The 243,793-nt window shown below is 41.1% G+C and overlaps 1 protein-coding gene across 1 annotated transcript; it reads left to right on the top strand.

Moving 5' to 3' along the window:
• Nucleotides 1-3,086: 3,086 nt before the first annotated feature.
• si:dkey-219c10.4 (high affinity cGMP-specific 3',5'-cyclic phosphodiesterase 9A) lies at nt 3,087-132,352 on the top strand. Its single transcript, XM_059970312.1, has 15 exons — nt 3,087-3,258; nt 39,874-40,035; nt 45,524-45,575; nt 49,672-49,774; nt 50,648-50,790; nt 55,432-55,491; nt 76,817-76,994; nt 78,940-79,062; nt 93,597-93,689; nt 96,108-96,175; nt 101,758-101,860; nt 115,241-115,345; nt 126,294-126,440; nt 128,045-128,285; nt 129,603-132,352. Exons 1-15 carry the CDS (start codon nt 3,168-3,170, stop codon nt 129,965-129,967), a joined length of 2,034 nt encoding a protein of 677 aa, XP_059826295.1. The 5' UTR covers nt 3,087-3,167; the 3' UTR covers nt 129,968-132,352.
• The last annotated feature ends 111,441 nt before the right edge of the window (nt 132,353-243,793 follow it).

Genomic DNA, 243,793 nt, shown 5'->3' with positions numbered 1-243,793 from the left:
AGGATTCTCTAAAGGTTAACTGCTGATTGAGTTGGTGGTAAGGAAGGTAAATGCAATATTAGCATTCAATTCCAGAGGACTAGAATATAAAAGCAAGGATACAACGCTGAGGCTTTATAAGGCATTGGTCAGACTGCACTTTGGGTTTCTTATCTATGAAAGGATAAGAGCCCAGAGGAAGTTCACAAGAACAATCCCAGAAATGGAAGGGTTATCAAATGAGTGTTTGATGGCTCTGGGCCTGTACTTGCTGGAGTATAGAAGAATAAGGGGGGAGGGATCTCACTGAAATCAATAGAATATTGAAATACTTAGATAGAGTGAATATGGGGAGGATGTTTCCTACAGTTGGTGAGTCTATGACCAGAGAGCACAGCCTCAGAACAGAGGGTCATCTATTTAGTACAGAGATGAGTAAAATTTTCTTCAACCAGAGGGTGGTGAATCTGTGGAATTCATTGCCACAGATGGCTGCACAGACCATGTCTCTGAGTATATAGAAGGTGGAGGTTGATAGGGTCTTAATTAGTCAGGGCATCAAAGGTTACGGGGAGAAGGCAGGAAAATGGGGTTGAGAGAGATAATAAATCAGCCATGATTTATTGGTAATGGCCGAGAAGACTTGATGAGCCAAATGGCCTAATTATGCTTCAATGTTTTTTGGTTTTAGTAATCCAGTGAGCTTTGTAACTAAGGACTTGGGGAGGATGTTGAACTAAACCGTGTAGGAAATAGACTTAAGTTGTGAACTATTAAATGTAGGACTAATGTTATAAACACGACCTTTGACCCACCATGTCCATTCCAACTATACTCACCTATATTAATCCCATTTACCAGCACAGGGACTGTACTCTTCACGGCTTTGGTGATTCAAGTTCTTGTCTGGATGCTTCTTCAATGAGAGTGAACTTTCTGCTTCCATCCATTGTGGACTAACTGCAACTTAAAACCGCTTGTACAAAGAGCTGGTATGAATACAGTGCATAGTAAAAGTGGGAATCTTTGCACTGACCTTCATCCCAAGTTTCATTCTAGTGGTTAGGGACATGAGGAATTCCTTGGTAAAGCTAATACTGAGGAAAAGTTCAGTAGTTATTGAAAGTGGACAGGGAGAATTCGTATCCAGATCTGAATCAGGAAAGTGGGAGATGTTTAGTTTTAGAAAGAGAGAAGGTATACAAAATTGTGAGGGCATTGCTTTTGAGGCTTGCAATGAGGTTGAGTATGACTAGAACTGGAAGTCATAGGCTAAAAATGAAAGGTGAAATATTTAAGAGAACTGGAGTGAACTTCTTCACTCAGAGGGTGCTGAGAGTGTGGAACAAGCTCCCAGTGGAAGTGGTGGATGCAATTTCAACTTAAACGCTTTAGAGAAGTTTGGGTAGGTATATGGATGGGAGAGGTATGGAGGGCTATGGTCCAGGTGCAGGTTGATGGGACTAGGCAGAATGATATTTTGCCACAGACTATAGCACTGTGCAAAAGTCTTAGGCACATATATATAGCTGGGGTGCTTAAAACTTTTTCACAGTACCCTAGTAATTTTGAGTATTGCATTGTACTGCTGCTGCGACCTTGAAAGGATAGATTGATATTTTATTGATCCCAAAGGAAGTTAGTGTTACAGTAGCATTACAACTGCACAGATACACAAATATTGGAAGAGAAGTAAGAAAGAATAAAAATAAGTTACATTAAAAATAAGTTGTACAGGATTACAAGTCAAGGATTACAAGATCACTTCCCTGGCTATAGGTTGACTCATTATAGAGACTGATGGCCCAGGGTAAGAATGTCCTCATGTAGCGCTCTTTGGAGCAGCACAGTTGTCTTAGCACATTTCATAACATGTGTCAGTGATGATAAACCTGATCCTGATATGGGTCTCTGTTGTGGATTGCGAGTGGGAAGCGGGCAGGGAGAGGGGAATCATGGTTGGGAAATTTCTTCACTCAGAGGGTTAGGGGTGTGTGGAATGAAATTCCAGCACAGTGGTGCATGCAAGCTCGATTTCAACCTTTAAGAAGTTTGGATAGGTGCATGGATAGTAGAGGGATGGAGGGCTATGGCCCCAATGCAAGTTGATGGGAGTAGGCAATCTAAATGGTTTCGGCATGGATCAAATTTGCCGAAGGGTCTGTTTATGTGCTGTACTTCTCTATGACTTTAAAAGGGGAAGGGAGGGGAGGGAGTGGGAAGCACCAAAGAGACAGCCTGTAAAGATCAGTAAACCAATAGTTTGGAATCAAATAACCTTTCCGGGTGTCTGAGGGCTGGGCGTGTCTGCACCCCTCCACACAAACCTTGGCATTCCTTCTCTGCCACCTGTCCCACACCCCTCCCGCGGCGCTCCACCTTCGCCATTCCCAACATCCTTTACAGTACTCCCACCAGATTTACAAACTTGCTCTCCGTTGCACGTTGACAAACACAGTAGTGTGCAAAAGTCTTAGGCACCCCAGCTATATGTACTGTAGATGGGCTGAAGGACCTGTTTCTGTGCTTTAGTGCTCTATGACTACATGACTTTGAATAAATAAAAACAGCTTAAAACACACCTGGCTTTTATATTTTTTGAATGAGCTAATATGTTGCTACTTAGAGGGGAAAATGGACAGAAATTCCACAAACGCGACAGGTTCTGTGTTATATTACCTTTCTCCCTCTTCATTTATTTGATATAATTTCACACAGATCAACAGTAATAGGAAAAGTGTTTGGTCCGTTAAATCAACATTATTCCCGATAACAAGTCTATTTAGTGGGATAGCTTCCGTTCCTGCCCATTGCTCTCCGCGTCTCCTTTTCACAAAAGAAATTTTAAAAGTGCTGTAGCTGTAGATAAAAAAGAACCCAACACAGGTATTATGTTACCTAATCTGCTGAGTCTTTCCGGCTTTGTTATAGATTTCTATCATTATGCAGATTTGTTTCCCAGAACAGGCTGTGCGCACATCCCAATTACAATGGGCACAACCCACAACCTGTCCTTTATCGTTGGAATGTTTCGTTAACAACCCCATACTCAGCCCACTCTGAGTGCCGAGGGTTAGGATTGCCATTCACTTCCCGCTTTTACAGACTAGCTGACGTTTGTGCCCAGTAGCGAGCTCTCTGCTGCATTGTACCGCATCGTGAGCGACTTTCCCCGTCTCACGCTGACAATGACCACAATCAAAACCATTTACTTCGTTGTTGATGGCAGACCCGAGCAAGCGGAATTTCCCAGCGACTGCCCGGCCCAGGATGTGAAAGGTAGGAGAGGTTTGGCTTGGATACAACTTGATGAATTTGGTTCTTGGGTGATGTGGGACTGAAATCTCCGTTCGCTAAAGCCCGGGAGGAATTAGCCGATAAAATAGAGCTTATTAAACTGTGGAAAAGTTAAGACGCCAAGACGAGAAACAGTGCACGAGGAATAATTCAGTGAACATCAAATTGTTCCCGGCAACATTATTTTAAAGACATTTTAAACACTTTCGATGTTTATAAAAAAAAGTAAGATTATTAATTCTCTTGGCATAAGAAAGCTGTCGAAAATCCAGGTTAGGAGAAGCAACACGAACCATATACAATTCGGTGAAGTTCACTTTAGGTCCCGGGAGCAGACCGTTCGCTTTTCTTGGGGAAAAGAGTTTTACATTTTGTTGACATGGTGCACACACTATCATGCTTTATACGCACAGTTTCGGGACAACGGAGGCACCAACAATATCCGGCACGTAACGATATTGTGAACCCTCCAGATTGTTTGTTGAAGAAAGACATAACCGATAGACTAGACAGAAACTGCAAAACGCAATGAAAGAGTGAAATCATCTCATTGACCTACTATCTCGGTAGTTGGTCACTACAATGATAAATAAACAGGCTGTTGATGAACAATAAACACAAGAGATTCTGTAGGTGCTGGAAATCTAAAGCAACACACACAAAATGCTGGAGGAACTTGGCAGGTCAGGCAGTATCTATGGAAATGAATAAACAGTCACCTGTTGTCTTCCAGCTTGTCTTCATGCCTTCACCCCCCCCCACCTTATTCTGGTGTCTTCCCCTTGCCTTTCTTGGCCAGAAATGTCAACAGTTTATTCATTTCTGTAGATGCTGCCTGACCTGCTGAGTTCCTCCAGCATTTTGTGAATGATGCTGTTGGTCAACAATGATTAATTTCTAACCAAGGAAAATGTTAAATTATTGAGTGAAGGGGGAACCAGGGTTCAGAAATGATCATTTTCTTCTTGCATTCCAAACTTAACTACATACAAATTAATTCCTTAGTACTCTCCCTTAGTTCACTCTTTCCAGCCCTCGCTCCCTCCGAGCCACCTCTCTTGTTACCTAAGCTCATCACACTTCCCCACTTAGTTTCATTTGCCTATCACACATGCTTAACTGCCTGCATTTCTCTACCTTGGCTCACTTGTCTTGACCACTCAATCACCTCGTTCCATCAGCCTATCATCTGATTCCCCCTGTCCTCTGCCAGCCTAACATTCCTTCTCTCTTACATTCCACCTGGCCTCATCTGCCTATTTTTTTCTTATGTTTTCACCAATAAAATTTCTTTCGTTTATCTTAGTGCTCTTCCCTCTCCTTCCCTTCCCTTGGTGTCCCTAAAGGAGGAGCATGTAGTATTCTCAGGTACAAAGAGGATTTCTGGGAACGGTGGGCCTCTCAAGGGCCCACCGTTGTAAGATGGTAATAATGGTATTTTAATTTGAAACCATAAATGATATGTTTTATGTAGTCTTGAGTGTTGTGTATAGGTTTTTGTTGTGATATTGTAGTTATTGAATAAATTTTGTTTATATAAAATAAAAGTTTGAAGAGCTGGAGTTGTTTCTGAATCTGGTGGTTTGGGATTTCAGGCTTTTGTACATCTGGTTTGATGTTGGCAGTGAAAAGAAACTGCGACCTGGATGGTGGGAATCTTTGATGATAGATGTTGCCTTCTCGAGGTAGATAGTTCCTTCTCTCGATGGTGGGGACAGATGTGCTCATGATGCATTGGGCAAAGTTCACCATTCTCTGCAGCTTCTTGTGATCCCGTGCATCAAAATTGCTTTATCAAACCACGATGCAACCAGTCAGGATACTTTCAACAGTACGTCTGCAGAAATTTGTGAAGAGTGTTCAGTGATGAGCCGAATACCCTTACTCTCCTAAGGAAGTAAAAGTGGTGACGCTCTTTCCTTGTGATTGCATCCATGTGCTTGGCACAGGACAGCTCATGCAATATGTCAGTGCTCAGGAATTTAAAGCTGCTGAGTCTCTCCACCACCCCTTGCCCAATGTAAGCTGGTGCATGTTTTCACTTCTTCCCCTTCCCAAAGTCAACAATCAACTATTTAGTTTTGCTGATGTTGAGTGAGATGTTGTTGTTGAACTTTGAATTTGAAAAAAAAATAGGATTGGTTAATTGGATAGTTACATTTAGCAGTTCAACTCAAGCATTACTTTCTGTGCATTCCTTAGCTAATAGGAAGTTGTAATTTTATGATGAATCACATCAGGACATTGGAATACGAGCATGCTATTTAGCCTGTTTTGCCTTTCAATGAGATCCGTTCTCAGCAACAGAATCTTGCTTTTTTCTTTGTTCTTTCATGGTTTGTCTTTCAAAAGAGGCAACACAGTTGTGTAGTGGTTCGCACAAAGCATTACAGTACAGGCGACTTGGGTTCAACTCCCGCCACCGCCCGCAAGGAGTTTGTTCGTTCTCCCCATGACTGTGTGGGTTTCCTCTGGGTGCTCTGGCTTCCTCCCACAGTCCAAAGATGTACTAGTTGGTAGGCTAATTAGTCATTGTAAATTGTCCCGTGATTAGGCTAGGATTAAATCAGTGGCTTGCTGGGCAGCATGGCTCAAATGGTGGAAAGGGCTTATTCCGTGCTGTATCTCAATAAATAAACACATAAATATCATCCTCAGTTATAAAATTAGTGACTTATCTTATATCAGTTGTCATTTTCATGAGAGTTGAGAATCCATACAATTGTGTATGGAGAGAACTTTTCTCCAGGTTCATTCCAATCCTTTGTGTGCATTTATAGTATTTCAGGTGTGGTCAGACTAGGACTTTTCATACCTATTGTAAAACTACACCCATGTATTCCAAGCCTTTAAAAATAAAACAGCTTTCAATCATTTTTATTACATTCTTTTTCAGTCCATGACACTTCAATTATTCTTGCATATGACCTCCTAGAATCTATAGACCTTCACTATTGAGGAGATTTGATATGTCACCAAAGACTCTCACAAATTTTTATGGATGTGCCATGGTGAGCATTCTAACTGGTTGCATCACCGTCTGGTATGGGGAGGCACTGCAAAGGGTTGGACTAAGCTGCAGAAATTTGTGAGCTCAGTCAGCTCCATCATGGGCACTAACCTCCCCAGCATCCAGGACATCTTCAAGGAACGAAGCCTATCATTAAGGACCTCCATCACTCAGGGCATACCCTCTTCTCATTGCTACCATCAGGGAGGAGGTACGGGAGCCTGAATTTGCACACTCAACGATTCAGTAATAGATTCTTCCCCTCTGCCATCAAATTTCTGAATGGACATTGAATCCACAAACACTTCCTCACTACTTTTTTATTTATGTTTTTGCACTACTTTAATTTAACTTTTAAAATATATATTATCTTCTCACTGCAACAGTTTTTCTTATTATGCATTGCAATTTACTGTGCTACAAAACAGAAAATTTCATGATGCGTCAATGATATTAAACCAGATTCAGAATCAGAATCAGATTCCTTATTACTTCCATATGTCATGAAATTGTTGTTTTATGACAGGGATACAGTGTAACACGTAAAAATATTGCTGCAACTTACAACAAAAATAAAATAATAAAAATTATACAAAAGAGCTCTTCATTATTTAGAAAATACTGTTTTTAGGTCTGAAGTGGATTACTTTATTCTTGCCTCTATTGAAATCCATTTGACACAGTTTTACCCATTTGCTCAATTGTTGGCCCAATGTTTCACTTCATAATAGTGATTAGATGCAACCCCTGCACAGGTCCATAATAGACACCTATATTGCCTATTTATGTGTCCAACCAATATTTAGTGCTGCTCAGTCAGTTTCATGAAGTGAAAGCTCTTGCACTATATTCTAACATTATTCTCCAGGTCTGAGGAAGAGTTGCAACCCATTTTGATGACTGGTGTTTCTCCAAGTGAAGATGCTGCTTGTCTGGCTGAGTTCTTCCAGCATTTTAGTTTTTGTTTCAAATCCCACTATCTTCACTTGTTTTGCATCTTATTTCTGATTTGTAGTGATTTATAAAATTCCTATCCCTACTTCAATTTTGGCATGCAAGTCCATGGCCTCCTCTTTTGCCACAATAGGCCACTCTCAGGGTGGAGGAGCAACATCTGTATTCCATCTCGGAAGCATCCAACCTGATGGCATGACCATTGATTTCTCCAACCTCTGTTCGGGCAGCAGTTAGGGCAGTTGAGTGCTCCATTTTGCAGTATGTGGGAAGTCAGGGCGAGCACAATTGTCCTTGATGACAACACCTGCAAAAGGTGCATCCAGCTGCAGCTCCTGACAAACCGTGTTAGGGAACTGGAGCTGGAGCTGGATGAACTTCAGATCATTCGGGAGATAGAGGCAGAAATAAACAGGAGTTACAGGGAAATAGTTACCCCTAAGAGTCAGGAGACAGGTAGCTGTGTGACTGCCAGGAGAGGGAAGGGGAATGGACAGAATGAGCAGAGCATCCCTGTGGCCATTCCCATCAACAATAAGTATACCGTTTTGGATACTGTTGGTGGGGATGACCTACCAGGGACAAGTTGCAGTGGTTGCATTTCTGGCACTGAGACTGGACCCTCGGCTCAGAAGGGAAGAAGGGAAAATATTACAGCGGTGCTCTGGCAGGATAGATTAGAGGGCTCTTCTAGGGAGACTATTTGGGTGGAATTGAGGAATGGGGAAGGTGTAGTAACAATTATAGGGGTGTATTATAGACCACCTAATGGGGAGTGAGAATTGGAGGAGCAAATTTGCAAGGAGATAGCAGATATTTGTAGTAAGCACAGGGTTGTGATTGTGGGAGATTTTAATTTTCCACACATAGACTGGGAAGCTCATTCTGTAAAAGGGCTGGATGGTTTGGAGTTTGTAAAATGTGTGCAGGATAGTTTTTTTGCAGCAATACATAGAGGTACCAACTAGAGAAGGGGCTGTGTTGGATCTTCTGTTAGGGAATGAAATAGGTCTGGTGATAGAGGTATGTGTTGGGGAGCACTTCGGGTCGAGTGATCACAATGCCATTAGTTTCAATATAATTATGGAGAAGGATAGGACTGGACCCAGGGTTGAGATTTTTGATTGGAGAAAGACTAATGTTGAGGAGATGCGAAAGGATTTAGAAGGAGTGGATTGGGACAATTTGTTTTATGGGAAGGATGTAATAGAGAAATGGAAATGAAGGTGAAATTTTGAGGGTACAGAATCTTTATGTTCCTGTTAGGTTGAAAGGAAAGGTTAAAAGTTTGAAAGGCCATGGTTTTCAAAGGATATTGGAAACTTGGTTCGGTAAAAGAGGCATATCTGCAATAAATATAGGCAGCATGGAGTAAATGAGGTGCTCGAAGAATATAAAGAATGTAAAAAGAATCTTAAGAAAGAAATTAGAAAAGCTAAAAGAAGATATGAGGTTGCATTGGCAAGTAAGGTGAAAATAAATCCAAAGGGTTTCTACAGTTATATTAATAACAAAAGGATAGTGAGGGATAAAATTGGTCCCTTAGTGAATCAGAGTAGACAGCTATGTGTGGAGCCAAGAGAGATGGGGGAGATTTTGAACAATTTCTTTTCTTCGGTATTCACTAAGAAGAAGGATATTGAATTGCGTAAGGTAAGGGAAACAAGTAGGGAAGTTATGGAAACTATGACAATTAAAGAGGAGGAAGTACTGGTGCTTTTAAGGAATGTAAAACTGGATAAATCTCCGGGTCCTGACAGGATATTCCCTAGGACCTTGAGGGAAGTTAGTGTAGAAATAGCAGGGGCTCTGACAGAAATATTTCAAATGTCATTAGAAACGGGGATGGTGCTGGAGGATTGGCATACTGCTTATGTGGTTCCATTGTTTAAAAAGGGTTCTAAGAGTAAACATAGCAATTACAGGCCTGTCAGTTTGACATCAGTGGTGGGTAAATTAATGGAAAGTATTCTTAGAGATGGTATACATAATTATCTGGATAGACAGGGTCTGATAAGGAACAGTCAACATGGATTTGTGTGTGGAAGGTCATGTTTGACAAATCTTATTGAATTTTTTGAAGAGGTTACTAGGAAAGCTGATGAGGGTAAAGCAGTGGATGTTGTGTATATAGACTTCAGTAAGGCCTTTGTCAAGGTTCTGCAAGGAAGGTTAGTTAGGAAGGTTCAATCGTTAGGTATTAATATTGAAGTCGGAAAATAGATTCAACAGTGGCTGGATGGGAGATGCCAGAGAGCAGTGGTGGATAACTGTTTGTCCGGTTGGAGGCCGGTGACTAGTGGTGTGCCTCAGGGATCTGTACGGGGTCCAATGTTGTTTGTCATATACATTAATGATCTGGATGATGGGGTGGTAAATTGGATTAGTAAGTATGCAGATAATATGAAGATAGGTGGTGTTGTGGATAATTAAGTAGGTTTTCAAAGCTTGCAGAGAGATTTAGGCCAGTTAGAAGAGTGGGCTGAATGATGGCAGATGGAGTTTAATGCTGATAAGTGTGAGATGCTACATTTTGGTAGGAATAATCCAAATAGGACATGCATGGTAAATGGTAGGGCATTGAAGAATGCAGTAGAACAGAGTGATCTAGGAATAATGGTGCATAGTTTCCTGAAGGTGGAATCTCATGTGGATAGGGTGATGAAGAAAGCTTTTGGTATGTTGGTTTTTATAAATCAGAGCATTGAGTATAGGAGTTGGGATGTAATGTTAAAATTGTACAAGGCATTGGTAAGGCCGAATTTGGAGTATTGTGTATATTTCTGGTCACTGAATGAGAGGAAAGATGTCAACAAAATAGAGAGAGTACAGAGAAGATTTACTCGAATGTTACCTGGGTTTCAGCACCTAAGTTAAAGAGAAAGGTTGAGCAAGTTAGGTCTTTATTCTTTGGAGTGTAGAAGGTTGAGGGGGGGGGGGTCTTGATAGAGGTATTTAAAATTATGAGGGGGATAGATAGAGTTGACGTGGATAGACTTTTTCCATTGAGAGTAGGCTAGATTCAAACAAGAAGACATGAGTTGAGAGTTAAGGGGCAAAAGTTTAGGGGTAACACGAGTGGGAATTTCTTTACTCAGAGAGTGGTAGCTGTGTGGAATGAGCTTCCAGTAGAAGTGGTAGAGGCAGGTTCGATATTGTCATTTAAAGTAAAATTGGATAGGTATATGGACAGGAAAGGAATGGAGGGTTATGGGCTGAGTGCAGGTCAGTGGGACTAGGTGAGAGTAAGCGTTCAGCACGGACTAGAAGGGCTGAGATGGCCTGTTTCTGTGCTGTAATTGTTATACGGTTATCTTGTAATTTTCTTTTTTTCCTCCTCCCTCTTCCCTCTTCTATTCTCCACTTTGTCCTGTTAACTCTTCTTCTCACCTGCCTAACACCCACCAGCCACTGCCCCTCATGTGCCCCTCCTTCTTACTTTTCTCCCATGGTCCTCTCCTCTCCTACAAATTTCCTTCTTCTCCAGCCCTTTAACTTTCTCACACACCTGGCTTTATCTATCACCTATTAGCTATCCTCCCTCCCCACCCCCACATTTTTATTCTGTCTTCTTTCCTCTTCCTTTTCAGTCCTGAAGAAGGGCCTTAGCCTGAAACATGGACTGTTTATTCATTTCCATAAATGCTGCCTGACTTTGCTGGGTTCTTCCAGCATTTTGCGTGTGATGCTTTGGATTTCCAGCATCTGCAGAATCTCTTGTGTTTATGGGTAGAAATATTTCTGGCAATCTTATGAAGTGTGAACAATTAAATTACCAGTTAAGGGAACAACAGGACAAGTTTTCCAAGAATAAGGATATAGAAACACGGAATGAACAAAAATCAGCTGAAGGGCCAAAGGTAAGCACGATCACTAAGCAGTGTGATGCAGGAAGTATTCTGCAAAGATTGGCCAAAATTAGATTATCTTGATAAGCCATGGACAAAAATTTGATCATGATCACATGGGTCAGACTTGGTGAAGTCTCAATCTCGGGAACATGAGGGTCCATGAGGAATTCCAATCGGATGAGGTTTAGTTTAAAAAAAACAAAGGAACTGATAGCAAGATTCAGTAAAATTTTAAAAAAACTGATAACATGCAAAAAAAAAGTGACAGGACTAGTGTTTGAAGTAGATGGGGAAGAAGGTAAAGTGCCCATAAAGTTTTACAATATTATGAATAATTGTGGAGTTATACAAATCAGAATCATCCCAGATTTGAATCCTGAACCATGATGAATTAACTGACCGAGTTCAGGATGGCATCAAGGGCACTGATTTACCACAGATCACTGTCACTGGCCACAGAAGAAGTGAATTAATTACTGTTTCATCTCCTGATTATCATTCAGAAGATGCTAATGCTTGAGGATTGAACACTTTGTAATTTTCTGCTCACCAGATTGACTTAAACTCCTACACTTTCCTTCATGTATATTGTTTTGTGGATCTGTACTTCAGTATTCAGGAGAAATAATGAAGCAACTCAATTGTAGAGACATGTAACATATTAAAAAAAATCAGTGACAGAACACTATGGTCCTTTGTCATTCTTAATGACCTGGTAATTATTTTGTCAGTTTGAAAGGCAGACATTGTGCAACATCTTGTCAGCAAAAGATTTAAGTCATGGTTTAGAAAAATCATAAGAATTACCTGTCTAATTCTAATGTGAAAAGAATGAATATGTTCTGGATTTTAAAAATAAATCAGTCAATCTCTTGTGACACTGAACATAAGGTGGAGAATGTGGTCACACATTTGTCTAATTTTACTGACATGGTTAATTCTCTCTAGCTTGACTTTTACTGATTCCCCTTCTCTGTTGCTTCTCTATCCTTTTTTCCTTTATGCTTCGCACTTTGTCTTTTTGGAGGGAGAGGAGCTTTGAGTAGTTAGTTTCAGGAGTAGAGATTGTGATGCTCAATGCTTCAGGAACAGGTTCTTCACCTCTGCCATCAGATTTCTGAATGGACGATGAGCCCATGAACATTACTTCAGCATTTTCCCTCATTTTCTGCATTTCTTATTTAATTTAATTATAATATAGAGTGGTGGGAAGGAGATGTGTCTCTACCAAATGAGGCGTGAGACACTCCTCCCCTCTGCTAGCCTGTAAGTCACACTTGGGCAAGGTGTAGCATCTGCTTAACCCCTGATCAGGGTCACATGAAATCACAGGAGCAGGAGTTGGATGGTCGTATGAGCAGCTGGTGCATATCACAAGTCCTAGTTATATGACTTCTGCCAGGCAGACAATCTCTGAAGAATATTGTTAATGGTTGGGGTCACCTGTCTCGCAAAGACTCTGCCCAGAAGGAGGCAATGGCAAACCACTTCTGTAGAAGTTTGCCAAGAACAATTATGGTTATTGAAATACCATGATTACCCACATCATATGACATGACACATAATGAATGAATAATATATACTTTTATACATTTTATCATAATGTATTTTGGAATACTCCCATTCATTGTAACTTTAATGAGGAGAATTCCATTGTGAACTAGTTCCATAAAATCATATGCAGTTACATTTATGTACTTTGATAATAAATTTGCTTTGAACTTTGAAAAACAAACAAGTTACCAACACAGAGGAATACTTGCTCTGTAATTTTTTAAGTGGAGGATATTGTGTAAGAGTTCAGCTTTTCCAAATCTATTCAGAAGAATTTGTAAGGGGAAAAACTTCAAAAAAAAATTCATTGGCAATTGGAATGGTATTGGTTTATTATTGTCATATGTACTGAGATACAGTGTAAAGCTTGTCTTGTGTACTGTTCATACAGATCAAATCATTACACAATGCATTGAAATAGAACAAGGCAAGATGATAAAAGAATGCAAACTAAAGTGGAACAGCTGCAGAGAAGGTGCAGGTAAAATAAGGGGCAAGATCATGATTTTAAGATTAAAAGTCAATTTTATCATACCAGGGAAACATATGGTAATCTCATATGAGTGGGGTAGAACCTGTTCTTAAGTCTGGTGCTACATGCTTTCAGGCTTTTGTATCTTCTTCCCAATGGGAGAGGGGAGAAGAGAGAATGTCTAGGGTGGACGGGGTCTTTGATTAAGCTGGCTGCTTTACTGAGGCAGCGAGAAGTATAGACAGAGTCCATCGAGGCTGGTTTATATGACATGCTGAACTTTAACCACAACTCTGCATTTTCTTGTGGTCATGTGCAGAGCAGTTGCCATGTCAAACTTTTATGCATATAGATGCTTTCTATGGTGCATTGTAAAACATTGGTTAGGATTGACAGGGACATTCCAAATTTCTTTACCCTCCTTTGGTAGTGACCATACAGTAGGAGTAGAATTAGACCATTTGGCCCATCAAGTCTGCTCCGCCATTCCATCATGGCTGATTTATTATCCTACTCAACCCATTCTCCTGCCTTCTACCCATAGCCTTTGACACCCTAACTAATCAAAAACCTCTCGAACTCCACTTTAAATATACCCACTAACTTGACCTCCACATCTGTGGCAATGAATTCCACAGATTCAAAACTCTCTGGCTAAAGTAATTCCTCTTCATCTCTATTCTAAATAGATGTCCCTCTATTCTGAGGGCCTCTGGTCCTAGACTCCCCTACTATAGGAAACATCCTCTCTACATCAATTCTATCCAGGATGTAGTGGTGGAGTTGCTGAACTTTCGTAGCTGTGGTTGGGCTGGGACACACTATTGGTGATGTGCCTCTCCCTCTGTAGTTATTAACAAGAATTATATTATCCTGTTGAATAAATCCAGTTGACAAATCCAGAATTAAATCAGAAATTCCAACACTTCGGCCATCATCTGCACAGGCAGACTTGTTCTCTTTCTTAGAATGCACTAAGATGGTGCCCAGGACATTTCCTATTTTGTTGAAGTGGAAAGCCAGGTGACCCAGATTGCAAATTACCTGTATTCCACAGATTAGTGAATTCGATATCATTGGAGTATTGATGACTGCCTTACAATTATAGTGTTGGCGGTTGGCTTAGTGGATAAGGCATCGACCTAGTGATCTTCTTCATTTTTTTAAAATTAGTTTTTCAAAACATTTTACAAATTAAAAACCCCAAATCCCAATGAGGAACATTAAAACAGTGCAAAATTAAGCATACAATAACAATATACTACAAATGAAGAGAATTTAGCAAAAAAAAAGCACCTGAATTAAAGACAAGTAAGCTTAGTGTCCTCCCCAAGCCCCACAACACAAGAAAAAACAACAGCAACTCCAGACCAACCACAACACAATATAGAGAATATAAGTCAGGACAGCCAAACTCCCAGACTGTGAATACACTCAGCAACAGAGGATAATAATGCCTTCTACCAGGAAAAAAAAGGAGCTGAAAGCAAGGGACCGTAAAGAAAAAAAAAACCCTAGTCAAGAGGAAGGTTATGAAAGTACTCGATAAAAGGTCCCCAGACCTTATGGAACTTTAGATCCGAATTGAGAACTGAATAATGAATTTTGACCTAGTGATCTGAAGGTCACTGGTTCGAGCCTCAGCTGAGGTAGCACGTTGTGTTCTTGAGCAAGGCACTTAACAACACATTGCTCTGTGCCAACACCGGTGCCAAGCTGTTTGGGTCCTAGCATTATTAAGGTCATAGTTATGTTCTTCCACAAAGCTGTTTCTGCTTTTACTATTATTTGTTGTTATTATCAGTTTTCAATTTCAAAAACTCAATTATAAACGTATTTTCAATAGACGAACATCACAATTTTATGATGAATAATGCTCATCAGTGAGGAAAGGTCATTCTAATTTGGATTATATTGTGCAGTATAATGAGTTTATGATAAACTGGAGGTGTATAGCATTTGTTTAATATATTACAGAATCTTCACAGTAATTACTATGTATACGAATGTTGGGGAAAATGTAATATGTTTTTGTAAATAGAGACAGGATCGAGACTTGTACTGGAAAGTTCAAAGGTAGTGCTAATCTATCAATAAAGGAATGAATTGGTCAGTCCTGATAGGTTTTGATTGGTATTTGTATAAGTACCGATATGCTGAACAAAACAGTTGTCATAATGGGGGAATTATTTACCACTGTGCTAACATTTATGTTGTGCCAACCACTATGCTCCTTGTGCGGCATGGTAGTGTAGTAGTTAGCACAATGCTTTACAGTTCTAGTGACTCGGGTTCAATTCCCACCGCTGCCTGTAAGGAGCCTATACATTCTCCCATTAGAGAGTGAATTTGCTCCAGGTGCTCCGGTTTCATCCCACAGTCCAAAGATGTACCAGTTGGTAGATTAATTGGTCATTGTAATTAATTGGGGTTGTTGTGGGCCAGAAGGGCTTATTCTACATTGCATCTCAATAAATAAATGAACAAACTCTGGACTCCAGAGGAAACAAACGGCAGTTCAGAATTACACTCTTGGAATTTCTAAATAAAATCTAAACTTTCAATGAAAGTAATTCTATTTGGATGGCTGCTAATCAGAATAAGATTTTATGTTCAATGTTCTATAGATTCAGGAACAGTTCCTGCTGATTGGAGGGTGGCTAATGTTGTCCCACTTTTCAAGAAAGGAGGGAGAGAGAAAACAGGGAATTATAGACCAGTTAGCCTGACGTCAGTGGTGGGAAAGATGCTAGAGTCAATTATAAAAGAGGAAATTACAACACATTTGGATAGCAGTAGAAGGATCAGTCCGAGTCAGCATGGATCTACGAAGAGAAAATCATGCTTGACTGATCTTCTGGAGTTTTTTTGAGGATGTAACTATGAAAATGGACAAGTGGATGTTGTGTACCTGGACTTCCAGAAAGCTTTTGATAAAGTTCCACATAGGAGATTACTGGGCAAAATAAGGGCACATGGTATTGGGGGCAGAGTACTGACATGGATTGAAAATTGGCTGGCTGACAGGAAACAAAGAGTAGTGATTAATGGATCCCTTCCAGAATGGCAGGCTGTGACCAGTGGGGTACTGCAAGGTTCTGTGATGGGACCGCAGCTGTTTACAATATACATTAATGATTTAGATGAAGGGATTAAAAGTAACATTAGCAAATTTGCTGATGACACAAAGCTAGGTGGCAGTGTGAAATGTCAGGAGGATGTTATGAGAATGCAGGGTCACTTGGACAGGTTGGGTGAGTGGGCAAATGTATGGCAGATGCAGTTTAACGTGGATAAATGTGAGGTTATCCACTTTGGTGGCAAGAACAGGAAGGCAGATTACTATCTAAATGGAGTCAAGTTAGGAAAAGGGGAAGTACAACGAGATCTAGGTGTTCTTGTACATCAGTAAATGAAAGCAAGCATGCAGGTACAGCAGGCAGTGAAGAAAGCTAATGGCATGCTGGCTTTTATAACAAGAGGAATTGAGTATAGGAGTAAAGAGGTCCTTCTGCAGCTGTATAGGGCCCTGGTGAGACCCCACCTGGAGTATTGTGTGCGGTTTTAATCTCCAAATTTGAGGAAGGACATTCTTGCTATTGAGGGAGTGCAGCGTAGGTTCACAAGGTTCATTCCCGGAATGGTGGGACTGTCATATTTTGAAAGATTCGAGTGACTGGGCTTGTATACACTGGAATTTAGAAGGATGGTAGGGGATCTGATTGAAACATATAAGATTATTAAGGGATTGGACACACTGGAGGCAGGAAGCATGTTCCCGCTGATGGGTGAGTCCAGAACTAGAGGCCACAGTTTAAGAATAAGGGGTAGGCCATTTAGAACTGAGATGCGGAAAAACTTTTTCACCCAGAGAGTGGTGGATATGTGGAATGCTCTGCCCCAGAAGGCAGTGGAGGCCAAGTCTTTGGATGCATTAAAGAGAGAGTTAGATAGAGCTCTTATAGATAGCGGGGTCAAGGAATATGGGGAGAGGGCAGGAACGGGGTACTGATTGTGTATGATCAGCCATGATCACAGTGAATGGCGGTGCTGGCTAGAAGGGCCGAATGGCCTACTCCTGCACCTACTGTCTATTGTCTATTATAATGTGATGCTGATAATGAGCAATTAAAATAAATTACTGTTAATTCAGCAATTTTTGCTCATTTTGTGTCAACATGTGAGTCACCAAGAGCAAGCGATTGTTTTCATATGTCTTTTACCTCGTGGTTGTCTGTCATGTCCGATGATATGAAAAAGTGAAAAAAACTGTTACACTGGGGCAGATCCCAGAAACCAGCCCCAGTGGTACGATCAAGTGTCACAAACTGGGGTCTTCCTTGGCTGCAGTGGATGACCTGTGCCCTGTCCTTCCCTTCGCTCTCTGCTAACAGTTGCCGTACCATCTTCCCGGCCGCTGGATCTCATCGTAGATCTCAGCTGCCCACTCCGCCAGAGCTGACTTCACATACTAGAACAGGCATGACCCTCTCTCACTGGGATATGAGGCCTGTTGGCTACCCTCACCTACTTTAGCTCACCTGTTGAAGCAGTGCAGTGGGATGTGGCCGCTGTAGCATACTAACAGCTACTTGAAGCCACAGGTGAAAACTGAGTGTCCAGCAGGGACCAAAGATCAGTCAACTGCCCCAGAATGGACAGGACAAGCCCTTTCACCAGAGGTGCTACCCCTCTCTGGACATACTACACACCTCAAGTTTTACTTAATTATATATGATATGAAATAGTTACAAAAGAACCCTTATCCTGCAGTGTTTTATTTCAGAAGAAAATGTAATGCTGCCTAATTTACTGGTAAATTCTGTAATCAAAATCCGTTTCAGGAGTCATGTGCCATTGTCCATGTGCTGAAAGGTTTCCCAAGCCACAATTTTTTGAGGTTTTAGCATACCTAAATTCAGCCTTGACCCTCGGTTTCCAGTTGTCTGTTGCTTTAACAATCCATCCATCTCCAATGTCATTTTGTTCAGTTGTGGATGCCTCATTATAGGGAGGATGTGGAAGCTTTACAGAGTGTGCAGAGGAGACCTGCCAGGATATTCCCCGGATTAGAGATCAGATCTTATGAGGAAAGGTAGAGCGAGCTAGGTCTGTTCTCTTTAGAGAAAGGGTTCCCAACCTGGGGTCCATGGACCCCTTTCTGATTTCTATTAGTCCATGGCATCAAAAAGTTTGGGAATCCCTGGTTTACAGAGAAGGAGGATGAGAGATGACTTGATCGAGGTGTATAGGATGAGATAAGAGGCCGATCAAGTGGATAGCAAGAGACTTTTTCCCAGGGCAGAAATGACTGATATGAGGAGGCACAACTTTAATGAGAGCATGGTGTGGGAGTTGGGAGGTGGATGTCAGAGGTAGGTGCTTTACACAGAAAGCACTGGGTGTGTGAAATGTGCTGCCAGGGCTGGTGGTGGACAGATACTTCAGGGTCTTTGATAGGCACCTGGATGAAAGAAAAATTAAGGGCTATGTGGGAGGGAAGGAGTAGATCAAATGGTCAGCACAACATTGTGGGCTGAAGGGCCTGTACTGTGTTCTACTGTTTAATGTTTACACATCCTGTGCTAATGTATAAACCATTTTATAACTAAGAATTTAATCTTGAGAGTAGTCCCTTTTAAATCTTTCATAGTTTAGCATTTGTGAACCAGACTTTTTTTCTGCAACCAAATACAGTCCCAACTGTTCAGGTCTATCATCTATATATATATATCTTACCATCCTGCTTAATGGTAACTACAGAAGGAGCCATTTATCCAGCCACTTTGTTACAGATTATAGTGGAATTCATTTATATGGCTTCCTAATGCCCATGTTTCCTTAGAGATGCACCACCCACGAAATGCTGGAGGAACTCTGCAAACCATGCAGCATAAGTGGAAATGAATAAACAGTCAACATTTCAAGCTGAGGCACTTCTTCAGGACTGGAAAGGAAGGGCGAAGAAGCCAGAATTAAAAGGTGGGGGGGAGGGGAAGGGAATAGTTAGAAGGTGATAGGTGAAGCCAGGTGAGCTGGACAGGTAAAGGGTTGGAGAGGAAGGAATCTGATAGGAGAGGGGAGTGGCCATCAGAGAAAGGACAAGGGAAGGGACCTATGGGGAGGTGGTAGGTAGGTGAGAAAATGAAAGAGGCCAGAGATGAGAATAGAAGGAGGGAATTTTTTTTAACCCTGGAGGAGAATTTGATATTCATGCCATCAGGTTGGAGGCTGCACAGATGGATTATGAAGTGTTGCTCCTTCACCTTGAGGCTGGCCTCATCATGGCACAAGAGGCCATGGGCCAGCATGTCCAGACGGGAATGGGGATAGGAATTGAAATGTTTGGCCACCAGGACATACCACTATTGGCAGATGGCGCGCAGGTGCTTGACAAAGCGGTCCCCCAATTTATGACATGTCTCACCAGAGTGGATGAGTCTGCATCGGGCACAGGACACAGTCAACGACCCCAGCAGATTCATTGGTGAAGTGTTGCCTCACCTGGAAGGAATGTTTGGGACCCTGAATGGAGGTGAGGGAGGAGGTGAGTGGCCAGGTGCAGCACTTCAGCTTACCGATGCTTGGTTTTGTGTGGATTGATGTGTTCTAAATGTACACATCTATGCTTCGGTCTAGTTATAGAGTTGTAATATAGGCTTTGATTTTTTTTTAGGCTTTCAAGCACGCTTGTGATCCCCCAGCAGTGGAATATTCACTTAGTGCTTGTGCTGCATGGCAACCATGTTAACAACATGTGCCCTTTATTTCATCTCCTCTCTTGAAAGAAAGTAAAGGCCTTGAAGTGCTGACTCTCAAATCTCACTCAGGGATGGTCCAATTTGAAAAATAAAGGGTGCTTTGTATCAGCATCAAAAACAGATGTAATATGATGCAAACAGCAGGCTCTAGACCCTCATTAGAAAGAGATGTGTCCAAATTGCTTCCAGTTTTATTAAAAGCTTGATGATAGAAATTGGAGCTTTTTTGCAAAACCCATCTGGAGTTTGATTTAACTGCTGCAAAATTCAGGATTACTGTTGGAGAAACTATGTTTTAAAAAAAGATAAAACCACACATTGTTTTGTAAAATCTAAGGAGGGAGAGCATGCATTGAGAGAGTAAGGATAAAACCTACTTATAGGTCAAGTACATGAAAACGACAAACACACTGCCTAGAATATCTTAATTGAATCCTATGGGTTTCAGGGGGAATATCCCTGGTTTTTGTATTGGTTCAAAGTACATTTATTATCAAAATATGTTTACTATAGGGTGGAGTTACGTCCCTTCCAAAGGAGGTGTAATGTGCTTCTTTCCCTCTGCTAGTCAGGAGGTCACCCTTGGGTGAGGAGTAGCACCTACTCAGCCCCCTCCTTCTCCACCCTGATCAGGGTCACGTGAAGCCATGGAAGCAGGTGGTAGATGAGCAGCCGGCGCACATCACACGTCCTGGTTATGTGACCACTGACACCAGGCAGACAATCTCTGAAGTGTTTTGATAATGGCTGGGGTCACCCGTCTTATAAAGACACTGTCCGGAAGAAGACAATGGCAGACCACTTCTGTAGAAAATCTTGCCAAGAACAATCACGGTCATGACCAATGGAAGACCATGATCTTACGACATGGCACATAATGATGATGATGCCATGTACAACCTTGGGATTCGTCTTCTTGCAGGCAGCCACTAAACAAAGACACACAACAGAAGCCACTTAAAAAAAAACACAGCAAACGTAGAGATCTACAGTAAATTTCAGGCCTTTCGGCCCACAATGTTGTGCCGACCGTGTGACTCACTCTAGAAACTGCCTAGAATTTCCCTACTGGATTTCCCAAATAGCCCTCTATTTCTCTTTTTTGTAATTTATTTTTTATTGAAGTTCATCATCAAACAAACATTTCCATAAGATGTATTTCAGACATTGTACCTATATATCATATAATCATATATATCACAAATCTCCACAAAGTATTTATCTGAGGTATACACTTATAGAAAAGAGCAGAAAGAAAAAAACAAGCAAAAAGAAAAAACTATGTACAAGTAGGGAGTGATTTTTTTTTTACAACATATTCATTGATTTGTGAGAATAAAATCAGGCCTATGAGGCATTATGTAGTTAAACCATTTTTCCCGGTATGAATTAAATTGTTCCAGCTTGTGATTAACATGACTGTCAAACACACAATGTGCAAAAAAAGAACAATTAAACAAAAACAAATAACACACAGAACATGAACTGCAGAGTCCTTGAAAGTGAGTTCACAGTCACAGAGACTATTCATTGCTGCAACTGGTCCAGGAGTCTGATGGCTGCAGGCTACAGCCACAGAGCTAGCTGTACACTGAGGCAAGTAAAGCCTCTGCAAGTAGTGAGCTGAACACCAGTTCATCCTTTGTCCTTGGCCTTGACACCTTGATCTTTTTAATCTGGCTAGATGCTTAAATCAGCTGTATGTTGGTTCATTTTCCACGTTTGGTCCAGGCCCTGCCACTTCAATCCAACCCCAAGTCCACTCCAGCAATGGCTGCCACAGCCATACCTGCATTCTTTTGAATCCTTCAGGGTACTACAAAAATAAAAAAGCAAAATTGTTATCAGTTGTTAAATAGTCAGTCTGGTCTCTGGCATTTATGAACATTCCATTCAGAAAGTCCTGAGGCAAAGGATGTTGGGAAACTTGGCTGCATGGATTCAGAATAGGCTTGCCCACAGAAGGCAGAGAGTGGTTGTAGATGGACCATATTCTGCCTGGAGGTTGTTGACCTGTGGTGTTCCACAGGGTTCTGTTCTGGGACCCCAGCTCTTTGCAATTTTTACAAACGACTTGGATGAGGAAGTGGAAGAGTGGGTTAGTAAGTTTGCAGATGGCACAAAGGTTGGTGGCGTCATGGATAGTGGAGAAGTCTATGGTAGGTTACTACTGGGCATTGATAGGATGCAGAGCTGGGCTGAGAAATGGCCAATGAAGTTCAATCCAGAAAAGTGTGAAGTGATCCACTTTTGAAGGTCTAACTTGAAGGGTGAGTACAAGGTTATTTGCAGAAATCTTAGCAGCATCCAGGAACAGATAGATCTTGGGGTCCACGTTCATAGATCACTCAAAGTTGCCACACATGTTTCTTTCTTTCTTTCTAAATCTTTTTATTATTATTAATAACATGGACAGAATACAAATGATATATTAATAAAGAAATTACAAACATACAAATTCCATTACAGATGAAAAAAGACATAAACAATAGTTACAGTATAAATGAGTTTACCAAGACATAAACCATACAGTATACGTATGAACATGGTAAGTCTAAATATTTCATAATATATGATATAAAAAAAACAGAAAAAAGAAAGAAAAAAATATAATGCAAAATTAGCTAATCTAATCTAATAACTAATAAATAATAAAGAAGAAAAAAGAAGCAAAAAAAAGAAAAAAAAAAGAAAAAAGGAAACATTGGAAAAAGAAAGAAAAAAAAGGGGCTGTTTATAATATTTCACAAGAATAAATATTCATGAATGCCATCACTTCCTGTCCTCTCAGCATACATAAGCTAAAAGCTGGGAAATCAAATGAACTTGGAACAGGGTCATATTACATCATATGAAAATGTTGAATAAATGGTCTCCATAACTTTTCAAATTTAATAGAAGTATCAAAAACACCACTTCTAATTTTTTCTAAATTTAAACATAACATAGTTTGAGAGAACCAACTAAATACAGTGGGAGGGTTAATTTCCTTCCAATTCAACAATATAGATCTTCTAGCCATCAGAGTTAGAAATGCAATCATTCAACGGGCAGAAGAAGATAAATGCAGTGAGTCTAACATTGGCAAACCAAAAATTGTGGTAATAGGATGAGGTTGTAAATCAATATTCAAAACCGCAGAAATAATATCAAAAATATCTTTCCAATATTTTTTCAAAAAAGAACAAGACCAAAACATATGAGTTAAAGACGCAATTTCAGATTGACATCTATCACAGATAGGATTAATATAAGAGTAAAAATGAGCTAATTTATCCTTGGACATATGGGCCCTATGTACGACCTTAAATTGTATTAATGAATGTTTGGCACATATCCATGATGTATTAACTAATTGAAGAATTCTATCCCAATTCTCACTAGAAATAATAAAGTTAAGCTCTCTTTCCCAATCCTTTTTGGTCTTATAAAGGGGCTCTGAACGTATCTTCATAATTGTATTATAAAGTTTTGAAATAAGCCCTTTTTGAAAAAGGTCTAATTCAAACAAACTCTCCAAAATATCTGAAGGCACAAAATTTGGAAATGTAGGGAGTACAGAACTTAAAAAATGTCTAATCTGTAAATATCTAAAAAAATGAAATCTAGGCAAGTTATATTTGGTGGATAATTGCTCAAAAGACATAAAACAATTGTCCAAAAATAAATCAGAAAATCTTAGTAATCCCTTAGTTTTCCAAGCCGAATAAGCTTGATCTATAATGGAAGGGTGGAAAAAACAATTAGATACATTAGGACTATTTAAAACGAATTGAGTCAACCCGAAAAATTTCCAAAATTGAAACCATATACGTAAAGTATGTTTAACTATTGGGTTGTCAATTCGTTTCGGCAATTTAGAAAGAGCAAAAGGGAGAGAAGTCCCTGAAATAGAACCCAGAGCATAAGCTGATACAGATTTAATTTCTAAACTCACTCAATGAGGGCCGAAAGATCCACCCCAATCTTTCAACCAACATAACAAGTATCTAATATTAACTGCCCAATAATAAAATCTGAAATTAGATAATGCTAACCCGCCTTCCTTCTTTGTCTTCTGTAAATATATTTTACCTAACCTGGGATTTTTATTCTGCCATATATATGAGGAAATTTTTGAATCAACATTAGTAAAACAAGATTTCGGAATAAAAATTGGTATCGCTTGAAAAATATATAAAAACTTAGGTAAAATAACCATCTTAATAGCATTAATCCTACCTATTAGAGATAAAGATAATGGTGACCACTTAGTAAACAAACCTTTAATCCGATCAATTAAGGGTAAAAGAATTAAATCTAAATAAATCTTTATGGTTCTTTGTGATTTTGATCCCTAAATAAATAAAAGAATCATTAACTAATTTAAAAGGTAAATTTCCATAATTTGGGACCTGCCTATTCAAAGGAAACAATTCACTTTTATTAAGATTTAACTTATACCCAGAAAACTCACTAAATTGGGCCAATAATGATAAAACTGCTGGGATAGATTTCTCAGGGTTAGAAATGAATAGTAATAAATCATCTGCATACAAAGATAACTTATGAATGTCTGTCCCACGATTAATACCCAAAATATCCTGTGATTGTCTGATGGCAATTGCCAAAGGTTCTAAGGCAATGTTAAATAGTAATGGACTAAGAGGACATCCTTGTCTAGTGTCCCGAAATAGGCGAAAAAAGGGAGATCTTTGATTATTGGTCAACACTGAGGCTACTGGAGTGTGATAAATCAATTTAATCTGCGATATGAATATTGGACTAAAATTAAACTTCTCCAACACATTAAATAAGTAAGGCCATTCAACTCTATCAAATGCTTTCTCCGCATCTAATGAAATCACGCATTCTGAAATGTCATGTGAGGGAGTATAAACAGTATTCAATAATCTCCTAATGTTGAAAAAAGAATAGTGATTTTTAATAAAACCGGTTTGATCTTCTGAAATAATTTTGGGTAATACCTTCTCCAATCTGGATGCCAGTAACTTGGAAAAAATCTTGGAGTCTACATTCAATAAAGATATTGGTCTATAGGATGCACAGTTAGTAGGGTCTTTATCTTTCTTCAATATTAGAGAAATGGAAGCTCTGTAAAAAGATTGTGGCAAATTCCCCAATCTAATTGCTTCCTCAAAAACCTTACATAACCAAGGGGAAAGAGTAGCGGAAAAATTTTTTAAAAATTCAACTGTATAACCATCTGGATCCGGTGCTTTCCCAGAATTCATTGAGGAAATAGCCCCTTTAATTTCTACATCCGTAATAGGAGTATCCAATATTGAAAGATCATCAGATGATAATCTTGGAAAATTTAATTTCCCAAGAAAATCACACATGGTATTACGATCCTGAGGAAATTCAGATTGATACAGGGAGGTATAGAAGTCTTGAAATGCCTTATTTATCTCATCATGATTAACTGTCAAATTCCCATTCTGCTGACAAATCTTAGTGATTTGACGTTTAACCAAAGCATTCTTCAATTGACTAGCTAACAATTTACCAGATTTATCACTATGTATATAAAAATCAGATCTGGTTTTCATTAATTGATTTTCAATCGAGGATGTAAGTCATAAACTGTGTTCCATTTGAAGTTCAACCCTTTGTTTGTAAAGCTCCTTACTAGGAGTGATCGAATATTTCTTATCAATCTCTTTAATTTTATCGACCAATAAAAGAGTTTCTGTCTTAGTACGTTTTCTCAAACCGACAGAGTAAGAGATAATCTGTCCATGTATATACGCTTTAAAAGTGTCCCAAAGTGTTCCGCAGGAGATACCATCTGTGGAATTAGTTGAAAAGAAGAAGTCGATCTGCTCCTTCATAAATTTTATAAAGTCCGATTCTTGCAATAAGGTAGAGTCAAATCGCCATTGTCTGGCATTAGAAGCCATATCCATAAATTTCATAGAAAGTAACAATGGAGCATGGTCAGAGATAGCTATAATATCACAGTTACAACTGATTACCAATAGAATACAGCAAGAGTCTACAAAAAAATAATCAATTCTCGAAAAAGAGTGATAAACATGTGAGAAAAAAGAAAACTCTTTGTCGTTAGGATGCCGAAATCTCCAAACATCAAAAACTCCATTGTCAGTCAAAAAAGAGTTAATACAAGTGGCCGACTTATTAGGTAAAGTCTGAATAAAGATTTATCCATCAAAGGATTTAAACAACAATTAAAGTCACCACCCATTATTAACTTATATTCATTTAGATTGGGTAAAGAAGTAAATAAGGACTTAAAAAAGTCAGGACAATCCACATTTGGAGCATAAACATTAACCAAAGCAACCTTTTTATTACAAAGTAAACCCATAATTAACAAAAATCTACCATTCGGATCCGAAAAAATATCCTGTTGAACAAATGGAATAGAGGAGTCAATAAAAGTTGAAACTCCTTTTACTTTAGCGTTTGAATTTGCCAAAATCTAAAAAAACGAAATTTGTCCTCCTTCCTCACGTGAGTTTCTTGTACAAAAATGATATGAGCATTAAGTCTTTGGAATACTTTGAAAATCTTCTTTTGTTTAATTGGATGATTTAAACCATTAGTATTCCAAGACACAAAATTAATGGTCTGAGCCATAATTCTAAAATCAACCCTTTGGTATAGAAAGGGTTAACCAACTTGTAAACTCATGCACCCGGAAGAGGAACAAAAGTAAAGAGAGGACCCGGAAGTGACTACAACTCAGACATATTTGAAGTTCAAAAACAGTCCAAATGAAAAAACTAACATAAACTGATGCAAAAAAAAAAAAGAATTAGGAAACAGACCATCCCCCCACCCCCCAAGAAAAAGAGAAAAAGCCAAAATATGACTTAAAAAAGGAAAGAATGAGACTAATTCTACCCCTAAGTCAGCGGAAGAACACTCCGTATATAAAGGATATATTAAAAAAATCACCCCAACTTTAAAAATTAAAATCACTATAATATAAACCATATTGTATAAGTGTATAAGACAAAGCAATTGATATGACGAAAACACACTTTAACTTAAGTATAAAGTATAAGATAAACCTACACCAATAACCAGAGATTAATTCTGGTTTAAGAAATCGAGAACCATCTTACATGATCAGAATCATTCATTTATTAGAGAGTGGTGTCTATAGCAGTAGGAAGTTCTTCTCCAGATAATTTCTCGCTTCTGAAGTTGAAAGGAAAACCTGGCGTGGAGCATTCAACGGAGAAGTTCGAAGCTTCGCAGGGTATAGGAGCGCAGGTTTCAGATTTTTCTCATAACATTCAGCCATCAACGGTTTAAAAAGAAGCCTTTTTTTTAAAAAGATCAGGACTAAAGTCTTCAACCAGACGGAAGCAGTATTCTTGAAATTTAACCACTCCTGCCCGACGAGCTGCACGTATAAGTTGTTCTTTGTCGTGTACATAATGGAACCGGACAATTACAACCGAAGGTTTGTCTGAAGCACTCGGTGATCGACGCCGAATTCTATGTGCCCAATCCAATAAAGGAGGGTTATTCGGGAAAATCGTTGGAAACGCTTCTTTTAATAGTTGAGCAAAATATTTCGAAGGGTCATCTTTTTCTATGCCGTCTGGAAGACCAAGTATACGTAGGTTCTGTCTTCTGGACCGATTCTCAAAATCGTCACTCTTGGCTTTAAGGGCTTCCATCAGCTTAATGGTTGAAATTAAATCCTGTTGCAGTTTTTCAATAGTCAAATCTCGCTTCCGAGCATCTTCTTGCAGAGATGCGATAAGAGCTTGTTGCTGGTTAATTACTGAATCCGTCTTAACCATGTAATCTTGAAAAGCCTTTATATCTTTTTTTAAAAAAAATTGTTGTAGTTCATCAAATTTTTTGTCCAAAACCTCCATAAACAATTCATAAGTTAATTGAGTTTGTTGTGGCGGAGCCTGCTTCTTTCCGTTACCGTTTGGATTGCGTCCGGGTTCTCGTCCCTTAGACCTGAGAGACATTTCTGTTTGCATATCTTCAAAAGTTCACGACAAACTCTTATCAGTAAGTTCAAAAAAAAAATTAACAAAGAAACTTTCGGTATAGGTAAAAATAAGCTGAATAAGGGTGATCAAAGGTTAAAAAAAAGTAAAGGTTGTGGAGCGAATCCAAAACAGTACTCACTCCATGAGTGTCTCCCGCTGACTACTGCCACACATGTTGATATGGTGGTCAAGAATGTGTTGGCTTTCATTTGTTGGGGATTGAGTTCAAGAGCTGCAAGGTAAAATTGTAGCTCTATAATGCTCTGGTTAGGCCACCCTTGGAATACTGCGTTCAATTCTGGTCACCTCACTATAGGAAGGATCTAGAAGCTTGAGAGAGGGTACAGAGGAGATTTACCAGGATGCTGTCTGGATTAAAGAGCATGTCTAGTGAGAAAAGTTTGATCAGAATATACATTGGATGATGCGAGGTGACTTGGTAGATGTGTATAAGATGATAAGAGGCATAGAGAAAGTGAACAGTCAGCATCTTCTTCCCAGAGTGGCAATGACTAAAATAAGAGGGCATAATTTCAACATGATTGGAGGAAAGTACAGGGATGTCAGAAGTGAGTTTATTACACAGAGAGTGAATGGAATGCTCTGCAAGGTAGTGGGTGAAGCAGATGCATTAGATATTTAAGAGACTCTTCAACAGGCACATGAAAGAAAATTGGAAGGCTCTGTGGTAGGAAAGGGCTAGGTTGAAAGTTTAAAAAGCCAACCCAACATTGTGGTTTCAAGTGTCTGCTCTGGGTACTGGCTGCATGTCAATTTCAAAAGAATAAAACAAAACTGAGCAAATATCAGGATAGATTACCAAAGGCCAGGTTACAGAGATGATCCTAAGTACAAACTAAGGAGATGAAAAAGAGAGATAGAGGAGTTGTTTGAGAGAATTCTGGTGTCTTAAGAAGGTCACCAATGTTAGAGTAATTAAATCATGGTATGACCTGGAATTGAGAGTGGAATCAGGATGCAGCACTATTAATGCAACATAATGACCTGGTGTGTTTGGTGAAATAAGGTTGAGAGAATAGAAGAAAGGATTTCTGAACAAGAATGGTTCATAAAAACTGAGACAGGTGATGCAAGAGAAACTAGACTGGAACAGGAACTGAGGCCAGGGGATATCAGAAGTTCAGCCTGGTGGACTAAAGAAAGAAACTGATATTGTAGACAGAGTTTCAATTCCAGTTTGAAAGAAGTCCTTGAAGTGAACCTTGTTTGAACTGAGAAAATAACTTACAACAGAACAGGCAAACTGGAAGAATCTAGGCCTGGAACAGTGTTGGTGGATTTCCATTGTTATAAATGTACCACAGCTCTGAGGGGCCGAAGGGGCGGGAGCAGCCCCCTCCTTCCGGAGAACCGCAAGATCGCTATTAATTCGGGGCTCGGACCCAGGAAGTGAGAGACAATGCAACGGTTTTGGCCATTGTTCTTAGAGGCACCTGTGTGAATTGCATGTCCCTGCTACGTGACAGCTACCATGGATATGGACACCCTCGGGCAATGTGGGGGTGGGGATTACATCACCCTACTTTGATGGACATCTACAACTCTGCAAGTCAAGATAAAGGGGACTGCAGGAGCCAGTACCCCAGCGATGCACCAGAAGGACACCCTCACTCAGTGCTCCCGTAATAGCTGGAAGCCACTCAATGCCACGTGTGCTCCTAACTCCTTTGCCTGGGGAGCGGGTGGCTGATAATACCGAGAAGGACTTCGAACTAACTACGGGGAAACAACGTTCCCCTGATTTTACGGAGTGGCTTCATAAAGACCCGGGCAAGTTTGTTCCGTTTTTCACCGATCCCTCTAAAACACGTGAAACCCAACGATTCCCCGAAAGGCAAAAGTCTGCAGACTTCTGAGTGACTTTTATATTTCCATCGGACAATCTATTAACCCCTAGACAACAGTAGAGCTCACTTCTTAATGATGATTATTACTATACCTGTGCTTTAGATTGAGTATTGACGACGTATATTATCTGAATGTTTGTATTAACCTTACTTTTGTGCCCCTTTATAAATAAAAACGTTCGAAAATAGTGACATCAGACTTCAACGGACCTCTCTATCTTTGCTGGTAAGTTATCCAGTTACGGGATACGTAACACCATGTTTTCCAAAAATAGTGACAATGCTTCCAAATGAATTTGCTTTGAAAAGCAATAGGTGCTAGTCAGTCTTATTTTCTTTAGTTTAACAAAGTAGAGGTTCAGTAATAACCAAAACACCCACTGGGTTAATTAAAACAAATCTATAAATCTGAAAAAGAATTGTTGAAGTGGATGCTGATAATTGGCCTCTTTTCCAACTGTTATTTTCTCGTACTATCAGGCTCCAGTACAAAGACATTGCTTGTCTTATCTTTGAAAACAAGAGGATGAATTTCCTCCAAACTCCTTGTTTACAGCTGCCGTAACATGAATGGATGTTTGATAGAAATGCTGCTCACATCTTGAAACAAACGGACCCCTGTAGTTACAGTCTCTGTGGAGATGTTTCCCTCTTTATGCCAAGGTCAGAATGCATTATTCTGTGTTTGTACTTCCACTGTAAAAACTACCATTCTTAAGTTCCTTTGAAGGGAAATATCATCTGCCCAAACCTCAGACAGTTTCACAAAAGCATCTGCTGCTGGCAATTAGAACTGAAATTGCTGGTTTTAACAATTGTGCAAATAAATCTCTTTTCCCACTAAGCACGAAAATCACAGCACACTTCTGTTCAGCTCTCAGAATTGGTGACAGCATTTTTCGTTCTTTAGTAGTATAAAATTGAGTGGGTTGGGATCACTTATAGAAGTTTTTTTTGAGAAGCTTTCATTTATATTTGGAAAGGGATTGTAAATGTGTTTTTTAATTACGCACTGCTTTTGTTCAAACCAGGATGCTTTCCATTGTGAGATCTTTAGATAAAATAAATTTTGGGCTGAATTTCAATTTCATGAAATAGTTAATATTTCATCAAATTCACACTAGCTTTGCTGAAGTATTACAGATGGGGATTTGACATGAACAGATTGACTAGCATATTAGAAATAATGCACAGGATTCTGGTTCCCTGTGTTTTTCACAGCTACATAAATATCTCTTCTTTCAAATATCCCTTTATCCAAACCTTTCCACTGCTCTATACCAAATTGCAAAACTGACATTGAATGGCATTTTTAATTCTCAAGATTCTGCTACATTGGGAAGACAGGCAGCACAGTACCATAGCGGCTAGTGAAACACTACTACAGTGTCACACCACCTGGGTACAATTCCCGACACTGCCTGTCAGGAGTCCATATGTTCTCCTCGTGACTCTGTGGGTTTCCTTTCAGTGCTCTGTGTCCCTCTCACATTCAAAAGACATATGGTTTAGGAGGTTAATTGGTCACATGGGTGTAATTGGGAGAGTGGGGAGTGGGTGCGGACTCACTGGGCTAGGAGAGCCAGATACTGTGTTGCATCTCCAAATATAAAATACTTTTGACTAGGTCCCACATGATTGACTAGACGGAAAACTTAGATCACAAAGGAACCAGCTAACTGGTTCTTAATTGTCTTGATGGTAGGATGCAAAAGGTGAAGGTTGTTTTTGACTGGAAGCCTATGTCTAGAGGTGTATTATAGGGATCTTTGTTGTTCATTATTTATGGAAATGATTTGGATGATAATGTACAAGGCATTGTTAGTAAGTTTGCAGATGATACTAAAATAGGTGGCATTGTAGACCAGATCAAAATTAGGTTTATCATCACTGTCTTATATAATGTGAAATTTATTGCCAGCGGTACAGAGCAAAGACAACATTTCTATAAATTACAAAATAACTAAGACGTGGCTGTAGGCAAAACGGAGTGGGCTCAGATCCTTGCTCAGGCAGGATTTAAATCCAGCCCTGACCAAACTCTCAAAGCTTGTCATTGAGGTGATGCGGGCAACAGCAGGACCTCACTCCCAGATGAGCTCAATGCTCGCTTTGATTGTCAAGACATGGAGGAACCTTCACGAACTCCCACAGACCCTGATGATTTCAGTTTCTGAAGCTGACATGAAAGCATCCTTCCGGAGGGCAAAACCATGGAAAGCATACAGCTCAGATGGGGTACTTTATTTATTTAGCTAGAGACACAGCATGGAATAGGCCCTTCGGGCTCTTTGAAATGAGCTACCCAGCAACCCCCGACAACCCCGACTTAACCCTAACCCAATCACGGGACTATTTACAATGAACAATTAACCTGCCTGATACATCTTTGGACTGTGGGAGGAAACCGGTGGACCCAGAGAAAACCCACGCATTCCATGGTGAGGACGTACAGAGGCTCCTTACAGAGTATCCCAAGATTGAACTACAACTCCCCGAGCTGTAATAGTGTTGCATTAACCACTACACTACTGCGCCACCCTGGCTGAATACTAAAAGCCTGTGCCGATCAACTGGCTGGAGTGTTCACTGATATCTTTAAACTCTTGCTTCGGCAGTCTGAGGTACCCAACTGCTTCAAGCAGGCTTCAATTATACTGGTGTCTCAATGACCATCATCTGGTAGCACACACATTCACTCTGATCATGTGCTTTGAGAGGTTGGTGATGAAATGGCTAAGAAGTGAATTGGATCTGCTCCAATTTGCCTACTGTCACAACAAGTCCACAGCTGATGCCCATGTCATTGGCTCTTTACTCAGCCTGGAGCATCTGAAGAGCAAAGATGCATATATCAGGATGCTCTTTATTGACCTCAGCTTGGCTTTAAAAAAACTATCATCCCCCTCAATACTAATTAATAAGCTTCAAATACCTGGTTTCAATACCACCTTGTGCAATTGGACCCTGGATTTCCTCACTTGCAAACCACAGTCAATTCGGATTAGCAACAACATCTTCTCCATAATCTCCAGCACAGGTGCACCGCAAAGCTTTGTGCTTAGACCCCTGCTTTACTCACTTTATACTCACGACTGCAGGAAAGTCCATTTCAAAATAAGAGGGTCACAAAATACTTAGTGCACTGGTTTCATCCTAATAATTGTGTTCCACAGTAGCACTTTACCTCTCAATATATTCTCCTCTCCATTAAGTTTCATCAGACAAACTCCACCACTACTTTAGATTGACAGAGCTCTCAAAGAAACTCCCCTCTTACCCATTCTCACTTCATGAGGTCATGAGTAAGAAATGGAGAATGTAGCAAATATGGAATTATCTGGAAGCACTGCACTGTCTTTACAAGAGGCAGGAAAGTTGCCCGAGCTGAACGACTCTCCCAGCCCACTCTATCATTCAATATAAACATCTAATATGACTGTATTCAAACTTGTAATCCTACCTACTAAATGTAAGAATTCATCCTAGTATCAAGTACCTATCTACATGTCTTAGAAATACTCCGCAACTCTAAGGGAATTGCTCATTTTGAGAACTAATTTCCATTTGCTCCAAACAAAACTAGGCAGGGAGGAAAGTGGAGAGTAATAAGTGGTGCATGTTCGAATAAGAATGTACTCATTATAACAAATCTCATTATAACTCCTTGAATAGAAAGCTTCTCATTATCATCGCTGGCAATAAACTTTATCAATTGCATTTTTTTCACTGTATATTCAACAGCAACACCTTCACCATAAATGTACTGTACATAGGGTCTTGGCCCAATCAAATAAATATGGTCAGTTTTCTGTGGAAGGTAACTCACCTCAAGACTCCTCAGAATGGTTCTACCACCTCTTCTCTTCAACATTTATGCCTCGGACTTCAACTACAACACAGAGTCTTGCCATCTTCAGAAGTTTTCTGATGACTCTGCCATAGTTGGATGCATCAGCAAGGGAGATGAGGCGGAGTACAGGGCTATGGTGGGAAACTTTGTCACATGGTGCGAGCAGAATCATCTGCAGCTTAATGTGAAAAAGACTAAGGAGCTGGTGGTGGACCTGAGGAGGGCTAAGGCACCGGTGACCCCTGTTTCCATCCAAGGGGTCAGTGAGGACATTGTGGAGGATTACAAATACCTGGGGATACGAATGGACAATAAACTGGACTGCTCAAAGAACACTGAGGCTGTCTACAAGAAAGGTCAGAGCCGTCTTTATTTCCTGAGGAGACTGAGGTCCTTTAACATCTGCCAGATGATGCTGAGGATGTTCTACAAGGCTGTGGTGGCCAGTGCTATCATGTTTGCTGTTGTGTGCTGGGGCAGTAGGCTGAGGGTAGCAGACACCAACAGAATCAACAAACTCATTCGTAAGGCCAGTGATGTTGTGGGGTGGAACTGGACTCTCTGACGGTGGTGTCTGAAAAGAGGATGTTGTCCAAGTTGCATGCCATCTTGGACAATGACTCCCATCCACTCCATAATGTACTGGTTAGGCACAGGAGTACATTCAGCCAGAGACTCATTCCACCGAGATGTAACACTGAGCGTCATAGGAAGTCATTCCTCCCTGTGGCCATCAAACTTTACAACTCCTCCCTCAGAGTGTCAGACACCCTGAGCCAGTAGGCTAGTCCTGGACTTAATTTCCAGTTGGCATGATTAACTTATTATTATTTAATTATTTATGGTTTTATATTGCTATATTTCTGCACTATTCTTGGTTGGTGCGGCAGTAACGAAACCCAATTTCCCTTGGGATCAATAAAATATGTCTGTCTGTCTGTCCAAGCCATAAATTAAGAATATGGTGGAACAGTCTATAATTATGTTTCTGCTGCAATAACACTTAAGTAAGCCACTTCAAAGTTCAAAGTAAATTTATTATCAATGTATATATCTGCCAGCATATGCAACCCTGAGATTCATTTTCTTGTGGGCATACTCAATAAATCTATAAAATAATATCTATAACAGAATCAATGAAGGACCACCTAGGGTGTTCAATGAGGGTAAGAAGACACAAGCTGTGCAAATACAAAAAGAAAGAAATAATAACAATAAATAAAAAAGCAATATATTTCAAGACCATAAGGTGAAGAGTCCTTGAAAGTGAGTCCATTGGTTATGGGAACATCTCAATGATGGGGCAAGTGAAGTTGTGTGAAATTATTCCCTTTGGTTTAAGAGCCTGAATCTGGTGGTGTGAGTTCTGAAGCTCCTGTACTTTTCTAATGGCAGCAGGGAGAAGAGAGCACGTCCTGGGTGGTGGGGTCACTGATGATGGATGCTGATTTCCTGCAACAGTGTTTCAGATAGATGTGCCCAGTGGCTGGGAGGGCTTTACCTGTGGTGGTAAAACCATATCTACGATGTTTTGTAGGATTTTCTGTTAAAGAGCAGTGGTGTTTCTGCACCAGGCTGTGATGCAGCCAAAGCGCATACTCAAAACTCTGGAGGAACTCGGCAGGCAGAATGCCTCCAGCATTTTGTATGTGTTGCTTTGGATTTCCAGCATCTGCAGACCTGTTTGTGTCTGCGATGCAGCCAGTCAATATACTCTCCACTGCACATCTGTAGAAGTTTGCAAAAGTATTAGATGTCATGCCGAATCTTCACAAGGTCCTAACGAAGTGGAGGCACTGCCGTGCTTTCTTCGTAATTACACTTTCCTGCTGGGCCCTGGACAGGTCCTCCAAAATAACACTGAGCAATTTAAAGTTGCTAAGCCTCTCTATTTCTGATCCTCCAATGAGAGCTGACCCACGGACCTTTGATTTTATTCTCCTGAAGTCAATAATCAGCTCCTTGTTCTTGCTTGGCTTGTCATTCATTCACTTTACTACTGATACATTGTGGCTGCAGCTTCTAAACCCACAACAGGCATCACTTTGAAAGACAAAGGTCAGATGCTGGGTGGGAACACCATCAACTGGACATTCTTTCCCAGCTGCACACCATTTTGTTTTGGACATGTCCCTGATTCTTCATTATCACTGGAAAAGTTCACAGAATTCCCTATCTAAGTGCAGCAATCCCTTCACTGTAATAGCGGCCATGATTCAAAATGGCAGCTCAGCACCCCATGTCAATGGGAAATCAGAACTGGACCTTACCGTCAATGCTTACATCCTATGAATAAATTGTAAAATCCACAGTAGACTGGATGTGTTGGCCATTGGAAGAATTTAGTTATATACCATGCAACATTCATTACTCATTTGGTGTCTCTTTAATCTCATGTAATCTTAAAATGAGCTGGAAATGTAGTTTGTCTGTTAGTTTTGGCCAAGGAACAATGGTATAACTAGTCTTTTTTGTATATTGTTTTCCTTTGTTAGTGACTGTTATTTGGGAAACAGAGAACATTTGATTTGAGCAGTAATTTATTCATCTACAGGACAGTGTGGGGAGCAGGTAGATTCAAAACAAACACTTCCTGGTCATTACGGGGAGCAATAGTTATTGTGGAAGGAGTTGGAACGAAAGTCAAGGTCGTGTTTATTTACATACAGGTGTACACAGGTCCAATGAAAATCTTCATCACAGCAGCATCATGTAATTGTAACAGAAGTATAATTACAATAAACCAAATATAAATGAAATAGTCTTTCAAAGTCAGTACTAAACATAAATATGAAAATAGAGTGCTGATTTTTTGAGGTCTGTACACAATTTTCATTGAATTGAAAGTGGAGAGTAGTATATAGCTGGTAGGCAACACATATGTAGGGGTTTAATACTGGTCATCAATTTCTTTTCCAAAATCCTTTAATACATGTGTCTGAACTGAATATGCCTGGGCTCTTTCAATGTCTTTGTGATTTGGTGTTTTGAATTCTGTATTTTTTGCTTGTTTTTTTTTCCATTTGTATGAATTGTTCTTTTTTTGCACGTTGAGGGTTTGACAGTTTTCTTTAAACGAGTTCCATGGTGCTTCTTTGTTCTGTGACTGTCTGTGGGAAGACAAATCTCAGGGTTGTATACTGCAAACATACTTTGATAATAAGTGTACTTTGAATCTTTGATTACCTTAAACATACAGTACTGTGCAGAAGTCTTTTGCAGATATTTATAGCAAGGGTGCCTAAGACTTTTACGCAGTACTGCAGTAATTTCACTGTACTGCTGCCTCAGGACTGTACGTGTCTGTCTCTGTGCCACCCCACACTCCTGGCACTCATCCTCTGCCACCTGTCTCACACCCCTCCCACAGCGCTACACCCTCACCATTGCCAATATCCTTTCCTCTCATGAGATTTACAAACTCGCTCTCCACTCCACATTAACAAATACAGTACTGTGCAAAAGTGTTGGGCACCCTAAACTTTTGCACAGAACTGCAAGTGGATAGTTTATTTCAATTCTGCTTATTATCTGCTGCTCATGTATATTCAGCCATCAGAAAAAAATGTCTTTGTGTTGGAGGCACTGACCTGTATAATTAGCCCCACTGAGATGATCATTTTGCTTGGTTTCTTTAGTAGGTCAGCAGTCACTAATTAAAATATTCACATTAGCAGTGAGATTCGCATGTCAGGATTCAGAGTACAGTTAATGACAAGGCACGAATCAGATCCAATAGCAGAAGTGGATATCTTTTGCATCAGAGTTTCTGATTGACACATAAATTGCCATGAATGAAACCTTGCTGAACCATCTGGAAGGGGCTATTATGAGTTCCAAAATAAGTAGCCACTTATTGCTTATTAAAGCAAAGCAGATGAACCTGACTTGTTCCTGATTCCTGACACATGGAATATATAGTTACACTGAATGATAATGAGGAAAATGTTCTAATAGCACCATTCCTGCTTGAGGTCAGGGGAATTTAACTGTGAATATTATATTAACTCTTTAGTGAATACAGTACATTGAATAATAAGATCCTTCTGTAAGATGTCTGTGACAATAGTGATAGAAATTTGATGTCTGCTTTTTTTAAGTTGAATGTTCTGTGAGTAAGGGCAGTATCATTCCTGGTTTTCTGATGGAAGGAAGATTATTGACAAATCAGTGCAAAATGTTTGGGCCAAGAATCAAGTCAAAGTCAAAATAAACTTATTATCAAAGTACGTAAACCATGCGTCACCATGAACTTCCTTGAGATTCATTTTCTTGCAGGCATTTATAGGAAGCTAAATACAAGTGTTATTAAAAAAAACTATGCATAAGACTGACAAACAACCAATGTGCAAAAGAAGCCAAATTGTGCAAACAAAACAGCGAGAGCATGAGTTGAGAGTTCTTCTTCTGGAAGTTAGAGAAGGTGATGTTCATGCCATCAGATTTGTGGCGACCCAAATGGAATTGCTGCTCATTCCCAAATGAAATGACGTGTTGCTGCTCCAATCTGAGAGTGGCCTCACCATGGTAGTAGAGGGGGCCATGGACCAACATGCTGGAATGGGAAGTGGAATTAAAATGGCCACTGGGAAATTCCACCTTTTGGAGCAACTAAGGATAGAGTTTTAGCATGTGAGAATTCTTTCATTCGATTAATGGAGGGAAGAATAATCGCAGAAACACCATTTATCTTTCTTGTACTTTGGTACAGGATCTTTTACTTCTCCTGAACAGCCAGATCTGACTTTGGCTTGATAATTCAATTAAAGGGCCCCTGATTTATAGCCTTCACATTGTTAGCGTTTTGAAACATAGACTAACAAAACATGCTATATGACCAGAAGACATTGGAGCAGAATCAGACCACTCGGTCCATCAAGTCTGGTCTGCCTTTCAGTCATGGCTGATCCATTATCTCCGTCAAAACTATTTTCTTGCCTTCTCCCAGTAGCCTTTGATTTCCTGATTAATCAAGAAACCATCAATATCTGATTTAAATATACCCAATCACTTGGCCTCTACAGCTGATTGTGGATATGAATTCACCACCCTCTGGCTAAAGAGATTCCTCCTTATCTCTGTTCTAAAGAATTGTCCTTCTATTTTGAGGCTGTGCCCTCTGGCCCAAAATGTCTCTCAATACTCCAAGTGCAGTCTGAGCAATGCCTTATAAAGCCTCAGGATTACAGCCTTGCTTCTCTAAGCTGCCAAGATTTGTAAACTCAGTCAGTTCCATCATGGGCAGTAGCCTCCCCAGTGTCAAGGAGCAATGCCTTAAAAAGGTAGCATCCATTATTAAGGACCCCCATCACCAGAACATGCTCTCTTCTCATTGCTACCATCAAGGAGGAGATACAGAAGCCTGAAGGCACATACTCAGCGATTCAGGGACAGATTCTTCTCCTCTACCATCAGATTTTTGAATGGATATTGAATCCATGAACACTACATCACTACTATTTTCTCCTCTTTTTGCACTACTTTTTTAATTTTTGAAATATACATATATACTTACTGTAATTAACAGTTTTTATTATTATATATTGCAGAGTACTGCTGCTGCATAACAACACATCTCATGACATATGCTGGTGATATCGAATCTGATTCTGAAATTCTAACCCCTCGAATATACACACACTGTAGGTGATGTAGCCGCCTCACAGTTTCAGCAACCCCCATTTGATCCTGACCTCTGACATCTGTCTACGTGGAGTATGCATATTTTTTCCCTGTAACAGCGTGGCTTTCCTCTCACATCCCAAATACAGTGGTGGTAGTTTGTAACTAATTTTCCACTATTAATTATTCCTAATGTAGGTGCGTGGTAGCGGGATGAGAACAAAGACCCAGAAATAGATCAGATGTGTTCAAGGGCTTTGTTCATTATAGTAGGGAGGAGGCCAATATTTGTTTTTCAAAGTATATTCATTATTATGTATACTTTATAGAACTTTGGGACTCATCTCCTTACATTCAGCCACAAAATAAAACCCATTAAAACAAAATAAGACCGTTGATCATCTGATGTGCAGAGAAAGAAAAACAAACCATGCAATAATAAAAGTAAGCAAATAGCAGTCAGAACTGAGGTTCACAAAAATAAGTTCACAGAAGCCCATTAGTTGCAGACCACAGCCTGCACTGGAAAGATTAGCTCCGATCTCAACCCACTGAATCAGCCTGACCTGGAGAATATTTACATTTTCTATTTTTATTTTAGAATTATGGCATCTGCAGTATTCTGGAATTTACATTAACACATCTTGTGTTTCATTTATTTCAGATATATTCCGAGCTGCTGCCGAGGCTGGTCCCCATGATATCCTGAAATTGTACAACGTAAAAGGCAGCATTATAAACATTTCACCAAAGCTAGAATCCAATACTCGGCAAACCCAATACAAACTGGAAGTTGTTGCTGCTGACTGTAAGACTGATTCCTTGGGTAAGAATCATTACACTTAATACTGCATTACATGACAGTCTAGCATATGCAGAGCAGGACAGTATGGTACTGTATGGGACATTCAGTAAGTCATTTCAGAACAACCTGGAGAGTACAGCACTATTCAGTATGATACGATAGAGCAGTTCATGGTAGTTATTCATCATATTATTGGCAATTGAGAACAATTCAAAGTTCAAAAGTAAATTTATTGTGAAAGTACAAATACATCACCTTATACAATACTAAGATTCATTTCTCTGTGGTCATTCACAGTAAATACAGGAAATGCAATAGAAATATGTGGCTGCCTGTAAGCAGATAAATTTCAAGGTGTATAATTCATACATTCTTTGACAATAAATGTGCTTTGAAACTTTTAATTTTTGAATCATTGAAAGGCTGCTCCCAACAGGACAGACAAGCAACCAGTGTGCAAAAGACAACAAACCGTGCAAATACAAAAAGAGAAGCAATAATAATAATAACCTGTTATTACAGATAGGACAATCTGTAACATCCTTCTGGATATAATATTACAGGGCAAAAAAGCAAGAACAGCTGACTTAATAAATATATCCATTCCAAACACACTGAACATACAGAAATCAGTAAGTGAAAGACACCAGAAATATGCTGAATTAAACGAGGAAACTGAAAGACAATGGAATATGAACAGGGTACACTTTTTTTTAAATGAATTTTCAAATGGTTACAGAAGGAAAAAAAAACTATCAACCCTTCCCCCCTCCCCCCTTACATATCCCTGTAGAAAGAGAAAGAAAAAGAAAAAGAAAAAGAAAGAAAGAAAGGAAGAGTGCCTGGTTGTTGGAAGATCCCCACATGCTCCATGGAGTTCATAATAACTTTAGTATATATATTTATTTCTTTCCCCAAATAACCAATAATTTTATCTTTGGAGCATCTATATATTTAATCCTATCTTTTGTAAATAAGGACGCCAAATTTTCAGAAATATTTCATATTTATCTCTTAAATAATAAGTAATTTTTTCAAGTGGAATGCAGCTAAAAGCTATATCTATTTTCATTTTCTTAATGTATGTTAAAATTCTTTTTCACCGGTCCATTAAGCCCATTAACATTAAAACTTAAAAAATTCAGTAAATTAGTTATTATTTTTAACAGGGTTACTCCAGTCTATAGTAATACCTAACTTTTCAACTTTCATAGTACCTTGGGGAATCTTTTTAAAATTCTCCATGTTGCTATGTGTTTCCCCCCCCCCCCGATTGTGCAGGCAAAGAAAGAAAGATTAAAGAAAAATAGATTATAAAGGAAAAAATAACAAAATACCCCCCTACTAATGTTGTGAATAAAAAAATACACAACATTACCCCCCTCCGTTGTACGGGTCATGGCAATCGCCATGATTACACACGTGAATCCCGTAGCAATCGATCCGGTTCCCCCAGCTCCCCGATAACTTACAAAAAGTATACATAAGAGAAGAAAAAATAATATCACTACTCTCGATTTAATATTTCTCAAATTTTTACCTTTCTCCCCTGTATCATATAATTAAGAATATGTTTAAATATTCTTCTGTCCTTAAACATCCATCAACTCCATTCACTGTCCCTGTCTTCATCTTTAATCCGTTTCACTTTTAAATCTGTGGCTGTGGTTAGCGAATATTTGGGAGTTCTTGTGCAAATTCTTCCGCATCCCCATAATCAGTAAAAGATCTTCTTTTCCGTCATACAAAAAAATTATCAGGGTTGCTGGATGGTGCAATATAACTTTATAACCCTTTTCCCATAAAACATTTTTTGCTGGGTTAAATTCCTTTCTCTTCAAAAGGTCATAACTTATATCAGGATAGAAAAGAACTGTTTTCCCTTCTATCATCAATGGCCCATTTCTCTTTCTGGCACGTTGGGCAGCTGCCTTCAGGATCTTTTCTTTATCTTGATACCTTAAGCATTTTATCAAGATTGATCGTGGGTTTTGATCAACTTGAGGTCTTAGTCTTAAGGCTCTGTGAGCCCTTTCAATTTCAATTAACTGGGTTCCTTCTTTCATTTCCAAAATTTCCGGAATCCATTTTTGAAAAAAAATTATTGGATCCTCTCCCTCTATACCTTCTTTAAGTCCAACAATCTTAATATTATTTCGTCTGCTAAAATTTTCAAGTACATCCACTTTTTCCAACAACTGTTTACTTTCTGATGTCCAGGCAGAAATATTATCTTCCATTTTATTTACTCTATCAATGGTGTCTCAAGTTGTTTCTTCTAAGTTTTAATTTTCTTGTCCATTTTGTCTTGTCTTTTCATAATTTTATCAAACATAATCTTCATATTTTTAATATCTTTTTTAAATTACTTTTAATGCTTTTGATTCATGCATTATTTGCACTAAAGATTTTTTTATGTCTCCAATATCACCTCCAACCTCTTCCTGTTGCTCTTATTTGTTTGTCTCTTCATCTTTGTCTGATTTATCCAGAGAATCTGATTCTACCTCATATTCACTTCCACTTTCAGTTCCGATCATAGCTGGGATTTGTAATTTGGGTTGCTCGTGTTTGCGCATGCCCCTTCCTTCACGCATGCGCAATTCCTGTTGCTCTTTTTTTTTTGGAAACGGTTGATGTTGCCGCAGTTTCCTGTTCTGTATCACGGGAGGTAAAATACACTTGAGCCCGAGGCTCCTTCATGGCAGCCGGCCTTGATTCTTTTCCAACTTGTGTTGTCTTCAAAGTAGTAGTTTTCTTTTGCTTCTGTTTAGGAGACCTATCTTAAGACAATCCTGAGTAGTTTATAAGTAATTTTTAAAAAGTATTTACTAACTTTTCTTCACTTAAACATTATTTTACTGGTTTTTCACAGGAGAGCTGGATTTCCACGTCTCGATCCTACGTCATCACGTGATGTCCCCCCCACCCGGTACATGTTGTATCAATAGTAACATCTACAACTGGTACATTCCAAAGTCACCACACAGTAGCATTAAACAATTAGGCCTACACAGCATTATATACTTAATGTAAATCTTCAGATAGCCATAATACTGAACGCCACTAGAATAGTCAGGAAGTTCCTAGCAATTGAGAAATGAGCATGTTTGACTATCCCTGTACCTCAGGTTTTACCAGCTTGAGCTGAGAAAAAATAAAAATAATAATAAATAAATAATAAATTGAGAACATGAGATGAAGTATTTTGTAAGTGAGTCCATGGGCTGTGGAAATATTTCAATGATGGGTGTCAAACTGAGAGAATTTATCTCCTCCTGATTCAAGAGTCTGATGGTTGAGAGGTAGTAACTGTTCTGGAACCTGGTGATGTGAGTCCTGATGTTCCCATACCTTCTTCCTGATGGCAGCAGTGAGAAGAGAGCATGTCCTGGGTGGTGGTCGTCCTTGATAATGGATGCTGCTTTCCTGTGATAGCATTCCATGTAGAAGTGCTCAGTGGTGGGGAGGGCTTTACCCATAATGGACTGGGCCATATCCATTACTTTTTGTAGTATTTTCCATACAGGGGCATTCATGTTTCCATACCAGGCCATGTTGAGACTAGCATAATTCAGCACAATATACAGTGTACACTGTGGAATAGTTACAGTATATTATCCTCTCCTGCACTTGTCCTTCCCACACCCCTTACAGCCTGTCAACCCCTCCGATATCCCCTCCTGCTCCTCATCCCTCTCCTGCATAACCTGCCCCCATGTCCTACCCCTGTCCCTCTCCCACACTTCCTATCTCTGTACTCCCCCCGGTCAGTCCCAGTTGGTTGCAGTGTACAGGGACTCAATGCTGGACAAGAACACTGTCAATGGGGAAGAAAAGTGAAACATTTGGTTTAATCCAGGGTAAACCTTCAGGACAACTCTAAGTTTAACTGGACACCATGATATAAGAATTAATCCATTGAGAGTATGTTGTATCACTCTCGAGTATATGGAAACATTGCGGCTGCACACCAGGGCGACAAAGGTTCGATTAGATTTATTACTTGTATGTACACTAAAACATTGAAACATACAGTGAAATGCATAGTTTGTGTCAATGACCAACACAGTCTGAATATGTGCTGGGTGCAGCCCACGAAGTGTTGCCATGCCATAGTTGTATGCCCATAATTTACTAGCTCTAATCCTAGTAAAGAATGTGAAATGAAATCAGAGCACCCCGTGAGTCCCATGTGACTATGACGAGAATGTACAAACTCCTCAGAGTGACAGGAATTGTTGGCACTGTAAAGTGTTATGCTACCATGTCACCACTTGAACCACACAGCACATGGACATCCCGATCTACTGATCCCAGCATGGTCCTAGCAATACCCTTTATATGGTACCAATGCCATGAGAATCACAGCTTCATTGACCAAGTGTTTATGCAGAGAGAAACAGGACTAATATTCCATATTCCAGACCCTTTGCTTGAATTCCCAGTAAAGAGTTTAGAGGGAAACTTTTCATCATTTTCTGCTTTTATTTCAGATTTCCAGCAGCTGTGGATAAAAAAAAAATGTTAACATGCTGTTTTTCTACCAAAGTAGTTGATCTCAACTTTTCTACATTGTACTCCCTCTATCATGTCCCTGCCCATTCACTTAACCTATCCATACAGTACTGTGCAAAAGTCTTTGGTACATAAATCTACCTTTGTAGCTAGGCAGCCTAATAGTTCAGTAATGTACAGTGGTAATTGTATGTATTGCTCTGTACTGCTGTTGCAAAAAACAAATTTCATGACATATGTGAGTGATGATAAACCTGATTCTGATATGGGTCTCTGTTGTGGACTGAGAGTGGGAAGGGGGCAGGGAGAGGGGAATCATGGTTGGGAAAAGAGGAAGGGAGAGGGGAGAGAGTGGGAAGCACCAGAGAGACATTCTGTAATGAACAATAAACCGATTGTTTGGGATCAAATGACCTTGCCTGGTGTCTCAGGGCTGGGTGTGTCTGTACCCATGCCACCTCTGCCCCTGGCACTCCTTTTCTGCCACCTGTCTCACACCCCTCCCACGTCACTTCATACTTGCTATTCCCAACATCCTTTGCTCCTGCCAGGTTTACAAACTCTCTCTGCTAACAAATACAGTACTGTGAAAAAGTCTCAGGAACCCTAACTGTACATAGAGTATGTGTCCAAGACTTCTGCACAGTACTGTATGTTCTTCAGATCTTTCTGCATTCTTCTCACTACTCACATTGGCACCCAAGTTTGTATCACAGCTTTATCCTAAACATTGATATAGGTAATACATCCAACTTGGAATAATACAAATATGTATGATTTTCTTGTCCTTTTTGTAGACATTTTTGCAAAAATGCCTAATAGAAGACATAAAATAGATTTTCATGTTGTTTCTCTAGATATTCTGCTAATCCTATGCAGGAGTAGGGTGAAAAGATTGGAAGATCCTGCCCTGCCGCTGTGGAGATTCTGATGCTAGTATACTTGGAGTATTGGAAACAGGCCCATAATGAATCTTACCTTCTGCTTACAGGTTCTGAATTGGCATCCGCATTGGGATTCAATCTCTCTGCCATGGAGAAAAGGTCTGTAGATCAAACTTCTCTTTCAAATCACAGTTGTTTCTTTTATTGTGCTCCATACATTACTTAACTTTAATTAAGGTGTCACAGGTTTTTGCTGAGATATGTAGAGTCATGCAAGCACCTGGATGGAAACAAGCTGCTGAAGAGAAATGACTCTAGAGACCAGACTTCAAGTGGTGATACCTTTATTCAGCAGGAAATCATGGAGAGCTTGCAGAAATCTGCAAGGCTCTGAGTTACAGTCCAATTTTTTCCATTATTATTTCCAAGATGGCAGCACGACGCAGCTTGCAGAGGCCACTCCAGAGCTGATCATCTGTTATTTGTGAAGTGGGATGCCATGCGCAATCATAATCGATTGAAAATGGACGTGGGAGTGCGGAGGAACATCGGGAAATCTCCAGGAAGACCTTCTTCGTTACTGCTGCTGCTGTGAGGTCCGGGACTCTGCTGGGAAGAACAGGCCCCCAGTCCTCGGGGTCGCGTTGCGGAAGGCCGTTGGCGGGGCCGTCTTAATATGCTCAGCAGAGGATGGTGCTTGGAGAAGCTGTGCCAGAGGCTCGGAGGTTCGACGGACTCGGAGTCTGCTGCGGTCAGATCGCTTTTAGTGTGTGCTGCGTCTGCGAGGCTGGGTTTGACAGAGCTTTCATTGTGTGCTGCGTCTGCGAGGCTGAGTCGGGCAGCGCCATGGAAGTCCATAGCGGGGGTATTCCCTTCTGCCACCGGCGTGGGATGGCAAGTCTGTCGGGACCCTGGGGACTTGTGGTAACTGTGTGGTGATTTCTTTTGAACTTATAGTCCTTTAACATCTTTGGACTACTTTACTGTGCCCATGGTCTGTTTTTTTTAAATCAATTATGCTATTGTTTGCACTGTTGTAAGTACAAACCCCATTTCCAGAAAAGTTGGGATATCTTCCAAAATGCAATAAAAACAAAAATCTGTGATATGTTAATTCACGTGAACCTTTATTTAACTGACAAAAGTACAAAGGAAAGATTTTCAATAATATTACTGACCAACTTGATTGTATTTTGTAAATGTACACAAATTTAGAATTTGATGGCTGTAACACATTCAACAAAAGTTGGGACAGATTTAAAATAAGATCGAAAAGTGCACAGAATATTCAAGTAACACCGGTTTGGAAGACTCCACATTAAGCAGGCTAATTGGTAGCAGGTGAGGTATCATGACTGGGTATAAAAGTAGCGTCCATCAAAGGCTCAGTCTTTGCAAGCAAGGATGGGTCGTGGCTCACCCCTTTGTCCCAAAATTCATGAGAGAATTGTTAGTCAGTTCAAAAGGTACATTTCCTAATGCAAGATTGCAGAGAATTTAGGTCTTTCAACATCTACAGTACATAATATTGTGTAAAGATTCAGAGAATTCAGAGTGCATAAAGGGCAAGGTCGGAAACCACTGTTGAATATGCGTGATCTTTGAGCCCTCAGGCGGCACTGCCTAAGAAACCGTCATGCTACAATTATAGCCACCTGGGCTCGGGAGTACTTTGGAAAACCATTGTCACTTAACACAGTTTGTCGCTGCATCCAGAAATGCAACTTGAAACTGTATTATGCAAGGAGGAAGCCATACATCAACTCTATGCAGAAACACCGGCGAGTTCTCTGGGTCTGAGCTCATCTCAGATGGACCGAAAGACTGTGGAACCATGTGCTGTGGTCAGATGAGTCCACATTTCAGTTAGTTTTCGGAAAAAACGGGCGTCGAGTTCTCCGTGCCAAAGATGAAAGCGACTATCCTGATTGTTATCAGCGAAAGGTGCAAAAGCCAGCATCTGTGATGGTATGGGGGTGCATCAGTGCCCACGGCATGGGTGAGTTGCATGTATGTGAAGGTACCATTGACTCTGAGGCGTATATTAGGATTTTAGAGAGACATATGTTGCCATCAAGGCAACGTCTCTTCCTGGGACGTCCATGCTTATTTCAACAGGACAATGCCAGACCACATTCTGTACGGGCTACAACAGTGTGGCTTTGTAGACACAGAATGCATGTGCTTGACTGGCCTGCTGCCAGTCCAGATCTATCTTCTATTGAAAATGTATGGTGCATCATGAAGAGGAGAATCAGACAACAGAGACCACGGACTGTTGAGCAGTTGAAGTCTTATATCAAGCAAGAATGGACAAAATTTCCAATTGCAAATCTGCTACAATTAGTATCCTCAGTTCCAAAATGGTTAAAAAGTATTATTAAAAAGAAAGGTGATGTAACACAATGGTAAACATTCCTCTGTCCCAACTTTTGTTGAGTGTGTTTCAGCCATCAAATTCAAAATTTGTGTATATTTACAAAATACAATTAAGTTGGTCAGTAAAACTATTGAAAATCTTTTCTTTGTACTTTTGTCAGTTAGATAAAGGTTCACATGAATTAACATATCACGGATTTTTGTTTTTATTGCATTTTGGAAAATATCCCAACTTTTCTGGAAATGGGATTTAACTATGTGGTTTTATGCAGGTCTTATAGCTTTAGTTTTTTGTCTTGTTTTGTCTGGTGGATTTGGAGCTCCTTTCCGGGGAATGCGCTAAGACGGTAGTGCAATAATAATACGCAGCAGCCTCACCGGACTCTGGATTGGGGATTGCCAAATATTATGTGGATTTTCTGGTGTAGTCTGTTTTGTCATATGCTTTTGTGATATCATTCTGGAGGAATGTTGTCTCAGTTCTTAACTGCATTGCATTTGTGGTTTCTAAATGACAAACTGATTCTGAATCTGAATTTTGACATATGTTTATACTGATGAACAGGCAAATACCGGAATGCTAGTGAATCTGTTACACAAGCAGATACATACATAACATCTATCCATACATACATCCATAGCATGAGATAAGTGACTAAATCATATGAGTGCATGTTCCTCTTTTTGGCCATTTGCACTCAGTGCTGCATCCTGATTATGAAAGACTGTCTGCAAGTCTAAGCTTAGAACACTGGGTTACCAAATTCTATTGGGATACAAGGTTCAAAAAGAAAAATGCAAGTTAGCTACTTAGTTCACTAACCCTTTTGCAGACTCTTCTTCCAAACAAGCCCTTAGTTCAACTGAGACTGTGTCTAATTCCTACGTTAACCCTAATTGTTCTTCTCCCCAAGTGTCATTAACTTCACCAGATTCTACAGGTATCGGTCAGTTAAACAGCTCAGCCCCACAAAGTGGGAGGAAATCAAAGCACCCGAAGACATGGGGAGAATGTACAAACTCCACACAGAGAGAACCCGAGGCCAGGATTAAATGCAGATCTCTGGCCCTGTGAGGCAGCAATACCTCCAGCTGTACCACTGTGCTGCCCGTGAAAATGGAAACAAAATTTCTACAGTGAAAAATTGACTTGTTAGCCTTCATCACAATGAAAACAAAACTTACAAAATAAAATAGGTGTGATGCAAACCTGGGTGGCAATTTGAGTTGTGAGAAGGATACAGAAAAATTCAAAGAACATATGGATAGGTCAAGTGAATGGGGAGGAACATGGTAAAAGGAGTACAAAGTAGAAAATTTGAGATCAGCTATTTTGGTAGAAGAACAGTCTATTGAAAAAAAGTTACCTCTTCTCATCTGCCTAACAGCTCCCCTGGTGCCTCTTCCTCTTCCTGGTTCACTCTTCTCTCCTATCCGTTCCTCCTTCTCGAGCCCTTTACCTTTCCCACCCACATGGCTTCACCTATCACATTCTAGCTTGTCCTCCTTCCCCTTCCCTCACACCCGTCATTTTATTCAGGTGTCTTCCCTCTTCATTTCCAGCCCTGATAAAAGGTTTTAGCCTAAAATATTGACCGCTTATTCCTCTCCATAGATGCTGTCTGACTTGCTGAGTTCCTCCAGCACACTATGTGTGTTTCCCATTGCAAAAGGAAGCCTACATCTTGCATTTACTGTATCTCTGTAGCTCTTATGATTATCTTACCGAAAGAGATCTGCCTGAAAAACTGTGTGCCTTCTTTCATTTGCCTAGTCAGTGATCAAATTTCATTCGCCTGATAGTTGATCGGAGTGAAATGACACGAAAATAATCCATGCAACACATTATAAAACCAGACAAAACCTTTGCCCTCAGACTACAGGAGCTGGAGAAGAAGCTTCGAATTGAATCAGGTCCAATGCCGTCCATTGTTTATGAGATGAGAAGTCGTGTGGAGTCCTTTCGGGAGAAACTTGAAGTAAGACATTTCAGTTTTATTTCTTAAGTCCTATTGTTGTGTATTTACTATTTCAATAATATTTCAGTAATCTTGTATATACATTGGTTGATTAAGCATTCTTGTTCATTTAAATAATTCATTTCAGGTTGTATAAATCTGTGAATTGCATACTTCATCACGATATCACATGAAACGTGCACCTGACTTAAAGTAAACACAAAGTTAGACTTACTTTTTGAACTCCCATGTCTTCCTTTGAATTAGTTTAATATTTTCAAGTAATATTACACTTATCACTTTCTCTCTTTTTCACTTTCTAAACATGATATTGTAATATAGATTTAGATTTATTTATTAATCACATGTACATCAAAATATACACTGAAAGGCATAATTTGCATTAATATTTATTTTAGAGATACAGTGTGGAGTAGGCCAATTTGGCTCTTTAATCTGCACTGCCCCAACAACCTCTGACAACCTGATTACCTCTAACCTCTGGAATTGTATTGCCCAAGCACGCACACTGACAGGCCTTCAGCTTCCAGACAGGCTGCCTCTGGGATTACCCACATTCACAGACAGGCCTCCAACCTCAGTACAGGCTGTCTTTGGGATTGTGTTGCTTTTTCTGTTTAAAACCTATTTTTTGTCAAAATCTACACAATTCCTCAATCTGGTTTGGATGATGTGATGTGTAGCCCCTTGTTCCATTCCATACATGACAAATTTCTTGAGAAGATGCTTGATTCACAATCACTACAAGCACTAATGCAAAACCCAATGAAAGGTTTGAAAAATGTAAGAGAAATCAATAGCAGGCATGTTTATTACTGTCCTGAAAATCTAGGGCATTGTTTCATCCTTGCTAAAACTGTTTAATATCCACAGAGTGTGGAACATCTCAGCTGGCTTGGACTCTTTAAAGACCTGACAGAATGGACAAACAAACCTTCACCTTTTTATCACAAACGTTCACTAAGGAAGAACAAAGAAGAATGCCAGCAAGTCATGGAAAAATACTTACAGATGAGGTATTGTGTGTTTCTGCTAAAATTTTTGTGATGCAAGTTTTGTCTAGCTTAGACACAAGACATTTTGCAGATGCTGGAGATTAGAAGCAACACACACAAAATGCTGAAGGAACTCAGCAGGTCAGGCAGCATCTATGGAGAGGAATAAAGAATTGATGATATAGGCTGAGACCTTTCATCAGGTCTGTAATGTCGACTGTTTATTCTTCTCTATAGGTGCTGTCTGACCTGCTGAGTTCCTCTAGCATTTTGTGTGTGTTGGCTGATTTTGCTTTCTTCATATAATTTTATTTTGCTGTTCTGGAATGATGAGTTTGACAAGTGAAGTAGAAATAGTAGTGAAGAAATTGTTAGCTATTAAATGTAATTAACAGTTGATAAGGTAAAAGGCACCATTGACATGTGAATTTACATGTAATGTCTAGTTGATTCTCGAAAGTCTTTGCAAGCAATGAATTAGTTTAATTGTTAGTCCAGCAAACAACTGTAGCTGATGCTTGTGCATTGCCAAGGCCTGTTGAAGTTGTGGTAAGGGAAGGATTAAAGACAACATCAAGGTGAGGATGACTTTGTAGATAAATGTAGAGCTTTGAAGTGAAACTGCCAGAGCTAACCTGCCCACTCCAGACAGATAGGTGAGAATGACAGTAGCAGTGTGTGAGCGAGGCCTTTGCCAGAGAGGTTGACTATGGATGTTGCGTCCTGGCTTTCTAGATATGCAAGCCTGGGAAGTATGATATGGAGAGAAAGCTCAAGCAAAAGAAAATTTGCAGATGCTGGAAATCCAAACAACACACACAAAGTGCTGGAGGAACTCAGCAGGCCAGGCAGCATCTATGGAAAAGAGTAAACAGTCAATATTTCGAGTTAACACCTTTCAGTAGGAGAGCTGTTGTAGGCTCTCCCCTTCCATGCATCTTATGAATCCATAGGAATGACAGAGGCCAATACAGTTTGGTACCAGCAGTGTTGTAGGAGTAGTCATTCAGTGTTGAACTCAACATAGGACTGCCTTTGGGACAGCAGCTCTGGATTTTTCCCTTGAGATTCACTCCCAAAAGCCATCCCCACGCATGGATGCAGCTGCAAGGCTGTGGAAGTTTGAGATCAGAGTTTTCCTTCTCCTAGATGAGCTGTTAACTATGGCTGACGAGCCCCATCTGCCTCGAGTGGCTGGTTTTAAGACGTCAATAATCTGCTTTTGCTCCTTCTCCTGTCAGTAGAGATGGTTCCACCAGGCTTAGTAGCAAAGCCACATGTGAAGGCCAGGAGCTAGACTTGTTTGTCGGAGGATATTTGAGGTGTATACCATTGGAAGAATTTAATAGGTAGTGGGAGCTTGTCCCCATTACCACCCTGGCTATAATAACCTGAAGTGGCAGTGTGTAATTTATCTAGAAGGATATTCAGTACTGCACAAAAGTCGTAGGCACATGTATACAGCTAGGGTACCTAAGATCTTTGCACAGTACTGTATTTATCAACGTGGAGTGGAGAGCGAGTTTGTAAATCTGGTGGGAGCAAGGGATGTTGGGAATGGCGAGGGTGGAATGTTGCAGAATAGGTATGGGGCAGGTGGCAGTGAGGGAGGTGCAAACACACCCAGCTCTGAGACACTAGTTAAGGTCATTTGATTCCAAACAACTGGCTTATTGATCATTACAGAATATCCCTCTGGTACTTTCCACTCCCTCTCCTCTCCCTTCCCCTTTTCCCAACCATGATTCCCCTCTCATTGTCTCCTTCCCACTCTCAGTCCACAATACAGACCTGTATCAGAATCAGGTTTATCATCACCTTACACATGTCATGAAATTTGTTCTTTTGCCGCAGCAATGCAATGCAATACATAGAGTTATTGCAGTACTATGCAAATATCTTAGGCACCCTAGCTATATATATATATTTGCTAAGACTTTTGCACAGTACTGTAGCTTCCATTTATAGTATAGGGGATGCCGAGACAGACAAGATAGGAATAACAGAAGGACATGAAACACCCATCAACTACGGGACAATTGTTTTGCTAACTTCAAAATATTATTAGTCGTCAGGTTGAAGTTTCGGTTGACTTTCAACACCCCTACTGCGAATGGCGATTGATCTTGCAAGTAAGGAATTGAAACATGAACAATTTACCAAGTGGTCAATATCTGTAACTGATAGGGCGATTCTATATAACAATAACAATTTTCTGTCCTGGCATCAGAACAATGTGGGTGACTGGGGCCATGCTGTTGTCCTTGTGCACAAGTCAAATACAGTGTGGTTGAGTAGTAAGAGTGCGTGGGTTCTGGGCCCAGTTATTTTAGTTGTTTTATTTTATCAGGTTTGGACTGCTGCTTTTTACGATAAATGTCAATGATTTGGACTACGGTATTAATAGATTTGTGGCTAAATTTGCCCATGATACAAAGATAGGTGGAAGGAGCAGGTTGTGTTGAGGAAACAGAAAGCTTTCAGAGAGATAGTTTGGGGGAATGGGCAAAGAAGTGGCAAATGAAGTACAATGTTGGAAAGTGTATGGTCTGCACTTTGGTGGAAGAAATAAACAGGCAGACTATTATTTAGATGGGGAGAGAATTCAAAATACAGAGATGCAAAGGGACTTGGGAGTCCTTGTGCAAGATACCCTAAAGGTTAACCTCCAGGTTGAGTGGGTTGTGAAGTAGACAAATGCAATGTTGGCATTCATTTCTAGAGGTATAGAACCTAAGAGCAGGGATGTGATGTTGAGGCTCTGTAAAGCACTCATGAGACCACACTTGGAGTATTGTGTGCAGTTTTGGGCTCCTTATATTAGAAAGGATATACCAACATTGGAGGGGGTTCAGAGAAGATTCACGAGAATGGTTCCAAGAATGAAAGGATTACCGTATGAGGAACGTCTTGTGCTGTATTCCCTGGAGTTCAGGAGAATGGGGGGAGATCTTATGGAAACATTTCAAATGTTAAAAGGCCTGAACAGATTAGATATGGCAAAGTTATTTCCCATGGTAGGGGATTCTAGTACAAGAGGGTACGACTTAAGGATTGAAGGATGTCTATTTAGAACAGAGATGCGGAGAAAATACTTCAGTCAGAGGGTGGTAAATCTGTGGAATTTGTTGCCACGAGTGGCTGTGGAGGCCAAGTCATTGGGTTTATTTAAGGCTGAGATAGATAGGTCCTTGATTAGCCAGGGCATCAAAGAGTATGGTGTGAAGGCAGGGGAGTGGGGATGACTGGAAGAATTGGATCAGCCCATGATTGAATGGCGGAGCAGATTCAATGGGCCGAATGGCCTACTTCTGCTTCCATATCTTATGATCTTATTGTTGGCAATGACAGATCCTTGAAAACCAAATGATCTGGATATAAATGAAGGAAACCATAAGGTGACCAGGTGACATATATGTGTATAGAAGCCTGAGTTAATCTTTAAGATTGGTTACCCGTCAGTGATGAATTGGATACACCTTGTTGAGGGCATTGTCCAGAAAATCTGCAGATGCTGGAAATCCATGCAACACACAGAAAATGCTGGCGCAACTCAGCAGGCCAGGATGCCTCAATGGAAAAGAGTACAGTCGAAACCCTTCGGCAGGGGCTTCTGAGTATGTTGACAATTCTAGTCCACAAAACACCATCTCCAACATGTAGATTCTTTTTGGGTGCAGCACCAAAGTGTAGTCTGATAACAGCTGGTTGAAGAAGTAAATTATTTCCATTTCTTTTAGTATCAATAAGAAAGAAAATGGATATTGACAGGTTTTGAATGATATATGCAATTTTTGCATTGTAGGTTACAGGAAATGTTTTTGCATTGTTAATGTGTTGACTGCTGTCTGGATCAAGATACTTTCACTCATTTGGGGATTCCTCAGAAGAATCATGCTGTTAGCTAAACCTCTAAACTTGAAACATAGCAAATGTTCTTATTGTAAGAATATTTGCTTGTCTTATCTCCTATGAGAGGAACAAAGCCAGATTCAGATCCATTTATATATCACATGTACATCAAAATGTACAGTGAAATTTGTTGTTCGTGTTAACAACCAACATAACCTAAGGATGTGCTGGGGGCACCCCGCAAAAGTTGTTACACATTCCGGCGCCAACATAGCATGCCCATAGTGTTCAGCAGAGTAACACAGGCAAGAACACAACAATAGTAAGAAGACACCAACAGCAAAACAAGTCTCTTTTCTCCTTGACCAATACACACAGACTAGTAGTGGAGTGGCAAAGAGGAGACACACTATTTGTGCATGCTGTTACACACTATTTGTACACATGATGGGCTTGTAGGGAAGCGTTTGGATGGTAAAGAGCAAGCAGTTTGATACTCCTAATTTTAATGCAAACATCCTTCTTCTCTGAACATCAAAATCTGCATACACTAGAGGTCTGAAATAGAATGTGACATACAGACACCTGGATGATAGAGAAATGGAAGGCTGTGAGAGGGAGAAGAGTTTAGATTGATTTCAAAGTAGATAGAACTTTAAAGAGGATAGAGGCCTTGAATAGAAATCAGGTTCAATATAAATGGAAGAATGAGCTTAAAACTGCTCTGCTATAAAAGCTTAAAACAAAGTTAATATTTAACCACAACAAGATTAAGCTGTTTTCAAAATATTGTCTTCTTTTTCAATGCAGTAATTTGGAAGTCACAGAGGAAGTTAGGCAGTACCTGAAGACACCGACCTTTGATAACTGGTATGCAAGCTCTCCTTTGATTATTTTGGTCAGCATCAATTACTTTCTTCTCAACTGTTTAAAATGAAAAAAATTGTTTATCATATTGGAAGCCTATTAATGATTCTAAATCAATATGCAGGTTTTGGTCAGTGTTACTACTCACTGAAGTTACCTGGATAGTCTGCAGATTTTGCACTTACTCCAAATATTGGCAAACTCAATATGATAAAATGTACCATTGACTGTGGGCAGTTAGTTGATGAATCAGCAGAGATCAATCTAAAATGCCACATAATTGAATCCAAGCTCACCATTTCCCTGATAAAACAGAAAATGCTAGGAATATTTAGGTGGTCAGCCAGCATCCATGAAGCCTGAATTGAAATTAGTGTTTTGGGTCCGTGACTTATTTATTTATTGATATACAGCGTGGAACAGGCTCTCCCAGCCCTTTGAATTGTGCCGCCAAGCAATCCCCCAATTTAATCTGAGCCTAATCACGGAACAATTTACAATGACTAATTAACCTACCAATCTAATATTGTGGGAGGAAACTGGGGCACCCAGAGGAAACACAGGTGGTCATGGGGAAGATGTACAAACTCGTTACAGGCAGGAGTTGAACCTGGGTGGCTGGTCCTGTAAAGCATTGTGCTAACCGTGACGCTACTATGCCACTCCAAACTGGGACAAGTTAAATGATGAAAACTCAGAGGGGAGGGAAGAAAATAGTAGAAAGTGCAATTTCTTATCTTTTTTAAAAAGACACATATAGTAAAACTACTCATCCAGTTTGCAAGAAATGTGGTAGTGCTGGACTGGTATCTTTTTCAAACAGCTGGATATTAATAAAACTCATACTCCAAAACGCTTATAAATTTAAAGTAATTTTTTTAATCCGAGTACATATGTGGCACCATATACAACCCTAGGATTTGATTTATTAAGCATTCACAGTAAATACAAGAAACACAATCAAATCAGGGAAGGATTGCATCCAACAAAACGGATAATCAGAGACAAGACAAAAAACTGTGCAAATACAAAATGAAAGAAAACAACCCAAAATAATAAAAATAATAATAATAATAAATAAATAAGCAATAAGTATTGAGCTGTAGAGACCTTGAAAGTGAGTCCAAAAGTTTGAACAGTCCAGAGATGGATCAAGAGAGAGGTGAGTGAAATAGATAGATAGATAGATACTTTATTCATCCCCAAGGGGAAATTCAACATTTTTCCAGTGTCCCATACACTTATTGTAGCAAAACTAATTACATACAGTATTTAACTCAGTATAAATATGATATGCCTCTAAAAATCACCCTCCCAAAAAGCATTAATAAATAGCTTTTAAAAAGTTCTTAAATAGTTTACTAAAGTGCATTGAGTGGTAACTTAAGCTCAGTCCTAAACCCGGCACTTTAACATGTCTTGCCCCTGGTGGTTGAATTGTAGAGCCGAATGGCGTCGGGGAGTAATGATCTCTTCATCCTGTCTGAGGAGCATTGCATTGACAGCAACCTGCCGCTGAAGCTGCTTCTCTGTCTCTGGATGTTCAGGGTTTTCCATGATTGACCGTAGCCTACTCAGCGCCCTCCGCTCTGCCACCGATGCTCAATGATCCCTCTGGTTCAATAGTCTAATAGTTGAGGGGTAATAACTGTTCCTAGCCAGCAGCAAGAAGAGAGCATGGCCTGGATGGTGTGGGTCCTTGATGGAGGATGCTGCTTTCCTGGAACAATGCTTCGTGTAGGTGTGCTCAGGCATGGGAGGGTATGATGTACTGGGCCATATACACTACTTTTTTATAGGAATTTCTATTCGAGGGCATTGGTGTTTCCATACCAGCCTATGATGCAAACAGTCTATATACACTTTTAATTTTCCTCTTTAAAGTGCAAAACAATAGTATAATAAAATTTCCATTGAACCTGCAAAAATTAAGAGAGCATGGGAACTGATGTCCTGGGGTGCTAAAGGAACATAGATTTCTGTTGTGTTAAATGGAGAGTAAGAGCTGCTGATGCAGTGTATTAAAGGGAGTTCAGGAACCATAACCCTGAGGTGTTCAATGGAGTGCAGAAATCAGACCCTTTGGCCAGATGCTAAACCATCAAGCCTGCCAAGTAATCAGATGGTGGATTGTTTGATTGTTCCTGTATCTTGGAACATTTAATTCCCAGATCTGGTCTCTTTGCAACCACATTTCTCTATTGCTGATTAGATCATACCCAATAATTTCCACCTGTGCCACTTAATTCATTTGTCTTTTTATGAATGCTGCATACATTAGGATAACAGGGTCTTCAATTATATCTTTTTCTAGCATTTTCCCTATTATGGCTGCAGTTACACATACAATGCAGCCTCATCTACATTGCTGAGATCCATTGTAAATTGGGGGACCACTTTGGATTGGTGACTTCCCTGATCATCACCACTACTCATCTCCCACCAAAAGATTACAAACCCAACTACTGTCCATCAGAAATCTCTCTCAGCCGGGGGATGTCACGTGATGACGTAGGGATTCCAGCTCCCTCGCAAAAAGTAATGAAATAAGGTTTAAATGAAGAAGAGTTAACAAATATCTATTAGAAACTACTTATAAGCAACTCAGGATTATCTTTTGATATGGTTCCTAAACTGAACCAGAAGAAAGCTACTACTTATAAGACTGCACAAATCGGCGGGGAAAAAGGCCGAGCTGTCTTGGCGAAGCCTTGGACTCAAGTTGGATCTCCTCCCGACGAAGTGCAAGGCACTTCTGATGTTGCGGGAAAAGAAGTTGCCCCAACGTCGACGGTCTCTAAGAAGAAACGGCAAGAACAACACATGCGCGAAAGTATGCATGAACAGATGTTAACAAAAATACAAGCTTTAACTATGGTTGGAAGTGAAATTGAAAGTGAGTCGGAAGTTGAAACAGACTCTTTGGGAAATCCAGAAGAAAAAGAAGAAAAGAAGGAAGAGATTGAAGGAGACATAAAAGATATCCTGATATTTATAATCAATGAATTAAAAGTGATAAGAACAGATATGGCGAATGAATTTAAAGCTATAAGAACAGATATAAGAAGGATGCAGAATACACTTGACAATGTGGTGGAAGAACAAAAGAAGATGGATAATAAAGTTAAAGAGATGGAAGTAAAAATAGAAGAAAACACAGAAAGAATAGAAAAGATAGAATACGATAAGCTTGCCTGGACAGCAGAAAGAAAACGGATGATGGAAAAAATGGATGCGCTTGAGAACTCTAGTAGACAAGATAATATTAAAATTGTTGGTCTTATGGAAGGTACAGAGGGAGAAACTCCAATAAAATTCTTTCAAAAATGGATTCCAGAAATTTTGGAAATGAAAGAAGGAAGTCAAGTAATTGAAATTGAAGGAGCACATAGAGCTTTAAGACCACGACCTCAACAAGATCAAAATCCGAGATCAATTTTGATAAAATGTTTAAGGTATCAAGATAAAGAAATGATCTTGAAGGCAGCTACTCAAGGTGCTAAAAAGAGAAATGGGCCATTGATAGTAGAAGGGAAAAGAGTTTTTTTTTTATCCAGACATAAGCTACGATTTGTTGAAGAGACGGAAGGAATTTAATCCAGTGAAAAAATCTTTATGGGAAAAGGGCTATAAATTTTTATTGAGCTATCCAGCAAAATTGATAATTTTCCTGGATAATGGAGAAAGAAGATTCTTCGTTGACTACCGGAAAGCAGAGGAATTTGTACAAGAATTACCTGATGCCCATGAAGAGGACTAAAGAATTATAGAAATGAAATGGACTAATGATGAAGACTGAAACAAGGTTGGACCTGATGGACATTTATAAGAAAAAAAATGGTCGAGGAGTATTAATTGAGAGTAGAGACATTAATTATTATTTTTTTTTTCTTTATTGATATATTTTTCTTTTTTTGCGGGGGGAGCTGGGGGAGCTCCTGATTGATAGCTGCGAGTTTCAAGTGTACAATCATGGCGATTGCCATGACCCATAAAATGGGTGGGGGGGTAATGTTGTGTTCTTTTTATTCGCAACATTAGTGGGGGGGGTATTTTGTTTTTTTTTTCTTATATATTAGTTATCTTTTTTCTATTTTTCTTCTTCTTTGCCTGGATGATTGGGGAGAGACTCATAGCAACATGGGAAATTTTAAAGAATTCCCAAGGTACTATGAATGATTAATTTACTTAACTTTTTAAGTTTTAATGTTAATGGAATTAATGGACCTGTGAAAAGAAAAAGAGTTTTAACATATATTAAGAAAATGAAAGGAGATATAGTTTTTTTTTACAAGAAACACATTTAACAGAAACAGAACATAAGAAATTAAAGAGAGATTGGGTTACAAAAGATAGGATTAAATACATAGGTCCTTTGAAGATAAAATTATAGTAATTGGGGAAAGTAAAAAAATAAATATCAAAATTATTTTGAACTCCATGGAGCATGCAGGGACCCTCCGTTATCCAGACAATCTTTCTCTTCTTTCTTTTTCCTTTCTTTAGATAAGGGTTAAAGGGGGGAGGGTTAAGGGGAGGGGGAGGGTAAATATTATCTTTCTTACTATTTTACTATTACATTTATTCTTTGTAATTTCTAAAATTTAATAAATAAATATTAAAAAAAAGAAGAAATCTCTCTCAGCCCAGCTCTCTCTTCAACTTTCTCTCCAACCCACTATCCTAACTGGCTGAAACAACATTCCCAAGTTGGACAATGTGGCTCCTACCTTTAGCTGAAACCAAAACACTCTCACTAGCAGGCCACACTGCTTTAACAGGAAGCTGTTAAAATGAAGTACCTCACAGCATAGCAGTAGAAATCTTAACCAGTGTATTACAGATTCAATTCCTTGATTTTATTTACCCAGTGCAATTTGCATCTGCATTAGATAGTAATCCAGAGATTATTATCTTTGCAATTATACTTTTTAACTTGGACCCAACTGCTTAAATTCCTCTTAAGTTCAAAGTTTAAAGTAAATGTATTATCAAAGTACAAGGGGTGACTGATAAGTTTGTGACCTAAGATAGAAGGAGTCAATTTTAGAAAACCTAGCGTTTATTTTTCAACATAGTCCTCTCGTACATTTACACACTTAGTCCAGCGGTCGTGGAGCATATGGATCTTGGACCTCCAGAAAGTGTCCACAGCAGGGGTAATTGATAAGTTTGTGGCCTAAGGTAGAAGGAGATGAGTTATACAGCTCTCGTTACTTGCATATGCTGGTCAACTCTGGGATATTATGCAGAAAGTTTGAAGTTAATAACTTGTCTGCCTCCTTCTACCTTAGGCCACAAACTTATCAATCACCCCTGATACATACGTGTCACCATATACAACTCTGAGATTCATTTTCTTGTGGGCATACTCAATTACAGATCAGTTGGTGTGAAAGACCACACCAACTAGGGTATTCATCCAGCATGCAAAAGACAGCAAACTGTGCAAATACAAAAAGAAAGAAATAATAATAGTAAATAAATAAACAATAAATATCAAGAACATGAAATGAAGATTCCTTGAAAGTGAGTCCATAGGTAGTGGGAACATTTCAATGATGGGTCAAGTGAGGTTGAATGTAGTTATCACCTTTGGTTCAAGAGCCTGATGGGGTACTAACTGTTCTTGAACCTGGTGATATAGGCCCTGAGGCTCCTGTACTTTCTTCCTGAAGGTAACAGTGAGAAGAGAGCATATCCCGGGTAGTGGGGGTCCCTGATGTTGGATGCCAATTTCCTGCAACAGTGTTTTGCTTTACCCATGATGGACTGGGTCAGCAGCTCATCCTTCGTCTTATACTTTTCCTTGGTTCCACATGGATCACTCCTGAGGAGAAGTCCTTAACTCTGGATTTTGAACCACTTAACAATGGACACAAGTACTTTCTACTGTAAACTGTATAGTAAAATTTAAGTTACATCCTTGGAACCTAGATATCCAAAGGTTATTAAAGAGATACTGCCTTTATGAAAATATTTGAAAGATTTTCCCTTTATAAATGTAAAGTTATGCCATAAAATTAGATTTAAATAAAGAATTCATCATACGCAGCTTGTTAACTACTCCAAGTGGATTATCCTTCTAGTGCCCAAACTGCAGTGACTTTTAACTATGTTTTCCCTAACTGTCCATATAATTTAAAATCGAAAGACCTGGAATTTGTCTAAACCTCTTCCATGCATAGTACATTTCTTGACTTTTGATGCTGAACCACAGTTTTCCAGATGGTAACTACCCGAGATGCTGGAAAAATGAAACTTCAGTACTTGTTGAATTCCCTTTCAATAAAGTTTGACATTACACTTGTGATTAATTTTAGTATGTATGCACCAGATTTTCATTATTTATGCACACAGGCTCCTGAACTCCTCTGCTCTTTCACAACTCATTTTCTCTGCAAGAAGGAAGGAATTTTACATATTTTTCTGAGATCTAGGATAAATTCACACTTCCTCAGCTTGAACTCTAACTACATTTTGCCCATTCACTTTGTCTCTCTATGTCCCATTCTGATTTTATTCCCTCTCATTCAAGCATTGCTCTTTAAATTCTGCAAACTTTCATCCAAATAATGGTAATATTTCAGTTTAGATCTTTGGGAAATACCACTTCCTGCTGATCAAAGAATTTTCCTTTATCCCAGTCAATTACCATCTCCCAGAACTAACTTGCATGCAGTTCCATATATTGCCATATTTCTAATAATCCCTGGCTTGGAAACTTCATTAAACCATGTGAAATTAAATCATTTTCTTTGGATTGGTGAGGAGTGAGGACTGTTCTTGAACCTGGTGATATAGGCCCTGAGGCTCCTGTACCTTCTTCCTGAAGGTAACAGTGAGAAGAGAGCATATCCCGGGTGGTGGGGGTCCCTGATGTTGGATGCCAATTGGGTGTCAACATCTCTGAGGATCTGTTCTGGGCCCAACATATTGATGCAGTTACAAAGAAGGCACGACGGTGGCTTTATTTCATAAGGAGTATGGGGAGAATTGGTAAGTCACCAAAGACACTTGTAAATTCTAGCTGGCTGTATCACTGCCTAGTATGGAGGGGTCACTACACAGGATAGAAAAAAGTTGCAGGAAGTTGTAAACTTGGTCAGCTCCAGCATGGGCACTAGCCTCCCCAATATCAAAGATATCTTCAAAAGTCGATGCCTCAAAAAAGCGACATCTATTATTAAGCACTTCCATCACTTAGGGCATATGCTGTTCTCCTTGTTACTGCCGAGGATGTGGTACAGGAGCCTGCATTGCAAAGTACTGCTGCCGCAAAACAGCAAATTTCATGGCATATGCCAGTGATATTAAACCTGATTCAGATTCTGTTAACAAAATACAAACAATGTTACTTTCCAAGGTTACTCAGTGTTGTGAACTGGCTTTAGTTAGCAGCTGATCCGATAAAGAGGAAATTCATTAAGTGCACTTTGAGCATAAGAAGACAAGAACACTTCCCCTTTGTTCCAATGTGCTCCAATTTGCATTTACAACACCAAATCAAACAATGTTTGCACCAGCTGCATTCATATTGAAAATTACGTCAACCAATAGAAACGCTGGAGATGGGTGAAGTGCACATTGTGCATGCCTGTCTTTTATTTTTAAGTGAAATCTGCTATTAATGTGGAAATACTGCACGCTTTATTGTTAGTTGAAAGGGAATACTTCAAAGTTCCACAAGTGAATACAATCCCATTAATGTGACAGAGCAGAGCACTAATACTCCAAACAGGCCACAGCATTGGGCGGCGTAAGGCATCACTTCAGGGACCTAGGTTCAATGTTGACCTCAAGTGTTTGTGGAAAAATTCCTGAGGAAGGGTCTCAGCCCAAAACTTCAACTGTTTATTCATTTCCATAGAGGCTGCCAGACATGCAGAGTTCCACCAGCATTTTGTGTGCATTGCTTGTGTAGTTTTTCCACAGACTACACTCTACAAAGGCAAACACATGGGTTTCACCTTTCTGCACCCATTTCTGCTCCCATGTCCAAAGATAGAAAGGTGAATAATTTAATTAGCCCCTGTAGATGTCCCTAGTTTGTAGATGAGTGGCAGAATCTGTGGGAGGGGATGTGAGGAGAATAAAGAATGAATTCTTTTACAATTGATATACAGAGCATAAGATGACAATGCGTCTCACTTCTGCTATTCCCACTGAGACCTTAGCATCTGTTGAAATCCTGTTAGCTTGATAGCTAATTGGGGTCTGAAAATTCTTTTATTGGCTGACCCACGCTACATGTGATTTTCATGTCTTACTGGGTGCATAATAGATAAACTGAAATTACTGACAACTTTTTGCGTTAGTACATGCAAAATACATACAAGACCATAAGATATAGGAGCAGAATTAAGCCATTTGGCCCATTGACCCTACTCTGCCATTTCATCATGGCTGATCTATTTTCCCTCTTAGCCCTAGTCTTCTTCCTTCTCCCATATCACTACATAGAACACAGCAAATCTACAGCACATTATAGGCCTTTCGGCCCATAATGTTGTACCTATCATGTAACCTATTATAGAAACTATAGATGCTTTTTCTACAGCACAGCCCTCTATTTTCCTAAGCTCCATGTACCTATCTAAGAGTCTCTTAAAAGACCCTATCATATCTGCCACTAACACCTTTGCTGGCAGTGCATTCCACGCACCCACCACTCTCTATGTGAAAAACTTACTTCTGACTTCCCCCTTGTACCTACTTCCAAGCAGCTTAAAACTATGCCCCCTGGTGTTACCCATTTCAGCCCTGGGTAAAAGCCTCTGGCTATCCACAGATCAATGCCTCTCATCATCTTATACATCTCTATCATCACCTCTTATCTTCCAGCACTCCAAGGAGAAAAGGCCAAGTTTACTTAACCTATTCTCATGAGGCATGCTGTCCAATCCAGGAAACATCCTTGCAAATCTCCTCTGCATTTTCTCTACAGTATCCATATCCTGATCACAGTACTCCAAGTGGGGTCTGACCAAGTTCTTATATAGCTGTAACATTACCTCACAGCTCTTGAACTCAGTCCCACAGTTGATGAAGGCCGACACACCATACACCTTCCTAACAACACTGTCAAACTGCTCAGCAGCTTTGAGAGTCCTGTGGACATGGATCCCAAGATCTCGCTGATCCAACACATACCTTGACTAATCAAGGATCTACCAACTTCTGCCTTAAATATTCCTAATGACTTGGCCTCCACGAATTCCACAGAATTACCACTCTTTGGCTAAAGAAATTCCTTCTCATCTCCATTGTAAAAGGACGTTTCTCTATTCTGAGGCTGTGTCCTCTTGTCTTAGAGTCACCCACTAGAGGAAACATCTTCTCCACATCCATTCTATCGAGGCCTTTCACCATTGAGTAGGTTCAGTGAGGATCCCCCCCTAATTCTTCTGGATTCTAGTGAATACAAGCCCAGAGCCATCAAATGCCTCTCACACAATAAGCCTTTCAATCCCGGAATCATTTACATCAACCTTCTTTGAACCCTCTCCAATGTCAGTGCATCCTTCTTAGATAAAGGGCCCAATTTGGTCACAATACTCCAAGTGAGGCCTCACCAGTGCCTTATAAAGCCTCAACATTACATCCTTGCTTTTATGCACAATAATCTGTTTCTCAGTTGTTTAACTCTCTGCCTTTAATGATATAGTTTGTAAAACAGGCTGAAAGCGTATTTTATAATTGGGTCTGGAAAATACCATGGGGTACATAATTAATCTCGAGTGAGAATGAAACTATGGAAATCAGATGGCATAATTGTTTATTGCCTTGATCCTGTTTACCGATTACATTCAGAAGAATAATTATCCATGCCCTTTATGGACCTTTTCACTTTTAAATATGTACTCCTAATCAACAAGTTGCACAAAAATAGTTATGTTCTTTTAATAATTCATACTAACACTCACAAGTGACTGACACAAGGAAAATATACTTTTATTCAAAGTAACAAATGAAGTCTACATAGCACTGGCTTTTAGGTATTGATGTACTGCAGTTGCAAAGTGATCAAAGACATGTAGGAGATCCTTTCTCTTTATATTTATGAGGACTGCAACTTTAGGAGGGAGGGCCCTTATCCAGACAAACTCTCTTTGAACAGCATGATAACAAAGCTTAAGGTATCAGCAAGGACACACAATGCTAATAGTTTCTAATAAATTATTAAACTGAAGACGAATGTAAAGAGGATCTGAACACTTGCATAAAATATCCCCATTTTAGCTCTAAATAGATGAATCAATGTAACCTTTGCACCACAAGTTTGGAAACAGTAAGTTTGAGGTACCATAGTAGAGTAGCCACAGTAACTCCTATTGCAGTCAGGGTATCAGAGTTTAGAATTAATTTCCAGTGTAATGAGCTAATACATCTGTCCTGTGAAGGCATGGGCTTCCTCCAGGTGCTCCGATTTCTTCCCATATTCCAGTTAGTAGGTTAATTGGTCATAGTAAATTGCCCTGTGGCTAGGCTGGTGTTAAATCTGGTGCTGTGCTGCGTGACTCATTGGGCTGGAAGGGCCTGATCCTGATTTTAACTTTCCGCATTTTGTCTGGGACTCCCATAGTTTAAAAGGGCTGTATGGGAAAGTGCTTCCTCGATCAGTTCATAGAAGTCCCAGCCAGAGAGTATGCGATACTATAATCTCCTGTTAGGGAATGAGACAGGGAAGGTGACAGAAGTTCCTGTAGGGGGCAACACTAGTGATCATTATCACTAGCCCAGGAAATTATAGACCAGTGAGTGTCTTACTTCAGTGGTTGGTAAGTTGATGGAGAAGATCCTGAGAGGCAGGATTTATGAACATTTGCAGAGGCATAATATGATTAGGAATAGTCAGCATGGCTTTGTCAAAGGCAGGTTGTGCCTTACGAGCCTGATTGAACTTTTGAGGATGTGACTAAACACATTGATGAAGGAAGAGCAGTAGATGTAGTGTATATGGATTTCAGCAAGGCATTTGATAAAGTACCCCATGCAAGGCTTATTGAGAAAGTAAGGAGTCATGGGATCCAAGGGGACATTACTTTGTGGATCCAGAACTGGCTTGCCCATAGAAGACAAAGAGTGGTTGTAAATGGGTCATAATCTGCATGGAGGTTGGTGACCAATGGTGTGCCTCAGGAATCTGTTCTGGGACCCCTTCTTTTTGTGATTTTTATAAATGATCTGGATGAAGAAGTGGAGGGATGGGTTAGTAAATTTGCTGATGACACAAAGGTTGGGGGTATTGTGGATCATGCGCAGGGCTGTCAGAGGTTACAGCGGGACATTGATAGGATGCAAAACTGGGCTGAGAAGTGGCAGATGGAGTTCAACCCAGATAAGTGTGAAGTAGTTCATTTTGGTAGGTCAAATATGATGGCAGAATATAGTATTAATGATAAGACTAATGGCAGTGTGGAGGATCAGAGGGATGGGTTCGAGTCCATAGGACACTCAAAGTTGCTCTGTAGGTTGACTCTATGGTTAAGAAGGCATATGGAGAATTGGCCTTTATATGTTATGGAACCGTGATTTTTGAGGGATATTGAGAGCCAGGTTAAGAAAAAGAAGGAGGTGCATAACAGGTACAGGCAGGCAGGAACAAATGATGTACTTGAATATAAGAAATGCAAGAGAACAATTAAGAAGAAAATCAGGAAGCTAAAAGAGGACATGAGGTTGCTCCAGCACCCAAGGTGAAGGAGAATCCTAAGCACTTTGACAGATATATTAAGAGCAAAAGGATAGCAGGGGACAAAACTTGTTCTCTGGAAGGTCAGAATTGTAACCCATGTGTGCAGTTGAAAGAGATGGGAGAGATATTAAGTGGATTTTTGGCATCTGTATTTGCATGGGAGTCGGACAGTATCTTTAGTACTGTAGCAATGTAGTATCTAGGTCATGGACCCTACACAGGTTACAGAGGATGAGGGGTTTGCTGTTTAGGGGCAAATTAGGGTGGATAAATTTCCAGAGCCTGACAAGGTGTTCCCTCGGACCCTGAGGGAGTCCAGTGCAGAAAATGAAGGGATATTCCAAACATCCTTGGGCGTGGGTGAGGTGGCAGAGGATTGGAGAATAGCTGGTGTTTTTTCCATTGGTTAGGAAAGGCTCAAAGAATAAGCAAGGAAATTATAGGCCGGTGAGCCTGATATCAGTAGAAGTTATTGGAAGGTATTCTCAGGGACCAGATTTTTAAGTATTTGGATAGACAGGGACTTATTAGGGATAGTCGGCTTAGCTTTGTGTGTAGTAGATTTTGTCTAACCAAACCTATAGTGTTTTTGCAGGAAGTTTCCAGGGAAGTCGATGAAGGCAAGGCAATGGATATTGTCTACAGGGACTTTAGCAACAACTTTGCAAGGCAAGGCCAGTGAAGTTAAGAATATGATCATTTAGCAGGTGAATGCGTGTCTGAGGAACTGGCGCAGGGGCAGGTGTTCAGATTTATGGATCATTGGGATCTCTTCTGGGAAAGGTACACCATGCACACAAGGGATGGGTTGCACCCAAATCTGAGGTGGTCCAGTATCCTTTCAGGCAGGTTGGAAAGATTTAAACTGATTTAGCAGGGAGGTGGGAACCAGAGTGATAGTGCTGAGGATGAGGTAGTTGGTTTACAAACAGAGGCAGTGTGTAGTGAGACTTCTAACAAGGAGAAGCCAGGGTGAAATTGTAATCAACAGGATGAGTTGCAATGTGGACAAAATTGAAAAGGGTGAATACAGGACTAAAAGTGTTATATTTGAATGTACACAGTACACAGAACAATGTCAATAAACATGCGGCAGTTACAGATTGGCATATATGATGATATGGGCATCACTGAATCATGGCTGATAGAAGATTATAGCAGGGAGCTTAATGTTCAAAGATACACAATATATTAAAAGGACAGGCAGGTAGGAAGAGGGGTGGTGTGGCTCTGTTGGTAGAAATGAAATGAAATGAAATCAATAGAAAAAGGTGACATAGGGTCAGAAGGTTTTGAATTATTGTGAGTAGAGCTAAGGAACTGCAAGGGTAAAATGACCCTGACAGGAGTTAAGTACAGACCTCCAAACAATAGTAATGTGGCGACCCACTTCCCAGCGCACTCGAACCGGCTCACAAAGCGGCGCGCGCTGGCATTGAGGCTAGACCCAAAAAAGGGCCCCAGGCCTTTTTCACCAGCAAGGGGAAAAGCCCGCGCACGGGACGGGACTGTGAATACGCGCCCCGTACAGCATTCCCGCCTGGGGAGGGTGGGAACAGGAAGGCTTTAATGCGAGGCCGTGAAGTTTGAATAAATCTCTTTTGCAACTGCAACTCGCCGACTGCGTGTCGTTATTTCAGCACTGTGCGTAGCACGCCGCTACAATTGGTGACCCCAACGGCCCAAGTGATATTTGGACCGGAGATGAACGACGCCGCATCTGTTCATGCAGTTTCGTTAAAACTGCCAAGCTTCTGGACGCTGCGACCTCACCTATGGTTCCAGCAAGCAGAAGCTCAATTCCACATTCGGCAGATAACCTCGGATGCCACACGTTACTACTACGTGGTGAGCTCCCTCGACCAGGAGACAGCCACCCAGGTTGGGGAGTTCAGACAGTCGCCCCCAGCGGACGGCAAATACACGGAATTCAAAGCCTTGCTCATAAGGACTTTTGGACTCTCACAGCGTGAGTGAGCTGCCCGCTTACTGCATCTGGATGGTCTGGGAGACAGGCTGCTGTCAGCTTTGATGAACGAGATGCTGTCCCTGGCCGGAGGACACAAGCCCTGCCTCATGTTTGAGCAGGCGTTCCTAGATCAGCTGCCCGAGGACATACGCCTGCTGCTATCCGACGCCAATTTCAGTGACCCCGGAAGGTGGCGGCCCGGGCAGACGTGCTGTGGAAAGCCAAGAAGGAGAGTGGGGCATCTGTCGCACAGATCATCAGGCCACACTCCCAGCAGCAGACCAGACCAGGCCCAGCTGCAGAGCCCACTAACCCCAGAGGCAGGGGTGAGGAGACCAATGAACAATGGTGCTTCTACCACCAGAGGTGGGGCGCAGAAGCCCGCCACTGTAGCCCGCCCTGCAAGTTCCCGGGAAACGCCAGGGCCAGCCGCCACTGATGGCTAAGGCAGCTGGCCATCGGGATAGCCTCCTGTATGTCTGGGAGAAGCAGTTGGGACGCCATTTTTTGGTCGACACCGGAGCCGAGATCAGCGTCTTACATCCGATGAGTTACGACACCCGCAACAGAGTACCGGGTCCCACCCTGAGGGCCGCGAACAGCAGCACAGTAAGGACCTATGGCACCTGTACAGTACGGCTTCAGTTCGGCTCCAGCCAGTTCACGTGGGACTTCACACTGGCCACCGTAGCCCAACCACTCCTGGGAGTGGATGTTTTGCGAGCTCACAGCCTACTGGTCAACCTGCAAGGGAAGAGACTGGTCCACGCTGAGACCTCTCAAACGTTCTCCCTGGGTGAAGCCCAGTTACCGGCCCCACACCTAGACTCCATCATGCTGTCCAACAACGACTTCACCAGAATCCTGGCAGATTTCCCATTGGTTCTGGCACTGCAGTTCATGGCAGCCATGCCCAGATACGGAGTACAGCACCACATCCCGACCCAGGGACCACCCCTCCACGCCCGTACTCGAAGGCTTCCCCTGGACAAGCTCCGACTGGCGAAGGAGGAGATCAAGAGGATGGAGGAATTGGGGATCATACGGCAGTCTGACAGCCCATGGGCCTCCCCCTGCACATAGTGCCCAAAGCAACAGGGGGTTGGAGACCATGCGGTGACTACGGCAGGCTGAGCGAGGCTACAACACCGGACTGCTACCCTGTGCTGCACATTCAGGACTTTGCAGCAAACCTGCACGGCGCACGGATCTTCCCCAAGGTAGACCTCATCCGGGGATACCATCAAATCCCGATGCATCCGGACGACGTCCCCAAAACGGCACCCATCACCCCGTTCGGCCTTTTCGAGTTCCTCCGCATACCGTTTGGTCTGAAGAATGCTGCACAGATGTTCCAGCGGTTAATGGACGCGGTGGGATGCGACCTGGACTTCGCTTTCATCTACTTGGACGACATCCTCATAGCCAGCAGTAGTTGTCAGGAACATCTGTCCCACCTCCATCAACTCTGTGCCCGACTGAGTGACTATGGTCTAACCATCAACCTGGCCAAATGCCAGTTCAGGCTCGACACCATCGACTTCCTGGGCCACAGGATTACTAAAGACGGGGCAACCCCTCTACCCGCCAAGGTAGACGCAGTCTGCCACTTCCCCCGACCCAACACAATCAAAGGCCTGCAGGAATTCGTGGTTATGGTGAATTTCTCCCCTCAGCAGCCCGAATCCTGCGCCCCCTGTTCGCCCTGATGTCGGGTAAGACCATTATCTGGGACGAGGAGTCCGCCGCCGCTTTCGTTAAAACCAAAGAAGCCTTGGCAAACGCCGCAATGCTAGTGCACCCCAGAACGGACGTCCCTACCGCCCTCACAGGACGCATCCAACACGGCAGTTGGTGGAGTGCTGGAACAGCTCATCGAGGGTCGCTGGCAACCCCTGGCATTTTTCAGCAAACACCTACGAACACCCAAGCTCAAGTACAGTGCTTTCGACTGGGAACTGTTGGCGCTATACCTGGCAATCTGGCGTTTCAGGTACTTCTTAGAAGGTAGGCCCTTCACCGCGTTCACGGACCACAAACTGCTAACCTTTGCATTCACGAAAGCGTCCGACCCCTGGTTGTCCCGCCAGCAGCGACGTCTGTCCTACATCTCCGAGTACATGACGGATGTCCGGCATGTCTCAGGAAAGGACAATGTCGTGGCGGAGCTCTCTCCAGACCTAATATCCAAGCCCTGTCCCAGGGGGTAGACTATGAGGCGCTGTTGGAGGCGCAGCAGGCAGACGAGGAGATTCCGAGTTACAGAACTGCAGTCTCTGGTTTGCAGCTCCAGGACCTCCCTGTAGGCCCAGGTGAGAGGACCCTACTCTGTGACGTAACAACCGGCCAACCCTGCCCCATCATCCCAGCAGCCTGGCGGCGGCGCATTTTCAACTCCATTCACAACTTAGCGCACCCCTCCATCAGGTCAACTGTCCGGATGGTAGCCAACAGGTTCATTTGGCACGGACTCCACAAGCAGGTCAGTGAATGGCCCAGAACGTGCATGCACTGCCAAACAGCCAAGTTGCAGCGGCACACCAAAGCCCTGCCGCAGCAGTTCCACCCCACCTGCCGGCATTTCGACCACATTCATGTGGATATCTGGGCCCCCTGCCAGTGTCGCGAGGAGCGCGGCACCTCCTGACTATCGTGGACCAGTTCACAAGATGGCCAGAGGAAGTCCCGCCCACCGACACCACCTCCGAATCCTGCGCTGAAGGACTGATTGCAACCTGGGTATCTTGCTTTGGTGAACTGGCCCACATTACCTCCGACAGAGGCGCCGAGTTCACCAAAAGGGCAATGTTACAAGAGGAGGAATTTCTAGAGTGCTTCTTAGAGCAGCTTGTAGATGAGCCCACTGGGGATCAGCTATTCTAGATTGGGTGTTGAGCAATGAACCAGAATTGATTAGAAAACTTCCCCTTAGGGGAAAATGATCATAATATGATCAAAATCACCCAGAAATTTGAGGAGAAGCTACAGTAAAGTCAGATGAATTAATATTACAGTGGATTAAAGGGAATAACAAAGGCTTGAGAGGGGAGTTGGCCAAAACTGATTAGGAAAGAACACTGGCAGGGATGATGGCAGAGCAGCAATGACTGGAATTTCTGGAAGCAATTTGGAAGGCACAGGATAAATACATCCCAAAAACAAAGAAGTATTCTAAAGCTAAGATGACACAATCGTGGTCAACAAGAGAAGTCAAAGCCAGCATAAAAGCCAAAGAGAGGGCATATAATAGAACAAAAATTAGCAGTAATTTAGAAGATTAGGAAGCTTTTAAAAACCAGCAAAAGGCAACTAAAAAGTCATTAAGAAGGGAAGGATAGAATACAAAAGTATGCTACCCATAAAGTGTAAAAGAGAGGTGAGAGTGGATGTCAGACCACTGGAAAATGATGCTTGAGAGGTAGAAATGAAGGTCAAGGGATTGGCATACAAACTGAATAAGTATTTTGCACCAGTCTTCACTGTGGAAGACATGGTGGAAGTTCCAGAGTGCCAGGTGTCAGAAGGTTCTTGGGAAACTGAAAGGTTTAAAGGTAGATAAGCCTCCTGGGCCAGATAGTGTATATCCCAGGGTTCAGAAAGAGGTGGCTGAAGAGATTATGGAGGCATTAGTAATGCTCTTTCAGAAATCACTAGATTTCAGAATGGTTCTGGAAGACTGGAAAATTGCAAATGTCACTCTACTCTTCAGGAAGTGAGACAGGCAGAAGGAAGGGAAGACATTGGAGTTGATTATTAAGAATGTGGCTTTGGGATATGGAGGCAGAGAATAAAATAGAATGTAGTCAGCATGGTTTCCTCAAGGGAAAATCTTGCCTGACAAATCTGTTGGAATTCTTTGAAGAAATAACAAGCAGTATAGACAAAGAGAATCAGTTGATATGTACTTGGATTTTCAGAAGGCCTTTGACAAGGTGCCACACATGAGGCTGCTTAACAAGTTAAGAGACCATGGTATTACGGGAAAGATATTAGCATGGATAAAGCAGTGGCTGATTGACAAAGAGGCAAAGAGTGGGAATAAAGGGAGCCTTTTCTGTTTGGCAGCTGGTGACTAGTGGTATTTCACAGGGGTCTGTGTTGGGACCACTTCTTTTTACATGATATTTCAATGACTTGGGTGATGGAATTAATGGCTTTGGTGCAAAGTTTGTGGATAATATGAAGATAGGTCCATGGCAGGCAGTTTTGAGGAAATAGAGAGTCTTCAGAAGGACTTAGCTGGATTAGGAGAGTGGGCAAAGAAATGGCAGATGGAATGCACTGTTGGGAAGTGTATGGTTACGCACTTTGGTAGAAGAAATAAAAAGGTAGAATATTTTCTAAATGGCAAAACATTTAAAAATCTGAGGTAGAAAGGGACTTGGGTCTCCTTGTGCAGAATTCCCCAAAGTTTGAGTCTCTGGTGAAGGAGGCAAATGTGATGTTAGCATTAAGTTCAAGAGGATTACAGTATAAAAGGAAAGATGTAATGTTGAGACTTTATAAAGCACTGCTGAGGCCTCACTTGGGGTATTGCGAGCAGTTTTAGGCCCCTTACAGTGCCTATAAAAATATTTCCCCCGCCCCCTCCAGAAGTTTTCATGTTTTATTGTTTTACAACATTGAGTTACAGTGGATTGACTTTGGCTTTTTTGATGCTGATTAACAGAAATAGACTCTTCCATGTCAAAGTGAACATAGATCTCTACAAAGTCATCTAAATTAATTACAAATATAAAACACAAAATAATTGATTGCTTAAGTATTCACCCCCTTTCATATGACACATCAAGTCATCATTGGCACAGCCAATTGGCTTTAGAACTCACATAATTAGTTAAATGGAGACCATCATGTGTAGTCAAGGTGTTTCAGTTGATTGTAGTGAAAATACACCTGTATCTGGAGCTTCAAACTGCTGGTGAGTCAGTATCTTGGCAAAAACTACACCAGGAAGATAAAATAATGCTTCAAGCAACTCCACAAAAAAAGTTATTGAAAAACACAAGTCAGGAGATGGATGTAAGAAAATTTCCAAGTCACTGAATATCCCTTGAAGTACAGTTAAGTCAATCATCAAGAAATGGAAAGAATATGGCACAGCTATAAATCTGCCTAGAGCAGGCCGTCCTCAAAAACTGAGTGACCGTGCAGGAAGGAGATTAAGGAGGGAGGCCACCCAGAGACCTATGACAACTTTGGAGGAGTTGCAAGCTTCGGTGGTTGAGATGGGAGAGACTGCCCATACAACAACTATTGCTTCACTAGCTGCAATTTTATGTGACAGTGGCAAAGAGAAAACCTCTGTTAAAAAACATTCACATGAAATTTTCCCTGGAGTTTGTCAGAAGGCACGTGGGAAACTCTGAAGTCAGCTGTAAGAAGGTTCTATGAACTGATGAGACCAAAACTGAGCTTTTTGGCCATCAGACTAAACGCTATGTTTGGAGTCAGCCAAACACTGCATCATCAAAAACACACCATCCCTATTGTGAAGCATGGTGGCGGCTGCATCATGCTGTGGGGTTGTTTCACTGCAACAGGCTTTGAAAGGCTTGTGAAGGTAGAGAGTAAAATGAATGTAGCAAAATACAGCAAAATCCTGGAGGAAAACCTGATGCAGTCTGCAAGAGAACTGTGACTTGGGAGAAGTTTTGTTCTCCAGCAAGACAATAACCCCAACATAAAGCCAAAACTGCACAGGAATGGTTTAAAAACAACAAAGTTAATGTCCTGGAGTGGTCAAGTCGGAGTCCAAACCTCAATCCAATTGAGAATTTATGACTGGATTTGAAAAGGGCTGTTCAATCACAATCCCCATGCAACCTGACAGAGCGAGCAGTTTTGTAAGAAGAATGGGGAAAAACTGCAGTGTCCGGATGTGCAAAGCTGATAGAGACCTATCCACACAGATGCAAGGCTGTAATTGCTGCCAAGGGCACATCTACTAAATGCTGACTTCAAGGGGACGAGCACTTATGCAATCAACTAGTTTGTGTCTTTTATTTCTAATTCATTTAGATCTTTTTGTAGAGATCTGTTTTCACTTTGACACGAAAGAGTCTTTTTCTGTTGATCAGTGTCAAAAAAGCCAAATTAAATCCACTGTGATTCAATGTTGTAAAACAATAAAACAAAAACTTTCAAGGGGTTGAACACTTTTTATAGACACTGTATCTTAGAAAGAATGTGCTGACACTAGAGAGATTTCAAAAGAGGTTTATAGAAATGATTCCAGGATTGAATGTTTTGTCATGTGAAGAGTGTTAGATGGCTTTGGCCTCACCAGAATTCAGAATAATGAGGGGGTGACCTCATTGAAACCTATCAAATGGTGAAAGTCCTTGATAGAGTGGTTGTAGAGGGGATGTTTCCTATGGCGGGAGAGTCTAGGACCAGAGGACACCGCCTTAGAATAGAGGGATGGCACTTTAGAGCAGAAATGAGAAAGAATTTCTTTAGCTAGAGAGTAGTGAATCTGTGGAATTCTTTGTCACAGGCAGCTGTGGAAGCCAAGTCTTTTATGTATATTTAAAGTCATAGTTGATAGTTTCTTGCTTGGTCAGAGCATGAAGGGATAAGGAGAAAAGGCAGGAAATTGGGGCTGAGAGGAGAAAATTAATCAGTCATGATAAAGTGATGGATCAAATGGCCTAATTTTACTCCTATGTCTTATGGTCTTTGATAAGAACCTGCATGGGAGGTTGGTGAGAAAGTTTCAGTCACTTGGCATTCAAGATGGGGCAGTAAATTAGATTAGATGTTGGCTTTGTGGGAGAAGCTAGAGAGTGGTAGTAGATGTTTGCCTCTCTGACTGGAGGCCTGCGACTAGTGTTGTGCCGCAGGTATCAATGATGGGCCCTTTGTTGTTTGTAATCTACATCAATTATCTGGATGATAATGTGGTAAACTGGATCAGCAAATTTGTGACTGACACCAAAATTGGTTGGTTCATGAATCAATGTATTGAATACAGGAGTTGGGGTGTTATGTTGAAATTGTATATGACATTGTTGAGGCCTAACTTGGAGTATTGTGTGCAGCTTCAGTCACCTACCTGCAGAAAAGATGTAAATGAGACTGAAAGAGTCCAGAGAAACTTTACAAGGATGTTGCCAGGACTTCACCTGAGTTATAGAGAAAGGTTGAATAGGTTAAGATTTTATTCCCTAGAAATTAGAAGACTGAGGGGGGATTTGGTGGATGTATACTAAATTATGATTTTTTTTTCTACTGAGTCTAGGTGAGACTACGGCTAGAGGTCATGGGTTAAGGGTGAAATGTTTAAGGGCAATATGAGGGGGAACTTCTCCACTCGAAGGGTGGTGAGAGTGTGGAATGAGCTGCCAGTGGAATTGGTGGATGCGGGATCAATTTGAAAATTTAAGAGAAATTTGGATAGGTGCATAGATGGGAAGGGTTTGAGGTGCTAAGGTCCAGGTGCAGGTTGATGGGACTAGGCAAATTAGTGGTTCGGCACAGATCAGATGGGCCAAAGTGCCTGTTTCTGTGCTTTAGTGTTCTATGACTCTATCGCTATTTAAGTTTGTTTGAACCTAGTTAGAATCTTCACTTGAACATCAAGTCTTGGATTGATGGCTAGCTGCACATCTTGAGAAATGCAGTACTTTTTGATATGTGTTTTTTACCTTGCACATCAGGCAATGGGAGGACGCAGAAATAATGGTTCTACTTCAACTGATGTTCGTTGACCTGGGTTTCGTGAATAAATTCCACATTGAAATGGAGGTCCTTCAACAATTCCTCTTTGAAGTGTACCGCCATTATAACAACATTCCATTCCACAACTTTCAGCATTGTTTTTGTGTCACTCAGATGGTAAGTCGATTATAAGCAGCAAGCTCTGAGAATTGAAACATAAGGTACTTGTCTTTTCCCTAAGTTCATCTATGCTGAAATGAAGTCCGCATATGTGTGTCATTAGCTGCATGCAAGTTCCTTCTTCTTTTTCTTGAGGGGGAAATGGCTGTTAAATTTAACTCCAGCTGGACCATCTGCTTCAGCACACATTTAATTGTCTTCTCCCTCTTGTGTTTCATGCTCTCTTCTATAAAAAGTGGCTGTGATTGTGGTTAATTTCCTTGATGGATAAGTCCATAAGACATAGGAGCAGAATTAGGCCATTCAGTCCATGAAGTCTGCACCGCCACTCCATCATAGCTGATTTATTATTCCTCTCAACCCCATTCCCCTGCCTTCTCTCTGTAACCTTAGTTGCCCTGACTAACCAAGAAACTATAATCTCTGCTTTAAATATATCCAATGACTTGGCCTCCACAGCCATCTGGCATAAGAAATACTTCCTTATGTCAGTTCTAAAGGGGCATCCTCCTATTCTGAGGCTGTTACTATGCATTTTGTTAATAATGATTATGAGACATACACCTCATGTTTAATAAGGATTGGGATTTTTTGCTGTGGTGGATGATAACTAGAGAGATGATCAAATGACTGACCTGCTGAGTCCCTCCAGTATTTTGTGTGAGTTGATTTGGATTTCCAGCATCTGCAGATTGTCTCGTGTTTATAATTTGCTGCTCCACTTGTGTGTTTTCCTGCTCAGCATACACCCAGCATTAATTCCTCTGTTGCGCCATCACCCAGTCGCAACACTGCTTTTCTTTACTTGTAATTGAAACTGAGCTAAGATTCTGTTTTGTGGAATGCTATCACGCCTACTATGTAGACGGGAAACATGACACCGAGAAACTAAACTTTTGCTTGTTCATGGTAAGGCAGGAAAAATGTTAACAGACAGTCTTCAAACACAAGTATTACTTGGAAGCTCTGATGCTCATCTATCCCTGTGTTTACCCTTAAATTCAGCCTTCAATGCCTCTCTGAAATGTGGGTTCAGTGCTTGGTGGCTTTTCTGCCATTTTACCTTAATATACTGGTCGTCAGACAGAGACACAAGAAGACATGTTATCGGGCTAATAACACCATAGGATTGCAATTTCCACATGATCATGGGGTACTCAGTTACGTCTGAAATGTGTGGACACATAGTATTAAACTTCCACTCATTGTTCCATTCATAACTGATCTTTCTTTTTCCTCCCTTTATTTCAGGATAGGTAGAAAAGTGGCACATCTAATAGAGCTGCTGCATTACACCTCCAGTCTGTGTGGAGGCTGCACATTCGTCCTGCAGCCCTGTATGTAGCCTGTGGTCTTGTAACTGTGTGAGGTTCCTCTGGGTCAGGGTTCCCGACCTGGGGTCCACTGACCCTTCGGTTAATGGTAAGGCTCTGTGGCATAAAAAAGGTTGGGAACCCCTGTGTGCTCCAGTTTCCTCCTACATCCCAAAGATGAGTTTGTTAACTAATTGATCAAAGGTCGATTAATTAATAGGTAGGGGAAGTTAAGAAGAATGGTGGGAACACAGATCAGTGAGTTAACATGGACTTGACGGGCTGACAAACATCTCTTCTATGTTATTAGAAAATATGGAATGTAGGATTCCATAAAGGATTAGTATTGTAATGATTACCAAGTCTTTATCACATTTGGACAAGCTAGACTTGTAGAAATTGAATGTACTCTAAGAAAGAAACTCTATTGCTGGAGGATTTGTTAAGATGGTACTTGCCATAAACCCAATTATTTACTATGAAGCCGGTTACTTACCATAAACCCAATCCACAACATATCCCAGCTGCTTTCAAGGCTCCATCTGTAGCTATGTTTCAGACATGGACATTTCTTGGACGGAGAGTTAAGAACAGAAAATTTCTAGTGTTTCCTTCTTTATATGTTACAGATGTATGGGTTGATCTGGTTAACAGACCTTCAAAGTCGTATGGATGACATTGATATCCTGACCATGCTCACGTCTGCAATATGCCATGACCTGGATCATCCAGGATATAACAATGCATACCAGGTAACGACATCTGTTTGGTGTTAGGTAGTGCTGGTTTGTATTCAGCATTTTGTGGTGATGCTCTACACATCAAGTGGGGCTTAGCTATATTAATTACAACATCAGGAGGCAGCTGAAGTTGCTATTGGTTGACTTTTGCACCATTATTGATCATCTTTATATTTTCAAACATCTACAGGACTGTGCAGAAGTCTCAGGTGCATATGTATAGCTAGCACCTAAGACTTTTGCACAGCACTGTATTTGTCAATGTGGAGCAGGACCATAGCCCTCCATACCCCTCCCATCCACCTACCCATCCAATTTTCTCTTAAATGTTGAAATCAACCCCATATCCACCATTTGCACTGGAAGCTCGTCCTACACTCTTATCACCCTCTGAGTGAAGAAGTCCCTCCCCATGTTCCCCTTAAACATTTTACCTTTCACCCTTATAAGACCTAGTGCTGCCTGAGCAGTGCATCACTCAGCATGTGCTCCAGTACCTTGGAATATGCCATTTGGCAGTATTCTCTTGTGGAGATCTTGCACTGGAAGACTATTTTTTAATTTCAAATATATATTTTATTCACAGTATATACAATAAATACCATCAATGCACATTTCCTCCATCTTCATTGTATCAATTCAATATCTGCCTTTACATACCTTTATTCTGACTTATACACAAGTTCCATAGAGGAAGATTGGCTCTTCAGAAATACACAGGAACGGCTCCCAACCTCCTTGATGTTACCTGGCCTGGCAGACATCTGACTGTCCTCTAACCAAAGACAGCTAAAGTTTGCATTTTAAAGGATTGAGGGACTTTCTAACAGAAGAAAGCGGCTGCCAAGCCTAGAGTTTAGTTTTTCCTTTTCCATTGCTGCCTCATGCGAATAATCTCTTAGAAATGAGGGTTGTGGATTGGGTAAATGCAAGCATGCTTTTTTGACTGAGGCTTTGGTGAGGCTATAGTTAGAGGTCATGGGCTAAGGGTGAAAGGTGAAATATTTAAAGGGAACATGAGGCGGGAACTTCTTGATTCAGAGAGCGGTGAGATTGTGGAATGAGCTGCCAGCGCGAGTGATTGATGCAGGGTCACTTCCAACATTTAAGAGAAATTTGGATAGGTACATGGATGTGGAAGGCTATGGTCCAGGTGCAGGTCAATGGAACTAGGCAGATTAATGGTTCAGCATAGACTAGATGGGCTGAAAAGCCTGTTTCTGTGCCACAGTGTTCCATGACCCCATGTTTTATGAATGAAAATAAGAGGAATTGTCCTAGATTGGCACATTCACAACAAGAAAAGTCATCATATGTGAGATTTTTGACTGTATATTTAATCTAATATATATTTAATTTAATCTAATTAATTTAATTTAATTTAATTTAATCTCATAACTATAAGTATCAAATTTACTTGTGATCTTAAAGACAATAAACTTGAATGTCATTTAAGTAATGCTTCTGATCTATTTTACAGCTTCAGATATCTCAGTGAGTCTGTCTCCCCTGTTCAGAAGTGGATACACCAGTTGTACAATTATGGTGTGAATGTGCTTGTGTTGTAATGGAGGTATACACACAATGTGCTGGAGGATCTCAGTAGGTCAGGCAACATCAATGGCTGGGAATTAACAGGATGAAGCATTGACTGTTTATTCCCATCCAGAGATGCTGCCTGATCTGCTGAGCTCCTCCAACACATTGTGTGTATTGTTCCAGGTTTCTAGCATCTGCAGTACCTCCTGTGTTTATAATGGAGGTAGTTCTCTTCATTTGTTTCTTCAAGGTATTAAAACAGGATGAATAATATTTTGTAGTAACCTCTAACCTCCAAATTATAAATCAAAATGCTCATCATAATAGTGAACAAGTTATGTATAGCAGAAAACTTTAAAGCAGGTTAATATTGGGCTAGATCAGGCTGTAATGTAGGTGATGATTCTGCAGGGAGCCACTATCATTCTGCACTCTGAAGGTCAGTGTGTCTCCAACCTGCACAGATGTGTAATGCATTGCAGAATCGCAGATGAACACAGGCTGGTGAACAGTTACAAGAGCAGATAATCTTCCGTTCTGTTGCTGCTTTCACCACGGACTCCAGTGACATTTCCGTGTTGTACTGGGCTAATAATGAGATATACTTCTGCCTCAGGACCTTTACTGTTACACCAAATAAAGTTTTTTGATAAACAGTCACCTAGTTCTTTAACCTTTATCAAAAAGGGGCATCAGTCTTCACTAGGAAAATAACTTTTCATGTTAAGAACAGAAGATTATGTGCTCCAGTACTGAGGTTCCCAGCCTCGGGTCCACGGATCCCTTGGCATAAAAAACTTTGGGAACCCTGCACTAATAGGTGGTTGTAATGGACAACAAAGAAGTTTATTGAAAATAAAAGGAGGGTCTTGATTGGCTGGCTAAGTGGTCTTAATTTGGGTAAGTGCAAGGCGTTGTATTTTGGAAAGAAAGTTGCAGGCAGGACTTTCACAGTGAACAGCAGAGTTGTGGGGAATGTTGTGGAACAGAGGGATCTTCAGATTCAGAATCAGGTTTAATATCATTGCCATATCTTGTGAAATTTGTTGTTTTGCAGTGGCAGTACTGTGCAATACACATTAACAAAAATCTATAAATTATAATAAATATGTATGAAAATTAAATTAAGGAGTGCAAAAGGAGAGTGAAAAAAGATATAAAAAACATAGTGAGGTAGTGAAAATGGGTTCATCGTTCAATTTGAAATCTGATGGCAGAGGGGAAGAAGATGTTCCTGAAACATTGAGTGTGTGTCTTCAGGCTCCTGTATCATCTCCTTGATGGGAGCAATGGGAAGAGGGCATGTCCTGGGTGATAGGGGCCCTTAATGATGGATGGTATCTCTTTGAGGCATTACCGTTTGAAACTGTCCTGGATGCCAGGGAGGCTGTTGCTGATGATGGAGCCGCCTGAGTTTACAACTTTATTCAGCTTTTGCCAATCCTGTGCCGTGGCTTCTCAATACCAGACAGTGATGCAGCCAGTTAGAATGCTCTCCACAGTACATCTGTAGAAATGAAATGTAGCTGCTGTTGTGCTTTCCTTGTAATCGCAATAATATGTTGGGCCCAGGATTGATCTTCAGAGATGGTGACGCTCTTTCCACTGTCGATCCCTCGATGAGGACTGGTGTGTGTTCCCTCGACTTCCCCTTCCTGAAGTTCACAATCAATCCCGTGATCTTGTGTTGAGTGGACGGTTGTTGTTGTGACACTGCTTTCAGACATCTGACCTATTTTGCTTCTTCCCACCTCCTCGTCACCACCTGAAATTCTGCCAACCATAGATCTGTCAGCAGCAAGTTAATTGATGGTGTTTGAGCTGTGCTTAGTCACACAGTCATGTGTAGAGAGAGTAGAGCAGTGGGCTAAGCACACATCCTTGAGGTGCATGAATGTTGATTGTCAGCGAAGAGGAGATGTTATTTCCGGTCCGTACTGTGATCTCCCGGTGAGGGAAGTCAAGGATTCAGTTACAGAGGCCCAGGATTTGGAGCTTGTTGACTGGAACTGAGGTTGTGATTGTGTTAATGCTAAGCTGTAGTCAATAAACAGCTGCCTGATGTTGGTATTGTCCAGGTGATCCAAGGCTGAGCGGAGAACCAGTGAGATTCCATCTGCTGTCAACCTATTGTGGCAATAGGCAAATTGCAGCAGGTCCAGGTCCTTGCTTAGGCAGGAGTTCATTCTAGTCATGAACTACCTCCCAAAGCAATTCATCACAGTAGGTGTCAGTGCCACTGGCCAATATTCATTGACACAGCTCTCTCTGCTGTTCTTGGGCACTGGCATATTTGTTGTCCTTTTGAAGCAGGTGGAAAGCAGTAAGAGATTGAAAATGTCCTTGAACACTCCCGCCAATTGGTCAGCACAGGTTTCCAGTGCCTGCCAAGTACACAATCTCTGCCTGACACCTTGCAAAGGTTCACCCTCTTGAAAGCTGTTCTGACATCTGTCTCCGAGACAGAGATCACAGGGTCACCAGATCCACACAGGTGTAATTTTATTCTCCCTTTCAAAGCGTGCATTAAAAGCATTGATCTCATCTGGGAGTGAAGCATTACAGCTATTCACCCTCCCTTTCCCACTTTCAAATCTCTTACTATCTTTTCTTTCAGTTAGTCCTGATGAAGGGTCTCAGCCTGAAACATCGACTGTATTTCTTGCTATAGATGCTGCCTGACCTGCTGCGTTCCACCAGCATTTTGTGTGTGTTGCAGCTATTCATTTTCAACCTTTTTTTTATTAATTTCCATCAGAGGAAAAATTTACAAATCAGAAGTTTTGGCAAACACATAATACAAAAGACATTGAAATAACAAAAATATATACTATCAAGGTCAATTAGATATAAGGTTAAGCTGTTGTATATAGTATATAAACAAGAGACCACAACTCCTCTTGACAAGTCATTAAAAAAAGACTGGAAATTTTATTAATATAAGAAGAAAAAAAATTCCACTAAACTAACCTAAAACAAAAAAAGAAGAAAGATTGGGCAGTCCATTTGTGGACAATATTAGAAAAAAAGTAGAAAAAAAGCATCCTTCCAGTCATCTCCGAAACTTCACGGATAAGGAAAATGTTTCCTTAAAAAAATAAAAAAGAATAAGAAAAATTAAATCATATGAAAATATTGAATAAAGGGTCATCAGACTTGCTCAAAGTTAAAAGATGTGTCAAATGTTTCGCTTCTAATTTCCTCCAAACTTAAACAGGACAGAATAGAGGAGAGCAAGTTAAAAACAGTAGGTGGATTAGAATCTTTCCAGTATAATAAGATAGCTCTCCTGGCCAGTAAAGTTGAAAAGGCTATCACATGTTGAGTGGAAGCAGGAACTCATCTGTTTCCTCTGGAATAATCCCAAAGAGTGCCGTAAGCGAATTGGGTTGTAAATCCACACCTATAACTTTTGATAATATTCTAAACACATCCCTCCAAAAATTATTTAATTTTACACAAGGCTAAAACATATGAGTTAGAGTAGCCACCTCAGGGTTGCATCTGTCACAGGTGGGGCTTATATTAGAAAAAATATGCACTAATTTATCTTTTGACACATGTGTACTATCTTAAACTGAATTAGGGAGTGACATGCACAGACAGAGGAATTATTAACTAAATAATAAATTTTACTCATCTGAAAGTGAATGTTGAAGTTCTATTTCTCAAGTATGTTTAACCTTATCATTAGGCATCATATGTGCATTTATTAACTGTTTATAAATGACAGCTATTAATCTTTTTTGAAATGGTTTAAGCTGAAAAATAGGATAAATCAAATTTGATGAACAAGCCAAAGAATAGTTCGGTAAAAAAATCACGTTAAAAATTCCTAACTTGTAAATATCTAAAAAGAAATGTGTACCAGCTATATCATATTTATCCATTAATTACGAAAAAGATATTACACAATCCTCTGAAAACAAATCTAAAAAAGTTTTTATTCCCTTAGTTTTCCATATTAAAAAAACCATATTCAGAGTTGATGGTTTAAAGAAAAAGGTAGAATAAATATTACTAGAGAGTACAAAGTTATTTAAATCAAAATATCTACAAAACTGGAACCAAATTTTTAAAGTATGTTTAACAATAGGACTAAAACTTTGTCTACCTATTTGTCAACTGGAGAGCCAGTGGATGTGGTATATTTAGATTTTCAAAAGGCTTTTGACAAGATCCCTCACAGGAAATTAGTGTGCAAACTTAAAGCACACGGTATTGGGGGTGTGGTATTGATGTTGATAGAGAATTGGTTGGCAGACAGGAAGCAAAGAGTGTGAGTAAACGGGACCTTTTCAGAATGGCAGGCAGTGACTAGTGGGGTACGGCTAGGCTCAGTGCTGGGACCCCAGTTGTTTACAATTTATATTAATGATTTAGACGAGGGAATTAAATGCAGCATCTCCAAGTTTGTGGATGACACAAAGCTGGGCGGCGGTGTTAGCTGTGAGGAGGATGCTAAGAGGATTCAGGGTGACTTGGATAGGTTAGGTGAGTGGGCAAATTCATGGCAGATGCAATTTAATGTGGATAAATGTGAGGTTATCCACTTTGGTTGCAAGGACAGGAAAACAAATTATTATTTGAACGTTAGCCGATTAGGAAAAGGGGAGGTGCAATGAGACCTGGGTGTCATTGTACACCAGTCATTGAAGGTGGGCATGCAGGTACAGCAGGCGGTGACAAAGGCAAATGGTATGTTGGCATTCATTGCAAAAGGATTTGAGTACAGGAGCAGGGAGGTTCTACTGCAGTTGTACAAGACCTTGGTGAGACCGCACCTAGAATATTGTGTGCAGTTTTGGCCCCCTAATCTGAGGAAAGACGTTCTTGCCACAGAGTGAGTACAGAGAAGGTTCAACAGATTGATTCCTGGGATGGCAGGACTTTCATATGAAGAAAGACTGGATCGACTAGGCTTATACTCACTGGAATTTAGAAGATTGAGGGGGGATCTTATTGAAACGTATAAAATTCTAAAGGGATTGGACAGGCTAGATGCAGGAAGATTGTTTCCGATGTTGGGGAAGTCCAGAACGAGGGGTCACAGCTTAAGGATAAAGGGGAAGCCTTTTAGGACTGAGATGAGGAAAAACTTCTTCACACAGAGAGTGGTGAATCTGTGGAATTCTCTGCCACAGGAAACAGTTGAGGCCAGTTCATTGGCTATATTTAAGAGGAAGTTAGATATGGCTCTTGTGGCTAAAGGGATCAGGGGATATGGAGAGAAAGCAAGTACAGGGTTCTGAGTTGGATGATCAGCCATGATCATACTGAATGGTGGTGTAGGCTTGAAGGGCTGAATGGCCTAGTCCTGCACCTATTTTCTATGTTTCTATGTTTCTATCCTGGAGAACGAAAAAGGAAGGGGAGTTCCTAGTAAAGAAGCTAAATAAAACCCCCTTACCGAATTCTCCTCCAAATGTAACCATGAAGGGCAGTCCTGGTTCTCCATACTGTGAATCCAGAAGGTGATATAATGAATATTAATTGCCTAATAATAAAATCTAAAGTTTGGTAGCACCAGTTCTCCATCTTTTTTTGCAATAAAAGTTTATTCACTCTGGAGCTTTTATTACTCCAAATGTAAGACAAGATCATAGAATCTATTTTATCAAAAAATATTTTCGAAACAAAAGATGGAACTGCTTAAAATGTACAAAGGTATAAAAATTTTTGGTAAAATAACCATTTTATAGCATTTATTCGACCAATTAATGACATTGACATAGGTGACCATTTAGAAAGCGCTTGTTGTGTATATTCAATTTGAGGGGAAAAATTATACTTACATAGGTCTTTAAAATTTTTAGTAATTTTAATACCAAGGTAAGTGAAATAGTTCTTAGCAATATTAAAAGGTATATGATCATAATAATCAGAATAATTATTAATAGGAAATAGATCACTTTTATGTAAGTTGAGTTTATATCCAGAGAAAATACTAAAGTCTGTAAATATAGATAACATAAAAGGAGTAGATTTCCTAGGGTCTGAAATGTAAACTAATAATTCATCTGCATATAACAAAACCTTATGTAATTTATCCTCTCTCTTAATACCCTGCACAGAATTAGAATCCCTAAGAGCGATAGCAAGTGGTTCTAAAACCAAATTAAATAATAAAGGACTAAGAGGACAGCCCTGATGAGTTCCTCTCTATAATCTAAAATAAAGAGACTTTTGATTATTAGTTATAATCGCAGCCACCGGGGCTTGATAAATCTGTTTAATCCAGGAAATAAATCCCGGACTGAAATTAAACCTCTTCAAAACCTGAAACAGATAAGGCCAATCCACCCTATCAAAAGCTTTCTCTGCATCCAGAGACACAATACATTCAGATTCTTTAACTGAGGGGGAATAAATGATATTTAACAGTCTTCGAATATTAAAATTTGAGTACCTGTTTTTAATAAATTCAGTTTGATCATTTGAGATAACAGTAGGCCAAGTATTCTCAAGTCTATTGGCTAAAATCTTAGAGAGAATTTTAAAATCTACAGTCAGTAAACAGATAGGTCTATAGGATGCACATTTGAATAAATCTTTTCCTTTTTTAGGAATTAATGAAATTAATGCCACATAAAAAGTTTTTGGAATATTCCCAGAGGGTATAGAATCAGTAAAAGTTTGATAAAGATGTGGTATAAGGATTTCATGGAAAGTCTTGTAAAATTCCTCTGTATAACCATCTGGTCCCAGAGCTTTCCCTGATTGCATTGAGAATATAGCTTTAGCTATCTCCTCTTGTTTAATTAGGTGTATCTAATATATCAACATCTTGAGTTGAAATTTTGGGTATATTTAATTTTTGCAAAAATCTATTCATAATCGTAGTATTGTCAGAGAATTCAGATTTATAAAGATTAGAGTAGAAATCCATAAATATCTTACTAATTTCATAAGGATCTAAGGTTTCAGTTCTATCTGGTCTACGAATTTTTAAAATCTGTCTTCTAACCATACCAGCCTTTAACTGACTAGCCAAAAGTTTACCTGACTAATCTCCATGTATATAGAATAGACTTTTAGATTTAAGAATTTGCTGTTCGATGGGAAAGGTCAGAAGCAAATCATATTGTGATTGAAGTTCGACCCTTTCTTTATATAGGTCTTCAGTAGGTTTAACTGAATACACTTTAGCTATCTCTCTAATTTTATTAGTGAGCACTGACAGTTCTGCTTTAGTTTTCTTTCTTAATGCTGCTGAGTATGAAATTATCTGTCCCCTAAGAAAAGATTGCATCTTATCCCATATAACCAGGTTTGACATTCCTTCAGTTGTATTAAATTCAAAAAATATAGAAATTTGCTCCTTAATAAAACTAACAAAGGCTGGATCCTGTAACAATACGGGGTTCAATCTCCATTGTGACATTTTCAAAAAGCTACCGAAAACTTCAGGGTTAACTTCAAAGGCGCGTGATCCGACAACGCAATGATGTCATACACAAATTCAACAATGGAGTGTGACAAACGTGTGTCTAGAAAACAGTAATCAATTCTGGAGTATTTATGATGAACGTGTGAAAAAAAGAAAAATGTTTGTCGTTAGGGTGTTTAAATCTCCAGATACTGACCAGGCCATATTCTAGTAAAAAAATAATTAATACACGCCGCCGCTTTGTTGGGAAGCGACGAATTGGTTGATGACCTGTCAATCACCGGGTTCAGACCACAATTAAAATCACCGCCCATGATCACCTTCTATTCATTCAAATTCGGTAGCTCAGAAAAAAGCTTCTGAAAAAATTCAGAACAATCTACATTAGGTGCGTATACACACACCAGAGCTACCTTTTGATTGCATAATAAACCAGTAACAACTAAATACCTTCTAATCGAATCAGTAATAGTATTAAAATGTACAAAAGGGATTTTGGAGTTAACAAAAATAGATATGCCTCTAACTTTATTAGTTGATAAAGAACGAAATAAAGGTTCTTTCCAAAATTTGAAAAATCGGTCCTCATCCTGTCTCTGTATATGATTTTCTTGTGCAAAAATAATATCTGTGTTGTGTTTTTAATTTCTTAAAAATCTTTTTACGCTTAATAGGATGATTCACACTGTTGAGTTTCCAAGAGGTTATATTACTTTTATTAACATCCATGTTTAGAATTTAATTTAATATTTTATAAAGAAAATTATTGCACAAGCACAGATTAATTCAAAAGGTACAGATATGACTAGAAGGAATGACATATTTGTGAAAAAATGTCCATCAAAAGAACTGTCCAATTGAGAAAGAAAACCTATTCAATTAGCTCCCCCCCAACAACGCCAGAAAAAAAGCAACCAATAGGCTGGTCGCATGCTAACCTAATAACCCTAGACCCTATCCTCCATTTTGCAGCTACGTATATTAAAATTGAAGTATTAATCCCATCCAATATAGCCATAATAAAAGGATAAAACAAATTTCAAATACTGCAATGTTATGTCTAACAGTAATAAAAACATAACTGACGATGGCCATCTTAAATTCATCTAAAGTATATTAATCACATATTCAAAGAAAAGTAAATCCAAGCAAATAATATTACAAATGAAGTTCTTTTTCTCAAAAATAAAAAAATAAATGAATATATATGTACAACAAGCCTAAAACTATATTAATGTTGAAACAAACAAAAAAAATAAAACGAGTAGTACATGGCAGGCCCTGTATGGACCTCTATAGTATAATACTGTAAGAGTTCCCTACAAAACTATACTAATTATTAATGAGTAAAAAATAATTAATCTGCCACATCCCATACCAGAAACTCAAAAAGCATAGAATAAACTTAACTCAGGGCATCTATAAACATCTCATACATCAGAATTACCTATTCAGCAATTGGCTTAACTTTAAGATTTTTAATGTACTCCCATCCCTCCTGGGGGGAGTAGATTCTCAGTGTCTGAGACCCTTCAGGAAAGATTATCAGCCATGCTGGGTGCCGAAGAGAGGGATGTAAAATTTGCTTATACATTTCACTCATGACTTCTTGTTGTTTCTTTCTTTCGGAAAAATCTCAGGAGGAAAATCTTCGACTATACAAATCTCTGTTGATTTGAAGATTATCTTTTGTTTTCTTCTGGCCTCTCGAAGTACAGCTTCTTTGGTTGTAAAATAATGCAAACAAAGTACAATTGGTCGAGGATGTAATTCAGATGATTGCCAAAAAAATGGTATGGACTCTGTCGATTAAAGGGCTAGCTTCCAGGGTCTCATTAAAAAGTGAGTACAGCATGTCTGAGAAAAACTTTAACAGATCACCAGCTTCAGTATTTTCAGGCAATCGTAGTATGTGCAAATTCCTCCAACGTGCTCTAATATCTAACTCAACCATTTTTTCTTTGTTTTAGATAGCTCCAAGGTAATTTCATTAATTTTCTTTTCCATCGAAGACATCTTCACTCCTTGTTCTTTAATAGTTTGCTTGAATTGATCATGTTCGCTCTCAATTCAATCTGTAGTCTGCTTAAGTGTCTGAAATTGAAAGTCCAAATTCTTCAGAGATTCTTGAACACTAGAGATAGATTTTTCAAGCTTCCCATTGGTATCCGTCAGCTTATCAATCTTGGTATTGAGCGATCCAAATTCAAACTTCATATCTTGTATTGAAGAAAATAATCCTGCTAAAGTAACAAGTTCCTCCGCTTTCTTTATTTGTTCAGTTTGCTCCATTTCAGGAAAAGTCTTGCCGCTTCTCAGTTCACTACCAGATCGACTTCTGGACATCGTAATTAAATCGTAAATCCTTCAGTAGAAGTAATAAATCTTCAAACTTAAAAGGAATCTGTCAGTGGGATGTAAAGTATAAAGAAAAGTGGAGCCGCTGTGAAATGCGACTTAATCCATGCGCTGCAAAATGGCGGATCCCTGTTGCAGCTATTCATGATGTTAGGTTTCGCCTTGAAGGAGGTAATGGTTTGCAAACCCTGCCAGAGATGATGTGCATCCAATTCCATCTCCAACTTCAATCAAAATTGGTTTTTTAGCTCTTAAAGTAGCCTTCTGTAGTTTGTTACTGGATTTCTTTGTACAGTTCTAGTTTACCAGTTTTGAATGTCACAGATCTAGCCCTCAGCAGATTATGAATCTCCTGGTTCATACATGGCTTTTGCTTTGGGTATGTCTGTTATAAGGCACACACTCATCCACATATGTCTTGATAAAGTCAGTGACAACTGTGGCATTTTCATTCAGATTCGAAGATGAATATTGTCCAATCCACTGACTTAAAGCTGTCCTGTAAGCACTCCTCCACTTCCCTTGACCATACCTTCTTGGTCCTCATCATTGGTGTTGCGATCTTTAGTTTCTCCTTGCATGCTGGGAGTAGAAGTACAGCCAGGTGATCAGACTTTCCAAAGTGTGGGCGTGAGCTGGTACGGGAAGCGTTCTTGATGGTAGTGTAATAGTGGTCAAATGTGTTGGCTCATCTGGCTCCACAGGCAATATGTTCATGGTAGTCGTTCAGAGACTTCTTCAAGCTGGCCTGGTCAAGATCCTCTGCACTGATGGGGAAGGTATCTAGGTGCTGTGTTTAGTGCCTGCTGATTATAGTGCTCAGCTCCTCCAGTGCCAGTACATGGTACCTGGAGTATAAACGCACACAGTAGTTCACACAGTGTCGAGTCACAGATCAGTAGGGTGGTGAAGAAGGTTCTTGATATGGGTATGCTGGATTTAAATAAAATAGGGCACCTGATATAAATTTGGGAGTCACTGGTGCCATTGGACAGATCATCGGTGAGGCTGGATCTGGAATATTGCATTCAAGTTTGGTTGCTCTGCTACAGAAAAGATGTTAAACTGGAAATGACAGAAAAGGTTTACAAGGATGTTGCCGGGACCTGAGGGACTGAATTAAAGGAAGAGGTTGAACTGTTAGGATATTCCTTAGAGCATTGGAGACTGAGGGGTGATCTTAGAGAGGTGTATAAAATCTTCAGGAACACTGATTGGACGAATGCACTTAACTTTTTCTCAGAGTTGGAGAATCAAGAACTGGAAGACATAGGTTTAAGGTGAAAGGGGAAAGATTTAATAAAAGCTTGAAGTGCAGGTGTTTTACACTAAAGGTAGTATAGTATATCTGTGGAATAAGCTGCCAGAGGAAGTGGTTGATGCAGGTATAATAATTTCTAAAAGACAGTGCAATTTGTACATGGATTGGGAAGGTTTAGAAGGACAGGATTCAAACACTGGCAAATGGGATTAGCTTGGATTGAATACCTTGTTCAGCATGGACAGTTGACCAGTGATACTGTTTTCATGTTGTAGAACTCTATGGGTTTCTACTAAGTTTTCTCTTGATTATTTTTATTAATTTCACATTATAAAGCACAGAAGCAGAAACAGGCTCTTGGGCCCATTTAGTTCATGCCAAACCATTTAAGCTGCTTATACCTATTGACTTCCACCAGGACAATAGCCATCCACATGCCTACCATCCATGTACCTTTCCAAACTTCTCTTAAACATGGAAATCAAGCTTGCATGCACCACTTGTGCTGGCAGCTCATTCCACTGTCATGACCCCCTGAGTGAATAAGTTTCCCTTTTCTTCCCCTTGAGCTTTTAACCTTTCACCCTTAACCAATGACCTCTGGTTGTAGTTCCACTGGAGCACAATGGAAAAAGCCTGCTTGCATCTATCCTATCTGTAACCCTCTAAATTTTGTATACCTCTATAACATCTTCCCTTAATCTTCTACATTCTTTGGAATAAAGTCCTGACCAATTCAATCTTTCCTTATAACTCAGGTCCTCCAGACCTAGCAACGTCCTTGTAAATTTTCTCTATACTCTTTTAATGATATTTACATCTTTCCTGGAAATAGGTGACTAAAACTGCACACAATACTCCAAATTAGGCCTCATCAACATCTTATACAAATACAACATAATATCCCATCTCCTGTAGTCAATACTTTGATTTATGAAGACCAATGTGCCAAAGCTTTCTTTATGACCCTATCTACATGTGACACTACTTTCAACAAATCATGTACCTGTATTCCCAGAGCCCCTTGTTCTACTGTACTATACATTTGCCTTTAAGCAAGTTAAGAGTGTTTTTATCCAAATTTATTATTTATTTTAATAGTCTAGAAAAAAACCTCAAGTTTGGTTAACTAACCATTTCTAAATATCAGAAATATTTAACAAGAGCGGTGAGTTGTTGAGCTTTGAGTTCCTGGGGTCTGCTAATTGTCACAGACAATTTGAGTAAAATTTCAGGTAGCTGAGCAGTTGCCAATGGTTTTGTCACTGTATAAAGGCAGGGAAACTGGTTGCTATGGGTCAAAATTTGCTTGAATTTAATCCATTAATAATAATCTTTTTAGAGTAACCTAATTATTATGTCAAGACTTCAAAATGCTTTGCTTTTTTAATTTGTCAAGCAGCCAGTCTAAAATACTAAAGCCATATGATTCAGAAAATGTTGCAACTGAGTTATTATATCTCTAAAAAGCTTCAAAATGACTCAGACTTAGGGCAAAATGAAGTTACTGGTATATATCGTTAACTCGAGAAAGTCTTCAGATGCTGAAAATCCAAAGCAACACACACAAAATGCTGGAGGAACTCAGCAGATCAATCAGCATCTATGGAAATGAATAAACAGCCGCCATTTCAGGCCAAGTTCTGAAAAAGGGTCAGGGCCCAAAATGTCAACTGTATACTTTTTTTCGTAGATGCTGTCTGACCTGCTGAGTTCTTCTGGTGTTCTGTGTGCGTTACTCTTAAAAATCATTGCAGTTTTGAATTTTTCAGCTGAAAATCTGACTGTGAAGTTGAAAATTTAAGTAATACCATCTACTGAACAGCTTTCTCGCCATATTGTATTTCTCTGGCTTGTGTATCATTTAGACAATTGGACACTCAACCAACAGAGGGGCTTCAGTATCTACTGATAATAAAATCTCCTCTTTCTTTGAATGGATATTAATACAAAAGGATTTATGCAGCATTAAATATCTACTTGCTTGTTCTCATTTAGATCAATGCTCGTACAGAACTGGCATTGAGATACAATGACATCTCTCCATTGGAGAACCACCACTGCTCTGTGGCCTTTAAGATCTTGGAAAAGGTAACTTCAGTGATAAACACAGAGAAGGACATTGGTTAAAATTGAAATGTGCACATTAAGCTAACCTCAGTGTTCGCTTTAGAACACCTTTCAGCTTGGAGATCTGTTTCCCCTCAGTTTAATGTGGTTGTAGATTTATTCTGGTGACCTTCAGTGAAGGGAAAGATCTGCAGCTGCCCAGTGTCTTTGGATAGGTGTTCAAATGCCTCAGCATTTGGTTAATGTCAAGATGGCAGATGCAGATAATGTAGTCTCCCTGACTTTGATATTGCACAGTTGGTTTCACTTGGTTCCACTTTGGATATCAAATCCTATGCCTCCAGTGAAATGGTGTGCATTCAAGCCTGTGCCTCCAGCTTCTAATCATTGAGGAGGCCTTGCAGCTTGCACTCATGTAGTTTACTGCTCACAAGCTCCTGAGACACTTACTGTTTTGATTTATTCCATTTTTTATTTATTTTATTTGGAAATACAGCAAAAAATCAGCCCTTCTGGCCCTTCAATACCCAGCAACCCCTGATTTAACCCTAATCTAATCATGGGATAATTTGCAATGATCAATTAACCTATTACCCGGTATGTCTTTGGACTGTGGGAGGAAATCCATGGACTCCACGAGGAGGACGTACAGACTGAACTCCGATGTCTCAAGCTATAATAGCATCACACCAATCACTATGATATGTGGTGCTCAGATAACAAACTCCTCAGATCAAAAACAAATGTCATTTAGAAATAGAAATAAAATAGAATAAAAGTGCAATCAAGGGTTGGAACATTGCCCTGTAACTTTTGAGATTCTTAAGCAGATTAGGTAAATAGAAATATCTAGTGATATGGAGTTCAGGGTGTAAAGGATATTGATCCATAGACATTCTATTATCTAATTGAATGACCCACACTTCGGTTTAACACGTTTGTTTTTTTACTATTCATCATCATCATCATGTGCCCTGTCATCTGACATGGGTGATCATGGTCTTTCTATGACCATTGTTGTTCTAGGCAAAATTTTGTACAGAAGGAGTTTGCCATTGCCTTCTTCTGAGCCGTGTCTTTACAAGATGGGTGACCCCAGCTATTATGAATACTCTTAAGAGATTGTCTGTCTGGCGTCAGTTGTTGTATAACCAGGACTTGTGATATGCACCAGCTCCATGTATGACCATCCACCACCTGCTCCCACTTGACCCTGATCCAGTGGATGGGGGATGGGTTAAGCAGATGCTACACCTTGCCCAAGGGTGACCTGCAGGCAAGTGGAGGAGAGGAGCACCTTGTACCCCCTTTGGTAGAGGCGTCTCTCCATCCTGCCACCCATTTTTTTATTATTTTACTATGGGAACATTAAAAAAAAAGGAGCCAGAGCAGGTGACTCAGCCCCCCCAGGCTTGCTGTTCAATATGATTCTAGTTTTCTTGCCCCATGTCTTATGTTCTCCTCTGTGCAAGTTCCCTAGGAGTCTCCGTTCTGTGATCTTCTTAAAAAATATCTATCTACTTCCTCTTTAATTATCACCAATGTAGAAAATTCCAGGGATTCATCATCCTCTGCAAGAAGAGTCTGTTTAGTGTCAACATCTACTTCCTGAGGACAATATTTAACACTTTTTTAGGATTCTGAGAAACACATATTTGATTGGGTGATGGCTGATTTCATAAAAATAATGAATTCTTTTGAATAGTAAACACAATAACAACATGGAGCTGTAAACTCGTCTGTTTTCCTTCATCTTGTACAGATCATTGCTTGTAGCTAATTAAGTAATGATCTGATGGTGTCAGTTATAATGTCTTTTTCTCGTGTGAAATCATGACCTAGATTGTACATCGAAGAACAGAAATTCATAGAGGGTAGAATCGTGACAGTGCATGATCCAGGTCAACTTAGCCAACTTTTAGATTGATTGACAGTGGCAACATTTATTTCAGAGTTTTCCTCCTGTTCACGTTGAGCTAAAATTGAATTTAATTTTAAAGACTGAGATTTCAAGATTTTCACCTTCACTTTGAGAATTGTTTTCTTCAATTATATTAATTCTGATGGCCATATTTTATAATTTCACTTACTTTTACCAAACCCTTTGGATAATAATCTGTTAAAATTGTTTGAAAAAAGATTTTGTGGATCTTAGTTCTCCATTCATATCTATTAGCATTTTGGAGTTCCTGTGCTGTGATTCGCTCTACTTTTTAATGAAACCTACAAATCATGCACTTTGTCAGTAATCGTTTAGAGCAGGGGTTCCCAACCTTTTTTATGCCATGGACCAATACCATTAAGCAAGGGGTCTGTGGCGCCCAGGTTGGGGACCCCTGTGTTAGTGAATTCAGTCATGATTGATAATCAGGAAACACAGGAGACATCCAAATGCTGTTTCTGTTTTTATTTTCTTTTCACTTTTCCTGACACCCTCAGCCAGAAAACAACATATTCCGAAACCTAACAACTGAACAGTACAAGCGAATTCGGGAAGGAATGATAAAGTGAGTATTCCAAATTTCCTATTGAGATTCCTTTCTAATTCTTCATCTGACTTATTTATAATGGGAAAAGCTGGAAAATGTTCAAAATGCATTTATTATCAAAGAGTGTATAAATTATACAACCTTGATATTTGACTGCTTACAGGCAGCCACAAAACAAGGAACCCGAAAGAACCCAGTTAAAAAAAGACCAACACCCACTGTGCAGAAAGAAAAAACCTAAATTATGCAAACAGTAAAAACAAGTAAAAGCATTCAGAAAAAAGTCTGGACCTGAAGTCCGGAGCAGGCCCATTGCCTCAGCCTGAGTTCATCACAAAGTAGAGCAGATTGTCACTGAGCTCATAGCCCAGAGCCTTAAGTTTCTGTGGTTATCAAGGATTAGCAATGAGCACAATAACATGGAGACAGTATGCAACTGCCTCACAGGGCCAAGCACCAGGGTTCAATTCTAGCCTCGGGTGGCATCTGCTTTGAGTTTGCACATTCTCCCTGTGCGGGTTTCCTCAGGTGCTCTAGCTTCCTCCAACAACCCAACGGTATGTGAGTTGTCAGGTTAACTGGCCCCTGTAAATGTCCTTTCATGAATACTAGAACCTGAAGGGAGCTGATCAGAACGTAGGTAGAACAAATGTATATTTGTTTATTTCATTGAGACACAGCGTGGAATAGGACCTTCTGACCCTTCGAGCTGCACTGCCCAATTACCCCCAATTTAACCCTAACCTAATCATAGGACAATTAACCTACTATCCGGTACACCTTTCGACTGTGGGAGGAAACCAGAGCAGCTGGAGGAAATCCACACATTCCCTGGGAACAGGTGTTCCCAACTTGGGGTCTACGGACTCCTTGATTAATGATAGGGGTCCATGGCATTTAAAAAAAGTTGGGAACCCCTGCATGGGGAGGATGTACAGACTCCTTACAGAGGACGTTGGAATTGCACTCCAAACACTGATCGGTAGCAGTGTCACGCTAACCATTACGCTATCGTGTGTTGATCAGAGTGTAGGGAGAATAAAGCCAGCTTTAATGTAAATGTGAGGTTGATGGTCAGCATGTACTTGATGCAGCAGACGGCCTGTTTCCACACTCCTTCTCTCAGTAACTAACAGTATTTTGTAGTCTGGGAAGAAGCAGCTTGATAATCACTGGGTGCAAATATAATCTTCACAAATCTGATCCTGTGCACTGCACAAGATGTGGCATTCTGCCATTTCAGCAATTATTTTCTGTTCAAATTCAATAAAGCAAAACAGAGTTGCACAGTTCCAGTAAAAGCTGCATCAGTGGATATAAAATACTGTCTGGTGTGATTTGACAGTACCTGCTTAAATTTACAAATTTCAGAGGCATTTATTTTCTTCATATTTGACAGAGAACAATAAAGGATCCATAAGCTGGAGGAACTGCAATCTGTATGTGCATTTTTTTTTGTAATTTATTTTGTTTTTATTGAAGTTCATCAAACAAACATTTCCATAAGATGTATTTCAGACATTGTACATACATATCATATAATCATATATATCACAAAAACTCCACAAAGTATTTATCTGGGGTATACACTTATAGAAAAGAGTGGAAAGAAAAAACAAGCAAAAGGAAAGAACTATGTACAAGTAGGGAGTGATCTTTTTTTTACAACAGATTCATTGATTTGTGAGAATAAAATCAGGCCTATGAGGCATTATGTAGTTAAACCATTTTCCCAGTATGAATCAAATTGTTCCAGCTTATGATTGACAGATGCTGTTATCTTCCCCATTTTGTAAATATCCATTGTAATTTCCATCCATGCATTAAGTTGTTTAGTTGCATTCAGAATCAGAATCAAATCAGGTTTAATATCACTGGCAAGTGTCGTGGAATCTGTTGTTACACGGCAGCAGTACATCACAATACACAATAATAAAGTGTGAATTACAGTAAGAAGTATATAATAAAAAAAGTTAAATAGTGCAAAAAAGTAGTGAGGTAGTGTTCATGGATTCAGTGTCTATTTAGAAGTCTGATAGCAGAGGGGAAGAAGCTGTTCCTGAAACATTGAGTGTGTGTCTTCAGTCCCCTCTACCTCCTCCCTGATGGTAACAGAATTCAGTTGATTGGTAACCAATTGTGCTGAATCATGACTTACTTTGTTTGTGCACCAGGTACAGTATTTCTAATGCAAAGTCCATATCTGTCTCTCAAGCTTTGTGTTTGTTTTTAAATTTATGGAATGTGGATGTTGCTGCTAATTTATTACCCATGTCTAATTGTGCCTGAACTGAGGCAGCTAAGGGCTAACTGCATTGGTGCAACTGAATTCTCATGTAGGCTAGATGAAACGAGATTGCAGATTTCCTTCTCTAAAGAAAATTAAATAGCAACCTCTCGTGAGGAATTTCTCTGAATAATAATCCAGAGGTTTTGTTGTATAACTCAGATGAAAAGGTGCACAGAAACAACTAAAACGCTTCACTTCACAGAAAAAATGTGCCTACTCCCAGGCATGGAAACTTATCATACGCCAACACTGCTTTAATGAAATAAATGGCTAGTAAACTCCCTCCAGAATCTATTGAAGATGCAAAGGAAGTTCAAATTAGAGTGGGAATGGACATTATTGTTTTCAGTACTGGGAGAGACTAGGACCAGAAGGCACAGCCTAAGAATACAAGAATGTCCCTTTAGAACAGAGATGAGGAAGAATTCTTTAACTAGAGGCTCATGAATCTTTAGATGTGGAGACTAAGTTATTGGGTATATTTAAAGCAGAGATTAATGGGTTTTTGGTTAGTCAAGGTGTGAAATATTATCAGAAGAAGGTAGGAGAATGGTGTTGAGAGGAATAATAAGTTAGTCATGATGAAATGGCGAATTGGAGATGAGGGTGAGTGACCTAGATCTGTTTCATGGTCTTATAGCCATCTTGAGAGTGACCATTTTGCAGTTGGTTGAGAGGAGGAAGTGTTGTTGTTGAGTTTAAATAGTGGGGAAATAATCACTCGCTGCTCAGAAATCAGATAGCTGAGGGAAAGAAGCTGTTTTCAAAATGTTGAGTGCTAGTCTTCGGGTTCCTGTACCACCTACCTTATGGCAGTAAAGAGAAGAGGTAATGTGCTGGCTGGTGATGGTCTTCAGTAATGGACGGAAGAGGATGAACAGCCAGCAGCTGTGTATGTTTGACACCAAAGACAAGTGATTCTGCCAGCAAGAATTTTGGGAGTTAGGTAGCTGTTTAAAGAACAGGACATCAAAGACTGCCATCTCTGAATTACTTCTGGTCCGACAATACAATGAGTATGAGAACAGAAAGATAAGTCAGATGAGTCTATGACTGAAAGGATAGTGCATGGCAGTGATGAGCTTTAGGATTGTGAATCATTGGGACCATGTCTGGGGAAGGTGGGACCTGAACAAGAGAGACAGTTACCCTTAAGTTGTAACAGGACCAACATTTTAGATAGGGATATTTGTCAATGTTGCTGGGGAAGGATTAAATTGAGCTGATTGGGGAAATGGGCTGAGAAGAGATGTGAAGATGGGAAGTATGGTTACCTATGGAAGGTAAAGTTATTAAGTCCACTTGGCAGAGCAAGTGGGTAAATGCAAATGAAAAGAATACAAGCCTAATTGTATCTATTTTAAGGCAAGAAGTAAGATAGATGAGCTGGAAACTTCAATTAACACATGGGATTAACAGCCACTTACTGCCAACACTGTGATGTGGGTGGATTATAGACAGGATTGCGAACTCAGTTCCCGATATCTGGAATTTTCCGGTGAGATAGTGGGAGATGTGAAAGAGGTGGTGATATTACACTGTTAGTTCAGGAATATGTTACTGCAATATTGAGGGAAGACAACCTAGAAAGTTCTACAAATTAGGTCAAATAGGTAGAGATTGGAAACAAAAAGATAGGCATCACTTTGGTTGTGGTTTATTATAGACCAGTGAACAGTCAGCAGTCTTATGCATACATATATAACTAGGGAGCATAAGACTTTTGCACAATACTTTATTAATTGTGTGTTTTGCACTGTACTGCTGCTGCTGCAAAAAAAGTCATGACGTGAGTGATGGTAAAGCTGATTCTGATATGGATCTCTATTGTGGACTGAGAGTGGAAAGGGGGCAGGGAGAGGGGAATCATGGTTGGGAAGAGAGGAAGGGAGAGGGGAGAGAGTGGGAAGCACTGGAGAGACATTCTTAATGATCAATAAACCAATTGTTTGGAATCAAGTGACCTTGCCCGGTGTCTCAGGACTGGGTGCATCTGCACCTGCGTTATCCCTGCCTGTGGCACTCCTTTGGTGCCAACTGTCCAACACCCCCCCCCCCCCCCCCACAGCTCTCCACCCTCACCATTCCCAACATCGTTTGCTCCTGCCAGATTTACAACCTTGCACTTTGATTAATGTTGACAAATACATTTCTGTGCAAAAGTCTTAGGCCCATATATCAAGCCAGGTTGCTTAATATTTTTGCGCAGTACTGTAAATAGGCAAGCAAGCAAGAGAATGTTGAAAAGAGTTTATTGGTGCTATTAACTGAGATTGTCTTGGCGTAAAAAGCCTCAGACTGGGAGGAATCTTTGATATGTGTCCAAGAGGTTTTTATGACACAGTACGTAGCTAGGTCCACAGGAGAAGAAACACAGTTCAGGTTGATAGGGTAGTGTGCAGGAAACCTTTCCCCATATCAGAGGTGAATGAAACATGATGACATAGGTTTAGGAAAAGTGGTAAGAGATTGGGGGGATCTGAGGGAGACCGTTTTCATCCAGAGTGGTGAGAGCATGTAATGTACTGCTGCAAGATCAGTGAACACAGAGTTGCTGACAGCAATTGAGATCTATCCAGATAAGCACTCGAATAAACAAGGCATAGAAGGCAGTGGGCCAGGTATTGGAAAACGGGTTTAATATAAGTAGGTGCCCACTGGTCATCATGGACATGGTGGGTGAACGGCCTATTTCCATGCTGCATGGCTGTATAACTCTGTGACTCTAAATGTTTGAGAGACTACCTTTTACTACACTGTATACATCAGCATTGGCAATGATCAACATGTCTGTCCCCAAGGCAAATTGGTAGGTGTCACACCTTTTGCTTGAGGTCACCAAGATTTGTTACTGTATTTAGGTAATTGTTCCTGACATACAGAAGGGAGGTTATCTCTGGTGTTACCCTCCAACCTGATGGCATGAATATCTATTTCTCCTTCTGGTAAACAAATTTCCACCCCCCCCTTCTCTATTCCCCACTCTGACCTTTTACTTCTTCCCCCGAGTCCCCCCTCCTTCCCTTTCTCTTATGGTTCATTCTCCTCTCCTATCAGATTCTTCCTCTTCACCCTTTTATCTTTCCCACCCAACGGGCTTCACCTATCACCTTCCAGCTAGCCACCTTCCCCTTCCCCTAACTTCTTATTCTAATGTCTTCCCTCTTCCTTCTCAGTCCTAAGAAGGGTCTCGGCCTGAAGTGTTAACTATTTATTAATTTCCATAGATGTTGCCTGACCTGCTGAGTTCCTCCAGTAGTTTGTGTGTGTTGCTTAGGTTCGTGAGTTGTCAACATTGCTTTTTTTTTAGGTGCGTTCTGGCCACGGATATGGCTCGCCACAATGAGATTCTGAATCAGTTCCGATCCATTTTGCCGGTGTTTGATTTTAACAACAAAGATCATAAGGATATTGTGAGTACCACAGTCTTTAACCTTACTCTCAGAGTTGCTATGTACAAGTGTTAAATGAGTAACCTCAGTTGAAAATACTTGAGGGCTGATAACTTAATGATACTTTCTTAGTCCTTAGAATTGATTCCTAAACCAAGAGTCCAAGTCCTTGTTCAGCCCCATACTAAGTTTTCAAGTTTGATGCAATGTTTAAAATGAGCAGCTGTAATACAGATGTTAATACTTTACACTTAATTTGAGTGTCTCTCCAAACCACTTGTAGTGGTCCGCCACCCCCACGACCATAAAACACAAAATTCATCATCATCATTATGTGTCGTTTTGTATGATGTGGGTGATCATGGTCTCGTGACCATGAGTGTTCTTGGTAAACTTTTCTACAGGAATGGTCTGTCATTGCCTTCTTCTGGGCAGTGTCTTTACAAGATGGGTGACTCCAACCATTATCAATATTCTTCAGAGATTATCTGCCCGGCATCAGTGGTCGCATAACCAGGACTTGTGATATGCACCAGCTGCTCATACAACCATCCATCACCTGTTCCCATGGCTTCATGTGACTCTGATCTGGTGGTGGGGGGGGGGGGAGTGTTACACCTTGCCCAAAGGTGATCTGTAGACTAACAGTGGGAAGGAGCTCCTCACGCTTCCTTTGATAGAGACATATCTCCATCCTGTCACCCAAAATCATGATATTGGCTGAGAGAATGATGCTATATTTGTTGACATAAATGACATCTTCACCTTATTCTATGATGTTATGGACTAATCAACCTGGTACTAAGGTATTCATCACAGGTCAGTGTAAGTAGAGATGCCACAATATATATATATAGCCACATTGCCTCCAATGTCTCCCCCCTGGACTGCTGCAACAAGCAACACCGAGGCATGAGGCCGAGTCCTCGCTACAACCGAAGCCATGCATCTTCCCCGCCTTCGGTCTCACTGTTAGTTTGAGTTTTCTCTGTGTTTCTTTTCGACTTCCCAAAGTTATGCAGACTGATTGGTTAACTGGCCCCTTTTGATTGCTTCTAACATGTGGATGAGCAGTAGAATCTAGGGGTTAGTTGATGGGAGTGTGGTCAGAATAAAATGGTATTAGTGTAAATGGGTTCTGATAGCTAGCATGGACTCATGGACTCAATGGCCTCTCTCTGTATATCTCTGTATGACTTTATACAATTGTGTGTACTGTACGGCAACATCAGCTCTCAGTACTCCTCTGAAATTCCAGTGGAATAAGTTCTCAGAGGCAGAGTATGATGCATGTTTTCTGTTATTTATTTCTGACAGACCTTTTTGATGAATTTAAGCTGCTCATTGGGAACTGATTTTCCACAATATTTTTTTTTTATCCTGATTTAAGAGTGAAAGGCATTAAAACATTTAAATGAAGTGGCTAATCCATAGTACAGCTGAAGTATACTCAGTGGCCACTTTAGTAAAAACCTGTTGTAAATGAATGTATGTGTGTGGCCTTCTGCTGCTGCAGCCCATCCACTTCAAGGTTTGATGTGTCGTGCATTCAGTGTGCAGCTGTGGTTATTTCAGTTACTGTTGTTTTCCTGTCAGTTTGAACTAATGGGAAGATAAAGGACTGGGAGGCTTTTAAAAACCAACAGAAGGCAACTAAAAAGAGACAAAAGATTAATTGTAAAGGTAAGCTAGCCAATAATATTGAAGGGGATACAAAAAGTTGTTTTCAGTTATATAAAGAGTAACAGAGGTGAGTATGGATATTAGACCGTTGGAAAATAATGCTGGAGAGTTAGTAATGGAGGATAAAGAAATGGCAGATGAAATTAATTAGTATTTTCCCTCAATCATCAATTTGGAACACATTAGCAGAAAGCCAAAAATTTGAGAGTGTGAGGGGGCAGAAGTGAGATTGGTTGCTACTACTACTACCAAGGAGAAGGTGCTTAGGAAACTGAAAGGTTTGAAGGTGGATAAGGTGAAGCTGGACCAGGTAGACTACATCCCATTGTCCTCCCCTATAGGAAATATTCCTCTCCCCATCCACTCTATATCTAGGTCTACTTGCCAGCCCATTGTTTTCCCTATCTCCCAGAGCTGGGGCACAGAACCCCATAGCAACTACAGAACTTGCCATTACTGGGATAGGAAGTGGTCCTTTGCACCTCAGAATCATAATCAGGTCTATTATCACTGACATATGTTGTGAACTTTTGTGGCAACAGTGCAGTGCAGTACATAAAAAATTACCATAGGTTTTTAATAAGAAATATATACTAAATAATTCATGTGAAAATGAAGCAAAATAGTGAGGTAGTGTTCATGGGTTTGTAGACCGTTCAGAAATCTGATGATGGAGGAGAATGCTCTGTTCCTAAAACTTTGAGTGTGCTTCTTCAGGCTCCTGTACCTCCTCCCTGGTGGTAGTAATGCAAATAAGACCATAAGATATTGGAGTGGAATCTGGCCACTCAGCCCATTGAGTCTGCTCTGTCGTTTCACCATGGCTAATTTATAATCTCTCTCTTCTGCCTTCTCTCCAAAACCTTTGATGCCATGGGGAGGGGTCAAAAGGGTGTGACTACACCTGTGAATCCTCCCCTCCACTCACCCTGGTACACCTTCTCTGCCCCCTGTCCTTCACCCCTCCTGTTGTGTTTCATCTTCATCATTCCCAACATCCTTTGCTCCTATCAGATCTACAAACTCGCTCTCCACTCCACGTTGACAAATACAGTAGTGTGCAAAAGTCTTAGCCACTTTGGCTACATGTATGTGCCTAAGACTTTTGTACAGTATTATATTTGATTTTTAATAATATTAAAGGGGGTTATTCATGTATTGGAGAGCCATGATATTTATTTATGTATTTTTTTTATTTAGAGAGGCAACACGGAACAGGCCCTCCCCACCTTGCGAGACACATCACCCAGTAACGCATCTATTTAACCTTAGCCTAATCACAAGACAATTTACAATGACCAATTAACTTACTAACTGGTATGACTGTAGATTGTGGGAGGACACCAGAGCACTAGAGAGGAAACCCATGCCGTCACGGCAAACTTCTTACATACGGTGCCTGATTGAACTCTGAATCACCCTGAGCTGTAATAGCACCATGCTAACCGCTAAGCTACTGTAGTGCCCCAAATAGCTTCAAGCAACAATAGACATGAAGTATATTATCCATGGATGACTTGTTTTAGAAAAAAGTGCATCTGATTCAATATCTGTTTTAGTGGGATCGTTTCAAAACAAAATATTTCAGTATATTTAGTTATAGGTGGCGGGGTGGAGATGCGTCTCTACCAAAGGAGGTGTAAGGTGCTCTTTCCCTCTGCTAGCCTGCAGGTCACCCTTGCGCAAGGTGTAACTTAGCCTTCCCCGTGATCAGATTCAGGTGAAGCCATGTGAGCAGGTGGATGGTTGTATGAGCAGTAGGTGCATATTGCAAGTCCTGGTTATGTGACCACTGCTGCCAGGCCGACAGTCTCTAAAAAGCAACACACACAAAATGCTCTGTACTGATGAAGGGTATTGGCCGGAAATGCCAACTATTTACTCTTTTCCATTGATGCTGCCCGACCTGCTGAGTTCCTCTAGAATTTTGTGTGTGTTGCTTTGGATTTCCAGCATCTACAGATTTTCTCATGCCTGTGAATCTCTGAAGAGTATTGACAATGGTTGGGGTCACCTGTCTTGTAAAGACACTGCCCCGAAGGTAACAGCAAACCACTTCTGCAGTCATGCTCAAGGCTATGATTGCACAAGTTATACAAGACACAGAATGAATAAATGAACATATTTAACTTTTAGAAGAGATAGATTAAATTGACAAGGAGGAGGGGCAGCCTTATAATAAGGACCATAAGACATAGGCCACTCGGCCCATTGAGTCTGCTCTGCCATTCCATCATGGCTGAACTATTATCCTTCACAACCCCGTTTTCCTGCCTATCCTCATAACCTTTGATGCGCTGACTAATCGAGAACCTACCAAAAGGATGGGCAAAGGCAGATGAGAGCAAAATCATTACGTGCAGCATCAGTATGAGTAGAAAGAAAACATTAGGAGATGTAGATTGATCACTAACCACCAAGAGTAATCAGGGGTGTGGAATAAAACCAGAAATTCAAGGTGTGACTAACAAGAGTAATGGAAGAATCATACCTTAGACTTAACAAACAAACAAGCACTTATAACATGGAGAATTCATGGAGTCTCTAAGGAATTATTTTCTAGATCAGAACATTGAGGAATGAACAAGGGGAACATGTTACTTTTGGTTTTGTGTTATGCAATGCAAAAAAGATTAATTAGTAATCTAGTAGACAAGAAGCACATAGGGAATAGTGATCTTAATATGGTACAGTTTAATATAAGATTGGGAAGTGATTTAGTTCAATCCAAAAATTATATCTTATACCTGTTACAAATGCAATGAAAAACTGGACAACTACATTAAAAGGTATGACAGCACACCATTAACAGATACTTCATCAAAACGATATCTTCAATAACTCCGAAAGACTGGGAGTAGAGTAAATACTAAAAGGCTTTTATTAGCAGTAAGACGCAGCACGTCCATGCCGGATGACTGCCCTGGACAGTGGGAGGAGCAGAGACACAATCACCTTTATCCAGGGTTCTGTGGGAGGAGTCACAGGAGCAGTCAGCAGGGGGCGTGTCCAGACAGATATACATGGTTTGCCACAAAGGTATGACAGCAAACCATTAATAGATATCTCACCAAAACGATATCTTCCATAGCGCTCTAATGATCAGTAATCTGATGAAAACATTTTCCTTCAGAATGCACATGAATTTACATGGCTGCACCAATATTTCAAAGCAAGGCATTGAATTTCTTTTGAAAAGAACCGGACTGTTTTTTCTCACCCTCAATTTTGGATCCTCTCTATCTTCAGGCTTTCTATACAAGCCATTGATTTTGATGTTATTTTAAAGAATTGTTCTGCATTCCTGCTCCTTATGCTCTAAAGAAAATGACCTTGCTTCAAAACTTAGTGGCATGTATTTTATTTTGAGATGGCATTTGAGAGTTATTATGATCATTCCAATACATCAATGCTCATTTGAAGCAAGTATACTCATGCATTCATGAACTATTCTTAATATAACTCTATAAATGAGCTTTGCTGCATCATAATATGTTTAAGTGCCTATCGATAAGCTTTCAAGACATTTTAATTATTGATTAGCCTACTTGCTGATGCCTTTATATATGCATTAATTTTAATATTTCAACTGTAAATCTGTCTGCCGTTTCCTAAATACGTCATGAGTTTTTACGTAGGAGCTGATTAAAATATCACCTTAGATAAATGTAATGTGCTACATAAAAGACTATTTAATTTTGTTTCTTTTTCTCGTGCTTTTTGAATTATGAATGGTGTGAGAGAAAGAGACAAAGAGTTGTTTTGACTTTGGATGAAGGTTTAAAGGCAAAACATTGATTCTGCTGATGTTATATAACAAATTCACATCCTTTGATCTCAATCGGCATTGAGATTGGGGAGAGAAAGGAATAATAAAAGACAGATCCATCTAATTAAAGGCGACAGCAGAGAGACAGAGAACAGTCGTGAGATGTTGCACAAACTGAAGTGAAGGAACAGAGGGAGATTAGACCAAGGAGCAGGATGAGGTCATTCAGCCTGCTCCACCATTTCATCATGGCTGATTTATTTTCCCGTTCTCCTGCTTTCTCCGCTTAACCTTTGACATCCCGACTAATCAAGAACCTAGCAACCTACGGATTAAGTATACCCAAGGATTTGGCCACCACAGCCATCTGTGGCAGTGAATTGCACAGATTCACTACACTTTGGCTGTGGAAATTCCTCCTCATCTCTGTTCTAAAGGTGTGTCCTATTCTGAGGCCCCCTGGTCCTAGACTCACCCACTACCACTATAGGAAGCATCCTCTCCACATCCACTCTTTCTAGGACTTTCAATATTCAGCGAGATCCCCTTTTCAATCTTCTAAACTCTAGTGAGTACAGGCCCAGAGCTATAAAACGGTCCTCATTTATTAACTCTTTCATTCCCAGGATCACTTCTGCAAACCTTTCTGAATCATTTCCAATGCCAGCACATTTTTTTTGGTGAGGGGCCCAAAGTTGCAAGGAATGCTACAAATGAGGTCTGACCAATGCCTTACAAAGTCTCAGCATAACATCCTTTCTTTGTATTCTAATCCTCTCAACATTACATTCGCTTTCCTTACCACCAGCTCAACCTGCAAGTTAACTTTTCTGGAATCCAGCACAAGGACTCTGAAGTCCCTTCTTACCTCTGATTTTTGAATTTTCTCCTCATTCAGAAAATAATTTATGCCAAAGAACATAGAAGAGTACAGAACAGAACAGGCCATTCGGCCCACAGTGTTGTGCCAAACCAGCTAAAAAGCAAATCAAAAACACCCAAACACTAATCCATCCTACCGACACCATGTCCATATCTGTCGTCTTCCTTATATCCATGTACCTATCTACATGTCTCTTAATACGCTCTAACATATTTGCCTCTACCACCATCCCAGGCAGCACGTTCCAGGAGTCCACCATTCTCTGAGTAAAAAAAAAACTCACTGCCCTTTTGAACCTACCCCCTCTCAACTTCAATGCATGCCCTTCGGTATTAGACATTTCAACAATGGGAAACAGATACTACCCGCCTACTCTATCTATGCCTCTCATAATTTTAAAGAGCTCTATCATATCTCCCCTTTGCGTCCGCCGCTCCAAAGAAAACAAACCAAGTTTGTCCAGCTCTCATGATAGCTCATGCCCTCTAATCCGGGCAGTATCCTGGTAAACCTCTTCTGCGCCCTCTCCAAAGCCTCAACATCCTTCCTATAGTGGGGTGACCAGAACTGGAATGGATGCTCTACCTGAGTTCTATCGTAAGAAGGGATTTCCAGCTGATCAGAGAAAAAGATTCAAGGGTAGAGTCCTGAAATAGTGCACCCTCATAGATTATAGGGTATCTCTGAACTTTGACTGCTCAAAGAGGAAAAGGATTATTTGTATGGTATTGAGATATTGAATCCTTGCACTAGGAGGACCAGAATTGGAGGGTCTATAGTTCAATCCAATCAGTGTGATTGCACCCTTCCTGTTTCTGAGTTCTACCCAAATGGACTCGGTGTCTGAACCCTCCATTATGTCTTCTTCAACCAAAGAGCATGACAATCCACTTCCCTACACTGTATTCCATCTGCCACTTTATTGCCCATTCTCCTCATCTGTCCAAGTCCTTCTACGGGCACCCTGCTTCCTCAACACTACCTGCTCCTGCACCTTACTTTGTATCTTATGCAAACTTCACCACAAAGCCATCAATTCCGTGAACTGGATCATCAACATATAACATGAACAGTAGAGTACCCTACACCGACTCTCATGGACCAACAACCAAACAGAAAAGGCCCCTTTGTTCCTGCTCTTTGCCTTCTGCCAGTCAGCCAATCTCCTGTCCATATGCATCTTCTGAAATATGATGTCCAGGGAAGTCAAAGTCAGCATGTCAAAAGAGAGGGCATATACTATAGCAAAATTACTGGGAAGTTAAAGGATTGGAAAACTTCTAAAACCAACAGAAGGCAACTAAAAAGCCACAAGGAGAGAAAAAATGAAATATGAAGATAAGCTAGCCAATTATATAAAATAAGACACAAAATATTTTTCAGATATATAAAGAGTAAAGGAGAGGTGAGTGGATATCAGACAGCTGGAAAAATGAATCTGGAGAGGTAGTAATGGGGGACAAAGAAATGGCAGATGAACTGAGTAAGTATTTTGTGTCTGACTTCACTACGGAAGACACGAGCAGTATGCAAGAAATTCGAGAGTATCAGGAGGCAAAAGTAAGTGTAGTTGCTGTTTCTAAGGAGAAGGTGCTTCGGTAGCTAAAAGGTCTGAAGGTCACCTGGACCAGATGGGCTACACCCTAGGGTTCTGAAGGTGGTAGCTGAAGAGTTTGTGGAGGTATTAGTAATGATCTTTCAAGAATCACTGGATTCTGGAATGGTTCTGAAGAACTGGAAAATTTAAAATGTTTTAACTCTTTAAGAAGGGAAGGGGGAAGAAGCAAGGAAATTATAGGCCAGTTAGCCTGACTTCAGTGGTTGGGAAGTTATTGGAATCTATTATTAAAGATGACATTTCTGGGTACCTGGAGGCACATAATGAAACAGGCCAAAGTCATGGTTTCCTTGAGGGGAAATCTTGCCTGGTAAATCTGTTGGAATTCCTCAGGAAATATTGGACAGTAAAGACAAAGGAGAGTCAATGGATGTTGTTTAGTTGGATTTTCAAAAGGCCTTTGGCAAAGTGCCACACATGAGGCTGTTAACAAGATAAGACTCCGTGGTATTACAGGAAAAATACTAGCATGGATAGAAGATTGGCTGACCAACAGAAGGGACAGAGACATAATAAAGAAGGCCTTTTCTGGTTGCCTGCCTGTGACTAATGGTGTTCCATAGGGGTTAGTGTTAAGATCACTTCTTTTCTGTTTGGGTAACAGAACTGATGGCTTTATGGAGAATTTTGTTTTTGATATGAAGATAGGTGGAGGGGCAGGTGGTGTTGAGGAAGCAGGGAGTCTGCAGAAGGACGTAGACAAATTAGGAGAGTGGGCAATGAAGTGGCTGATGGAATACAGTGCAGTGATATGTATGGTAATGCACTTTGGTAGAAGGAATAAAGCCATTAATTAATTTCTAAATGGGGAGAAAATTCAAAAATCAGTGGTTCAGGATTTCCTAAAGGTTAACCTACAGGTTGAGTTGGTGGTAAGGAAGGTAAATGCAATGTTAGCATTCATTTTGAAAGGATTGTAATATAAAATCAAAGATGCAATACTGAGGCTTTACAAGGCATTGGTCAGACTGCGCTTGGAGTGTTGTGAGCAGTTTTCAGTCCCTTATCTAAGAAAAGATGTGCTGGCATTGGAGAGGATCCAGAGGTGGTTCACAACAATTAACCCAGGAATGAAAGGGTTAACATATGAGTGTTTGATGACTTTGGGCCTGCACTCACTGGAGTTTAGAAGAATGAGAAGGGATCTCATTGAATCTGAGATGGAGTGGATGTGGAGATGATGTTTCTTATAGCAGTGGAGTCTAGAACTGGAGGTCACAGCCTCAGAATATAGGGACATCTATTTAGAACAGAAATGAGGGATTTGTTCAATCAGAAGGTAGTGACTCTGTGTAGTTCACTGCAGAGATGGCTGTAAAGTTATTGGGTACATTTAAAGCAGAGATTGATAGGTTCTTGATTACTCAGGGCATCAAAGGTTACAGGGAGAAGGCATGAAAATGAGATTGAGATGGATAATAAATTAGCCGTGATGAAGTGGCAGAGCGGACTTGATGAGCCAAATGGCTGAATTCTGCTCCTGCGCCTTATGGTCTGTGCACAAAGCATTGAAAATATCGAGTGAGTGATGCTGAAGAATATGTGACACTGGAATTCCTGAATAGAGAACAGAGTGCAAAGTCGGAATTTATGTTGAAACTGCATGTGGAGGATTGAACACTAGAGGGTGCAGAAGAGATTTACGGGCAGGATTCCAGCAATGAGTAAATTCAGTTTTGGGCCCCTTATCTAGGTAATTTTTTTCAGAATGGAGAATTTGAATTGTAATTTACAATGTAATTTGAGGTGTATTAGGGCTGCACACTGATATCGCTGCTGCCTCGGAACTGTCTTGCCCATTAGTCAGTGTCTGTGAGGCACAAATCCCAGTGAGACTGAGGGTGTGTGTAATTGTACCCAATCAGAGTCACTGTGTGTAGGAACTGTCTCTGCGTGAGAGCCTGTGTATGTGGGCTCCATCACCAAGGGGGAATTAATGTATGCTTATACCATTATCCAGACGAACTTTGTATGTGGTGTTCTATCATCAAAGGAGAAATTATGCCATGTGGTCTGTCCCAGTGAGAGTCAGTATGTGGGGCTTTTCCCTGTGGGAATTGATGTCATGTGTCCCATCAATTTGTGTGGGGCACAACCTTCTGGGAGAGATGGTGAGTGTGGGACTTCTTCCTAAAGAAGAGCTTGCGTGTGAGGACATGTCCCCTGGGGAAATCTGTGCATGGTATCCAGCCCTCAGAAGCAGTATGTATACGTGGAACCCTTTCTCTACAGAGAGTTGGTGCAGTTGCATCTTTCTTTGGCCACGCACAGGTGCATGGGATTTTATAGCATCTGCTCAGCTGCATCCCATGTTACAGGGAGGTAGCAATATTCAAAAGATTAAAACCACATTTATTAACAAAGAAGGTATAAGTTATACACCTTGAAATTTGTCTGCTTGTAGGCAGCAACAAAGCAAGAAACTTGAATAACCTAATTTTTAAAAAAATACCAAAAAGCACTGTGCAGAGAAGAGGGAGAGAGAGAGAGAGAGAGAGAGAGAGAAAACAGATCGTGCTAACAATAGATTCAAGCCCACGGCATCCCGAGCCAGGCTGAGCCTCAGATCCACTCCCGGAGCAGCCGGAGTAGGCCCAAGCCAAGCCTCAGACCCCAGTTATCACACCAGTGGGGCAGAAATGCACAGCAGCCAAATCAGTTCATAGTCTTGGCACCACGGAGAAAGGAATAAACATTCGTGGGAGAGTGAGCAAGATCAGTCCAACCCGACACTTAGGCTTCCAGTCTATCTGTGTCAGTGTTTAAATAGTCCAAGCACCAGGTAGTGCCACGTTCTAGGACCTGGATCCTGGTGCCCCAATATGCCTGGGCCACCCCACCTGAAGCCATTCTCAATCTCACCAAATTGGCACAGCACTTGGAATTATCCAACCTTGTACCCCGGTTAGGTGGATGGGTATCGAAACTCTTCTGAGACTCTTCGAGACTCCTCTCCAAATCTCTCACTCCGGTAGCGATACAAACTCCATCTGCGAACCAGGCAGCTCAAACATGTTGCGTCTCGTAATGCCCCAGTACGGCTCATCCCCCAGCTGTCTCCAGTGATAGTTCATCACCATTTGCTTCGAGAAAGATGTGATAAGGAATGTTTTTAGTTGGTTCTCTCGCAGTATGATTCACCAGTCAGCTGTCGTATATCTTTGGTAGCACCATCTTAAACTGGAATATTCCCAGAGGAATTTAAGTCACCTTTGAGAAAGTCCCTCTTTTAACAACAATATGTCAAGAAAAGAACAATAGATTCTGTAAAAGGGTGGACTGCTGGGAATCTGTTCTGTGAAGTTATTGCTGTGAAGTTCAGCAGTGGTGATAAAATGATGAGACTGTCGGGAAATCTGTTCAAACTGTTTGTATGAGACAAAAAGAGTAAGAAAATACTCCTGAAAGAAATCAGGAGGACTAAAAGAAAACATGAGGTTGCTTTGGCAGTCAGGGTGAAGCATAATCCTAAGAGCTTCTACAGGTATGTTAAGAGCAAAAGGATAGTAAGGAATAAAATTGGTCAGAGTGGTCGGCTATGTATGGAACCAAAAGAAATGGGAGAGATATTAAATGGGTTTTTTGCATCTGTGTTTACTAAGGAAACTGGAATGGAGTCTATGGAAGCAAGGCAAACAAGTAGAATTAGGCCATTTATCCCATCGAGTCTGCTCTCCCTGTCCATCATGGCTGATTTATTATCCTTCTCAACCCCATTCTCCTGCCTTCTCCCTGTAATGTCTGACATCCTACTAATCTAGAACCTATCACACTTCCATTTACAATATACCTGAGGACTTGGTCTCCTTAACGATCTGTGGCAATAATTTGCACAGCTGCACCATGCTCTGGCTATAGAAATTCCATCTTATCTCTGTTCTAAAGGGACATCCTTCTATTCTGAGGCTGTGTCTTCTGGTCCAAGGCTCTTTCCCTCCCCCTCACTCTAGGAAACAACGTCTCCACATCCAATGTGTGCATGTGTGCTGAATGTCAGTGACATAGATTTATGCTAGGTGGTGGCATTGGGATGGAACAGTTATTACCCTACAAACATCAGGCTCCTAGTACTGAATGACTCTACAACTCACCTTCCAGGACTCTACAACTGATGTTCTCATTTATTTATTTACTTATTTTTTTATTATTATTTGCACTATTTGTCTTTTGCACATTGGTTATTTGTCAGTCTTTGTTTATGTGTAGTTTTTAATAAATGCCATTGTATTTCTTCATTTTTCTGTAAATGTCTGCAATAAATGAATCTCAAGGTAGTCTATGGTGATATATATGCCGTTTGATAATAAATTTACTTTGACTTTGAAATGGAACCAAACTGCAGATCTTTGAAGAAATGCAGACCATTTCAAAGTTAGGTAAATATGGGCTTCACTAACAATGTGTAACTCATAATGTGGATATAAAGTAGTTGGCCTACACCCAGATTATATTGAGGCTGTGCTGTGTATCTTTATTAAGTGATATAGAAAGCAGCATTGATTGCCCTACAAATGAGTGCCTTGCCTAACTCCCATTGAAGGAGAGTCTTGTGAGTCTGGAGTTCCATTAAACGGAACAGATTGGGTAACAGATTTCCTTCTGTAAAGACGTGAGTGAACCAGATGGGCTTTTACAACAACCCAAATTTCTAAGTTCAAAGTAAATATATATATCAAAGTACGTATACAATACGTCACCATATACAATACCGAGAATTGTGGGCATACACACCAAATCCAAGAAATACAATAGAATCATTGAAAGACTGCACCCAACAGGACAGACGAATGACCAAAATGCAAAAATCAACAAAATGTGCAAATACACAAAAAAGAAATAATAGTAATAAATACATAAGCAATAAATATTGAGAACATGAGATGAAGAGTCCTTCAAAGTGAGTCATAGGTTGTGGGAACAATTTAGTGATGGGGTGAGTGAGGTTGAGTGAAATTATCCCCACTGGTTCAAGAGTCTGATGATTAATAACTGGTGTGGTGTGAGTCCTGAGGCTCCTGTACCTTCTTCCTGATGGCAGCAGCGAGAAGAGATCATGGCCTGGGTGGTGGGGGTCCATGATGATGGATGCTTCCTTTCTGCGACAGTGCTCTGTGTAGATGAGCTCAGTGGTGGGAAGGGCTATATCCATGATGGACTGTGCTCTTTGTTTTCTGGTGACCATTACCAATACTAGCTACTAATTTTTGTTTTCATTAAGGTAACTGAATTTAAATCCCTACATTATTTGTGTAGTCCTTTGTATATCAAACCGGTAACTGAACTACCATATCAGTGCATTGGAATTTGTTAAAAAATAGAATTGCATATGAATGGAGAGTTCATTTACAGAGATCTCACAAATGTGATTAATACTCCTTGTTGCTGAAACATTTTCTACTTGAGAAATGGTTAAAGCCACCTGATGAATTAAATATAATTTCTTTCCAGCTTACAATGATTATAATCAAAGTCAGTGACATTTCTAATGAAGCACGTCCCCTGGATGTGGCTGAACCATGGCTGGATTGCTTGCTGCAAGAATTTTTCAATCAGGTACTGTGCTTTATTTTACCCAGTGGGGAAATTTTGAATTGACTTGAATGAGTTTGGAGTGCTGGAGTAAGTAGTGATATTTGCAGAATAAATCTATTGGAATATGCATTGCGTATTCAGGAATCTCTCAATACCATTCTAAGTAAGACCATAAGGTCTAGGAGCAGAGTTAGACCATTTGGTCCATTGAGTCTGCTCTACCATTTCACCCTGACTATCCATTTCCCTCTCAGCCCCAATCTCCCACCTTCTTCCCGTATTCCTTCACGCCCTGACTAATCAAGAATCTATCAACCTCTGCCTTAAATGTACCCCATGACTTGGCCTCCACAGAAAGAAGTATAATGATTCCATAGCTAGTGACATAGCAGAAGAATTTTTCAGGAGTTTTTAGTACTAGAGATGAGTGTGAAGGTTTTCACACCAAGACAGTGGACTTTCTAAGACTGGAGAAGCAGACTTCTCTGGGGCCACTCTAAGATGTAGGCAGCATTATTCCATTAGTCTGACTGTCACAGACACTGGTGTACACTTTGGAGTGTTGGGAAAGGACTGAGGAAAATTCCAAATGTCATAAGGATATACAGACAGATGAATTGTTCTTATAAATCTCCAGAGAAGTTATGATCATCATCAGTATTATAAGAAGCTCCATGATGTGCTTCAGTTTTTTTATTTGAAGCTGTGAAGTTGCCCTGGAACCAGTGGACAGAGGTACTCTTTAAAAAATAGTGTTCTGAAGAACCATTCTTACTTAGAGCAAGGCATTCATCTTTGATAAAATTCTTTTCCTCTATTTTTATTTCAATAGTTTTATCCACAAGCCCATACGGAAGCTGAAGTTGCAGCTTATGTAGGTCAAAGGTGACTTGGGACTCAGGTCAGCTGGTGTTTGCAGGATTCCCTGTGAATGCAGAGCAACTTGTATGGTCAGACAGGACACACAGTGGAAACGCATGGGAGATGTATCTGTTTGGGTTACCTAGCGAAATCAGTGGTAGCAAACACTGCATTCGCATTGACTTCGATGGCACAAAACTACTTCACCGAACCAATGGCTTTTGAGACCACCTGGTGAAGGAAGCCATTGAATTAAAACTGGAGGAAAAGAATTTTAACAAAGTTGAATGTCTCGCTCTAAGTAAGAACTAGAATTCAATGGTGAACAAGGTGGAAGAGTGGAAACTTGATTGGATGATTCTTACTAAACATGCCTAGGCATTATCCCTGAAGAATATGGCAGAGTTTGTCATCGTAATGTCAGTTATAATTGATACTTGTACCCAGCTGGAAACCCAAGAAGAGTTGACTCGTCTTATTCAGTTTGTCTGCCATTTCACTGACCCCTTTACTACCTCTCCAGCATCATTTTCCAGTGGTTTGATATTCACTCTCACCGCTCTTTTAAATTTTATGTACCTGAAGTAACTGAAGTTTTTAAAAGCTTCCTAATCCTGTTTCTTCCCACTAATTTTTGCTCTATTGTACAAACGTTTGTTTGTAGATCATATATGTGTGCCTTCAGGCTTCTGTACCTCCTTCCCGACATTAATAGTGTGAAGAGGACATATCCTGGGTGTTGGGACGCAGCCTTTTTAAGGCACCACTCCTTTAAAATGTCTTGTATACTACGAAGGCTGGTGCCCATGATAGAGCTGCATAATTTTGCAAGTTTCTGCAATTTATTTTGATCTTATGCAGTAGTCCCCCTATACCAGATGGTGATGCAGCCATTCAGAATGTTCTCCACAGTACATTTGCAGAAGTTTTCAAATGTTTTAGTCGACAAACCAGATGTCCATTACCTCCTAATGAAATATTGTTTTTTTTTTAATAAATTTTTTAAATTGAATTTTCAAATAGGTTACAGAAGGGAAAAAAATATCAACCCTTCCCCCTCCCCCCTAACATATCCCTGTAGAAAGAGGAAAAAAAAAGAGAGAAGAAAAAAGAAAGAGTGCCTGGATATCGGAAGATCCCCACATGCTCCATGGAGTTCATAATAGCTTTAGTATATATATTTATTTCTTTCCCCAGATAACCAATAATTTTATCTTCAGAGCACCTATATATTTAATCCTATCTTTTGTAAATCAGGGTGCCAAATTTTCAGAAATATTTCATATTTATCTCTTAAATTATAAGTAATTTTTTTCAAGTGAAATGCAGCTAAAGATTTCATTCTTCCAACGATCTATACTTAAGTATGAATCCGATTTCCAAGTAACTGCAATAGTCTTTTTGGCTACTGCCAATGCAATTTTTATGAATTCTTTCTGATATTTATTCAGTTTGGATTTTGGTTTTATCCCTTCAATATCGCCTAGTAAAAATAATGTTGGATTATGTGGAAGTTGTGTTCCAATAATTTGTTCCAATAAAATTCTTAGATTTGTCCAAAAAGGTTGAATTTTAAAACAAGACCACGTAGAGTGTAAAAAAAGTACCAATTTCTTGATTACATTGGAAATATTGATCAGATAAATTTGGGTTTAATTTATTTATTTTTTGTGGTGTAATATATAATTGATGTAAACAATTATATTGCACTAATCTTAACCGGACATTTGTTCTATTTGTCATACTGTCAAGACATAGTCTTGACCAACTTGTTTCTTCAATTTTAATATTCAAATCAGTTTCCCATTTTTGCCTTGACTTATGAATTCCTTGTTTAATTGCCTGTTTTTGAATCAAACTGTACATACAAGAAATTTTTTTTTAAGTTTTCCTTTTTGAATTAAAGTTTCTATTTCATTAGGTTTCAGCAATAACATTGTTTGACCCAATTTATCTCTTAAATAAGCCCTTAATTGGAAATAACAAAAAAGTGTTGTTTGATATTTTGTATTTATTCTTTAATTGATCAAATGACATTAATATACCTCCTTCAAAACAATCTCCTATATATCTAATCCCTTTTTGAAACCAATTGTATAAAAGTTGGTTATCCATTGTAAAGGGAATAAGTTTATTTTGAATTAAAGGTCTCTTTGCTAATAAAGATTTCTTTATCTCATCATCAACATTTATCTTATCCCATAAATCAACCAAATGTTTTAATATAGGAGATTCTTTCTTTTCCTGTATCCATTTAGATTTCCACTTATATATAAAATCTTCTGGTATATTTTCTCCCATTTTATCTGATTCTATTCTAATCCATGCCGGTTTATCTTTATCAAGTTGATTTGCTTTATAATAATTCTTAAAATTTGGAAGTTGTAACCCTCCTAGGTCAAATTTCCATGTCAAATTTTCCAATGATATTCTTGACATCTTACCTTTCCAAAGGAACTTCCTCACACATTTATTTAACTCTTGAAAAAACTTCTGCAGTAATTGTATTGGTAGTGTTTGGAATAAATATTGTAATCTAGGGAATATATTCATTTTTACAGCATTTACTCTGCCTACTAATGTTATTGGTAACGTCATCCGTTTATCAAGATTTTCTTGAATATTTTTCAATAATGGTAAATAATTTAATTTATATAAATTCTTTATATCATTATCAACTCTTATACCTAAATATTTTAGACCATTTATCGGCTATCTAAATTGAGTTATTAGTGGACATTGACTATAGTCTCCTTTAGTAAGGGGTAGAAATTCACTTTTATCCCAATTTATTTTGTAGCCTGATATTTTCCCATATTCTTCCAATCTAGAAGATAATTTACTCAAGCGAATACAATGGGTTAGTTAAATAAAGCAAAACATTATCAGCAAATAAATTAAACTTATGTTCCTCCTGGTCAACTCTGAAACCCATTATATCTGGGTCCATTCTAATTAATCCAGCTAATGGTTCTATCGCCAACACAAATAAAGCAGGTGATAATGGACAACCTTGCCTAGTTGACCTTGTTAACTGAAATGATGTTGAAATTTGACCATTTGTCACTACTTTAGCTTTGGGATTAGTATTTAAGGTTTTTATCTATTTTATAAAAGATACTCTTAATCCATATTTTTCCAATACCTTAAATAAAAAATCCAATTCCAATCTATCAAATGCTTTTTCTGCATCTAAGGCAACTGCCACACTCATTTCCTCCCTCTTTTGTGCCAGATGAATTATACTAAGTAACCGAGTTACATTATCTGCCGATTGTCTATTTTTGATAAATCCTGTTTGATCCATATGTATTAATTTTGGTAAGTATTTAGATAATCTATTAGATAAAAGTTTTGCTATTTTATAGTCAGTATTCAACAAAGAAATAGGTCTATATGATGTTGGTTTTAAAAGATCTCTATCTTTTTTTGGCAATACTATTAAAATAGCTGTCAAAAAAGATTCTGGAAGTTTATGCGTTCTTTCCGCTTGGTATATTAACTCCATAAAATGAGGAATTAGTAAATCTTTAAACTTTTTATAAAATTCGGGTGGAAAATCATCTTCTCCTGGGGATTTATTACTCTGAAGTGATCCTAGAGCTTCTTTGACCTCTTTTAATGTAAAAGGCATATCTAATCCCGAATTCAATTTTGGAAGAGTTATTTGTGATAAAAACCTTTCTATCTTGACAGTATCATTTTGTGATTCTGATTGATATAGTTCAGAATAAAAATTCTTAGAAGTTTCATTAATTTCTAAAGGTTTATAAGTAATTTTATTTACACTTGTTCTAATTGCATTTATTGTTTTGGAAATCTGGTCTGTTTTTAACTGCCAAGCAAGAATCTTGTGTGACCTTTCACCTAGTTCGTAATATCTCTGTTTATTTCTCATAATTGCTTTTTCTGTTCGGTATGTCTGAAGTGTATTATATTGTAACTTCTTGTTAACAAGCTGTCTTCATTTTTCTTCTGTCATATATCTTTGAGATTCTTTTTCTAATTTTGTAGTCTCTTTTTCCAATTGATCTATTTCTACCATATATTCCTTCTTAATTTTAGAAGTATAACTTATTATCTGGTCTCTCAAATATGCCTTCATTGCTTCCCATACTATAAATTTATCATCAACTGAATGTAAATTTGTATCAAAAAAAACTGAATCTGCTTTTTCATGAAATCACAAAAATCTTGATGTTTTAATAATATTGAATTAAATCTCCATCTGTAAATCAATTCCTCTTTGTCCATCATTATCATTGTCATTGCAAGGGGGAATGATCTGACAATATTCTTGCTTTATATTCCATATTTTTCACTCTGTCTTGAATATTTGTTGATAATAGGAAAAAATCTATCCTTGAATACGTTTTATGTCTATTTGAATAAAATGAGTAATCTCTTTCTTTTGGATTAATTCTTCTCTATATATCAATCAAATTTAAATCTTTCATCAATGATAAAGTTAATTTTGCTACTTTTGATTTTGTAACAACCTTTGTTGATCTATCTAAAACTGGGTCTAGACAAAAATTAAAATCTCCACCTATTAATATTTTGTCATGTGCGTCAGCCAAATTCAAAAAGGCCTCTTGTATAAATTTTACATCATTTTCATTTGGTGCATAAATATTCATAAGAGTCCATAGTTCTGAAAAAAAAATTGACAATGTATAATTACGTATCTCCCCACAGAATCAATTAATACATTTTGTATTTTAATTGGTAAAGTTTTATTAACCAAAATTGCGACTCCCCTCGCCTTTGAATTAAATGAAGCTGCAATAACATTTCCGACCCAATCTCTCTTTAATTTCTGATGTTCTATCTCTGCTAAGTGTGTTTCTTGTAAAAAAAAGCTATATCTACTTTCATTTTCTTAATGTATGTTAAAATTCTTTTTCTTTTCACCAGTCCATTAAGCCCATTAACATTAAAACTTTAAAAATTCAGTGAATTAGTCAATATTTTTAACAGGATTGCTCCAATCTATAGTAATACCTAACCTTTCAACTTTTGTAGTACCTTGGGGAATCTTTAAAAAATTCTCCATGTTGCTATGTTTCTCCCCCCCCCCCCCCGATTGTCCAGGCAAAGAAAGAAAGATAAAAGAAAAATAGATTATAAAGGAAAAAAAACCAAAATACCCCCCCCACTAATGTTGTGAATAAAAAAAAACACAACATTACCCCCCCTCCATTGTACGGGTCATGGCAATCACCATGATTACACACATGAATCCCGTAGTAACCGATTCAAAGTTCCCCCAGCTCCCCCGTAACATAAAAATGTATATATAAGAAAGGAAAAAAAATCACTACTCTCGATTAATATTTCTCAAATTTTTACCTTTCTCCCCCTGTATCATATAATTAAGAATATATTTAAATATTCTTTTGTTAAACATCCATCAACTCCATTCACTGTCCCTGTCTTCATCTTTAATCCGTTTCACTTTTAAATCTTTGGCTGTGGTTAGCGAATATTTGGGAGTTCTTGTGCAAATTCTTCTGCATCCCGATAATCAGTAAAAGATCTTCTTTTTCCGTCATCCAAAAAAATGATCAGGGTTGCCGGATGGCTCAATATAAATTTATAACCCTTTTCCCATAAAACATTTTTTGCTGGGTTAAATTCCTTCTTTCTCTTCAAAAGGTCATAACTTATATCAGGATAGAAAAGAACTGTTTTCCCTTCTATCATCAATGGCCCGTTTCTCTTTCTGGCACGTTGGGCAGCCGCCTTCAGGTTCTTTTCTTTATCTCGATATCTTAAGCATTTTATCAAGATTGATCGTGGGTTTTGATCAACTTGAGGTCTTGATCTTAAGGCTCTGTGAGCCCTTTCAATTTCAATTAACTGGGTTGCTTCTTCCATTTCCAAAATTTCTGGAATCCATTTTTGAAAAAAATTTATTGGATCCTCTCCCTCTATACCTTCTTTAAGTCCAACAATCTTAATATTTTGCTAAAATTTTCAAGTACATCCACTTTTTCCAACAACCGTTTTCTTTCTGATGTCCAGGCAGAAATATTATCTTCCATTTTATTCACTCTATCAATGGTGTCTCTGGTTGTTTCTTCCAAGTTTTTAATTTTCTCGTCCATTTTGTCCTGTCTTTTCAGCATTTTATCAAACATAATCTTCATATTGTTCATATCTTTTTTATTACTTTTAATGCTTTTAATTCATGCATTATTTGCACCAAAGGTTTTTTTATATCTCCAATATCACCTCCAACCTCTTCCTGTTGCTCTTCTTTGTCTCTTCATCTGATTTATCCAGAGAATCTGATTCCACCTCATATTCACTTTCACTTTCAGTTCCGATCATAGCTGGGATTTGTAGTTTGGGTTGCTCGTGTTTGCGCATGCCCCTTCCTTCATGCATGCGCAATTCCTGTTGCTCTTTTTTTTTGGAAACGGTTGATGTTGCCGCAGTTTCCTGTTCTGTATTGCCGGAAGTAAATTGCACTTGAGCCCAAGGTTCTTTCCTGGCGGCCGGCCTTGATTCTTTTCCAACTTGTGTTGTCTTCAAAGTAGTAGTTTTCTTCTGCTTCTGTTTAGGAGGCCTATCTTAAGACAATCTTGAGTATTTTATAAGTAATTTTTAAAAAGGTATTTACTAACTTTTCTTCACTTAAACATTATTTTACTGGTTTTTTACGGGAGAGCTGGATTTCCACGTCTCAATCCTACGTCATCATGTGACGTTCCCCCTAATGAAATATTGTTGACTGTTTGTCAAAGGAACTAGGTTAAGAAATTCACCATGCAACTCATAATTAATTGAAGCTCATACTTTATTGTCTCTGTACAAGCAACAACGCAACTATGTTGATCCTGGTCCAACAACTTAGAACATGAACCCTATTGCTCCCTCTGTACCAATATTCACTAAGACCTCTTGTCCAATTTATGACACTGAAGTAGGGGATTTTCATTGGCCAGATGATCGATCCTTTCTTCCTTGCCATGGTGAGTCTCTTGAGAGAGTTATTGCTGATAACACACACGAAGTGTCCACTTTTATACTTATGCCTGACCAATTCAAACATTCCATTCCAGTGTCATTGGCTGTAGGTCATCTGATTGACCTTTATCACTTTTTATTGGCACTGCTCCAGGCCAGCATCCATTTATTGCCCGCCTCCCAGCAAGTGACAATCGGTTATTTATGTCTCTTTGTTCTCTTCAGTAACCAGGTCGAATCACTCCAGGCAGGCACCAACCCCAACATTCACAAACCTGCAGGTTGTGTTATATCAAACAACACCTCACAAATAACTTCTTATTTGGAAATGGTCTCCAGTCCAGCAGATTACCTGAAACATCATTGTGTCTACTTTAAAACACAGAAAGCAAAACAACTTCATCTCACAAAATGGAGGAAGTAAAACAGTTCCACAATTGATAGCCTCCATCTCCAAGCATAAGGCAGGAACAAAGACGTTGGTTTGTCTACTGCCACTGGCCTTGATCCATTTGAGTTTGATGCTTTCTTCCATATTTTAAATCCACTATGGCCAACAATATAGTTGATGTCTTGCCTTCTTTATAGCTGCATCAATATGTTGCATCTTGGTTAGGTCCTCAGAGATACTGACACCCAGACATATTGCTCTCTCTTTGGCTTTTGCATTGGCTTTGACTTCTCTTGTTAGCACAGCTTGTGTCAGCTTTAGAATACTTCTTCCTCTTTGCAAAGTATATGTCCTGTGCCTTCCGAATTGTTTCCAAAAATTCCAGACATTGCTGCTCTGCCACCATCCCTGCCAGTGTTCTTTTCTAATCAATTTTGGCCAAACCCTCTCTCATGCCTCTGTCTTCCCTTTATTCCACAGTAGTTCTGATATGTCTTGCTTTATTTTCTACTTCTCACATTTCAGGGTGAATTCAATCATATTATGATCACTTTCCCCCAAGGGTTCTTCTACCTTAAGCTCTCTAATCAATTCTGGTCCATTACACAACACCCAATTCAGAATAGCTAATCCCCCGGTGGGCTCAACCATGAGGTGCCCTAAAAAGCTATGTCGTATTCATTCTAGAAACTCCCCCTCCCAGAATCCAGCACCAACCTGCTTTTCCAAATCTACCCGTGTATTGAAGTTTCCCCTGACTATTGTAATATCACTCTTTTGGCATGCATTTTCTATCTCCCATTGCAATTTGTAGGCCACACCCTTATTACTTTTTGAGGGTCTGTATACAACTTCCGTCAGGGTCTTTTTACCTTGCAGTTCCTTAGTCAATGATTCAACACCTTCTGACCCTATATAACCTATTTTTTTTAACCAACAGAGTAACACTCCCCCCTCTGCATTCCTGCCTATCCTTTCAATACATTGTGACATCCAAGGCGTTAAGCTCCAAGCTATAATCTTCTTTCAGCCATGATTCAGTGATGCCTACAACATTGTACCTGCTAATCTGCAACTGTGCTGCAAGTTCATCTACCTTAATCCGTATACTGTGCGCATTCAGATACTACACCTTCAGTCCTGTATACACCCTTTTTTTAATATTTCTTTAACTTAATGTCAAAGGCTAACTGTTTGGATGTTCTCTTTTTTTACTGAGGATTTTGGTTCTGTGCTGTGTCTTGGTGATATCTTGAGATGTTTTAGGGTCTGGTTAGATGTAGAAATTTTTATTGCTTTTATGGCTGCTCTTTCTAACATCATCACTCCTTGGAAAATGGTACTGAGATATATAACAGGAGATCAACCATCAGAACATCTTATTGCCCTTTCAGCTCCAGAGTGGCAACACAGTCATTTCAATATTGTGTTAGAATTTACATTGAAAATTGGCATCTACCTGTAGTGACACCATCTTATAAAATGATAATTTGGAACTCAAAATTAGTCTGAGATTCTGGTAATTTTTGGATAGAACATTACAGCACATTACAGGCCCTTCAACTCATGATGTTGTGCTGACTTTTAACCTACACTAACCCTTTCATTCTACATAACCCTCCATTTTTCTATCATTCATGTGACAATCTAAGAGTTTCCTAAATGCCCCTGATGTATCAGCCTCTAGCGCACCCCTGGTGAGGCATTCCACATCCTACCAGCTCTGTGAAAAGAACTTACCTTTGACATCCCCCTTACACTTTCCTCCAATCAATAGATGATGTTGATGTTTTTCACCACATGTCCTGATATGTTGTCAAAACCACGGATTTGGCAGCGCATCAGATTCGGCAATTGTGCTCATGAATATACACGCGTCAGCTAATTATTAGTTCATTGTGACAGTATTTAACTCCATTCATTCTGTCACGGTATTTGTTGAGACTTGGACACAGCTACACTTTGTTACCTGCATTCTGCCTTGCCAGAGAAATTGGTCTGTCTAGTCAACTGACTCTGAAGACTAGCGGTATACATTTTATTCTTAATTTTTTCTTTTCGGCCGCAGTGTAGGCTTCGTTTTCCATTTGAGTGTTTTAGTCAGTGGCCATATTTGGCCTAGCATTTATTGTTTTCTTTCTCCCTTTAACATTGTTCGCATTAAAGTCTGTGAACTATCGACCCACTTCAGTGTCTCTCACTCCGCACTTGGGCCATGTCCAAATCCGGGTGACACACATACCCTGAGCAGAATGAATCACTATTTTGTAATTTAGAAAGGTTGAACTTAAGTCCTAAAATTAATGTTTAAATTTGAGTTAACAAACCATCTAAACTAGTGGTTCCCAACCTTGTGTCCTCAGACCCCTTGGCTTATGGTAAGGCTCCATAGCATAAAAAGCGTTGGGAACCCCTGATCTATATGAAAAGAACCTAAAACTTGCTTGGTGGGAATGGGACAAAAAGCAGCTCAGCTATCTGATTTACATTCATCCAGCTTTACTCTGCAATATATTCAGCTTAAGCCGAGTGGAGGAATTACGTTGGAAACAGGACAATTAGGTAATTTTGGGAGCATTGTTCGCACAAGACAAGAAAGAAAATCAGAGCGGTTTGTGTTCTGCAAAACTCTAATGATCAATGTTCTTTTTGAGTTGCCCATAACCAAACAAGTTCATGATGTAGGCTGGGTAGAGCCCACGATCACTTGTGACCATGTGTATTTTCAATTTTGTGTTGTAGAGTGACATGGAGAAACTAGAAGGTCTACCTGTGTCTCCATTCATGGACAGGGACAAAGTGACAAAACCATCATCCCAAACAGGTTTCATCCGCTTTGTGTTGTTGCCCTTGTTCATTGAACTTGCAAACTTATTCCCTAATTTGGAGGTAGGTTATTAATCTTTTCAGTAGTTCTCCACATGTGATTATACCATGTGATTTGCCCGTATGTACGCAATTTTAACAAATGTGGATGACATGGTTTACCTCATGCTCTAAGCAGCAAAGTTCTCTATATATGCACCTTTCGTATAGATATGGCCTCCTTCACATTGATGAGACTCATCATACATTGGGGAACCGCTTTGTAGGGCACCTTCACTCCATCCTCCAAAAGCGTAACTTTCCAGTGGCCAAACATTTAAATTCTGATTCCCATTCCTATTCCAATATGCTGGTCCATAGTTTCCTCTCTTGTCACATTGAGACTACCCTAAGGGTAGAGGAGCAATACCTCATATTCTGTCTGGGTATCCTCCAAGCTGAAGGCATGAATATTGATTTCTCTTTCTGGTAATTTTTTTTCCTTCCCTCCCCTCTTCTATTCACCAGTTTGGCCTCTTACCTCTTCTCACTTACAAATCACCTCTTCCTGGTGCCCATCTTCCTTCCCTTTCTCCTATGATCCACTCTTCTCTCCTATCAGATACTTTTCTCACCAGCCCTTTATCTTTCCCATCCACCTGGCTTCATCAATCACCTTCTTGCTACCTTTCCAAGGTATCCCTTCCCCCACCTTTTTAATCTGGTGTCCTCACCCTTCCCTTTCAATCCTGAAGAAGTGTCTCAGCCCAAAACTTTAACTGTTTATTCATTTCCATTAATGCTGCCTGACCTGCTGAGTTCCTCCAGCATTTTGTTTGTGTTGCTCTGGTTTTCCAGCATCTACAGAATTTCTCATGTTTAAGATCTCTAGGGGTATTGATTATGTAGTAATTATCAAGAAAATACCCTAAATATTTTGCTATTTATGATACCCTTGACGGTAAAGTAATTTGATAGCATATATTTGAATGGTTGTCATCCAGAGCTTTTAGCCGGCTGGTGGTGTACTAGACTTTGGGGTAAGTGGTCCCAGGTTCAAATCTGGCTGGCACCTTGCAGGCTTTCCATCTGTGCCGGGTTGAACGTTAAGCTAGCAACTTAGCTTCATAAAAAATACATGCTTAGAGAACGGCAAGATTACTGCCCAATGTGCCACAAAGCACCGAGCGGAACAATAATCCTGAGCTTATAAATTTCCACTTGTAAGTCTGAGATGGGGTTTTCCTCTGAAATAATTCATTGACAAATACTTACATTTAGTCTTTTCCACTAGGGCCTGGTCCTGATAATTAGAGATGTTTTCCTGTGCAACTAAATCTGAATCATTCAACATTGTAAACTTTGTAAGTAACACGGCAAAGGATTAGAAAGTGAACAGATTGCTGGAATTGAGTGACTTTGAATATAGAATGTATTGGCTAAAAGTTTTTGTTCTGTCTCTTCAAAAGACTGATTTAATGCCATGTGCTCAACCTGAATTTTTTATGAGTTAACATTTACAAATTCATTAAGCAGTGCCTTATACTGTATAGCAGTGATATTAGAGAAACAGAATTTGTGGCAACTTAAATTTACTGCTTAACTCAAAGTTATCTGAACCTGTTACTTAGTGTCCTGGAATATTTCATATAAAACATTAATGGCTTAAAAGGGAATTATTTTTGCAGCAACATATCATTGACCCTGTGCGCAAGGCTTTGGATTACTACACTGAAATGGAAAAAGCTTTGGAAAAGGAGAAACTGAGTCACACTGGCTCCCCGTTGAATGAAAAGAATCTGAAATCTCCAGAAGACCAGAAGGGAATCCAAATGAATGCAGATTCAACTGAGCTTTCAGAAACTATGAACAACACCTCAGACAGACCAGGAGCACTTCAATCTTCACAGGAAATGGAAAACAGTGAATGTATGATTGGCAAAGTGCTGGATTAAATAATCATGTTGATATGTTTATTTCTTTGCTCAAGTAGTATGCCACATTCAGAAGAAAGTGCAAAATTGTATAGATCACACTCATCTTCTTCTCTTTGGTCATCTGTAAGATTAGGTCTCAATACTAACTCAACTGTTTTAGTTGAGACTATCATATTTCCTTTGACTTGGCAGTTGGAAAAACTCTGCTCACCAGTGCTGTAGCACAAGTTTTGTGCAAGAAAACTAATTTCTTTTTATCAGGTGTCCATGTTCTGAGACTGACCATTGTTGATATCTCCAAAGGGAACTTGTCATTCAGTCCAGTGCAAGGTTGTGTCATCTGCCAGGTAATCTTCATCCTTAGAGCCTATCCTAATCAGTAAATTGGTTTAATATTATCACGTTTATTGATATACAATGGGAAAAAAAACTTATGTAGTGTACAGATCCATTCATGACTGAGGTAGTAGAAGGGAAAACAATAACAGAGTGCAGAATAAAGTTTCCAGTTATAGAGAAAGTTCAGTGCAGGTAGACAATAAGGTACAAGGTCATAACAAGGTAGATTGTGAGGTCAAGATTTCCTGCTTATTGTTCTAGTGAACCATTCAGTAGTTTTATAACAGCAGGAGAGAACTACATTCCCAAGGGGAGTGGGGAAAAAGAGAGGCTATGGTGTCCAGGGTGGATTCTTTGATTATGTTGTCTGCTTTATTGAGGCAGTGAGACGTCCAGACAGAGTCCATGGAGGGAAGCTGGTTTCTGTGATGTGCTGAGCTCTTTCCACAACCTTGCTGTTTCTCATGATTATTTGCAGAGTAGTTGTCATACTAAACCATGATGCACCCAGGTAGGATGCTTTCTGTTGAGGAAAAGGTTGTTCACATGACATCCAGCTCCTATCTCTGACTCATCATTATTTGAGATGCAGCCTACAATTGTAGACTGAGTTAGAACAGAACCTGGCCATGCAGACATGAGTGTACAGGGACTAGATAGGGAGCTGAGGATACAGCCTTATGTGCCACCAATGTTGAGAATAATCATGTTGCTGCCTACTCTTACAGGTTGTGGTCTGTTGTTCAAGAGGTCATGAAATAAGTTGCAAAGGAAGGTGTTGAGTCCTAGGTTTTGGAATTTGGAGATGAGATTGTTTGGAATTATAGTTTTGAAGGCACAGGTGTGTTTGTCCATCGTCACTGATGAAGATCTCAACACCATTAGATGATGATGGTGTGGAGACTAGCGCTTGATTTGGATTTAAGTGAGGGAGTGTCAGCCTCACTCTCTCTTCCCTCTTCCCATCTAGATCCAGTGGCAAGACAAGAGTCAAGACGGCTGGAGATGGGACTGTGCGCAGTGGATGACCAGAACATCTTCTGTGTCTTGTCATGCTCTACTCGTTCCATGATGCTTACAGAGACTGTCTTCTTGGCCATTGGACCTTCCATTGGTCTCATCCGCTCATTCCACCAGAGTCCGTCCTCATATATTGGGATAGACAACTCCCTATCTCACCAAGGGTTTGAGAGGAGTTGGCTATCCTTGCCTGGTGTAGCCGGCTTGTTGAAGCCATTGCCTGGGGTGTGGCCACTGTTGCATGCAAACAGCTATGGGGAGCCACAGGTGAGAGTTGAGTGCCAGGTGGGGATCAAAGGTGGACAAACCGTTTGAAAAGGATGCGACATGTTCCCCCCCCAGAGGTGCTACCCCTCCCTGACACCTCATACACCCCAAGGCATAGGTTTAGTCAATAAACAATAGTCTAACATAGCTGACTTTGCAGTGCAGATGTTTCAGAGATGAATGTAGCACCAGAGAGACCTGTTTTGGTGGTAAGCAAGTTGCTGTGGGTTGAGATTGTCTGGGAGGCTGGAGTTGACATGTGCCATGATCAGCCTCTTGAAGCACAGCAGGATGTTGGTTGTCAGAGCCACTGGGTGGGAGTCATTAAAGTGTCCTGCTGAAGGGTTTCGGCCCAAAACGTCAACTGTACTTTTTTCATAGATGCTGCCTGGCCTACTGAGTTCCTCCAGCATTTTGTGTGTGTTGCTCGGATTTCCAGCATCTGCAGATTTTCTCTTGATTGAGGCACGGGACCTTGTTTTTTTTAGATACTGGGATGACAGTCATCTTCTTAAAGGAGATGGGAACCTCAGACTGAACAGGGTGAGATTAAAAATGGCGTAAATATCCCTGCTAGCTGATTGGTACAGGTTATAAAGACACAGCCAGGGACACCATCCAAAGCAGATGCTTTCCACAGGTTCACTCACCAGAAGTCTGATCTGATATCCACGTCTATGAGTTCAGGTGCTTTGAAATGCTGTCAGGAAGGGTGATTACATTCCATTCCCTTCTCTTTAAAACATTATGTTCATTGGGGTATTGATCCCTTCATGACTAGAATCTCACCTCATCCTTAACTCCAACCTGACCCCGCAGTCGGGTTAGTCCCAAATCTTAATTCCTCATTCCCCAGGACTGGTGATTATAGATAGACTCCTTCACTAGCCAATCTTAAACTGTGATCAATCTCACCACCCATCTGGCATTGCCTTGATCCATGATAACCCAAGTACCAGGGCCCATCTCCCACATACCAACTGATCTGTGGCTCCTTGACCCTTAGCCAGCTATGTCCATTACCATCACCACATTGAGCTTGTCCTTTGGTTGGGGTCGACCATGGATACTGTGTCCTATCACAGTTTGCAAGCTGTTGCCCATGCAGCAGGCTCCCGCTCTCCACGCAACTGATGAATCCAAGGCAAAAGGTGATACAGTTTGGGACCAGCGATGTCTCAGGAGTTTTCAGTCAGCATTGAACTAATTGTAGGACTGCCTTAGGGATGCCAGCTCCGTATTTTTCCTCGGGTCTCCTGTTCACTCAAAGTGCTGGAGACTGGCTTCCCAATGCCCCTGAGGTATCTTGTATATCTTCTGATAGAGCTTGCTGCACTTTGGATAACATCCATTGGTTTTCAACAAAATCCATAAAGACAGTAGCATTTTGAGAACCAAGGTAAGATATCTTCTCCCATCAGGGTCCAGGAGTAAAGACAAACATGATACTCAGTTTTGGATCCGGGCTGCTGATTTCGACTGTTTAGATAAAAACACTTGGAAGAGCTTCGATGAATAAAAAAGACAATTATAGAACTGAAATTCAAAGTCCAAAGTTCAAAATAAATTCATTATCGAAGTACATATATGTCACCATATACAACCCTGAGATTCATTTCTTGTGGGCATTCACAGTAAATACAAGAAACACAATAGAATTAATGAAAGATCCACACCCAACTGGATGGACAACAACCAATGTGTAAGGAATAACATTCCAAGCTTCGACATGTTGTGCATTCATTGATGCTCTTCGACACACAGTGTGTGGTTATTTGAGTTACTGCTGCCTTCCTGTCAGCTTAAACCTGTCTGGCCATTCTCCTGTGACCTCTCTCATTAGCAAGGTGTTTTTGCTCACAGAACTGCCACTCACCGGATTTTTTTTTTGGGTTTTGTTTTGCACCATTCTCTGTAAACTCTAGAGATGATTGTGCATGAAAGTCCCAGGAGATCAGCAGTTTCTGAGGTACTCAGACTACCTCGTCTGCCACCAATGATCATTCCAGAGTCAAAGTCACTGGGGTTACATTCCTCCACTATTCTGATGTTTGGTCTGAACCAAAACCTTGACCATGTCTGCATGCTTTTATACATTGAGTTGCTGCTACAGGATTGGCTGATTTGATGTTTGTATTAACAAGCAAGTGTGCAGGTGTACCTAATAAAGTGGCCAGTGAGTGTACGTATGCTGTGTAAATTTTCTGACTTAGATGATTCAGCAGAAATCCGTCACCTGGTAGCTGCCTCCCTGTTGAAGGAACAGCCTGTGCTTGGAAGGAAAACAAATTCAGTTTCTAAACAGGTAACGTAATAAGAATGACAAAAATAATACTAATTAACTAGAAAATCTGTGCAGAATTGTCTTTCTATTGAAATGTAAAGCTATAAATGGTTATAAATATGAGTAATATCAGCATCAGAATAGAATTAAAGTTTCTCATACTTGCCTGTCTAACGAGAGATTGAATCACTTCTCTCCCACACAGTCTTCAGGGAGTAGTGAGTAGAAATGCTTCACTCTTGCCAGTCCTGCCTTCAGCTGGAACTCACTCAATCTGAGATTTTAAGTGCAGACAGATGTTTTTAAAAGATTGGACACCTGTCATGGAGGAGCTTGGGGAATCTTAGATCAGCCACAGTTATGTCAAATGTTAGGGAAGGCTTTAGAGACCAGGTGGCCTACTCTTGCTCTTATTTCCTCGTGTTCTCTGTTTTGATGCTCTCATTTTGAGCTTGAAGCCAATCAATGAATGTCAGTGCTATGATATTTGGTCCTAATAGCTCCATATGTCTGGCATCAAATATTATTAATCTGATGTTGCTCACATGAAGTGACTTGGAGTATCTTTACTGTATTAAAGAGATTCTGAGGATGGAGTTCCTTGTAACTCATCAGTGCATGTGTCAGTGTTGTTTAGTTCTTGCTTGACATGCAGCACCCTGGCCTACCAGCTCTCTCTATAAGTAATATAGATTAAACAGCTCAGGGACCTGCATGGATCTGGTTAGGCCCATGTGTTTGCAGGTTGCATAAAGAAACAGAGAAGTTGCAGATGGAGTTCAACCCAGATAAGCGTGAGGTGGTTCATTTTGGTAGGTCAAATATGATGGCAGAATATAGTACTAATGGTAAGACTCTTGGCAGTATGGAGGATCAGAGGGATCTTGGGGCCTGAGTCCATAGGACACTCAAAGCTGCTGTGAAGATTGACTGTGTGGTTAAGAAGGCATACAGTGTGTTGGCCTTCATCAACCGTGGGATTGAGTTTAGGAGCCGAGAGGTAATGTTACAGCTATTTAGGACCCTGGTCAGACCCCATGTAGAGTACTGTGCTCAGTTCTGGTCACCTCACTACAGGAAGGATGTGGAAACTATAGAAAGGGTGCAGAGGAGATTTACAAGGATGTTGCTTGGATTGGGGAGCATGTTTTATGAGAATAGGTTGAGTGAACTTGGCCTTTTCTCCTTGGAGCGATGGAGTATGAGAGGTGACCTGATAGAGGCGTATAAGATGATGAGAGACATTGATCTGTGGATAGCCAAAGGCTTTTTCCCAGGGCTGAAATGGCCAACATGAGATGGCACAGTTTTAAGGTGCTTGGAAGCAGATACAAAGGAGATGTCGGGGTAAGTTTTTTATGCAGAGAGTGGTGAGTGAGTGGAATAGGCTGCTGGGGACTGTGATAGGGGCTTTTAAGAGGCTCCTGGATAGGTACATGGAGCTTAGAAAAATAGAGGGCTATGGGTAACTCGAAGTAATTTACAAAGTAAGTACATATTCGGCACAACATTGTGGGCTGAAGGGCCTGTATTGTGCTGCAGGTTTTCTATATGAGCAGAACATCTTTATTAGTTGAGGAATTGAGTTCAAGAGTCAGAAAGTTATATTGCAGCGTCATAAAGCTCAAGTTAGGCCACATCTGGAGTATTGCATTCAACTCTGATTGCCCCATTATAGGAAGGATGTCCAGGAGGTTCAGAAAAAAATTGTCAGGATGGTGGCTGGATTGGAGGGCATACATTATAAGGAGAGGTTGGACAAACCTGGATTGATTTCTCTGGACTGGTAGATTTTGTAGAAGTTCATACAATCATGAAAGGTACAGACAGTAAATGATCACTATCTTTTTCCCAGGGTTGAAATGTCTAATACCAGGGGGCATGTGTTTAAGGTGAGAGGGAGGTGTGTGGGGCAGGTTATTTTTATACAGATTGTGGCGGTTGCTGGAATGCACTGCCAGGGTTATTGCAACATTCCCTCTAAGGTATGCGCATGTACACACATCTTTTGTTACTAGTGCACAAAGGAATTTAAACTACGCACAAAAGGTTGTCACCCTCTACCTCACTGGCATGTTAAGTAGACTTCACGATCATACACAATCACATTTCCTTCCCCGATTTCTGATGCACACGGTGCTGACAACATGGAGTTTGCGATGATTTGTCCACAGATTTTAGAAATGGCTTGTTTATACTGTTTTTATTGAGAAATTATTCAGTGTGCACATGTTGTCACTCGGCAAAAAATTGCACAGCACAAAATTTTTGCACACACTTGACATTACAAATTAGAGGGAACGTTTAATTCAACACAAATGTTGAGGAAACTCTTAGAATGCGAAGATATGGGCAGTGTATAGGTGCAAGGAATGAGTTTAGTCGTTGAAAAACACCATCAATGCACCATCAATAACTCTCTCTGAGACGTAAAGGTGGGATATCGGCTTTTATTGACTGGAAGAAGGTACAAGCAGTGGTTGACCACGATACTACATCCTGGAGACTGAGAGGCCGGGCTCAGGCCTCAATCACCTTTATACAGGGGTCTGTGGGAGGAGCCACAGGAGCAGTCAACAGGGGGCTTGTCCAGACAGGTATATGTAGTTCACCACATTCATGCATTCGATTACTAATTTAATTGGTTCAGTACAACATTGTGGGCTCAAAAGCCTGTTCCTGTGCTGTACTGGTCTATACTTTATTGAAGGCTGAAACAAAGTACAAAATACACAGTAAATTTATTATCAAACAATGTGTATGTCACTAAATACTACCCTAGATTCATTTTCTTGCAGGCATTCACATTATAACTTGAATAACGTGTAGAATAATATATTCTAGTCATATACTGTACTGTGCAAAAGTGTTAGGCACATGCTAGGGTGTTGCAGACTTCAGCACAGAACTGTATAAAATTACTGCAGTAATTTTATGTATTGCACTGTACTGCTCTCACAAAAAAAAAACAAATTTCATGGCATATGTGAGTGTTGATAAGCCTGATTCCAATTTGGGTCTCTGTTGTGGACTGAGAGTGGGAAGGGGGCAGGGAGAGGGGAATCATGGTTGGAAAAGGAGAAGATTGGAAGGAGGAGGAAGCACCAGAGAGACATTCTGTAATGATTGGTAAACCAATTGTTTGAAATGAGATGATTATGCTTGGTGTCTCAGGGCTGGGTGTGTCACACCCCCACCCGGCACTCCTTCTCTGCTGCCTGTCCCACCCCACTCCATCCTCAACGTTCCTAACATCCTTTGTTCCCGCCAGATTTAGAAACTCACTCTCTGCTCCATGTTGACAGATACCACACTCTGCAAAAGTCTTCGGCACATATATATAACTAGGGTGCATAAGACTTTTGCACAGTACTGTAGATGGTATTCTCAGTTCTTACAGGTATATTTATGCTCAAACACTACAGCATGCTGTGAATCATGAAAAACAAAAAGAAATTGTAGGTGCTGAGATGTGAAATAAAGACAGAAATGTTGGACGAATTGTCAATCAAGTAGTGTATGTAACAAGTTCTGAGGAAGGGTCATTGACTTGAAACGGCAACTGGATTCTCTTTCCACAGGTTCTGTTTGATTGACTGAGTTCTTCCAGCATTTATTTTGGCTTCCCATTAATAATGAGCAGACAACCTGATTTGTTGACTAGTAAAAATATTTATTAAACCCCAGAGAGATGCCTTTAAAATATCAATATTACTCATGCAGCTCTGTAAGTGGTAATCAGAAGTCAGATTTATGATTACCACTATTATATAGTGTAATTATTATACCTCATGTAAGCCTCCTTTCACCACAAGTCCTTGACCCATGTACACCCAGCTTCAGATGTAGGAGTAGTAATGTTCAGATAATGTTTGCAGTCTGGGTTCTTTAAGCAGCAGAAATTCAAGCCAGGGGACCTGCACAGCTAATATACATGAGTGATAATGAGGAAGGGATACCACTATCAAATGGGGAAGACAGTGACTGTTAGAAGTAACTCCAAATAAGACCTCCACTTACAACGTGTTGTTGTTGCTCTCTATCTACCAGCATGGGGTAACCTGCAACCTGAGTGGAGGTAACCCAGCAGGTATGCAACTGCACTTGGCTTCTTGCTGGCTTGGAGCAAAGTACAAGGTATATTTTATTACTTAAGTACACGTATATGTCACTCTATACAGCCATGAGATTCATTTCCTGCTGAGAGAAAAATCATTGCCTAAAGGGAAGTCGTATGCTGCAGAGTGCAGTGAGGGTAATTCAAAAGACGTGTATTTAAAAGAGTTTTTGGAACAACTTTCTGCAGCCCATGGAATACCTCTATTGATCACCAGCGCCATCTTTTCACCCATCCGATGTGAATAAAGAGCAGTCATACAAAATCCTGAAAGTATTTCAGAGTAAGAGAAGCAGGAAACAGGGAGCATAAAAACACGATATAGGAGCTGGGGTAGGCCTGCTGGCCCATCACGCCCACTCGCCATCCAATAAGATCATGGCTGATCTTGCTATGGACCCAGCTCCACCCACCTGCCTTTTCCACATGGCCCTTAAATCCCCTGCAATGCAGAACTCTGTGTCTTAAGTATATTTTTAATGACTCGGCAAAACATGAGTGTGAGAGGCTGCATTAATTAAAACATAAAATCATAAATAGTGAAAGCTGTTGGTCAGGAGAGAGAGATTTGTACAGCACAAAAATTGGGTCTTTGGCTTAACTTGTCCATGCTTACCATGAAACCTACCTTGCTAATTCCATTTGTCCATTGTCCCTTTCCTCCATGCCTATCCAAGTACCTGTTCAAAGCAACCAAGGGCAAAGTCCTCCAGATGATTCACAAAACTACCTCTTTCACTTCTTTTTTGTCTTTGTTTTCTTTCAAATGTGGCTCTGCTACAGTTTGAGCCTGTGCCCTGTATTTTGGTGGTGTGTTATCAGGCCAGTTGAGCGACCTGGTGCTTTGCTGTCTCCGAGACGGTTCAGTGAGGATTCAAGTGAAGTGTGCGGCCTCCAGGCCTAGAAGCCTGGAGATGGGATATAAGCCCATGATCAACTCCATTTCTCATCGATCTTGCCAAGTAAACCACAGAGGAAGATAGAACTCATTGAGGCAAGGGGGTGGTCAGCACCGTCTTCCAGCTTTTCGCTAGCTGCTGCTGAAGGAAGGTGTCTGCATGTGACTGTCTCTCCTTCCTTCTCACTCGCTGCTCCTGGGGGAAGGCCCCTGCATTTAGATGGCCTACTTCTCTCTGTGCTGTTGGGGGATTTGGGTCATGGGCAAGGTTTGTAGATTGGACTCTGTAGTTCATGTTCTGCTGTGTCTCTGGTTGCTCCTTTTTTTGGTTGCAATTTGCATGATTTGTTATTTTTTTATGCATGGGGAGGGTTGATGTTTTTCTTTGAATGGGTTCCATGTTTTATGTGTTTTGTGGTTGTCTGTGCGCAAGACGAATCTCAGGATTGTATTTGCATATCTATTTTGATAATAAATGTACTTTGAATCTTTGAAGTATCTGCTTCTACCACGTCCTCTGGCAGTTTGAACCACCACCCTCTGAGGAAACCTCGCTAGCGTAGTGAGTGAATGCAGGTGATTTTGTTATAATGTGGGGCAGGAAGAAAGATAAGGGGAGTCAGTGGCGAGTGTAACTCTCCTGTTCTCAGCAGCTTTGTGTGAATATTTGTTGCATAAACTACAATTTAAATGCTGGCCCAGATGAACTGGAGCGGAATGGTTTTGGGACTGGAGGCAAAGGTCAGCCCAAATTCACTCACTCTCCCACGATGTTCACTCACCTCTCCGCGGTGCAGAGGCTGTGAGACTGCCTTGTGCTTCGTGTATGTGAGCTTCACTACGATTTGCCCTAGTAATATAATGAACTGAGACCGAGGCTTCCGGCCTACTCTGGAGATTTGCATCCAAGGACCCAATATGGTTCAGAGTGCTGTTGTTCACTTCTATTATTTACATGACTTGTGGTTTTTCTTTCTCTGTGCGGGGTGTTGGTCTTTTTTAAAAAAATTGTTTCTTTTGGGTTTCTTGTTTTGTGGCTGCCTGTACTCAGACTAATCTCAAGGTTGTATAATTGAATAATTTATACATGCTTCAATAATAAATGTACTTTGAATCTCTGAATATAATTTGCTCACATTGGACTCTATCATTGTCATTATGTGCCATGCTGTATGATGAGGGTGATCATGGTCTTTCCATGACTATGATTGTTCTCGGCAAATTATCCTACAGAAGTGATTTGCCATTGCCTGCCTCTGGTTGCTGTCTTTACAAGACGGGTGACCCCAGCCATTATCAAAAACTCTTCAAAGATTGTCTGCCTGGCGTCAGTGATTGCCAAATGGTGAATTAAGAGATGTCCACAGCATGTATACTTGGATGGCATCATGGTGCAGCAGGTAGTACTGCTGCTCCAATGTTCCAGCAAGCCTGGATCAATCGTGACCTTGGGGTCTTTGCCAACGGGGTTTATTGCTCCCTCCGCGACCATGTGGCTTTCCTTTGGTGCTTTGTTTTTCTCCCACAACCCAAAGATGTCAAAGTTGTTAATTGACTGATTGGATGCTACAAAATTACCTTCAATATCGGTGGGTGACAGGAGGATCAGGGCAGTGCTGATGGGCATGTGAGATTTACAGGAAATGAATGGGATTGATATGATTGCTCTGCGGGGCTAGTATAAACTTGATGGGCCAAGGGGCCACTTTCTTTGTAATGGGAAAAAATGAGAAATAATAGATTGATGTGGAAATACCCGTAGAAGCACTAAATAATGTAATTAAAAGAAAATCATACTTTTATCTTTTACTGAAATTGTGTAGAAATTAGAAAAATCTAAATTGCTGTGATTTACAAATTTGGCACAAGCAGCCACAAAACTTTGAGCTCATTGACAATTTTGTTGCAGGTTCACAGAGCTGTTGGAAATCAGTGGCTTCGACGAACCCTTACAGCAAGTTATACGTGGGTTACATAATAAATATTGAAACAAAGCTCCTGAGAACAAGAGATTTTACTTTTGAGACTGCATGCAGAAAATGACAGAGCTCCGAGTGTGTACTGATCTCATTGTAACTTCAAATAATAAACTGTCAGGAGAATACCAGAATAACATTTAGTTGTGACTCAGTATTCATTATGCAAAGAGGTATTACGCCAGAATGTTCCCTGCCTGTTAAACACATGAAACTTGATTAGTCATATGCTAACAGCAAACTTTTAATTATTTTGGAAAACTTGCTTGGGGGAAGCATTAAAAATATTCAGCAAAGTATAATGTTCTGTCCCAGTCCAAGATCAATTAGTGAAACTACTTACCTTAACCTTGAACCATCAAGGATTTGAACGTATTATGGGGTAGGTTCTGATAGCCAGCACTCTTGTTGGTAAGTGATGCTACAAGCCACAAGACCAAATATATTCAAAGCTATTTGAGAACAAGATGATCAAAACAGACAGAGGTTCACAAAAAGCAAAGACATCAAGACAAAAGCAGGGACGCTAACACATTCATGGCAAGAGACAAATAGTTGGAGCATTATATCGTATGTGGAGAACTTGAACACCTCAAAGTTCCATAAGCTGAAAGAAGGTGCTTTAAGGGGAGCATTGCTAATAAATAAAATTGACATTTCATCCCATCAAAACAATGATAACGTGATTGCTCAGGAGGATCCCTTCTTTTGTGACAAGACTGTTTTGATCAGCTACTAATAAGATCACAAGACATAGCAAAATTAGGCCATTGGACCCATCGAGTCTTCTATTATGGCTGATTTATTATCCCTCTTAACCCCGTTCTCCTGCCTGCTCCCTGTAACCTTTGACACCCGATGCACCATCAATAACTCTCGGAGACGAGAGGCAAAAGATAGGCTTTTATTAGCTGCAAACATGACCACGACATCTTGGGGACTGAGGGAGGAGCAGTGCCTCCAATCGCCTTTATACAGGGGTCTGTGGGAGGAGCCACAGGAGCAGTCAGCGGAGGGGCATGTCCAGACAGGTATACACATAGTTTACCACAAGACCCTGTCTAATCAAGAGCCTATCAACCTCTGTTTTAAACGTACCCAGTGAGTTGTCCTCCACAGCCATCTGTGGCGATGAATTCCACAGATTCACCATCTTCTGGTTAAGGAGATTCTTTCTCATCTCCATTCTAAAGGGACATTATTCTACGCCTGTGCTGTCTGGACCTGGACTCCTTCACAAGTATCCCACACATACTCCTCCACAGATATACCATCCTTTGGTTAAAGAAATTCCTTCTCATCTGTGTTCTAAAAGGACATTATTCTAAGGCTGCACCCTTGGTTCTATACTCTCATCACAAGTTCCCCACAGAACTCATAGAACCATACCACACAGAAACAGGCCCTTCAGTCCAACTCACCCATGCTGACCAAAATAAACCATCCAACCGAGTCTCAATAGCCAGTGCTTGAAGCATATCCTTCTGAACATTTCCAATCCATGTGCCTGTCCAACTACCTGTTAAAACTCGTTATTGCACTGACCTCCACCACATTGTCTGCGAGCTCATTCCACATATACCACCATTTGTAGGAAAAGAAAGTTGCCGCTCAAGTTGCTCTTAAATCTTCCCCCTCTCACCTTAAACCTGTGCCTTCTAGTTCATCATTCCCCAACTCTGAGGAAAAAGACTGAGTGCATTCACCCCAACTCTGCCCCTCATGACTTTATGGACCTCTACAAAATCACCTCTCATTCTCCTATGCTCCAAGGAATAAACTCCGTCTGTCCAGCCTCTCCCTATAACTCAGTCTCTCAGGTCCTGTCTGCATCCGTGTGGGGCAGCAAGGTAGTGTATTGGTTAGCACAATGCTTTACAGTTTGGGCGACCCTGGTTCAATTCCCACTGCTGACTTTAAGTTTATGTTCTTCCTGTGACCATGTGGGTTTCCTCCAGGTGCTCTGGTTTCCTCCCATAGTCCAAAGACATACTGGTTGGTAGGTTAATTGGTCATTGTAATTGTCCCGTGATGAGGCTAGGGTTCAACTGGTGTTGCTGGGCAACATGGCTCGAAGGGCCGGAAGGGCCTATTCTGTGCTGTGTCTTAAAGAACAAAAATAAATAAATAAATATTTTCTGCTCTCTTTCCAGTTTAATAATATCTTTCTCATTATAGGGCCAACAGAACTGAACACAATGGCCATACCAGCACCCTGTGCAACCACATCATGCCTTTAAACTTTCTTAATTAATGCCTTCATTTCTAAAGGTCAGCGTACCAAAAGCCTTCTTCATCTCCCTGTCCACCCGTGACTCCACTTTGAGTCAATTGTGTGCTTGTACTTTAAGGTCCCTCTGTTCTACTATATTCCTCAGGGCCCTATCATTAACTGTGAAAGTCCTACCTAGATTTCACTTAAAATCTATTTGCCATTCCTTGTCCCACTTACTCAGCTGATCAAGATCTCCCTGTCATTGTTGATAACCTTCTTTATTCCTGACCAGACACCTATGTTAGTGTCGTCTGCAGACTTACTAACCATGCTTTGTACATTTATATCAAGACCACTGATACAGATCAAAAAGAGCACAGGGTGACCCCTGACCCCTGAGGCACATCGATTGTCACCGGATCTAGAGTCAGAATCCGGTTTATTATCACTGGCACGTGATGTGAAATTTGTTAACTCAACAGCAGCAGTGCAATGCAATACCTGATAATATAGAAAGGGAAAAAAATGAGTAAATCAATTACTGTAAGTATATATATGTATATTGAATAGATTAAAATAGTGCAAAAACAGAAATAGTATATATTTTTTAAAAAGTGAGGTAGTGTTCATGGGTTCAATGTCCATTTAAGAATTGTATGGCAGAGGGGAAGAAGCTGTTCCTGAATCACTGAGTGTGTGCCTTCAGGCTTCTGTACTTCCTTCCCGATGGTAGCAATGAGAAGAGGGCATGCCCTGGGTGATGGGGGTCCTTCATAATGGATGCCACCTTCCTGAGGCACTGCTTCTTGAAGATGTCTTAGATACTATGGAGGTTAGTGTCCAAGTTGGAGTTGACTAATTTTACAACTTTCTGTAGCTTCTTTCGATCCTGTGCAGTAGCACTGGTGCCACCCCCCCTCCCCCCCACACCAGACAGTGATGTAACCAGTCAGAGTGCTCTCCAAAGTACATCTATAGAAGTCTGAGTGTTTTAGGTGACAAACCAAATCTCTTTAAACTCCTAATGAAATACAGCTGCTATCTTGTCTTCATTATAGGTGTATTGATATGTTGGGACTAGGTTAGATCCTCAGAGACATTGATACCCAGGAGCTTGAAATTACTCACTCTCTCCACTTCTGATCCCTCTGTGAGGATTGGTTCATGTTCCCTCATCTTACCCTTCCTGATGTCCTCAATCAGCTCTTTCGTCTTACTGACTCTGAGTGCAAGGTTGATGATGTGACACCACTCAACTAGCTGGTATATCTCTCTCCTATACACCCTCTCATCTCCATCTGAGATTCTACCAACAATGGCTGCATCATCAGCAAATTTATAGATGATATTTGAGCTATACCTAGCAAGACAGTCATGGGTATAGTGAGAGTAGAGCAGTGGGCTAAGCACACACCCCTGGGGAACACCAGTGTTACTCGTCAGTGAGGAGAAGATATAATCACCATATGTGGTCTTCCACTTAGGAAGTTGAGGATCCAATTCGAGAGGAAGGTACAGCGGCCCAGGTTCTGTAACACTTTAATCAGGATTGTGTTAAATGCTGAGATATAGTCAATGAATAGCATTCTGACATAGGTGTTTGTATTGGCCAGGTGATCTGAGGTGTGTGAATATCCATTGAGACTGCATCTGCCATTGACCTATTGTGGTGATAGGCAAGTTGCAGTGGGTTCAGGTCCTTGCTGGGGCAGGAGTTCACTATAGCCATGACCAGCCTCTCAAAGCATTTCATCAATGTAGATGTGAGTGCTGCTGGGCGATAGTCATTAATGCAGCTCACACTACTCTCCTTGGGCACTGGTATACTTATTGCCCTTATAAAGCCAGTGGGAACTTCCTCCCATATCAGTGAGAGGTTGAAAATGTCTTTGAATGCTCCCACCAGTTAGTTTTCAGAGCCTTACCAGGTACTCCATCAGGGCCTGCTGACGTGAGGATTCACCTCCTGAAAGACAGCTTGACGTTGGCCTCTGAGGCAGAGATAGGGTCACCGGCTGCAGCAGGGATCTTGACAGCTGTAGTTATATTCTCCCTTTCAAAGTGGGTATTGAAGGCACTGAGATTGTCTGGTAGCAAAGCATCGCTGCCATTCATGCTACTGGGTCTGAGAAACAAACTTCCACTGTCACTCTCTGTTTTCTAACATCAAGCCATTTATGTATCCTATTAACCAGCTTTTCCTGGATTCCATGCAATCTCACCTTCCAGAGCAATCCATTATGTGGAACCTTCTCAAAGGCCTTACTGAAGTTCATATAAACCATATCTACTGACCTGCCCCCATCAACTTTCTTGGTCACAACAAAAATCTCAATCAGGTTCATAGGACATGATCTCCCATGCACAAAATCATGCTGACTGTCCCTAGTCAATGCCAGTCTTTACAGATGTACGGATGTCTTTCCCCTCAGAATCCTCCTCTGTAGGGATCACAGACCACAGACTTACCAGCCTACAGTTGCCAGAGTTCTCTTTGCCATCCTTTTAAACTAAAGCATAAGATTCACTGCCTTCCAGCCTACCTGTGACAATGATAATACAAATATCTGAGCCAGGGTTCCAGCAATTTCTGCTCTAGCCTCTCACAGTTTTCTTAGATATATCTGATCAGGCCCTGGAGATTTCTCTATCTTCATAATTTTTAATACATTCAGGCATTCCTCTTCTGTAATGTAGACTATTCCCAAGACCAACCCACTTACTTCTAGTTCTGAAATGTCTTTCTCCATGGTAAAAACAAAGGGGAAATATTCATTAAGGACCTTGTCCATCTCATGTGGTTCCACACAAGTATGTCCCCTTTGGTCTTTGAGGGGCCCAATCCTCTCTCAAGTTACTACTATTTTTCCATTACTATACTTATAAAATGTCAGGTCCGCATAGGCAGGCACCTTCCAGTCTCCACCTAACTAACAGGAGTCACCTGCCACTTGTTTTCCAACTCAACACCTGCAGTCTATTTAAACCCAGCTCTCATCCACAATCCTTGTTCACTCATACAGACCAGCCAGCCTCAACCAGTTTCTCCTAGCCTTCAGTTACCTTGTTACCTGTGAGATTAGTCTCTGGACTTCTACACAGTCTCATCGTTCCCAATTATAGTTCCAAACAGACAATTAGTTCTGTTTTTCTGTTGGGCTCAGTGATGTTACTCAGCAACGTGGTAAGTCTTCAAAATGTCTCTGAAGAGAGATATATATAAAAAAAGAGGTTAACAGATGTTATACAAGCATCCTTTTATGGGCCACCACCAGGGAGAAGGTCAAATGCTTTCACATATAATCAAGATATATAGGTCTCAAGCCAGAGAAACTGAAGCTTCTGTGGTCAAAATGATTCAGAGCACCAGACTGAACGACACAAAGTGGGAAACTTTTAGAGGAGAGTCATGACTGAAAGATAAGCATTGTAGGCATTCCAAATAACATGGAGCGTTCACAATATTTACAAAACTCATCAGGCACAGTCAGTGAGTAATAGATATCTAGCCATATATCTGATTGGAGATAATTGTACCGTTTGATTCACAACATGTCATCACCATGAACATAAGCCATGTAATTACTTTATGTGAGCCCTCTGCCATCACATGCTCTGCTGTGTATGTGCACCAGGCTGCTGTCCGGAGACTGTCAGATGACCCTTGCTGTCTGAGCTACTTATGTGGTGAAACACCAGTCTAGGCAGATCAGAATCATATTTATGATCTCCCATGGCCCATGAAATGTATTTTTTTCTGGCAGCAGTACAGTGCAATACATAAAAAATCACTACAGATTTAAATAAGGATATATAAAAAATAAATAGTGCAAAAAAAAAGCAAAATAATGAGGTAGTGTTCATGGATAGCTCAGAAATCTGATTTTGGAGGGGAATAACCTCCTTTAGGAAATTATGAATTTGGAGTTGCAAAACTCATTAATTGGTTCAGAATGCACATTATTTTACTTTACTATACATTGTAGATAATGTAAATGGTTTTCTTTCAAATTATGTGGTACAATGATCATTTGGTCAAGCTCATGATAATTTCAGTTCTCTGATGTGTCTGAATTATTCCTGATTAAATACACCAAGCAAAAAAGTTAAAGGGAAAATAAAAATGTGAATTAGACAGACTTTGTCTAACAATGGTGTCCTGCAGCATTAGAGATACAAGGCCCTTCTGGCCCTTGAAGCCACACTACCCTAGCAACCCCTGCCAATCTCAATTAACCTTGACCTAACAACTTACAATGACCAGTTAACTAACCTGGCATGTTAACTTTTTGATTGATTCAGTGATTGAGATACAGCACAGAATAGACCCTCTCAGCCCAGCAATCCTGTGATTTAATCCTAGCCTAATCATGGGACAATTTGCAATGTACCAACCGGAATATGGGAGGAAACCAGAGAACCCAGAGGAAACCCGTGCAGTCACGAGGAGAACAAACAAACTTTTTACAGGCAGCCGCGGGAATTGAACCCAGATCACCAGTACTGTAAAATGTTGTGCCAACCACTACACTACCGTCATGCTTGCATTTCTTTCAACTATGGGAGGAAACTGGAGCACCTACAAAAACCCACGCATTCCATGGGGAGGACGTCCAGACTCTGTACAGCTGATGACAGAATTGAACTCCGAACTCTGACGCCCCAAACAGTAATAGCATCACACTTGGTAGCCATAGTTTTTTATCATTGATGTGAATATGTTGTGATAGTTAATTCCTTAATTTTTTTTTCTCAGATTTAAAAGTAAGTTAAGAGAGTAAGTTCCATTCTCTTTGTTCACAGCTCACACTGAACATAGTGCTCAGGCTTATGTTACTAAAGTAAAAATTGTTGCTGCCATCTGGTGAAATATCCAAAAATTGCAGGGCAGTTAAGTAATTGACACAACATTAGTGAAAAAGTTAGAATTGGAATCAGGCTTAATATTACCGACATGTCGTGAAATTTGTTGTTTTGTGTCAGCAGTACAATGCAATACATCATTGTTATTATGTGTCATGTCATATGACATGTGCGATCATGGTCTTTGACAATGATTGCTCTTGGCAAAATTTTTCTACAGAAGTGGTTTGCCATTGCCTTCTTCTGGGCAGTGTCTTTACAAGATGGGTGACCCCAGCCATTATCAACACTCTTCAGAGACTGTCTGCTTGGTGTCAGTGATTGCATAACCAAGACTTATGGTACTCCAACTGCTCATATGACCATCCACCACCAAACCATAATAATAAAAAACTATAAAATACAATAAGGGATATATAGCACAGATAACAAATAAATTATGTAAATAGCACAAAGTGTGAGCAAAACAATACTGATGAAGTGTTCATGGGTTTATTGTCTGTTCAGAAATCTGATGGCAGTAGGGAAAGAAGCTGTTCCTGAAAAGTTGCATTAAATGCAGCACTGCATTGGTGAATTTGTCATCACCAGTTAAGGTAATTGAGCTTAAAAAACATCTCATTAATATACATGGATGAGTTTCACTATTAATAGGTCTGGAAGCATTAAAATCCTTTGCTTTTCCTGTGATAATTTGCAATAATTCTCGTCATTGACTAAAGTCTGATTTCCCAGATGCTGGATCTAATTTTACTCAAAAGTTTGGACTTACTGCTATAAGAATTTCTTAAATTAACTAAAAATCTGAGGGTAATATATCAGTAGAAATTATTTATTTCAGTAAAAGAAATTCAGAATGCTGGATCAGACACAACACAACAAAAATCCTAAGACAACATGGTAAGAGAAACAGTGAGGAATCAGAAATTAGGGATCTGAAGTCACTGTATTTCCTCAGTCTCCACCTGGGACTTGCACGACAGCTCACTGTATGTAGATATTTGCCAAAGATCTGGGGAATGGTCAATGTAACACACTGTATATATTTAAAAGCAGAGACACTGGTTAACTTGCAGTTGATCAAGTAGTTCAGTGTGGAATATAAAGTATGTGGGGAAGTCTTCTGCTTCATGTTATCTACCTATTTTACTTGGCTTCCACTAAAAAAGGGAATTGAACTCAACACTGCATTACTGGCAACCTTTCTTCATTGAATTCATATAGTGAGCTGTTTTTTGTAAACAAAAGGCTTCCTACAGGCTTGATCTTTTCACCATAATCGGCATTCCCAAATATAGTTACATAAAAGTGACTTCACTGTAAACTCCACCCAGGAGACAGCTGGTAAAAGGTTCTTGTTTCACTGCTGTGGTTTCTGACATCCTTTGTAAATAAAACACTTCACAGACAATTTGAGACCATCTCTTATTTTCAGATAACGTTAATGAGTTGGAAGCGCTCACAACTCATGTAGGCAGTAGAAAGCTTGTCAATGATTTTGATCAGTGAGAACCATCTTCACCTTAACTCGTGCAATAATAATAAACATTATTCAAATCTCAACAGCTACATTCTCCAGTCTTGTCCAGATAGGATGAGCACTTGTTAATATACCGTATACCTCCACTGAGCTGCAAAAAATAGGTGATTGTTCATACTGAGGTGCCACAGTAGCGTAGCAGTTAGCGTGGGACTATTGTCGTGTAGGAATTCAGAGTTCAATTCCAGCATCCTCTGAAATAAATAAACAAACAGATTATCAGATAGAAAGATTTTGGGAACTGTAAGTAACTGTACATTTCACCTATAAGCAAGTTTGTACACTCCTTCTCATGTGCATGTGTTTCCTCTGGGTGCTCCAGTTTCCTTCCCCAGTCTAAAGATATACCAGCTAGTAGGTTAATTTTCATTGTACACTGTCCCGTGTTGGGTAGTGTGGTTCAAAGGACCAACAGGGACTGTTCTACATGACATCCCTAAATAAATAAATCTTGAAAACAATGATTATTGACAAATTCCTATGACCATCGTTAGATTAATTATTTTATTTTAAGTATTTATTTTTACTGTTAGACATTTTTTTCAAAGATTAATGCCTGCCCTCATCCAGGGACTTTCAGTCCAGTTCATCCAGTCCTTTAAAAAGAAATTAATGTAGGCTGCCTGCTTAAATTTTCAGATGCCTGTGGTTCTATACCAAAAATGCCTTCTACTAATTTAGCCACATTCATTTCAGACATTTCTCTAGCACTCATTTAACTTCAGTAGTAATGACTTCACAAGAGATTCACCAGATAAATGATACCCAAAACTTCCTCCCAATTTCATCCCTGAAAGAATACTCTGACGCTATAACAGTCCCACGCTAACTGCTACGCTACTGTGGCACCTCAGTATGAATAATCACCTATTTTTTGCAGCTCAGTGGAGGCATATGGTATATTAACAAGTGCTCATCTTATCTGGACCAGACTAGGGAATGCAGCTGTTGAGATTTGCTTGTTTCTTGTTCTAGTTGACATGTCCACATACTTCTGGCATCTGTCATAAATCAAGTGTCCAGCTGCTTTTCAAAGTGAATAAATTCTCCCCACATTAAGGCATCAGGACAAGTACAGTATATCTCAGCTTTATCAGCATAACAGGTACTACTAAAACTTGTGTTCTTTCACAGTACTGTGCAAAAGTCGTAGGCACATATATATAGCAGGGTGCATAAGACTTGCACAGTCCTGTGTTTGTCAGTGTGGAGCGGAGGGTGAGTTTGTAAATCTGGCAGGAGCAAAGGATGTTGGGAATAGTGAGACTGGAGTGCTGTGGGGCAGGTAGCAGAGAAGGAGTGCCTGGGATGGGGGTGGGAGGGGTGTTGTGCAGACACATCCAGACCTGCAACACCAGGCAAGGTCATTTGACTCCCAACAATTGGCTTATTGATCAATACAGAATGTCTCTCTAGTGCTTCCCACTTTCTCCCCTCTCCCTTCCCCTTTTCCCAACCATGATTCCCCTCTCCCTGCCCCCTTCCCACTCTCAGTCCACAATGGAGACCCATATCAGAATCAGGTTTATCATCACTCATGAAATTTGTTTTTTTTTGTGGCAGCAGTACTTTGCAATACATAAAATTACTACAGTACTGTGCAAAACTCTTAAGCACTCGAGCTATGTATTTATTGTATATGTGCCTAAGGCTTTTGCACAGTACAGTACATTCCTTCTCTATTGCACAGGCAAAGCTCTCCCACCTCTGAGCACATCTACAAGGAGCACTGCTGAGGAAAGCAGCATCCATCATCAAGGACCCCCACAATACAGACCAGGCTACTGGACGGGTGAGCCACAACGGCAGGGTCTCTGGCACTGTGTCTGACAGAGCGCCCAGGTGACAGGGTCAGGGATATCTCGGATTGGATCCACAAGATTCTAAAGGGGGAAGGGGAGTGGCCAGAAGTCTTGAACCATATCGGCACCAGTGACATACGTAAATAGGTAAGAAAAGTGAGGAGGTCCTGGAGAGTGAAGTTAGAGAGCTAGGTAGAAAGCTGAAAAGCAGGACTGCCACGGTATCAATCTCTCAATTCCCACCTTTCAGGGTGAGGATAGGATGATTTGGCAGATGAATGCATGGCCGAGAAACTGGTGGAGGGGGCAGGGTTTCTGATTTATAGATCATCGAGATCTCTTCTAGAGAAAGTATGACCTGTACAAAAATGATAGTTTACACCTGAAACCAAGGGGAATCCAATATCCGTGTGGATTTGCTGGAGCTGTTGGGGAGGGGTTAAACTAATTTGGCAGGGTGAAGAGAACCAGAGTGATAGGGCTGTAGTTTACAAGCAGAATCAGAGTGTATTCAGACTGTCAGGAAGGACAGGCAGATGATGAAGCAAATTTTCAGTCAGTGGGATGAGTTGCAGTGTAAAAAGGAGACAAAATCAAAAGGGATGACAGGTATAGGACAAGCAGTTCTTGTGCAATGAACTGGATTTGATTAGGGAGCTTAAGGTAAAGGAACACTTTGGAGAGAGTGATCATAATATAGATTTCATCCTTTAAGTTGAGAGGGAGAAGCTAAAGTCAGATGTATCGGTATCACAGTGGATAAAGGGAATTACATAAGAAATGAGTTGGCCAAAGTTGATTGGAAGAGGACAAGAGTAGCATTGGCTGGAGTTTCTGGGAGCACTTTGGAAGGCACATGATAGATGCATCCCAAAGAAGAAATATTCTAAAGGCTGGATGATAAAACCGTGACTGACAAGAGAAGTCAAATCCAAGATAAAAGCAAAACAGAGGGCATATAATTGAGCAAAAATTAGTGGAAGGTAAGAGGATTGGAAACTTAGAAAGCCAAAAGAAGCAATTAAAAAAGCCATGGGGGGGGGGGATGAAATATGAAGGTAAGCTAGCCAACTATATTAATGATGATACCAAACTTTTTTTTCAGAAGAGTGAAAGAGAGGCAAGAGTAGATGGTGGACTGTTGGAGAATGATGCTTTAGGGGTAGTAATGGTGGACAAACTGAATAAGTATTTTGTATCAGTCTTCACAGTGGAAGACACTAGCAGTATGTCAGAAGATCGAGAATGTCAGGGAGCAGAAGTGAGTGCAGTTGCTATCACTAGAGAGGTGTTGCTTGGGAAACTGAAAAGTCTGAAGGTAGATAAGTCACCTGGACCAGATGGACTACACCTCAGGGTTCTCAAAGAGGTAGCTGAAGAGATTGTAGAGGCATTAGTATTGATCTTTCAAAAATGAACAGATTCTGGATGACTGAAAGATTGCAAATGTTACTGTACTCTTCAAGAAGGGAGAGGGGCAGAAGACAGGAAATTATAAGCCAGTTAGGCTGACCGCAGTAGTTGGGAAGATATTGGAGTTGATTGCTAAGGATGTGGTTTTGGGGTACTTGGAGGCAAATGATAAAATAGGCCAAAGTCAGTGTAGTTTCCTCAAGGGACAATCTTATCTGACAGATCTGTTGGCATTCTCTTGAGTCTGCTCCGCTGTTCAATCATGGGCTGATCCAATTCTTCCAGTCATCACAATTCCCTTGCTTTCTCCCCATACCCTTTGATGCCCTGGCTAATCAAGAACCTATCTATTTCTGCCTTAAATACACCCAATGACTTGGCCTCCACAGCCACTCATGGCTACAAATTCAACAGATTTACCACCCTTTGACTAAAGTAATTTCTCTGCATCTCAGTTCTAAAAGAACGTCCTTCAATCCTGAAGTCGTGCTTTCTTGTTCTAGACTCCCCTACCATGGGAAATAACTTTACCATTTCTAATCTGTTCAGGCCTTTTAACATTCGGAATGTTTCTATGAGATCTCCCCTCATTCTACTTAACTCCAGGGAATACAGCCCAAGAGCTGCCAGACGTTCCTCATACAGTAAGAAGGAATAAGAGCACAGACTATTTTCTAAACGGGGAGAAAATTCAAAGATCCAGTGTGCAAAGGAACGTGGGAGTCCTCGTACAGGATTCCCTAAAGGTTAATTTTGAGGTTGCATCAGTGGTGAGGAAGGCAAATGTGATGTTAGTATTCATTTTGAGAGGACAAGAATATAAAAGCATTGATATAGTGTTGAAGCTTTATAAGCACTGGTGAGGCATCATTGTGAGCAGTTTTGGGCCCCTTACTTAAGAGAGGATATCCTGATGCTGGAGGGGATCAGAGGAGGTTTACAAGAATAATTTTCAGAGTGAACAGTTTATCGTATGAGGAATAATTGATGGCTCTGTGCACTGGAGGGGGTTAATCACTGGAATTCAGAAGATTGATAGGGATCTCTTTGAATCCTATCGAATGCTGAAAGGCCTCATTACAGTGGATATGGAGAGGATGTTTCTTATAGTGGGGGAATTTAAAACTAGAGGACATAATGTCAGAATAGAGGCATCCATTTAGAATGGCAATGAGGAAAAATTTCTTCAACCAGAGGGTGGTGAATCTGAGGAATTCATTCCCACAGGAGGCTGTGGAGGCCAAGTCATTGGGTGTATTTAAAGTGGAGGTTGATAAGTTCTTGATTAGCCAGGGCATGAAAGTTTACGGGGAGAAGGCAGGGGAATGGAGTTGAGGGGGTTAATTAATCAGTCATGATGAAATGGTGGAGCAGACTTGATGGGTGTTGACGAGGAATGCATTGGAGAAAGGCAGCTTCCACATCTGGCACATCTATCGATGGCATTAAGACCCAATGTAAGCTTGAGGACCTGACCTCATCTTCCAAACAAAGTTCAAAATTCAAAATAAAATTATTAATAATGTACATATATATCACCATATATAGCCCTTAGATTCATTTTCTTATGAGCATTTATAGTAAGACAAAGAAATATAATAAAATCACTGAAAAACTACACACAAAGATTGACAGGCAGCTAACATGCAAAAGAAGACAAACTGTACAAATACAACCTCCCCAATAATAAAGAAGTAAGCAAACCCATAAATAAATAATACTGTGAACAGGAGTTGGCAAGTCCTTGAAAGTGGGTTGATAGTTTGTGAAATGAGTTCACTGTTGAGGAAGGTGAGGTTATCCACACTGGTTTAGGAGCCTGATGGTTGAAGGGTAATAACTGTTCCTGTACCTAGTGTTATGGGACTCTAGACTCCTGTACCTCCTTGCTGCCGGCAGCAGTGAGGAGAGACCATGGCCTGGAGGTGGAAGTCCTTGATGATGAAGCATCATCAGTGCTGGGGTTCTTGAAGCAGTCAGCATCTTTAGCTGATTTGAAAACTTTCCAGTATGAATTAATGCCTCTCTCAGTTCCCTGGGAGGAACCTGTACAGTACAGAGTGCCCTATTACAAAGCTTGACGAGGACTATTGCATCTCCTTCCAGATGTTCTTGACAAACATGCATTACAGAAATATATATATATGAGGGTCTCACCCAGGTGGCCCTGAGATCCCAACTATGCAAAAAACTTCTTGCATGGCTTCAGTTGCTTGTTTAATTTGTAGATTGAAGCTTGAACACACACCCTTCTGAGTCAGGAGTTAAAGTGTTACTAACTATACCAAGTCAAACTGATCTAATTTTTCCATTATATGCCTCATTTCATTTTTGAATATCCAAACTAATTTATATGCAATATAATTCCCAGCTCAAATATATATTTTAAAAGTCCCAGGCATACTTTCATGACTCATTTCTTGAGGATTTTTGTAGGTTTTTCATATGATAAAGAGTATCTACCTATTTATAATTCTGTGCTCACATTAGGGGCTATGAGTGATGCAGCAAGGAGAGTCATTGATTGGCAGTGCAAACAGCCTGAGTTCAACACTGACCTTCGGTACTGTCTCGTGTGCCTTTCTCTGTGATGATGTGAGTTTCTCTCGGGTACTCTAGTGTCCGAAGATGTGTGATTGGTAGGTTAATTGGTTTCTGTAAATGGCATTTAGTGGTAGAATCAGGGCAGAGCTAATGGAATGTGAGGAATGTTAAAATAAGCAGGGCCTAGGTCCAAGAGTGAGGAACAAGCCAATGTTCAACTGATTTAAGCACCAGGACAGATTTGAAAGGTTTGGTTTGGGCTGAATTAAGGTAGCAGGTCCCGGGCCTGAGAATGTATTGAAGCTCAGGGCTTGGGTCTGACAACGAGGCATGAGTTGAGGTTTGGCTGAATTAAATGGTGGGCTCGATAGAATAGGTCTGAGGCAAAGGGAGGGTCAATGTTCAGCTCCCTGCTCGGTGAGGTTTACTTGTCTACTTTTATTGTTTGCATGATTTGCTCTTTTTTTCCCTGCGCATTGCGTGTTTAAAGGCCTTCTTGTTTTAATGGGTTCTATTCGCTTTCTTTGTTTAGTGGCTGCCTGTAAGTCGATGAATCTCAAAGTTGTATTTGGCATATTTAGATAGGTAATAAATGTAGAGTGATGGTTGGTGTGGATTGCAGGTTAGAGAGTCTTTTTATGGTATAACTTTATATGACTCTTTGACTAACACTGCCAATTTTAAATTTATTGATTATACATCTCCTGCACAATCTCCATCATCACAAGTGCACCACAAGGCTGTTTGCTTAGCCCTCACTCTACTCGCTTTATACTTATGACTGCACAGCTCCAATACCATATTTAGGTTTGCCAATGACACCACTGTCTTTGACTGAATCAAAGGTGACAACGAATCAGCATATAGGAGGGTGTATCATATGGAATTTATAAAACAATGATTGAATATCTGTCAGGTGGGATGACAACTGGACTCTTTCTGAACTTGTAGCAAGCTGGGCCTGTAGAGTAATGACTGAATGTCTGTTAGTAGGGCGAGAGCTGTATTCTTTGTAAACTCGGACTTATAGTTTATCTGGAATAACTATTGTACTGTTTAAGCCCATGGAATGTTGTATGACACAGGTATTTGAGATTAATGAATGTGTTAAAAAGACATAGTCATTAAAAGTATGTGGCAGGGAGGAGATGCATCTCTACCAAAGGAGGTGTAAGGCATTTCTTCCCTCTGCCAGCCTTCAGGTCACCCTTGAGGTGTAACACCTACTTAGTCCCCCAGTCAGGGTCATGTGAAGCCATGGGAGCAGGTAGTGGATGGTCGTACGAGCAGCTGATGCATATCACAAGTCCTGGTTATGCAACCACTGATGCCAGGCAGGCAATCTCTGAAGAGTATTGGGGTCACCCAGAAGAAGGCAATGGAGAACAACTCCTGTAGAAAAATTTGCCAAGAACAGTCATGGTCATGACACATGGAAGACCACGATCGCCACGCCATACGACATGGCACATCATGATAATGAGTCATTAATATATCAAGCTGATGTGTGAGATGGTGCTGAAGATGGTGCTAATGGACACGATGTGATGTTTGAAAGAAACCACACTGGTACTGGCATGCGAACAAAGGATTTGTCTGTCTCTTGATGACCTTGCGCTTGTGAAACTTGTGTTTGGTATATGGAGGAGCTCTCCAGATTTCATTAGAACTTCACTCTGATTAGAATCACAATTAATACCTGGGGTCAGTGGGTGGTTTCATGAGTCAGAATTGGCAACAGACCAAGTGGGGACCAGGAGTCATGAGACCAGAAATCTTTATGACATGCCTAGTAGTATTTTAATGGTTTTTAGTGCTGTCTATTTATGCAATAATAAATTAGGCTTAAGTTACTTTGTTGTGCTTGCATGCTTATTGCCATACCTCCTAGACACTCAAATATTTGGGTCTGATAAACCCAGCCCATTACAAAGGGAGAATGAAAATCTGGATGAGTGGTGCCACAACAACAACAAAGCAACAACTCAGTGTCAGTAGACCAAGGAGCTGATTATTGACTTCAGGAGGAGGAAACCAGAAGTCCATCAGCCAGTTCTCATGAGGGGATCAGGGGTGGAGAGGGTCAGCAACTTCAAGTTCCTTGGTGTTATCATTTCAGAGGATCTGCCCTGGGTTCAGCATATCAGCACCATTGTGAAGAAAGCACGTCAGTGCCTCTACTTCCTTAGAAGTTTGCCAAGATTTGGCATATCATCTAAAACTTTGACAAACTTCTAGAGACGTGTGGTGCAGAGTATATTGACTGGTTGCAGCATGGCCTGGTATGGAAACAACAATGCCCTTGAAAGGAAAATCCTACAAAACTAATGGATATGGCCCAGTCTATCACGGGTAAAGCACTTCCCACTATTGAGCACATCTGCTGTCGTGGGAAAGCAGTGCCATGTTCAAGGACCTTGACCATCCAGGCCGTGCCCTCTTCTTGTTGCTGCCATCAAGAAGAAGGTATAGTAACCTCAAGATTCACTCCACCAGGTTCAGGCACAGTTATTACCTCTCAACTATCAGGTTCTTGAACCAGCGGGGATAACTTCACTCAACTTCACTCGCGCCTTCACTGAGGCCCTCCGCTGGTTGGGGTTGACCATGGATGTTGCATCCCAGCTGTCTATGTGATATGCAAACCAGGGCAGTACAAAGTGGAGAACAGACTGTTGCCTGTGCAGCAGACTCCTCTTCTTTATACAGCTGATGAACCCAAAGGAATGGCAAAGACCAATACAGTTCCGCACCTATGGCATCACAGGAGTTGCCAGTCAGTGTTGAACTACAGGAGGAATGGAGACAGGCTAACCCCTATTGACATCAACGTTTCTGGGGCTGAGAGGGCAAACAGCTTTAAGTTCTTCGGCCACCACACCAGCAAGGACCTCACATGATCTGTACACTCCAGCTCTGTGGTGAAAAAAGGCACAACAGCACCTCTTCCATCTCAGACGGTTGAGGAAGCTTGTTATGGGCCCCCAAATCCTAAGAACCTTCTACAGGGGCACAATTGAGAGCATCCTGACTGGCTGCATCACTGCCTGGTATGGGAACTGTACCTCCCTAAATCGCAGGACTCTGCAGAGAGTGGTGCAGACAGCCCAGCATATCTGTCGTGGTGAACTTCCCATGATTCAGGATATTTACGTTGACAGGTGTGAAAAAAGGGCCAGAAGGATCATTAGGGACTGGAGTCACCCCAACCACAATCTATCCCAGTTGCTACCATCTGGGAAATGGTACCTCAACATAAAAGCCAGGACAGATAGGCTCCAGGACAGCTTCTTCCACCGGGCCATCAGACTGATTAACTCACGCTGATTTGAGTGTATTTCTATGTTACATTGACTGTTCTATTTATTATGAATTACTATGATTGCATATTGCACATTTAGACAGAGACATAACGTAAAGATGTACCAGAAAACCAGGTATGATTTGCAGAGGGCTATTTCAAGGGTGAAGGGCCAATTTCGAATGAGGTTGGAGGTGATATCAGGTACACAGCAACTCTGGCAGGGACTGCAAGACATTACTTCTTACAAAGCGAAACCAAATAGTTATGAATGGCAGCGATGCTTCACTACCAGATGAACTCAATGTCTTCTATGCACATTTTGAAAGGGAGAACACAACTACAGCTGTGAGGATCCCTGCTGCACCTGATGACCCTGTGATCTCTGTCTCAGAGACCAATGTTAGACTGTCCTTAAAGAGAGTGAACCCTCGCAAGGCAGACGGTCCCAATGGAGTACCTGGTAAGGCTCTGAAAACCTGTGCCAACCAACTAGCGGGAGTATTCAAGGACATCTTCAAACTCTCACTGCTATGGGCCGAAGTTCCCACTTGCTTCAAAAAAGCAACAATTATACCACTGCCAAAGAAGAATAATGTGGGTTGCCTTAATGACTATCGCCCAGTAGCACTCACATCAACAGTGATGAAATGCTTTGAGAGCTTGGTCATGACTAGACTGAACTCCTGCCTCAGCAAGGAGAATGGGTTTGAGAGGCAAAAATAATTCAGCCATGGTTGAATGGTGGAGCAGACTTGATGGGCCCAATGGTCTTACTGGAAAAGAAGGGTGAAAGAAAATGGTCTGAATGCCAAAATGACATTAAGTAGTTCAACACAAAGAAATGGAAGAGCATCAAGCCAGAAGATTTTCATTATTTTTTGAACTTATAGGGGAAGTAATGATGTGAATGATGCGGTCATTTAATAATGCATAATCTATAATGGCCATGGTGGGATGTAGGGTCTATTTCTGTACTGGATGACTTTATAACTTTATATATTAAAAAAACTTTTAAATGATCTTCAATAATGAGGTTTGCTTACAATTGAACACAGAAATAGGAATTTTACTCTGGAAAACACTGGAGACAGAAAGGCAATAATATATAAAAGTTAATATTTCAGTTTAATGGGAATATGATGTACAAACATGTACATTTGTTTAAATAATGTTTTCCAATAATAAATAGTGAGTGTATTACTCAAAAAATTATCAGGCAGAATATAAAGGTAATATTCAGTAGGACTTTATAGTTAGAATCAAAAAAGAGATACAATCAAAAACTCTTGTGTATGAAGTTCAAAATAAATTTATTATCAAAGTACATATATGTCACCAAATACAACCCTGAGATTCACTTTCTTGCAGACAATACCGAAAGTACAAGAAATATAGAAGATTGAATGAAAGACCGCACCCAGCAGGACAGACAAACAACCAATGTGCAACAAAAGCAACAAATTGTGCAAATACAAAAAGTAAGAGAAAAATTTATCAAAAATAAGTAAGCAAGGCATATCAGAAACATGAGATGTAGAGTCCTTGAGAGTGATTCCATAGGTTGTGGGAACAGTTCACTGATGGGGGTTTCTTGAGGTTGTTATAGCCGGGGGAGTGAATGGGGATAAGCTTCCACTGCCTATTAAATGCTCCCAATGATGTGCATATCAAATAGCCTCTGACAACCAAGTCCAGCTCCTGGCCTTTACATGCAGCTTAGCTACTAAGCCTGGCAGAGCCATTTCTACTGACAGGAGAAGGGGCAAAGGTGAGTTACTGGTGTCTTAAAACCAGTCACTTCGGGCAGATGGGGCTCATCATTTGTGGTTGGCAGTTCATCTAGGACGGGGGTCGGCAACCTGCGGCTCCCGAGCCATTTGTGGCTCTTTCACCTCTGTGCTGCAGCTCCCTGTGGCTTTGGGAAATAATTGGTCAGTATTTAATTAAAATGTATTTTATGTTAGTTTGTTAGCTTTTGAAATGTAATTCTAAATTTGAAGATTATGGTGATCTTGTACAATCTAAGTGTGGCGACACATTTCCTGGCACATCCGAAACGGCTCACAATTAGCCAGCATTCCGGCTAAGGGAGATAGCCTATGGGGGTTTGTGAGTACGCGTCTTTTGCAGCATCTGCGTCCATGGGGGCTGGGTTGAGGGAGGCTTAAAAGCAAGGCTGTTTAGTTCGAATAAAGCTATCTTTGACTGCAGTTTACTGACACCGCTACAACGTGTTTTTATCGCTGGCTGTCCAGACGGAAGGTGCTGAAACGCTTTGTCGCGTGTCTGGAAGAAGTGAAAACTTTCCTGGGCAGCAAAGGGCTCACCTTTCCTGAGCTGGAACAGCCAGAGTGGCTGGAAAAGCTACACTTCATGGTAGACATGACAGCGCACCTGAACACGCTGAACACAGCTCTTCAGGGGTAAGGACGTACAGCCCTGCACATGTTGGAGGATGTTTTGGCATTCGAGCGCAAGTTGACAGTGCTTGCCAGAGATTTACAGAAAGGCACTTTGTCTCACTTCCCCAATTTGAGAGAGTTCAAACAAGGTCACGACATGATAATTTCGGAGTATTTACATTCTGCAATCATCGCAATGCAAACATCGTTTGGGAAACGCTTCTGTGAGTTCAGAGAGGAAAAAAACACATTATCCTTCCCGGTCACTCCCTTAAGCATCGATCCTTCCCTACTGAATACGACTGCATTGGCAGGTGTGAGTCAACCTGATCTTGAGATGGAACTGGCCGACATAGCCGACAAAGACATATGGGTGTCCAAGTTTAGACGCTTGACAGCAGACCTTGAAGATGTTGCCCGTCAGAAGGCCGTTCTTGCTCAGAAACACAAATGGAGTGATATTGAAAACCTTCCAAAACCGGACAAACTTGTGTTCGAAACATGGAATGCTATGCCCGACATTTATGTAAACATTAAAAAGTATGCGCTTTGAGTCCTGTCGATCTTTGGATCCACATATGTAAGTGAGCAGGTGTTCTCCAACATGAATTTTATTAAAAACAAACATCGCGCACGCCTCACAGATGACAGCTTGCGATCCTGTGTAAAGATGAAGGTGACGTCATACAGCCCTGATGTGCAGACGCTGTGCGCTGAGGTCCAGGAGCAGAAATCCCATTAACCAAGTATGATAAATATTTTAATTGCCTATTATTTTATGTATATTCATATTTTTTCATTGTTCAGTGAAATAGTCCTTTTATTTTTCAGGCTGACAGCTGGCTGATGTTATTTTTGGTTTGCTGCTGGCGGAAAATTTAAGTTCGGCGTTTTTCATAAATACAAGAAGGACTCAAATAGACATTGAGTATTTTACTTAAAAGTAACTTTCAACCCAACATCTTTTTTTCGGAGTTCAAAATGTTTTTGTTGCATGCAGAAATGTAATTTCGTTTTCTCTGCAGGAGTTCATCAATTTCATAAATGCAACACATTATAGTTTGTTTATACATAGCATAAAGGCAAAAAAAACGTTGTATGCAGTGTTATTTCATTTTAAATGTCAAACGGGTTTTGCGGCTCCCAGTGTTTTCTTTTCTGTGGGAAACGGGTCCAAGTGGCTCTTTCAGTGGTAAAGGTTGCTGACCCCTGATCTAGGAGAAAACCTGAGCTTAAACCTCCACTGCCTTGTGGCTATACCCACCCATGGTGAAAACTTTAGGAGTACACCCTGAGGAAAAGTCCAGAGCTGGAGTCCCTAAGGCAGTCCTATTTGAGTTGAATTGAATTGAATTGACTTTATTTCTTACATCCTTCACATACATGCTAGGACTCCCAAGTCCCTTTGCAATTCCATTTTCTGAATTGTTTCCCCATTTAGAAAATATCATGAGCCTTTATTTCTTCTACCGAAATGGATGACCATACCTCACTATTTTTGCTCTCTTTTTTCAATACTTAATCTACATGTACCATACTGTGCAAAAACCTTAGGTTAATTTATATAGCTAGTGTGCCTAAGACAGTATTGTATTTGTCAAAGGGGAGTGGAAATCTGGTGGGAGCAAAGGATGTTGGAAGTGTTGAGGATGGAGCACCGGGGAAGGGTGTGGGACAGGTGGAAGAGAAAGTGCCAGGGGTGGGGCAGTGGTGGTACATGTGGAGACACATCCAGCCCTGAGACACCAAGCAAGGCAATTTGATTCCAAACAATTGGTTTATTGATCATTACAGAATGTCTCTCTGGTGCTTCCTGCTCCCTTCCCTCTCCCTTCCCCTTTTCCCAACCATGATTCCCCTCTCCCTGCCTCCTTCCCACTCTCAGTCCACAAAAGAGACCCATATCAGAATCAGGTTTATCATCACCTACATATGTGTTAAGTTTATTTTTTTTGTGCCAGCAGTACAGTGGAATACATTAAATTACTACATTAATCTGCAACACTCTTAGGCGCCGTAAGATATCCAGATAGATCCACCCTAAGACATCCAGATCGAATGTTTTCTACGATGCATTGATGAGAGTTAGTAAGGGTCAATGTGAACTTGCCAATTTTTTTCAGCCTCATAAGGAAGACGAGGTCCTGGAGAACTTTCTTGGCCATTGTGTCTATCTGTTTGGACCAGGGAAGGCTGTTAGTGATGTTTACTCCTCAGAATTTGTGGCTTTCAATGCTCTCAAGGATTGTTGAGGGCAGGAGTATGAGCATTGCCCCATCCAAGTCCTTTATTTTGCTGACTTCGAGGGAAGAGTGTTGTCATGACACTATGTTACTAAGCTTTCTATCCCCTTCCAGTACTCTGATTCATGGTAATTTGAGATACGGCTCACAACAGTGGTATCATCTGTAAACTTATAAATGGAGCTTGAGCAGAATTGGCCACACAGTGATGAGCAGACAGGAGCAAAGAAAGGTGGCTGAGGATGCACCCTTGTGGGGGCACCAGTGATTGGAATAATTCTTTGTATTCTTGAGTCATTTGCAAAATTGGCCACAAAACCATCAATTTCATCATCCTAATCATTGACATATAATGTGAAAAGAAGTGGTCTCAACATCGGCACTTGCAGAATAGCGCTAGTCACCAGCTTTACTCCCACTGTTTGCCTTCTGCCAGTCAACCAATCTACTGTCCATGTTAGTATCTTCTCTATAATACCACGAGTCCTTATCTTTGTTTAGCAGCCCAATGTGCAGCATCTTGTCACAGGCCTTCTGGAAGTCCAAGTAAACGGCATCCACTGTCTCTTCTTTATCTACACTGCCTGTCATTTCCTCAAAGAATTCTAACACATTTATCAGGCATGATTCCCCTTGAAGGAAACCATGATGATTTTGGCCTATTTTATAATGTGCCTCCAAGTACGCTGGAAGTTCATCCTTAATAATGGACCACAACATCTTCCCAACCACTGAAGTCAGTCTAATTGGCCTATAATTTACAGTCTATTCCCTCCCTTCCTTAAAGATCGGAGAAATATTTTGTGGTTTTTCATTCTGGAACCATTCCTGACTCTAGGGATTCTTGAAAGACTGGCTGTTTATTTCCCTTCCTAGATGATACCCAACCTGAGTTCCTCTAGCTTTTTCTATCTGTTGTGTTGTTTAGTTGACTTCTGTTGTGCTTTTTTTAATCAAAGCTTTCCAATTCTCTAACTTCCCACGATGTTTTGTCCTAAACTGTTTTAAGACAATTCTTTATTCAGACAACCTGAATGTTTTAACTTTTGGCCCCATTGCTTTCTGGGTCTATTTACAGATTATACTGAACTAGGAAACAGTAGGGGTTGTTTTAATCACAGAACAAGTTATGTAAAATGTCTAAGTGGGCAGAGAATGTCAGGTAAAATTAAATATGATTAAGTATATATTATATTAGAAGAATGACAAATACTTTCTGTATGTAGAGCAAGAATAGAGTTAAAGAAGCTAAGAAGAAGTAAAAATATTACTGAAGAGTACTTGTAGATCAGAATCAGAATTATTAGTGATTTATAAGACATGAAATTTATTGTTCTGTAGAAGAACTACAGTGAAAAGTTATAAAATCACTATACATTATAAAATATTTAAGTAGTGCTTTTGTTGTATGAAGGGATCCTACCACCAAATACACTTTTACTTCCCCTCCTCCCCTCTCTTCACTTTCTGCAGGGATCATCGCTCTGTCCGTGATTCCCTTGTCCATTCATCCCTCCCCACTAATCTCTCTCCAGGCACTTATCCCTGCAAGCAACCAAGGTGCTACACCAGCCTACTTAACTCCTCCCTCATGTTCATTCAGGGCCTCAAACAGTCCTTCCAGGTGAGGCAACACTTCACCTGCAAATTTACAGAGGTCATGTATTGTATCCGGACCATTCGGTAAATTGGGGGACTGCTTTGTTGAGCACCCCCACACCATTGGCCAGAAGCGGGACTTCCCAGTGTCCAAACATTTTAATTCTATTCCTGTTCCAACGAGTGGATCAATGGCCTCCTCTTTCCTCTTGTGCCAAGATGAGGCCACCCTCTGGGTGGAAGATCAACACCCTAAATTCTGTTTGAGTAGCCTCCTGCTTCATGATATAAATATTAATTTCTCCTGGTAAGAAAAAATTCCCTCCTCTTCCCTTCTTCTATTCTCCAGTCTGGCCTCTTACCTCTCTTCACCTGTCTATCACCTCCTCCTGGATCTCCTCATCTTTCCCTTTCTCCTGTAGTCCCCTCTCCTCTCCTGTAAGATTCCTTCCTCTCCAGCCCTTTATCTTTCCTACCCACATGGCCTCACCTATTACCTTCCAGCTATTCCCCCTTCCCCTCCCCCCACCTTTTTATTCTGGTGTCTTCCTGCTTCCTTTCCAGTCCTGTAGAAGGGTCTCAGCACAAAATGTTGGGTTTCTCCGGTTCATTGTGTGCTGCTTCAGATTTCCAGCATCTGCAGAATTTCTAGTGTTTAAAATTAATAACAAGGTGGTGTTGGTGAATTTATGGACCATTCAGAAGTCTATGTCAATGTCTTGATGCATAGCTGCTTATCATAGCAAGGTTGAATAGGGTTGGTAAAGACATTCCATTTCAGTTTCTGGACCCACAAAGGAGGCAACCAAACACCAGACGCATTGTAAGAAGAAATGAAAAGCTACTCTACAAAATAATAGTTAGACAACACTTGTAGCAATGTGTTCAGTCTGGTCACCTCATTATAGGAAGGTTGTTGAAGTCTTAGAGAACATGCAGAGGAGATTTACCAGGATGCTGCCTGGATTAGAGAGCATGTATGTAAAATAAGAGGCATAGATTGAGTGAACAGTCAGTACCTTTTCCCCAGGGTGCCAATAGATAATATGAAATGAGATAATTTTAAGGTAATTGATGGAAAGTTTGAGGGGACAGGGAAGTCAGAGATAGATTCTTTTATACAGAGAGTGGTGGTTGTACGCTACTCACTGACAGAGGACATGGTAGACCCAGACACTTTACAGACATATAAGAAACTGTTAAATGGGCACATGAATAAAAGAAAAATGGAGGGTTATTGACCCTATCTACCTATAGCTATAGGGAGGTAGATATAGAACGTCAGGGTCCACTATTGCCCAGTCATCTTGAGTTTTGTGCCATGCCAAAAATTTGATCTTCTAATTCCATTTGTTTTAATTGACCAAAGTCTGTGCTGATGCATTTGAAGCTGTTGGTAAATTTCATAACTGGCATCTCACTTGACTGAGTCTAGGGATATGAAATCTATGTTTTCCAAGAGCTCGCAATAAATCCTGATTGTTAGGTAGTGGTATGAGGCATTGTGGGCAGATTGATAAAGATTCTTGGTCCTGTATATGCTGAGTCCAAGGCCCATTCTCTCGTACGCCGAAGAGTTGATGATTTCTTCAAACTCATCATCCAATCATGCCATTAGTTAAATCAGTTTCCCACTAATTCTGAAGATTAGCTGCACTCATCAGGGAAAGTTTGTTGCGATGAGATACAACATTGTGGCAAGTACGCTTGAGAAAAATAACGGAGCAATGATATAGCCTTCTTAGATAGTGGGCTTCGTTGTTGGTTCTGTGGTAGACCCACCAGTTCATAGGTCACAGGCAATTGTACATCACAAGTAAGATGAGGATAAATTAATATTAACTGCCAAAGTTGGCACGGTTGATAGAGCCAAAAGCTTTAGTGACATCTGTTGTTTAATATTTAAGTAATGTTTGAATAATCCTGTGACTATGTTGTTGAGTAAGCATTCCATGTTTGTTTAAATAATTCATTACTTTTTATATGTAAAAATACATGAATTGCATACGTTGTGACAGTATCACATGATATGAGCGCAGCTTGCTTAACGTAAACACAAAGTTAGACTCACATTTTGGACTCCTGTGTCTTCTTTTGAATTAGTTTAATGCCTTGAAGTTACAAAACATAACAAGGTCAAAGGAAGACATGTAATGCTGCCTCATTTTTCTTGGAGTTGTTGCACAGTGATGATTAGGTTCACTGTGCCTTTGAATGGACAAGGATAAGAGGAATTATCATACCTAAGATATGCGGACTTTCAAGCTTGCAGATGACACACAAGCTTGCACTGATCTATGAAGAGGATAGCAGTACATCTCAGGAAGCAATAGATAGGTGAGCTGAATTGTAGTGGTGAGGGGAGACAAGTTTAATGCTGAAAAAATGCAACATGTTATATTTTGTTGGAAAAATGAGAAGACACACAGTCAAGATACTACAAAGTGCTACAAAAACAGTGACAATGTTCTGTGTTCAAAAGTCAATGATACAGGCAAGGTACAGTAATGTACAAAAGTCTTGGGCACATATATACAGCTAGGGTGCCTAAGAATTTTGCACAGTACTTCAGTAATGTTATGGATCGTACTTTACTGCTGTCGCAAAAAGAAACAAATTTCATGACATATGTGAATGATGATAAACCTGCTTCGGATATGTGCCTCTATTTAGCACCAAGAGTAGGAAGGGGGCAGAAATGAAAGGGTTACCATATGAGGAACATCTGGCAGCTCTTGGGCTGTATTCCCTGCAGTTCAGGAGAATGAGGGGGGATCTCATAGAAACATTCCGAATGTTTAAAGGCCTGAACAGATTAGATATGGAAAAGTTATCTTCCCATGGTAGGGGAGTCTAGGACAAGGGGGCATGACTTCAGAATTGAAGGACATCCATTTAGAACTGAGATGCGGAGAAATTACCTTAGTCAGAAGGTGGTAAATCTGTGGAATTTGTTGCAATGAGTGGCTGTGGAGGCTAAGTCATTGGGTGCATTTAAGGCAGAGATAGTTAGGTTCTTGATTAGCCATGGTATCAAAGGGTATGGGGAGAAGGCAGGGGAGTAGGGATGACTGGAAGATTTGGATCAGTCCATGATTGAATGGCGGAGCAGACTCAATGGGCCAAATGGCCTACTTCTGCTCCTGGATCTTATGGCCTTATGGGGCAGGGAAAAGAGGATCATGGTTGGGGAAAAGGGGAAGGGAGGGGGGAGGGTGTGGGAAGCACCAGAGAGACAATCTGGAATGATCAGTAAACCAATTATTTGGAATCAGATGATTCTCTACCTTCACCACTCCCACCCATGTCACTCTTTCTCTGCCATCTCTCTCATGGTGCTCCACTCTTATCATTCCCAACATCCTCTGCTTCCTCCAGATTTACAAACTTGCACTCCACTTTGACAAATACAGTTCTGTGTAAAGGTCTTAGGCACCCGAGAGAGATATATATATATCTGCTTGAGACTTTTCCACTGAACTGTACATGTAGATTAAGTAGTGCAAGAAGAGAGCCAAATTAGTGGGGTAGTGTTGTATGTTCATCCATTTTGGTGGAAGAAATAAAGGCTCATTCTATTTTTTAAATGGGGAAACAATTCAGACATCGGAATTGCAAAGGGATTTGGGCGTCCTAGTGCAGGATCCCCTAAAGGTTAGCTTACAAGTTGTCAGTAGTCAGGAAGGCAAATGCAATGCGAACATTCATTACAAGAGAACTAAAATATGAAAGCAAGGATGTACTGCTTTATAAGGCATAGGTTATTACATTTGGAGTATTGTGAGCAGTTTTGGTCCCCATATCTAAGGAAAGATACAGTATGTTATCATTGGAGAGGGTCCAAAGTCAGTTCACAAGAATGATTCCAAGAATGGAAGAGTTAACATATGGAGAGTGTTTGATGGCTGTGGCCCGGTATTTACAATTGTTTTGAAAGATGAGGGGGGCGGGGGGAATCTTATTGAGACCTACTGAATTTTGAAAGGCCTAAATCAAGGGGAGGTAGAGAATATATAGGAGAGTTGAGAACCCGAAAAGAAGTGAGGTGGAATTTCTTTTAGTCATAGGTTGCTTCTATGAAGAAGTCATTGCTCAGATGGTTGTGAAGGTCAAAACATTGGGTAGAGTGAAGTCTGATAGGATCTTGATTAGTAAGGGTGTCAAAGGTTGCTGGGGGAAGGCTGGAGAATAGGGTTGAGAGGGGGGAAATAATTCTGCTGTAATTAAATGGTGGCGCAGAATTCAAGAGATATATGGCCCAATTCTACGCCTGTGTCTTACGGTCTTTTTGGAAGAGAAGGGTGAAAAAAATAGTTTGAAAGTCAAAATAACATTAAAAGTTCAACACCAAGAAATGGAAGAGCACCAAGTCAAAAGGTTTTCATTATTTTTTGAACTTATAGGGGAAGTAATGATGTGAATGATGCAGTCATTTAATAATGCATAACCTATAATGGCCATGCTGGGACATAGGGTCTATTTCTGAACTGGATGATTCTATGACTCTACATATTAAAAAATCTTCTAAGTGATCTTCAATAATGAGGTTTACTTACAATTGAATATGGTAATGGGAATTTTACACTGGAAAATACTGGATACTGAACAGGAAATCACTCTGCAGAGATCAGTAAACTAATTGTTTAGGATCGACTGACTTGGCCTGGTGTCTCAGGGCTGGTTGACCACAGCTGCACCACCCCCACCCTAGCACTCCCTCTCTGCCACTTTTCCCACAGCACTCCACCCTCACCACCCAAACCATTCTTTGTTTTCGCCAGATTTGAAGACTTGCACTCCACTCCATGTTGACAAATACAATGGTGTTCAAAAGACTTGGGCACCCTAGTTATATATATGTGCCTTAGACTTTTGCACAGAACTGTAGTTTGAAACGAGTAGTGACAAAGCCCAATGAGATGTTGTGTTTTCAAATAGAGGCACAGAACACAAAAGCAAGAAAGTCATTGATGAACCTTTATGAAACACTGGTTAGTCCACAACTGGACTATTGTGGTAATTTGTGGCTAAAATGGTGCAATTTCTGGTTAAGATGGAATGTGTGTGACAGCTTCCTAGTCGTCAAAAAGCTAAGAAATCAGACTGAAAACATCACTAAAATGAGCTTTTCTGAGGTAAGTTGTGTTAAATTATCACTGCAAACAGTGAAGGGGCTAGCGATGGCGAGGCAAGTTCAGGGGATGAATCGAGGCAGATGGAGTTCTGATGCCTGTACAACTTGCCTAGGAGTGGGGTTTAGTCTCTCAGGGTGCCATGAAGAGAAGTTGGGGCACAGACAGAGGAGATCCAGTGCCCGTACAACTGGCCCGGGTGCAAGGTTGGATCACTCTGCGTGCCGAGCAGACTTGAAGACCCTGAGAGCGGCTTCAGGCTGGGTTGCGAAATCTGGGCCCAAAGTGAATCATTGGGCAGCATGGTCTAGGCCTGGAGCCTTTTGCAGCAGTGGTGCCTGAGTCTTAGTGCGAGGTACAATCTGCTGTTTAGACAATTTAATTGCTGACCCAGATTGGAGGTGAGAATTGATTTTGCTCACTCGCCACGATCTTCACTCCTTTCTCCAGGGCGCGGAGCCTTTCGCTGTTCCATCGCTGTGTCAATTGAAGTGCTGGCCCAGATAGACTGAAAAGACAGTCTGAAAAGACCCCTTTCTCCAAGGGGCTGGGGCTATGAAGACTGCCCCCGCTGCTGTACTCCATGCCCACTAATATTAAACAACCTGGAGATTTGATAAGCGAGGCTCTGGGCCTACCCTGGGCTGCACCAGGGTTCGGATCTGAGGACTTGTTTTTGATTCGGGATGTTGTTGTATTTTTATTTGTTTCTCTGGCCCATCAAGTGTTGGTCTTTTGTTTTTATTTTTATTCTTTTTTTCTTTAATTGGGTTCTTTCAGGTTCCTTGCTTTGTGGCTACCGGTGAACAAGCAGATCTCCAGGTTGTATAATTTATACATTCTTTGATGATGAATGTACCTCAATCCTGACTTGAATTTCTGTTTGGTACTTTTTAGAAAAGATTTGGTTTGGAGAGCTGGCAGAAGAGATTTAAGGTTGAGGCATTTTGGGTATGTGGATTGGCCGAGGAAACTGTGGTTGTTCTCTTTCAGATGATGTTGTAAGGAGACCTGGAACAGATTTTAAACTCATGAATAAGCAGAGAAGAGAGAGGTGTCAAAGCTGGAGTACTCTACCAGAGGCAGAGTCACATTCATGGACTCAGGGTCTTGCCTTTTTTTAAAATGTTGCTGTAAGTTACTGATATCTTACACATGTTTGCTGTGTTGCATGTGCTATGTGTGACGACTGGTCCTGTGTTTTGCACCTTGGCCCTGGAATAACGCTGTTCTTTTTGGCTGTATTCATGGGTATTCATGAATGGTTGAATAACAATTAAACTTGAAATGAATTGAATTGAATTAAGTTGGAGAGGCACTACTTATTGATGGAAGGCTCAAGGACTAGCAACATGAAAGGAATGTAATTGACAAAGGTGACGTGAGAGAGGAAAAAAAAATTAGACAGCGAAAAGTTAGGTTCTGGAATATATTGCCAAAGGTAGTTTGGGGGCAGGTTTAGCTGTAGCTCTCAAAAAGAAGATTGTTAGGTAACAAAAGAATTTGGAAGGTTGAGGGTAGAGGGCAAAAGGGTGGGAACAACTGATTGTTCATACACTCAGTGACCACTTTCTGAGGTACCTCCTGCACTTTAAATAAAGTGGTCACTGACTGTATGTCCATGGTCTTCTGCTGCTTCTTCGACATGTTGTGCATTGAGAGATGCTCTTTTGCACACCACTGTTGTAATGCAAGGTTATCTGAGTTACTGCCACCTTCCTGTCAGCTTGAACCAATCTGGACATTCTCCACTGACCTCTCTCACCATCAAGGCATTTTTGCCCATAGAATTGCCACTCGCTGGATTTTTTTTTGTTTTTCCACACCATTCTCTGTATACTCCAGAGACCACTATGTGTGAAAATCGCAGGAGATCGGCAGATTCTGAGATACTCGAACCACCTCGTCTGGCATCAATAATTATTCCACAGTCAAAATCATTTAGATCCCATTTCTTCCCCATTCTGATGTTTGGTCTGAACAACAACTGAACCTCTTGACCACATCTGCTTGTTTTATGTACTGATTTGCTGCCGCATGGTTGGCTAATTAGCTGATTCCAGTACCAGCATTAACGAGCAGGTGTGCAGGTGTACCTAATAAAATGACTGCGGAGTTGTTCAGGTATGGAACAGATGGGCTGAATGGCATCCTTCTGCACTCAAATCTTCCTATATTTCTGGTAAATAAAATCCTAGAATATTAACTGACAAGCAGTGGAGTTTGACAACATAAATATGGGGATGTGCTGTTACCCTTACCTGGTATAAATACTTCATTGTCATACTCAAATAATCCTCCCACTCATTAGGAACAATGCCACTGAACTTCACATTATAAAATTCCAAATCCACTTCAGAGGTTTTTGAAATTTGTCCTTGGATTTTGTGAGGGCTAGTGTGATAAATCATGTGTTTTTGATCCACTTATGATTTCTATTTATTCTGCAGGAGGTTCCAAGGTTCCAAAGCAATCTTATATATTCTGTCTGCTATAGTCAAGGCAAGGACAATATCTTGTGATCCCTCTTGCAACCAGCATACATTGTCCTATTATTCCTTCTAATATTCATTTCAGCTATTCTCCACTGACTTTTCCACAATTCCCTGTCCTCACGTTTTTGATTGCTTGTGACTTTTAAAATACTTTCTCTAGGACTTTAGGCTATTTTTGACCTCCTTATTTAGTCACTGGGGTCTTGCTCCTGATTTTTTTTTTAACCTGCATCATATAGTGTTCACTTCAGCTGGATTGTGAAACCTTTGGCTAACGAGAAAAACAATAATCATCATCACGACTCAGTGGTACACAGAGTGTTCTGTGTGAGTGATGCCTGACAAGTATAAGAATGTTTCTGTGTTTTACTATTCTGATTAAAACGCTGGAACGCAAGTTAGCAGTTCAATCCCTCAAGCCTAATTTGCTATTCAACTAGAATACAGCTACCTCTGCAGTTCTTTCATATCTTTTAACACTTATACCAAGAAAAATCTGTTAACATATTTTCAATTTTGCAATTCATTGTGCATCCAAAGACTTTTGAAGGAGCGTTCCAGATCTTCCTCTCCTTTTTGTGAGAAAAATATATTTCTAGATTTCACTCCTAAATGTGTTAGCTTTGATATTATGATGAAACTTCCTTGTTCCATGTTCTTCCAGAAGTGGAAATGACTTCTGTGGATCTATGGAACTGAACGCTGGGTATGTGTAGGAAACAGAAATGGCCAGCGTAGTAGTACTTGTGTCCAAAATTGACTCTGAGTTCCTTCAGCAGATTCCAATACCTGCGTTCTCCTGTGAGTCTGAGCTTAGTGCTCCTGATGTGGCCTCCTGCGCATCAGTGATACCCATGTAGATTGGGAGACTGCTTTGCCAAGCATCTAACCTCTGTCCGCCAGAACAAGTGGGATCTCCCAGTGGCCGCCCATTTTAATTCCACTTCCCATTCCCATTCCGATATGTTACTCCATTGCCTCCTCTATGGTCATGATGATACCACACTCAGGTTGGAGGAGCAATGCCTTATATTCCATTTGGGTAGCCTCCAACCTGATGGCATGAACATCAATTTCTCAAACTTCCGGTAATGGCCCCCACCCCTTCCCTTCACCATTTCCCATCCCCTTTTCCCTTTCTCACTTTATCTCCTTGCCCACCCATCGCCTCCCTCTGGTGCTCCTACCCTCTTTCTCTTTCTTCCATGGCTTTGTGTCTCTTCCACCAATTGACTTCCCAGCACTTTGCTTCATTCCTCCCACTCCAGGTTTCACCCATCACTTGGTGTTTCTCTCTCTCTCCTCCCACCTTTTAAAACTACTCCTCAGCTTTTATTTTCTCCAGTCCTGCTGAAGGGTTTTGGTCCAAAACGTCAATTATACTTTTTTATGTAGATGCTGTCTGGCCTGCTGAGCTCCTCCAGCATTTTGTGAGTGTTCCTGCAATCTCCTGTGTATGAATTTTTACTTTGTAACTCTTTCATTAACCTGTCTGGTCTATTATTACTCTTTTCTCCTCATTCCTTAAATGACTAAGTGATATTTGTAATTTTTTGATCCAGAGAGAAATCAAAAACTAATGTAGTTCTGTCAATAATTCTTCCTGATACCACTTCTGGGTGGGAAGTTCAGTCCTGGATATTTGCCTCCCTTGAATTTGATTCTGCAATTTGCATTTGATTACTTTCTTCAGTTCTCTTCACTTATCCTTAAAGTTCATTACTACATCCGGGGGTTCCCAACCTTTTTTATGTCATGAAGCCTTATAATTAACCAAGGGGTCCATGGTCCCATGTTGGGAACCGATGCTATAGACAGATGCAGGCTTTCCATGAAACAGAATTTTACTAAATACACAGAACATGTGCAGATGGCATATATAAAATGCTGGAGGAACTCAGCAGTTTGGACAACACCCATGGAGAGGAATGAAGAATTGGTGTTTTAGGCTAAGACCATTCATCAGGACTGATGAAGTCCTGATAAAGGGTCTTGGCTTGAAATGCTGACTCTTTATTAGTCTCCATAGATGTGTGTGTTATGCTGGATTTCCAGCATCTACAGGATATATTGTGTTTATGTGCAGATATCCCTTTAGTTTGCAAATTAGTAGTGTTGATTCAGCCTCATGGTAACACTGGACTGACATAATTGTCTCATATTTCATGAATTTACAAAAAGCTGATTGAATTATTTGCAATACACACAAAATGCTGGAGGAATTCAACAGGTCAGGCAGCATCTATAGAAAAGAGTAAACAGTTGGCATTTTGGGCTGAGAGCATCAGGGACTGAGGAGGAAGAGAGAAGATGCTTGAATAAAAGTTGGGGAAGGGGAAAGAGGATAGGGAAAGGTGATAGGTGAAGCCAGGTGGGTGGGCAAGATCAAGGGCTGGGGAAGCAAGAATCTGATAGGAGAGGAGAGTGGGCAATAGGAGAAAAGGAAGGAGGAGGGGGCCCAGCGGTAAGTCATTGGCAGGTGAAAAGAAGTGAAAAGTCATAGTGAAGAAAAGAGGAAGGAGGTGTGTGGGGGGGGGGGGTGGGTTGGAATTTGGTTACTGGAAGGAGGAGAAATTGACATTGATGCCATCAGGTTAGAGACAAAATAAAGAATTCTACCTCCTGAAAATGTGGCTGTGCCTTATCTGTTTATTCTAAAATAATTACTTTTTCATGGTATGCCAGAAAAGTTAAGGACATTAGTAAACCAGAAATATTTTTATAACTATCCATCATTTTCACTGCCAAATTATTTTTGCTAGATTTTACCAGGTGTAATAAGAAAAAATCATTCATGGATGTTCTCAAAGCATCCTTGAAGAAATGTAACAACCTGATGTGACACATTTGAAATGTTGGAGGAACCCAGCAGGTTAGGCAGCATCTATGGAGAGGATGCTGAGACCCTTCATCAAGTCCTGAAAAGTCTACTGCTTATACCTCTCCATAGATGCTGTCTGGCTTTCTGAGTTCCTCCCGCATTCGGTTGTCTGTTGCTTTAGATTTCAAGTATCTGCAGAATTTATTCTGTTTGTAACAATCCCAAATCTCCCAACTATCTCAAAGTTAACAAACACTCTATGTAGAGAAGGAACATTTGGCATGGTGCTGAGAAGAATGTGTTCACACATCAGGAATGCTCTGAAGCACCATGTAGGCAGAGAAGAAGCAGACTACCTTCCAAATTACCCACCTGCCTGTCCCACCTGACACTTACTGTTCCACCTGTGAGTCTGTGATTGGCCTGATCAGCCACTTCACAACTAACAAAAGTAGAGCAGGAACAAATCACATCATTTATGAGGGATTGCCTAAAATAAAGCCTACTTTTTCAAATCTTTATGAATTTAATTACATGAATTTTAATTCCCCCTCTCACTACGGTGGGGCTCAAATTTATGTACATCTTCAAGTCAGTGGTCCAGGGCTCTTGATATGAGACCAGTAACAGAAAGGATGTGGAAGTTTTAGAGAGGGAGCAGAGGAGATTTACCAGGATGCTGCCTGGACGAGAGACCACATCTTATGACAGGGGTTCCCAACCTGGGATCTATGGATCCCTCCATTAATGGTGAGACTCCATGGCATAAAAAAGGTTGGGACCCCCTAGCCTATAGGTTGAGTGAGGTAGTGCTTTTCTTTTCGGTGTGAAGGAGATTGAGAGGTAACTCAACAGAGTTGTACAAGATGATGAAAGGCATAGAGAGGGTGGATAGCTGAAGATTTTTTCCTAGAGCAAAAAAGGCTAATACGAGGGGTGATTGATATGTCTGTGGCCTAATTTTAGAAAACCTAGCACATTTATTTTTCAACATAGTCCCCTCCTACATCTACACACTTAGTCCAACAGTCATGGAGCATATGGAACTTGGACCTCCAGGAAGTGTCCACAGATGGGGTGATTGATAAGTTCGTGGCCTGAGGTAGAAGGAGATGAGTTATCCAGCTCTCATTACATGCACATGCAGTTCAACTCTTTGAGTGATTATGCAGAAAGTTTGAAGTTAATAACATCAGGTGTGATTGATGTTCGTGGCCTAAGGTAGAAGGAGTTGAGTTATTAACTCCAGCGGTCCCTTTTCTATACTGGGACCCTGATTACTGTGACCTCTTCTCTACATTGGGACCCTGGTTACTGTGGTCCCTTTTCTACACAGGACCCCAGTTACTGTGACCCCTTCTCTACACTGGAGCCCTGGTTACTGTGGTTCCTTCTACACACTGGGACCCCAGTTCCCACTCCCTTTAACCTCATTGTTACTCCCTATCCAATGCTTTCTTGAAGCTCTGCTGGTTCTCTTCCTGTGCTTCCCTTTAAACTTAACACATGAATATTGACTATTGCGGGCCATATGTAAAATGCTATTAAAATGTATTGCGATATTAAGAAATGGAATGAGACCCAAAAGTCCAAAAATCAGGCCACCGAAGACTCCCAGTGTGCTGAATTAATGGGAGCGGTTGCCCTATACATGAGTCTCTATATGGCTCTCTTGTCTGGTCATCCCTCCCACTATCTTCCTCCACCCCTCTCAGAACCTGTACCTACTGGCAGGACAAGTGCCACACCTGTGCCTTCGCCTTTCCCCTCCCCACCATCCAGGGCCCCTCAAAACAGTCCTTTCAGGTGAGGCAGCACTTCACCTGTGAGTCGATCAGGAAGTCCAGGTACACTACATCCACTGGATGAAAATTATCCCTTGTCCATTTTCATAGTTACATCCTCAAAAAACTCCAGAAGATTAGTCAAGCATGATTTTCCCTTCATAAATCCATGCTGACTCAGACTGACTCCTTCTACTGCTATCCAAATGTGTCGTAATTTCCTCTTTTATAATTGACTCCAGCATCTTTCCCACCACTGACGTCAAGCTAACCGGTCTATAATTCCCTGTTTTCTCTGTCCCTCCTTTCTTGAAAAGTGGGACAACATTAGCCACCCTCCAATCAGCAGGAACTGTTCCTGAATCTTATAGAACATTGGAAAATGATTACCAATGCATCCACGATTTCTAGAGCCACCTCCTTAAGTACCCTGGGATGCAGACCATCAAGTCCCAGGGACTTATCAGCCTTCAGACTCAACAGTCAACACCGTTTCTTGCCTAATATAAATTTCCTTCAGTTCATCCTTTACCCTAGTTCCTTTGGCCATTATTACATCTGGGAGATTGTTCGTGTCTTCCCTAGTGAAGACAGATCCAAAGTACCTGTTCAACTCATCTGCCATTTCCTTGTTCCCCATAATAAACTCACCCGTTTCTGTCTTCAATGGCCCAATTTTGGTCTTAACTATTTTTTTGCTATTCACATACCTAAAGAAGCTTTTACTATCCTCCTTTATATTCTTGGCTAGTTGCCAGCCCATGGCCTAACCTACTGCCACGATGAAGCCACTGTCAGATTCTGAGAAGCAACATCTCATATTCTGTCTGTGGAGCCTCCAACCTGATGGCAAGAACATCAATTTCTCTAACTTTTGGTGATTTCTCCCCCACCCCCCCTGCCATTTTCCATTCTCCACTCTGACTCCCCTCTCATCTCATCTCTTCTCCCTGCCAGCCTGTCAACTTCCTGTGGAGGCCTCCCCCCCCACCCCTCACTCCGCTTTCTCTTATGGTCCACTGTCTTCTCTCATATTCCTTCTTCTTAAAAACCTCTTCCAACTATCATCTCCCAGCTTCTTGCTTCATCCATAACGCCACCTTCCCCCACTGCTGGTTTCATCTATCACTGGCAAAATGATATCACTGGAGAAACTCAGCAGGCCAGGCAGCATCTAGGAAAATGAATACACAATCGTCGTTTTGGGCTGAGATCCTTCTTCAGGATTAGAAAGGGGGCAGGTGTCAGAATAGAAAGAAAGGGGGGAGAGAAGGTACAGGGAAGGAGGAAGATGTCAGAACAAAAACGAGGGGGAGGTGAAGGGAAGGGAAGGAGGACAAGCTGGAAGGCAATATGTGACTGTTTATTCTATTCCATAGTTGCTGCCTGACCTGCTGGAGTTTCTCCAGCATCTTGTGAGTATTGCTCTAGAATTCCAGCATCTGCGGAACCTTTTCTGTTTATGCCGTTACCCAAGTTTGAGTGTTTTCTTCTCTGTTTGAGAGTTCCCTTTATTATCAAAATCAGAGGGTGAACAATTTTCGGACATCGCTGTCAATTTTAAGCGGCGAGTTTACAGGGTACAAATTAAATGTCCTGTCTGATAGTTGCGGTTGAAGATGATAACCCGCTTACTCAATGTGACCAACACCATTTCATATCCGCGGATGAGCCAGTACTTCAACACAAATTTCCTCCACACTTTACTGCAACAACGCCTCCGCTTGAATCATTTCAAAATTCCGCTTGAGACGCTGATTGAAATGCACGCGGTTTGAAATGGACCACTGATGTGATAATGCAAAGCATGAGAACCAGAAAGTGCAATTTTGCATCCTCTTCTTCTCTCTCTCTCTCTCTCTCTCTCTCTCTCGCGCGCGCGCTCTACGTGAATAATTCCGACTCCGAAAGGCGGCATTGAGAAACCGGGCACATCCAACAGCGATGAGGGCAATTGAAGAAGGTCATTTATCACTGTGAGGTTTCACTGGATTATTGACCACTCCCCCTCCCAATTTATGTATCACTCCCACAATTTTTTTTTATTTGAGTGACTTCTGGTCTGATTGATCAGCTGCTCTTTGGGAGCCTCCTTTCACTGAGGCACATGAGCAGTTTTTCTGTAGGTGACTGATGGAGGTGTGAGGTTTCCATCCGCGGTATCGAGGGGATCCGCGCAGCAGTGAAGATTCCCAGCGGATCCCAATGAACACCTAGGGGGCCGCGGGGCTTGGATAACACGGAGAAACCGTCAGAAAGCCAATGGCCCGCCGCCTTCTACCTTAATAACACCGCTCAATCAATCCGCTCATCTCCAGCCCCCGAGCTAATGATCTATTTTAAGATGTCCGGAGTTGGACCCTTATTTACCAAAGAGATCTCCGCCGATGGATTACAAGCACCGATCTTTCAGGTAAAACGATGCCCGGAATTCCGAGTTTCAATGGCGGGGTAACGGAATAAACACGTCCCATTCACGGAGGCTTGTCAGTTATGCTGCGCGATTGTCATAGATGAGACGACATGAACTGATACGAGGGAAGTTCGTGCGCTCAGTGTGAACTAATGCGTTGTGACACTCGCAATCTGTTCACTTCATCCACAGGCGAACTTGAAACAAAGTTTTATAATTGTACTTTGTAATTGCGACTTAGTTAATCTGCTAGTGCTGTTCTTAAAACATATATGGAATAACTGCTCTTAACAAGATCTAGTGGGTTAGTTTAACGGCGATTCTTTCCTCTTCCCCCACCCCACCCCAACCCCACACCCCCGGGTAGTTGACCAGGGTGAATCGGAGAAGAAGCAGATTAAAACGTTCCGATGGAAGCACATCGTCTGACACGACTTCGACTAGTTTCATTCTCCGGCAGGTATGACTGGGAACAGCAGTTCCAGGCTGGCTCTCTAGACACCTTCCCAAATAAAGATTTCATTATCCTGAGAAATTGCTAATTAGGTACTCATTATAACGGTTCCTCAACCTTTGGTCCGAGTATTATTAGTACAGCTACTCTGCCTTTGTAATTGTGATTCGGCGGTCTATTTAATCCCATAGAAATATGATAAATGGTATGATTTTTTTTGATAAGGATGTATTTTGTCGTTTTCCATCGCATTATATATATTTCCATTAAAGTCCTTTATTTAAATACCAAGAAGCTATGACAATACAAATTGAGTGTAATTAGCGTAATCCATTAGTGTCACCGCTAATGGAATGGTTATAACGTTGGAGAAGGACTTGGGTATTTGGAACATAATGGTGCTCTGATCCAGTAAATTCTGAAAATTTGGCGGAGTGTAGGTTTGGGGATACAGTAAGTTGTACCTTTAACCAAGGAGAGGTTTGTTTGTTATGTGCCTTGTCTTAGGACGCGGGTGATTTTCAGCGCAATTTATCTCAGCAGATGTGGCTTGTTATTGCAGACTTCTCGGGCAGGGTCTTTACAAGATGGGTGACCCCAGCTGTTATCCATACTCTTCCGAGATTGTCTGCCTGGTGTCAGTGGTCGCTTAACCAGGACTTGTGATAAGTACCAGCTGCTCCTATGACCATCCACCACCTGCTCCCATGGCTTCACGTGACCCTGATTTTTGTGGGGGGGGGGGGCAGGAACTAAGCAGGTGCTACACCTTGCAGGGTGACCTGCAGGATAGTAGAGGGAACGGATGCCTAGCACCTATTTTGGTAGAGGCATATCGCTGTCTCAGCACCTGCAAGGAGAGGTACATGTCATTTAATGAACTGTAAAGATGCCAAACTGAAAGAGGGGATTAAGTTTTACAGGAATTTGCACCATTAAAAAGTAGCCTTATGCCCATCGTGTCTATGAAGGGTAATGCATAGAACAATCTTCTTGACTCCCAACCTGCAGCCTACACCTCACCTGGTCCTTGTCCAAGTATTCTTTTCATTAAAAAAAAAGTGTTGCCAGTTTCTGTCCTTTACCCTTTCAGGACCCTGATTTCCAGAGGCAAACTATTTTTGGGCATTTCATTCTTGATTGCTCTATAATTACCCTTTACCTTAAGTATATGTTCCAGGGATGGAAAGGATTAACATATGAGGAGTGTTTGATGGCTCTGGGCCTGCGCTCAGTCGAGTTTAGGAGAAATGTGTGGGGATCTCACTGAAACCTATTGAATATCGAAAGGCCCAGATAGAGTGGACATGGTGAAGGTGTTTCCTACATTTGGGGAGTCTATGACTAGAGTGCTCAGCCTCAGAAAGAAAGATGTCCCTTTAGAACAGAGATCAGGAGGAATTTCTTTAGCTGGAAGGTAGGGAATTGCCACAGAAGGATATAGATGCTAAGTCAATAGGTATATTTAAAATGGTAATTAATAGTTTCTAGATTATTAAGAGCATCAAGGTTTATGGGGAGAAGGGAGGAGATTGAGGTTGAGAGGGAAAATAAATCAGCCATGAATGATTGGCAGAGCAGACTCAATAGCCTGAATGGCCTAATTCTGTTCTTATGTCTTATGGTCTTGTGTTCCAGTTCTACTGATTGAAATGGGTCCTCTTGCCAAAGTGTTTTGGATTTTTCTTCACATTTAGTTTAAGTGGGGAAAGGTAAGAAACTGTATCAGAGTAGACTGTGTAATCTTAACTTTCCAAGATAAGAAGGCTTCTTCGCTCTTGGGTTAAAATTATCCATATGTGTGCTGCAATTTTTTTTCTCTCTGACATATGGGTTGCCTTCTGTTTGGAACTGCTGCTACCCTTGTGATTCTGAGCTACTGCGCTGAGAAATTAACACCTCACTGCTGAGCATTAGAGTGAAAGGGTATATAATTTTAATGAATTATTGTGTGAAACTTACTCGAGGTGCAAGTATTTCATCAAGAGGGTGGTTCATCTATGAAATGAGCAGCCAAAGGAAGTGGTTGAGGTGGGCATATTAACATTTAAAAGGCACTTGGATGGGAACATGGATTTCTGCTGTCATGTTTCCAAGTACTTGACATGATTTTTAAATTTCTTTGGATGAGTTTTCATTGCCCTTTTTGCAAAGTTCCTCATGGCCCAAATATCATTAATTTGGCAAATGTTAGATCCTGGTTTAACAAATGTTGAATGGCTTCCAATTTGGTTATGTAGTTCTCCTCCATTGTCCAAGTTAACCATGTAATAGGTTTGAGCACAACTATCTTTTTCCCAGGGTTGATATGTCTAACACCAGAGGGCATGCATTTGGGATGGGAGGGGACAGGTTCAGGGGCATGGGGCAAGTGTTTTACACACTGATGATTGCATGAAATGCATTATCTGGGTGGTAGTGGAGGACAATATACAATAGAGGCATTCAAGATGCTTTTAGATATCCACATGAATGTGAGGAAAATGGAAGGCTACGGACAATGGTACAGGCAGAAGGGATTAATTTAGTTGGCCATTTGATTCCTAATGTAATTAGAATGGCAGAATACTTTGAGTTCCTGCGCTGTACTCTTCCAACTAGGGCAGAAATTTTGGAAGATTGAGGCAACCCAGAGGAATAGATGAAAAGGTCAAGATGTACAAAAAATCTGGATGAACTGAGCAGGTCGGGCAGCATCAGTTGAAAGGAGCAGTCAACATTTCGGGTCGAGACATTTTGAGACTAAATGTTTGGCCGAAGTTTGGCCTCATCATTGCAGTAGAGGAGGCTGTGTACGGACATGTCCGAATGGGAATATGAAGGAGAGTTGAAGTGAGTGGCAACCGGGAGATCCTGTCTGTTGTGACGGATGGATCATAGATGCTTGACGAAGTGTTCGCCCTTTCTGCGTCGGGTCTCGTCGATGTAGAGGAGGCCACACCAGGAGCACCGGATGCAATAGATTACCCAATTGCCACTTACTTCAACTATCCTTCACATTCCCATTCGGATATGTCCATACATGGCCTCCTCTACTGCCGTGATGAGGCCAAACTTCGGTTGGAGGAACAACATCTCATAGACTGTCTGGGTAGTCTCCAGCCCCTTGGTATGAACATCGAATTCTCCAACTTCCAGTAATTCCCTCCCTCTCCCTTCCCCCATCCCACCTTCACTCTGTCTCCTCTTCTAGCTGCCTATCACCTCTCAAGACTGTGCATTCTTCTACTACCCATAGTGCTTTCCCCTTAGATTCCTTCTTCACCTCTCCTGCCTATCCCCTCCCTGCTTCCCCTCCCCCATCCCTTGATTTTTCCTCTGATTGGTTTTCCACCCTCCCCCCACCTTTATAGGACCCGCCCCCTCCTTCTTTAGCCCTGACAAAGGGTCTCGACCTGAGACGTTGACTGCTCCTTTCAACGGATGCTGCCCGACCTGCTGAGTTCATCCAGCTTGTTTGTACATCTTGATTTGACCACAGCATCTGCAGTGTACTTTGTGTTTACTATAGATGAGAAGGTACTTGGAATCTATTCCATAACAGCAATATACTTGCCTTTTGTCCTATTATCTTCCAATTATCATTCCTCCATTGAAGGCCTCACAGCCTGGCTTTAATCCCATGGTTGTTCCTCATCTTGAAACTATTCTATTGCCTTTCAAAGTCATTCCTAATACTTTCAAAGTCATAATATTTTTGTTGTAGTTTTTTTCACTGGTATCAATCTGGAAAGAGTAATGAAATGCTTATTTTCATTCAGGTGGCATGAATCTGTAGTTAGAGGCAGTTTATCCTGTTTCCATATATGTTAGTTCAGAATTCAGACTGAGTTTATGTATGAAATCCTTGCATTGTACACTGTCTAAAAATGAGAAAGCATGTTGGAAAATTAATGCATGCAGGCTTTGTTCCCCCCTCGGGCTGGGTGACACTAGAATTGGGGGGGGTCATTTGTTTAGGTGAAAGGTGGAATATTTAAAAGGAATATGATGGGAAATGTCTTCACTTAGAGGGTGGTGTGAATGTGGAATGAGCTGCCAGTGGAGATGATAGGTGTGACCACAATTGTAACTTTTAGGAGAAGTCTGCATAGGTACATGGATGAGAAGGGAATGGAGGGCCATGGTGTGGGTACAATAGGTGGGACAAAGCAGAAAATCAGTTTGGTATGAACTAGATGGGCCAAAGGGTCTGTTTCTGAGCTTTTTGGCATACATTCTGAGCCTATAACAAAAGTTGCTTTCCTTTACCATTTGGTTCAGAGATTCTTTTAGATGAATGATGGGGCAGCTGTGACTGCTAAAAAGTTGAGGGGCTGGTTAGGGATCTTTCCTTCATCCATCAGGGCATCAAGTTTAGAAGCAGGGAGGACATTATGCTGCAATCATACAAGTTATTGGTAAGGCTGCACTTGGAGTTTATGAGGATGCTGTCTGGTTTAGAGGGCCTGAGTTATAGGGAGAGGCTGGCCAGGTTGGATCTTTATTCCTTGGAACATGGGAGAATGAGTGGCCTCGTAGAAGTTTCTAAACTCATGAGGTGTATGGATAAGGTTGATGGACATGGTCTTTCCTCCAGAGTTGGAGAGTCCAAAAATAGAGGGCACAGATACAGGACAAAAAGGGAAAGATTTAAGAAAAGAACAAAAAAGATTTGAAACATAAATTTACACAGAGAGCATGAATAGCTGGAATGAGCTACTGGAGGAAATGGTCAAGGCAGTTAGAAATGCAACATTGAAGAAGCATTTGGATAGGTACATGGAGTGGAGAGCTATGGGCTATTGGCTGAACATGGCCACTGGGAGGGGTGTGGTTAGCATGGGCCAGTTGGGCTGAAGGGCCTGTTTCTATGCTGTAGAATCCTATGACATCCAGTCTATCAGCTCAGCATGTGTAGCAGTGGAACATCAATGGAGATGAGATAATGAGCGATAACAAGCAAAGGCAAATAGGTGATGTTGCCATTTGGCGATTACCCTCTCACCCAGTTCATTGCTTTGTCTCCATCTTCCAAGGTTCAGAGATACTTGAACCCACAAAATACCCAATTTACCTTTTGGCCTCATCCTATCAAAGGTATTCTCTCTGTTCTACACGCCCCTCTCTCACTTCCCTGCAACTAAACTAATTTAACCAGAGCAGCACCAACATCCATCCAAGAAGGTTTAAACTGAGTTGGAGGGAAAGGGAGTTATTCAGAAGGAGAGGTACCATCAACTCGAGAAATAGTAAGAGCTGAGGACAGAACAAGTGAATACATGAAAATTATGAAATGTGTTTGGAGAATGAGTGGACCTTGCAATTCTATCTCAGGCTGTAGAATTTTCAGGGGAAGCGGGGGGGGGGGGGGTGGGGGTGGGTAGGTTGGAAACTAAAAGCCGAGGAAGAATTGTGCATTCAGATAAAGATCGTATTACTTCATTACTGAGGGAGGATATCCTAGAAGACTTCTCAAATGAGGCCACTTGGAGATTAGAAACATAAAGGACATTGTCACTTTGTGGGGTGGGTTGTGGTGTGGTGCAGGGATTGGTATTGGTTATAGGCTTTGCACCTGTCAACAGCAGATACGGATGCCAGAATTGGGTATATTATTACTGTGAGAAATTTATTGCTTTGTGGCAGCAGTACAGTGCAATACATAAGTTGCTACAAGTTGCAATAAGAAATGAAGCCCTCCGTTGATCAGGGTCAACCATGGATGTTGTGTCACAGCTGCTGACATGATACAACAGTCAGTACGCAAGCGAGGGCAGTACGATATGGAGAAGCAAGCTGTTACTCGTGCAGCAGGCTCCTGCTCTCCCGAGTCCACACAGCTGATGAATCCAAAGGGATGGCAGGGACTGATACAGTTTGGCATCAGTGGCGTCACAGGGGCTACCAGTCAGCGTTGAACTCAACAGGGTCTCCAGCTCTCGATTTTTAATTTTTTTTTCCCCTCTGGATTTACTCCCAAAGCCTTCCCCATGAGCGAATATAGTCACCAGGCAGCGGAGGTTTGAAGTCAGTTTTCCTTCTTGATAAGCTGCCAAACACAGATGACCAGGTCCATCTGCCTGAAGCGACTGGATTTAAGGCACCAGTAACCCACCTTTGCCTCTTCTATCAGGAGAAACAGATCTGCTGGGTTAGTAATTAAACCACACACGAAGGCTGGGAGCTGGATTTGGTTATCAGGGTTATCTGAGATGCATGTCACCAGGAACATTTAATAGGTAATGTAGTGGGAACTTATCCCCACTAACGTACCTGGCTATAACAACCTTAAGGAACCTACAATAAGATATATATATTTTTAAAATGCATATCACCACATAGAACCCTGAGATTCATTTTCCTGCTGGAATTCTTTGCAAATCTATAGAACAGTAACTGTAAACAGGATCAACAAACAACAAATTGTGCAAATGGAAATAAGTAGCAATAAACAACAAGTATGAAACAATAAGATAAAGTGAGATCAACACACACACAAAATGTGCTGGAGGAACTCAGCAAGCCAGGCAGTATCTATGGACAAAAGTACAGTTGACATTTTGGGCCGAAACCCTTCGGTAGGATGGTGAGATCTTTGGTTGTGAAAACGCCAGAAATTGACTGAGTGTAGTTATCCCTTATTGTTCAAGAGCCTGATGGTTGAAGAGTAGTAACTGTTCTTGAACCTGGTGGTGTGCATCCAGGGATACTTGTACCTTCTACCTGATGGCAGCATTGAGAAAAGAGCATGGCCAGGGTGGTGAAGGTCTATGATGATGGATGCTGCTTTTCTATGGCAACATTTCATATAGATGTGTTCAGTGGTTGGGATGGTTTTACCAGTGATGTACTGGGCCAAATCCAATACCTTTTGTAGGGTATTCCGATCCTGTTCGTTGATCCTGTTGACCCTGAATACCAGATGATGATGCAACCATTTAGAATGCTCTCCACAGTACATCAGTAGAAATTTGCCAGAGTCATTGGTGACGTGCCAAATATGAAGGTACGTGTTAGAGAGAACCAATTGCAAGTAGGGTCTTTGTCTGGGTGATTACACATAATGATTGGCAGCTTTAGTATTAAAGTTCAGAGAGGGAGGAAGTTTTGTGTTTGTCTAGGTGAGCTCATTGATAAAGTATGTAGACAGACCATTGAGTGAAGAAACACTTTTGGACCATATACTAGGGAATGTATCTGACTAAGTTGAGAGAGTATCAGTGCGGGATTGGTCTAGAAATTGTCGCTGTATGCGCAGGTGAAATGAAAAACATCACAAGCAGATAAGTCTATATTTGCATGTTGGGAAGAGATCAAAGCATAAACAATGATACTTCAAGGCCAATGCACTCATGTAAAGGTAAAAGTTAGCGGTAGCCCTCGATGCAGAATACTTGGGGTTGCTTCAATAGGAAAAAGGGGACTAATAACTGGGAAGCACAGTCATGAGTATTATGTGTAATGAGATTCTAAGGAAGGAAATTGGGGAAGTTAAGAGAAATGAGAAATTACTGCCAGACAGGATTAAGGTAACTCTGAAGGCATTTTATAAATAGATTGGGGTAAAAGGGTAACTTCTACCTCTAAATATTATTAGGAACAAATGTCTCTGGGCATTGATATCTGAAGATCTAGCTTGGACCCAACATATTGATGCAGCTACAAAGAAGGCATGATAGCAGCTATAGAAAATTAGGAGTTTGAGAAGATTTGGTATCTCACCAAAGACAATTGCAAATTTCTACAGCTGTACCCTGGAGGACATTTTAATTGGCTGCATCACTATCTTGGAAGGGGGGCTATTGTACAGGATTGAAGGAAGCTGCAGAGAATTGTAAACTCATTCTGCTCCAGCATGAGCACTAGCCTCTGTAGTATCCAGGACACTTTCAAGAAGCAAATGCCTCAAAAAGGACCCCCACCACCCAGATCACGCCTTGTTCTCATTGATACCATCAGGAAGAAGGCACTGAAGTCTGAAAGCACACACTCAATGTTTCAGGAACAGCCTTGTTCCCTCTGGTGTCTAATTTCTGAATGGACATTGAAACAGTGAACACTATCTCACTACTTTTTTATTTCTGTTTTTGAAATACTTATTTAATTTAACTACTTGGTATATAGAGACTGTAATTTTCATTTTATTACTATTATGTATTGCATTGTACTGCTGCTGCAAAGACAACCAATTTCATGACATATGCTGGTGATATTAAATCTGATTCTGATATTTGAGCAAAATGTAGGGTCCATCAGGGGCAAATGGATCAATGTGTATGTGGAGCCAGAATATATAAGTCAGATCCTAAATGAATAATTTTTAAGCAGTATTCACAAAGGAGACAGATTTTGTCTTTGCAAAATTCAGTGAAGGGTTAGTTAAAAGTCTAGTACAGGTCTTCATAAATAGAGGTGAGGTGCTTGATGCACTGGCAGGCTTAAAGACAGATAAATCCCCAGAATTGAATGGGATCTATTCCAGGTTGCTACTAGAGGTGAGTGAAGATATCTGTTGATTTTACTTATTTGCTGGACACAAGTGTGATACCAGATCTGGAAGATGATGAACACTGTCCCACTTTTCAAGAAAAGCAGTAGAGAAAGGCTTGGGCCTGTGAGCTTAATATTAATGATAGGAATTATAGCTGAAACAATTATTGAGGAAGGGAATTAATTATCACTTGGAAAGCCAAAGACTAAACTGTGATATACAATGTGATTTTAAGACCAGACCTGTCTGAGCAATTTGATTGAATTCCTTGAAGAAATAACAGTGCATCAGTGGTGGCAGCACTGTAGATATGATTTCTATGGGTATTTGTAAAACCTTTGACAGGGTTCCTCATGGGAGATTGGTTCAAAAGGTTAGTGTTGATTTGACCCAAAACTAGTTGGCAAACTGGATCCAATATTGGCTTGTCAATAGGGGGCAGTGGGTTGTTTTTTTGTTACTGGATGCTTTTGACTAGTGGTGAACAAAAGGGTCAGTGTTGGAGTGGATCTTTGTAATATACACAAATGATTTAGATGTGGATGTAGGAGGCAAGACCAAGATGACTCTGGATGACTGAATGACTGGTGGAGCTGTTGATGGTGTGGAAGATATCAATGCTTTGATGAAATGGGCAGAAGATTGGCAGATAAAATTGTTTCAAAATGGACCTCAAGTTTCTTTTGATTCCTTTTGATCAATCGAGTTGGCAATGAATGACATTACTTAACAAAATGCTTGATTAAGTAACTTTATTTAACTCTTAAGTAAAAGAACAAAAAATCTTTTTTGTTAACAAAATTAGTAACTCAAGTAATTGTGTTTAACTCTTCACTACAGTTCTAATTCAACTCTATCTTCAGCTACGAATATACTCTTTTTCAATTAAAAGAACAAAACTCAGGCTTTATTTAATTCTTCACTAATAAATCAAGATCAAAGTTGCATGTACAGGGTATTCATCATCATACTTGTACAATTTACTGGAAAATACCATATTATTTCCAGTAAATCATCACAGACAGGCCTACCTGCATAAACAAAACCTGAAACTAACCTTGAGTTAGTCATCTTATCTACATATTCAACCATTTTACTGCTATTGGAACTGGGAAATCACTAACTCTGTTTCATCTTACCACAGGAATTTACACCAAACATATGAGATGATGCATTTTGGGTGCATAAATGAGACTGGAACATAAATCATGAATGGTAGGATCTTGGAGTATTGAAAATCAGATTGGCCTTTAACTACTAATTCAAGAATCCTCAGAGATGGCAATGCAGTTAGATAATATGGTGAGGAAGGCATTAAAGATACTGACCTTATTCATTGGATCATTGGATGCAGAATTAGGGAGGTTTTCCTCCAACTTTATAAAACTGAGGTTAGACGTCAGCTGGAGAACTGTGTGCAGTTCTGGTCATCAAGGTATAAGAAGGAAGTGATAGTTCTGGAGAAGCTGCAGAGGAGATTCCCAAGGATGTTGCCTAGGATGGAGCATTAAAAATGTGAGAAAAGAATGAAGAATTTGGGCCTGTTCTCCTTGGAGCATATAAGGTTATGACAGGACATGATTGAGGTATATAAAATTATGATGAGCAAAAATCTGATAGATATAAGTAGGATAGACTGCAAGAAAGAGGGTAAGGGAGAAGAAATTCAGAGGAGATGAGACATTTTGCACCCCAAGAGTGACTAGAGGCAAATATCTGGAATGTCTGAGAGAGTAGTTGAAGCTTAGTCCCTGACAGTTTTAAAAAGTGTCGAGAGCAGGGGTTCCCATCCTATTATATACCATGAATCTCTACCATTAACTGAGAACTCTGTGGACCCAGGTTGGGAACCCCTTGTCTAGAGGAACACTTGAATTGTTGAGGCCTAGAGGCCTATGGGCCAAATAGTAGGGGGTGATATTATTAATTTGATCAGTGTGGATGACTAGGGTCAAATGGCTATTTTTTACAAGCTGTACAGTTCTGATTCCCTCTGAAACTTTAACCCTGTTCCTCTCTCCATAGATGCTGCCTGACCCACTGAGTGTTTTTATTTTCAGGTTAATTAACAGCTGGGCCGATGATGAAGTGGCTAGTAATAGGAAAAGTGGAAGTTCAATGATGAGCCAGGGAAACACGTCCAGCTTTGCTACATGAGAATACTGGTGCAGTAGCTGTGGTTTGAAACTATTTAACTCATTGAATCTCTGATGTTGTAGAATACTGAAATAAAAGTGGTGTTGTTCTTCCTTGTGCTTAGGTTGGCCTTCATTGCTAATGTGAATGGTCAGAATGTAGGTGGGACAGTGACTAATACTTTGGAATGACACTTGTAGACCAAACAGAAGTAACGACCCCTGGCATTTTCATTGTAATCAGTGAAGGTGAGAGTCATATAAAGCATAAGTATTGTTTAGCTGAAAGATGCAAAGTGTTTCCTTTTCCATTAATGCTTTTTGAAATCAGGATCAGGATTAATATCACTGGCATACCGTACTGTGCAAAAGTCTTGCGCACATGTAAAAGAAAATCTGTAAACCATAGATGCTTTCAAAAGTAATGAAAAGTTTCAAAATATTGGAAAAAATTGTTATGAGGAGTATAAAACTAAATCAAATCAGTATTTGGTGGGACCACTTTTGCCTTTTAAACTGCATCAATTCTCTCAGGTACAGTGTTGTGCAGTTTGTTAAGAAAATCGGCTGGTAGGTTGTTCCAAGCATCTCGGAGAACTTCCCACTGTTCTTCTACAGACTTTCGCTGTCTTGTTTCCTTCTGCCTCTCCGGGTAATACCAGACAGTCTTGACGACATTGAGATCAGGACTCTGTGGCCTTACCATCTGAAACTATATATATAAAATCTAGGGTGCGTAAGACTTTTGCATAGTATTGTATGCCATGAAATTTGTTGTTTTGTGGTAGCAGTATATTGCAATACATAAACTCTAAATTACAATAAGAAATGTATATACAAATACAAAATTACAGAAGTAGTGCAAAAAGAAAGCTAAACTAGTGTGTTAGTGTTCATGGGTCCATTATCCATTCAGAATCTGATGGTGGAGGGGAAGTAAAGATGTTGACTACTCTTGCCATTTTCTGTTTTTATCTCTTAATGCATTTTCACCTGGAATAAAATCTCTCAGGTGAAATGGGAACTTAAAGTTCAAAGTAAACTTATTATCAAAGTGATATCTGTCATCATATACAACCTTGAGATTCATTTTCTTGTGGGCAATCACAGTAAACAAAGGAAACAGAATAGAATCAAGGAAGGACTGCATCCAATAGGATGAACAAAAACCAATGTAGGGGGGGGGGGGGAGAAAAACAGCAACAAACTGTGCATATACAAAAGGAAAGAAGAAAAAAAAAGCAATAAATATTGAACATGAGATGAAGAGTCCTCGAAGCTGAGGCCACAGGTTACCTGGAAACGGTCCAGTGACGGGGGTGAGTGACAGTATGCACTCTGGTTCCAGAGCCTTTCATCTGTCTGTCTTTTTAGAGATGCTAGGCTCTTCAACCCATGCCGGCAGCAATTCCCCCCCACCCCCCGCCATTTAACCCTAGCCTATTTACAATGACCAATTAACCTACTAACTATTACATCTTTGGACTGTGGGACGAAACCAGAGCATCTGTAGGATACCTATGTATTCCACAGGGAGGATGTACAAACTCCTTACAGAGATTTGAACTCTAAACTCTGACTGTTACGGCATTGTGATAATGAAAGAGCAGATAATGGAAATTGTAGACATGAGAAGATGTCACTGGAGGGGTGGGGGGTCATGGAAAATTGTTCTTGGAGATGTTGGATGAATGAATGAGTATGCTGTGCAGAGACTCAGCAAGTCAGAAAGCTGAAAGGAATAGGAGGGGGAGATGTAATTGATGGTGCTATATTGCTGGAAGAGGAAGAAATAAAGGGTGATCCATTGAATATGGAGGCTTGCGAGATGAGGGCAAAGGGAAGGTGATCATTTTTCTGGGGCGTGGGTGAAAGTGTGATGGCAAAAATCGAGATGTATAATACGCCCTATGAACCATGAAGCAAGTAAAAGAAAACCTAACAGAAGTCCTGGTATAGAAGGCGGATGTATGGATATGAAGCATTTCAGGAAGTGGATCATGAGAAGATGGAAACAGTGTGGTGAGATGTATGGTTCTGCAAGCTTACAGTAGATACTGACTGACAACCTGTTTCGGCAAAGCAGCCAGAGGAACTGATGAAGGGTTGGTGATAGAATATGTGAAGGCAAGGGAAGGATACAACCTGGGAGTAAAGCTGAGTAGATTTGGAATGTAGAATGGTCCATGTTTTCCATGTAAAATGCAATTGTATGTATAGTACATGTTATCATAGCAATGTATTTTATTTAGAGGAAGTAAGTGGATTCAAAGAATGTAACATAAGAACATCTTTTAAAAAAGCTAGAACTACAATCTATAAATTCACTGATGACACAACTATTGCTAGAATCTGAGATAGTGACGAGGAAGCAACAACTTTACAGTCAATGTCAGTAAGACCAAGGAATTGACTGTGAACTTCAGGAATGGGAGCTCACACATCAGTCCTGCTCAGAATCAGAATTATCAAGGGGTTAGCAATAGAAAGGGAGAGCAGCTTCAAATTCCTGGGCCTCAACATCTCACAGGGTCTATCCTGGTCCAACATATTGACGCAATCATGAAAAAGGCACACCAGTGGATATACTTTATTTGGAGTTGAAGACATTTGGAATTCAGCTGGTCAATGAGCAACCATGGAGTTGCAGGGATGTTTGAAGTTTCATGTCAAAAAGCTGCATCATGACTGGAGTCCACTAGGACAGGATCTTGTCCTCACTTGATGCTCCCTGCCTCCTAACCAATTCTCAACCCATTTGTTATGCCCAATATTAGGGGTTCCAGAAAATCAAAAATATCTGCAGATGCTGAAAATATAAAGTCTAAAAAGAACGTTTTGAAAATACTGAGCAGGTTGGCAGTACCTGTGGAAAGAGAATAGAGTTAAGAACATGGGCAATACATTGGGGATGCCTGACCTGCAGAGTTCCACCAGCATTTGTGTGTGTGTGCTGTCTGAAAATATAAAGCTTAAAGAGAAAGATTTGGAAAATACTCAGCAGGTTGGCAGTACTTGTGTAAAGAGAATAGAGTTAAGAACATGGACAAAGTGTAGGTGATGTCTGACCGGCTGAGTTCCAGCAGCATTTTGTGTATGTTGCTCTGGATTTCTAGCACCTGCAGAATCTCTTGTGTTTAAGAGCATGGACTTTTATTTTGTGATTTAGTCTTTGATAGGACAGTATCAAGCAACTGGAAAATTACATCTGGCTTTCCTCTATTCACGCTGGTTAAAAAAATTCTAATAAATTTGTCAAACCTGGCCCCTGCTTCATGAAACAAAGCTGACACAACTTGATTTGATTATGATCTTCCAAATGTCACGGAGTTTTACAACACAGAAATGGGCCCGTTTGCTCACAATGTCCATGTGAGTATCATCGCCATCTATACAGTGAACTAGACTACATAAATCTACAGACCAGGGTAGGAAGTATTCCCAATGTTTTCCCTCCAGTGCAGACCCAGCAGGTACATTTGTGCAGAAGTAACTGTAGTCAATAGCTTGTGTTCCCAAATCTACAGTCTCTCATATACATGGACTATATCAAGCATGTTAATATGGAGTCATAGAGAAGTACAGCACAGAAACAGACCCTTTAGCCCATCCAGTCCATGCCAAAACCAGTTAAACTACCTACTCCCATTGACCTCCATATCCTTACTATCTATGTACCTATTCGAACTTCTCTTAAGCATTGAAATTGAGCTTATATGCAGGACTTGTGCTGACAGCTCATCCCCCATTCTCACAACTCTCTCAGTGAAGAAGTTTCCCCTCATGTTCTCCTTAAACTTTTCACCTTTCACCCATAAGCTATGAACACTGGTTGTAGTCCCACCCAATCTCAGTGGAAAAAGCCCGCTTGCATTAACCCTATCTATATCCCTCATAATTTTGTTACCTGTATCAAATTTTGTCACCATCTTCTATGTTCTAAGGAATACAGTCCTAAACTTTTCAATCTTTCCTTATAACTCAGGTCCTCCAGACTTGGTAACATCCTTGTAAATTTTCTTTGTACTCCTTCAACATTGCTTGCATCTTTCCTGTAGGTATGTGACCAAAATTGCGCACAATACTCCAAATTAGGCCTCACCAGCATCTTGTACAACTTCAACATAACATCCCCATTTCCTGTAATTAATATGCTGATTTATGAAGGCCAATGTGCCAAAAGCTTGCTTTATGACCCTATCTACCTGTGAAGCCATTTTCAATGAATTCCCAGATCTCTTTGATCATCCACACTCCTCAGCGTCCTGCTGTTCATTGTGTAAGACCTACCTAGGTTGGTCCTACTGAAGTAAGTGTAAGTAAAAATACAAATCCAGTAATGTAAAGGATTGTGGAAATGAGTCGGAAAGGCAAGATTAGAGATGAAGGAAGAATATGAAATAGTGAGCATTAAGTTTTGCAGTCCCTGGGCTTGGGATGTTGTCAAATAATCTGACTAAAGTGATAGGTTAAATGCTGAAATAATTGTAAGAAAAAAATCCAAAATGAGGAGGTATAAAACCATAAAATCATGCCAATGCCATCTAATTCAGGGCTGAAGTCAGAAAGAACTTTATCTGTACAGGGTAATTCACTTGAGGGTATTGGTGTAAACTGTGGCCTCCAAGGTTAAAAGTTAACAAAAATTTAAGCTAAAAAATGTGGGCTGATCCACTTTTCTAAAACTGAGAGAGTGCTCTGCACCATCAGAGGCAAGTCCATTCAGATGTCCGAAGTTCACTCCTTGAAGGGCAGGAGATCTCTCCTCTGGTGGAGGTTTAAATGGAGATGTCGGGTAAATGTATTCAGGGTCCAAGTCAAGCAGGATCTAGTTGAGTAGAGGAATTTACTCTCTTGCTGTATCCCAGCATTGGATTTGTGCCAACTGTATCAGGACATTCCATACCCGATCTGGGCAAGTGTGAGGTGTTACACTCAAAGGTGAAAAGAAAGAACAAGGTGTACAGTGAGTGGTAGGAAGATTGGAGAGATTTTGGGGTGCTCCCTGAAAATGGAAGCACGTAGATGGGTTGGTAAAAATGGGTCCCAGCATACTTGCCTTGTGTAAGAGTCAGGAAGTCATGTTCAGCTGCGTAAAACATTTGTTAGGCCATATTTGGAGTATTGTTTGCAGTTCTGACCAGAGGAAAGTTGTGGAGGAATTGAAGGAGGTGCAGAAGAGGTTCACTAGGATGATGCCTGGACTGGGGAGTATTAACCATAAGGAGAATTTGTTCAATCTTGGATTGTTTTTCTCTGGAACATCACAGGCTAAGCGGAGACCTGATGGAAGTATATAATAAGAGCCAGAAATGGCTGATTGTCTTTTTCCCAGGGTAGAAATGTCAATTCTGAAGGGCATAGCTTTAAGATAGGAGGTGGATCTTTTAAAGGGGATTTGAAAGGCAAATAATTCCACACAACCTGGAGTGCACTGCCAGTAGATATGATAGAAGCAGATATAACAGCAATGTTTAAGAGTCACTTAGACAGGTACACGAACAGCCAGAGAATAGATGGATATAGATCAAATGCAGGCTCATGTGGGTAGTTTAATCTGGCACAGTCAGGGTCAGCGGCATGGGATGAGGGCCTGTCCCCATGCTGGACTGTCAAATGCTCCATGTATTTCACATTCGGGGTGGAGAAGAGAGAGTGTTGTAGATTAACCTCGATCAAAGCAATTTAGTGGATACTTCTGAGTGTACGTTGGTCTGTAGGAAAATGTTTAATTTTTAGTAGTAATTTTGTTTTCTTTGGACCTTTCAGTGCAAAACTTTGCCACAAGGTTAAGAGCAACTTCAACTGTTATTTCAAAACAACACTTCTAATTTATTCACTAAACAGTCAGTTTTATTAACCCCAGTTTCCTTTAGAGAAACCTGCCTGAGGGATCAAAACTCAAACTATATTCATTGTTCTGATTCTTTCTTTAGAACTCATGTTCTTAGTATTTATCTATCTAATTATTAAATTATCTATTTGCACAATTTCTCTTCTTCTGCACATTGTCAGTCTTTGGTTATCTATAATTTTTTCATAAATTCTACTGCTTTCCTTTATTTTACAGTGAATGCCTTCAAGACAATGAATCTCAGGGTTGTGTACTGTGATGTAGCCCCACCCCCCCCACCAGGTTCGTTTGCAAACTCGGCTCGTTAGCCAGCTCTGCTAACGACCATGGGTCTTGGTGGTGAGAAGGCCACCTTTCATAAACAATAAATGTCTAGGGTCAACCAAACAGGAACCAGTCCAAACGTGCTCAAGAACTTATCCGATCAATGTTTCCAATGTAACCAAGAAATTGGTACTTTTTTACATTCTACTTGGTCATGTTCTAAAATTCAACCTTTTTGGACAAATTTAAGAGTTTTATTGCAACAAATTATTGGAATACAACTTCCACATAATCCAATATTATTTTTACTAGGTGATATTGAAGGGATAAAACCAATACCCAAATTGAATAAATCTCAGAAAGAATTTATAAAAATTGCATTGGCAATAGCCAAAAAGGCTATTGCAGTTACTTGGAAATCAGATACATATTTAAGTATAGGTCGTTGGAAGAAAGAAATTTATAGCTGTCTTCCACTTGAAAAAATTACTTATAATTTAAGACATAAATATGAAACATTTTTGAAAATTTGACGCCCTTATTTACAAAAGACAGGATTAAATATATAGGCGCTCCGAAGATGAAATAATTGGTTATTTGGGGAAAGAAATAAATATACATACTAAAGTTATTACGAACTCCATGGAGCATGTGGGGATCTTCCAATATCCAGGCATTCTTTCTTTCTTTTTATTTCTTTCTCTTTTTTTTTATATAGGGATGCTAGGGGGGAGGGGTTAAGGGGAGGGGGGATGGGTAATATAAATTTTTTTCCATACTTTTATTTTGTAACTACTTGAAATACAATAAAAAAAGTTTAAAAAAAAAAGAATTTAGAGCTTATCCTGGAGTATTCTAATTACTCACCTGCTGGACAGCATATTCTGAACTTTACTTGAAAGCCAACTTGAACAAATGGGCTCTCTCAGGAGTATTTGCCCTTCCGCCTTGGAGCCATTCATCTACACAAAGCACTTTGTGCAATTGGGACGCACCTTCCAATGTCATTCTCAGTCATCTTCCCTCACGTCCTTCATCATGTCATGACCCGTGAACTACACTATCCTTCATCAAAGGTATCTAGAACTTTCTCCGGATTCCACCATCCTGAATGGCTAACACACCATTCCTAAACATTCTACCAGCAGGACACACTGCTTTTCCAGAAAACAGCTGAAATGAAATGCCTACGGAATAGCAATATGGATCTTAACCTGGACTTGGATAATTTACTTTGAATTTTGAACTTTTTTCTCACTGAGATCTGTGACCTCAAACACAATTTCTCCTGTGTGTCTGTACTGCTTTGTCCATGGAAGTCAGAGTCCAGGTCACTCCCAGTTCTTAGCCTCTAATTTACAAATGTTTGTAGTCCAGACTGCTTGTAGCTGATGCATCTTTGTCTAATGATCATGCTGTAAAGGGATGACTTCACTCAACTTCACTCAGCCCATCATTGTAATGTTCCCACAACCTAAGTGCTCAGCTTATAAATTTACACAGTGTTTTGTCTTTTGCATGTTGGTTGCTTGGCCGTCTTGTTGTGTGTGATCTTTCAGAGATTCAGTTCTGTTTCTTTACATTAACTGTGAATGCCTGCAAAAAAAGGAATCTTAGGGTTGTATATGGTGACATATATGTATTTCGATAATAAATTTACTTTGAACTTAAACAGAAGATTACAATAGGTAAGAATACATGGCTTTAGGGTAATACATTAGCCTGGTTAGACAACTGTCTGACAAAGAAAACAGAATTAAGATAACTGATTGAAGTTTGGCAAGCTGTAAATACAAGGCACTACAGAGTTATCAACTATTTGCATTCTATATTAATAATTTAAATGATGAGACTCTGTATTACCAACAAATCTGCTGACAAAGTTAGGCAGAGAAGTTATTTATAAGGAAACAGCATGAAGAAGAATATAAATAGGTTAAACCAATGATGAAAAATTGTTAGATTAAACATAGAAAACCTACAGCACAACACAGGCCCTTCGTCCCACAAAGCTGTGCCGAACATGTCCTTACCTTAGAAATTAACCAGGGTTACCCATAGCCCTCTATTTTTCTGAGCTCCATGTACTTGTCCAGGAATCTCTTAAAAGACCCTATCATATCTGCCTTCAACACCATCACTGGCAGCCCATTCCACACACTCACTATTCTCTGCGATCTATAAAAAAAAAACTTACCCCTGGCATCTCCTCTGTACCTACTTTCAAGCACCTTAAAACTATGCCCTCTCATGCTAGCCATTTCAGCCCTGGGGAAAAGCCTCTGACTATCCACATGATCAATGCCTCTCATCATCTTATACGCCTCCATCAGGTCACCTCTCATCCTTTGTGGCTCCAAGGAGAAAAGGCAGCGTTCACTCAACCTATTCTCATAAAGCATGCCCCCAGTTTGGGCAACATCCTTGTAAATCTCCTCTGCACCCCTTCCATGGTTTCCACGTCCTTCTTGTAGTGAGGCACCAGAATTGAGCACAGTACTCCTTATAGGCAGGTTTATCAGAGCTATTGGGAGTGGTTAAACTAATATGGCAGGGGGATGGAAACCAGTATGATAGATCTGAGGATGAGTCAGCAGGTTTACAAGCAGATGATGGGGTTACATGAATGTAAGGAAGGACAAGCCAATGATTGGGTACGACTGTAGACAGAGCAAAGAGTTAAATTGTACCACAGAGACAAAATTCAAAAGGGTGAAGAATGCAGGACTGAAGATGCTGTGTTTAAATGCACGTAACATTCAGAATAAGGTGGACGGACTCATGGCACAATTAGAGATTGGGTCGGTATGACATTGTGGGTATCACTGAGTTGTAACTGAAGGAAGGCCACAGTTGGGAGCTTAACATCAAATGATATATTGAAAGGACAGGCAGGAAGGCATAGACGGTGGTGTGGTTCTGTTGGTAAGAGATAGAATTACATCTCTAGAAAGAGGAGATATAGGGTCAGAGAATGTTGAATCTTTCTCGGTTGAGTTAAGAAATTACAAGGGTAAAAAATCACTATGGGAATTATATATAGGCCTCCAAATAGTGGCCAAGTAATGGGGTTATGATTGCAAAGGGAGCTAGAAAAAGGCACGCAGAAATGATAATAACACAATTATAAAGGGGACTTCAATATGCAAGGGATTGGGAAAATCAGGTTGGTGTTGGATCACAAGAGAGGGAATTTATTGAATGTCTATGAGATGGCTTTTTAGAATAGCTTGTGCTTGAGCCCACTCGGGGAAAGGCCTTCTTAGATTGGGTGTTGTGTAATAACATAGATGTTATTAGGGAGCTTAACATAACATAAGTGGAAAGTTGGATGATTGGGGAGTTTTCAAAATCCAGCAAAAGACAACTAAAAAAGCTATGAGTAGAGAAAAGATGAAACATGTGGGGAGACTAGCCAATAATATAAATTAGGATACCAAAAGTTTTTTCAGTTGTATAAAGAGTAAACGGGAGGTGTGAGTTGATATTGGACCACCAGAAAATGATGCTGGTGAGGTAGTAATGGGGGACGAAGACCTGACAGATGAACTTAATGGGCACTTTGCATCTGTCTTCACCATGGAAAACATTAGCGGTGTGTCAGTGGTCTGTGAGTGTCAGGGAGCAGGAGTGAGAGTCATTGCTATTACAAAGGAAAAAGTGCAAGGCAAGCTCAAAGATCTTAATGTGGGCAAGTCCCCTAGGCCAGATGGACTACATTCCAGAATCTTGAGAGAGGTTGCTGCAGAGATAACAGATGCATTGGTCATGATCTTTCAAGAATCACTTGATTCTGGTATGGTTCTGGAGGACTGGAAGAGGTATGAAGGGAAGAAGACAAAAGAAGGGAAATTATAGGCTAGTAGTCTAACCTCAGTCGCTGGGAAATGTTGGAGGCTATTATTAAGGATGCGGTTTCAAGGTACTTGGAGACCAGTGATAAAATCGGTCAAAGTAAGCATTGCTTCTGTGAAGGGAACTCTTGCCTGACAAATCTGTTAGAGTTCTTCAAGGAAGTAACAAGCAGGGTAGACAAAGGAGAGGTAGTAGATGTCATTTACTTGGATTTTCAAAAGACATTTGATAAGGTACCACATATGAGGCTGCTTAACAAGATAAAATCCTATGGCATTACAAGGAAGATACTGGCATGGATAAAGGAATGACTGACAGGCAGAAGGCAGTGAGTTGGAAACCTCTTCTGGTCAGCTGCCAGTGACTAGTGGTGTTGCCTAGGGGCCAGTAGTGCGAACGCTGCATTTCACTTTATTTGTCAGTGATTTGGATAATGAAATTGATAGTTTTGTGGCGAAGTTTGCAGATGGTACGAAGATAGGTGGAGGGGTAGGTAGTACTAAGGAAGGAATGCAATTGCAGCAAGCCTTAGACAAATGGGAAGAATGGGTAAAGAAGTGGCGGATAGAATATAGTATTGGGAAATGTATGATAATGTATTTTGGTAAAAGGAACAATAGTGAGGACTACTATCTAAAACGGGAGAAGGTTCAAACATCAGATGTGCAGAGGGACTTGTGAGTCTTCGTACAAGGCTCCCAGAAGGTTAATTTACAGGATGAGTCTGTGGTAAAGAAGGCAAATGCAATGTTGGCATTTATTTCAAGGGGAATAGAATAAAAAAAGCAAGGAGATAACACCGAGCCTTTATAAGACACTAGTTAGGTCACACTTGGAGTATTGTTAACAGTTTTGGGCTCCATATCTCAAAGGATGTGTTGTCATTGTAGAGTCCAGAGGATGTTCACAAGGATGAGTCAGGGAATGAAGGGGTTAACATATAGGGAGCGTTTGGTATCTTTGGGCTTGTATTCAGAGGTTTTTGGAACAATGCATGGGGATCTCATTGAAACCAACCAAATGTTGAAAGGAATAGATAGGGTGGATGTAGAGAGGATGTTTCCTATGGTGATGGTATCCCAAGCTAGGGGGTGTGGCCTTAAAACTGAGGGGGAGCCCTTTAGAACAGAGGTAAGGAAGAATTTTTTTGGACAAAGAATAGCAAATCTGTGGAACGCACTGTCACACACTACAGTGGATGCCAAGTCCATGGGTGTATTTAAGGAGGAAGTTGATTGTTTCCTGATCGGTCAGGGCATCAAAGGAGATAGCGAGAAAGCAAGTGTATGGGGTTGAGTGGGATCCGGGATCAGCCATGATAGAGTGGCAGAGCAGACTCAATGGGCTGAATGGCCTAATTCTGTTCCTATGTCTTATCGTCTTATTGAATCCAGAAAATTAAAAAGATAAGCTCAACAAATGACTAGGAAGTCAAATGGACTCTGTAAGTGAGTGAGCCCTCTGACAGTCAGGGTTGACCATGGATGTTGCTTCCTAGCTGTCTAGATACACAAGCCGGAGCAGTACGGTATAGAGAGCAGGCTGTTGCCCATGTAGCGGGCTCTCCATCCCTCTCCACGCATCTGATAAACCCAAAGAAACGATAGAGACCAATACCATTTGGTACCCACAGCATTGCAGGAGGTGCCACTCAGCATTGAACTCAATGTAGGACTGCCTTAGGGACTCTAGATTTTCCCTCTGGTCTTACATCTGAATCCTTCCCCACGAGTGGGTATATCTGCCAGGCAGTGGAGGTTCGAGATCAGAATTTTCCTTCCAGATGAGCTGCCAACCATAGCTGGCGAGCTCCATCTGCCCAAAGCGACTGGTTTTAGATGCCGGTAACGCGCCTTTGCCCCTATTCCTGTCAGTAGCTCTTTAGTAGCTAAACCACGTTTGAAGGTCAGGAGCTGGCCTTGGTTGTCAGAGGGTACTTATTCGAGGCACATGCCATTGGGCGTATTTAACGGGTAGTGGGAGCTAATCCCCACTGTCTCCCCTGGCTATAACAACCTTAAGGTCTATGGGCATATAGGTATATTGCAATATCCTATAACTATGATATTGCTGACACCTGTCATATACAGTTTTGGTTACCTTACTTAAGAAGTAATGTACTTAGATGGAAGACTGTCAACTATCTTGTCCTTAAATTGTTAAAGTTTAGATGAAGGAGAGCTCATCTGACGGAAAGATAAGGTTTTCAGGTTGAGACATTGTTCCTAGTGAAAGATTCTAGAACTAGTGTACAAAGTTTCAGAATACGTTGCTCATGAGAATGAAATTCTTCTCTTGGAAGTTGTGACGCTTTGGAATCCTTGAGTCAAGAGAACTATGGAAAAAGAACGACTAAAATCGTAGGAGGCTATGACATCACAGGTGTATAGTCTGCAGCGGGATCAAGTATGGACTTATGACAAAATTAGAATGGGAACTTTCTTATTGAATTTTGGACCAATTCATGGCTCACAGCTCTATGTTCTTAGTTGATGCAATTTTCTATTCCTTAAGCTTGAGTATGTCAGCAGAGCAGGCTCGGGATTTATCTTCTTTAGTTCCTAGGCAACCACAATGCCTGGGCATTAAGCGATTGTACTTGTGCTCTTGCAGGGAACTCCCTGATAACTTCCTGCCAAAGATGCCTGACTGTAAACCTGGAAGTGGTGTGTTGGATATGGGGGTTATGACCAAAGGGGAAAAATTGCTGGAGTTGATGAGCACTCTGGTGCAAGGGTGTGTCAAAAATCAAACTTACAAAAATTAGTGAAAATATTGAAGAGAAAACTGCTGATATTTGCCAATAGATATCTGCCAGAAAGCACAATATTAGCTCTGTACTATTTTGTCCAGTGTGAGCTCCTGGCAGTCCCTTTGTGTGTGTCTCCCTCTCTCTCTCCCAGCGAAGAGTCTCATTTATTAAGCACCAGTACATACAATCTTTAATTACCCACAAATTTAACTTAAGACTACACATTAGGAGGATATACTGGGGAAGACATTGAAATGCACACACACAGTGCAACGACAGCAGAATGACAAGGTAACGTTTGTGTGTGTGTGTATGCAGCACCTTTACCAGGTGCTCTCTGTCACAGGGTGCAATGCCTCCTGGCACAAAGAACCTATCTCCTATGGACATTGTTCTTTGCCATCCTGCCCAGGTCCCTCTGCTCCCTTGGGATTACTCTCCCAAACCTTCCCATCATTGTAGCATCATCACATTCAGTAGCACCACCTCTGCCCTGTAGCTGAAGGAATACAAACAGTAGCGTGGCTTGTCCCTTTGGGAGCTGGCTATGCAGATTAAATCTGTTGAAGTAAGTGTTAGCAACAGCAAGAAGCTGAGCAACACAGGAAATGTTGAAGGAACTCAGCAGACCAGGCAGCATCTATGGAGGGGAATAAACAGCTGATGTTTCAGGCCAGGACCCTTCTTCAGAAACAGAAAGGAAGGGGAATGAAGCCAGAATAAGAAAGCGAGAGGAGAGGAAGGAGTACAAGCTGGCAAGTTATGGCTGAAGCTAAGTGAGGGGGAGGGTAGGTGGGTGGGGAAGAAGGGAATGAAGTGAGAAGTTTGGATGTGATTAATGGGAAAGGTGAAGGGCTAAAGAAGGAGGAATCTGAGAGGAGAGTGGACCATGGAGAGAGGGAAGGAGGGGGGCACAGGAGGAGGTGAAGAAAATGAATTTCAGGGTTGTCTATCTTTGAACTTTGATGGACAGGTGAGGAGAAGATGAGGGGTAAGTGAGGAGCCAGAATGGGGAATGGAAAGGAGAAGGGGTAGGGGGAGAAATGACCAGAAGTTAGAGAAATTGAAGTTCATGCCGTCAGGTTGGAGACTACCCAAATGAAATACGAAGTATTGCTCCTCCTACCTGAGAGGAGGCCACAGAACGTGAATGGAAAATAGAATTAAAATGTATGCTGACTGGGAAATCCCAGCCTTTGTGGCAGATGTAGTGCAGGTGCTCGATAAAATTTTCCTCCATCTACATCAGACCTCACCGATGTAGAGGAGACTGCATTGGACTCATACAATAGATGACTCTGACAGATTTGCGGGTGAATGTTGCCTCGCTGGAAGGACTGTTTGGGGCCCTCAGAGTTGATGAAGGAGGAGATGAAGGGCCAGGTATTGCATTTGTGCCCCTTGCAGGGATAAATACTGGGGGGAGGGGGAGCGGAGAGATCAGTGAGGAGGGATGTGTTGACAGGGGAGTTATGGAGAGAGCAAGCCCTGTGGTGAGCGTGGGGAAGTGGGAAAAAGGTTATTAGCAGTAGGATCCTGTTGTGTAAGTTGCAGAAAATAATATGCTGGATGCAAAGGCTCATGGGGTTGTAGGTAAGGACAAGGGAAACTCTATCCCTGTTATGGTGATGGGAAAATGAGTAAGAGTGGATGTCCAGAAAATGGAGGAGATGTGAATGCAGGCAGTATTGATGGTAGAGGGAGGAAAACCTCATTCTTCAAAGATGGAGGACATCTCAGATGAATTTCTTCCTATCTCAGAACAGCAGGATCCAGCAGCACGTCAGTAGGAAGATTCAGTGTGGCCTAAGCAGGGTAACCTGATGATGTTCTGTGAACCCTATGGTTCAAGTTAGTTAATTCTGAAACTTATAAGTTTGTTAGGAATACCCACAGTGCTATTTTAGCTGTGCATTATTGATGGTTGTTGATGATCATGTCATGTCCAACAATGACAGGAACCCTCTACGGGTAAGTTGAAAAGCCATTACACTGGGGCAGTTCAACTCTCTTGACTTCGGAGGTCTGAGTCCATTTGGTACGAACAAGTGTCACAAACTAGGGTCTTCCTTGGTTGCAGTAGATGACCGTGATGTCTTCTGTGTCTTGTTAAGCCCTGCACTCTCCTTGCAATACTGTAGAATGGCCTTCCTGTTTATTGGATCACATTAGATCTCATTCGCCCAGTTGGGCGGAGATGACCTTTCATGCTAGGACAAGCATGTCCCTATGAAGCTGCCAGCTACCCTCACCTGGTATAGCAAACCTGTTGAAGTGGTGTAGTGGGGTATGGCTTCTGTCGTATGTAGATAGCTTATTTGGAGCCACAAGTGAGAGTCCAGTATCCAGTGGGACTAAAGTTGAGTGAGTTGCCACAGAACAGGCATAAAAAGCCCCTTCATTAGAGGCACTACCCTTTCCTGGGCACCCCTTACATGTCTATACACTAAATCGGAATATAAAAGGTCATAAATTTCTTTTGAAAGAATAAGAATCTGCTGGCCATTGTAATTAAAGGTATTATAGCAGTCCTCTGAGTAAAATTCAAGGTAATCAGGTAAAGTCAACAAGATTCTTTGCAGTGGAAATGTTAGGCCTCTTTTAGGGGATTACATATTGGATTCTCCAGCTGCTGGAAATCCAGAATAACTCTCAAACTGCTGGAGGAACTTAGCAGGCCTAGCAGCATCTGTGGAAAGGGATTAAAAAGTCAATGTTTCAGGCTGAGCCCTTTCTCAGGACTGGAAAGGAAGGGGGGAGAAGCCAGAATAAAAAGGTTGGGGGGCGGGGAAGAAGCATTACCTAGAAGGTGATGGGTGAAGCCAGGTGGGTGGGGGAAGGGGGGATGGAGTGAAAACTGGGAGGAGATGGGTGGAAAGGGCAAGGGGCTAAAGGAGGAGAAATCTCAAAGAAGAGGAGAGTGGGCCATGGGAGAAAGGAACCAAGAGAGACATCAGGGAGAGGTGACATGCAGGTAAGGAGAAGGGAAAATGTAAGAGGGGAGCCAGAGTTTGTAATGGAAGAAGAGGAAAGGGGATGGGGAGAAATTACTGAAAGTTGGAGATCTGATGTTCATGCCATTAGGTTTGAGGCTATCCAGACAGAATATGAGGTGTTTCTCATTCAACCTGAGGGAATCTTCATCATTGGCAAATTAAGAGGCCATGGACTGACATGTCAGAATGGGGATAAAGAATTAAAATGGCTGGCCACTGGGGAATTCTGCTTTTTGTAGATGGAGTGACAGAGCTTGACAAAGAACCCCCCCCCCCCCCCCCAACCTCACTAATCTATGTTGGGTCTCAGCAAGGTAGAGGAGGCTGGATCATGACAACCAGATGCAGTAGATCACCTTTGAATCATTTGGGGTCAAGTGTGGCCTCACCGGGAAGGACTGTTTGGGGCACTGAATGGAGGTAAGGGAGGAAGTGAATGGGCAGTTTAGCACATCTTCTGCTTCAGAGTTAAGTGCCAGGAGGAAGTCATCTACTGTAAATCAAGGAGAACTGATGGATATATGAGTCCAGAAGGCATTTGGTAAGTGCTTAATGAAAGGGTATTGCAGAAAATGACAGTGCATGCTGTAGCAGATAACATTTTGATGCAGATAGAAGTTTGGTTGGTGAAGGAGAAACACAACAGATTGTCTTCTATTTCCATGAGATGCAATTATTGGTGTGTTGTAGGGAATGGTACAGGACCTCTGTCTTTTATTGCCCTGGAATTCCCTGCCTTGTTCTTGTAGCCCTCCTTGAACAAAGGCACAATATTACTTGCCCTCTGGTCTACTCATACCTCATCTGTGCCTAACAAAGTTTAAAAAAAGTCTCAGGCGAGGACCTAGCAATCTCTTTGCCTGCGTCCACAATTCCTAGAATACATCTGGCCAGACCTTGGGAATTTATCCTCCTTTATGCACTTCAATACCCCTCCATGTATTCTTCTACTGTTGATATTGATGCACCATCAATAACTCACTCTGAGACGTAAAGGCGAGATATCAGCTTTTCTTGATTGGAAGAAGGAACCAGCAGTGAGTGACCACCATACTACATCCTGGAGACTGAGAGGCCGGGCTCAGGCCTCGATCGCCTTTATACAGGGGTCTGTGGGAGGAGCTACAGAAGCAGTCAGCAGTGGGTGTGTCCAGACAGGCACATGTAGTTCACCACATTCACCCCCCCCCCCTTTGTTTAAAAGAGTCCCCATGTGGCGAAGTTTCTTACAGGTCAAGTCTATCAGGTGGTCGAATCAGTCGCTGCGATCTACGTAGCACTGGCTGTGATTGCACAGATGCCGGCGGTGGCGGTGATTGCACAGGAGATGGAGGTTGTGCTGGTTCCAGACCACTAGGCGCCTGTGATCCCTCACACATGTGCGAGGCGCCTGGTATATATGCGTACGAAATGCCCGGTATACAAGTGTCGTGAGGAGTCTGTGTAGGCCTGGTGAGCACGGTGTCACCTCAGGTGCAGGGTTCATAGTTACCGGAGAGTGTTCAGGGTAGTGGTCTGCTGCACCTGTGGGTGCCAGATCGCGGATGGAGACCGTGTCCTCCCGCTCATCAGGTAAGACCACGTAGGCATACTGGGGGTTTGCATGTAGAAGGTGAACCCTCTCGACCAGCGGTGAGTATTTATTACTCCTCACATGTTTCTGGAGCATCACTGGCCCCGGGGACGTCAGCCAAACTGGTAGGGTGGTCCCAGTGACAGACTTCCTGGGAAAAGAGAATAGGCGCTCGTGAGGGGTGGCATTGGTGGATGTACATAACAGAGAGCAGATAGAGTGGAATGCCTCAGGGAGGACCTCCTGCCATCGAGAGACCGGCAACCCTTTTGACTTAAGGGCTAAAAGTGTGGCTTTCCACACCGTGGCATTCTCCTGCTCCACCTGTCCATTACCCTGGGGATTATAACTCGTGGTCCGACTAGTAGCAATGCCCCTAGCTAGCAGGTACTGGCGCAGCTCGTCACTCATAAAGGAGGACCCTCTATCACTGTGGATATAGCAGGGATACCTGAACCGAGTGAAGAGCTGGCGCAGGGCTTTTATGACGGACATGGCAGTGGTGTCGGGGCAGGGAATGGCAAAGGGGAACCGTGAGTACTCGTCGATAACATTGAGAAAATAGACATTGCGGTTAGTGGAGGGAAGGGGGCCCTTAAAGTCAACACTCAGTCGCTCAAAAGGGCGGGTGGCCTTGACAAGTTGAGCCGAGTCAGGACAGTAGAAGTGCGGTTTGCACTCAGTGCAAATTTGGCAGTCCCTGGTCATCGTCCTGATGTCCTCCAGGGAGTACGGCAGGTTCCGGGCTTTCACGAAATGGTAAAATCGGGTGACCCCTGGATGGCAAAGTTGTGCATGAAGCGCGTACAGCTGGTCGAGCTGTGCGCTAGCACATGTACCCCGGGATAGGGCATCAGGGGGCTCATTGAGTCTGCCAGGCCGGTACAGGATATCATAGGTGTAGGTGGAGAGTTCTATTCTCCACCGCAAAATCGTATCATTTTTGATTTTGCCCCGCTGTTGGTTGCTGAACATGAACGCAACCGAGCGCTGGTTGGTCAGCAAGGTGAACCTTTTGCCAGTGAGATAGTGCCTCCAGTGCCTAACAGCCTCCACTATGGCCTGGGCTTCTTTCTCCACCGCGGAGTGCTGAATTTCAGGGCCTTGAAGGGTACAAGAAAAGAATGCTACTGGCCTGCCTGCCTGATTGAGGGTAGCAGCCAGAGTGAAATTGGAGGCGTCACACTACACTTGAAGGGAATGGTTTCGTCCACCGCATGCATCGTAGCTTTGGCAATGTCCTCTTTAATGCAGCTGAAGGCCGCGCAGGCCTCAGCAGAGAGGGGGAAAGTGGTAGACTTGACCAGGGGGTGGGCCTTGTCTGTGTAATGGGGGACCCATTGGGCGTAATAGGAAAAAAACCCAGGCACCATCTGAGGGCTTTGAGAGTGGTGGGGAGGTCTAACAGGGGGCGCATACGGTCGGGATCAGGGCCAATGACCCCGTTTTCCACGACATACCCAAGGATAGCAAGGCGGGTGCTTCCAAACACACACTTGTCCCTGTTATAAGTAAGGTTCAGAGCTGCAGCCACTTGGAGAAATCGTTGGAGGTTGGCGTCGTGATCTGGCCTGTCGTGACCACAGATGGTGATGTTATCCAGATAGGGAAATGTGGCCTCCAGTTGGTACTGGTCCACCATCCGATCCATTTCCTTCTGGAAGACAGAGACACCATTCGTGTCACCTAGAGACGCACAGGAAGTGATAGAGCCTGCCGCCCGCCTCGAAGGCGGTGTAGGGGCAGTCCTCTGGGCGGATGGGGAGCTGGTGATAAGCGGATTTCAGATCTATTGTCGAGTACACCTTGTACTAAGCTATCTGGTTGACCATATCCGCGATGCGGGGTAGGGGGTACGGGTCAAGCTGCGTGAACCTATTGATGGTTTGACTATAGTCCCCGACCATCCTATTTTTCTGCCCAGTCCGAACAACAACCACCTGGGCCCTCCAGGTACTTGTGCTTGGCTCAATGATCCCCTCCCTGAGCAGCCGCTGCACCTCTGACTGAATGAAGGCCCTGTTCCCCGCACTGTACCTCCTGCTTTTAGTTGCCACAGTTTTACAGTCGGGGGTCAGGTTGGCGAACAGCGGTGGGGGAGGGATCTTGAGAGTGGAGAGGCTGCAAGTGGTGTTGGTAGCGCAGCTGTCGGCCTGGTTCTGGATGGGATGTGTGTGTCCGTGTGTGTGAGGTCAGTAGTGATGAAGTCCCACAAAACTGAGGATTCCGGACAATGAGTGGTGGGAGGGGCCCGTCATATACCATAATCACACTTTCGAGATGGCTCTGGAAGTCCAGCCCCAATAGCACAGGTGCGCACAGTTGAGGCATGACCAGTAGTGCAAAGTTCCGATATTCTGTGCCTTGCACCACCAACGTTGCTACACAACCCGCCCGGATGTCTGCGGAATGCGACCCAGAAGCCAAATTGATCCTCTGACTTACCGGCCGTGTTGCGAGTCCGCAGGGTTGCACTGTGTCCGGGTGAATAAAACTCTCAGTGCTGCCCGTGTCAAACAGACATCTAGTCCTGTGCCCCTCCACCAGGATGTCCATCATTGACCTTGCGAGCTGGTGTGGGGCGCTTTGGTCGAGGGTCACAGTGGCCAGAATTGAATCGCCGTCGGGGTGCCTGGTCAGCATCGGAGGGTCGGGGGCGGGGCGTGCTGACGTCGACAAAGATGGCCGCCCACATCCGGGGTACCCGGTAAGCATCGGAGGGTCGGGGGCGGGGCATGCTGACGCCAACAAAGATGGTTGCCCACATCCGGGCATGCAAGATGTCAGCCCCCACGTCTTACCCGCAGCGCTGCACTCCGCTCTTAGTTTAGACTTACACACCTTGGCAAAATGGCCCCGCTTTCTGCAGCTGGAGCAGGCCGCTTCTCACGCTGGGCAGCATTTTCGGGGGTGCTTTTTGAGTCCGCAGAAATAACAAAGCACGGGCTTCTGATGGGCCGCAGCCGTGGTCGGGTTCGGGGAGCTCGTGGAATCGCGACTGGCAGCGGCGTTGGCAAATTCGCTCCCAGGAGCCGGCAGTGGCGGGGTCTGAGGTGTCCACGGTACCGGTGGGGAATCGCGTGACTGGACAGCGTCAGTGTTGTGTAGCGCAGCTTCCAGCATGTCGGCCGTCTAGATCGCCGAGCATAAGGTAAGATCGGCTTTTTCCAGCAGCCGCTGGCGCATGTACACTGACCTCAGTCCCGTCACAAAGGCGTCTTGTACTAGCAGCTCCGCATGCTGTTCTGCTGTGAGTGTCTTGCAGTCACAAGTTCGGACGAGTGTCTGTAGTGCTCGGAGAAACTCAGCGCTCGATTCGCCAGGCCGCTGTCTCCGGGTAGCTAAACGATGTCTTGCATAGACGGTGATCACCGGCCGCAGGTACTGTCTTTTGAGGGCGTCCAGTGCCCCATCGTAGGTCGACAGGTCCCGGATAATGGAATAAACTTTTGGGGTGACCCTCGAGAGGAGAATTCTGTGCATAACGGCGGGTTCAGTTGCACGAACCTCCTCCAAGTACGATTGGAAGCATGCAAGCCAGTGTTCAAAAGCAAGAGCTGCTTCAGGGTCTTGAGGGTCCAAATCCAACCTTTCCAGACGTAAAACGGTTTCCATGTTTTAAAACTTCCAGTCAATAAAATTGATGCACCATCAATAACTCATTCTGAGACGTAAAGACGAGATATTGGCTTTTATTGACTGGAAGAAGGAACCAGCAGTGAGTGACCATCATACTACATCCTGGAGTGTTTGAGGAACAGCTTCTACCCCTCTGTTATCAGATTTCTGGTGATCCATGAACCTGTGAATGCTACCATGAATGTTATTTGTCACTGTCATAAATTATTTATTTTTGTAACTTGCTGCAATTTTTGCTGCCACAAAACAAATTTGGTGACATAGTAATAAACCTGATTCTAATTCTGATGAAGATCTCTCTCATCTCCTGTAGTTCCACAGGTAGATTACCACATTGTTCCTTAACAGGGATATTAGTATACTTGGGATTCTTCACCGACTCGGCAGTAGATATCATGTTTCTTTTGCCCTTGAGCCTGCTCCTGCTTTACTTTCTCCTCAGGTGAGTTGCATGATTCCATCTGCTTATATGTGATGTATGCCTTTTGCTTCCTGAGGGGAGCCTCAATCTCCCCTACCAATCAGAATTTCTGGATCCTTCCAGTCCTCCTCTTCAACTTAATAGAAATGTGTTGATCCCTCACCCTTCCTATCCCATTTTAAACACCCCCCTCTTGCCAGATTGCTCATTATCTGCTATGCAAACATTTATCACACAGGGATATATTTTTCAAAAATTAACATTGACACCGTGGTCTTCGGTTTTATGTTAACTTTCTACAGAGATGGGGTGGCTGCTCGCTGTGCAGAACCTACTCTCTCCTTGGCATTATGGGGCTGCAAAGAAAAAGGGCCACCAGGACCAAAACAGAAGCTGCTATGTGACCCATGGATCCATGCTGCTGGGCACAAGCCAGGGGCTGAGCAACCCTGGCTGGGTCACCTTGGTGAGGGTATCTGACACTGAAAGACACAAAGCACCCGATGACCCCAGATTACATCACTGATGATGTGTCCCTTCGCATTCGAGGATGTATCTCAGCTTCTGTTCTCCTTGGGGCTGACAAGAGTTATCAGATGCTAAGTGATCTCTCCTGTATTTGTTGAAAGTAAGTGGCTGTCAGCTGATTCTTTACACATGCCAGAGAAGGACATCAATTTCTTTTCCCTCCTGAAAGACATCAATGACCCAGATTTGTTTTTTATACTCATTGCTTTGTACTCACTGTGACAGTGATAAGCTTTTTTAAAAATTTCAGGTTTATTTAAGTAAATTTAAAATTTCAAGCTGCCACAATTTGTGTCTTTGCATGGTGGTCTGGAACTGTAGCTATTTTCTATTGGTATAACGGCGTTCAGTTCAGTTGCCGTTGTCCATTAGAAATGTCTGTTCTGGCTGCATTCTAGATTGGGTTCAGCTTGTCTCTGAGTCCAGGCAAATTTCCAGCTCCATCCTTCTCTTCCAACTGATAACTTGCATGCAGTTGGGTGTCAAAGGTTATGGGAAGAAGGCAGGAGAATGGAATGGAGAGGAATAATAAATCAGCCATGAAAGAATGATGGAGTAGACTCAATGTGCCAAGTGGCCTAATTCTGCTCCTATGTCTTATGGTTTGTCTTTGCTGCTTCTGTCTTCAGAGGAAAGGGCATCATGGCTTTGTAGCAGTTAGTGAACACTCTACGGTGCCAGTCATCTGAGCTCAGTTCTGCCTGTGTCTGTAGGAGCTTGTATGTTTTCCCCATCATCACGTGGGTTTCTTCTGGGTGCTCTGGTTTCCTCCCACATTCCAAAGGTGTACAGGTTAGTAGATTAATTGGCTACACTGGGGCTTGCTGGGCTGGAAGGCTCAGTGCTATTCAGCATCACTTTATAAATAAATAAATAACCTACCAATCATCACCACAAGGGTGATTCTGGGAATGAAAAGATGATCATACGGGGAATGCTTGATGGCTCTAGGTCTGTACTCATTGGAATTTAGAAGGATGAGGGGAATCTCACTGAAACATTTCGTATGTTGAAAGTCCTGGATGGAGTAGATGTAGAAAGGATGTCTCCCATGGTGGGGGAGTCGAGGACAAGAGGGCACAGCCTCAGGATAGAGGGGAGTCCATTTAAAACAGAGATGCGGAGAAATTTCTTTAGCTAGTGGTTGGCAAATTGGCAGAATTTATTAACACAGGCAGCTGTGGAGACCAGGTTGCAGGGTATATTAAGGCAGAGCTTGATAGGTTCTTGATTGGACATGCCATCAAAGGTTATAGGGAGAAGGTTGGGAAGTGGGGCTGAGGAGGGGGAAAGAAAGGATCAGCCATGATTAAATGGCAGAGCAGACTCGTTGGGCCAAATGGCCTAATTCTACTCCTGTGTTTTATGGTCTTCATAAAAAGAGCTATGTTACAAAAGACTTGATTATTTCAATAGAATGTGATATAAATCTGATTTTATTAGGACTGCATGTAAATAAGATGATTTCTTTTCATTCCTTTTACAAACCTTCACAAAACGATATGGAACTGAAATGAAGATGTATCCGTATTTGGTAAAAGGCTGTTAATGCCAAACTTAAATCCCTTACTGACGTCAGGTAGATCAATTAGATATTCGTACCTGTGCTGGGAGTTTTGCATGTGTTGTATCTGAGTGCTGGCAGTGACTGCCTAAGCCCTTTGTATGTGCTGTAGCTCTCTCCAATGTTCTTTCAAGGTGGGGTCAGGAAGAACATACTTATTCATCCTTGCTCACCACTCGAATATATAAATGTTGTCCCAGCATAAATATTGAGCAGAAGTTGCCAGATGAAGGTGAGGCTCTGTTTTGGCATCATTGGTTTGTATTGGGTGTACGTGGAAAAATTTTTGAGTGACAAAACCTGGGGGATTGATCAATGACTGGTAGAAGGGGGAGAGATGGATTGGCTGCATAACAGATGAAAGTAGCAGAGAAACCAATACAATGAATTTTAGCGGAGAAATCTGAGGTAATAGAGATTAACTAGCTCTATTCTAATGGATTTGCAGCAAAGAGGCATCCTGTGTACATTTGCATAGATAAGTATATTGAATTCAAAGTTCATTTATTATCAAGGTATGTACATATTATACAACTTTGAGATTTATCTTCTTACAGGCGGCAACAAAACAAGAAACCCAAAAGAACCTATTTAAAAAAAAGAATGAAGACCGACAGGCACCCAATGAGCAGAGAGAGAAAAAGAAACAAATAGTGCAAGGGATAAAATTAAGCAAATAACATTTAGAATGAAAGACACAAAGCCTGGAGCAGGCCCACAGCTTCAGTTCAGTGAAGAGTAAACATTGCATGGTACCAAGCAGAATTACCTGGTCCTCTCCTCTCGCCCTGACACCCTGCCTTTTCAATCCACCCGACCCGGTGTTTAAATGGTCCACACATCAGGTTGTTCCTTACTCTAAGACCCAGGCCCTGTTGCATTGATACACTCTGGGCCTGGACCCTTCCATCACGTTTTGGCTCATACCCAAAACCATGTTGCAAGGCATGTTGTTAAAATAGTTTGGTAAGCAAATGGTATCCTAATAATATGTAAACAGAGGCACAAGATACAAAAGCAGGTAAGTTAAGGATGGCAGTGGTTAGTGTAATGCTACTAGAGTGCCAGTGACCTGGATTCATTGCAGCCGCTATCTACAATGAGGTAGTATGTTCTCCCCTTGACCATGTGTTTTCCCTGGGTGATTTGTTTTCCAAAGATGTACAGGTTAGTAGGTTAATTGGCCACATGAGTGCAATTGTGCAGTGCAGGCTCATTGGGCTGGAAAGGCCTGTTACCGTGTTGTATCTATATATTAAAAATAATAAGTTATTATCTGAATGACAAATACATTATTCTGAATCTACATGAAATATGGTTCAGCTATGACTGGTGTGCTTACTTCTGGTGGTCATGTTAGAAGGAATTTGAAAGATGAAAGGGTAGAGTAAGTGTTGTATTGGACTGGTTCCATGCTTATCTAGGATAGATAGACAAGGGTTATTTGGTTTCAGTTCATGCTGGCATGTTGTATCGCAATTGGAACTCTTTTCACTTTTCCTCATCTAAGCCTATCAGTGTGATCCTCTATTTCTTTCTATCTCATATTCTTGTCCACCTTACACATTGTTTACTTGTGCTATTGGCTTCAACCACTACCTATAGTAGAGAACTCTATATTAGACAACAAGATAAAGGAGCAGAATTGGGTCAGTTAGCATCTGGACTCATCACAAAATAGTCTGCAGTAATATCAATTCACTCAATTTCCTCAAACGTCTGCCAGTTCATTAATGATTTTCCAGACATTGAAATCTTCCTTTCCCTCATCTGAATTTCTCCTGATATGACCATAAGATCACAATATCCTAAGACTTAGGAGCAGAATTAAGCCATTCAGCCCATCAAGTCTGCTCCACCATTCTATCATAGCTGATTTATTACCCCTCTCAGCTCCATTCCCCTGCCTTTTCTCCATGACATGTGATGCTCTGACTAAGCAAGAACATAGCAACCTCCACTTTAAATATACCCAATGACTTGGCTTCCACAACCATCTGTGGCAATGAATTCCACAGATTCACCACATTCTGGCTGAAGTAGTTCTTTCTGATATCTGTTTTCACCATTATTTGGGTAATGAAGTTTCTTTTGATACTTCCTCTCTTCCTCACAGGTAGAAAACATTAATGTTTGTATCCAATCTATCAAAACCGTTTGTAATTTCAGAGGTTTCTGTTGCATCATGGTCAGTCTGTCCTCAAGTAAGGTGATTCTCCTTGAAGAAAGAAAGGTGGGTGGATTTTTATAGAGGTGTATAAGATCAGGACTGGCATAGATAGGGTAAAAAGAGGGAAGCTGTTTACGTGAGTTGATCGTTAAAGGGTCAGAGGCACAAGACCTAAAATTCTGGCTATATATTTGGAAGGGTAACATAAAAGAAAAATGAGAAATGAGGGATTGCAGATGCTAGAATCTAGAGAAATAAATTATTTGCTGGAGGAGCTCAGTGGGTTGGGAAGTTGGTTTAAACTGAAACCCTTCATTTGGTATTCTTTCAGTTGAGATGAATGATCTTGACCTAAAACATCAACTGTTCATTTCCCTTCACAGGTGCTATCTTAACAAGATAAAACCCTATGGCATTACAGGAAAGATTCTGGCATGGATAGAGGAAGTGAGTGGGAATAAAATGGGCCTTTTCTGGTTGACTGCCAGTGATTAGTGGTGTTCCTCAGGGGTCAGTAATGGAACTGCTACTTTTCACATTGTTTGTCAGTGATTTGGATAACGGAATTGATGGCTTTGTTGCAAAGTTTGTGGATGATATGAAGATAAGTGGAGGGGCAGGTAATGCTGAGGAAGCAATGTGATTGCAGCAGGACTTCGACAAATTGTAAGAATGGGCAAAAAAATGGCAGATGGAATACAGTGTTGGGAAAGTATGATAATGCATTTTGGTAAAAGGAACAATAGTGTGAACTATTATCAGAATGGGGAGAAAATTCAAACATCAGAGGTGCAGAGGGACTTGGGAGTCCTTGAGCAAGATGCCCAGAAGATTAATTCACAGGTTGAGTCTGTGGTAAAGAAGGCAACGTTGGCATTTATTTCAAGGAGAATAGGATATAAAAGCAAGGAGATAATGCTAAGCATTTGTAAGACACTTGTCAGGCTGCACTTGGAGTATTGTCAACAGTTTTGGGCCCCATAGCTCAGAAAGGATGTGTTGTCTTTGGAGAGAGTCCAGAGGAAGTTCATGAGGATGATTCCAGGAATGAAGGAGTTAACATATGAGGAGTATTTGGCAGTTTTGGGCCTGTCCTCACTGGAATTTGGAAGAGTGTGTGGGGATCTCATTGAACCCTACCGAATGTTGAGAGTACTATATATGATGGATGTGGAGAGAATGTTTCCTATGGTGGTGGTATCCAGATCTAGAGGGCACAGCCTCAAAATTGAAGGTCGGCCTTTTAGAACCGAGGTAAGGAGGAATTTTTTTTAACCAGAGAGTAGTAAATCTGTGGAATGCTCTGCAGTGGGGGCTGAGTCCGTGGGTATATTTAAGGTGGAAGTTGATAGTTTCCTGATTGGTCACAGCATCAAAGGATATGGTGAGGAGGCAAGTGTATGGGGTTGAGTAGGTTCTGGGATCAGCAATGATGGAATTACAGACCAGACTTGATGGGCTGAATGGTCTAATTCTGCTCCTATGTCTTATGGTCTTATGACCTACTGGATTCCTCTTGCAGTTCATGTTTTGCATAGTATGAGGAAAAAATTCATGAAGTCACTGAAGCTATTAATGGGAACATAAAACAAAACAGGAACATGACTAGGCCCATCAGACCTGCCCCACCATTCAAACTAGTCATGACTAATTTGCCACAGGCCTCATCTTTTCATTTGTGTCAGTTTCCTATAGCCCTTAATTCCCAGATCTTTCAAAAGTTTGTCATTTTTAAGTACAGCTAATGATCTAGTCTTCATACCCACTGGGGACTGAGAATTTCACCACCCTCTGAGGAAATGTTCCTATGCATATCAGTTTTAAAGGACCTCCATCTACAAACTTCCACATACCAATCCGCATAGAGGGATCAGAAGTGGAGAAAGTGAGCAGCTTCAGGTTCCTGGGTGTCAAGATCTCGGAGGATCTAACATGGTCCCAACACATTGATGTAGTCATAAAGATGGCAAAACAAATACTCCACAAGTATACTTTATTAGGAGTTTGAAGCATGTCAACAAATACACTCAAAAACTTCGATAGATGTACTGTGGAGTACATTCTGACAGGCTGCATCACTGTCTGGTATGGAGGGACTATTGCACAGGACTAAAAAAAGCTGCAGAAGGTTGTAAATCTAGTCAGCTCCATCTTTGGTACTGGCCTACAAAATACCCAGGACATCTTTAGGGAGCGGTCTCAGAAAGGCAGCTTCCATTATTAAAGACGTTCAGCACCCAGGGCATGCTTTTTTCTCACTGTTACCATCAGGTAGGAGGTGCAGAAGCCTGAGGGCACACACTCAGCCATTCAGGAATTGCTTCTTGATGAGTAATGAGAAAGGAATTGGATTGGCTTGAGTGAGAATAGTTTTGGACAGCAATGTGGAAGAGCAGGGGAATGGCTGACAGGAATGTTCTACTTTGAGCAGGTATAGATTTGATATGCCAATAGCTTCTTCCTGCACTGAAGTCATCCTTCAATTATTTTTTTCTGCAAACACGCCTTTTAGGATCAGCATTACTTTTGTACCTGATCCAAAAGTAGTATCGGGATGGAGGCCGGTGACTAGCAGGGTGCCTCAGGGATCTGTTTTGGGCCCAATGTTGTTGTTTGTAATATACATAAATGATCTGGATGATGGGGTGATAAATTGGATTAGTAAGTATGCCGATGATACTAAGGTAGGAGGTGTTGTGGATAATGAGGTGGGTTTTCAAAGCTTGCAGGGAGATTTATGCCAGTTAGAAGAATGGGCTGAACGTTGGCAGATGGAGTTTAATGCTGAGAAGTGTGAGGTTCTACATTTTGGCAGGAATAATCCAAATAGAACATACAGGGTAAATGGTAGGGCATTGAGGAATGCAGAGGAACAGAGAGATCTAGGAATAACAGTGCATAGTTCCCTGAAGGTGGAGTCTCATGTAGATAGGGTGGTGAAGAAGGCTTTTGGAATGGTGGCCTTTATAAATCAAAGCATTGAGTACAGAAGTTGGGATGTAATGTTAAAATTGTACAAGGCATTGGTAAGGCCAAATTTGGAACATTGTGTGCAGTTCTGGTCACCGAATTATAGGAAAGATATCAATAAATTAGAGAGAGTGCAGAGACGATTTACTAGGGTGTTACCTAGGTTTCAGCACTTGTTACAGAGAAAGGTTGAACAAGTTAGGTCTCTATTCATTGGAGCGTAGAAGGTTGAGGGGGGATTTGATCGAGGTATTTAAAATTTTCAGAGGGATAGATAGAGTTGATGTGAATAGGCTGTTTCCATTGAGAGTAGGGGAGATTCAAACGAGAGGACATGAGTTGAGAGTTAGGGGGCAGAAGTTTAAGGGAAACACGAGGGGGTATTTCTTTACTCAGAGAGTGATAGCTGTGTGGAATGAGCTTCATGTAGAAGTAGTCGAGGCCAGTTCAGTTGTGTCATTTAAGGTAAAATTGGATAGGTATATGGACAGGAAAGGAGTGGAAGGTTATGGGCTGAGTGCGGGTAGGTGGGACTAGGTGAGATCAAGAGTTCGGCACGGACTAGGAGGGCTGAGATGGCCTGTTTCCGTGCTGTGATTGTTATATGGTTGTTATATGGTTATAAGAGGTGCTGAATACATACCTAGAAATGAGAATGTGCTCCAGACCACCATGCTAGACTCGTGGTAATCCAGATCAATTATTAATTTATCAGCCTTCATTCCTTTACAATTGACTGACCATAAAACATAGCAACTGAATTAAGTCATTCAACTAATCAAGTCTGCTCTACTATTTGTTTTATTTTCCCTCTCAACCCCATTCTCCTGCCTTCTCATGTAACCTTTGACAACCTTACTAATTCAGAACCTATCAATCTCTACTTTAAATGTACCCAATGGGGTATATTTAAATGGACATCTCTCCATTCTAAAGCTGTGCCCTCTGGTCCTAGAATCCCCCACTCTAGGAAACATCTTCTCCACATTCTCTCTACCTCGGCCTTTTGATAATAAATAGGTTTTAATGTGAGACACCCCCCCCCTTTAATTTCTCTAAACTCCAGTGACTGCAGGCCCAGAGCCATAAAACATTCCTCATACATTGATTCTTGCACTCGAGGGATTTTTTTTTTTTTGTAAACCTCCTCTGGACCTTCTCCATTGCCAACATATCCTTAGATCATCGCCATCATCACTATGTGCCATAGGTAATCATGGTCTTTCCATGACCATAATTGTTACTGGCAAATTTTCTACAGAATTGGTTTGCTATTGCTTGCCTCTAGGCAGTGACCCCAGCCATTATCAATACTCTTCAGAGATTGTCTTCCTAGCATCAGTTGTCACATAACCAGGACTTCTGATATGTACCAGCTGCTCATACGACCATCCACCACCTGCTTCTGTGTCTTCACATAACCCTGATGGGGACGGCAGGGGGGGGGGGGGGGTAGGGTTGCTAAGCAGGTGCTACACCTTGGCCTGCAGACTAGTGGAGGGGAGGAGCACCTTACACTTCCTTTGGTAGAGACATATTTCCACCCTGCTACCCAACATTCTTAGATATGGGGCTCAAAACTGCTCACAGTACTCCAAATGTGGTTTGATCAATGCTTTCTAAAGCCTCAGCATTACATCCTTACTTTTATATCCTAGTCCTCAATCCCACGACTTCTGCTCAGATATTATTATTTGTGCTCACCAAGTACAATTAGTTGCTCATGTGATACACTTAATGCTTTCAGATGATGTGCTTGAGACTAGGGAAGAAAAGATCTTACTGCCTCTGCCTCTTTACATCATCTCCCTTTATAGCATCTTCCTTAATGACTCTCTCTAAGAAAGTCTTCCTTTTGCAACAGTGTAAGGTTTTGATGGATGCTCCTGAGTTGTGCCTTGGTTTATTTTCTGGTGCTGAGGTAATGTAAATTGTTGTTATTTTTGTGATGCTACAGCTTGTACTTCTGCTGCATCAGTCACTTCAGATATACTTGTTCTCAATTTTGTGTATTCTACTTATTCATCTTTGACACTTGTTTTCAGTGAAGAGCACAGCAGAACAAATTGAACATCTCAGGGGGATTTGGAACACAAGAACAAGGAAGAGATAACTCGGTCATTATAGGCATTGATTGTATCCATCCTACAGGACTGTTAGGTTTCGAATCTTGAAACAGTTTTCTTGAAGGTCAAGGCCAGTTTGGTAATCACAATTGGTAGAATTTCTGGAGCTGCATCACATACGATTTGATTAGGTGGCACTGGCAATCATTGTTCCATTTACCTTGTGGCTGAAAGTCCTCAGTTATTCTTTAAAGCATTTTCTCATGAACAGATGCCTTGTGAGCAATTCTGAAAACTAGGAACTTGCGTGTAAGCAGACACAGAAAGCAAATGATAAACATGAGAGACTGTAGTTGAAGGAAATCACATAAAAAATGTTGGAGGAACTCAGCAGGTCAGGCAGCATCTGTGTAAATGAACAAACAGTTGATGTTTTGGGCCGAGACCTTCCAGCAGGACTGGAAAGGAAGGAGGAAGATGGCAGAACAAAAGATGGGTGGGAGAAAGGAGGACTATTTAGAAGATGATGGGTAAGGCCAGGCAGGTGGGAAAAGTAAAGGGGTGGAGAAGAAGGAATCTGATAGGAGAAAGAATGGACCATGGGAGAAAGTGACGGAGGGGCATTGGGGGTGGTGATGAGAGGGTGAGGAACCCTATTCCCATTCCTGTTCTGACATGTTTTGTGCCACCACAGGGCCACTCTCAGGGTAGAGGAGATACATCTCATATTCCATCTAGGTAGTCTCCAACCTGACGGCATGAACATCAATTTCTCCTTCTGGTAATTTTCCCCTTCCTCCCTTCTATTTCCCACTCTGACCGCTTGCCTCTTCTCCTCACTTGCTTATCATCTGCCCCTGGGTCCATTTCTCCTTTCCTTTCTACCATGGTCCACTCTTTCTCTCATCAGATTCCGTCTCCTTTCCCTCCCTTCACCTTTATTATTCTGGCATCTTCCCCCGTCCTTTCCAGTCCTGAAGAATGGTCTTGGCACAAATCATTGACTGTTTATTCATTTCCATAGCTGCTGCCTGACCTGCTGAGAGCCCCCAGCATTTTGTGTGTGTGTTACACAGAGAGCAAAGTGATTTACAAGCAGCTGTTGAAACTGTTAGCAGCTTTGATAACGATGGTCCTTTCTTCTCTGGAGATGTGAGGATGGATAGGTGCAAAGACCCTAACTGTAAAAAAATACCCACTGATAATTGGATAAGAAAAGAGTAATTTTAGCCAGGGTTATAGAGCCCTACCTTATTCATTTTACAAAGCAAATAGCTTGGGGTGGCTCTTGCATGTAAAGTGAGCACCTGGCTAACTGTCTTAAACCTGGTGAGTCCTGATGAAACGTCTTGGCCTGAAACATTAACTCTTTATTCATTTCCATAGATGCTGCCTGACCTGCTGAGTTCCTCCAGCATTTCTGTGTTACTGAAATTCCCAGCATCTACAGAGTTGTTTGTTTTTCGGGAGCAAAGGTTTTAGAGGAAGTACAAAATAGATAGGAGAGATAAAGGGGATGACAATAATGGGAAATGTCTGGGAAAGATGGGTCATGATGGCAAGCTTTTTCTATGGCAGGAGAAATAGGGTTTAGTTCTCACGTCCGTTGAATTTCATTATCCATCGAGATGGATAAGAATCTCCGGATCAGAATCCTGTTTAATATCATTGGCAGATGTCATGAAATGTGTTGCTTTGCAGCAGCAATACATTGCAATACAGAGTAATAAAAACTATATTACAATAATATATATATATATATATATATATATATATATATATTCAAAAATAAGCAGTGCAAAAAGAGAGGGGAAAATACTGAGGAAGAGTTCATGGGTTTATTATCCATTCAGAAATCTGATGAAGGAGGAGAAGGAGCTGTTCTTGAAATACTGAGTGTGTATCTTTAGGCTCCTGTACCTCCACCTTGATGATAACAACGAGAAGAGGGTTTGTCCTCGGTGACAGATAGATGCTGCTGTTTTGAGACATTGCCTTTTGAAGATGTCCTGGATGCTGGAGCTGGCTGAGTTTACAACTTTCTGCAGCTTTTTCCAACTTGTGCAGTGGCCCCTCCTTACCAGGGCGATGAAAGCAGGTTCATTATGTCAGGCATTTTCTATGGCAACAGAAATAGAGATAAGTTCTTAGGTGAATTAATTTTCAGACCACAGAGGTTGGTAAGAATCTCCAGAACACTGTTAGGTCGTGAGTCTCTTTGGATGATCTTTGAGTAGTGTCAAAAACTTTCTTCCTGTAGTTTGGTCCATGTAGTTGTACAGTGACCTTCCTGTAAGTGGAAAACTCATTTTAAGAGATAGAGAGTCCATGGGAGGGTTGTGTGCGAGAACTGTAGGTCTCTATAGTCTACAGCTTGACTTGATGTGATTGGAGGAGAGAGTCCCCACCACTAATTCCATATTCAGTCAACCAAAACTTCGCCTTTTGTAAAATTATGTTTCTCCTTAGTGTCTAACCACATGATACCACCCATCAGAGGGTCCTACTTCCAGTTCTTGTCATAACCCACATAGAAAAAAATTCAAGAATTCTGATAAGTGGAGACCATTTTGAAAAGAATGAAGGATTTAAATACATACCAAACATCAGAAATAGTGAACAGTGTTCCACAAAATGACTGAAAGGAGATTCTCACAATTAGAAAATGTTGTTGTACATTGCTGGTCGCCTATTACGTTCTTCAGTTAGGTTTTTACATTTGATAAGCAGATGTGGCTGTATCCCTGTACTAAAATTTACAAAATATTGTATGCAATGATAACTGATTTTGTTACAAATTGATGAATTTTAGATGATTTTGTTCAGGATAGGGTTAACATTGTAATTTGTACAGTTTTATTGAGATTGATGGGTAATGCTGCTTTGGAGGCTGGTTATCCGTTTACACATTGCATAAAAGTATTGTCTCTTCGAAGTTTTTGTGCTGTACCCTTCAAAGGAATGACCGTGAAGAAGAAAAAAAATTATAAGTGGCTTTCCTAAAATTAGCTCTCCTGTAACTCCTGCAGCTGTGCTGGCCTGGTTGTGTTTCCATGGTAACAAGTCGTATTGATTTCATATACTGTTCTTGAAAATAAAGAACAATTCTTGATTCTGTGGAATCATTACAGTTTAAAATGACATAATCTCTCAACAGTGCTATAAATTACAAAATAGAAAAAATAACACTTTCAGTTAGTTTATTTTCTTGTCTTTAGCAGTCATCATTTGAGTAATGCATTAAATTCTTGAACAGAATATAAACCTGGATTTAGTAGCTTAGCTTGCTTTTCAAGTTAAATTCTGAAGGCACACAAGGCTCCATTCTAGTACCATTTATTCAAATTCAGAATACTAGCAGAATGAGAATTTTACCCTCTCTTCTGAACACAGGTGCTGAACTACGAGAAATGCTCATATTTGTTGATCCTAAATTTATAAAGTTAACGGGTGAATTGGGAGGCCCTCTGTTGGTCAGGGCCAATCATGGATGTTGTTTCCTGGCTGTCAAATGCAAGCCAGTACACATACCAGGGCACTACGATATGGAGAGCAAGCTGTGCCCATGCAGGAAGCTCTCCCTCTCCATGCAGCTAGTGAATCCAAAGGAATGGCAGAGACCAATGCAGGTTGGCATCAGCTGCATCACAGGAGATGCCAGTCAGCATTGAACTCAACTTAGGACTACCTTAGGGACCGCAGCTCTGGATTTTTCCATGGGCGTTACTTCCAAAGCCTTACCCATGAATGGGTATAGCTACAAGGTAGCAGAAGTTACATCTGCATCTGCCCAAAGTGACTGGTTTCAAGATGACAGTACCCATTCTTTGCCCCTTCTCCTGTTAGTAGAAATGGTTCGGCCAGACGTGGTAGCTAAGACAAATGTGAATGCCAGGAGCTGGACTTGACTTGGTTGTTAGAGGCTATTTGAGATGCATTTCATTGGGAGCATTTATTAGGTTGAGGGAGCCTATCTCCAGTACCAACCCTCCCCTCTCTTCCCACCCCCACCCCCCACTGTCTATGACAACCTGAGGGAATCGGAGTGAACCAGAATCAGGTTTGTTATCACTGACATGTGTGGTGAAATTCATTGTTTTGTGTGTTTTTTTTTGGTGGTAGTACATTACTACAAGTTAAATAAGAAATGAAATAAACAGTGCAAAGAAGAATAATGAGATATGGGTTCATGGACCATTCAGAAATCTGATGGCAGAGGGGAAGAAGCTGTTCCTGAATCATTGAGTGTGTGTCTTCAGTCTCCTGTACCTCCCCCTGCCCCCCCCCAACAGTAGTAATGAGAAGAGGACATGTCTTGGATGATGAGGGTCCTTAATGATGCAGCAGTGGAGGCTGAGTGGAGACCTGATAACGGTTTACTAGATGAAGGTACATAGATAGAGGTGGCTAGTATCTTTTTCCAGTATCAAAATATTTAATACCAGAAAGCATGAATTTCAAAGGGCAAAAGTTGAAAAGGAGCTATGCAGTGCAAACATTTTGCAGTGATGGGTGCCTAGAATGCACTGCTCATCATTCTCTGCAACTTCTGCCATCTTTAACAGGATCCTGCCAGCAAAAACATCTTTAACTCCCCCCACCACCCACTTTCTACTGTTTGCAGGGATCACTCCCTCTGATTCCCTTGTTTATTCCTCCTTCCCAACTAATCTCCTGGCATACATCCCTACAAGCAACAGAAGTGCAATACCTGCCCACTTAACTCCTCCCTTATCTCCATTCAGGGCCCCAAACATTCCTTCCAGATGCAGCAACACATCACCTGCAAATCTGTTGGGGTTGTTTCCCATACCCAGTGCTTCTGATGTGGCCTCTGCTACATTGGTGAGAAACAATAGTTGGGGACTGCTTTGTTGGGCACCTCCGCTGCATCCATCAAAAGTGGAACGTTCCGGTGTCCAACAATTTAAATTCCTATCCCCATTCCCATTTCGACACGTCAGTACATGGCCTCCTCTTGAGCCATGATGAGACCACTCTTAGGATGGAGGAGCAACACCTCATATTCCATGTAGGTAGCCTCCAACCTGATGGCATAAACATTGATTTCTTTTTCTGTTAATTTTTTCCTTTTCCCCTCTCCCTTCCCTCTTCTATTCCCTACTCTAGCCTCTACCCTCCTCTCCTCACCTGGCTATCACTTCTCCCTGTAGCTCTTCTCCATCCTTCTCCCATGGGTTACTTGCCTCTCTTATCAGATTCTATCTTCTCTGGACCTCTACCTTTTCCACCCAGCTGGCTTCACCTGTCACCTTCTAGCTTGTCCTCCTTCCCCTTCCCCCACCTTTTCAATTCAGATGTCTTCCCACTTCCTTTCCATTCCTAACGAAGGGTCTGGGCCTGAAGCGTTAGCTGTTTATTCATTTCCATAGACGCTGCCCGACCTGTTGAATTCCTCCAGCACTTTGTACATGATGCACTGCCATGGGTATTTAGGAGTCTGTTAGACAGGCGTGTGAATATGCCAACAATGGAGAGATATGGACTTGTGTCAGCAGAAGGAACTAATTGAGTAGGATTTGACATCATTGGCTGACGATCCTGTTCCTGTGGTTTACTGTTCTGTGTTCTATACAACAGCTCATTAGGACTATCTCCCCTTTAAAACCTAAAGTGGACGCTGAAAGTAGCACTGCATTTTCTCAATGGCTTTTGGAATTTCTCATTAAACATTGGACTTGCAAAGAGACCCACCCCCATCTGTCCCGAGTCCGCTGGAGGAATTGCTGATTCAGCTTTCCGTTGCCCTGGGGCAGCCGACAGGTCTGAATGATGTCTGTCCTCAAAGTTGTCGAGGGCGAGTCTTACTAAGGCACTCATTCCAGTCCGGTCTTGTGCGCACTGTTCCAGCTGCTTTGCAGTAAATCAGCTTTCACAGAATCTTTGAACTGCTTGTGAGCCCTTCCTTGGTTTCCCTTGCCCAGAGGCCGTTCACCATACAGGAGATGTTCAGGGTTTCTGGAGCATGGAGGACTCCAGAGAATGGGGATGAGAGGGATAATAAAGCAGCTATCATTGAATGGTGGAACAGACTCATTGGGCCAAAGTCCCATCCTATTCTATAAGTCTTATGGCCTTTTGGAGATCTACCACATGAAGATGAGAGCAGGGTGGAAACTGACGATGGAAAAAAAACATTATTGAGTTCCAGTTTGGATGCAAACAATGACTTATTTTCCTGTGGGATGGGTGGTACAATTGTTCTTTTACTCGTATTCAGGCTCTGTGCCTCAACTCTTTCCCCAGTACATTGAGACTGTATTGATGCTGCTCTCTGAACTTGTCCATAACTTAAATATTTTATCACTTAACTTCCACCCATTTTTCACCTTCATTCAGATTATCATTGACTCTTCCCTTTTGCAGTTTCTTCCACTGTCAGTGAGTTTTTACTCAAAGAATTTCTTTCCGTCCTCTTGGCATTGCAAAGAGGCTGCTCATCTGCAACTCTCTGATCCTCTTTGTAAATCTCCTGTCTTGTGAGCTTGCAAGCTAAGCAGAAGAAGTACCTGTAGAGGAAAAGCCTCTGTACTTACCACACAACAAAGATGTCTCCCTGAATGTTTCCATGGGCATAGTACAATAGCATAGTAGTTAGTTTGACACTATTACAGCTCCGACCACCAGAGTTTGGAGCTCAATCAGGGCATCTTCGGTAAGGAGTCTCTGTAGGTCCTCCCCATGGAGTGCCTCGGTTTTCTCTGGGTCCTCTGGTTTTCTCCCACAGTGCAAAGATGTACCGGGTAGGTAAATGGTGATGCGAGGGACCTCGAGGGCGGAGAGACTGCAAGTGGTGTCAGTAGCACAGCTGTCGGCATGGTGCTGGGTGGGATGTGTGGGCCGGTGTGTGTGTGTGGTCAATAACTCACTCTGAGACGTAAGGCGAGATATCGGCTGTTATTGACTGGAAGAAGGAACAAGCAGTGAGTGCCCACCATACTACATCCTGGAGACTGAGAAGCCGGGCTCAGGCCTTGATCACCTTTATACAGGGGGTCTGTGGGAGGAGCCACAGGAGCAGTCAGCAGGGGGTGTGTCGAGACAGGTATATGTAGTTCACCACAAATGGCCATTGTAAATTGTTCCTTGATCAGGTTAGAGTTAAATCGGGGGTTGCTGGGAGACACAGCTCGAAGGGCCTATTCCGCGCTGTATTTCTAATGAATTGAAGCAAGTTTCACAACCAAACTGGATTGAAGTTGGACGCTATTACAGTGGGGGGTGTTGGAGTCTGGAATTCAATCCCATCATCCTCTGTAAGGCATCTCTGTACGTCCTCCCTGTGGAATAGGTGAGTTTCCTCCAGTTGCTCCAGTTTCCTCCCATAGTCCAAAGGCATGATAAGGAGGTTAAATGGTTACTGTAAATTCTCCAGTGATTAGGCTAGGGTTAAATCAAGGTTGCTGGGCAGCACAGCTTGAAGGGATGGATGGGCCTAGTCTGCACATCTCTAAATACGTGTTGCAATATTCTGAGTAACGGTTCTTTCTATAGCACCTGGCCACTTTACTTATTTATCAATCACTCCTCTTCTCACAGAGCGTATCTTTTCAAGGGTTCCATCTCTGAAAGCACACATACCAAAAATTACATGTGTCACAACTGTTAAATTACAGTTCTGCAAGGTTTTGTTTTGGTAGCACAGACAGATAAGTACACAAGAAGAAAAGGAAACGTTGGTGCAGTGTGATTGCTTTGAACCGAATGAAAGGAAAATTTCTCAGCAGCACAATGTAGAAGTTTTTCTTTCGTCAAGCCACTACAATTTTGGAATAAAAACTGTTTGATTTCTTTCTTTGCACTGACATATCATTAAAATATGTCTCTGGTATGGGCTTCGAAAACTGTATTTGAATATTTACCTATTACAATCAAATCGATTTATCTGATAATGTGTGAAGGTTCAAAATGAAATTAATTATTTTTGAGGCAGAACAATTTCTGAAGCATCAGGATTTCTAGTTTTTCTCTTTGGGTCACTACAGTAGCATAGCAGTTCACAGTTCAATTCCAGCACTGTCTGTAAGGAGTTTGTACATTCTCTCCATGGACCTCGTGGGTTTCCTCTGGGTGCTCCAGTTTCCTCCCACAGATCAAAGACGTGCCAGTTAGTAGGTTCATTGGTCATTGTAGACTGTCCTGTGATTGAGGCAAGTGTTAAAAATGTGGGTTGCTTGGCGGTGTGGCTTGTTGGGCCGGAAGGGCCAGTTCTACATTGTATCTCGAAATAAAATATGGTATCAAGCCACTATTAAAATTTAGTTATTTTGGGATGTGCGGACTATTTTTGGAAAGATGCTTCTTTGACTGTTATTAAATCCCTGCTAAGCAAGCTATGCACCAAATATACTGGTTCTGTCTCGCTGCAGTCCCAGAAGAAGTCACAAGATAGAGCAGTTGCATTGTGTTCATAGTCAGAGAGACTGTTTTAATACGCACTGAAGCTCTTGTACCACCAATTGGGATCTCAGAAATTAACTCACACCACTGTTGTTTTTTGTTTGATGAGTAGCTGTCTGGAGGACTCATATTTTCCCCACTTTCTCCATTTTCCTCAGAGGTGAAAGGTCTCGTGACTCAGTTATTTCTGAGACTTTGCAGTGCTCACGTTGAATGTGATGCTTTCTTTAATATGGCTCAAAAGGTGAATCATAGGCTCTGAAATACTTCAGGACATCCAGAAATGATGAATGAATCCTTATTACTTTCTTTCATGCCATTTGGAAATGAAATGAAACAGCCCTGATGCAAGGCCACAGCCCAAAATGTTGACTCTTTATTCCTTTCCATGAATGCTCAGTTCTTTATAGTATTTTGCATGTGTTACTCTGAATATCCAGATTCAGCAGAATCTCTTGTGGTACAGATTCCAGAGGACGGCAGTACTACTTTGGATTGAGGTTAAATGTAAAATATGTCAAGCTACTGATAAGGCAACATACCAACACCATCTATCATTTTGTGACAATGAACAGACAAGATTTTACTTATAGACTATCAATATAATGAATGCTGATAGCAGGTAAAACTGGTAAAAATACTTTTGTCAATTCTCCATAACTGATTTCTATGGAGTTTCCTGCAGTTTATTTGAAAATAAGAAGAAATGGCTTCTGAAGGATTTTTATAAAAGGCTGAACCTCTGTTTCTGTTATTCAGAAAATATTCTTAATTTTCAAAAAGATGGGAGACAGCACCTCTGATTGTTATTTACTTATTTAGAGATACAGTGTGGAACAGTCTTCCGGCACAACGAGCCACACTGCCCAGCAACTCACCAACTTAACCCTAACCCAATCACAGGACAATTTACAATGACCAATTATCTACTAACTGGTACATCTTTGGAAAGATGGGAGAAGCCAGAGCACCCGAAGGAAACCCATGCAGTCCATACATACAAACTCTTTACAGATGATGCCAGAATTGAACTCTGAACTCTGAAATGCCCTAAGCTGTAATAGTGTTGCGCTGACTGCTATGCTATCACAAATAAAAGCAAGTTATATAAGGGCGAGAGCAACAGACACAAAATCCTGACGGACGGAGCGTTTCAACAGGACCCCACCACCAAGCACATCTTTCCCTCCCTACCCCTTTCAGCTTTTCGCAGAGATTGTTCCCTCTGCGACTACCTAGTCCACACATCCCTCCACACAGAACTCCCACCTGGTACTTATCCCTGCAAGCGCAAATGCTACACCTGTCCCCACACCTCCCCCCTTACCACCATTCTGGGCCCCAGACAGTCTTTCCAGGTGAGGCAACACTTCACCAGCGAGTCTACTGGAGTCGTCTATTGCATCCGGTGCTCCCGGTGCGGCCTCCTCTACATCGGCGAGACCCGACGCAGATTGGGGGACCGCTTCGTTGAGCACCTACGCTCAGTCTGTCACAATAGACAGGACTTCCGAGTTGCCACCCACTTCAACTCTGCCTCTCATTCCCATCTAGATATGTCCATACATGGCCTCCTTTACCTCCATGATGAGGCCAAACTCAGGTTGGAGGAGCAACACCTCATCTACCATCTGGGTAGCCTCCAGCCTGGTGGTATGAACACTGATTTCTCCAATTTCTGGTAATTCCTTCCCCCTCCCCCTATCCGAGGTCCCTCTCTGCCTTCCTCCCCTTTCAACTTTCTGCTTCTTTATCTCTACAGTTCTTTCATGTTTATCACCTCCCCCTCCCCCCTTTATCTTTCCTCTGATTGGTTTTCCACCTGGCACCTCTAGACATTACCCCCTCCACTATCTCTATGACTGGGCTTCGGTCCTCTCTCCCCCCCCACCATTCCTGATGAAGGGTCTCGGCCCGAAACGTTGGCTACTCTTTTCTCATGGATGCTGCCTGACCTGCTGAGTTCTTCCAGGGTATGTATGCTTGTGTATGTGTGCATAGAGTCCAAGTAAAAATATTACTGAGCAATTGATCTGATGGGTAAGTGTTGATTTTAAAATAACACATAAAAAATGCTGGAGGAACTCAGCAGGTCAGGCCGAGCATCTATTGAGAAGAGTAAAGAGTCAACCATTTATTCATTTCCCTAGATGCTGCCTGACATGCAGATTCCTCCAGCATCTTGTATGTGTCATCACACAGTAGAGTCATCTTACTCAGTAAGATTTGTATTCATTTTACTCAACAGCTGCATGACCTACTGTTGCTGCATTAAGGGTCTTGGCCTGAAAAGTCTACTCTTTAATCCCCTGCATAGATGCTGCCAGATCTGCTGAGTTCCTCGAGAATTTTTGTGTGTACTCTTGACTTCCACCAGCTGCAGAATCTCTTGTGTTTATGATTAGCTTCCTCCATTTTGGCCAATGGAGGAATCATCCACCAATGCCAGCAGGAGTCCTGGATAAATGGTCTGAATACCAGTGCTGGCTAGGTCAGGGGAGAAGACTTGGATCCAACTCCACCTGCCAACAACATATCCCTACCCCCCTCACCTTCTCCCTCACCCTATCAGAGAACCAAATCATAAACACGCATGGAGCCCTTCTAATGGCTTATGAGTGAGTTGCTGTAACCAAAAGAAACTAAAATGATTACTCACAGAAAGGTTGCCATTGCACCATAATGGTTAGCTCAATGCTTATGATTGATTCCCACTGCTGCCTGTAAGGAGCTTATATGTTCTCCCTGTGACCACATGGGTTTCCTCCAGGTGCTTTGGTTTCCTCCCGCAGTTCAAAGAGGTATCGATTAGTAGTTTAATTGGTCATCGTAAATTGTCCCATAATTAGGCTAGGATTAAAGAAGGGGATTACTGGCTGCAGCAGTTTGAAGGTCGGAAGGGCCTATTCTGTGTTGTATCTGAATAATGAAATAAATGGAATTATGCAGAATAGGTCAGATATTTAGAAATCTTGTTGGGGGTCACAACCATTGATGATGAAAGATCTACATTCATACCAATCAGTATTGCAAGTAGTTTCTAACACAGCATGAGTACCACTGCTGTCCTTTCCTGACAGCAGGCCTATCTGAAGCAGATGGAGATCTTCAAGCTCTTGGAGCTTGTCAGCACAAGGTCAGATGTTAATCAAGTACCTGCTTAGTTTCCAGCTGTTCCTTTGAAATGTTGATAAAAATACTGTGGGGCTTGTGGTGGAGATATCTGCAAGCCTTATCTTCTTTTTAAACTCTTTGTTGCAGTCTCTAGCATTTTGTACAAAGCTGATAAACTTGTTATTTCTAGTATAGGTAAAAGAAACAATAAATTTGATGATTCTTTGTGGCATAACTGTGGAAGGGGAATGGACTAAATTATGGCTGAAGCTTGTTTAGTCTTGGTTCCTTTCTTGTTATTAACTATTCTGTTGCCACACAGCACATTTTGATTCTATTCTTGGACAAAAAGTTGTTCGCGATAGCAAAATCTGGAAAGGTCAAATAAGAAGGATCAGTTGTTACCTCACAATTTTAACTATCTTTTCTAGCAATCATTTAACAAAAAAATACCCTCAAATGATCTCCCTCTCACTGGCAGCAGTGATACCTCTCTCTCACTTGTTGGCGAAAGAGGGGGAGTCTGTTTGAAATGCTGAAGTGTTGGATGGACAGTAGTTTTTAATGGACTCTAGATCATCACCTCTGGGGACTTTGCTACTGTTGCATGGTGGAGCAAATAGGGGGAGGGGGGGCTTTGTGGTTCTAATGTGTTGCCATTCATTTGGGGTTTTTTGATTTGCGGATATCTGTGAAGAATAAGGACTTCAGGTTGTATACTGCATATATTGAGCCATTGAACTACCCTCAAAATCCTTGTGGGAGAAATTGTTTTCTTTTTTCTTTTCATTGACTTTCCAGTCCAAATGTAAATGTTGACTGCATGGTTTTTATTTTCATTGTTTCTTTTGGTATAAGAATACTGAATATGGCTTGCGAAATACATAAACTGACTAATACTATTTCAGCCAGTGCACTGATAAGTGGTAATTCAGTAATAAGTGGTAAGTTTAACAGGTTAATGTAAGACAATAAAATGCATAGGAGCAGATTTAGGCTATTTGGTCCGTTGAGTCTGCTCTGCCTTTCCATCATGGCTGATTTATTATCCCTCTCAACCCCATTCTCCCGCCTTCTCCCCATAACCTTTGATGTCTTGACTAACCAAGAACTTATCACACTCCACTTTAAATACACCAATGAAATAACCTCCACAGCCATGCATGTCAATGAATCACTCAGGTCCTCCACCCTCTGGCTGAAGAAGTGCCTTCTCATCTCGGTTCTAAATGGACACCCCTCTATTCCAGGCTTTTTATTATGCCATGGACCAATGCCATTAAGCAAGGGGTCCGTGGAACACAGGCTCAGAATTCCTGCTCTATTCTGAGGCTCTGTCTTCTCGTCCCGGACTGGCCCACTTCAGGAAACGTCCTCTTATCATCCACCTGATCAAGGACCTTCAAAATTCGATGGCTTTCAATGAGATCCCCCCTCATTCATCTAAGTTCCAATGAGTACCTGCCCAGAGCCATCAAATGCTCCCCACACTTTAACATTTTTATTCCTGGAATCATTCACATGAACCTCCTCTGGCCCCTCTCCACTGCCAGCACATCTGATAAGGGGTCCAAAATTTGACTTTGAATGTTGTTATTTATTTCAGTGTGTTGCATCTTGTTGAATCAAAGCATTGATGCATCCATTCACTGAAGTCCTTTGAGAAAACATATGTGATCAGCTTTGCTGCACACTTATTTAGAACAAAAATCAAAAATTTAAAAAAAACTACACAAACACAGTTTAGTTTATTTAAATATTTTGAATAAATCCTAGTGCAAATAAGACTTGGTATTTGCAAAATATTGATGAGCATAAAAATATTAGGTCAATTTATGCACCTACCTATCATTTCCCCCAGGTCTCCTCCTCCTTCACTTTCTCCTATGGTCCACTCTCCTCTCCTATCAGATTCTTTCTTCTCCAACCCTTTACATTTCCCACCCACCTGCCTTCACCTATCACCTTCTAGCTATCCTTCTTCCCCTCCCCACCTTTTTATTCTTGCATCTTCCCCCTTCCCTTCCAGCCCTGATGAAGGGTCTCAGTCCAAAAAGTTGACTGTTGATTCATTTCCAGAAATGCTGCCTGACCTGCTGAGATCCTCCAACAGTCTGGATGGTCAATGTATAATATTTTTATTGTCCGGTCGCTAAGCTGGTGAGACTTTGAAGGAAATCCTCCAGAAGCATACTAATACTGATGAAATGGTATAAAGAGTCTTTTGCTTCATTGAAACAGAACTTTTCTTAACTGGAGACTTATACATACTGTTCATCTCATTGCATTGTATTTGTTTCTTATAGACAAAAAAGACTATAATAAAAATAGAAAATGCTGAAAATATTCAACAGTCTGGTCATGTGCAAAGAAGGAAACAAGAGTTTAATCTTTGACCAGAAATGATCAGAAATGTTAACACTTCCTTTCTCCAGACATAGATTCTCTGTTCTCCAGGATGCTTCCTGGAATAGAGAGAATGCCTTCTATGTTTTATGAGGAAAGCACAATGAGGTGGGGCTTTTCTCTTTGGGGATGAGAAGCAGAATCAGGTTTAATATCATTGGCATATGCCGTGAGATTTGTTGTTTTGATGGTAGCAAAAGATTGCAATACATAATAAAAACTGAATTTGTGTGTTTGTGTATACATGCATATATATTTATATCTATATATGTACATTTATATGTATATATAAATGAAATTTTTTGAATACACCAAATAGTGCAAAAAAAAATTAGAAGTAGTTTTCCTGGGTTCAGTGTCCCTTCAGAAATCGAATTGCAGAGAGGAAGAAGCTGCTTCTGAATCATTGAGTGTGTGTCTTCAGGCTCCAGTACCTCCTCCCTGATGGTAGAAATGAGAAGAGGGCATGTCCTGTGTGATGGGCATCCCTAATGATGGATGCCACCTTTTTGAGGCATCACTCCTTGAAAATATCCTGGAATCCTATGGATGATGAGAGGTGACTTGATAGAGGTGTATAAGACTTTTAGGGATTTTGATAGAGTGGACAATCAGAGACAATTTTCCCCAGGATTGAAGTGGCTAATACACAAGAGGGCATAATTTTAAGGCGATTAATTATGGGGGGGGGGGGGATGTCAGAAGTAGATTTTTTATAAAGAATGGTGAGTGTGTGGAATGCACTGCTGGGATTGGGGCTCGATACATTAGGGACATTTAAGACTCTTAGACAGGTACATGAATGATAGAAAGATGGAGGGCCATGCGGGAGGGAGGCTTAGAGTAAGTTAAAAGGCTGAAACAACATAGTGAGTTGTAGGGCCTCTATACTCTGACCTACAGAGCCTGTCAGTATTTTCTTGTTTGACATTAGATTTCCAGTGTATTATGCTATTTGAGTGTAAAATTAGATGGTTTCCAACGCTTGCCGTCCATAGGGGAGTTAACAGTATGATGCATTTGCAGTGCGGCGCAAGACGTGCATTAACTGTTAACCTTTATTTGTGCACTGTTTCTAAAAGTGTCCAATCCACGCATCCATATTCAGTGGTTCTTGGGCGGTTTTATTTTTAGCTTGTGTCAGGAGGAATTGAGTCATAAACTATTATCAAGGATGCTTGCTGATTATTTTCTCCTGCTGAACTGGCTGTTCCAAATTATCTTTTTTTTTTAACTGATCAAAATAAAACAGACAATGTAATGGTGAAGCAGACAGCTGTGATGTTTTTGATTGCAAGGAGCTGTGCAGCTCAATATCATGAATGAAGTGGATCTTACAACACAAGCATAGAGTTGGCATGGTGCATAGCTGGCTTGCGGTAGCTTTCACGCTGGGGGCTGGGGTGGTATTATTACCAGTGTAAAGATGAGATTTGTCTGTAAACTGAAGCTAAGGGACTAGTCAGCACTTGCTTGATTGAGGACTAAAGTGAGTTTTGGGAAGGAGAATGAAAATATGTGGGCGGGGGAGGAAATATGGGGGGGGGTGCAGAAGCAGAATGATCACAAAGAAGAGCATGGCCTTATTAATCTCCCAGATTTCAACACTGTGCTACAGACTTAGGCACATATACAGTATATAGTTAGGGTGCTGCCCAAGACTTTTGCACAGTGGAGTGGAGAGTGACTTTGTAAATCTGGTAGGAGTGAAGGTTGCTCAGAAAGGCAAGGGTGGAGTGCCGTTGGAGGGGTGTGGGATGGCTGGTAAAGAAGGAGTGCCAGGTGTGGGCGAGGGGGAGGAGGGTGGCATGGGTGCGGACACACCCAGCCCTGAGAGAGCAGGCAAGGTAATTTGATTATTACAGAATGTCTCTCTGGTGTCTTCTGTTCCCTCTGCTCCCCCCTCCCCTTTTCCCAACCACGATTCCCCTCTCCCTGCCCCCTTCCCACTGTCAGCCCACAATAGAGACCCATATCAGAATCAGGTTTATCATCACTCATGTATGTCATGAAATTTGTTTTATTTGCGGAAGCATTACAGTGCGATATATAAGAGCCTTAGGCACATATGTAGCTGGTGTGTCTGAGACCTTTGCACAGTATTGTAGATTTTCTGGTTGCTGTCATCTTTCTGGCTGGAAACCTAAAAATTAGCTCAGGCCAATTGTAAAACGGGAGGCAAATTATCCTCAAATGGTTGGAATCTGTATTAATATCATGCAAGTGCTCAGCATGTTGGCCACAGCACTGGAGGAGCAGGTACATTTTAGGCTGATGCAATTTTTTTTTCAGAATTGGATAATAAAATTAACATTTGCAATATTAGACTGGTGATGATAATTTTTTTTCAGACAGCAATAGAAATAAGAATGAAACAGAATATGAATTGAGAAGTGAGATACAAAGAATTATTAAAATAAATAAAAGAAGCCAAACATTTAAGGTTAATAACATGTTAATATAATTGGTGAGTTTATTCTGCATTCCGCTATTGCTTTTTACCTTGTACAACCCCAATGTTCTGATATGATGAATTAATCTGTATGGGTGGCATGCAAGATAATTTTTTTTCATTATATCTCTGTATAGAGTCATAGAAAAGTACAGCACAAAAACAGGTAGTTTGGTCCATCTAGTCTGTGATAAACTATTTAAACTGCTTACTTCCATCAACCTTTACCCAGACCATAGCCCACCATGCCCATACCATCCATGTACCTATCCAAACTTCTCTCAAATGTTGAAATTGAGATCGTATGCACCACTTGCACTGGCAGCTCATTCCACTCTCTCACCACTCTCTAAGTGAACAAGTTTCCCTTCATGTTCCCCTTAAACTTTTCACCTATCACTCTTAATCCAAGACCTCTAGTTGTATTCCCATCCAACCTGAATGGAAAAAAGCCTGCTTGAATTTACCCTATCTATACTCATAATTTTGTATATTTCTATCAAATCTCCCCCCGATCTTCCAAGGAATAAAGTTCTAACCTATTCAATCTTTCCTTATTACTCAGGTCCTTCATTTCTAGCAAAATCCTTGTAAATTTTCTCTGGATTCTTTCAACCTTATTTACATCTTTCCCGCAGGTTGGTGACAATTATAAACTAATTTGCTAATTTACCAATTATGGTCACAAAACAGATGAAGAAGGTCACAAATGCAATTCAGATTTCCTCCTACTTTGTCTTGTTTTTTGTCTGTTGTTTAAAGGGTGAGGTATGTCAAAATTAATTCCAATTTAGAAGGAGACTGAGGCAAAAAGCTGTTGATGTTGGATATCCAAAATGAAACAATGGAAAGCTAAAGGCACTCAGCAGGTCAAACTGTATCAGTGGGAGAACAAATACATAGGCAAGAATCTTTCATCAGAACTGGAAAGGTGAGAAAATCAGTAAGTTTTAAATTGGAGAGAAGAAGGTATTGAAGGATCAAAGGGAATGCCTGTGATAGGATACACTCCAGTGTTGCAATTACTTTAAAAATATCAGCAGTTGGAGACAGTGAGAGAAACAGAAATTGCAATAAAACAGGAGCAGTACAAATAAATCTGTGGAACAAGAGGGGAAAAAAATGGAATGGTTATCCAAAATCTTCAAAGTCAATACTAAGTCCCAAGGATTGCAATGTACCAAGATAATATGGTTTTGCTTTGCAAATTTGTACAGGGATCTCCTTTTAGTTATGTTTCATGCACTTTGTAAGAGGTTATACAGCCTGTAAGCATTCTACACCACTTGAGGCAGCTCAGTGGTGTAGTGGTTAGCACAATTGTTTTTACAGCACCAGTGAACACCAATTGGGGATTGATTCCCATAAAATCCCGCTGATTTTATTTCCAGCTTGCCTTGAAAATCATGAGCTCTAACTTTATTGATCACCAATCTCTTTGCCAATGGTTTTACTGAGGAGCATGTAACCTGCACTGCCCCGGGAATATTTTTAATTAATGCTTCAAAAAGAAACTCAGGTATATTAATCAGACAGAATCTTCCACCAACAAATCATAATGATACTTGATCAATCTGGCCCCTCAAAATGTTTTTCCAGTAATTTTCCGACCAAAGATATTCGATTACAATTACCTAGTTTATCCCTGCTGCCCTTCTTGAATAAATTACTGCAATTACTGTCGTCAGTCATCTGGCACTCTACCTGTTTTCAGAGACCTTTTAACTATCTTTAAGCTCCCTGACATGCCCTCCCTAGCCTTCCACTGCAGGTTCGGATACTTCTCATCAGGCCTGGGGACTTAGCTACCTTTATGCCTGTTTAGTACTTTATAAATCGTCATGTACTTTAGAATTTCAGTCTCAACTAGTGTCTGGATGAGCAATTGATAGATAGATAGATAGATAATTTATTCATCCCCAAGGGGAAATTCAACATTTTTCCAGTGTCCCATACACTTATTGTAGCAAAACTAATTACATAAGTATTTAACTCAATATAAATATGATATGCTTCTAAAATCACCCTCCCAAAAAGCATTAATAAATAGCTTTTAAAAAGTTCTTAAATAGTTACTAAAGTGCATTGAGTGGTAACTTAAGCTCAGTCCTAACCCCGGCACTTTAACATGTCTTGCCCCTGGTGGTTGAATTGTAGAGCCGCATGGCGTTGGGGAGTAATGATCTCTTCGTCCTGTCTGAGGAGCATTGCATTGAAAGCAACCTGCCGCTGAAGCTGCTTCTCTGTCTCTGGATGGTGCTGTGCAGAGGATGTTCAGGGTTTTCCATGACTGACCGTAGCCTACTCAGCGCCCTCCGCTCTGCCACCGATGTCATACTCTCCAGTTCTGTGCCCACGACAGAGCCCGCCTTCCTTACCAGCTTATTAAGACGTGAGGCGTCCCTCTTCTTAATGCTGCCTCCCCAGCACGCCACCACAAAGAAGAGGGCGCTCTCCACAACTGACCGATAGAACATCTTCAGCATCTCACTACAAACATTGAACGATGCCAGCCTTCTGAGGAAGTACAGTCGACTCTGTGCTTTCCTGCACAGGGCATCTGTGTTGGCAGTCCAGTCTAGCTTCTCGTCTAACTGTGGACCAGTGCTGACAAATAGGATTCATGTAGATATGTATCTGGTGATCAGCATGGACAAGCTGGTTCAGAGGGCTTGTTGCAGTGTGGTATAACTCCAGACTCACTGATGTTTTCTTCTCTGGCTCCACATAACGATAACCTATTTGGTTCTACTCTTTCCCGAGGTATGCTAATTTTATCACTACACAGCTTAATAGATATACCCTCTTAATATGTTAACCTCTTTAAAAATATTTATTTATTTATTGACATACAGTGTGGCATAGGCCCTTCTGGCCATTCAAGATGAGCTGCCCAGCAAACGCCAATCCCTAGCCTAATCACAGGACGATTTACAATGACCAATTAACCAACCAACCAGTATGCCTTTGGACTGTGGGAGGAAACCAGAGCACCTGGAGGAAACCCACGCGGCCACAGTGAGAACGTACAAACTCCTTATAGGTAGTGGCGGGAATTGAACCTGTTGCTGGTATCGTAAAGCACTGTACTACCGCTACACTACTGCACCACCCACAAAGTACTTCGATATGCCTGGGAAGTAATAATTATAGAATGAGAATCTTTGGGAAACAACTGAATTGACTAATACATTTAGTAATTATTAATGTCCTCAAATTGGTGGGACAGGGAGAGAGATTAGCTGTTTATATTGAGACCAATAAAAAAATCCAAGGTTCAAAGTTCAAACCATAACCCATCAAACTCCTGAGCCAGAGGGGATATCTTCACTCGGTCTATGACTGAACTGTTTTCACAGGCTATGGATTCACTTTCAAGGCCTCTTCATCTCATATTCTCAATATTTGTTTTTTTTTGTTAGCTATTACTATTTTTTTGTATTTGTGTTTTGCACACCGGTTGTCCTCCCTGACAAGCACCGTCTTTCATTGATTCTGTTATGTTTATTAGATTTACTGTGTAAGCCCAGAAAAAATACATTTCAGGGTTGTATATGGTGACATATATGTACTTTGATAATAAATTTACTTTGAACTTTTTTCTTGATAATCCAGATTTAGATTAAAGGTTTAAAAGTTCTTGAGAGATGAGCTCATGGAACCCCTGTGTTCAGTAAATAGTTAAGATGGTTTTATGATCATGGTATTATTTTCTTCCCAAGATTCTGGTAAAAGAAGTGTAAATTTACTTCAACTGTAGAATGAACATGCATGCACTTAATACTTAGGTGCTGATGTTTGATGCTGTTCTGTGTTACAAGTCAAGGTGCTTGATGTTCACCTGCATACTCGACAGTACGAGAGTGGGCTGCTTGTAAGCTGGCAAACTGTATGACTCATTTCACTGCACATGTAGAAGACAAATGATCCATGTTAAGAGTTGTTATGTATTCTGCAGTGAAAATAATAATTATAGAAAGAGGTATGTGGCACTGACTGAATAAATAATTGTTACTCAATACCTATTAAATAATATTGCAACAGAAGTGTGTTCCATATTTTAAACTGCTATGTCTAGGACAACTTCTCTTTCTTCTGAGTCAGAAGGCTGTAGAGTATTGAGTGCAGTGTTCTAGTCTGACACTTCCATAGCATGGTGACGGGGAGTTGCACCGTTGGAGGACAGCCTTTCAGGAGCCAGCATAAAATGGCTTCATGTGCTTAGCTGGATGAAAATAGTGCCAGCATGCTGCTTTGAAGGGCATGTACTCCTTTATTCAGCAATAGTTATCCCTCAGTCAACATTTTTGGAATGCTGTAAATGGTAATATATCCAGTTACAGTTATATTTGCATTAGCAGTGATATATCTAGTTATAATCATATCACTGTTCATGCAAAGCTTGTGTATGATGAATTAACTGCTGAGGTGCTGACATGACAATAGAGGCAGCACAGTTTTCTTCAGTGGCTATCAAACAGTTTGTGATGTCATTTAAGAAAGTTACCCTATAATATTTGAACTGTAATTGTTTTTCTCTGCTTTACCTACAACAACTGAACTGCTCTGTACCTTTCAACAGCAGCCTCGGACTCGCATCACCAGGTTCAGGAACCATTATTACCCCTCAAGCATCAGGTTCTCGAACCAGAAGGGACAACTTTACTCACCCCATCACTGAGCTGTTCCTGCAATCTATGGACTCACTTTCAAAGTCTCTTCATCTTTTGTTTTTGATATTTATTTCTTGTTTGTTTGTTTATTTATTTTTCTTTCTTTTTGTATTTGCACACTGTTAGTGCTTCTTCATTGATTCCACTATAGTTTTTGGATTTATTGAGAATGCCTGCAAGAAAATGAATCTCAGGGTTGTATATGCTGATATATATATATATATGTACTTTAATAATAAATTTACTTCGCACTTTTGAACTTTGAACATTAACTTGGTAAGTCATCTTGAATGATGACAAAGATGGATGGTTGAAGAGCCTTTGAAGAAGTTCTGATGGATTGTAGAAATTCTGATCTGATTGGAGATAGTCAAAGATGAGGTTTGAGGGGTTCATTTAAAGATGGAGAGAAGGATTGCAAGGAAGAATGAGTTGGGAAGAATGCATTTTGAAGCAAGCAGACAGAGTTGCAACAATATGTGAATTTGATAGTAATACTGTGGATGGATACAGGTGCAGGGTGAAGTATTTGAAGAGAAAATGTTGAGGAGTTTGTAAAAGATTATGTGGATTTTAAACTGAGTGTTTTGAGAGATGAACAGATGGATACTGTGATTGGGGATTTGGCTTGGAGTGGATCAAGAGGGAAATGTTAAAATGTTTGCAAAGTATAGTTACAAGTGCCCCACCTTAAAACTCATTGGAAAGACAAATGAATCAATATGAATGTCTCTCCCATGACAACACCTCCTGCATTAAAGATCATTTATACTTGCTTAGTGCCCAGTACTAGATTGATTCTCATGATGGAAAAAACTGTAGGTATTGTAAGCAGAAGCAAAAATCAAACTGTTGAAGAAACTCAGTGGATTCTGCAGCACCTGTGGAGTTAAAGCAGGGGTTCCCAACATGGGATTCACGGACCCCTCAGTTAATGGAAAGGTTGGGGGATGCCTGAGTTAGAGGGATGCTCAATGCTTGGGGTTAAGACACTAAAACAGACGCCCCATTGTGAGCTCTATCGCTAGAGGATATTAACAGGGACAACAGAGAGCATGGAGTGTTACAGCAGAGTTTGGGCCCTTTGGCCCACAATGTTGTGTCAACATCATAGATAGAAAATTGCCCCCAACATCCTTCTGTTTCCCCTGACCCGCAACAGGATGTGGCTCTTCCTTTCCCCACCCCATTCATCTGGAATGTCTCCACAATCTCAGGCAGCCTCCTGCCTCTCTAGATATCTGATCTTGTGGGATCCCAGCCTGTCAAGAGTGGGTGGGAAGGGAAACGCAAAAGGGGAAAGGTGCTTGAAAACTTGAGGGCATTCAGGAAGCACATTTTTCTGGGTTTTATAACCGGAATCCAGGACAGATGATGCCGTCAGAGAACTCTTCATGTTCTGGTGCTGGGGGACCAATTGCAGGCTGAGTTGATTGAGTTGCTGTGAAGCTACAGCTCCATTAACCTTTACCATACCAGAGATTCGGCAGATGCTGGAAGTCCAGAGGAACACCCACAAAATGCTGGCGGAGTTCAGCAGGTCAGGCAGCATCTATGCAAGTGAATAAACAGTGGAAGCTTTGGGTCTAAACCCTTCACCATCTATGTCTGCCCCAGCCATATCAGCTGATTTCTGGCTTGTTCCCACATCTAGTAAAAAGTTCAAAGTAAAATTTATTAACGGAGTACATAAATGTCACCACATACCACCCTGAGATTCTTTTCCTGCGGGCCTATTTGATCAGTAACTATAAACAGGATCAATGGACAACAAACTGTGCAAATATAAATAATTAGCAATAAATAATGAGCATGAAATAACAAGATAAAGAGTCCTTAAAGTGAGACCATCGGTTGTGGGAAAACCAGAAGTAGAATGAGTGTAGTTCTTCCCTTTTGTTCAAAAGCCTGATGATTGAGGGGTAGTAACTGTTCTTGAACCTGTTGGTGTGAGTCCTGAGGCTCTTGTACCTTCTACTTGATGGCAGCAGTGAGAAAACAGCATGGCCTGGGTGGTGAGGAACTTTGATGATGAATGCCGCTTTTCTACAACAATGTTTCATGTAGATGTGCTCAATGGTTGGGAGGGCTTTACCCGTGATGTACTGGGCCAAATCCAATACCTTTTGTAGGATTTTCCATTCAAAGGTATTGGTGTTCCCATACCAGACAATAATGCAGCCAATCAGCACATTTTCCACCATCCATATATAGAAATTTCCCAAGGTTTTTAATGACATGCCAAATCTCTGCAGCCTCCTGGGAAAGTGGAGGCACTGTTTTGCTCTATTTGCAATTATATTTAAAATATGGATCCAGGACAGGTCCTCTAAGATAGTGACACCCAGGAATTTAAAGTTACTGACCCTCTCCACCTCTGATCCTCTGATGATTACTTGCTCATAGACCTCTGGTTTCCTATTCCTGAAGTCTACAATCAGTTCCTTGGTCTTATTGTCATTGAGTGAGAGGCTGTTGTTATTACACCACTCAGCCAAGGTTTCAATATCCCTCCTATATGCTGATTCATCACCCCCTTTGATATGGCACACAACAGTGGTGTCATCAGCAAACTTGGATATGGTGTTGGAGCTGGGCTTAGTCATTTAGTACATCAAGTGTGATGCCACTTAATTGCATTCTAATTTAGTAAATCCTCATTTTACTCTCGGTAGCACTCAGCAGCACAATTAAACCTGTACTTGCAGAGTAGCTAAATCAGAATCAGACTTATTTTCATTGACATATATGACTTGAAATTTGCTGTCATTTGTTTGTTGAAATTTTGTTGTTGAAATTTGAAATCAGGGATTAATCCTACACTTGTACTCAGATGGTAATGAGATAGATTGGCTGGTTTACCGCTGTTACAACAATCTCACACTTAACGCCTGCAGGACTGAGGAATTGATTGTAGACTTTCGGAAGGGGAAGTCAGAAGAGGGCACACATTGAGGGGTCAGTGGTGGAAAGCATGAGCAACCTCACGTTGCTGGGCATCAACATCTTGGAGCGTGTATCTGGACCCAACATATTGAAGTTATCACGAAGAAGGCACACCAGAGTCCCTTGCAAATTTTGAAAGACGTATGGTAGTGAGCATCCTGCTGGTTGCAGCACAGCCTATATGGAAGCTCGGATGCATAGGATCACAAGAGGCTGCACGGGACAGTCTTAGATCCATTACAGTATAATCTTCCCCTCCATAGAAGATCTCTTCAAGAGGTGGTGCCTGAAGAAGGCAGGACA

The sequence above is a fragment of the Hypanus sabinus genome, chromosome 5 (assembly GCF_030144855.1).
Source record: "Hypanus sabinus isolate sHypSab1 chromosome 5, sHypSab1.hap1, whole genome shotgun sequence".
NCBI classification, from domain to species: Eukaryota; Metazoa; Chordata; class Chondrichthyes; order Myliobatiformes; family Dasyatidae; genus Hypanus; species Hypanus sabinus.
Note: the sequence above shows the minus strand (reverse complement) of the source record. Positions and strands in the feature narration are given on the sequence as shown.

What these genes read in the sequence shown, in the direction of transcription:
- si:dkey-219c10.4 (XM_059970312.1), top strand. Translation starts at nt 3,168, where the DNA reads ATGACCACAATCAAAACCATTTACTTCGTTGTTGATGGCAGACCCGAG. An exon ending in CCTTTCGGGAGAAACTTGAA is followed by an intron (nt 49,775 to 50,647) that starts GTAAGACATTTC and finishes TAATATCCACAG; the next exon opens with AGTGTGGAACATCTCAGCTG. An exon ending in GATATAACAATGCATACCAG is followed by an intron (nt 79,063 to 93,596) that starts GTAACGACATCT and finishes GTTCTCATTTAG; the next exon opens with ATCAATGCTCGTACAGAACT.